The sequence below is a fragment of the Equus caballus genome, chromosome 3, assembly GCF_041296265.1.
Source record: "Equus caballus isolate H_3958 breed thoroughbred chromosome 3, TB-T2T, whole genome shotgun sequence".
In the NCBI taxonomy this organism is placed as follows: Eukaryota; Metazoa; Chordata; class Mammalia; order Perissodactyla; family Equidae; genus Equus; species Equus caballus.
In genome coordinates, this window is record NC_091686.1 from 1489001 (window position 1) to 1760816 (window position 271816).

At 42.7% G+C, this 271816-nt stretch overlaps 3 protein-coding genes and 1 long non-coding RNA gene across 21 annotated transcripts; 2 read left to right on the forward strand and 2 right to left on the reverse strand.

The window, feature by feature from the left end:
* Window positions 1-299: 299 nt before the first annotated feature.
* ABCC11 (ATP binding cassette subfamily C member 11) lies at window positions 300-73056 on the reverse strand. Of its 11 annotated transcripts, XM_070262921.1 has the most exons (30): window positions 72962-73056; window positions 63089-63231; window positions 61653-61789; window positions 59755-59913; window positions 55743-55890; window positions 54049-54282; window positions 50105-50278; window positions 48880-49027; window positions 48574-48722; window positions 47119-47226; window positions 44822-45082; window positions 42728-42799; window positions 40456-40580; window positions 38416-38488; window positions 36567-36770; window positions 35136-35270; window positions 34961-35057; window positions 33323-33412; window positions 31724-31827; window positions 28685-28882; window positions 27018-27244; window positions 26756-26893; window positions 25286-25472; window positions 13867-13956; window positions 12245-12434; window positions 10338-10497; window positions 3258-3336; window positions 2461-2574; window positions 893-1057; window positions 300-771 (listed from the first exon to the last, which is right to left on the reverse strand). In XM_070262921.1, the coding sequence occupies exons 2-30, from the start codon at window positions 63185-63187 to the stop codon at window positions 607-609; spliced, it is 4230 nt and encodes a 1409-aa protein (XP_070119022.1). In that variant the 5' UTR covers window positions 63188-63231; window positions 72962-73056; the 3' UTR covers window positions 300-606. The 11 variants fall into 11 exon arrangements, with proteins under 11 accessions (XP_070119022.1, XP_070119020.1, XP_070119021.1 ...); XM_070262919.1 differs by having other exon boundaries at window positions 34961-35270; XM_070262920.1 differs by lacking the exon at window positions 72962-73056 and adding an exon at window positions 69986-70093 and having other exon boundaries at window positions 34961-35270.
* On the forward strand, window positions 31602-37084 carry LOC111772738 (uncharacterized). Its single transcript, XR_002806741.2, has 2 exons — window positions 31602-31868; window positions 35224-37084. It is a non-coding gene; the product is annotated as an uncharacterized lncRNA (long non-coding RNA).
* LONP2 (lon peptidase 2, peroxisomal) lies at window positions 70164-205860 on the forward strand. 4 transcript variants are annotated; one of them, XM_070262929.1, is made up of 16 exons: window positions 70194-70623; window positions 76868-77102; window positions 86192-86323; window positions 87536-87658; window positions 90115-90278; window positions 91597-91691; window positions 97192-97450; window positions 106091-106232; window positions 138864-139014; window positions 140756-140882; window positions 143418-143551; window positions 170338-170480; window positions 179571-179778; window positions 180201-180391; window positions 201812-201919; window positions 203704-205860. In XM_070262929.1, exons 1-15 carry the CDS (start codon window positions 70391-70393, stop codon window positions 201917-201919), a joined length of 2445 nt encoding a protein of 814 aa, XP_070119030.1. In that variant the 5' UTR covers window positions 70194-70390; the 3' UTR covers window positions 203704-205860. The 4 variants fall into 4 exon arrangements, with proteins under 4 accessions (XP_023492687.1, XP_070119030.1, XP_070119031.1 ...); XM_070262930.1 differs by having other exon boundaries at window positions 204142-204295; XM_023636919.2 differs by lacking the exons at window positions 201812-201919; window positions 203704-205860 and adding an exon at window positions 183449-183848 and having other exon boundaries at window positions 70164-70623.
* On the reverse strand, window positions 186832-220884 carry SIAH1 (siah E3 ubiquitin protein ligase 1). Of its 5 annotated transcripts, none has more exons than XM_023636925.2 (2): window positions 220744-220884; window positions 186832-192250 (listed from the first exon to the last, which is right to left on the reverse strand). In XM_023636925.2, exon 2 carries the CDS (start codon window positions 192246-192248, stop codon window positions 191400-191402), a length of 849 nt encoding a protein of 282 aa, XP_023492693.1. In that variant the 5' UTR covers window positions 192249-192250; window positions 220744-220884; the 3' UTR covers window positions 186832-191399. The 5 variants fall into 5 exon arrangements, with proteins under 5 accessions (XP_023492693.1, XP_070119033.1, XP_070119032.1 ...); XM_070262932.1 differs by lacking the exon at window positions 220744-220884 and adding an exon at window positions 220421-220510; XM_070262931.1 differs by lacking the exon at window positions 220744-220884 and adding an exon at window positions 220210-220454.
* Window positions 220885-271816: the final 50932 nt, after the last annotated feature.

Sequence of the window (271816 nt, forward strand, 5' to 3'; positions counted from 1 at the left end):
GAGGGTGGGAAGAAGACCGGGGATGCTGAGCCGGTAGGAGGCCAGTCCAGAGCTGCTGGCAGCCAGGCTGCCACCGTGAGGAGAGAAGGCCAGGAGTGAAGACAGACAAAGGAGGGGTAGAGCTGAGAGAAGAGAGGCAGAGTCCACAAGGCAGACGTGCTGCTGATATTGGCACTCAACCCAGAACTTTTTCTGGATCTTTCTGTTGCATGAGCCTTTTTCTAGAAGCCAGGTTGAGGGAGTTTTTGTTCCCTGTGGCTGAATGAGTACCAGGTAACATAGAAACAGGGCAGAGAATGTGACTTTTTCTTACTTTTATTTCTTGACAGAATCAAACATCATTTGAACACTTTTAACACAGATCAGAAAACTACAATAAGCTTTTACATTATTGTGAAATTAGTCAGCATATCAGTTGAAAAGAGAACGCGATGATTTGACCACATGGTCTCAAACGTGCTGGGGTTCTCAGGTTTGGGGAGCCATGGAGTGGCCTATTCCAGGTTCTGCTCCCTCAGCCTTCTCCACCCCATCATCAGCACCCTCACCCACTTCAGCCCTGCTGTCAGGAGCCATCTCTGCCCAGAAGGTCACAGATTACAGGCCTTATTGTTGCACTCTGGGTGAACCTTGGGGAACTCGGCCACCAGCCTCCCCCGCTGAAGTCCCCATTTCTCCTTTGCTCGATGAAGAACTGGCTGTTCCCAGCAGGGCTGCAAACATGGACCCAGGCTGCTTCTGCAGGACCTCAGGCCTGTCAAACTCTGCAACCTGGGAGGAGGAGAAAGGACAGGAGGGGACAGGGACACAGCTGAGCTCAGTCTTAAAGATTTGAAGGCCTCCTGTGGCCTGAGCGCACGTCCTGCCACCAGCCCAGCGATGGAACTCTCACCTTCCCATCCCTCATGACCAGGATGCGGTCGCAGTTGAGGACAGTGGGGATGCGGTGTGCGATGACCAGCACTGTGCAGCCCTGGAAGGCTTCACGGATTGTGCGCTGGATCAGGGTGTCAGTCTGCATGTCAATTGAGGCTGTGGCTTCATCAATTAGGATAATCTGGTGGATACAAAACAGGGGTGAAGGCAGCCTCCTTGGGCCCCGACACCTGGGTCTACCATTAATTCATCAAGTCCCTTAGCTGGAAAATGAGATCCAGACTGAGTTCAAAACCCACCTGGAGCTCTAGTTGTCCCTGACATTATGCAGAGAATGTGAGGTCTCAACCGATGGCTCACTATTTTTTAGAGATCAAAGAACTGACTCCTTCAAAATAAAGATGTCCCAGTGGCAACTTCTTGTTTTATGAACTGCCTTCCCGTTTGCCTGAATTAATACAGAGCAGTCTTCCCCACAGCAGGGCTTGCACAGACCCCAGGTGGCACACGAGATGGTGCAGCCAGTGTATGGATACATGGGTTTTTTTACTTTAACATTTCTGTATCTCTTTCATTAATAATATGCATTAGAAAAATATAACTACACAGAAAGTATGATTTCACAAATGTTACTGTTTAAAATGAGGCTGTTTATAAAAACAGGGGATCGTGAATGAATCATGGGATAGGTGGTATACAGATATGACCAAAATCATAAAGTCATGACTCAAACTTGGGAAACAATATACAGAAAGCAACTTCAGCACCAAGTATCTGAGTAACTGAAAAATAGAGACCTGGGAGGTTAAGAAAGTGTTACATACATATTGCAAATCCTCTCTGTCAAAGAGGGGCAGGTTCCTCCCTCTGAAACCGTTTCCCTGCTCCAGGCCCCACTGAGCTCTCCTACTCTTGTCCCAGCTCTGACAGTCTGCACCTACATTTTTTGCATTAATCACTAATTAACAATGTTGTGTGTTATGTGTGTGCGTGTGTGTGTGCAAGTATGTATATACATGTGAGTGTCGAGGTATATGTACACATGCGTACGTGTGTGTATGTTGCCTCGCTTGTGAAAGAAGGTTTGCTCCTAACTAGTGCAGGTAGTTGAATATCTGAAATTACTGGTGAAATATTTGGAAAACTTAAGAAGCACTGTCATGTGAAACTTTTTAAAAATATGTAATTTTACTCTGGAACAGCTGTCATCTGATTCCCAATTTTATTAAAGACAAGGGAGTGTCCTGCATCCAAGTTTTAAAAAGAATTACACTAGGCAATTTTAAATTAAAAGTTTCTAAGCTTTTAGCTTTTTGTGGGAAAGTGTATTGTGATTTGGTTCTAGAGGCTGAGTGTTTCAGTGCAGGAACAGCATATCAGGGCTGGAGGGAGCCCAGGCTGAGAGCCCCTCACACCACAGGAACATGGAGAATGGCAACCAGTGACAGGAGGATACCTGCGGATATTTGTGGAAGGAACATATAAACAGTGCCACTGTCCTGTGCTGATGGAGGGAGAAGCAGCCGTGTGGCTTCCCATGCCCAGCGGCACCTGTGACTTCTCGTGGCCCCTCAGTGGTCTCACCTTGGAGTTGCGGAGGAGGGCTCGAGCAATGCAGAGTAGCTGCCTCTCCCCGACAGAGAAGTTTTCACCGTTTTCCACAACTTCTGCTTGCAGCCTTTGAGGGAACTTTGAGATCTGTAATGTCGAGGAAGATGAGATGTAGGCTATGTAGGATTGTGGGCATGTAGGGTGAGACCTGCCCTGACCTTGTACCACTCCTGTCGCATTTGGTAATACTCTTCCCCTCTCTCTACGCTCCGACCACTGGTCTTTCTCTTCTTCACTGCGCCCGTCTCACTTCCATCTCAGGGTCTTTGCATATGCTAGTTCCTGTGCCTGGAATGTTGTCTCAAAGATCTGTGCCTGGCTGTCTCCTTAATATTTGGTCTCAGCTCAAATGTCCCCATCCTTAAAGAGGCCTTGCCAGGCCACCCCCTGTGAAGGAGCTGCTCACCCACCGGGATGTCTGCTGATCTCATTGCTATCTTTACAGCCCTTATCACTCTCTGAAAGTGTCTCGTGAGTTGGGCAGTTTGCTGTCTTTCTCTCCCATTGAATGTAAGCACCAAGAGGACAAAGACCTTCCCTGCCTTGTCTGTCCTGTGTCCCTGAGCCTAGAATGAGCCTGGCTCACTGTTAGCGTCTGAGAGCCATCAGCTTTTATGTAGGAGTCCCACGTCATCTCACCTCATCATGGATTATTTAATCCACTCCCCACAGCAGCAGCATCTAGAACACCATATGAGAGGAGTCCAGATGCTGGCACCCCTGTTGAAGAGGCAGGCTAAGACCAAGAATCAGGCCTTGGAGCTACTTACTGTCTTGCTCAGGAATGTCCTCTCCAAGACATCCCAGATCTGCTTGTCTGTGTAGCAGTCAAAGGGATCCAGGTTGAACCTGCCGTAGGAGAGGAAGAGAAGTGTTCCAGATCCATACTCAACTGTTGAGCAGTCTGCCCTATACAGGTAAATGCCGAGAATGCTTAGAACCGGATTACTGGGTTTAGTGACACCCATGGAACCACCACGAGTGGTCGTTTCTTGCGTCTCTCCAGCACCCATTCCTTCTGCAGGCAGCAGCCTCCAAGTTTTGTTTGGGGGCCACCTCCTGCCCCACCTTGAAGCCCATGTGGTCCAGGTGGGGCTCTACCACCAACTCCCAGGGTGGAGCAAGTGACTCTGGGGTCAGCACATCAGCAGTGGCAACCCCTGGGCTCAGTGGCTTGATGGGGGTAGGAGGGTGACCGATCAGAGTGTATCTCAGGACCTTTAAGTCAATCACCAGAAAAGAGGCTTGCTCTTTCTCATTAACTGGACAGGAGAGGTAGCCACCATCTCCCCTCAGGTGTGGGACACACAGAGCCCCCTAGGGCCGTCAGTGGGGGCTGCGAATGAAGCCACGGCAGAGTTAGAGAGACCTGGGTCCTTGAATCAGCCTCGGCCTTCCCAGTACCATGAGCCAATAGAAGCCTTTTTAGCTTAAGCCATTTGGGGAGGGGGTGTGTGTTAGAATATACATAATATAATTTATCATTTCAACCATTTGTAAGTATACAATTCAGTGGCATTAAATACATGTACAGTGTTGTATAACAATCCACTAAAATTCATCACCCCCAACAAAAACTCTATGCATTGAACAATCCCCCTCTGCCTCCCCTGCCCCCTGAAGCTGCAGATAGCCTCTATTCTCCTTTCTGTCACTATGAATTTGCCTGTTCCAGATACCTCTTTTAAGTGAATTATACACTATTTGTCCTTTTCTGTCCGGCTTATTCACTTAGCATAAAGTCTGTGAGGCCCATCCATGTTATGGCACACAGTGGGATTTCATTCCTTTTTATGGTTGACTAATATTCCATTGTGTGTGTATATCACATTTTGTTTATCCATTGATCTGTTAATGGACACATGGGTTGTCTGTTGTGAGTAATGCTACAAACCCTGGTAAAAAATATCAGTTCAAGTCCCTGCTTTCAATGCTTTTGGGTATATACCTGGAAGTGGAATTGCTGGATCGTATAGTAATTCTATATCTAACTTTTTGAGGAACTGCCGAATTGTTTTCCATAGTGGCTGCACCATTTTACATTCCCACCAGCAGGGCACGAGGGTTCCGTTTCTCAACAACCTCGCCAACACTTATGTTTCTTTTTCTTTTCTTTTTTTTATTATAGCCATCCTAGTAGGTGTCAGTGGTATCTCTTTGTTGTGGGGTTGCTTCTTCTGTCTCTTGCAGTGAAAGAAGAAGACAACAACACGAGGCTGGGATCTATCTGGACTTCACTCCCATTCAGGTTGGCACTTGCATTTGGCATAGGCAACACTTCCTGTTATGCAACCACTCAGTCCGAGCTGAAACCTGCTCTTAGCCTCTGCTTTATCTTCCCCCACTTCTGGCAGCCACACCCATTTTGTGTGGGGGCCTAGACTGTATTTAAAAAGCAGAAGGTAGCATGCCTTATTTACATGATATTTGATAGTCTCCACAGCATTGTCATGAACGTGCTCATTGACACTCTCTCCCACATGAGATGGGTATACTCCTTTCATTGATGAGGAAATTTTGGCTTATCAGTGTTAAATGGCTTGTTCAAGGTCACACCACAAGTCAAACTAAGAGACAGGCTGGAATCGAAGACACTCGGTTAGATGGAAGCCTAAAAGGTAGAGAACCCAGATCTCCTGGACCAGTCCACAATCTTCTGCTGCAAGGGGGCACATCCCTGGTTATGGGGTTAGACTACATGGGGTTATGGCTTATCTTTACCATTTTCTTTAGTGTCTCCTTAAACAAGTCAAGTTTCCTCTCTAAGTTCAGCCTCTTCACCTCTAAAGGGGAGATAACAACAGTGGCTACTTCATAGGGTTGTTGTGACAGTTAAATGAGACAGAATATTAACACATGGGACTACAATATATAAACGCTCAATAAATGTTAATACATATTTTTACTACTCCTATACCAACACACAATAGATTTGGCCAAGTTCTACCTTAATACAGAACTCTATCACTAAGTGTTCTCTCATTCCCCTCAAACAACACAATCATTTTGAAATCCTCGGTTTCTGCACATATATGCACTCTCCATGGAAAGACTTTCTCCCCATTTTCTGCCAGGCAAGCTCCTGCTTATCCTCCAAGATCCTGTGAAGTCTCTCTGGATTCACCCAGGCAGAGTTATTTGTCCCACTTCAGGGCTCCCTTAGCACTTTGTTCATATCTCTGATTTAAATAGCTACCTCCTTATACTATAATTTGTCAGGTCCTACATCTCAAGAAACTCCCCCCGCCCTCACTAAACTGTGAATTCCTCTGGGGAACAGGAGCAGTAATCATTCATCAAAGTGTCCCAAGTACCTAGCACAGTGTCTGGATTGACAGTTACTCAGAAAAAACAAGTTAAATGGATGAAAGGATGGAGGAATGAAAGAATGAATAGAAGTTCAGTTTATTCTCTTCCTGTTAAGAATACCCTTTAACATTCCACCAAGAAGACATAACATTTATTAATATATGTGCATGTAATATAGGAGCACGAAGTGCATAAAACAACTATTAAGAGACATAAAGGGATACATTAACAGCAACACGATAATGCTAGTGGACTTTAATACCCCACTACGTCAATGGATAGATCATCCAGACAGAATGTGAACAAGAAAACAGTGGCCTTAAACACTAGACCAGATGGAGTTAATAGATATATAGAGACATTCTATCCAAGAGCAGCAGAATGCATATTCTTCTCAAGTGCCAGGAAACATTATTAAAGATAGACCAGATAATGGGAAACAAAGCAAACCTAAATATATTTAAGAAGACTGAAATTACATGAAGCTTCTTTTCTGACCACAACAGTATAAAACTAGAAATGAACTGCAAGAAAAACCTGGAAAAGTCACAAATATGTGGAGAAAAACAACATGCTGCTGAACATCTATTGGATCAATGAACAAGTCAAAGGAGAAATCAAAAAAACATTCTGAGACAAATGGAAACGAAAACACATCATACCCAAACCTATGGGATGCACCAAAAGTGGTACTAAGAGAGATATTTATAGTGGAACACACTTACCTCAAAAAACAAGAAAAATCTCAAACAAACAATCTAACGATACAACTAAAATGACTAGAAAAAGAAGGAATAACAAAGTCCAAAGTCAGTGGAAGGAAGAAAATAATAAGAATCAGACCAGAAATAAATGAAATAGAGACTAAGGAAAAGAGAAAGGATCAATGAACTAAGAGCTGGTTCTTTGAAAAGTTAAACAAAATCAGCAAACCTTTAGCTAGACTCTTGAAGAAAGGGAGAGAGAAAGATTAAACAAATAAAATCAGAAATCAAAGAGGAGAAATTACAATGGATATCACAGAAATACAAAGGATTATAAGAGAATACTATGAAAACCAAACACCAACAAATTGGAAAACCTAGCAGAAATGGATAAATTCTTCGAATCATACAACCTCCCAAAACTGAATCAAGAAGAAATACAGAATCTGAATAGACCCATCACAAGTAAAGACATTGAAACAGTAATCAAAAACCTCCAGAAAACAAAAATCCAGGACCAGGCAGCTTCTCTGGTGAAATCCATCAAATATTCAAATATTTAATACCTATCCTTCTCAAACTCTTCCCCAAAAACTGAAGAGGATGGGAGACTCATCTTACAAGGCCAACGTTACTCTGATACCAAAACGAGACAAGGACAAAATAAAAAACAAAAATTACAGGCCAATGTCACTGATGAACATAGATGCAAAAATCCTCAATAAAATATTAGCAAATCAAATACGACAATATGTCACATGAATCATACACCACCGTCAAGTGGGATTTATTCTGGGGATGCAGGGATGGTTCAACATCCACAAATCAATCAATTTGATACACCACATTAACAAAATGAGGAATAAAAATCAACGATCATCTCAATAGATGCAGAGAAAGCATTTGACAACATAAACATCAATTTATGATAAACACTCCCAAGAAAATGGAGATAGAAGGAAAGTACATCACCATGATAAAGGCTGTATGTGACAAACCCACAGCCAACATCATACTCAACATTAAAAACCTGAAAGCTGTTCCTCTAAGAATAGGAGCAAGAGAAGCAGGCCCACTCCTGCCACTCTTTTTCAACACAGTAGTGGAAGTCCCAGCCAGAGCAATTAGGCAAGAAAAAGAAACAAAAGTTATCCAAATTGGAAAGGAAGAAGTAAAACTGCCACTATCTGTGGATGACATGATTCTATATAGAGAAAACCCTAAAGAATCCACCAAAAAAACCTATTTGAAATAACTAACAAATCCAGTAAGGTTGCAAGGTACAAAATCAACATAAAAAAATCAGTCACATTTCTATACACTAACTTTGAACTAACAGAAAGAGAAATCAAGAATACAAACCCATTTACAATCAAAACAAACAGTATAGAATACCGAGAAGTAAATTTAACCAAGGAGGTGAAAGACCTGGACACTGAAAACTGTAAGACATTGTTGAAAGAATTGAAGAAGACGTAAAGAAACAGAAAGGTATTCCACATGGATTGGAAGAATTAACATAGTTAAAATAGCCATATTACCTATATCAATCTATAGATTCGATGCAATCCCAATCAGAATCCCACCAACATTTTCCATGGACATAGAACAAAGAATCCTAAAATTTGCATGGAACAACAAAAGACCCCGAATAACAAAAGCAATCCCGGGAAAAAAGAACAAAGCTGGAGATATCACACTCCCTGATTTCAAAATATACTACAAAGCTATAGTAACCAGAAAACATGGCACTGGCAGAAAAACAGACACACAGATCAACGGAACAGAATTGAGGGCCCAGAAATAAAACCACACATCTACGGACAGCTAATTTTCAGCAAAGGAGCCAGGACCATACAATGGAGAAAGGAAAGTCTCTCCAATAGACGGTGTTGGGAAAACTGGACAGCCACATGCAAAAGAATGAAAGTAGACCACTATCTTACACCATGCGCAGAAAGCAACTCAAAATGGATTAAAGACTTGAACGTAAGATATGAAACCCTGAAACTCCTAGAAGAAAACATAAACAGTTAACTTTTTGAGATCAGTCTTAGCCATATCTTTTTGAATATCATATCTCTTCAGACAAAGGAAACAAAAGAAAAAATAAACAAATGGAACTACATCAGACTAACAAGCTTCTACAAGGCAAAGGAAACCATCAGCAAAACGAAAAGACAACCCACCAACTGGGAGAACATATTTGCAAATCATATATCCAAATGGGGGTTAATTTCCAAAATATGTAAAGAACTCATATAACTCAGCCACAAAAAAATGAACAACCTGATCAAAAATGGGCAGGGGATATGAACAGACATTTTTTCAAAGAAGATATACAGATGGCCAACAGGCACATAAAAGATGTTCAGCACCACTAATTATCAGGGAAATGCAAATCAAAACAAGAATGAGATAGCACCTCACACCCGTCAGAATGGCTATTCTTAAAAAGACAAGAAATAACAAGTGTTGAAGAAGATGTGGAGAAAAAGGAATCCTCATAGAATGATGGTAGGAATATAAATTGGTGCAGCTGCTATGGAAAATGGCAAGGACATTTCTCAGAAAATTTAAAATAGAAATGCCATATGATCCAACTATTCCACTTCTGGGTATTTATCCAAAGAACATGAGAACACTGATTCAAAATCATATATGTACCCCTATGCTCATCGCAGCATTAGTCACAATAGCCAAGACTTGGAAGCAACCCAAGCGCCCATCGACAGATGAATGGATAAAGAAGACGTGGTATATGTATCAATGGAATACTATCAAGTCATTAAAAAAGGACACAATTGTGTCATTTGCGACAATATGGATGGACTTTGAGGGTATTATGCTAAGCGAAATAAGTCAGAGAAAGACAAATACCATATGATCTCACTTACATGTGGAAGATAAACAAAGACATAGGTAAGGAGAACAGATTGGTGGTTACTAGAGGGCAAGGGGGTGGCAGAGGGGCAAAAGGGTCAAAAGGGCACATGAGTATGGCGAGAGATGGCAGGTAGACTTCTTGTGGTGAACATGATACAGTCCATACAGAAGTTGAAATGTAATGATGTACACCTGACATTTATATAATGTTATAAACCAATATGACCTCCATAAAGAAAAAAACTTAAAAAAAAAGAATGCCCCTTACATATGTCTGAAACATGGGGAGACCAGCTTTGTTTTTAATGCATCATCTTCCTCAGTCTCCATGCCTTGGTGTTCCCACACAGCTAACATGCACTGTCAAGTAGGAGCACTAAGCTGGATGATGTTTGCCCTAAAGTTGATTTCTGAGGAAATAGAAAGTGCGGAGAAGAGGCTGAAAGACCCAGTGCTGTCTGCTTCACTGACCGGACGCCTGGCTTACTTCTCACTTCTCCACTGCCTGGAATACGTAGCCTGTGAAGAAGTGCTTCCTAACGTCTAGCCCAAAACCCCCCAGGACTTTACCCAGTGGGTGCAGAGAGGAGAATAAACCACATGAAGACATGAGAGAATATAGTGGCCACAGTGCAAATGCTTAATGGTGAACTGAAATCTGACCAACCCCATCAGGATTTTAAACAATAAAAACTATGACTTTCTTTTGTTTAGGACATGATATTTACAGAGCTCTTGTGTATATCAGGGCCTTATTCGGTTCTCAAGACACCTCAGCGAGGTGGGCCAGGTGGGCACGAGTGGCCCAGCATGCCAGGGAGTGATCAGAGGCCCAGAAATTGGGGCATTGGCCGCCAGCTACGCAGAGGTAGCCCCGCCTGGCATCCTGGTCCCAGGGTCCTCCCTGGAGCCCCTCCTCTGCACCAGGCTGGCCTCTGGCCCAGCACTCACCTGATGGTTCCTGAGAACAGGACGGGATCTTGAGGGATAATAGAGACCTTGGACCGCAAGTCCTCCAGGCCGATGCTGCAGATGTCCACACCATCAATGAGAATCCGGCCTGCCGCTGGCTCCACCAGGCGGAAGAGAGCCACCCCCAAGGACGACTTCCCTGTTGGGCAAGAAACACGCAGGGCCTCAGTGTCCTGAGTCTGCACTAGGGGCAACACAGGTCACACCTGGTGTTCACACCTGACCCGCTCTCCTCCGTGGCCCATTCTTTGTCGTGGTGAGACCTCAGAGGGCAGAGAAGGGCTGGAGTCTCTGCTCCCAGAGGTGCCCAGAGCCATGAGCAGCTTTCTTACAACCCAGATCAGAGGGCACGAATGGAGCCCCAGCATTAAAATCCAGGCCACAGAGGTGTTTTCTTTCACACACAGTGTTACTGTTATATTTTAAATTCTTTGCCAGCATTAAAAATATCCAAAGATCCTATGTACAGAAATTCAAGGGGCCAGCCTGGAGGCGTAGCAAAGTTTGCACCCTCCACTTCATCGGCCCAGGGTTCTCAGGTTCAGATCGTGGGCGTGAACCCAGCACTGCTTGTCGAGCCGCGCTCTGGCAGCATCTCACATAAAACAGAGGAAGACTGGCACAGGTGTTAGTTCAGCAACAGTCTTCCTCAGGCAAAAAGTGGGAGATTGGCAACAGATGTCAGCTCAGGGCCAATCTTCCTGGCAAAAAAATTTCAAATTGCATGCTTCTCTTGAAACTCAGTAAAACCAGCAACACTGGCCCCATGTCCTCCCATCAACAAGCAGTCAGAGCCGATGGAGCTGCTTCCTTGAGAGAGAACAGTGATCAGTTCAACACACTGCCCCCTCCACCAACCCCGCCCCCCCCGGCTCCTTTCATCACACGCCAGACCCATTTCACTCATCTCTGTTACTTGCCAGTTCCCAGAGGCATGTGAGTTTTCAACCTCTGCTCTAAAAGATAAGGTCAATGTCTTGTTCACCTTTATGTTCCCATTGCCTGGCAGAGAGCAGGTGCTCAGTAAATTACTGCTGAATGAATACAGTCAATTGGAGCAGTATCTACTGAGAGCTGGTCTATGTCAGACCCCAGCCCTCTCAGGCCAGTTGCAGGCGAAAAATGGAAAGGGAAGAACACACTCAAGAATACAGGTGGAAGCTCCTCACCCTGCAGCAGCACAAGTCCTACAGGGGCCTAAGGAGGTGGAGACCCATGAAGATCTAGTCATCCCGGAGGTCTACCTGGAGGCAGCTCCTCTGGGAGCACAAGGTGGGGCAAGAACCAAGTCTGAGTAGTGTTTCTGAACAGTGTCTTTGAACAATGCAAAAAGTGAGAGGGAGTGACGCTTGGGCCAGACTCTCAAAAGTGATAGGAGAGGAAGGGAAGGAAAGAAGTCTGAAAGCAGAGGGGGAAACGAAGGAGGCTCGTAAGAGAAGTCTAGGAAGGGAGGAGCAGAGGAAGGAAAAGGGGACCCAGATTTCCCTCCTTGGCCTGCTCTCCACCCTCGCAGAGCCCCTGCACTGCCCCTGCTTAAGAGCTCCTCCTGCCACCCTGTTGGCCTCAGAGCCCAGGCTACCAGAGCCCGGAGACCCACTAACCCTGTTACTCTGTGGAGTTCTTCCCTCTCTTCCTATTCCTTCCATGGCATTCACCACAACCTGTAATCCTCTTATTTCTTTGATGACTTATTTAACATCTGCCTCCTCCACTGGATCCGTGGCAGCAGGGACTCTGCGTTTCAGGCACCAGGTCTGGCAAAGGGCCACCACAAAGTGAGGGCCCACCAATATCTGAGGGGTCACTGAGCAAACGCCTGTGTGAAAATAGGTCCGACACCCAAAGGCCAAAGTTGAGGACATGGGGCGTTGCCCCAGGAGACTCACCAGAGCCAGTCCTGCCCACGATGCCCACCACTTCTTGGCCGTGAATCGTGAGGTTGATGCCATTGAGGACAATGGGTGTGTTGTCTCTGTATTTCATCTGATAATCCTGGAAAGTGATTTCTCCACGCTGTGGCCACCCGTGGGGACAGCTCCCGCCTTCTGTGTGTAAAGGAGCCTCAGGGGCACACATCTTGTTTGGCAGAAAGAAAAAGAAATCAATACTTATCATTAATCTCTGCCCAACCCCTGCTGAGCCACTGGTCTCCAGCGTTAGGTGTGTGACCCACGCCAGCCTGCCCTGCACCTTGGTCAAGTCACAGCTGTGTGATCAGAGGAACACCCCAAGAGGAACATCTCCGCCCCCACTCACCTGAAATGCACATCATTTTATCTCCAAAGAGTAAGAAACCATAGAGCAAGCTTCCTTGTATTAACATAGAGAACTTTTTCTGATTTACTGTGTGAGGCTCTAAAGAAATCGACTCCAGAAGAATGATGATTAAGAGCAGGAGAGCAGACTGGTCCCATGGGGCCTGTTTTACAGCTCAGAGCCCTTGTGCAGATTTATCTTCTCTCTATCCTCATCCTGTTAGCTGGGCAATTTTAGGTGCATTTCACAGGCAAGGAAAGAGAGGCTCAAACAGGTTCAACGACTTGCTGAAGATCACACAGCTGATGAGTGGACGACTGAGGACTCCAACCCAGGGCCCCCTGACTCCAAGCCCATGACTCTGCATCAAGCACAGGTGGGTGTGTGGGGCAGGAAGGATGACAGAGAAGAAGAAAGGCTACCCAGCTCTCCACTTCCGGTACAATGTCACAACACGCTTCATCACTGGTAAAGCTGCACAATTCACAAATTCCGCTCACGTCACAGGGGCAAGAGACCTGGCTTTAGAGGGCTCTGCCAGCCCCTGGCTGTGTAATCTTAAGCAAGTTGCTCAGCCTGGACAAGTCTCAGTTTCCTCTTCCAGAAAATGGGGTAGTAAGTCAATCAACATTATAAAATTCTTTGGTGATTCCATGAGCTAATATATATATACTAACATTGAGCACTTACTAGGGGCCAGGCACTGTGCTAAGTGCTACACATATTACATCATTTAATCTGGGCTAACAACCCAGTGAAGTAAGCACTGCAACCGTCCCATTCCTGAGACAGGGAACAGAGCGGCTGTCTAAGTTGCCAGTGGTTAGACAGCTGATTCAAGTGTCAAAGCTTGGACTTAAACCCAGGCAATCTGGCTTCAAAACCTGTGCTCTTAACTATGACATAAATAGAAGCAATAATAACAACAATCATTATTGTCATTGTTATTATCACTATTGTTACACTTGGACAAACCTCTCATTTCCAAAGAGGCCATATTATTCCCTCTCCATCCGGGAAGAGTGTGCAGGATCTGGTCAAAATGAGCCGATGGGTATGGAAAGGCTTCCAAGAGATGATGTACATGGGCATGGGGAAGGTGGGGAGGAAGGGTCCGGGACCCTGGTGGTCTCCTGGGAAAGTCTCAGGGCCTGCAGGTGCTGGAATTTGCAGGGGCCACAGAAGCTGAGCCCCACACTTGGACATGGAGCCTTCCAGAGGTCCCCACACCAAATCCAGACCCACACCCCACCTTCATGTACTGCAGCGACTTCTCCACAGCTGTGAAGCACGACTCTGTCTCTGTACCAACCCGGGTGATGGCCTGGAAGTTGACCGTCAGCTGGAACAAAGCAGAAGTGTCAGATCAAGAGGCTCCTGGGGGTGTGCTCAGGTTCTCAATGGTCCTGAAAACCACCAGTTGCCATTCTCCCTGAACGACTCCTCAAACCAAGACAATTTCCCTAGAAGAATGGAGCAGATGCCTCTGGTGCCCCCTGAGCCCACTTCTGAGGCTAGCTGCAGCTGTGGTGGGCAGTTGTGAGTGAGAACCCCACCTATACCATTCCACCTCAAGTGCTTTCTGCGCAAAACCTTCATCCACGCCACAGGAGCCCACTCAGCCCACGAAGGGTGCAGTCCAGAAACACGGGGGAGGTAATGCCCATGGGAGCAACCCTTGATTAATGGAGAAAGGAGCCAGTCAATAAAGGATCCTGTCCCTCGGCCTTTGGGGGACAATCTTAGGAGCGTCCTACATGCTTCTCAGGAGATCTCAGTAGAGTTGAGTGCTGGTGGCCTACAACAGTGACCTCAATGACACATTCTCAGGATGGTGTTCCTCTTTCTTGTCTCACTCTCCTGCTCCCTCAGTCCTTTTCCTAGGAGCATCTTTCAAATAATCTGCCTACACCCAAGTCCATGACTCATGCTCTGCCTTCAGGGAAACCCCGGCTAGGAGGAGTCTCAGGGACTCTGGGAATGGAAGCACCACAGATGAGGAAACTGAGGCCCAAAAAGAGGAAATGGCATACATAGAATCACCTGGAAGCTGGAGGCAGAGCTGGAACTGAGACCCCACTCTTTACCCTCTCTAGCTCCCGGCCCAAGATGTGGGCAAACAGGTGATGCCGACAGTGCTGGGCAACAACTCATTGTACATTCATTCAACAAATGCTGATGGAGGACTATATGCCAGGGGCTGAGCCAGGCTCCATGTCCCAAAGTGCAACAGACACAGGCCCTGCCCTCAAGGAGCTCCTAGTCAGATGGGGAGACAGACAGGTCAACAGAGAATGGCAGCACAGAGGGATGCACTGCACGATGGAGTCAACGTGGAGTGCCATCGGGGCTCACAGGGCTGTCACCCAGACGAGAGCCCCAGGCAAGGGTTCCTGGAGGAGTTGGCACTGCAGCTACATTTCTAAGGAGAAGTGGGACTTAGCAGGCTAAAAATCGGTGGGTAAGATTGTTCCACATGAAGATGACAAAGTCCTAAAAGTATAAAATAGCAGGGTACACTCAGGGCCCTGCACGCCAATGGGCTATAGCTGAAGTGAAGGGTACCAGAAGGGGAGAGAAAGCCCTATATGAGTCGGAGAAGGTGAACACCATCCTGACATGACACCAAGTTGGGAAAGGAGGCCAGGGAGACCCCAATCAGGGTACCAGACACAGCTGGCTGCCTGATCAGTAGCTGGCTCCTGTTTCACCCTTGCCAGCACACCCTCCATCACGCTCAGGGACCTGGCAGCCTGGTGTTCCAGGGAGGCTTTGTTAGTTCAAACTGATCACATTAGTTCCACTCCTCTTGCCAATGATTGGTTTAGGTGTGAGGCATGACACAATTCTGACCAATGAAGCATGAAGACGCGTCAAACAGGAGCATTCTGGGAAACTGCTCCTTGTTCTTAAAAAGAGACACATGAGAAAAGTTATCTTCCCTCTAGCCTTTGGTGGTCTTGGTTGAGGATGCATTGCTTGGTGCTGTAGCAGCCATTTTGTGACCTTGAGTAGACAATCCTGAGGACAAAGCCAGGCTGTAGACGCCAGAACAGAAAAATGAAATGATCATGGGTTCCTGCTAGGCCACTAAATGAGCCAACAGAGAACATACTTACCATAGACTTCCAGTTACATCAGATAATAAGTCCCCACACTGTCAAGGCTCTTTAGAAATGTTTTATGGCTTTCAGCCAGAAGCACCTCTAGTATTTACATCTCTTAGGGCTGCAACGTGACATGGTGTGATTCCTGCCTCCCAAAGCTTGAACATAATTTCCTCAAGAGTGCATGCAGAAGTCAGTGAGATACCAGGTTGACCAGAGGAGAGAGCACATACTGGGGTCAAGGGGCCAGAATTGAGGGACCTGAAAGTAAGTTTCACAGCTTAGGTTTGGTGCATAAGGAGACGGGGAGTCTCTGAAGGTTCTGAACAAGGCAGTGACATGAGGAAACTGAGTTAAAATTCACTCTGCAGTGATGTCGGCATCATGGCAGAGGGAGTCATTCCCTTTGTCTCTCTCCTCTAAGTTACAACCAATCGGACATCCATTGACCAACAAAGGACTCTCTGCACAGCACACCAGGACACCTAAGAGATCCACGCACCCATGCAGCTGAAGGTGGGTGGACCAGACCTCCAGGAGGCAGTGGAACTAGGGGCGCAGCCTCTTCCCCTCCCCCAGCAGCAGCGATCCAACACACAGATCCTCTCATCAGCAAGTACACCTGCTAAAAGAGGCAGGGGCAGACACAACACATGTGGCTTAGGTCTTGCCCCTCCTCAAGCACTGGCAGGTGATGCACATGCTCTGAGAATTCAGGACACAGGGTGGAGTTGGTGACCCAGCCTCCTCTCCCTCCCCCAGCAGTGGTCCAGTCTCTCCAACAGTGGGGACAGTATACAAAACTTGGATTTTCCCAGCTGGGGCAGGATACCTTGACCAGAGTTTTCAAAACACACTGGCTCACACCAGAGACCAGAGGCTGGATGAGCGAGCAGCAATGACAATCTCTCCCTGCTTAGCACCTGACGCCCCCTTGCCAGCAGAGGCAAGTGGAACCTGTGACAAGAGGCTCCAAGAATCACAGCAGAACTGGTGACACAGCCAACAGTGGTGGCACACCCAACACCATCTCTACCAGCATTGAGGGCTACACACAAGTCCCTGGGTCCACAGGCCCCTGACAGCAACAGTGACACTCATGAACCCAGCACCCCTGGCAGTCGTGCAGCCACCAACCCAAACAACCCAGGAGCAGCAAGGTGTGTACTGGGCAGCAGCAGCTTAGCTCCTGGAGAGCCTGCAGAGAGCCAGTGGGGGAGCATGAGACCCAGGCAACCTGGGAAGCAGCAAAAGTGTTCACAGCTTGGTGACCCTGGTAGCAACACCTCAGCTGCAGTGACATCATAAGAAGCAAGGCATCAGCAACCTCAAAGGCACAAGTGGCACAAGGAGGGCACTGATGACACCTCCAGCAGAGGCAGTGGAGGGTGGAAAGTGCAGGCTCTCAAACACAACCAGAAGCAGCTCAGAAGCAAAGTAACCAAAGCCGCGCCCAAATAAGAATGGTGGTTGCCATCACAAATGCACCAGCAGATGAGCAGCTCTTCAGGTACCACGAAGACACACAGCAGCACTGCAGGACAGAAAGAAAATGACAACTTCCCAGAAAATAAACTTGAAGTCACAGAAGATTACAAGCTAACAGACAGAGAATTCAAAATAGCTGCCATGAAGAAACTCAATGAGTTACAAGAAAACTCAGAAAGACAGTTCAGTGACCTCAGGAGTAAAATTAAGAACACAAGGAGTACTTCACCAAAGAGACTGAAACTCTTAAAAAAAACAACAACAACAGAAATTCTAGAGCAGAAGAACATAATTAATGAGATAAAAAATAAAATAGAAAGCATTAAAGATAGAGCAGACCATGTGGAAGAGAGAACTAGTGCGTTCAAAGATAGAAATCTAGAAATGATTCAGGCGGAAGAGGAGAGAGAACTAAGATTCTTTAAAAATGAAGAAATTCTATGAGAAATATCCAACTCAATTAGGAAAAGTAACATAAGGATAATAGGTATCCTAGTAGGAGAAGAGAGGGAGAAAGGAGCAGACAGCTTATTCAAAGAAATAATAGTGGAGAATTTCCCAAACCTAGGGAAGGAACTGGATGGATAAGTACACGAAACCAATAGAATTCATAATTATCTCAATGCAAAAAGACCTTCTCTAAGGCATATATTAAAATTGTCAAAAGTCAATGACAGGAACCAGTCCCGTGACAAGAGGTTAAGTTCACACGCTCTGCTTTGGCAGCCCAGGATTCGCCAGTTCAGATCCTGGGCATGGACGGATGCTCATCACACCATGCTGAGGTGGCGTCCCACAGAGAGGAACTAGGATCACTTACAACTAGGATACACAACTATGTACTGTGGCTTTGGGGAGAAGAAAAAGAGGAAGATTAGCAACAAATGTTAGCTCAGGGCCAATCGTCCTTACCAAAACAAAAAAAAGTAAATGACAAAGAAAGACTATTAAGGGCAGCCAGAGAGAAGAAAATAACTTACAAAGGAACCGCCACCAGGCTTTCAGCAAATTTCTCAGGAGAAACCCTATAGGCTGGGAGAAAGTGGAATGATGTATTCAAAATACTGAAGACAGAAACTATGAGTCCAAAATACTCTATGCAACAAAAATATCCTTCATATATGAAGGCAAAAGAAATGCTTTCCCAGACAAATAAAAGCTGAGGGAGTTCATCCCCATAGACAGGCCTTACGAGAAAGGTTGAAAGGAGTCCTCCTACCGGAAACAAAAAGGCAAAGGTTTACAAAGCTTAGCACAAGGAGATAAATAGACAGAAAGAATCAGAAAATTGCAGCTCTAAGTCAGAATAGGTTAGTAAACACTTAATTATAAAATACAGGATAAAGGGAAAGAAAGTATCAAAAATGGCTGTAACCACTTAATTTGGTCATATACTCACATCACAAAAAAGAATAATTAGTGACAACAAAAACATAGAAGAGGGGGCTTGCCCTGTGGCCAAGTGGTTAAGTTCACATGCTCTGCCTCAGAGGCCCAGGGTTTTGCTAGTTCAGATCCTGGGCACAGACACAGCACCACTCATCAGGCCACACTGAGGCAGCATCCCACATAGCACAACCAGAGGCACTCAAAACTAGAACATACAACTATGTACTGGGGTGCTTTGGGGAGAAGAATTAAAAAAAAAGAAGATTGGCAACAGTTGTTAGCTCAGGTGCCAATTAAAAAAAACAAACATAGAAGGGGAAGAGGAAAGGATGGAACCTGCATGGGCTAATGGAGATAAGAGGCTGTCAGCAAAAGGACTATCTCATCTGTGAGATATTTTATACAAACCTCATGATAACCACAAAAGAAAAAAATCAGAGCAGAGTCACAAATCATAAATAAAGAGAAAACTGGGAAAACCATCACAGAAAACCACCAAACTGAAATGGCAAACAAAAACACGAGGAAAGAGAAACAGTGGAAATATAGAACAAAGAGAACACAAAAGATAAAATGCCAGTATTAAATCCCCATACACCTATTGTTATACACTCTAAATGTAAATGGATTGAATTCACCAATGAAAAGACACAGAGTGGCTGAATGGATTAAAAAACAGGATCCAACAATATGCTGTCTCCAGAAGACAGATCTCAGCTCTAAAGACAAACACAGGCTCAGAGTGAAGGAATGGAAGATAATAAGCAAATGACAACCAAAAGAAAGTAGATGTAGCCATATTTATATCAGACAAAACAGACTTCAACACAAAAAAGATAAGAGGCAAAGAAGGACATTATATCATAATAAAATGGACATTCCACTACAAAGAAAACATACTTATTAATATATATGCACCTAACACAAGAGCACCAAAGCATGTAAAGCAACAATTAATAGACATAAAGGGAGAAACTGATGGCAACACAATAATACTAGGGGACGTTAACACCCCACCTACATCAATGGATATCATCCAGACAGAAAGTCAACAAGGAAACAGAGGTCTTAATTAAAACACTAGTCTAGACAGACTTAATAGATATATATAGAACATTTGGTCCAAAAGCAGCAGAATACACATTCTTCTCAAGTGCATATGGAAGACACTCAGAGATAGACCAGATGTTTGGAAACAAAGCAAACCTAAATATATTTAAGAAGACTGAAATCATATGAAGCTTCTTTTCTGACCACAACAGTATAAAACTAGAAATGAACTGCAAGAAAAACCTGGAAAAGTCACAAATATGTGGAGAAAAACAACATGCTGCTGAACAACAATTGGATCAATGAACAATCAAAGGAGAAATCAAAAAAACATTCTGAGACAAATGGAAACGAAAACACATCATACCCAAACCTATGGGATGCACCAAAAGTGGTACTAAGAGAGATATTTATAGTGGAACATGCTTACCTCAAAAAACCAGAAAAATCTCAAACAAACAATCTAACGATACAACTAAAATGACTAGAAAAAGAAGGAACAACAAAGTCCAAAGTCAGTGGAAGGAAGAAAATAATAAGAATCAGACCAGAAATAAATGATAGAGACTAAGGAAAAGAGAAAGGATCAATGAACTAAGAGCTGGTTCTTTGAAAAGTTAAACAAAATCAGCAAACCTTTAGCTAGACTCTCGAAGAAAGGGAGAGAGAAAGATCAAACAAATAAAATCAGAAATCAAAGAGGAGAAATTACAATGGATATCACAGAAATACCAAGGATTATAAGAGAATACTATGAAAACCAAACACCAACAAATTGGAAAACCTAGCAGAAATGGATAAATTCTTCGAATCATACAACCTCCCAAAACTGAATCAAGAAGAAATACAGAATCTGAATAGACCCATCACAAGTAAAGACATTGAAATAGTAATCAAAAACCTTCAGAAAACAAAAGTCCAGGACCAGGCAGCTTCTCTGGTGAACTCCATCAAACATTCAAATATTTAATACCTATCCTTCTCAAACTCTTCCCCAAAAACTGAAGAGTATGGGAGACTCATCTTACAAGGCCAACGTTACTCTGATACCAAAACGAGACAAGGACAAAATAAAAAACAAAAATTACAGGCCAATGTCACTGATGAACATAGATGCAAAAATCCTCAATAAAATATTAGCAAATCAAATACGACAATACGTCACATGAATCATACACCACCGTCAAGTGGGATTTATTCTGGGGATGCAGGGATGGTTCAACATCCACAAATCAATCAATTTGATACACCACATTAACAAAATGAGGAATAAAAATCAACGATCATCTCAATAGATGCAGAGAAAGCATTTGACAACATAAACATCAATTTATGATAAACACTCCCAAGAAAATGGAGATAGAAGGAAAGTACATCACCATGATACAGGCTGTATGTGACAAACCCACTGCCAACATCATACTCAACATTAAAAAACTGAAAGCTGTTCCTCTAAGAATAGGAGCAAGAGAAGCATGCCCACTCCTGCCACTCTTTTTCAACACAGTAGTGGAAGTCCTAGCCAGAGCAATTAGGCAAGAAAAAGAAACAAAAGTTATCCAAATTGGAAAGGAAGAAGTAAAACTGCCACTATCTGTGGATGACATGATTCTATATAGAGAAAACCCTAAAGAACCCACCAAAAAAACCTATTTGAAATAACTAACAAATCCAGTAAGGTTGCAAGGTACAAAATCAACATAAAAAAATCAGTCACATTTCTATACACTAACTTTGAACTAACAGAAAGAGAAATCAAGAATATAAACCCATTTACAATCAAAACAAACAGTATAGAACACCGAGAAGTAAATTTAACCAAGGAGGTGAAAGACCTGGACACTGAAAACTGTAAGACATTGTTGAAAGAATTGAAGAAGACGTAAAGAAACAGAAAGGTATTCCACATGGATTGGAAGAATTAACATAGTTAAAATAGCCATATTACCTATATCAATCTATAGATTCGATGCAATCCCAATCAGAATCCCACCAACATTTTCCATGGACATAGAACAAAGAATCCTAAAATTTACATGGAACAACAAAAGACCCCGAATAGCCAAAGCAATCCCGGGAAAAAAGAACAAAGCTGGAGATATCACACTCCCTGATTTCAAAATATACTACAAAGCTATAGTAACCAGAAAACATGGCACTGGCAGAAAAACAGACACACAGATCAACGGAACAGAATTGAGGGCCCAGAAATAAAACCACACATCTACAGACAGCTAATTTTCAGCAAAGGAGCCAGGACCATACAATGGAGAAAGGAAAGTCTCTCCAATAGACGGTGTTGGGAAAACTGGACAGCCACATGCAAAAGAATGAAAGTAGACCATTATCTTACACCATGCGCAGAAAGCAACTCAAAATGGATTAAAGACTTGAATGTAAGACATGAAACCCTGAAACTCCTAGAAGAAAACATAAGCAGTACACTTTTTGACATCGGTCTTAGCAGCATCCTTTTGAATATCATTTCTCCTCAGGCAAGGAAAACAAAAGAAAAAGTAAACAAATGGAACTACATCAAACTAACAAGCTTTTTCATGGCAAGGGAAACCATCAGCAAAACGAAAAGACAACCCACCAACTGGGAGAACATATTTGCAAATCATATATCCAAACGGGGGTTAATTTCCAAAATATATAAAGAACCCATACAACTCAAGAACAAAAAAACAAACAACCTGATCCAAAATTGGGCAGAGGTAATGAACAGACTTTTCTTCAAAGAAGATATACAGATGGCCAACAGACACATGAGAAGATATCAACATCAGTAATTGCTAGGGAAATGAAAATCAAAACTACAGTGAGATATCACCTCACACCAATGAGAATGGCTCTTACTAAAAAGACAAGAAATAACGTGTTGGAGAGGATGTGGAGAAAAGGGAACGCTTACACACTGCTGGTGTGAATGCCAACTGGGGCAGCCGCTGTGGAAAACAGTATGGAGATTTCTCAAAAAATTAAAAAGAAATACCATATGATCCAGCTACTCCACTTCTGGGTATTTATTCAAACAACATGAAAACACTAATTCAAAAACATACATGCGCCCTATGTTCATTGCAGCATTATTCACAATAGCCAAGACTTGGAAGCAACCTAGGTGCCCATCGACAGATGAATAGATAAAGAAGATGAGGTATATATATTTATTGGAATACTACTTGGCCATAAAAAAGACAAAATCGTGCCATTTGCGACAACATGGATGGACCTTGAAGGTAGTATGCTAAGTGACATAAGTCAAAGGGAGAAAGACAATTACCATATAACTTCACTCATATGTGGAAGATAAACAAATAAATACATAGATAAGTAGAACAGATTAGTGGTTACCAGGGGGGAAGGGGGTGGAGGGCAGGCAAAAGGGGTAAAGGGGCACATATGTATGGTGACAGATAAAAACTAGACTATTGGTGGCAAACAAGATGTAGTCCATATAGAAGCTGAAATATAATAGTGTACACCTGAAATTTACACAATGTTATAAACCAATGTGACCTTAATAAAATAATTTTTTAAATGAAAAGCAAAATTCACTCTGGTGAGAGTGCATAAGGTGGATTGGAAGGGGTTCAGGGCTTGGGGGGCAGATGGGGAGGCTGGGAGGTTATTACCCAAAACAGAGATGAGAAGAGGGCAGCAGATGTTGAGAATAAAGAACGGACCCAGGGCCATTTTGAAGCAAAGTCAGGCCTCGGGGCGGAGCTTCTCATGAGTTTCCTTGTGGGGAACAAGCTGGGGAGACCTTTGAACGGGTGCCTGTGGTCCACAGTGCACCCTGGGAGAGATGAGCCTCTGCCTGCACCAGCTCTGGACGACCTTGACCCACACTTTGCCTGCCCAGCCCATGTGCTGCAACAACCAGGCAGATTTCCAGCCTGAGTGACTTCAAGTCCCCTGAGACACCAGTTTGGCATCTCTCCCCAGAGTTCTGGAAGGCTCGGAACAACTCTGCCCTGGTGCACGTGAGCATGTGCTCATTCATGTGTGTGTGTGTCCATGGATGGTGCGCGTCAGAGAGAGGGACAAAGAGACAGAGTGAGTGTGGTCCCTGTGGACAAAGCTGTCTCGTCCTCGCTGTGGGAATGTGAGCAGTTACTTAACTCCAAAGCTTTGGTTTCCTATCTGTAAGCCAGAAACCACAAGAGCTCACAGTGATCCAGCCTTTATCTCAGGCCAAGCACTACTCCAGGGGTTTAATGTGTACTAACCCTCACGTTTACACACATTCCTCACAAGTCCGTGATTTTGGAACCTTCATTATCTCACTTTTACAGATGAGGAATCCCAGACACGAGAAGGGCCACAGACCTCCCCAAAGCCCCACGGCTGACAGCGGGCAGAGCCTGCTGTGAAGCTGCACGCCCACACCACACGTTCTCAAGCACTTTGTGGGACCTCGCGGAGCGCAGCAAGCATTCAAGGGAAGAAAGCCCCGCCAGTGCCCAGCACAGTGCCGGCCCAGCACGAGCTCCCAGTGAATCCCACTGTTCCCACACTGGTCAGCTGCTGCCAGCGTGAGCTCTGCCAGCTGTCTGCACGGCCTGTGCGCCAGTGGAAGTTTCTGCACACACTGGCATGGATCTATAAGCACAGGACTGTACGTATGTGCAAATGTGTGTGTGCTGCAGGGCTGAACAAGGAGCAAGCTGGAGCCCCTGCACACCCAGAGAACACCTCAGCACTGGGGCACATGAGATCTAAGGCAGGTTAGAGAGAGCCACACAGCCACAGCTGGACAGTTAACAAACACCCCTAGGGGGTGCCCTGGAACTGAGCAGCCGGGGTTCCCTGAGGCGGCTGCTGAGCCAGCCTCTGGCCTCACAGGCCTTCACAGATGGCCCCTGCACAGGACTCTCTGGACAGAGACGTTGACCAGCCACTCTCTCTCCATGCCCCCAGCATGCCAGGTGTAGAGGAACCCAGGCCATGAGGTACACAGACTGCTACATCACAGTCCCCTAGAGAACAGGTTTTTAAGATTAGGTTCCAAGCTCCTGCCTGACTAGGACCTGACACTGGACCCTATGGCTGTGCTCTGGCGTGTGGCCCTCCCACGGGCCCAGAGGGGCCCAGGCTGAGTAAGCCTGCGAGGCTGGGAACAAGTGCTCTGTTTCAAGTCTTAGGCACTTTCAAGTCTGAGAAGCCCTGCTCCAGGGGAGGGCCTGGAACACCACCTTTGAACACCCTCCCCAGACAACTCAGAAGTGCAACAAGAGAGTCAGGCTATGAACAGTGAAGTGAAGACACCAGCCAGGAAGCCGAGGGGCCAGTGTTCTTGCTCTGGCTCTGCTTCTAACACTGTCTGTTCAGACAACTCCCTCCCCTCTCTGGGCTTGTTTCCCCATCTGCACAATAAGATGGTGGGACTCTGTTGCCTGCAGGCTCCTCTTCAATCCCAAGATTCTATGATTCCACTAAACACCTTTAAAGACAGACCTCAGGTTCAGAGGTGACACGGAAACAGAGCAAAGCAGCAGATTCAGGAGGCCAAACACACTGTTCATAAGATCACAAACAGCCAAAAAGCCAGGGAGTAAAGACCCACGGATCCCCTGAGTCTGCCCACAGGCCACAGGCCGAGCCCCAGCTGTCCAAGAGTGCCTGCCTCACCTGCAGGACGAGGCTGAGAGCCATGGCTTTAGAGGAATAGGGGGCAGAGGAAATGCCAAAGGCCACAAACAAGGCCACAGCCAGGGTCATCAGGTTGGTAATGAGCTCCAGCCTCAATGCCGCCCATCGGATGGAAGACAGAAACATCAGCAGGTAGTTGTTGTGCGTATCAGTCAGCCTTTTAAACCTGAGAAAGAAAGAACACCTGAACACCACTTGTGCTTGTCTAGCCCAGGGTTTCCCAAGGGTGGACACTGTTGCTTCCCCCAACATCCAGCTCCCACCAACAGAAGCTGACTTCTCTTTGGGGGGTTCCTCCCTACCCCTTTCTCAGCCGTGGAGTTGACCCTACCCAGATCTAGGAGAAGACTCTGACCGATGCAGGCCCATCAGGGCATCTTCCCCTGGCCCTGTCGATGGATTCAGAGATGGGTAAGTTACCTAACTGGGCCAATGAGAGTGAAGAAATGCCAGGACTTGTGAGTGAGAGAAGGAAGTGATCCCTTCCTGGTCCCCATCCACCTCAGAGTGGAGCTGTATCTGTCCTGCATACTGCTGTATCCCCAGTGGGCTCCAGGCACCTAATAGGCTCTCAGTGTTGACTCAAGGAAGGCATGCTCCAGGATCCCTCAGTCCTGGTGTCCACACAGTCCTTGGGTGCTCTCCAACGCCACTGGAGAGCTGGTGCCCTGGTTCTTCCCATATTCCAGTTAACTGAACACACACCACCTTCCTTGCTCAAACCTTACCAGGCTCCGAGGCCAGCTCAGATGCCTCCTCCTCCCGAAAGCCTTCCCTGATACCCTGAGCTGCAAGGCATCTCTTTCCCCTCTGAACTCATATGGCATTTTATCTGCTACTCTCCGGTGCTGCCTGTCACCTCCAACCCTGTATCATTACAAAAAGGTGTCTGTGCCGCCTGTCTTCCACCCCACTGTGAGCTTCCTGTATACAGTTCAGTGCTGACCATGTTGGATTCATCTTTACAGGGAGATAAGTTTATATTACACAATTCAGCCTCAGCAACAATCATAGGATTTTTCTTATTTGTTTCAACAAACATTTACAAGGCAAATCTATGAATAGTGAAGGAAATTCTGTTATTCAGAAAGCTATTACTCCTTATTATTTTATCAAAATTAGATACCTGTTTGGAAGCAAAAGAAAAGCAATGCAAGAAGTGCTGACACAAGTAATACTTCTTACTATTCATTGTACTAATATATATATGCAATATCCACGGGTCTCTAAGGTTTACAAACATTTTCCACATCACTTACATTTTTTATTCTTATAAGCATCATCTTATAGATGAGGTTCTGGAGGCTCAGAACAATAAACAGGATAAAACAGTGCTCTCTCTGATTCTTCTGAAGATGACACTATTCCCAGATACTCTATTTCCTACTTTCCTGCTTTTCCTCTCCCCAACCATCCCTATCATCCTGACATGGCAGCAGAAGGACTCACTCGTTGATGAAGTCTTCAGTTTTTCCATAGACATGGATGGAGCTCAGGCCATGCAGAGAGGTGAGAATGTGGGATAATAAAGGGGAGCGGCTGTAGGTCTCCAGTCTCTTGAACACAGTGATGGCCCTCTTGAACATCCTGCATCGAGAATGAGAGTGAGTGACCTGGGCCATCCGCCTTAGGGACCACCCAATCCTAAGTTGGTCCTAGCCTCTCCCCTCAAGTCACAAACCCCATTCACAAGCAAAAAGAACCCACTCACATACAATAAACGAAGCCAAAGATGGCTATTATGGCTCCTAACAGCAGGACGTATGGAGACAGCACACTGACAATCAGCAGGGTGGAGATTATCAGCAAAATCAGAAGCAGGAAGTGTTCAGCAACAGAAGGAAAGAATTGGTCCAGCATATCCAAATCCCCAACAAAGCAGTTTAGGAGTCGGCCTCTTGGGGTCGTGTCAAAGAAACTCATGGGATAGCGGGAAACCTGCAGGAACAAAAGCGACCCAGATCATGAGAGTAGCTGCAGGCCTTGCTTGGGACTTGAAGATGTCAGTTACCCTTAGGCTCTGAAGAGGTGCAGGATGCAGATAAGCAGTGTCCAGGGGAGAGAAGGTGGAGCAGGTTGAAGGCATGGGCTCCAGAGGCAATCTGCCTGAGTTGCCGTGCTATGGACTCCTTCACTTCCTGCTGTGTTACCTTGGGCATGTTACTTAACCCCTCTGAGTCTCAATGTTCTTATTTGCAAAACGGGGATGATAATGATGCTTCATAGAGTTGTGGTAAGGATTGCACAACTCTGCAAATATGCTAAAAACCTCTCAGTTGGCCAATTTAAAAGGGTGAATTTTATGGTCAGGTGAATTATATCTCTAGCTATTATTTAAGAGAGGGAGAGAGAGGGAAGGGGGAAGGGGGGAAGAAACAAACAATACAATGAAAGTGCTTACAGCAGTGCCTGCCCCTGACAAGCATCCCATTAATATCACCTCTTATTATTTTCTAGAGATAAGACCATTTTCACTCAGAATCACAAAAAATTGGCAGCAGCAGTTCCACTGTGGTTGCATATGACTCGGCGACTTGGGTGACTGGAAACACGACTGCCCTTCCCAAAGGTGGTGTCCTGACTGGACCTCTGAAAGCAGTGGACGTGAGACCCTCTGGAGATCGAAGGACGTTTCACACTAGAAGGGCCCTAACAAAACCATCGAGGTTGGCATCCTCATTTTACAGATGAGGAAACTGAGGCCCAGGAAGGCAAAGCGGCTTAGCGATCTGCTCAAGGCCGCCCAAGTAGTTAATGGCAAAACCGGGACAGGACCAGGCCTCCCAAGGCTTCCCCAACCCCCAGCACAGCCACGCTCTTTACAGACGGCATTTTATTTTTTTTAAAGATTGGCACCTGAGCTATCAACTGTTACCAATCTTCTTGTTTTTTCCTCTCTGCTTTTTCTCCCCAAATCCCCCCAGTACATAGTTGTATATTTTAGTTGTGGGTCCTTCTAGTTGTGGCATGTGGGACGCCGCCTCAGCATGGCCTTAGGGCAGCAAAGCTATTCTGTATGATATTTAATGATGGATACATGTCAGTATACATTTGTCAAAACCCATAGAATATACAACACAAAGAGTGAACGGTTAACATAAACTATGGACTTTAACAGTTAATGTAAACTATGGCCTTTAGTTAATAGTAACACTATTGTATAAATATTGGCTCATCAGTTGTAACAAATGTCCCACACTAATGCAAGAGGTTCATAATAGGAGAAACTGCAGGAGTGGTAAGGGGAATATGAGAACTCTCTTCGTACTTTCCACTCAATTTTTCTTAAACCAAAATCTGCTCAAAAAATAAACACTAAAAAAAATGGGGCAAAGTCAGGGTTTCCCCTGTGGCCACACGCAGTGTCCGGGCCCGTACCTTGTGGAAAAGCTGGTTGTGCAGGGCTGTGGATGCCTTTCTTGTGACCTTGGTGAAAGCCTTCGAGCAACCAATCCCAACGCAGATTACAGCCAGGGTGCTGAGGCCGTACACCAGTTGGTAAAAGGGCAGCTGAGGGTTCTCCAGGATGTCACCTGGGTCTGCAGGGGTCCTGTTGCTCTCTTGGCTGCTATTGGCCTTCAAGAAAGAACAAGGGGTGTTATATGATGAGAAATATATGTGGTCTTTGTCCCCAGTTCTGGCACAGAGCTCCTAAAACCCTTGTAATTGCCTAAGTGATAGGGGTGCTAGGAGCATCTTTTGTTCTAATATTTGACTTGACTCTGGTTCCTGACACCGAGCTTCTAGACCCTTGGAGTCTCTGGAGCAATAGGAGTGTCCTTCTGTAGCTAATGAGATGACGGGTGGCCAGGGGCCCTACCATTCAGGATAGAGGCTGGTCTCCAAAAAGACCAAGCTATGAGGAGAAGCTAGGGACTTTTCAGCCCCACCTCCCATCCTCCGGGGAGGGGAGAAGGGCTGCGGATTGAGTTCATAATCAATCATGCCTACAAGAGGAAGCTGCCAAGCACAGGGTTCAGAGAGCTTCCAGGTTGCTGACTACATCCATGCACCAAGAAGCTGGTGCACCCCAACTCCACAGGGACAGATGCTCCTGCACCTGGACCCTTCTGGAACTCATTCTGTGAACCTCTTCATCTGGCTGCTTCTCTATTATATCCCTTATATTAACCAAAAAATGTGTTTCCCTGAGTTCTATGAGCCATCTAACAAATTATCAAACCCAAGGAGGGGGTCATGGGAATCCCTGATTTATAGTTGGTCCGTTAAAAGTACAGGAAGTCCAGACTTATGATGGGCATCTGAAATGGGGCTGTCTTGTGGGACCGAGCCCTTAACCTGTGGGGTCTGTGCTAACTCCAGGTACTTGGTGACAGAACTGAGTTGAATTGTAGTATACTGAGCGTATGTCCACAGAGATGGAGAATTGGTTAATGGGGGAAAACATGCACCTTGGATATCAGAAACATTGTGTGCGAATAGAGCAAACCAGTGAGTTTTCTTTTGAGGGAGTCAGACCACCTGAGTCCAGGGTGAAATTCAGCAGGGAGAAAAATCCTTCTCCCTGAAGCCACGTAAGACTCAGCTGCTGGGACAAGGTGAAACTATATGTTAAAGCCTTGCTGCTGGGCTCTTTTGCTCTCCCTTCCTCTCCCTCCCCGCTGCCCTGCGCTGGATTCGGCCCCATGGTCTGTCCTCTGAACCACGACAACAGCTGGCTAACTGGCCTGTCTCCCTGACTCTGGCTCTTTCCTCCACCCCATCACCCACTTCACCCTGATTGTTCTACTCAGCAGCCTCCTTTCTTCTGTCAGGGTAAAAAACAGTTTCATAACATCCTTCACTCTATGGTGTTAGGAATTGGGGCTTGATTATCATCCGGCATCGTCCCCGCCCCTTCTACATCCTTCACTGTGATGCTGGGGAGAGCTTGGGAGCTCAGTTTCCCAGACTCCTTGCCAGCATGGTCTCAGGTTAGATTCAGACAAGGAAACCCACTCATGGGAGGAGAAGCCCTCACATGCTGGTGACGACTGTGGCAGGTGCGTGGGATGTGGAGTTTGGCCAGTGGCTTCTAGGCATCCTTCTGAGAACCTGCCACTTCAGTGCTGCCTGCTGCTGAGATCACTGGAGCCCGTGTCCCCTCTCTCCTCCAGCCCCTCCAATGTTTGTGTGGCCTCGAATTCCTATGTTAAATCCTTGGAAGCTCTGAAGACTTCAAGTGGCTTCTGTGTTCCTGACCAAACCCTGCCTGACACGTGACTCAAAAGTTAGCCAAGTGAAGCATTGGAAAGACATGGCTTGGATTCAGAGGACCAAGCTCCAGTCCTGGCACCCTCATGTCCCAGGGCAGCTTCTTTATTCTTTCTCGGCACAGTTTCCTCATAATTAAAATGGGGATGGTGATGCTCAGAACATGGGAAGATGAATGAATTAACCAGGCACATAATGGCTGAGAGCTGCAGAGCTCTCGATGCAGAACAACGCCCTCCAAATGCCGGCACTAAGAGACTCGAGCAGACTCTAGCATGTATTCTCCTGGTGGCTTAAGGCCTGTCCCTGGGATGACCCCAGACCCCCTGCACCCCATTAAAATGCTACCTGAGGAAGCTCAAATGCTGCCAGGAAGATCTGCTCTTGCCTCTAGCCACCACCTGATGGCATGCCCCCCACCTGCCTCCCTCAGAGAGCCTACTGGAAAAGGCTCACAGTGGTGAATCTGTATCTCTTGCAACCCAGAAGCATCTCTCTCCAGGACCTGAGAGCCACTGTTTGAAATGTGATCATCAGGAAGGACAGGGCCTCTGCCTTCCAGCCTCCGTGGGAAGACAGACTCCTAACTTGGGTGACTGCCAGCTCGCAAACATGGGTGCCCCACCCCACCACTCACCAACCCTTGCAGTCTGCACTTCCTGACTCCCCTGAGCCCTGCCCTCCCTCCCCCATTCTCCCTTTAAAATGCTCAGATTGCCTTTGCCCAAATCAGAATGGGGCCCAGCTCTTTCCCCTGCTGTGGGTAGTGACTGACTCAAGTCTGTTTTCCCCGCTTTAACTGAAGGCAGTCATGTCCATCTTTGGTGTGGCCTCCCAGCCCCCAACAAGGAGTGCAGAGACCAATTTTAAATAAAGCAGAGCAAGAAGGCAAAACTGTTGCCAAAGGAAGAAGTCACTAAGGTGCACTGTAAAGCATTCTTGGGAGCTGTTTGGGGACAGAAACCTCTTGGTTTCATCCCAACAAGACTGCATAGGTGACTGCTCATTCTGTGAACACAGGAGGCCAGAGCCAGGAGGGAGCCCAGAATTCTGGCTCCCAGAGGTTCTCTCTAGAGCTCCATTTGTCCGCTCGGCAACAGCAGGTTCTGGGCTTGTCATTGGAGGTCCCTAGCCCTTGCTCTGGCCCTTATGGGGCCTCAGGGAGGAAGAGGCCCCGTACCCCACACCTGCCATGGCACTCACCCCTGAGCCCTGCTCCAACCAATGGTTCAGCCACCACATGTTGAATGTCGTGAGGAAGATGAACACCAACATGAGAAGGAAAACCATGACAGAGACCAAGTAACCTGAGAGGGAGAGGGAGGAGTCACACAGGTGACATAAGCAGGTACAAGGCAACTGCTGACAGAGTTGCTGGTCCACCCCAGCCCTTGGATCTCCCTGACCCCCATCCACCTGGGACACCTTGGAGGACTGGAAAAAGCTGGGGTCCAAGGTTAGAAAGCCTTGGGTTGGAATCCTGCCTCTATTACTTGCAAGCTATGTGACCCTGGGCAAGGTACCAAATGTCCATGACATTCCACTTCCTCATCTAGGACATGGTGACAGTCAGACCAGCCTTGTGGGGCCACTCTGAAGATGACACTATACTCTACAGGGATGCCATGGTGGAAGGGGAGCCCTCCTCTCCCTGCCTCCTCTCCCCCACCGGCAGGCAGAGAGAAGACACACCTGACCCAGGGCAGGCTCCAAAGTGAAGGAAGAGTAAGATGTTGGCATGGAGTCAAAAGCACTCACAAAAATCTCTTCAATGTACATAGTTGTACATTTTTAGTTGTGGGTCCTTCTAGTTGTGTAAGATGTTGGCATGGAGTCAAAAGCACTCACAAAAATCTCTTCAATGTACATAGTTGTACATTTTTAGTTGTGGGTCCTTCTAGTTGTGGCATGTGGGACGCCGCCTCAGCATGGCCTGGTGAGCAGTGCCATGTCCACGCCCAGGATCTGAACCTGTGAAACCCTGGCCGTGGAAGTGGAGCGCATGAACTTAACCACTCGGCCACAGGGCTGGCCCTTATTTTTTGTATTCTTGATGCTCTAATATTGGGGCCTTCATCCTGGAGAGACTGCCCTTCCCAGGGCCAGCTAATTCCTAGAGCCAGCAAACAACTCCCTGTGAGCACACCTTTGATATGCAAACCAAACCATCCACAGCCAACACTCCCAACCATCTCGTTTATCAAACTCTCACACACCAAGCCAACATTCTCCCTGCCCTAACCCACCCTAGGGCCAGGCACCAGACAACCAGACGATGCTTACAGCCCAGAGCCCCTGAAATTATCCAAATCCTTGAATCCTAAGTTTACTCAGTGTACCTACCCTGCCTCTCCCACTCCTTCCCATAAACACCCCAATAATGGCTCTTGGCCATGCTCTCCCTTCTTGTGCCTCCAGCTCTGACCGGCTGCTGCTTCCCCACGTGCCCTGCATGGTGTAGCACGTCTGCTGCCCCCAGGGATCTGTGAGGGTAAACTTCTCCCTTCGTGACAAGAATTTCCATGTCTGCATGTCTTACCATACTTAATTAAACAAATTGCAGGTACATTTTAACTCAACTACGCATGGAAACACAACTTCCAGCGTTGAGTAGGGTGGCAGAGTTACTATAATCAAGTCAGGTAGGACTGGGGCGTGGAAGTTAAACCCAGGAATGGCATGACTCCCTTGTGTCTCTCGACCTCACATGACCTCACACGTTCCAGTCTGTCCCGGCTCCAGGGACAGGGCTGGCCTGAGAGAGAGCCCCAGGCCTGGCATGAGGCAGCTGACAGACTGTACCTCCAGCTGCCTGGATGTAGTGGTGGTAGACACTCCATCTCAGGGACCCTTCTTCCATCTTCTCCTTCTTTGTGAGCTGATTTTCCAGCACTGGTTCAGGGTAAGAGAAGAAGGAAATGGTACACCTCCCAATCTCCTGCATCTCCTTCCGGGGTCCTTGCAAAGCCCTCTGCCCCGGCTTCTACCCTTTTCCATTTCCTCACCTTCCAGCTGCAGTGCCCCACCTAAGTCTGACTCTAATTAGCCGATTTCCCATGGAAGACTCTGCTGAAGACAAATCTTTGACCTGGAGTCCAGAGTCTGGAAAAGGGGTCCAACAGCCATTCAATAAATCCTGGATGGCTTGGGGTTCTCAAGATCTTGATGAGTTGAGAGAGTCAGCAGGAGAGAATGAAGAAAGCAATGACCTGGGACCAGAAACTTGTTCCAGAATTGTGATCACAATACTGTGTAACCTCAGGCAAATCACTTAACCTCTCTGTTTCCTCATCTGACAATCGGCAGGCCTATAGTAGATGGTTGCTAAGATGCTTTGCACAATATGCTTCTGAGACAACTCCTCAAAAACAACTGTGATGCCAGCTCAGGCCGACTCTTGGCCTGGGGCAGGGCAAGGAGACCAGTACCTGGAGATACTAGGAGATGCTGCCGATGACAATGACGACAACAGGAAGCAGCATGTCAACATGTTGTTTCTGCCTGACACTCTCCCTTATAATAACAACACCCCAATTTTTCCTGGGGAAGAGGTCTGTCTTCCTATATTTGAATCTTGAGGGAAATTACACTAGGATGGAAAACGTGTGGAGTAGGTTTTCTTCAAAGATTCTGTACCTGTTCCTGTTACTTAGCCCCCAGAGTTGCTGAGGCCTGCTTCTTCAACTTTTCCTTTCATTCTGTGATCGACACACTTTCCTCCAATTATTTTTCTGACCAAACCGGTTTCTGACTTTCACAGCTGAAGATGCTATTGGTGACAGGAGCCCACAAAGTGCCAGGCACTCTGGTGGGGCTTCCCCACACCTGAGCTCATCGGATGTCCACTATGACACTGCAGAGTAAGCACCATTGCCTTCACTTTTGCCAGTGAGGGTTCAGAGAAGTTAAATTGCTTGGCCAAGGTCACATAGCTTTGAAGCAGCAGCATTGGAATTCAAACCCAGAACTTGTCTTATTTCAAAAATAAAGACGTTTCTGTTCTGCTGCCCTGTCTCAAAAAGCAACAGGACCACGAGCGCCTCTATATCCAGGCTGGGGCCCAATTCATTTCTCATTTCTAATGACTTTGTTTTCAAAATTTGTTCTCAACAAACATGTAAAAATGAATATCAAAATGTCTTGCAAACCTTTAAATTTATGCCACTCCAGGCCAAAGATACTTACTCCCCCTCCTGCCTCTGCCTCTGCACACCCTCAGCTGTGCCCTCCGTGACATGCTTCCTGGATCCTTCAGGCCTCCTCACTAGCACAGTCCACACCCCATGCTCTTCCACTACTTGGATCTGTAACCCTTATGGTGATGTCTAGGATCCCAGACACTGAGGGCCATGGCCTGGTCTGGGTCCAGAAGGAAGGGCCAGGACCTCTGGCGGACACAGGCAGGCATGCAATGTTCTCGCCCTGACCCAGCACCATTACCAGCATCGTCCGGGAGAGGCTCTTCCTGAAAGGTGGTCCGGGCCTGACCTTCCACCTGAGGCTCTTGTGCCCTCCTTGCTGGGTCCTGTAGCACGTCCTGGGAGGAAGCACACACCCCAGATGCAGGGAGTGCTCCTCCCTGTGGGGAATGCGGGTGGGGTTGGGTAGAAATCACCTGTGTGGCTTCCCTGGGCATCTTCTGGATGAGTTGGGCATATCGCCCCTTTTTCTGTATTAACTCACTGTGAATTCCTTTTTCACAGATTTTCCCATCTTCTAGCAAAATGATCTCGTCACAAAACTCTAAATACTGAACAGTAAGAAGAAATAAAGTCTTCAGTAAGCATACGAAAAGATGTTCAACCTAACTCTTCAAAAGGAAAATGCAAATTTAAATCATGTTCAAATATTATTGATACCACCCGGTTAGAAAAGTTTAAACATTGGGCAACCCCAAGTGTCGGCGACGATGGAGGTGAAGAGAATTTTCACAAAATGGGGGCGGATGGAGGAGGGGGGTGTAGATTGGTACAACTACTTGGAAAACAATTTGACAGTATCTAGCAAAATTAAAGATTTTGAAGAATTATGAACCAACAATTCAACTCCTAAAATTTCACCCTGAAAAAGCTCTTGAACAAGTGCAAGAAGACACATGTAGAAGGATGCACACTGGAGAATTTTTTGTAAAAGTGAAAAATGGTAAAAAAAAAAAAACCCTAAATGTCCATCCTAGAGAAATAAATTCTGGTATCTTCAGATATGGGGGTACCATACCAGTCAGGGTTAGAGTTACACGTATCAACAAAGAAGTTCTCAGAAATACAATGTCGAGTGAACAAAGCAAATTACTGAAGGACACAGAGAGTAAAATATCAATTACATAAAAGTTTTAAAATATGCAAAAGGACACTTTGTCATGGCCAGAGATTCCCATGTGTGTTATCAAAGGATGAAGGCAGGCAGGGAATGCTGGACAAGAAAATGAGGAGAGCAAGAGGGAAGAACAGAATGCAACCTGAGACGGGATCCTGTGTGGTTATGGCTCTGGGCAGGAGATACGGGGGTTTTCATCAGATTATCTTCTCAACCATTTCTATGTCTTAAATATTTTGTACGAAAAAAATGGTAAGGCCAAAATAAGGAGGCAAAAAGAAACAGAAAAAGAGGGAGAAATAATAGCAACGTCTTGAGGCCAAAACCAAGCCTGCAAATATCCAGGAAAAAAAATGTGTGAGAGGTGGTGACAGGCACAGCCACCACACCAGGGAAGAAGGTAAGACACGGGCAATTCTTCCCTGAGGGATTTTCTTCTTTCTTTTTTTTCTTCAAAAGCAGGGGCCTGATCGTAAAATTTTGAAGATAAAAGGAAATGTTAAAATTTGGTTTCATTTTTGCCAGCCACAGAAATCTTTTACCAGCCTATCCTCTCCACGTGGAAAGCAAAGGAAATCCAAGTTCTCTACAACACTCCCCAATTTGGGGGTCAAGTCTGAGATGAAGGGGCAGCTGCTGTGTGGTTGTCACTGAATCACCCTGAAAGAGCACAGCCTCGAGGGTCTCCAGGATCCGTCAGGCATAGCCAGGGCCCTGGCAGGGGGGTCACCTGCATTTGGTGGGTCACCAGGACCACAGACTTTCCCCTGAGCATCTTCTGAATGCACTCTTCAAAGACGTGCTTCGCCACGTGGTTATCCAAGGCTGACATGGGGTCATCCAGCAGGTAGACATCGCGATCGGCGTAGACAGCACGGGCCAGGCTGATCCTCTGCTTCTGTCCCCCGGAGAGGTTGAGGCCCCGCTCCCCAATCTGCGGACAGGCAGCGAAAGGCAGCATGTCTCAAGGGTGAGCACAGCCAGGTGTGCCCTAACCAGCCAGCGGGCGCATGTGACAGATGGAGCCCCTTAGTGCACACTGCTGGACGCCTAAGGATTTGGCACCCCTGGCATTTGAAAAATAGTTTCCAAAATCTGCTTAGTAGGGGATGGACAAACCAATTTTCAGTTAATTAAAATTTTATAATTCATCATTAGACAGAATTTTTCTAATCTGCCAACTTCTTAGGTGACATATTAAACTTTCGACAACTTAGATAATAAAATAAATCATTCGTTCCCAAGAAACAGCACCTTCTTCCCTATTTTTTGGGCTTTCTATCTCCATTGACTGCAACTGTCAACTTGCAGGACCACCAGCCTGGGTCAGGGGTGTGGTCGAAGGCCACGGCCCCACACACAGCTACTCAGCAGAACACAGGCCAGGACTCTATGCTGCCATCATGGGAGGGGCCGCCTTGCACGGCACCTCTGTCTGGAGGAACACCCAGTCAGAGGCACTCATTACTGGGCAGCATGTTTGGGGCCCTTGCAGACTGCGCTCCAGGCCACTGCCGGCTGGCCCACCCCTCAGTCAGGCTCTGAGGATGAGGGAGCCGGGGTGTAAGTCCCGGCTCCCGCTCTGCCAAGAACTCTTGAGGTCTCTGTTGACAAGAAGCAGGGTTGAAAGAGCAGCTGGGTGACCTCTTATCACCGCTGTGCCTCCAGTTCACCAACGTGCCAATGTGTGCCTTGGATGAGCTGCTTGGCCCGGCCAGGGCCCGGTTCCCCGTTCAGTCACTCACTCAGCAAACACTTAGGAAACGCCTTCTGTGCTCTTCTAATGACAAGCGAACACTTGCTCTGTGCTGGGCACTACTCAAAGCCCTGTGTGTGTCTCCACTCGTCCGAACCTCAAACAACCTGATGAGGCCAGTGCTCTTCTTGACGCATTGTACAGACCAGACCTGTTTTTCCTACTGAAGAGGCAACTGTCAACAAGACAACCAGGCTCTCTGCCCTCGAGGGTTTATAGTCCCACTTTAGAAGAAGGACATTAAGTACGACCTCCCAGGGCTCTCTGATGCTCACCTAAGACAGTGCATTCAAGCTACTAGAACAGAACTTTGCACATAGTTAGCGCGCAGCAGACTGAGCTGTTACTAGATAGTAAAATCAAGACAAGAACACTGCATTTATCTTACAGGGATCTCATGGGATTAAAGGAGGCTGCTCATGTGAAAGACAGTGAATCACCAGGAAAGTGCAACAGTCAGAAATCCAGTCGCTGCTGTGGGGCTCTGGCTGATGCTTCCACCGGCAAAGGAAGTGCTGCCCAGAGAGGGACGGGGGGTGAGGGGTTGGGCTGGATGGGAGGTTTCTTGTCCTCACAGGGTATCTGCTCCTGCTCCCGGAGGAGGAGTTTGAGGTCAGCACCCCATCCTTGGGGGTAAGGTAGCCTCTTTGCCAGCTCCCACTGTGAGGTGAGCCCCAACTTCCCTCCTTCGGTGAGGGAGGCTCTGAGGCAGGAGCTGCAGGGCCAGCTCAGTACTTACCTAGGGAGGCAGCCCGAAGACTCCAGAAGACCGTTACAAAGGCCCCGTCACCAGAGAGCTTGGGGAGGCTCGCCTCCCACTCACCTCCGTCATGTCTCCAAAGGGCAGAATTTCCAGGTCCCGGTTCAGGGAGCAGCAGTGGAGCACTTGGAGGTACCTGTGATGGACAGAGAGCTGAAGGGACAGGTGGCCGGGCTGCGGGACCTCCTGCCTTGCCCAGTTTGGAAGGGAGAGGTCTTGCACCCCATGCTAAGAAATTTGGACTCAATCCTGCATCTAACGGTAAATCACAGGAGGCTTTCCTCATTGCCTTCCTCCTTCCATTTCTTTTAATCAGATACACACACTTAGTGAATATTTGAACAGAACAAAAAGAAGAGACAGTGAAAAGCAAGTCTCCTTCCCATCTTTGACCCTCAGTTGCTTTCCTTGGAAGCAGCCACCATTACAGTTTCTTATGTATTTGTCCAGAAATAATCTAGTCATATATGTCTGTGTGCTGCATAATTAGCCCTATATTGTTTCAATGGCACCATAGTATTCCATTATATGGCTGCACCAAAATTATTTAACCAGTGCCCCCTTTGATGGACATTTGGGTTGTTTCTAGTCTTTTTTTTTTTTTTTTTTTTTTTGCTTGAGGAAGACTGTCACTGAGCTAACTGTGTCACTCCTCCTCTATTTTATGTGAGATGCCTCCACAGCATGGCTTGATGAATGGTACTAGGTCCATGCCCAGGGCCTGAACCTGAGAAACCCGGGCCACTCACAAGCCACCCAAGCAGAGCACACAAACTTCATCACTATGCCACGGGGCCGGCCCCAAGGTTGTTTCTAGTCTTTTGCTACTGTGAACAATGCAGTGTGAACATTCTTGTCTATGGGTCTTTGTGTTCATGGGTGAAATTATCTATGCATTAAATACTTAGCAGTGGGCTTGCTGACTCAAAGAACTGGTGCCTTTTTATTTTTGGCAGATATTTCAAAACTGCCCTGTGAGTCATATCAGTCTGAAAGCAGAGCCATGACAAAATGAGAGCTGTGGGTTAGGACGGCTGCCTGGAGGTGGAACACAGGGTGGAACAGAGCAGGAGAAGACTGGAGGCAGGAAACCAAGGGCAGGGGCAGTGGGAACAGTTCAAGCAAAAGATCACAGACCAGAACTGGCAGGGAGATGGAGAAAAAGAACAAACTACGAGAGATATTGAAGAGAGTTGTCCAGGGTTGGCGACCAGTTAGATGTAGGTGACAGAGGAGGGGGTGTCAGGCTCGCTGGGGTGCGCAGTTCAGTGACGACCTTAAATGGAATCGGGCAATCTGGGAAGAGAGCAGATGGGCTGGGGATCGGGCACACAGGGTGCTCATGAATTGGGATTGGAGCTGATGATGAGCCCAGAGGACAACCAGCCGGAGACGGCCAGTGTATATGCCTACATATCTCTTCACTCAGTGTTGTTACCAGGGGCAGATTGCAAAATCTAGCAAATAGTCAAAGGACACCGGAGTGTACCATCGTTGGAAGGACAGCTGTAGCATTCACGGAAGTTTTCACGGGTCCCTCACTGAACAGACCTCACTGGGGATTTCCAAGTGCACGTCTCAAGCAGGTCAGCCCAGGACCCCGGGAGGGAGAGGCACGAAGGGCAAGGAGGGATACAGATGGAAGGTGGGTGGCCCACAAGGCCGTGAATCCAAACTCATTTCCTCTACGTGGCACAACCTCATCACCCCATTTGTTTCACCTTTTGACTGAGGGGTCAGGAATTAATACAAGCGAAGTTTTAAAGTAACGTTTTTGGAGGGGAGGGTTATTTGGAGCTATATAGCATAACAGTTATGCGTGAAGTGTCTGAAAGTCACTGGGTTCATATCCTGGCTTTATCGTATTCTCCCAGCTGTGTGACTTTTGGCAAATCATTTAACTTCTTGGGGCCTCAGCTGACTCGTCTGGAAAATGGGTATGACAGTAATTTTTCTCTCGCAGTGAGGAGGAACAATGGTGATGCATATAAGCGAGCACACGGCCAGTGTTAGCAGTTGCCAACTTACTATTAGCAGCTGGGGGGTCCCTCCCAAACCAGCCACACACACCCACGTCCTTCTGTGCCCCTCCCAGAAGCTTACCGGGCCTTGTCGTACTGGACTCCCATGAGGATGTTCTCCCTGATGCTGGCCCCGATCATCCAGGGCTGCTGGGGGACGTAGGCCAGGCTTCCATGCACCCCCACCAAGCCCTCCTGCAAGTGCATCTGCAGCAGAGTGAGGCCAACCTCAGGACCGGGCTGGGACAGGGACAGACCCCCCAGGGCTCAGCAGCCACAGCGCCCAAGGCCCCCACTGCCCTCTGGGACCCTGGGGGCTCTCCTGTATCAATGGGACTTTGAACTTGGTCCTGCCAGGCCCACCCGGGAGATGAGGAAGGACCTGAGAACACAGCAGCAGTGGGGGCTAAGCAGGCCAGTTGGTGCTGCGGCTGAAACCACGGTTTGCAACGAAGACACCATGTACTTTTTCTCTTCTTTCCCCAGCCCATGCCCTAGCAAGCAGTGCCTCCATGCTCTTCATGGTGAGATGGAAAGTTCCAGGCCACCTCTGACCATCCCAGGATATCACAGAATTATTAGTAATGTTGTAAGGTTTGATAACACCATTGTGGTTAGATGGAAAAATGTCCTTATTTTTTGGACATCACGATGAAGTATTTAGTGGAAAAGGGTCATAATCTCTGTCATAAAATAGTTCTACAAAATACGTTTCTGCATAGATGTGGCAAATATGCAAATGGTATCAAATGTTGATCGAGGTGGTGAGTGTACGGGCCTTTAATGTAGTGTTCTTCCTGCTTTTCTGTATAAGTTTAGAAACACACTTTAAAAAAAATAAAGGCCATAACCCCCATCCCTGTCATCTCAGCATAGGATCTTCTCATCCTGTGCTCCTTTCACTTTCTCATTCTGTGCTTTTTACTTCTGATCTGGAGTCAAGCTTTAATAAGAACAAAACTTTAAAATGACATCTTTTTGTTTTCCTTTATTGGAAACAAAGTGACAGTTCATTTGAAGAGGAAACTGACAAACGGCTGGTCACGTAGAAAGGTGGCCTTGAATGGCAGTCACCAGGAGACGGTGCTGCGAGGAAAAGCAACGCTCCTCCATTGGGTGGACCTGAGTTTCAGCCCTGGCTCCAGCCCTTATCTGCTGGACGGCCTTGGGCACATCACCTCAGTGAGCCTTAGTTCCTCATCTGTAAACTGGCCATAATGACTGCGCTTTCCTCAGAGGGTTGTTTTCAGGGTTGAAAGAAAAAATGGGATTCTCTTCGCACAGGGCCTGGCATGTAAGTACTATTCAAACTATTTTTACTATTTAAAAGAAGAAAAAGTAGTCTTTCTTCTCCCCAGTTGCAAAGAAGTTGGGGAAAGCCCACAACACGTGGAGCACAAAGAAACGAGCTGTCAGACTGATGTATGAGGGGAGAAGTCTACTGACACCATGATCACATCCCAAGGAGCAGATGAGTCTGGTATGTACATTTGGGAGAAGGAGCTGAGGGTGAGCTAAATAAAAGAAGGACCTGCTAGTTCTCCCAACAATGTGGGAATGAGGGATGACAGGCAAGAAAGGAGAATGAAGAGAAAGAAGCCCCCGGATGGCGTGAGGCTGGGGCTGAGTAGGGAAGAGCTGGTGAGAAGCCCCCGTGGGGAGGTGGCCATAATCGCACACCAGGTGTTGTGGCCTTGGTAGGGCACTGTTTGCTGAGAGGTGTGCAATGTGACCTTAAATGTTTTGGGGGAATGGGAGGGGGTTTTTTGGAAACCGGAGAAGGCATGGGCTGAGCCATACATCTGCATGGCTGTGGACTAAGCAGACCTCAAAAACATCCACAGCGATGGAATTAGAGGGTTCAGGTCTCAAGGGCAGGGGAACCCAACAGGCATGTGAATTCTACTGCTGGGGTACCAGTAAGACGGCCCATCCCATCCAGAGGGCCACCTCTGTCCACCCCCTTCTCCCTTCCTCCTCCTCCGTTCTCCCTTCACATGTCACTCCTGATGCTGTCTCACAAGGGACACATGTCTCACTCTGAGTTCGGCTTCATGAAATGATTTTATCATTTTTGAGACACCTGTATCACCACCCTGATAGCTGGTTGATTACATACAGGGTGGGGAAAGCAGAGAGAAGAGGTGAGGCTGGATCTGCAGGTGGCCTCTCAGGGTGAAGAGGAGAAACAGTTACGACCCGCCTCCCACTCAGTGCACGCTCACGCATTTTCCATTGACAAAAATCGTATTGGCTCTGACCCCCTTGAGGAAGATAGTGATGGCGTGACTTACTGGGGGAACTCGAGCTTCGACTGCCTGTGGGTGGACATGCATGGGACACAAGTCGCTTACCTCCCCCAAGATGGCTGACAACAGGCTGCTCTTGCCACTCCCACTGTTGCCACAGATTCCTAACATGGTCCCCTGCAAAGCCAAGGAGGACAGACAGGCGTTGGGACAGCACAACCCTCCCACTTGCTCAGGGCTGGTCTATTGTTTGAACACAAAATGACGAATGGAAAACAAAATAGCCACATCCACTCCAGGGCCCCTCAGATAAGCAAAGCTCAAGAGGACCTCTGAGGTCAGTCTATAGAGGTGGGAAGGGGCAACCTCAAAGGAAGGAAGTCGCATGGAAGTGGCAGAGAGGAATTCATGGATAGGTGGCTTTGTAGGGTAAGAAACCCAATTCCAGATCAGCATCTATTCCACTCTGTGATCCTGGGCAAGTCACTTAGGCTCTCTGTGCCTCAGTTTATCTGTAAAATGGGGATAATAAAGCCAGACTCACAGAATTCACTCATGCGCTCATTCACTTATTCATTCATTCAACAATCAAATAGTCATTTGTGTTTCTTTTATGTACAAAGTAATGAAGAAAAGAGCTCTCATGAGCTTACATTCTAGCCGGGGGAGACAAACCATGAAACAAATAAGCAAACAAACAATCAGATGGTGATAAGCGATATAAGTAAAATGAAATTGGCTGCTATGACAGAGAGTTGGGGGTTAAAGCAATTTTAGACAGGTTGGCCAGGGGAGTCTACTTAAAGCAGGTGTCATAGCTGCTGAGAGCTGAATGACAAGAAGGAGCCAGACACAGGAAGATCTGGAGGTTCCAGGCTGCGGGAACAGCAGGTGCCAAGGTCCTGAGACAGGAATAAGGTTGGCTGCCAAAGAGCTATGAGAAGGCTGGTACAGCTGGTGTAGAAGGAACGAATGGGAGGAAAGGTCAGAGAGGTGGGCAGGGTGCTCGGGAAACCTGGGCTGTACCCTAAGTGCAGTGGGAAGTCACTGAAGAGTTTAAGCACGAGAGTGACTTGAAGTGGTTTGTAGTTTAGAAAGATCTCTCTGTCCACTGCATGGTAGTGGATCGTAAGAGGACAAAAGTGGAAACAGAGAGGCTGGTAAGGAGGCTCTTAGAGGAGCTGGGAAAGCATGCTGGTGGCTGGGGCTAGGGCAGTGGAGAGGACTATGGCGAGAGGGGACTGGGTTTGGGAGAGATGTTAAAGCAGAGCTGACAGCCCTCGCTGATGGATTGGATTGGAGGGAGGGAAGGAAAGAATCAAGTCCTGGACCACTGGAAGGAGGATGGTGCCATCTGCTGAGGTGGGGAAGACTTGGGGAGTGGGTTGGAGAGGATGACTATCAAGAGTTCTTTTTCGGTCTTTTCTTTGAAATGATTGGTAGGCATTGAAGAGGAGATAAGTAAACAGACAGCTGAGTCAGGAGCCCAGAGGAGACTTCAGAGCTAGAGACAAAGCACAGCGGTGAAACTTAAAGCCACAGGACGCCAAGGGAGAAAGTGTAAATAGATGATGGATATTAACATCTATTACTATTGGATATCAGTGTCGATTACTATTAGATATTAGTATCTTTTATCTATCATTAGATATAGATGTTGATATCTATTACTATTCGATGTCAGTATCTATCGCTAGGTTTTCATAGATAATAGAGAAGAAAGGTGCAGAAGTGAGACTCGGACGGAGCAGGAGAGCTGGCTTCTGCAGACTCTAGTCAGAAAACAAGGGAGATAAGGTGACTTCACAGAATAACCAAATTGAAACAGGTAGGATAGTGCCCGGGACATACTAGCAACTTCACAAAATGAAAGTTTAATCTCCTTCTCCTTCTCCTCCCCACGTCCTTGGTCCCTCCAGAGATCAGCACACACAGAGCATACTGTGCTGGGTCTTGCTATTACAAAACAATTTTAGATGATCCATTGATTCGCACTAAAGTATGAAAGACTTTCTGTGATTCACACTAAAGTATGAAAGACTTTCTGTATTTGCCCTCCATGAAAAATTTGTATTTTAAAGGGAGATTTGTAGGGGGCAGTTTTTAGCCAAGGAAATGGCCGGGTACCCAGCCAACCTCCTAGCTTCAGGCCCCAAAAGTCTGGCGGCCATCCTGCCCACATAGCCTGGATGAGGCTACCTTTGACAGCACCAGGTTTATCTTGTACAACTCTGGGGCCGGGCTGTCCCCTTTGTCCTGTGGCCTGAGGGCACCTAGAGGTGGCTGAGCTCCTATCGTCCCCTTGGGAGTACGTCTGTTCCTCTCCAGCTCCAAGGCTCCACGGACAATCCTGGGGCAGGTCTGTTGCCAGGACAGGGTGGCCTCCTCCAAAACCAATGGTTTGCTGGGGTCTTTCAATGCCTGGACATATAAAACAGGGCTCTCCTGGAGGAAAAACTTCTGTTCAGACAAAAAGAAAGGGGGGAGCAGGAACTCAGTTCTTTAGTCCAGCAGGAACATGTGCCCGGTTTGCTGGCCTGCCCATTGGTCTGGTTTATGAACTTTTAATAAACAGTAAAAGTTTGAAGAACCATCGCCAATTAGGAGGCGGCCAGTTTCAGCTGGTGAAAATTCTAAATCAAGGTTTTCCAAACTTCAGATGGCTAGGCCACTCTTTCATATTTCCATCTTACCTGCACTATGAGTTCTATTCAGTTCTATTCTGCATTGGCTAACAGCCTAACCCACCTTAGCCTCATCTTAAGTGATAACAGCTGTTGACTCATAGTATTGACGTGTAGCTTTTCTACTTAGATTTCACTTATAACTATTAAAAGTGAAAAGGTCTGCCCATGTACCACACTGCGTTGTTTTGGGTCACGTATTTCAAAACGTGACCATGGACAGCTCACTTCTGTCTGTGTCTATCTTTATCTCCATGTGTGTAAAAGACAAGAGTTGAACTACGTGAGAATTCAAGCATTAAAAAAGGTGGGTGAGAAGTCTGAGCTCAAGGAATCAAACCGTATTCACAAGTCTCTACCCAAAGAGATGCTTGGAAAGAGATCTAGAAGGGGACTTCCTGACATCTCGGGTGATTGTTTTCTCTCTGGGTAGTGGATGCAGAGCAATTTTTATTCTCCGTACCTTTTCGCATTGTCTCAACTTTTTAAAATGAGCACATAGCATTACAAAAACAAAGCAAAAAGCCATTTTCAAAGAAAAAAGTGCTCTGTTTCTTTTTTTAAATTGGTTCTCAGGCATTTTGAGTTGGACCGGTTGTAACATTTGGGTCAAGGCACACAGTCGTCACTGGGAAGTGCATGGCCCCTCTTTTATTTAGTTAGGTAGGCACTTACTTGTTTAGTTATTTTTAAGAACATAATGCATATCCGTGAGCCTGCCTCTGAACCCAAGCGCTATAACTCTGACCCATCTGTGGGGTCCTTCCCATCTCACCCCACTGCTGGGTGTGGATGAAGTCCTCTACACCTCCCAGCTCTCCCCCAGAGTAACCACTGTCCCAAATTTTATTGCTTTCCTTCCAGCCATCCGAAGGGCCCCAGCGCTCCCCACACACTCTCTAGAACGTCACAGTCTTTATTGGCATCATCGCTCTTCGTCTGATCTGATGTTATCTTCTTTGACTGTTAATTTACTTGCTAATTGTCTTTGTCCAATCCCAGGGTAATAACTCCCTAACAGCAGGGCCCTGTCAGTCACACTCAGATGGTACTCTCAGAGCCTGGCAGGTGGTAGGTGTTCAGTAAACATTTTTTTGAATCAATGAATGACTGAGTGAATGAATAAAATAGGTTGGGGACTGAATGCATTTAAGTGAGATGACCATAAAAATGTCTTTTAAAATTGGTTTAAATTAGGGTTTTTAAACTCAGACGCTTGTAGGGGTAAGACCAGCTCTGCAAAGAAGTAGCCCATTGCTACAAAGATAAATTGTAAGAAAAGCACAGCCCGTGTTGGAGGTGCGATAGGGCATGGCAGAGGTTGCAGCAAACCACATCTAAACGCTGCATCTACACAGGGCAGCTATCACCTCTGCTCCAGCTGCCTGTGGCCAGGGGAGACCGTAGGTTCAGTTGCCACATCTTCTGATGATTCAAGAGAATCCAGAAATCTGAGCTTTTATATACAATGTCCAGGTTTCTAAATGCAAGCAATAGATATGATTTTTTTAAAAGCAAAACTATCAGAGTAACCCGACACAAACCTGGACCGAGCTTGCAGACTGCCTGTCTGAGACCTGGTTGGATACACTATCCTAAGATCTCCCTGGGGCCCCAGAGCCGGCCTGATTCACCGGTCCTCCCAGCCCCAACACCAGCCTGGGCACAGGAGGTCACTGAGTTAGCCAACCCCTCTCCACCTAGGGTGGACTCTTACTTGGCCAGGGCTCACGTTCAGGAGGAACACGATGGGGGCTGAGGCAAATGAGCACCCAAGCAGAGGGCCGAGCAGCCAGTCCTCTGACCACTTACCTTGAACCTCTCTCCTGCAGACTTGGAATTGGTGAGGCCTTTGATTGCGAAGGGCACAAACAACACTGACAGCCGCAAGGGAGACAAGGTGGCCACCGTGGTGAAGGCCTGATGAGGCAGGAAGGAGGCAGTGAGGGTCACAGCTCTGTCCTGCTGCCTCACTCCCTGAGGCCCCCATCCCTGAGCCTCAAGCCAGAGCGCCAGACCCTGCAGCTTCCGACAAGCAGGCCCTTCATTTGACAAGAGGCCAAGCTGGCATCGGGGAGACTGGAAAAAGTGGAGAGAAGGGATCCGTCTCAAAGTCCTGGTGTCTGAGTGCCTGGTTCCTGTTGCAGCTTAGCCACCGGGAATTTTGTAACTTTGGGCAGGTCCCCCACCGCAGACTCAGTTTCCCCACTGGCATAGTACCCAAAATCATAACGTTGGTACAGGAAGAAAGTTGGGAAGCACAGAAAACACACGTGAGAGAGCTCTGTCTACTATCAGTGGAGCCTGGTCCTCTCACTGCTGCTAAGACCATATTTACTCTTCTTTGCCTTAGATGCTCTTTTCTTTTCTAATCTTCAAAATCTCCCTATGCTTCAAGTCTAATCATGCCTCCCTCCCACCCGGAGTCCTTCCCTGACCATGGAAAACCACCTTCAGCCCTCAGGGTTCCAGAATGGGACCTGCCAATCCACGCCCCATCTCCACCCCTTTCTTCTTCCAGCTTAATCTAAAGATAGACTCTGCCAATGGAGCAGGAATATTCAGTCTAATCCTGCATCCTCGAGTGCAGTGTGACCCGCGTGTCCTGCTGAAGGTGTCTCTTCACAGCCCGCGCTGCCAGCCTCACACTCAGGGGCAGTTCTCTGGTGTGTGCGGGGCCAAGCACAGGTGACTGCCGTCTGGAGCACAAACGAGCCGTGGCTGCAGACTCTCACCCGCTCCCCCTTTTGCTCCAGGTGCCGCCTCCTGCCCTCCCAGGCTGGGTTCCAACCTCCCCAAGAGCAGCATCCTGACCTAGTCTCCTCCAGCGACTGGGATCCCTGACCCTGAGATCAGCTGCTGCTTCTCAGGGCCAGGGTCAGAGCGCAAAGGGAAAGACAGAGACGCTCACCCTTTATTTAAAGTGCATTTTCAGGGCCCTATTTCAGGATCAGAGAAATGCCTCAATTTAGGATTCTCAATCTCAGGAGTCTATCCGAATCTTGGGGTTTTAAGTACACAGCCCCCTCCCCGGCGCCTCTGGTGCCTCTACTGGCCCTCGTCTCCACAGCCGAAATCCAAGGGATGTCAGTGTCTCAGATGGGGTGAGATGGAAGAAAGCTTGAGCACCCTAAGAGTCGGGAGAACCACACCAATTTGTACTATGCACTTGCAAAACCTTCAGATCTTTGAGGGGCATGTGGTAGGAAAGGACACATGAGAAAGCTCCCCATCAATACGGGGAACCAGAGCACCCCAAACACTTACTGCCGGAGCTGTGAGTTTCAGCTGTAAGCACGTGTGGATGAGAAACATCAACGTCATGGCCACCGTGCAGGCCATGAAAAAGGTGGCCATGGTGAGGCTCTGGAGGAAACCACTCTCCTCCAATAGTTTTCTTTCCTTCCTTCTCAGGTCTGGGAGATAAAAAAGAAATGCGCTGAAATTAACCACAAGAACATTCTCCAAAGAGCAAGAGCAACCCCCAGAGCATGAAAGAAGTCCCCAGAAGGTGAGAAGCTTGGCCCACCATGACATCCCCAGGCTCTGAGCAGAAAGCAAGATTTTCTGCACCTTTAATGACTTTGGCAAATGGTTTCTCCCACGTGTACATTTTAATCAGCTTAATGTAGGTGAGGACTTCACTGGTTACACGAATGCGCTGGTTGCTGACATCAGCTGTGTCATTCTGTATCTTCACAATCCTTCTGATGAAGAACACCTGCAGTCAGGATGCAGCAAGAGCTCCTTTTGACAAGGGCAGAAGAGTGCAGCCTGGCCTGAGCAGGACAACTGGGAGTATTTCCAAAGGTAAACCCTAGATGGGACTGTGCACCTGGTTTTAATCCTGCACTGAGTCCCCCGTGACTCGAAGTTTCAGGGCCCCCTGAAGGTTTCCCAGTGGAGGCCTCTCCAGGCCCTCGGGGTAGGACCCCTGACTCCCACATCCAGGGGCTTTTCTCTCCTGGGTCCCGAGCCAGGCTGCGGCCATGACTCCTCCTCCTTCGGGAACCCTGAACCCTCTGACTATCACAATCGCCCTTGATCACAAAACCTGCGCTGAGGGAGGAAAGTACTCGGTAATTCAGAGCACGCTTAACCCAAGACTCCCTTCCTGTTTCGCCCAGTTTATTTCACCTGAATCTTTGGCAGCCACTTTGCTTCCCTTACCCATCATACTGTGCTCAGCCAAATGTTAAATAGTGTCTGCATTATTACGTCAGCCTGTTATGGGGAGAAGAGAAGCAACAAACACCCTATACAGAGCATACCTACTGAGGAAGATCTGTGAAGCAGATAATCCCTCACAGAAGCCCACGAGGTGAAGCTCGCACATCAGTCAGAGTCACCTCTTACTTATTAGGCCAACATTGTGGCCAGAGAACCCTTTGCTGTAGGAACTGAAGCTGAATCTTAACCATGGTGGAACGAACAGTCAACAAGAGTCACCATTCCCACGCAGAAGTACCCAGATTCCAGAGCCCTGGGAGTTGTGGGGAACATCCAGCATCAAACAGGTAGCAAAGAATGATGTTACCGGGGCCGGCCCGGTGGTGCAGCGGTTAAGTGCGCACATTCCGCTTTGGCGGCCCAGGGTTTGCTGGTCCGGATCCCGGGTGCGGACATGGCACCGCGTGGCAAGCCACGCTGTGGCAGGCGTCCCACATATAAAGTGGAGGAAGATGGGCTCGGATGTTAGCTCAGGGCCAGTCTTCCTCAGCAAAAAGAGGATTGGCAGCAGATGTTAGCTCAGGGCTGATCTTCCCCCCGCCCCCCCCCCAAAAAAGAATGATGTTACCTCCAATGGTAAAATCAGGAGAAAGCAAACAGTGGCAATGAGTGCAGTGGGTCCAAGAACGAGGCAGGAGGTGATGTTGCAGGCAATCAGGAACAAACCAGAGAACAAGGTCAGAGGGCCATAGTACATCCCTTCAAATAGATATTTTGTGTCGCGGGTGAAGAAGTTGATGGCCTGGAAGAGAGCAAGTCCTTGGGCATAGGTATCACCTCTCCAGGTTCCCAAGAGGAGCCACACATGCACGCAGCAGGTGGCCTCACCACGCCTTCTCCTTGCAGGAAGCCTTGAAAGGCAGGGTGATAGAGCAGAGGCAGACACACCAGATTCACAGCTCTCCTCCTACTAGCTGTGTGACCTTGGACAGCGTACTTTGCCACTCTGAGCCTCAGCTTCTCCACTTGAAGATCTGGAATCATTATACCTACTTTGTACGGTTGTGAGAATGGCAATGCGATATACAGTGTCTGCACACATAGACTGTGATCAATACAAGTTCTATTTTACTATATTATTGCTGCTCCTACTAATCTCCAGATTCTGGAGAGTTGCTTCTAGTCTTCTATTCTCTTGTATGTCATTTAATTCTATTCTCTTCTATCCATCCTACTGCTAATAGTAATAACTGAATTTTTTAGGCAGGAGCTGAGTCTTCTTTCCTTCTTCTTTTCCTTTCTCTCTTTTGCTGTTGACTGTTTGGCCCACTTCCCTGCTCCCAACACAAATGGCCCAGTTCAGTGTTACATGAAAGCTGACATTCCCAGTCAGGAAGTATTTTAGGAACTAATTCATTAGCGTCTTTTAGGATGACCAATCTGAATCCCTTAGGAAGTGATTTCCTTTTAAGCTGATCTCCTTCCAGTTCCCAGGATGCGCCCGAGCCGAGCCTTTAACAAATTCTAAAGTGTATCAGGGAGCTTAACTTGCTGCAGCCACTTTGGAAGGCTATTTAGCAGAATCTCTGAAAATTAATAACTGCACGAACCCCAGGACCTGGCAATTTCATTTCTCGATGGAGAAACATTCAGCTGCGCCGGAGGAGGCACATGCAAGGATGTCTGCTGCAGCCCTGTTCACCGCAGCAAAACCCGCAAACGTCCTCACTGCCCACTGGTGGGGAAGGGTGCAGCAGCCACGCATGAAATATTAGGTAGCATTAGTTCCTGGAGCAAACTGTCAAGTTCGTGTCCCAGACCTGTCATTTACTAACTGTGGAACCACAGACACATCGGTCAGTTTCTCTGTACCTTGGTTGCCTCCTCAGTAAAATGAAAATAACAAAACAACCTACTTCATAGTGTTGCTGTGACCACTGAATGAGAGAACGCGCATAAAACGCTTCATTTTGGCACAGTGAAAGTGCTAAACGGGGCTGGGGGGAAAGGTGAGAACTTCTAGTTATAAATATGCATGTAGACCATAGTTACCAATACCTTATTGTCTGTCTGAAAGTTGGTAAGAGAGCAGATCTTAAAAGTTCTCATCACAAGAAAATAAGTTGTAACTATGAGGTGATGAATGTTAACTTACTGTGGTGATCATTTTGCAATATGTACATATATCAAATCATTATGTGTATTCCTTGGACTAATCCAATCTTACATGTCAATTATATTTCAATACAAATGAGGGAAAAAAGAAAGTGCTGTAATGATGAGGAAGCATCACTGAGAAGGCAGGAGGACGATCTCTACGTCCTAACATGGAAGCTGAGACAGAACGAGGATGGAGACAAAGCTACAAAGCAACATAAACGATGCAGCACCATTAATGTAAGAAATCACCCAAAAAACCTATGCCACACAGTTTCTATTGGTAATTGCAGAACACTATGCAAACGTAGTATCATTTATGCAAAAACTTGCATGTGCGCTAAATACACTTTAAAAAGTCCATAAGGACACATGCCAAACTGATAATGGTGGTTCCCTCCGGGCATGAGGAAAGTCATAAGAAGAGGTCAAGGGAGTCATCTATACTATTTTATTTTGTTTCCAAGGAGAATGTATTCAGTTATTTTTGAAATTATCTTTAAAACAAAATCTATGGAAGCAACACCTAGAAACCCTCTTGTGAGCAACTACTTCCATCTCCACTTCCAAACGGGCCATCTTGTCTTCTGCTTCTATGAAGATATTTGGGTAAATTGGGCTTTGCATACAGCAGGTGCTCAGAACAGAGGCGTACAGAAATGGCACCGAGGCAGGCCTCAGTACAAAAGGTCTACTTCGGGAGGGAGGTGAGTCTACTGGTTCAGAGCCTGGACTCTGCAGCCAGGCTCTCTGCTTACCGGTCACGTGACCTTGTACAAGATTCCTTCTCTTTCCTTGACTCAGTTTCCACCTCTGTGACAACGGGAACAATAACATAAACTACTGCCTGAGAGGGTTGTCAGAGGACTGACTGAGCTAAGTAAGTAGAGCCCTTGGGGCGATGTCTGGCTTATGGGAAGTCTGCAATCACTACGATGACTTTCCCGGGATCAACACGAAGCTGGCTGCCATGGATACTTTCCCTTCAGCCAGGTGCATCCTCCATATTTGAGGCCTAACAGAAATTAATGAGACAACTGAACACTTATGAATCATGCCACCTTTCCACGTGCTGCATATGTACTAACTCGTTTAACCCCATGAGACAACAATCCCACAGCTTCAGGGGAGCTGAACAAGTTGTCTAAGGTCACAGGACTAATAAAATCATGAAGAATAACAGTAATGATGATAACAATAAATATCTTATGTGTGTTAGCACTCGAGTTTAGAAAAAACATCCACTTGGTGGCAATGGTTAATTCGGCAGGCACGTTTTGGACGTCTGTCCTGTGTAAGTCAGATGCTGGGCCTTTCGAAGGATAGAATGGTGAATCTAACATGGATCTTGTCTTTGAAGGGGGCTCATATGAGTCAGCAGCCAGATCTGTGCTTGGTGGGTAGTGGGAGTATAGGGTGGGGTTTAGAGGTACTATCAGTAAGGAGAGGACGTCTCAACTGGGCCTTGAAGGATGAATGGGATTTCCAAAGGGCAGGGGGTAGGGGTTACATGAGCAACGTTGCCAGGAAATGGACATGGCTGGAGTATTTGAGGACTGGAGGTTAGCCCAGCCTGGCGGGAAGGGAGGAAGCCAACCTTGGGCTGGAGGAGGGGATATGGGAGGCGATGAGGTGGAAAGTTGCTGCTGTCAGATCACAAGGGGCTTTGGCCTGAGGGCGAGGAGCCGAAGCAGCACTGCCTCTTCCAAAACAAAAATGTTCCAGCGCCAAAGTGATCCATGCTCCTCAAGGCAACTGGTAATCAACAGAAAAACAGGGCAATGGAAGTTAAATATATAAAATTCCAGTGCCTCCATGACTAGGGGTCCTGAGTTGGAATATCTTCTTCCAATCTCTGTCAGCGTTTGTTTGTGTTACGCTGTGGGGAGAGTGAGGGCAGGAACTGACACATCAATGCAATCACCAGGCAGCTCTCAGTACTCCTCTTCTGCAGAGAGGAAAATTCACAGCACAGGGCTTATCTGTGATTGCTTTCCCTGGAAGATTGCCCTGAGCCATCGAGTCCTCATACGCGCCTCCCCAGACTGACTGGGGGTGCACTTTCCAACGTGCTTCTACTCAAATTCGTGTCTGTTTGTTCACTGCCGTATCCCAGGGCCTAGAACAGGACCTGGCCCAGAGTACGCTCAGTAACTATTTGTTGAATGAATAGATAAAAGCTCTCCAGGTCCATCTATTCAAGTGGCATCTCCCTGGGTTATTGTTGACCTGCTTTTATAACCCCAGAGGAAATTCTTGATGGTCATCAACACTCACCCTAGGAATTACTGCCTTTCTCTTTCTTCCTTCCGTCCCTCTCCTAACTCCCTTTTCTCCCCCCCTTGGCCTCAGGACAGCGATGTCTGGAGGAGAAGTAGGGAAGCACGGGCTCCGCATGCAGTCCCAGCCACTTACCTCTCCCGTGGTGATGTGTGTTAGAGACTTAAATTGCATTAGTTTCTCAAAGGCAAAGGAGGAAACGGCTGTATGAAATCTGATGGCTGTGTGCTGGTTTATGACCCAACAGGAACACAGACTCAGAGACTTCAGACACTCGCTGAGAAACAGGGTAAAGCAGAGTCCCACTCCATAGACGATGTTCCCTGGCTGCTCTTCGGAATATTCTAGGATCTTTGGTATGATCAGCACCTAAAAGGAAACAGGAGTTTGGATCACTCAGACCTCCCAATCCTTCCATCAGGCAACAAATATCAGAGGTAGGCTGTGTGAGGTCCTTGGGTCAATGTTGGGGGCTTGTTGAACGGTCCAAACTGACTCAAGCACAATCCTGCTTTCAGGAAGGACCTAGTCCAGTCGGAGGAGACTCAGGAGTTCAGCTGACTCAGATCTGAATCCCAGCTCCATTACTTTGTAGCAGGTCCTGACGGGAACCAGAAGACACACGTTAATGGGGTATTTCAGAAGTTATTAAAGTGACTATTTACAAGGTGTGGGCAGAATTTAGGAAATCCAACCAGGGATGGTAGCATACCATGGAGCCAGTGACATCAGGGAACTGTTACCTCCCCAGACCTAAGGGGAGGGGGAGGAGGAGGTTGCTGGAACCCAGAAGGAGAGAGTCACACAGAAAGGGCTCCTCGCAGGAGCCTGGTCGCTGACCTCCAGTGCCAGGGAGGGAGGCAGTGAGAGGAATAAATATCCTGCCCTCACTTTCTCCTTCCCTCTGGTCTCCTGTTGGCATCTCCCACAGGTCAAACCCAACCAGAAGCCAGAGTGCAGGGGGACCGCATTAATGTGATCCATACAGGTCATGCACTAGGGGCACAGGGCAGAGTGGACAGCGGCAGAGAGTGGATCTGGAGGGACAAATGGAGACCATCCGGCACACTAACCGTCACCTAGAGAGCTTATCTCTGCGGTGTCATCAGTTGTTGTCTCTTCCTGACCTGCATCCATTCTTCCTTAGCTGGTAAGAGTGCCTCAGTTTTCTCCTGGGGAGACTGTCACCTGCCCCATTGCATGCAGACTAGCCTGGATTGTCAATCAAAGTGCCCTACCCTCTTCTGTCCAACTGGTGAGCATGTGACACCAGCTGGGATAATCAGATTCACTCTCTGCAACCAGAATCTTGGGCTGAGGAACTGGAAGGCAGGAAATAGAGCCGAGTCCTCCCATCCTTGGTCCATGGAGGAGATCATTAGTTCCTGCCCCAACATCCCCAGAGCTGCTCAGCCATTTCTCGAAGCAGCTGGCATGCACTGAGCCAGACCACACTCTAAGTGCTTTATATACTGATCTCATGTAATGTCACCCTATGAGGCAGGTGACGTTGTGCTGTCCATTATACACATGATGGTTTCTACGAGGTCCACTGCTCAGAGTGTCATGGGGTTCCTTGAAGAAACTAAGGCACAGGGAAGGTAAGCAAATTGCCCAAAGCCACTCAGCATTTAAGTGGCAGGGCCAAGGTTTGAACCCAAGCAGTGGCTGCAGAACTCACACTGCTATTACTAGCTCTAATTCCCAAAAAAGGTGTTCATTTTTTGAGCAGCAGCTGAGAGGCAAATACCCCCAATTCCTGGCACAGACTTGAACATGCTAATCCCGAAAGCCTGGAGTGCTCCAACCTCAGCACATCCGCCACTTACTGGCCCCAGCAGGCTCCAGAGACAGAGGCAGCAGCCCAGAAGCGTAGCGAAAAGAACTCTTGTTCTCTGGAAGCTCAGCATCACGTGAAGCACCGAGGCTTTCTCAGGCCCACGCCGGGAGACTTCTTCTTCCCAAAGGAGGCGAAGTCTTGAAAAGAGGAACATCGAGCCAAGCGAAATGTCTTTGCATGTGTCACTCAAACGTCCTAGGGCTCACTAGCCTAGAAGCTTCATTACAGAAAGTTTCAAACATAACAAACGAAGAGAGAACAGAATAGGGAGTCTCCCCAGATACCCATTCCTCAGCTTCAAGAATAATCAACATTTGACATTTCTGTTTCGTCTCTCCTCTCCTCCTCTTTTTCTCTGTTTTTGCTGGAGTATTTCAAGGAAATCCCAGACACATCATTTCATCCATAAATGCTTCAGAATGTGTCTCTTCCCACATAGGGCTTTTGGGAAAAAAAACCCATAGTAACCATAATAACAATATATATTAATAACTACTAATTGTTATTAATAAGAAGTAATAGTTACATATTGATAACATGGTGACAATGATTCCTTAACGGCATTTAATATCCAGCCTGTATTCAAATTTCTTTAATTATTTTTAAAATATATTTTTACAGTTAGTTTACCCTAAATCAAGATCCAAACAAGGTCCATACATCACGTTAAAGGACAAATCTGATAGGCCTCTGGCGTCCTTTTAATCTGTAACAGTTTCCCCTCCTCTGCATTTTCTGCCATTTACTTCTTGAAGAAACTGAGTTATTTATCCTGTAGAATTTACCACATTCTGGATTTGACTGACTGTGTCCCTGTGGTGTCATCTAACATAATCTTCTATCCTCTGTATTTCCTAGTAGACTGCTAGTTAGACCTAGAGGCTGAATGAAATTCAGAATTCGTGTCGGTTTGCAAGAATATTCAACAGGTGCTGTGGTGTCCTTCCTTGTGCATCACATCTCAAGACGCACAATGCCTGGTCCCACTTTTCGTAACGCTAAGGTGGATCAGCAGGTTAAGGCCTGTCAGCCTGACTCATTCATTGCCATATTCCCCATCATTGACAACCATTGCCTAGATCCACTCCCATTAGGGCTGGCAAAATGGTAATTTTTCTAATTCTATCACTCCTTCCGTATTTAGTAGCTTGAGTTTTTCTATAAAAAATAAGTTTCTCTCATCAACTGTTTTGTTATCCTGAAATACAGTTAGCTAAGGAAGTAGGCTAGGACTTTGAATAATGTCACTCTTCCTTTTTATACACAAATTACAATTTATAACACCCAGAACACTGGCCTTCATAAAGCACTCTCATTTGTTTCAAAGTCCCCAAAAGGTGCCCAGTGCTGGATCATGCAGCTGAGAGCATGTCCTTATTTTGACATTCCAAGCTAATGATGCCTAGGATGATTGTGTTACACCAGCAAGACAGGAACACCAAAAACACTTCTTTTGGAAAAAAATTTGATATATGATATTTCAGAAAAGTATCAAAGAAGTCATGAAAAAATTAAAATTTTTCTGGCTTTCTTATACTTTTTTATTAGAATTATATTTGAGGCAGGAGCAGGTGACAGCAACAATAGTCTCTGTGGTGCTTGGGGCTTCCAGAGTCTAATGCGGCCTTTGGATGCTGTCCACATATCCACAGCCCAGTCTCCCAGCAGCAGGCCCCATGTTGGCATCTGCTCTTTGACTTCCTGGCTCCTGCTGCCACACGTCTGGTCCCACTGTCTGGAAAGCAGTTACCACTGCCCTTGATGAGAACACTAAGGACAATGCCAAGGGACTCCAGGTGCTCCCTGAAGCTTCTACTCCTTACAGAGCAAGAGTATGGTGGACAGAATGGCCTCCCTTGTTGGGTCACCCTTTGTCCCCAGGGCCCAACAGCAGCACAGCCTACGCATGTTCTTAAACAGCTCTATCAGCTTCTGGGTCCCATCCTCTGCCCAGAATCTCACCAAGTCTCTAACGGCAAGCAGTTGTAGCCCTTTCTACCCTTTACTCCTCCAGACATGGACACTTGTGCCCAGTCTAAAACCAGAAGGGAACAATCAACAAGAGAATCTTTCTGTCGTATTTTCTGTCACCTGCAATCAAAACTCCAGGCTTCTTCTTCCTTCCTGGGTTACAAAACAGCTGGCCCATCCAGCGCCTATCAGTATGGCCCAGATAACTGGGGGTCTCGGCCCCAGCTCAGCAAAGCACAAATGTCCCCATGATACCTGTACGTGTCAGAGGCCAAACCGTGGGGCCACCTCTCCTCTTTCCAGTCCTACTGCCACACATGACACAATCCACAGAGACAACAAGCTCCAGACTTGGCTCTCCTTTGACTAAACAAATCCAAGTTTCCATACCTGCCCACAGCTGTCCTATCAATTTCTGGCCATGATTACCAGACTCAGATTGAAAAGACTTGGTTTCAAATTTTACCTCCTCCACTCATTAGCTACGTGACTCAGGAAACAACATTTCACTTCTCCTGTCCTTGGTTTCTTCATTTGTAAAATGAGGAAATAATATCTGCCCTGTTGATTTCATAACCCTATTGTGATGGTCATAGGAGATAATGGATGGGGAAATGCTCTGTAAGTGTAGAATAAGAAAAAATGTGAGGAATTATGAGGGAAATGATGATGAAGATAACGGTGGGCATGACGGTGATGCTGCTGCTGTGGTGACAGTGGGGGTGACAGTGATGGTTGGCAGTTTGTCAGCAAATCCTTACAGAAGCCAAAGCAGCCGTTCTGAAGGATTAGGGACAATGCATCCCAGAATTCTGCCTGTTAAATGGTGAACATACAGAAAGAAACCCCTTTAAAGGTGTGAATGCATGGATAATTATTTTTTCAAATAAACATCTGAAAATGGAGTGACTGCAGAGGTGTTGGTAGACAGACATGGTGAGTTATAGAATGGAAAAGGGAGCATGGGTGACCCGGGAGAGTGGAAGTAGGTCAGGAGAGCTTGTTCTCATAATGGTTAGGAAGAGCCAACCCAACTAACAGTTAACTGGTTGCCTATCATGCATTGGGCATTTTTCCAAGTGCTTTAAACTATATGTATCACCTTTGCGATTCTCGCAACAATCGTATGAAGGACCATGAGATAAATTTTATGATCCCCTATTTTATACATAAGGACACAAGGCCCTGAAAGGGTAAGTAACTTTTCTGACATCGTAGCTGGTAAGAGGTGAGCTCTGACCAACATTTGGCATTATCCAAGAGGTGTTCCCTGGAAACTTTATTTTACTGAACAAATCTGAGAAGCAATGGGTCAAAGGTTAAACAGTTTCTGTTTTCTCAGTGCCTTCAACACACTACTTTAGTGTGTAAATCTTTGCGACTGGCTCTCGTTCGCGCCACTTCACAGACTCCCCGACCACTGAGCGCTCTTCTCAGGGAGGCGCTCACGAGTCACCACTTCCTGGAAAACATTTGGGAAAGGCCACTCCATACCTGGTGCCTATGGATTAGCCAGAGGTAGGAACATTTCAAGTCACTTACCATTGTTTTCCCCATTTGATTCTCATATTGCCTTGTGGGGTAGGTGTCACAAGAAATGTAACCAAACAACTAGTTAGTGGTGGCTCAAAGATTAAGTGACTGGACCACTAACCCAAAATTTAATGATCAGTGACACAGATAAATACCTGATCCAGAAGAAAAAGCAAAAGGGACTAGAAGCAGTAATTTCTAACTTTCTTGGAGGAGGTCCTGGGCCCTAATGCAAATCTGATAAAAGAGGTGAATTCTTGCTCTAGAAAAAGATCTCCAGCCCATATGTATGAAATATGTAAACCATTTCAGGAGATTCATGAACCCCAGGTTAAGAAGCTTCAGACTAGAGTGAGGTGTCTTGCTACAAAGGAAGAAACGATATTCTCTAGTTGTTAGAGGACAGACCCCACCTGCTAGTGTTAAGCATCTCGGGTCACCATCCCCCTGAGACATGGTCTCTAACCAATCCCGTGGCTTGCTCAATGTGACTTTACCTTTTGGCATTTTTGGCTGAGGCATCATGTACTGACAGCTGGGGGATGGTGTTCTCATCTAAGCGTTTCTGTAAACCTCGGATCATGAGTGGGGTCAACCATGACAACAAGAGGTAGGAGAACAGGCCAGCATCATCCATGGGCTGCGGGGCAGGAAACCTAGGAGAGAAGTCCCAGGCAGCGTGGTCACCCCTGTGACACAGGCTCTCGAGACGAAAAATAAGTCAAGCACAAGATTTTGAAGGGATGAATTATAACAATGTAAGAGCCACAGTGCAGTCGTCAGGGTGTACAGAGAAGTATTTTTTTTCATGACTCTATTATTTGTGATAGTTAAAAACCAGAAACAACAAAAACACTCATCAATAGGAGAATGCTTTGCAAAGAAAGAAAAAAACCACAGTAAATCCATATTGTGGAAAACAAAGCAGAAGTGTCTAAAATTCGAGCTGATCTATTTGCAGAACGTGGAAAAAGCTCTAACAAGATTAAGCAAGGAAAAAATCATTTGCAGATTAAGAAATTCAGTGTATTTTTATTTACATGAAAAGGAAGAAATAAGGGAAGGCAGACAAAATGATATATATGCAATATATATCAAATTGTTATATCAAGTTATGTAACAATTTATATCAAATTGTTAACAGTGGTTGACTTTGAAGAAGGAATTAGAATTGGCAAAGGAACAGGAAAAGACATTCTCATTGGTTTAATTTTTCTATGTTTTGCTTATGTAACTTTCACCAAAAAATAAAAATGAAATAAAAAGTAAATAAGAATGATCAGGTCATATCTCTGGGAATGATTCACAAATGCAGAAATAATGATTGCATTCGTGTTGGAACTGTGCACTCCGGGCAGGGCTGGCCACGCCTCTGCCAGGTGTGTTGGAGAGAGAAGAGACTGAAGGGAGGGTGGGACACTGCGGCAGGTACGTGGGGCCATCTGCACTCACAGAGGAGGGGGCGAGAGTCTATGAGCTGGTGCCAGGATTCCAAAGGCCCAGCAGAGACATGCATTTCTGAGATGAGGTTGCCCAGGTGAACTAAGGTACCAAGGTACTCTGATCCTGGTGGAGATGAGATCAATTCAGTGGGAACCATCTAGCTAGTATTGCTAAGAGCTCAGACATAAAAACAGGACAACAACTACAGTTTGTTGATAGACCACAGGGCATTTAGCCATCAGGGCTTCCCACTTCTCCTAGAAGGAAGACCATCATCCTTAATGCGGCCCATGGGGGCGTGCATGATCCCCCAGCATCTGCCTCCCTCTGCGGTTCAACTCGTGCCAGACCCATCACTGCACGTGACTATCCAGTGACACTGGCCTCCTTCTTAGTTCCTGGACACATCACGCTGTGTTCCTTCCATCCCAAGGCCAGGCATTTGCACATGCTCTTCCCTCTGCCCAGATCATTCTTCCCATTCTCTTTCCTAGTAAAATCTTGTTCGTCCTCTGGGTCTGAGCTAAAGCACAAGCTGTCACTGTTCCACTGTCCCTCTGCACCCCCATGGTTCTCCACAGCACCATCCTCAAACAGCTTGCAGTCACATGTGTATTTATGAGTTTACTTGACTGTTGTCTTTCTCCCCCATGTGAGGTCCACGGTGGACAAGGATCTCGTCTGTCTTGCTCACTGCTATTCCCCCACGCTCTAGCATAGTGCCTGGCACATGTAAGGGCTCAGTGAATCCTTGTTGAATGAATGAATGAATGAACGAAGGGCTGGCTGTGCCTCCCTGGTGTGCCTCAGGCTGCTCTGCAGGTGTTGGGCTGTGGTGGGCGACATGAGTGTGTCGGCATGGTTATGTAACTTTAGGAGGGGTCTGGGTGTGAAGGTCTGAGGGTCACTGCCCTGGGGGGTAGAGCCCCTCGTCCTCCCCCTCAAGACTCACTTTGGTTTGGGACGGAAGGGAATCATGTTTCTCCAGGCAGCAGAGTACTTCCCCCAAGGGAGGCCCTCCGCCTTCTCCGGTGCTGCAGGATTCCCTGCCTGTTGGGTCCAGGGGCCACCTTCCAGAGTGTAAGGTTTCTTGGGAAAGAAAAAGCAAGAACACATCAGTTTCAGACCTCATAAATGCTGCCTGAGGGAGTGTTGGGCTGGCCACCCAAGGCAGACAGATCTTTCCACATCCAGCTTCCTAAAGCCAGAGTCAGACAGAGACAGGCAAACACTGTATGATCTCACTTGCATGTGGAATCTGAAAAAAGAGAGTTCATACATAAGAGAACAGAGACTGGTTGCCAGAGGAGAGGGGGTGGCGGCTTGGTGAAATGGGTGAAGTGGATCAAATGTACCAAACTTCCAATTATAAAATGTCATGGGATGTAATGTACAGAATGGTGACTATAGCTAATAATACTGTATTGTATATTTGAGAGTTGCTAAGAGAGTAGATCTTAAAATTTCTCACCACAAGAAAAAAAATTTGTAACTATGTGAGGTGATGGATGCTAACTAGACTTATTCTGGGGATCCTTTCATAATATATACAAATACTGAATTATTATTTTGTACACTTGAAACTAATATAATGTTATATGTCAATTACATCTCAATAAAAATAAGTAAATAAAAGAAAAGCTGCAGGGCAGGGAGTGAGCACTGAGCCAAGAGTCAGGACAACTGGGTCTCAGCCCTGGTCCTGCCCCTCATTTGCCGGGTGACAGTGGGCAGGTCACTCTACCTCCCTGGGTTTTTACCTATTAATAAACACTGTAGACAAGAATAAAGGGTGCTATAGTTAGTCACCCACAGAATGTGAGACCCAGTCACCCTCTGAGGTAAACCTACCACAAAGAAGTCAAGAAGCAAAAAAATTAAATCCCAAAACATTCCATGTTATGCTTTTGATAAGATGGGAAAAAACTAAAACAAAAAGATATATCACTTCTAGGACTTCACGTAGAATAAATACTATCTTAAAAGCATAGCAAGGGATCACTGGGAAAAGATTTGAGATGATGGTTACTTCAGGGGGTGAGGGTTAGAGAACGAGATGGAGGAAGACCAATGGCTGGATGTGATTGTTAAGGTCCGAGCTCGTGAATTGATGGGTTTACAGTTGCTGATTATATTATTAAAAGTAAATACATAGAAAAATAGTTAATAGACGAGACAGAGAGAGAGGGATAGAAAGATAGAGGCACGAACCATGAAGGTGTATCATGACAAAGGATTATGATCCATCTAATTGTAGAAACCTGAGGACCATTAAAAAAATCAAGGTGAAATAATTATAGGACAAAACCATTGATCTAATTTACGACCATTGTGAAGACCCTGTCAACTCAGTTTCCTAGTGTTGTGATGAAAAGGAGATCTACTTACGTAGCTAAGTCCTGAAGCCATGTCATCACCTACATCCAAGCCGAGATTTATGAGGCCACCGGAAGAGCTGGGGACCCAGTATATCCTCCTCCTGGTCATTTTCAGTTGTCCTGCCAATTCTTTGTTTCCAAGAATCAGAGAATCTGAAAAGGCAGCAGGTAGGAGCAGCTTAGATCCAGCCCTGAGCAGCCAGGAGAGGGGGATATCACCCTGCAGGAAGCGTGCCAGGGCCGTGCAGAGGGTTGGGCCATTGTCACAGGCCTGCTTTTCCCTCCGGCTGGAATGGGCTTGGCTCCCTCTTTTTAAACACCTGCTCCAGCCTCAGCCCAATATCACTGAGGGAGACCTTCTCTAACCACCCACTCCCAGCCCCAAAACCTTGGGTTAGGTCAATCTCCTTTGATATCTCCAAGGCCTGCTCATAAACCACGCTTCTTCCCTTACCCCAGTTTGTAATTGCGTGTTTCTGTGAATCATTATTTGTTTAGAGTTCAGTTCCTGCACTAAACAAAGATCCTCATGAGGACAGGGCCATGTCTGCTTTGCTTACTACTGAATCCTTGGGGCCTGGGACAGTGCTGGGAAGACAGCAGGTGCTCAGTAAATAAACGATGGATGGATGGATAAATGAGTGAAAGAAATGCGATTTTGCCATTCTCCGGCTCTTGGTTTTCACACATTCAGGGGAGGAGACCTGGGCACACTTTAGGAACCTTAAATAACCAAGGCATTTTAAAAAATGTTAATATACTTTTCATTTTCGCCTTTCTGAGTACGTGACTCACTCCCAGAACGTCCATGTGCCTTGGGAAGGTTGGGGTGGAGGGGAGGGATGGTCATTAGGAATATTTTGAAAAAGAAAGAAAGTATACGTCAGGGCCAGTGTCATGGGGTATGACCAACACCACACAGGGGCCCATACCCAGAAGGGCCCCAGGCTTCCTTGAATGCTCTGCTGTCAACATCTTGAAATTCTTAATAATTTTGAACAAGGAGCCCCACAAACGAGTCCTGCGGTTTAGATACAGCTTTTGACATTCAAATATAGGATTGTACTTCAAGTAAAAAGATTTGCAGGCTAGCCTATTGTCTTGGGAGAAGATTCTCTAAATTCCTTTATCCCACTCCCTCCATTCATCTTTCTTTTTGCAAATCACAACAAAATCTGGTAGACCCAGGTTCTGGAGTTCTCCTACACAGCGTACGAGATAGACCCCCAGCCATGGCACCAGGCCATGAGGTATACTTGCCATGCAATGGCAGAAATGGACCTTTCAGCAATGATGGAAAAGAAAAAAAGAGAGAGAAGGAGGTGTATTAGATAAAAGAGGATGTCGCATACTTCTTGTTTAAGACTCTGGGAAAAGGCCAGTTTTCTGGCTGCCACAATCCAGCCTAGGACACAGACACATTAAAGTAAAATCGGCATGAGTCAATAGAAGGAGACCTGGCAGTAGGAACACGGTGTACTGCTGTCCAGTTTATTCACTACACAAACGTTCCCAGGGTAGGGAATGGAACACGGGGGAGGGAGCTAGAGACAGCGAGTTCTAGATTGCAAGTCATGCACCCTGGCAAGGAGCCGTATCAGCCGTGCTGATAGATGTTTGTATCTGGAACTAACCTAGGGCTGCAATGGCTGAATGAATGCAGTTCTGACATGAACGCTGCTTGACATTTTACTTTATGTTAACAAGTAAGAGGAAAATGAAACATCAAAGATGAGTGATGGTTGAATCTTCACTCATTTGCCAATGACCCTGAGTAACTTTGCTGAACTTTTTTCAAGTACTGAAAGAAAGTTTCCTCCTTTCTTGGTCTTCTTCACAATGTCATGGCTACAGGGAGCACACGCTTGATTTAATCTGCAACAGTAACATTTCTTGCATTTATTTCTCAAGCCTAGATAATCAACAAAATAATAAAACAAGTAAGACATTATTGATAGTATTTCCACCAGTCAGATACAATAGATATAAATAACCTAAAAAAAAATCAATAGCAAAATGTAGTAAAATAATTAGGAGGTGATAAATTTTGAGTTTGACTTTTGTCTTTGATAAAATGTATTTAGTCATAAGTTTATATAATTTAGACTTAATAATGTTTGTCTTTAACAACTAGGCTCTCAAAATTCCAGAAAATTTGACAGTTGGTTCTCATGAATAAGTATGAACAGGCTCTACTCTTGCATCCCTCTGGAAAAAGTGGCCGCTTTTTCTAAATCCTCCTCCCATCAGGGACATCTTTTTCCAGTTCACTCCAAGTGCTCCTCGGGCTAGTGCTGCTGCCCCTGGGGGTAGCTTTCCCGGTTCCCCTGTGGTGCAGATGGGAACAAGAAGTAGCCAAAATTCTAGGGGAGGGCCTTGCCAGAGGGGGCCTTGGGACTACCTGGGCTGCAAATCAGTGAGAAGCAGGGGAGGGTCTTAGAGGAGAGTATGGTGCCAGCAGAGGCCCAGCAACCCTGGGAATACCACCAGGCAATGAGCAAGGCACAAAGCATCTCTTGAAGGCCTACACCAGATCCTCCAATGACAGCAGAGCCGGCAGTGACCAGGTAGATAAATGACATCACTTGGGAAGCAGAGGAGTAGAGGACACTGTTCCCAGGACCCTGACTCTTCCTCAGCCAGGCGACAACTCTGAGACTGAGCATTACTTAAAGGAACTATTTAAATGACTGGATTAAACAAGGTCTTAAAATCGTAAGCCTAAACATTTATTTTCTCCTCAGTTACCAGCAAGCAGGGGCTCATGGGGAAGACCAGATTCTTAGAGGTCAAATAAGGAAATGAGATTTTCCTCTCATCTTTCAGCTATAGTATCATGTGCCAATCTGGTTTTTCTATACAGACCTGCAAACAGATGCAATGAGGGTTTCAAAGGTGTGACTCTTTTCTATACGGAATTTGTCCAGGAAACCGGTGACAGGGAAAAGTAAACCAAATGAAAATTAAGGAAATGCAAATGTGTATAAGGGGGTATGTTTGCAGAACACGAATTGCTCATCTCAACATAGCTGGAGGTCACATTAGCTTGGGCCACTTTCCTGTTCTACGAGGCCCACCTCCACCTCCTTGACTGGCCCGGGAATTCCCTCCAGAACTTCCTTTGGCAGTCCTTGAAAAGTTCCCTGGCCTCCCAGCTCCCCCTCAGGAAGAAGCTGGAGCTGAAGTTTATTCACACAAATTAGTGGCAGGACCATCAGTGCAGTCAGGGGCAGACAGGACATGGCTGGGAATAAAACAGAGAAAACAGATGCTTCCTGCCCTGTGTTCTCCCCATCCAGGGGCAAAAGTCATGATTATAAACCTGGTTTAGACATGGGCTACCTGCATATGAAGAAACAGCCTGTGAACAGGAGGGGACCGCTGGAGCAAGGTAACCCGTGGCAAGGGCTTTCTGGAACAGCTGTTTATCTCCTCATTTTTCCTATCACTTACCCAGTAGGGTCTAGGGTTGAAGGCCAGAAGGTGCACCAGAGGGTAAGGAAGGTGCCCAGTACAAGGGGACAGAAGCCCCGAAAACGTTTAGAGGATTCGACTTTCCTCCCCATACCTCTCCCTTCCAGGCCATTCGTTCCCTGTGCTAGTTAACTTTGCTTGCTCTTGGGTTTATTTCCTTCTGCTCGTTCCAATAGCTTCTGGAGGCCAGCACCGGCCATCTTGTTGACTGCTGAATCCCTGCCTCCCAGTGCTTGGTCTTCTCTTCTCTTCCAGAAACTGGAGAGCTCCTCCCCACCTTGATCTTTGCACTAGTCCTGATATCTTGCCAAGAACCTCCTCCCAGCTCCCTGCAGAGCCGGTCCCTTCTTGTTCTTCGGTCCAAGTTCAAACTCCACCTCTGTGGAGGAACCTTCTCAGACCCCCTAGCTAATGTTGTACTCCTCTCCCCACCACCTTCTCCATATTTTCCTATTATATTTTCTTTACATATCACTTTCTGAAACTGCCACTTAGTTATTTGTTGGCTTATTTATTTTCTGCTACGTCACTGGAATGTAAGCTCTTTAAAACCAGGGACCTTGTCTGTCTTATTCACCGGTGTATCCATGAATCTAGAATAGTGCCCAGCACATAGTAGATACTTAATAAATTTTTGATGTATAAATGAGGGAAGTAGATGCAGAGCCTGTCAAAGAAGGAGCCAGGAGGGCCAAATGATCGCTGAAGATTCCACACTGAGACTCCTGACGCTTTTCCAAGTGGGCTGACATATCCCACCACAGAGATATACCAAGAGGATCGAAAGGACGTGTTCATCAAGCAAGCAACTTAACTGTGGGCCCATTCCCATACCACATCTTCCATAGGGCACTGTGAATTTATATTTTCAAAAAACAAATCCAGCCCTTCTTATGTGAGTAGAATACTTATGTTGTCTGTTGTTGTTAGGTGTCTGTGTGTGTATGTTAAAAGCATTAAACATAAGTGTTTAAAAAATATACTGGAAAGTTTATAAGACGGTTTTTGAAGTTCCTTGTTAAAATAGCCTCAGAAAATGGAGCTCATCCCTCCTTGGCCTTGGAGAGGTCCTGATGCAAAGGTAAGCTCCTCTGGAGCTGTGCCTTGCATATTTTATCTCTGGATCACCCCCAGAGTCTACCACAGGGTAGTGTACACAGTATACACCCAGAGAAGTGATCAGAGCTTGCTGATTGTATCCGGGATATTCAGCTATCAGCTGAACTCCTCTCTAGGCCCCAGAGGCTCTGGTCCCAACCTAGGAGATATCCTTGACAACTGTTTTTCCTTCACTCGATATGTCCAATCCAGCAGCCTATTCTGTTGAAGCTACATTCAAACATAGCTTGACTCCTCTGCTTCTAGTCTAAATTATCATCACCTCTTGCCTGGGCATCCTCACCACCTCCTAACTGGCTGCCCTGCTTCTGACCTTAAACCCTCACATTCCATTCTCTACCAGTTGCTGAAATGATCTTCTGAAAACATAAGCCAGAAAACTTATTCCACAACTTGAAATCACCAATGGCTTGCATCAGGCCCAGAATAAGACCCCAGCTCCTTACCAGGGCCTCGTACCCTCTCTAACCTGACCCTGCCTACTTCTCTTCCTCCTCAGTGCCACTGGGCCCAAGCTCAGCAAATTCCAGGAACAGGTTCCTCAAACATCCTAAATTCATTCAAGCCACAAAGTCTTTGCAATTGTTGCTTCTTCTGCCTGGAATACTGTCCCCTCCGCCCCACCCCTGATCTTTGCATTGCTGCCTCCTCATAGTGCAGGGCTCAGTTCAGTGGTCATCTCTTCAGCAAGGCCACCTCTGACCATCTAAAGAACTGATCACTATCCAAAATTATTTTCCTTCCTCATTGTTTGTTTTGTGCACTAGAATGTCAGCTCCATGAAAGCAGGAACCTTGTCTGTCTTGTTCACTGACGCATCCCCAGCACCTAAAGTAAGATTCAGTACCTAGTAGGTATTCAAAAAGTATTTGTCTAGTGAATAAATGAAAGAAGGTGCAGTCATGTCAGAGAAAGAGCTTTGGGTGAACGTTTCCAAGTCCCTGTCCCTCCACTGCAGCAGCTAGGACACCCGCCTTCTCCATTCCCTTATCTGCTGCACACACACAAACACGGCTCCATCTGTCCTGTATCAGACTCAGCCATCTCCGAGACTGTCCCCTGGCCCGGAGACGGTGAGGGTAGGATGCTGCCTTGTGTAATGCTCTCTACCCCTCCACAGCTAGCCCAAGACCTTGCACCTAGCAGTCCTTCAATGCATGCTTGTTGACTTGAATGGATTTTCAGTTCCCTCCTGGATTCTGAGAGCGTTGCTGGACTTCACATTTGGGAAAAATTTTCCCTCTGCCAGCTACAGCCAAACCCAAGTCAAATTCCAATGTGACAGGACCCCCAATGGCCAAATGCGAAACTTCAGGCAGCAAAATACATGATATTATTGGGTTACAATCCACAAAAAAAAAATGTCCATGAATCCATACTAACATAAAAAAATTGAATAAGTAAATAAATGAGAGAGATGGGACAGCTTCTTCTTACAGAATTCCAAATTAATTAATGTAGAATTAGCTCCCCACAAAATACTTATTACTTATATAGACGGAAGTAGTAATTTACAGTGGAGAAATCTGGCACCTACCACCTTCACCAAGTACTCAAGGTCAAAATGGCCATCACTAAGTCATTCAGCTATCACGTGTCACTAAGAAGGCCACACCATCTCTGCGGTCTTCCTGCCAAAAATGTATAGGTTAAGCTTGAGAAAACATCACATGAACCCAAACTGAGGGACATTCTACAAAATAATGGACCAGTATTCCTTGAAATACCAAGGTTAGAAAAAAACAAAACAATTATTGAGGGGCCAGCCCTGTGGCCCAGTGGTTAAGTTTGTGCGCTCCGCTTCGGGGGCCCAGGGTTTCACCGGTTCGGATACCGGGCGAGATCATGGCACCGCTCATCAGGCCATGCTGAGGTGGCGTCCCACATGCCACAACCAGAAGGACCCACAACTGAAAATGTACAACTGTGTACTGGGGGGCTTTGGGGAGAAAAAAAAGAAGATTGGCAACAGTTGTTAGCTCAGGTGCTAATCTTTAAACAAACAAAAACTATTACTGAGAAGACAGCACAACTATATGTAAAGTGGGATCCCGGACCAGAAAAAACGACATTAATGAGAAAACTGGCATCTAGGTGTGCTCTATAGACTAGACAACAGTGTTAATTTCCTGGTTGTTACAATTATAAGTGATTATGTAAGACGATGGGCAGCTGAGAAGGCTATTATACTTTTGCAACATTTTTGAAAATCTAACATCGATTCGAATGAAAAGTTAAAAGCATTTCAGGTGGATATAATTCAAATATGATCATCCTTGTGAACACAAAGTAGGGGACTGCTCTGTGAGTGAACCTCAGGAGAAAGCAGAGGAGCAGGCCTGGAGAAGGGAAGGTCCCAGCGGGCAGCAGAGCGCCTCTTTTCGCATATGTACGACAGCGTCTTCCCAGGCAGCTCCGGGAGGGGCGGCGCGAAGCGGCGGCGCGTGAGCCCGGGGTCGGCCCGTAGCGCGGGGCCGGAAGCGGCGGCGCGTGAGCCCGGGGTCGGCCCGTAGCGCGGGGCCGGAAGCGGCGGCGCGTGAGCCCGGAAGCGGCGGCCCGTAGCGCGGGGCCGGAAGCGGCGGCGCGTGAGGCCGGGGTCGGCCCGTAGCGCGGGGCCGGAAGCGGCGGCGCGTGAGCCCGGAAGCGGCGGCGCGCCGGCAGCTGGGATCTTGGTTGCGGCCGCCGCAGCGGTGTGGCCCCGGCTCCCGCGGCTGCCGCCATGTCGTCGGTGAGCCCCATCCAGATCCCCAGCCGCCTCCCGCTGCTGCTCACTCACGAGGGCGTGCTGCTGCCCGGCTCCACCATGCGCACCAGCGTGGACTCGGCCCGCAACCTGCAGCTGGTGCGGAGCCGCCTGCTCCAGGGCACGTCGCTGCAGAGCACCATCCTGGGCGTCATCCCCAACACGCCCGACCCGGCCAGCGACGCGCAGGACCTGCCGCCGCTGCACAGGTGGGCCGCGGCCCCTGCCGGCCGGGCCTGGCTGCCGCGCCTGCCTCTGCGGCCCCGGGGAGCGGGGCGCGGTTTCTCTGAAGTGCCCTCGCCGCCCCGGCCTCCGCACCCCAGGCCGGCGCCCTCCGCACCGGCCCTCCTGCTCGCGTCCCTTGCCCTCCTGCCTGCGCCGCCTTTCCTGCGCTCGCTGAGACCCGAGCTGCCCGCGCGTTCCTCTTCCCCGTTCCGTCGCGTCCCGCCATCGCTGCGTTAACTTCGGGCGCCTTTCTGCGCGCCCCTTGCGCGCCCTTCTCTTCCCCTCGGTCCTGCTGTTTCCTTCTAGAGGGCTTTCCTGCCCACATGTTCCCTTGTCTCCCTCCCTGTCGCTGCTCCTTCTGTCCTATTTAGCGTGTCTTAGGCCCCAAGCTCACACTAGGTTGCACAACACCGTGGCCCTAGTTGTGTGACTTTGGGTGACAGACTTCACCCTTGCCTGTTTTCTTTCTTCATCGTAATTTGGACGCTGACAGCATCCGTCGCTTAGGTGTGTTACAGGATTAAATGAACTAGTGTGTGTAATCGGCTTGGCGCCCGCTCTATCCGTAGTAGTGCTGTCCAGTACTGCAGCCGCGAGCCACATGTGCTAGAGAGCTCTTGAAATGTGGCTCGTCCAGGTCGAGAGACTGGAGTGACCACTTTTGTCCCGGTTTGTCGGAAACTGTCCTGGTTTGGGCAGAGTCCCATGTCCCAGGAAACCTCTCAGTCCCAGACAAACAGGGTGGTCACCCTAAATGTGCTATAGGAGTACAGTACCGATTGGATTTTGGCAGGTTAGTGTGAAGAATGTTTTGTTGATGAATACATTTTGTATAGAGCACATTTTGTACGAAGTATAGAATACATTTTGTATAGAGTAAATGCTGGAATGGAATATTTTGGCTCTTTGGGTTTAAATAAAATATTAGCGTTTCCTCTGTTTCTTTTCACTTTATGCTGCGGCTACTAGAATTAGGTATGTGGCTCACGTATTTCTGTTGGACGATGCTAGTATATAGTCGGCTCTCAACAAATGCTGTTATTATCTCCACACGCACCTCCCAAGCCCCTGCCTCCTGTCCTTAACTCCTGAGAGGTTTTCAGTTTAGAGCCCCTCATTCACCTACAGTTATCCTTTTATAAAGGTAGGGCTTCCTCACTCTGAATGGATTTCGGGAAGATTAGGAATGCCTAATTTTTATCTAAAATTTTGTGATTATGTACATTGTTTTAAGGAGACTCTCTAGCTTTCCTCAAGTTCTCAAATGAAATTGAGACCTCTCCCCTCCCTCCTAAAACAAAATAAAGTAAAAAGACCCCTAACAGTCCATTACTGGTCTGCATAGTAAAAGCCTTGCTTTTCTCAAGCTTGGAAAACATTGAGGCTCCCATCTGATTTGCTTTGCTGATGGCTTGGGTGGAATTGGATGCTTTCCAAGTTTGAGGACACTCTGGCGAATTGTGTTGGATTCTGATTTCCCTTCATATGACCCCTCTCCTTAAGCCTCTGTTTATTTTTCCCATAATTTTTTGCTTTCTGTGCCCAGGCACTTAGTTGCCTCTTGAGGCAAGAGTGCTCATGATAGATTTTTTTGTTTTGTTTCTATTGTGCATATGTATGGTGCTTCCCCAGGGGTACACTGTGAACTTCAAAAATAGATTTAGTTGTATTTTTGAGTAGTCATTTGATGTGTTTTGTTGGTGTTACTCTGGCCAGATTTTGGAGGATTTTTAATTTCTTTTATGTAAATCCCTCCAAAACAACAATAAATACATTCTGCTGCATGGAAATAATCACTAATATTCAGATGATGTGTAATCTGATCCTTGATGTTCATATTGCTGCCTTTCTTTTACTTGAATAGCACTGTTAACATTTAATCATGTAAGGTTGGAAATGTACACTGAAAATTCTTCATAGAATTCCAGCATTGTAAGGACCCTCCAGATCATCTACTTGTCCTAGAAATACTGTTTGCTGCTTGAAAAGTCTATATAGAAAGGTTGTATTGCATTCCTTCGTATTAGGTTCCAATGTCCTTTTTCTCTAATATGACGTTTAAACACTCTTTACCTTAAAAAGTAAAAAGGAAAGCTTTACTAATACAAATACTGAGTTATCCATAATGTTATTCTCTTTCAATTCAGATATCTGTCCTTACCCGGTTGGTTACCTGCTTTCCGGATGGTAGTAGTGCCCTAGAGGGAAGGCCAGGCCTCTGCTCCTGTCTCCTTTAGACCATCCGGGTGAAGATGGCTTCATCTTCAAGGAGCAGCAGAAATGCTTTGCCACACAAAGTAGCAGGGCCAGATGTTGACTTACCTGAACCACCTCGTTTCCCGTTTTGCACAGCACAGTCCTTTTCTGCATGTTAGTGTTCGGGTGTGTTGCCTGACACAGGAACCTTTTTATAGGAGGAGCTTTGGATTGTCCCTGCAGGACGGAACTTGGCTCCCATGCCACCTCAGGACACCCTGCCTAACTGCACTGTATTTCTGGTGGCTCCTGGGTGACCCATTGTTTTCTTAGTGAAATGGGGAACCATTTAGTGCTTCCTGAACACCGTCCTTTCATGCGTTTCAAGATGGTCATCCAGTCTTCCTCCAACCTGTGCTTTGGGGTACATGGCCTCAATTTCTCATAGTTCTGGTTTCTCAGTGCCTCTTCTTGGCTTTTTCTTCATCTCTGAGACCTCAAATTAGTTTCATTGGCATTTGTCTAACAAGAAATGAATGCTTTATATATAGCAGATACACAGTTTCGTAATTTGGATCAACCCCTTGTCCATGCATTACTCCTGTTTGTGCTGTTAGTCTTCCCAGGGCTTCAAAAATGTTACCTGATAGTACTAAGATTTTCAAATTTAATCTTATCACGTGCCCAATGGGTAACTCTACTTAGATTTTCCTAAATCTGCATTTACTCTTTTTAAGGAAGATCTGTCTATAACTGGCCTTTCTTAGATTCAGAAATGAAGTTTTAAGAAAGGAGTGAAAATCAATCCTGTAGCACCCATGCCTCACCTATTGTGGAACTTGGGGCTGTCCTAACAGTCCTTCCTTCTTTCTCAATCATTATTAATCATAAACTTTGCCAAAAATCATCAAATAGTCAAGAAGATAAGTAGAGTGACACCAAGAAGAAACTCAAAAGACGTTTTGGTGGTTCTTCCCCAGCAATGTCTAGCTTTTGTTTCCAGAGCTTCATTAAGTGTCATTAGGATGTAAACATTGGATATTAAATAATAGGTGTGCTTTCCAGGATCTCAGCTATTTAGAAGCTATAGTAATAAGTGTTTGTTTTTCTACTTCTTGTAGGTACAAATTCATATTTTCTGTTGTGGTGAGAAAAGAGTGAATTTTGTCATAAAACCTAGTTCAGGTCCCCTATGGCTATTTACTATCCTTGTAACCATGGCTAACTAACCTGTTTACCCTTCTTGAAGGGTTACTCATTTATGCTCATTCTGTTACTCATTTATAATAAGGAGACAGAGCTGCCTTGCTCACAGGGGTGAAGGGCAGCGTAGAATGAAATAATACTTAGGAAAGCCTTTTGTAAACTGCAAAGCAATAACCCTATATGTTAGTGGTGTTATTCCCCAAGTTGGTTGTTTTAAATGTAGATTTCACAATTGGAGCCTGGGAGGAGGAGTGGGGGACCCCACATTCTTTCAATATGGGCAGAATGAATTAGCGTCATTACAAAAAGGACTTGGAAGATGGAGGGTTACAAGAAAAGTGGAGAGCTTTAAAGTAAAAATATATAGCAAATGCTTGGCGTTTAGACTAGAGATTACATATTTACATAATATTCTCTCAGAAAACTGCTATTTGCAGTGGTGCTGCTGTAGATTTTCCCATTGTTCTCAAATACTTCTGGAACTCTTAGACCATCTAAGACAGTTTCCAAATTACACAAATGGTACACATTGTAGTCAGACTCTGGATTAAAATAATATTTTACAGCTCCAAAAGTAGATCTCAGTTAGGAGTTTCAAAAATTCTTTGAACTGTAAAATATCACAGTTACTACAGTGTAGATTTTCAGAGCTACTACCAAAAAGGAAAGAACACCACTCATTTGCATGAATAAATTTGGACCTGTTGCAAAATCAAAATGTTTGCTTTTGGTCATGCCTAGTAAGACACATATTAATAGAAGTAGAATGTTTAGAAAGGTGACTAACTTGATATTAAAGCCTGTTATGTATCAACGTTAGAGGGAGAGTATTAGATTGATTGAATATTTTGCTTACTTAAATACCTGTTTTTATATGTAAAACCTAGAGCCCAAAATACAATAGAAATTGTCTAAAATAACGTTAAACATGGTCCTTTTTCACAGAGCTTTTCACCCAAAATGTGTTTCACCCGGTACTCTTGTTTCTGGCCTTCTATTGTTTCACAAATTGTGGGGTTTTCTTTTAGAAAGGGTACATTCTAGTCAACTAGGAGTGGTTTAAAGTAAGAACTAATTGGCATATTTAAAACCTTTATTTTTCTAATTAGGATTGTCATAGTATTAATCTCTTCTCAGTTTGGAACATCTTCCTTTCAGTTAACAAAAGTATTTTATTTGCTTTGTAAAAAAACCTCATTTTTAGTCTCATCTTTGATCAGTTACGTAGCCCGAGTCATTAAATTTGTCTCCTAACCTGGTGGTTTGGATTTGTCTCATCTCTGTCTCTGGTTTCTCCTTGCTTTCTGGTTTGTAAACTCCTTCGGGCAGGGATCCGGTTTCTTGTCTGTTGGTGTTTCTTGTAGACACAGCTGTGAATTCTTTCTGCATTGTATAAGCTTAGGCAGTGGATTATAGTCTTAGTTGGTCTCTGATCAATTTAGGTATTGCTGACTCTTTCAGGCCATCAGAGTTGGTTTTCAGGAAACGGGAGGTAGAACCTACTACTCTTAATGACTGAAGAAAAGTACCCAAAACACAAATAACTCAAAAGAGTAGATAATTGCCAAGTGGCTTCAAGTTTTTAAAGTATCTGATGGTTTTTCTCCCCACCCAATTATCTTCCTAATTTTTTGGTTTCAGTTGTGGTTTAAATCCATTTTTACCCCCTGTACACGTGATAGAACTAGAAAGGTGGGGAGGAGAGATGGACATAGCTCGGAATAAACTGAGTGGTAGAGGGCAGCCGAAGGCTACACGTAGTCTGCAGAATGAGTAGTTTATAAGCAAGTAATCAAGAATCAACTGCATATAGAAGTAAACAAATTCGCTAAAACGTTCACCTGCTGTATTTGTATGTCACCCAGGACGTTGGAGATGGGCAAGTGCAGTACTGTACTATTACTGTTCCCAGGCTGTTGAGAGCCATAGGCATTTTAATTCTAGTTTCTGCTCTGAAATTACAGCCCTTCCTCTGGCTGAGGGGAGAACATGTTTACTTTGGGATCTGGAAGTGTCCTCTGAATGTCGATCTTTCTGTTTGGTATAACTTTGGCTTAGTTTGGATGAGACTTCCTTAGTGTGAATGAAATTTATATGTGACTTGGTCAGAACTGTATGTTCTGATAAGGAGCCAAGGCTCAAATAAAGCATGACTTGCCCAGCTCCTATCAGCTGAGGTGATTACGGCTTAGAAGAGAGCGAGCTTTAACTTCTGGAGGTGCAGGTCTTTCTCCTCAGTCCATGCCAATGTGTGGCCTCGAATATTTAGCCCCACACTTAGAACTTCAGTATTCAAGGGCATCTGTGCTAATTCCCGGAATGGACGGCAGTTTGTGATAAGGTGGATGTGTAGAAGTTTTATAGATTGTGTCGAGATCCCCTCTTGATGTTAGTAGCAGAACTGGTAGTGGAACAGAGATGTCTTAGGTTGGGTTACATCATGCTGTTTATATTTAAATGTTTAAAATGCCAATATTTGTTCTGCTGTAAGATTGCCTCATTCCTAGTTGGCAGAATTAATTTAAGCTTTCTAATTGTCGACTACTTTTACGTTTTTATGCTTAAATAATCCAAATGTTTAGGAATTTCTGCCTAATTCTTAAAGGTGGTGCTGATTAGAATGAGATGGCCTGCTTTGCCCCACAGCTGATGGTAGTGACTTGATAGACCATGTACTGGGGGCTAAATTAGAGAAATAATTCATTTACAGTTTAGATGTTCTTTGTTTTTAAATGAATTTCTCAGAAATGGCAACACGTTTTTGAGGCAGGTTTCTTTGCTAGCGTATTGAACGTTTGTAACACTCATGTTTTGTGTGTGTTTCAGGATTGGGACGGCTGCCCTGGCAGTTCAGGTTGTGGGCAGTAACTGGCCTAAGCCCCACTATACTCTGCTGATTACAGGCCTGTGCCGGTTCCAGATTGTACAGGTCTTAAAAGAGAAGCCGTATCCTGTCGCTGAAGTGGAGCAGTTGGACCGGCTTGAAGAATTTCCCAACACCTGTAAGACTAGGGAGGAGCTGGGAGAACTCTCAGAGCAGTTTTACAAATATGCAGTACAAGTGAGTCGCTTTTATTTCTTCCTTAAAACCCCATTTTCTTTGCTTCCTTTGCTGCCCTAAGATATGATGGATTTGTTGATTGGTGAAATTTTAGGGTAGTGTATGTTTAAATGACTTAGTAATATGTTCTAATATATTAATTTCAGTGTGCTTTTCCCTAAGATTGTACCTAAATCATTCTAAGACATTAGCCAACACTTTCTAAAATTTTTCCAAAGAGTGTTTCTACACCTTTCATTGTAACTTCTGGTGTCTCCAAACCATATAATTATTAAACTTAAGTAATGTTAAAAGTTAAAATACTGCACAGAAGCTATTTGTCACTAGAATATCTAGGCACCAAATTATGTAAGTTATGTTGGTTCAGAAGTCAAGGTCACACTGTGACTGGCAGTAAGCAAGGAAGGTCAAGCCCATGGTAGACTGATTTCAAGTTTGGTTGAAGCCTTGGTCAACTGGAGTGAGGGGAGGGAAGCACACGTTGGGCATGCGTTAAATATTTGACTGCTTAATTCTGGGTTTGACTTTTTTGTTAACTCTAGATTGAACAGAAAGCGCCTCTCCTTACTGACGGTTTCAAACCTTATTGAAATACGTTATAAAACATAGTCTTCTATTTTCTATTGCTGTAGTCTAGAACTAGATCTGTGAGGATCAGGCAGTGTCTAAAGGTCTTCTTTTTTTTTAATTTAATTTTTATTGAGTTAATGATAGATTACAATCTGGTGAAATTTCAGTTGTACATTATTGTCTGTCAGTCGTGTTGTAGGTGCACCCCTTGACCCTTTGTGCCCACCCCTCAGCCCACCTTTCCCCTGGTAGCCACTAATCTGTTCTCTGTCTACATTTTTAAATTCCTCATATAAGTGGAGTCATACAGAGATCATCCTTCTCTATCTGGCTTATTTCACTTAACATAATTCCCTCAAGGTCCACCCATGCTGTTGCAAATGGGACAATTTTGTTATTTTTTTATGGCTGGGTAGTATTCCATTGTATATATATACCACATCTTCTTTATCCAATCATCTGTTGATGGGCACTTAGGTTGCTTCCATGTCTTGGCTATTATAAATAATGCTGCAATGAACATAGGGGTGCATGGGACTTTTGGAATTGCTGACTTCAAGCTCTTTGGATAGATACCCAGTAGTGGGATGGCTGCATCGTATGGTATTTCTATTTTTAATTTTTTGAGGAATCTCCATACTGTTTTCCATAGTGGCTGCACCAGTTTGCATTCCCACCAGCAGTGTCTGAGGGTTCCTTTTTCTCCACAACCTCTCCAACATTTGTTACTATTTGTTTTAGTTATTTTTGTCATTCTAATGGGTGTAAGGTGATATCTTAGTGTAGTTTTGATTTGCATTTCCCTGATGCACAGTGATGATGAACATCTTTTCATGTGCCTGTTGGCCGTCTGTATATCTTCTTTGGAGAAATGTCTGTTCATGTCTGCTGCCCATTTTTTTATCAGGTTGTTTGATTTTTTTGTTGTTGAGTTGTGTGAGTTCTTTATATATTATGGCTATTAAGCCTTTGTCGGATGTATGACTTGCAAATATTTTTTCTCAGTGGGTTATTTTTTTGTTTCAATCCTGTTTTCCTTTGCCTTGAAGAAGCTCTTTAGTCTGATGAAGTCCCATTTGTTTATTCTTTCTATTGTCTCCCTTGTCTGAGAAGACATGGTGTCCAAAAAGGTCCTTTTAATACTGATGTCAAAGAGTGTACTGCCTACGTTTTCTTCCAGAAGCCTTATGGTTTCAGGTCTCAGCTTTAGGTCTTTGATCCATTTTGAGTTTATTTTGGTGAATGGTGAAAAAGAATGGTCAATTTTCATTCTTTTCCATGTGGCTTTCCAGTTTTCCCAGCACCATTTGTTAAAAGACTTTCTTTTCTCCATTGTATGCCCTTACCTCCTTGTCGAAGATTAGCTGTCCATAGATGTGTGGTTTTATTTCTGGGCTTTCCGTTCTGTTCCATTGATCTGTGCACCTGTTTTTATACCAGTACCATGCTGTTTTGATTACTGTAGCTTTGTAGTATGTTTTGAAGTCAGGGATCGTGATGCCTGCAGCTTTGTTCTTTTTTCTCAGGATTGCTGTAGCAGTTTGGGGTCTTTTGTTGCCCCATATGAATTTTAGGATTCCTTGTTCTATTTCTGTAAAGAATGTCATTGGGATTCTGATTGGGATGGCATTGAATCTGTAGATTGCTTTAGGTAGAATGGACATTTTTACTATGTTTATTCTTCCAATCCATCTACATGGAATGTCTTTCCATCTCTTTATGTCGTCATCTATTTCTTTCAGAAAAGCCTTGTAATTTTCGTTGTATAGGTCTTTCACTTCCTTAGGTAAATTCACCCCAAGGTATTTTATTCTTTTGGTTGCAATTGTGAATGGTATTGTGTTCTTGAGTTCTTTTTCTGTTAGTTCGTCATTAGAGTATAGAAATGCTACTGATTTATGCAAATTGATTTTGTACCCTGCAACTTTGCTGTAGTTGTTGATTACTTCTAAAAGTTTTCCAATGAATTCTTTGGGGTTTTCTATATATAAGATCATGTCATCTGCAAACAGCGAGAATTTCACTTCTTCCCCCCATTTGGATTCCTTTTATTCCTTTTTCTTGCCTGATTGCTCTGGCCAGGACCTCCAGTACTATGTTAAATAAGAGTGGTGATAGAGGGCATCCTTGTCTCGTTCCTGTTCTCAGGGGGATGACGCTCAGTTTTTGCCCATTGAGTGTGCTGTTGGCTGTGGGTTTGTCATATATGGCCTTTATTATGTTGAGGTAGTTTCCTTCTATCCCCATTTTGTTCAGAGTTTTTATCATAAATGGCTGTTGGATCTTGTCAAATTCTTTCTCTGCATCTATTGAGATGATCATGTGGTTTTTATTCCTCAGTTTGTTGATGTGGTGTATCACCTTGATTGATTTGCGGATGTTGAACCATCCCTGTGTCCCTGGTATGAATCCCACTTGGTCATGATGTATGATCCTTTTGATGAATTGCTGAATTTGGGTTGCCAAAATTTTGTTGAGAATTTTTGCATCTATGTTCATCAGCGATATTGGCCTGTAGTTCTCCTTTTTCGTGCTGTCCTTGTCAGGGTTTGGTATCAGCGTGATGTTGGCCTCATAGAATGTGTTAGGAAGTGTTCCATCCTCCCTAATTTTTTGGAATAGCTTGAAAAGGATAGGTATTAAATCCTCTCTGAAAGTTTGGTAGAATTCCCCAGGAAAGCCATCTGGTCCTGGGGTTTTATTCTTTGGGATGCTTTTGATTGCTATTTCAGTCTCTTTCCTTGTGATTGGTCTGTTCAAAGTGACTGCTTCTTTTTGACTAAGCTTTGGGAGATCATAGGAGTCCAAGAATTTATCCATTTCCTCTAGGTTATCCATTTTGTTGGCATAGAGTTTTTCATAGTATTCTCTTATAATCTGTTGTATTTCTGCGGAGTCTGTTGTTGTTTCTCTTTCATTTCTTGTTTTGTTTATTTGAGCTTTCTCTCTTTTTTTCTTTGTAAGTCTGGCTAGGGGTTCCTCAATTTTATTTATCTTCTCAAAGAACCAGTTCTTTGTTTAATTGATCCTTTCTACTGCCTTTTTTGTTTCAATAGCATTTATTTCTGTTCTGATTTTTATTATTTCTCTCCTTCTGCTGACTTTGGACTTTGTTCTTCTTTCTCTAATTCAGTTAGGTGTAGTTTAAGATTGCTTATTTGGGATTTTTCTTGTTTGTTAAGAGATGTCTGTATTGTGCTGAATTTTCCTCTTAATACAGCTTTTGCTGTATCCCATATGAGTTGGTATGGCATATTATCATTTTCATTTGTCTCCAGGTATTTTTTGATTTCTTTAATTTCTTCAATGATCCATTGCTTGTTCAATAGCATATTGTTTAGTCTCCGCATCTTTGTGCCTTTCTCAGCTTTTTTCTTGTAATTAATTTCTAGCTTTATAGCATTATGATTGGAGAAGATGCTTGTTATTATTTCAATTTTTTTTAATTTGTAGAGGCTTGCCTTGTTTCCCAACATATGGTCTATCCTTGAGAATGTTCCATGTGTGCTTGAGAAGAATGTGTATTCTGCTGTTTTGGCATGAGGTGTTCTATGTATGTCTATGAAGTCCATCTGGTTTAGCTTTTCATTTAATTCCACTGTTTCGTTGTTGATTTTCTGTCTGGATGATCTGTCCATTGATGTGAGTGGGGTGTTGAGGTCCCCTAGTATCATTGTGTTATTTTTGATATCTTCTTTTAGGTTTGTTAATAGTTGTGTTATGAACTTTGGTGCTCCTGTGTTGGGTGCATAGATATTTATAAGCGTTATTTCTTCCTGATGAAGTGTCCCTTTGATCATTATATATTGTCCCTCTATGTCTGTCTTTACCTGCTGTATCTTGAAGTTTGTTTTGTCTGATATGAGTATTGCGACACCTGCTTTCTTTTGTTTTCTCTTAGCTTGGAATATTGTCTTCCACCTCTTCACTCTGAGCCTGCATTTGTCCTGAGAACTGAGGTGTGTTTACTGGAGGCAACAAATTGGTGGATCTTGTTCTTTACTCCATTTTGCCATTCTGTGTCTTTTTATTGGAGAGTTCAATCCGTTTACATTGAGGGTGATTATTGATGCATGTGGACTTAATGCTGTCATTCTGTCGCTCGTTTTCCAGTTTTCCTGTGTGTTCTTTGTTTCTTGTCCTGTGTGTTTTAGACTACCCATCGACTTCTGCAATTTCTCATGCTGGGTTTCGTAGGTTTTTCCTTATTTATGTTTTGTGTCTCTGTTCTGTTTTTTAGTTTAGTGGTTACCCTGAAGTTTGTGTTCAGAAACTCGTGCATAACATAGTCCATTTTCTGGTTGTCTCTTACTACCTTAGCCTAAACTGATTCAGTCCCTTTCCTCCTCCCCTCCTAAATATTTATTTTCATCTCTTATTCCAACTTGTGTTGTGAGTTTGTGGTTAGAGTGATAAGATTGACTTTACTTTGGTGATTTCCTTCCCTTTATCCTAATGCTATAGTTGAATATTTGCTGTCCTATTCTGATTCTATCTGTCTCCCTACTCTCTGTTTTGTGACCCTTTTCTCCCTTTTTTTCTTTTTCAGGTATGAGAGCCTTCTTGAGGATTTCTTGTTGTGGAGGACTTTTGGTTACAAAGTCCCTTAGCTTTTGTTTGTCTGGAAAAGATTTAATTTCTCCCTCATATCTGAAGGATATTTTTGCTGGCTAGAGTACTCTTGGCTGAAGATTTTTATCCTCTACAGTGTTGAATATGTCATTCCAGTGTCTCCTACCTTGTAAGGTTTCTGTAGAGAAATCCGCTGGAAGTCTGATAGGGGTTCCTTTGTAGGTTATTTTCTTCTGTCTTGCTGCCCTGAGTATTCTTTCTTTGTCATTCATTTTTGCCAGTTTTACTCCTATATTCCTTGCAGTAGGTCTTTTTACATTGACACATCTAGGAGATCCGAAAGCTTCCTCCACACACACTTCTCGCTCAATCCCTAGATTTGGGAAGTTCTCTGCTATTATGTTGTTGCGCACACTTTCTGCTCCCTTTTCCTTTTCCACGCCCTCAGAAATTCTGATTATTCTTAAGTTGCATTTTTCTCATTGAGTCCACTATTTCTCAGAGGTTTTTTTCAGTTTTTTAATTCTTACTTCTCTTTCTTCCTCTGTCTGGAGCCATTCAGCCTGTCTATCTTCGATTATGCTGATTTGCTCCTCTATGGTATCTACACGGGCATTCAGGGAATCCATATTCTGTTTTATCTGATCCATTGTATTTTCTATCTCTAGTATTTCTGGTTAATTCTTCTTTATAGTTTCTATCTCTTTTGTGAAATAACTCCAGAACTCGTTGATTTGTTTCTCTGTTTCCCTTTACCTCATTGAGTTTTTTGATGTTAGCTCTTCTGAATTCATTGTCACTTAGTTTACCCATTTCCAAGTCTTCAGGACTTAATTGTGTGTTTTTATTGTCTTCCTTCTGATCTGGAGCTTTTATAAATTGCCGGATGGTAGAGGAGCGGTTTTTGCACATGATTCTATTATTCGGTTGCAGTTACAGCCTGTCGCCACTAGAAGGAGGTCGAGAGCCTTGTGTTCTGAGCCTTCCACCTTCAGCCACTATGGTAGCGCACCGTGCGGGTTGGGGGAGGAGGGGCACTTTCTCTCACATGCAGACCTGGAGTCTAATCAGCTCTCACTCTCTGGTCTCCCGGAGCCCTGGCTTGATGGGGTTCCCCCATGCAAAAGCTTTCCCCCGTTAGAGAGTTTCTGCTGCATGGGTGGTGGGAGTTCAGGACGATCCTGCGGTCACCTGGCCCCTCCCCCACTCCTTCCTTCACCGGTGGCAGCCATCCCAGTCTCTAGGGGAGGGAGTGAAGTTCTCTCTTACCCTGTTCCAGCTCCTCTGAGTGCCGCTCCAGCCTCTCCGCCCTCTTTTGTTTGGCTGCTGTGGGTCTCTGATGATTTCTGTGTTATTAGGATTTTTTTTTGGTTGGAAAGCAGTTGCTCATTTTGGTTGTAATTTGGAAGGGAGGGAGTCCCGGGTGAGCTAACTCTGCCATGTTGCTGATGTCACTCCTAAAGGTCTTGATTTTAAACACCATTGATCATTAAAAAGTGTGTAGAGTAAGTGTTCACAACGTCTGGTATTTGTCCCCCGTGACATTTGAAGTGACATACTTCTAGAGTGGTGAACAACAGTAGAAAAATAGAAAATTTGGAGCTATAGCTTCTGTGGGACTGAAAGGAGGAACTTAGTCTGAAGAAAGAAACTTCTGTTTCAGAAGTGGAATAGGTGATTATACTATTTAGGAATGCAGAAGGAGATATAGAATTTCTCTTCCTTTTCCTGGGTTATGCTCCCTGGGTCTTGTTCTTCTATTGGACACAGCTTCATAGCTTCTTTCACTCTGCTCTTTACTTCTCCCTACTTTGAATCAACAGAAAAATTTTAAACATGTAAAGATTTTGTCATGACATTAAAGGAATTTTTAGAGAGAAACATCACCATAATTTTACTTCCATTATGCATCTAATTTAATTTTTGCTGGTCTTCTGGACTTGGTCCATATTCAGTCTTAGGTTTTGTCTTCATGTCCATGTCTAATTTTCATAGTGCTTTTATAAATTTCCTTGAGTTGGGATATTATAATTTTATCCTTCCTCTTTTTAGACGTTAGGATTATGTCCAATTGATGCTTTGCTTTCATCCCCTTCTACATTTCCTTCTAGAGCCCTCATCAGTAGACTTCTTCAGTAGCTTCCTAGCTGATCTCCTTCTTGTTTCCTTTCTCTCTGAGCTATCCTGTTCACTAGTGTTTCTAAATAAGTTTTGGGCAGGCCCCTTGCCTAAGTAAAAGACTTTAATGGCTGTAGGATAAAGTTCAAATTTCTCAGTATATCATTCGAGCTCTTCACAACTCTGTTTGCTCCCATTTATACCCATAGTTCTAGCCATGCTGTACGGCAAAGAGCCTCACATCTTGTTATTTCCTGTTGCTATAATTTTGCCTTCTCTTCTCTCTGCTGGGAGGGTTATTCCTTCTCTGAATTTTCACATTCGATTTATGCTTTCTCAACTCTCATAGGCTCTTAGTGGTCCTTTGCCTGTGTCTCCAGGATCCCTTATACGTCCCTTTTAATATAATGCTTATCACCTAGTATTGAAATTTATCTTGTAGGGCTGTTTCCCCTACCAAACTTGAATTCATCCCTGCTTTAGCCATCTTGTTCTGAGCAGCATCTTGTGTCCTACAAATAGTTCATATTAATAAGTGCTTGGAGAATGAGTTTCAACTGTTTTATTTTCTTAGGTTGAATTCCTAGGAGAAAGACGCTTCAGATTTTATTGTCTATTTCTCCCTCCTGAAAAGCTTCATCATAATTATGCTTTAATCCCCTTGACTCTAGGCAGGTGATGGATAGGTTCTTAAATTATGGCGCTTTTGAGAGGTTTGATTATTACTGGCATATGAAATCTTATTAGAGTGACTAAATGAGGGATTCGCTCATCATTTGTGAATTAGTGTAGGTTGAGTTTTGCTGTGTTAAGTACTGGATAGCATGATAAAGATGTATTTCTTACTTATGGTTCATGCCTAAAACTAGTGGGTGTGGTGATCTGCCTGTTAGAGTGCCCTTAGGGACCCTGGAGGATTAGATTTGTCTCAGAACTTGCTTCCATATTGCTGAGGCAGGAAAAAGAAATGTAGCAAATCTCTTAATGGCTTTTAATGCTTTTCCCCAGAATGAACTGTCATATCTCCTCACGTTTCATGAATCAAGGCAAGGCAAGACTCATGGTCACATGTGTATTCAGAGGAGGTGAGAAAGAGTGGTTTTACCATGTGCCCAAAAGAAGAGGGGAGTCTTTGTCAACAGCCCTAATGTCTATTACAGTTCCTGAAAGCTTGCCTTGAGCTTAATCTATTTGTAGTCCAGGATATACCCTGGAAGTTGTTTTTATAAAAGTCATTCACAGTCGATACTCAGATTCTAGATAATCCAAATGTTCTACTGAAAAACAGTATTTCAACTATTTATTGATTAACATAATAGCATCAACTGTGCTAAATTTCCAGAATTTGCTAATTACACTGGTTATGTAAGAGAATTCCCTTGTTCTTAAGAACAAGAAGCATGATGTCTGCAACTTAACCTAAAATGTTCGACAATAATAGTATGTATGTGGGGAGGGGTGTGTGTGTGTAGAGACAGAAAAAGAAAGCAAATGTGGCGAAATGTTAACAGTTGGTGAATTTAGGGGAAAGATATATTTTACAGTTCTCTTTAGAATAACATTGAAAAATATATAAAATCACATTTTACAAAAGCCTTTTTTTATAAACATTAGTGTTATTCACGTTTGAGCCATTTTTGCTTTTCATTCTGAGTGATATTTTGAAAGTACTTCTGTTTTCCTGTGAGGCCCATAGAATGCCTGGCTATAATAATCAGTGATCTTTCAAAAACAAAGACTCTGAAGCCCAGACATTAAACTATAAGGCAGTAGGAGTTTTAATTCATGAATGATGCCAGATTTTATTAAAAGCACTTTTTTCCTCGTAGTTGGTGGAGATGTTGGATATGTCTGTCCCTGCAGTTGCTAAGTTGAGGCGTCTTTTAGATAGTCTTCCACGGGAAGCTCTGCCGGACATTCTGACGTCAATCATCCGAACCAGCAACAAAGAGAAGCTGCAGGTACAGTGTTCCCTTCCCGAATGCCGTGTCGCTTTGTCACTTTTTATTTGGACTCAGATACTAAATTCTGACCTTCAGGTAAGAGACAGTGGAGACTCGCAAATGTAGTTAAAATGCTTTTACACTTAAGTTGACTTTTAGTGGTGATCACTTTAAATATTCGTATACTCAAGCAGCTTTTTATTTACATATTCAGTATTAGTAGTTTGTCAATTTGTGGAAAAAGGTAAAGTAGAGAATGACAAAAATGGTAAATATTTAACATAATATAAATACACTTTGTCTCACTATGTTTCAAACATGTGGAGCCATGACCTTTCCCTGCTTCATTAGAATTCTTCATGACTTTTCTTACATAAGCCACAGCTACGATGCATTATCTATGATTTTCACTTTCTATTTCTTTAAAGTGAAATGAGTTTCTAAGACACTTGAAAAATAATTCAGGAGCAGAATCTTAGATTTGCATGTCTTTCCTCAAACTCTGAAAGTTTTCTTGAACAATTATTTTTATAGTATTTTTAAACAATCTGCTTTATTGAATCTTCCTAGAACATGCAAGTTAGTTTTCATTGAAACAAACTCCCTTATTTTGTCAGTTTGTTTAATACCTAAATCCAACAATTGTAATAGCAGGTGCAACGAATACAAGCAGGTTGGGTATAAACACTAGAATTCAGTTCAATTGTTAGGAGCAGAAGAGTGCAGGAGTACCAGAGAGTAACCTGGCTGTGGGCATTAGTATGTTTTACTGAGGGAATGGAGAGATTAGTTACTCAGACACATCAGTAGTGGAGGTTAGTTAAAAGTGCTCCTATTCTCTTATATGTGTAAAAGTTTAATATTTTGAACCTAGAATGTGTTTCAACCTAATATGTAGACACATTCTGGACTTTACAAGAATAATGCCCAGAAAGAGTTGACGTAAAACATGTGTTTTGTTCCTGTTCTTAGAACAATGCACGCAGCTGCATTTTGAAATGAAAACTCAAGTTACTTTATTCTTGTCTTTTTTAGGATTCTGGTATTCGTGTCAAACGACCTTGCTGATGTAATATAGTTAATTTGGTTGTGTTAGCCATTGTGTAGCTGTGAATACTGATAAGGGTTGTCTTTTATTTAACAATTTAAGTTGTGACTCTGGCTGCCTTGTTTTTGGAGCATGTGTTTCTGAGAGAGTGTGGCTCTGCTAATGGACTCTCATTTCCTTAGATTTTAGATGCTGTGAGTCTGGAGGAGCGCTTCAAGATGACCATACCACTGCTTGTCAGACAAATTGAAGGCCTGAAATTGCTTCAGAAAACCAGAAAACACAAGCAAGATGATGATAAGAGGGTAAATATTTCTTTTAACCCATTTCTTCAGGTTCCCAGTTGTGTTTATGTGATGTGAGATTCAATTTTTTGAAGAAAAAAAAATTGAGAGATTAAAGAAAGGAACAAAGAAGAAAAAATTTCATTGTTTGTTACCACTCATGTTACTGATAAAATTTTGAATTTCTGTATGTTTCCTTCTAGTCCTTTCCATGCCTGGATCTTTTATTATTATTATTTTTTAATCCATGGAAACATTTTTCATTGTTTTTGTTTTGATAATCATCGAAAGGGATAATTTGCTAAGCCATTTCTCTTTTTGCCAAACATTGTCTCTTGTTTTCAGTGTTTTAAAATTAGCAAACAACTGCTATAAGTGTCTTTGAGTATAACTTTTTTTTTTACTGTATGTAGTATTAAGAACATACTACAAAATTGTTTCCTAAAAGGACTGTGTCAGTATGTTTTACTGTGATTTGGCTGGTTTTTATTTTTAACTTGTATAAATTCCTATTTTCTTTTTAGTCAAACTGTCAGTCTTTTCCTGTCTTCTAAGCTTAGAGTCTTTTACCTTCAGTGATTTGATAAATACCCACTTTCTTTTTAGTTTTCCTTTAGTTGACTTTTTAAAAAGTATGTACTGTTTACCCCATATGTAATTTGTTTTGCCTTGTTAATGAGGTGAAGATAGCAGTTGAATTTCCATTGTTCAGTAACCCCTCCGTTCCCCGGTGATTTGTGATGCCTTCATTCTCATGCTTTCCATCCATGCAGGTGAGGGGCCTGTCTGAAGTCTACCTTGAGCTGTTGACGTTCCTCTTGTTCCGTATGGGCAGAGTGAACATCAGGAAGTTGTGTTTGATGTGGGCAAGAGTGAAACTGACAGTTCTGAGGGCTCTTGGAGATCCAGAGGCTATGGGAGATGAAGTGAAAGGTTGAGAATAATTGTAAAGAGTTGATGGTCCTCAGCACAGCAGTGATCCTTTAACAAAGGACATGTTCTAGAGAAAGAAGAGCAGAAATGAAGGCTTCTTCCCTGGTGGGACAAAAGAGGGAGCAGTAAAGCAGGCTGAGGAGAATGATGCGAGAGAGGAGTAGCCTGTCTGGGTTCCCTATTCCAGGACATAGTTCTCTTTCAAGGATGCCAGAAATCTGAATTATTTCTGGCTTGAGATGAGATCATTAATTCGGGTATTCATTTGGTGCCTACAGACAAACCCATGCATCCTGTGCATTGGGAGATGCAGAAAACTGCAGCTGCTTAAAAAGAAAATTGTTCACAGTTGCTCCAGAAAATTCTCAAACTATTATTTGGAAATGCAGGAATCAGAGGATAATATTTGGAGTTAGCCTAAAACTGTCACTTTGCCTGTTTCCCTAAGAGTTGAAAAGCGCTCTTGTAGCAGCTAGGGAAAATTGCATGAAACAGTACTTTTGTCTCAACAATGAAATCATTGATATGTCCTTTTAAATCTCACTTAAAAAAAAATTTCAGTTTCAGTTTTTCATACTTCAAAGTGTTTGATTAATTTTGTCTGCTAATGACTGATGTAAGAATAAAAGTTTATATTTAATAGTTGTTTTTATAAAATTACATTTTTATATACTGCTTTATGTTTTTACTTTTTATATTTGAATGTACTAAGTAGGTAACTATGTAGGTTAAAAAAATAAAATCTGAGGCCTTTAAATTAAGTACCAGTATATCATTTTGCTCCAGTAATGGCTGGAGTTGACTCATGATTGAGAATTTCAAAAGAGCACTTAGGTAGTTTTAAAATTTGATAGATCGTGGAGAAAGAGAACAGAAACAAGACCATTGACTTGGCACAGGAGACAGTTGTTGGATTTCAAAGAAAACTTCAAGATGGAGACAAAAGCCAAAGTACAAAGCACAAATTCCTGAAGTAATTGCTGAGGAAGGGGAAGTGGTAGTTAAAGCCACTTGTTGGAAGCACGGAAGATGTCAAGAAGGGAGGTAAATAGTGTGTAGTTGATTGGAAGGGGCCATGGGTAAGATAAAATATTTTGAAAGGAAGAAGACTTTTCTGCATGTTGAAGACAAAGGGAGTAGAGAAATTTTTAATGTAGGAGGAAAAATGGAATTTATTCACTTGCCAAATGATAAGTAGTAATATATATCAAGAAAATATTGGCTGCAGTAGCAACTTAAAGGAAGATAATTCCTAGATGTTTCGTTATTTCTAGTAGCCAGTTTCTTGAATTTTTTTTCTCAAATAGTAGTGTGAGCATATACCAGAGAGTCACGTGCGCCTTATGTTGGTCTGCTTTTTTAGTTCTTCTGCGTCCGTGTGTACATGTGTTTCTTAGCTATCATTCTGAACTTTAGTTTCTAAAGATTTAGACTCTGGCCATGAAAGTATTTATTCAACACCAATTATAACCTTACGTGTAGCTAGGCACTTCATTTTCAATTTAGTTTGACATACTGTTTTACTCTTCTGCTTTCTACTTCAGGTTATAGCAATACGCCCTGTTCGGAGGATTACACACATTCCAGGTACTTTAGAAGATGAGGATGAGGATGAAGATAATGATGACATTGTCATGCTAGAGAAAAAAATACGAACATCCAGTATGCCAGAGCAGGCCCATAAAGTCTGTGTCAAAGAGATAAAAAGGTAAATTGTAGAAGCTATTCATTCATTAGTGTTTTCATTTTGCTTATTAGTGTTAAATATTATTGGTCATGGACACTTGGATCTGCTACTTTGGATCACAAACTGAAACCTGAGCCGTTTGTTTTATATTCTTTGATCGCTCTCCTTTTCTTATATTTAATATAGTCCTGGACCACTCTATTCATCTTGTCTTTCCATTGTCAACTCTTATCTTTCTTGGCTTTCCAAATTTTCAGGTTATGGCTGTGATCTGTGGAATGCTTTTCCCTCTTCATTCTTCAAGCAGAATCTGATTCTTCAAACATTCCTAGTACTCCTGGTTTCATACCACTTTCACTCATCTTTTTCTCAAGTGCTCAGTAGAACTGATACAACTCTCCCACCTATAATGTGCTGTCCAGCGTGATCACTGTTGTAACTGCCTTTTCGTTGTCTTAAAGAATGGACCATACTTTGTTTAGGCAGAATGTTTGTTCAGTTCTGCTGTGTTCTTCACATCTACTGTTTGCTTCTTTAGATTGTAACTCTAGAGGTCGGGGCCTGTCATTTCTCTTTGTACAGGGTAAAGTACAGGGAACCCTTGATGACAGGATATGATATATGGGTTGATTACATTTTTTGGATAATCTCAGGGTTAAACAGAAAACCATTTTTTCCTTTATATACTTGTAACATTATAACTCTCTTGCATTTTCTTTTATTAGTGAACTTATAAAGAACCTAATTGAATTCTCAGTCACTAAAGATTTGACTTTCTGTGGTTCAGTTAGGAACATTAGTAGATATAGTTGAGGCATATTTTAATATTGACTCTGACATCAGTTAATAAATGTAGAACATCTGTTATATAGAGACCATTTTGTTAAGCAGTGTATATCTTGTGGAAGATGCGTTTTTTATTAAATATCTGATGTTAGCTTGCTTTTATGCGTTGACTTTGTCTCTAATACAAAAAATATATAATTATAATTACTGTGTTTTGCGTGGTCAGACAGTTAGATCTTGTTGCAGTAAGTGAATCAATGGGTGATTGTGACTTGAGACTCTCCCTGTGAGATGCTGTACTGACACTGCTCAGGCCATATTTCAAGGGTGAAGGCAGGTAGTGTCCCCACTCCTCCTCCCAGTTTGCAGGCATCTGTACTGACAAAACAAAACAGAACAAACATTAACTGGATTTTTAAAAATGTTTTTAGGTTTGTTTTACCACTGTGCATGATATATCTGACCAAGAAAGGGAGATATACTTGATTTTTTTGTTTTTATAGAATTCTTCTGGGTTTTTTTAACATGTTTGCTATGTATTCTTTTCCCACAGACTCAAAAAAATGCCTCAATCAATGCCAGAATATGCTCTGACTAGAAATTATTTAGAACTTATGGTGGAACTTCCTTGGAACAAAAGTACAACTGGTGAGCCAACAAAATAACACCTTTTTTGCAATCTGATTGCCATTGCCATTCAGAAAGCTCATGCAAATTCTACTGAAATACTCCCCTTTGATTATCTTACTGTTACATCTGTTCTTGATGTAAATTTTTTAGAGACTAAGCTTATATTTCGTAGGTCGTGGTATCAAACTAGAAAAGAAGGTGCTACATCAGAGTGGCTTTTGCTTGATTTTGGAGAAAGTGGAATTTCCTATAAGTGGTGAAATACGTGTTTCTCAATACCCATAGTCAATCAGACAATAAGCTTTTATGTTTATGTACTATTTGTTAGGAACATAAGAAAACTAACACTTTGGGGTAGTTGGCAATAAGCGCCAAATCAGTACTATAGCCAGTAAATCTCATGTTGTCTGAAAGAAATAATTACGTGTCACGAGAGGATAACAGCAGAACAATTTGACCATTTGGAAGTTTGTGTTTTTCCTATTAGAAAGTGTTTAGAGTTTAAATTATTTTTATCCCTCTATCCTTCAGTAGAATTTTTCTATCAACAGCATTTATACCAGTTTTCCTGTATATTTGCTATGCATTTTAGGTTGGGATAAGAAATATTCAACTGTCTTGCATAATTTTCAGAAGCATCTTATTTGCATTTGTTTCTGTTAGTACACACTCTTGTTAAGTTTACATACTAGGTTTATTGCGTTCAACAGAGGATTGTATGTCTAAACTATTATTGGCATTAGAGTGGCTATCTGTTTGACTTTGAAAATTGAACAGATATATTATCCTGGCTAATAAAACACCTACATTTAAAAAAATGCTAGAGATTTTGAAAAATGTTAGCCCTAAAACACACATGCTTGCCTATTAACCTGCAGAGGACCATCCTTTCTGGTATTGAGAATTAAAAAAATTTTTGTTTTGTCTCAAAGAGAGCCTAGAATTAAGCTCTGCTGGGGCAATGTTAAGGTTAAATAGCCCCTTTTCCATTAGTTGTTTTCTATGGGATCATTTAAAACATTTATTAATGTGTATGGCTAGGTACTAAGATGAAATTGACTTAATCATCTCCCTTTTGTTTTGACAACCTTTAGATTTTATTCCTATTACAATTCTTGGGTTCTTGTTTTGGGAAGCAAGTACATTCTAAGTTATGCTAATTTTTCCTTCATGAATGCTTTTAAATTTGCATTCATTCCATTCTCTAGATTTTGGTTTGTTTTTAAGTTTCTCTTTCTGTTTGAATGTTCATATTTTGTTTGCTCTTAAATTCTCAGAATCCATAAATTTTCATCAGTTTAAATAATATTACAGTGGTGAACTATAGAAGGAAATTGTTTAGAAGCAATACCGATAAATTTCTAAATGTATTTTCCACCTTTATTGTGGTATAATGGACATATGGTAAACTGTACATATGTAATGTGTACGTTTGATGAATTTTAACGTAGTGTATGTCTGGGGTACCATCACCATAATTGAGACAATGAACATATCCATCACCTCCACAAGTTTCCGCATGCTCTCTGTAATCCCTCCCGCTCTCCCTTTCCTCCTTGCTTCTCCATCCCCAAGCAACCATTGTAGATTAGTTCATATTTTCTAACATTTTGTATAAATGGAATGATATAGTATGTACTGTTTTTTCTGGTTCTTTCATTCTGTATAATTTTGAGGTCCATCCATATTGCTGCATGTATCAATAATTTGTTTCTCCATTTTCCTGTTGGTGGGCATTAGAGTTGTTTCCACATTTTTGGGTACTGTGTATAAGCTACTATGAACTCTGATGTAAATTTATTTCTTAATTTATTTCATGTTTACATGTCATGACAACATACTGCCTTCTAGTTGAAGGTATTGTACCAAATGAACTGAACCTGAATTTCTTGATTTAATTCTTGATACAAAATTTTCTGGAAACTCTATGGTGAGATGAATGCAAGGGAGCATGTATTCCCATTGAATTAGCCCTTTATTGTCACCTGATGCATTTGAGTTCAGATCTGGGTCTGGACCTAGCTGGGCTGTTGGGAAATCCACTTTGGTTCAGATAGTCTTCTTTTAGCTCAGAACTCTCCAATGACCCCTTGTTAAAAAGTAAAGTTGTTCTAATCTGTGAGATTTGGAGAAGGCCTTTCTCCCTGTGAGTTTAGACCTGGGAAAGAAAGTTAAATTTCAACTTTATATGTGTTCAGCTGCTCCGCTTTCATTTCATCTGCCAAGCTTCCATGTTGGTATATGTTTGGTAGGTATTTGCACCATTGATGGAGACGTGATAGTCTTCAAACCCTGTTATTTTCTCTTTTGACAATAGGGCTATTGCACATTATGAGGGACATCTAGATAATTTGGTAACACCAAGAGTCTTATTTTGAAATTTTGGTATTCTCTTGGTAATGTTTTTCTGTGCTCCAGGATTTACTTTAACTATGACTTAGGAGACATGTGGGATGCATATAATATAATGGCCTGAGAATATTAAAATTGCAGATTTGATTATTTGTTATTAGTAGGCCTAGTAAGTTACTCTCAGCTTCCCCCTCCCCCAACACTTGTCATATTTATAAAGTGAAATTAATTACGAACCAGGAATTTTTACCAGGCTTATACAGTGTAATTGTAGAGATTTGGGAGCAAAATATTTCTTTGAACACAGAGTGCTGACTCCCATTTTACTGAAATAACCAAGAAAATATAAAAATAGGGCAGAGCTGTTATTTTCACAACTAGGGAAGGAGGCCACTCACATCCCAGAAACAGTTTCTGCTGGATGTCTGTTAGCACTAGAGATGCATAGTGCTCATCTACCTATTGTGAAAATACTTCTCATTGTTGAGTATTTCAGTGGATAGCTGAAGATGGGTAAATTGTGGTGTGAGAGGAGTCATATTGAGCTTCCAAACCATTACTGTGTAGAATTAGGTCTAAATAATTGTTGTGAGTATGGTTATAAAACCATAAAAATGTCTTTCCTAATTCTTAAAGGAGAAGCTTACCTCAGTAGCAGAAAGGAAGACAGAGAGCAAAGAGTTGGAGGAAATGGTTGCTAATTTCCCATCTTGAATAGAAGGAGCCAGTAGATGCATTTCAGTCTTCCAATTATAAATAGAGAAATATATGTTTAAGTTTTAAATTTTTCGCATGTAACCACAACTATTTTTCAAAATAGGAAGCATGCATTCTAAATCATTAAAAAGAATAACCAGAGGGGCTGGCCCCATGGCCGTGTGGTTAAGTTCGCTCCGCTGCAGGTGGCCCAGTGTTTCTTTGGTTCGAATCCTGGGCGTGGACATGGCACTGCTCATCAAACCACGCTGAGGCAGCGTCCCACATGCCACAACTAGAAGGACCCACAACTAAGAATATACAGCTATGTACCGGGGGGCTTTGGGGAGAAAAAGAAAAAATAAAATCTTTAAAAAAAAAAAAAAGAATAAACAGAAAAAATAAATCCTGTATAGAAAAGATACCAAACAATAATTTATGTAGCATGGAAATTATCTTTGCTTAAAAGTTTGAAAGAACTTACTTTTTAAATTGTCTTTACTTGACATATTTCTTGGAAGAAATCCTTCAGTGTTTTCAGTTTTTTCTTTATGTAGAATTCTATTCTTAGTTTACTAAATGCTAATCAGGAATGGATGTCGCATTATAACAAGTTCCGTTTTAGGCACAAAATGACATTTTGATTGAAGGTTTTTCCCCTTGGACATGATGATGTAATAAATATGTCGATAACCTAATATTGAACTATCTTTGCACAACTGAAATAAGTCCCACTGGGCCTTAGTGGATTACTCTTTTAAAAGATTGGATTTACCGGTATTTTAATATGTAGAGCTATACAATATGGGATTGCTCTGAAGTGTTTTTTGTGTTTACTGTGGTAGATTTTAGCGTTAGGGTTGGCATTGTGAAACAGTTGGAAAACTTTCTATCTTTCCTGTGTTCTTATCCTCATTGTTTGGGTTCAGACGCCAGGAAATGGGGAAGAAATTGTATTTCTCTCTTTCCAGGTCACTCAGTCAGGACTGACTAAAATCCATAGCATTGAACTTAAATTACGTATATTACTGCCGAGCTGGGTTTTTGTAGACGAGCTTGGGAACCAGACTATCAGTTAAGGCCATCTTTTTGTTCCTTTAGGGAAAAGTGCATAGCAAGTTCCAAAGAAGTCATTGCAGGAGTGGACACGTGCATGTTTTTCTCTCTCCCGTCCTCTTTCCCTGTCAGCATGATCATGTGTCTGTGTATTGTCCCCTGATTGCCACCCAGCTGATGAATTTATTTTGGCTTCCATGACCTAGTCTTTATTCAGTGGGTATTTTACATACTAAAGCACATCAGTAAACCTGATGAAACCTTGATTCTAGAAAGAAAGCCTAATTCATACTTTTCTGGTGAGACTTTAATTGATAGAACTTAGGCAATTCTTTACTCATAAATTTTTTTTTTAATTTTCTTTTTTTTTTAAAGATTTGATTTTTCCTTTTTCTCCCAAAGCCCCCCAATACATAGTTGTCTATCTTTAGTTGTAGGTCCCTCTAGTTGTGGCATGTGGGATGCCGCCTCAGCATGGCCCAATGAGCGGCGCCATGGCTGTGCCCAGGATTCGAACCAGCAAAACCCTGGGCCACCGAAGTGGAGTGTGAGAACTTAATCACTCGGCCACGGGGCCAGCCCCTGCATCTTAATTTTTTTTGTTTGACCCAGCACTTCTGTTTATAGAAGGTCAGCTCAAGGAAATAATTAGCAGTACATGTGGAGATTTAGTTACAAGAATGCACAGTGAAGCATACTTTATAACTGTTAAGATTTGTAGATAATCTAAATGCTCAGCAATAGGGAATTAGTTAAATGAGTAAGGATAATTCAATAATGGAATATTGTGTAGCCACTAAAATGTTACTGAAAAGTACATCTGACACTGAAAGATGTCTGTAATATATTAAGTGAAAAACATTTTATAAAACTTAAAGTCCTCATATAATCCCATTTTGAAAAATAGGTATATAAGCACACACACACACACACAGAACCTGAAATAATACATACCAAAGTGAAGGCAGTGATGCTTTCTTGGGCATGAGATTATGGATGAGTATTTCCTTCTTTTTTGTTAGTGTCATCAGATTTTCTGGAATGAGCATATATACCTCTGTAATTAAAAAAACACTTTTAAAAAAAGAAAGGAACAAATACCAGTCCAAATAGAATATGTGAAAATTGTGTGTCCATAGAAATAATGTGTATCTAGAAAATCAATCGAAATGAAATGATATGAGTAATAACTCCTTGAGTTTTTAATTGTGTAGGCCTACTATTTCTGGAGATTCTGATTCTTAAGCAGAAAAACCAAGTCTGGGTCTCCCTGAAAACCTGTTTAGACGGATCCAAGTCTGTTCTTGTCACATCTTTTTTCTAAAAAATATTTTAGCTCTTGCAAATCTTGAAAGGCGTTCTTCCACTTAAAAATTCCATTGGCTCAGATGATTTCTGTTGGATTATTTGACAGACCGTCTGGACATTCGAGCAGCCCGGATTCTTCTGGATAATGACCATTATGCCATGGAAAAATTGAAGAAACGAGTGCTGGAATACTTGGCTGTCAGACAGCTGAAAAACACCCTGAAGGGCCCCATTCTTTGCTTTGTTGGCCCTCCTGGAGTCGGTAAGACAAGCGTGGGAAGATCGGTGGCTAAGACTCTGGGTCGAGAGTTCCACAGGATTGCACTTGGAGGAGTGTGCGATCAGTCTGACATCCGAGGACACAGGTAGACTACTTTTCTCACTTTCATCTTGGGTTCTCCTTTCTCAATGAACTAAAGCCCCCCAGAAGCCAAGACATAATCTTTCTCTCTTTCTTAAAGGGCTGTTTGTGGTGCCTTGAATGGAAAGGACATTTACAGTACTTATCAGCTAGCCCAGAGCCTCTGCCATAACGGCAAACCCAAAGTAACCTTGATCTATGTTTAACAGTGGATAGCAAGACTGTGCCTCTGCTTTCCTGGACTCTCATTTGAATGCCATTATAAATTAGTTGTGGTTGGATATTATAATGTCTTTACATTCATTTTTGCCTCATAGAGTTTCATAAATAATGACCGATAACTCTTAGAGTTTAAAAATAAGTGCAATAGGGCCAGCCTGGTGGCACAGTGGTTAAGTTCCCACGTTCTGCTTCGGTGGCCTGGGCTTCACTGGTTCGGATCCTGGGTGTGGACATGGCACCGCTTGGCAAGCCATGCTGTGGTAGGCATCTCACATATAAAGAAGAGGAAGATAGGCATAGATGTTAGCTCAGGGCCAGTCTTCCTCAGAAAAAGGAGGAGGATTGGTAGCTGTTAGGGCTAATCTTCCTTGGGAAAAAACAAATAAATAAATGGAATAGCGAGGGCAGGTAGGAGGAGGTAGGAAATCTTCAATAATAAATTTGTTTTGTTTGCAGTTTAATCTTCCTTTTAAGAAGGCTGTTTTGCATAATGGGTATGAGTAATAAGGAGAAAGCTTAGGCTAATTAAGGCTTATTCTTGCATCTTTCTATAAAAATACATTGAACTATAAGAATGGTGCCTCTGCTTAATCTGACATTATTAGAATCAGATTTTCATGTTGGGTTCGTTGTTTTCTTCTTTGTAGTCTCTGTTGCTCAGACTGGAAGAGGCCTTGGGAAAGCATGAACCTGTCTCTCGTGCTTTAGGTGTTTCATAGAAGTTGGAAGTTGTGAGACACTATAACACCTGTGGTGTATGTGTTAAAGAACATTTAAAAATGTAGAAATCATGAACTGCTTATAGAAGAAAGACGTCCACATAACTAATATACTGTCATGTGTCAGTTATATCTCAATTTTTAAAAACTTTTTAAAAAAGAAGCTCCTTAAATTCCAGTACAGCGTAATTAAACTGAAGATAAAACTTCTATTCCCATCATACCCTCAATCTTGAAGTTGTTAAAGCAAACCAAATTAAAAGTGGAGGCTTTGAGAAGCATGCCAGTAATTTAAATGCATATTTATAGTTGGTGAATATGGATTAAACTTGGATTGTGGAAAAAAATAATACGATGCTTCTGTATCATCTTATTTTCCCTTTGCCTTATTCAAACAAGGTCACTGACGTTAGGCAGGAATGGGAAACTGTTTCAGAAACTTTTCCGTGAAAAATGGTTCCTTTTATTCTATTTGCTTATTTACATTTTTTATGCATTAAAGAAAAGTCATTCCAAGATTTTAATAAACAATGAGGGCTACATATTCAGTTCAGGGAATTTATTTGAGTCATTCTTTCTGACAATTTCAATATTTTTACCTAGGTTTTCCTATTCTCACATGTGCCACTAGAGGCTGTAATTTGCTTTTGTAAAGAAATCGGCACCATTACTCTTGGACCAATCTTGGAGAAGCTGAATCTAGGGTCTAAATCTTCTAATTTTAGCTATAGAGCTGTTGGGAGGTGTTCCCCATTCGGATGACTTGATGTACGCGCTCAGGGCTGTTTTAGTTTGTTTCTGCCTTTTGTTACCTGCAGCATCGTATCATGTGAGTATATGATGGAACTTAGTGAGTTTGTGGACTTAATGTCATGGGCACATGACATGTAGATAATTTGTCCTTATTCTTTCCACCTCAGTACTGGTTATTCAGTAAAGCTTGGGAAGCACTTAGGTAGTGAGTGCTTACGCTTCTAAAAATAAGCTTTAAATGTTTGTTTAATTCTCCGTTCTCAGGAGGACAAGTTTAGATTTATAAGCTTCAATATGATTTTTTATAAAAGTTAATCTGATTTTTAAATTTTACCTAAAACATCCTTTTCTTGACATTATTATTTAATTTATGTGGCAGAATTGTGGAAAAATGTATTCTTATGATGCCTGTTTGTGGGCAGTATTTAACGTCACAGTTCTCACCGCTTGTGAACATGACTGAGTTTAAACAGATCTGTACAGATCTTTAAATCTGTACTGATACTGACAGATACTAAATTTGTTCACTCTTTTCAAGTGAGTATGTTTACATGTGTATGACTGTCGTTAAGAGAATTGAATCCAGGGGCTGGCCTGGCGGCGCAGCGGTTAGGTTCACATGTTTTGCTTCTCAGCGGCCCAGAGTTCGCCGGTTCAGATCCCAGGTGCAGACATGGCACTGCTTGGCAAAAGCCATGCTGTGGTACGCATCCCACGTATAAAGTAGAGGAAGATGGGCATGGATGTTAGCTCAGGGCCAATCTTCCTCAGCAAAAAGAGGAGAATTGGCAGTAGCTAGCTCGGGGCTAATATTCCTCAAAAAAGAAAAGAATTGAATCCAAAGAAAAGAAGAATTTTTTTTATGAGTTTTATAAAAGATTGTGTGTTTGCCTAAAATTTCTGTAAACATGAACTTTTGAGAAATCTATGGTATGTATAAAAGTTGATCATTGCCAAGTAAAGGTATGTGGATTTGTTTGTGAAACCTTCTATTAAGGCTGATTTTTGGTTCACCTTGCTGGTAAGTACTTCCTAGCCATCACTGTAGCAGATGTTTCCCTAACCACTACAGCAGGCTGCCCTTGTGCTCTTGGGGACCACCTACATCGTGAGTTACTAAAGCCTGGAAAAATTTTTATTTGAAAACCCGTTTGGAGGCAGGTGCGGGGGGGTTGTTAAGGAGATGAGAGGTTGGGAGCAGTGTGTGCGCTTATGTCAAGAGTTATGGATTGGAGATGAATGGAAGGGGAGAAAGAACAGTAGAGGATTATAGCACAACCAAGGGGTGGAGTTTGTGGGAACAAGTGATTCCCTGTGACAGTCGAGGCATTTTGGAAACACCCAAGTCTTGGCATTTAAGTACTGGTCATATGATCACAATTAGAGTTCATGCAAAGTTTTATTTTTCCTCTGCCCCTGAGCAGGCATTGCTGTTCTGCAGTCTTAAAATAGCCAGTGGAAGCCAGAGCTGCTTTATGTTATCTTCCTTGCTGATTCTCTTTTGTCCCTCACTTTTTCTATTCTCCCACACAGGCACGCAGCTCTAGCGTTTTGCTAGGAGTATTTGTTTACTTGAAGGAAGGTGCTAATGAGTTAGGAATTGATTTTAAAAACAACTAAAGATTTTTTTTTTAGAGTTAAATGATAATGAGATGTGAGATGGGAAAGGAAGAGAAAGACTTGGTTTACATTTAAATCTGAAGTAAGGAAAATAATAGTGATCTGACTAAACATTGGCCCATTGTTTTTGTTCATACCGTGTTGAGTGGCTTAAAGGAAGAATAGTCCTGTTTATGCTCCAGATTAACTCTGCAGGTTTTCAGTCTTCTCAACATTTCTCATTTGGGATTACCTCCATTGGGATTTTTCTGTCCACTTCTTTTCTTTTTCCTGAGGGAGATTCACCCTGAGCTAACATCTGTGCCTGTCTTCCTCTGTTTTGTATGTGGGTCGCCACCACAGCATGGCCAGCAACGAGTGGTATAGGTCTGCGCCTGGGAACCCAACCTGAGCCACTGAAGCAGAGTGCACCAAACTTAACCGTTAGGCCATGGGGCTGGCCCCTTTCTGTCTTCTTTTATAAGCCCCAGAGTCTCTGTTCCCATTTATTGGATCTTACAACTTAGATGTTTATATTTACTATTACATTAAATAATTTTGAATCAGTTCATAGAAGTTAAATATAAAATAACTTCTTTTTATGAGATCATTTGCATAAAAATCTGTTTTTCCTTAGTCATTCCTTGGTCAAATATACTTATTGGTATGGTATATCTCAAGTTATTAATATTAACTCTTTGGAAGTAGTTGACCAGCTGTTTGTTCAGATAATAAAATCATATCATTACAAGGAATCCTGGGCTCAATTTTCAAACAAGATGAGAAGAAAAATGAACTTTTGCTTTCCATGTTGATGAATTTTTGCATGGAACCTGCAATGTGATTTTTAAATACTGGAGCTGTTTCGTTATTAGTCTCTACAAGGGAAAAGAAAATGAAGTAGCAAGCTTTTAATGTTTTCTTAGCATAGAATGCCAGACATATTATGGTTTGCTTACTGTCCTTCTTATAACCTGTATTTGCATAGCTCTTCTTTACGTGTCTAAAACTTAGCTTCGTTTTAAGGCCCCAACCCAAGGCCTCCTCCATTAATCTAAGTGTAGTCAGTGATGATCTTACTCTCCTCTAAACTGACCAATTGTCATCTACTGTGCTCTTTTACTGATTGAATAATGGAGGCCTCTGGTGTTTCTAATGCATAACTCGTAGAGGTAAAACATAAAGAAGTTGAAGCTCTATAGAGCAGGGGTTCGATTGCATCTCATCCTCCTTTGTTTCACTCCACGGTGCTTAGCACATTGCTACACTGGTAGTGTGTTCTGAGTGCTTTGTGAATTCAAGTAATGCAGTTCTTTAGATGAGAGCATCCATCCAAATGAGTGTATAAAAAGATTTAAGAATGACTGTTAGAAGAATAACAATTAGATTTGTTTAGACATGCTATATTTAAGACTATCTTGGGGCTTGCCCAGTGGCGCAGTGGTTAAGTTCGCACGTTCCGTTACCGCAGCCCAGGGTTTGCTGGTTCGGATCCCGGGTGCGGACATGGCACTGCTTGGCACGCCATGCTGTGGTAAGCATTCCACATATAAAGTAGAGGAAGATGGGCACGGATGTTAGCTCAGGGCCAGTCTTCCTCAGAAAAAGAGGAGGATTGGCAGCAGATGTTAGCTCAGGGCTAATCTTCCTCAAAAAAAAAAAAGACTATCTTTAGTTCCTTAAAGACTGTTTTTTGTTTTGAAATGATTAGGATCTCCTTTAAGCCTTCTTACTTTTTCCAATTTTAGCGATATGTATACACTCTTGGTAGAAAATTTATAAAATAGGAGGAAAAATCCTCATGGGTGGTCATTTTTAACATTTTATTTCCTGCCAGACTTTTCACTGGGCAGTTTTTGCCTTTCTTTTTTTAAGCAATAGAATTCTAATTTTACCCTTTTCACTTAACATTACAACATAAACTTTTATATTATAAATTCTTTGTAAATATCACTTGAATAGTTTGCATTATAGCCCATAAGAGCTACTTAATTGAATAGGCATGAAAATTTGATGGCAAAATGCCTGTTTTTCTCCCTTGTCTACATACTGGAAAAGAGGTGAGCAAAGGTTCATCTTATTCCTGGTATTAAGGTGTCGTTGGCAGTGACAAGCTGTCTAGCATTTTGGATTACATTAGATTTGAAGATATCTAGGGATGAGGCCGAATAGTAAAATACTTGATTAGCATGGAGCTGTAAATAGACGATATTGCAATTCTCTGTAGTTGTTTCTTGGAGTATAAATTGGACTGTTTTTTTGGAAAATGAAAAATGATCTTGTACCTTAAAAGTTTGAACTATGTAGACACTTTTGTTTTTATGTATCTGCTACACTAGTTGAATAGTCCTGATAAACCTATCAACTGCCTACAGCAATTATAAGAAAAGCAGGAATTCATATATTTTTTTAATTAACTTGTATACTTCAATTTTAAGAAAAACTTCTAGGTAATCGTGTATTGAGGCTAAATAATAAGTAATTGATTTGAGCTCTTCTTTGCAGGCTTTCCTCTATTGTGCTCTGTAGCTTTGTAGATGTTGTATCGTGAGGCAGAATATAGGAAAGACTACTATTTTGCCCTCAAAGAAGTTATACTTTGTAAAAGAATACTAGTTATATTTATTTCCAACCTATGTAGTTTCTCAGGAAGAAATTTTGGTATGCTAATTTGTTAAAATAAAATGGTTATATTTGGTAATATTGAAAGAAAATGTTTTTATTTTGTTTTGCTACATTTTCCACCATCATATTCCAAAAATTTATTCAAAGTATGTTTTGTATCTTTAGTCAGTGAATTGCATGCTACCATATCTTCTGGCAAAAGAGACATTATAGATATGTTCTGTAGCTTATGGGCTCTGTGATAATAGTTGTCTTCTTGGCTTGACCTCTAGAATAGTGGGTCACATTTGGGGGATGTCACCTGTGATTGACGGACACTAAAGGCATTGAGTGTGGTTGGTGCTATGAAAAGACATTTATGAGAGTTGCTTCCATGAGACAGAGATTGAAATGGGACTTAAATTTTGGTGTACTGATTTCTGCTTTTGTACTTTTTCCGGGAAGCCAAAGGTGGACTTTTAAGTAGCTGTTACTAATAACAATTACAGTCGACGTCTTTTGAAAGCTTACTATGTGCCAGGCACTAAGCTGTGTGCTTTACCTATTATGTTTTCTCATAATCCTCATATAATGCATGCGATTGGCACTGTTATCATCCCCATTTTACAGATGAGGAAATAGGCTTAGGTCAGGTAATTTGTCCAAGCAGTAATCAAAGACTTGTATGACCTTGACAGTATAAACGTGGTGATAATAAGATACTTTGTGTGCTGGCATGGTTGATCTGCTGTCCTTAAGTAAATAGGAGAAACAAGCGTCTGTGTGAGGAGAACCTTACAGCTCTATATCCTGCATCTGTCTACTCTGTAACAATACTCACTCCCTGTCATCAAAGTGCTCCCTGGCTCTTTAGAGGAGGCTGTGTGCTTGGTACCCATGAATAAAAACAGGGCCATAAGTATGCATCAGCGGAATTGTAGGGCCAGTAAGTGCTATAGACATTGTATTGCTGGAAAGATCACTTTGTGAGAAGTGGTCAGGAAGAGTTTGGTAGAATTGCTGGGATTTCCACAGGCATGGAGAGTGTTAAGGGCAGGAAGGCACCATATTAACAAAGGTACAAAAGCATAAGAGGTCTAAAAGGATCTTGATTGTGGATGAAGCAAGAGGGTAATGGCAGCAAGTTAGGAAGGCCGGTGGGGCCAGATTGTGAAGAGCCTGGGATTCCAGACAAAGGAGTTTGGACCTTACTCTAGGTTCTGGGAAGCAGTGGAAAGTTTAGGAGGAATTGTGGCTGTATACGGTGACTAGTATCTAGATTTCCACTTCTTTAGAAAGGACACCTGCTTAGAATATTATTTTCTCTCCATGACTTTATCTAGAATTGTCAGTACCTGTTTTTGAAATCTACCTATCAAAAACAGTGAGGAAAGGAAAAGAAATTAATGCAACAAGAAGTGACTTTGAGAGACATTGAGGTTTTTAGAAAAAATTTTCCTTCCCTATTTATTCTCAGCATAGTGGCGAATCTGAAAGTTCTCTACAGAGAGAACTGATTAATTTTGAGTCTTGTCCTTCCTGTATCCTGTTCTGAAATCTTGAATGTGCTAACTCCTTATCGTAACAGGACAATGTTTATTGTCTGGGTCCACTGCCTTGGTCACCGTCCCCTCCCTGGATGAACGGCATTCCCAAGATATTTTTAAGACTTTCTTGTCTTTTCAAAGGTCTCTCTCCCCTCTCCTACTTTATGCCAGTCCTGTGGCAGAACTGAGGCCTGCTCTGTGAATCAGCTTTGTATAGATCATGAGATAACTGCTACTGTTCCCCTTATCATTGATCAACTTCTTCTAGGCAATCACCCTTTTATGCCTTTTCACAAACAGCGTTTACGTTGTACCTGGTTTAGGCAGCAAGGTTGTAATTAAAAATGGTAAATTGCTGCTTAAAATAAACTTTTGCTGGCTTTGTGAAAAAGACACTTTTTTCAGTTTGTCAAGCATTTTTTATTTCATGCCACACTCTACATCTGTCATAATTATGTCAGTGATTCTTGTTCAAATATGATAAAGCACTGTCTAACGTTTTAATGCACAACAAAATATCTGCCCAAACTTAGTTATTCCAATTAGTGTATATAGATTGAGCACAGTTTTATTCAAAAGGCCAGGATTAATAGAATTTTGATTTACTATTGACCCCAGATCCTCTTACTACGGTTAGTAGCAAAGTATTGCCTCTGAATATAAAGGAGTTTGTATTTTTTTTTTTTTCCTCTCTTTTGGTCAGTGTTTTGAATGTCTCTTTGAACCAGTTCTGATTTCCTTCATGAAGGAGATGATGATGTTGTAAGCAGCCCTGGGCAGCCATTTCAGTATGTAAAAAGGTGCTTGTATGAGCGGTGGAGGGTGAGGAGTGTGCTCTAAAAAACCGTGGAAAGCAGGAGAATTAAATTCACAGGGTCCTTTGGACATTTTGGAATCTTGAAGAGTAAGAATCATAACTATATGACTTAAGTGTAATGTTGTTCAGTTTCACTAAATGGCAAAAGTTAGATACAGCTCTTCCAGGATCATGGGTAACTTAAGTCAGAATTAAATAGAAAATAAGACTCGAATCAAATAACTCTGATGTATCGTAGGGTTTTTAAAATATATGGTAGCTCTTTGCTGTATTACTCTGATAACTAAATGACTTTTCTCCAATCCTGAGTTTTGATTTCTAAATGACATTGCTCTTGTCTTGCGATGTGTCATCGATGTTAATTTGCTGCTTGCTTCCTGTAGGCGCACCTATGTTGGCAGTATGCCTGGTCGTATAATCAATGGTTTGAAGACTGTCGGGGTTAACAATCCGGTGTTCCTATTAGATGAGGTTGACAAACTAGGAAAAAGTCTACAGGGTGATCCTGCAGCAGCTCTGCTTGAGGTAAGATTTAGAAATGCCCTGTCTGTACTCGTGCTTGGAGAGTATGAATGAGAGCAGATCATATTCAAGTGACGTATACATTGGTGTGGCTTTAGTCATGGGAAAAAGTTTGATACAGACTAACTAACAGCTGAAACAATTTGATATTTAAATTACAATGTCTTAGAGAATTCTTTTTCTGATAATTTCCCTCATTTCGTTTTTTTTCCTTTGTTTTTATCAAATGGTTTAACAAAATTTTATGCATGCTTATTGTTTAGAGACCAGTAATTCTAAGAGGTTACTACAGAAAACAGCAGGCAGGCCTCCTTCCCCTGGGGTCCCCCGTTTCCTCTTCTGCACTGTGACCTCTTTAGCTTTGAGTTGATTAGTCCATCCTCAAACAGCACAGTTGCACGGCCGCTCTTGATTTTACAGTTTGGGGCATGATATGTCGATCTCCTCTGTAGATGAGGATTTTGCTGGCTTTCTTCCCTCTGCCCCTACTGTGTCACTTTTATGTCCCCAATCTCCCAGTATAAATTTCGTCCTGATTTTGTTAAGTCATTGTTGTGTATTTACATTATTATAATTATATAACTGCTTTTCACAGCTGAGCCACGTGATAAACTATGGTTGCTTTTCTTTTCCTGTCTTCCTTTTTGTTTTTCTGTTCATGTTTTTAAAAATCTTTTTAGAATTAATAATTGTGTTATTTCTTTTGTTTGCTTTCACCAATTGTCTCATTCCCCTTTCAGGACTTTCAGACCCTTTAGGTGTTGTGTCAGTTTTACCTTCTTTAAGCCTTCAGTCTGAACAGGTTATTTTCCACATCTGGGACACAGCTGTCTAACTAGGATCTCCCTTTACCTCACACCTGCTGGATTTCCTGTTTGCTGTATTCCATGTCTTCCTCTTCTTGGTTTCTTCTCTCATCTTTGCAGTGTTAATCCTCCAATAGCTTCCTGAGAAAGCTTGCATGGGTGGTCAGTGTTTTTTGACTTTGCATATCTGAAAACGTCTTTGTGATTTCCTCATACTTGATTGTAATTTGGTATAGAATTCTAGTTGGAAATAATTTCCTGCAAAATTTTTTTTTTTTTTTAAAGATTGGCACCTGGGCTAACAACTGTTGCCAATCTTCTTTTTTTTTTTTTTTCCTGCTTTATCTCCACAAACCGCCCCTGTACACGGTATCTTAGTTGGAGGTCCTTCTAGTTGTGGGATGTGGGACGCCACCTCAACGTGGCCTAACGAGCGGTGCCACGTCTGCGCCCAGGATCCAAACCCTGGGCCACCGCAGTGGAGCGCGTGAACTTAACCACGTGGCCACGGAGCTGGCCCTGCAAAATTTTGAAGACATTTCTCCACTGTTTTCTCGTTAATTAGTGTTGCTATTGATGACACTGAAGCCATTCTGATCTTGTCTTTTGTGACTTTTACTCTCTGAAAACTTTTAGGATCTTTCCTTTTATCCCAGTGTTCTGAAATTTTACAATAATCTGCCTTGGCATCAGTCTCTTTTTTTCCATTTTTCCTGATGTTATGCAGATGCTTTCAGTTGAACAGTCCTGTCCTTTATTTCTATAACATTTTCTTGAATTCTTTTGTTGATTACTTTTTCTCTGTTTTTATGGAGTTCCTCTTAAGTGGAGGTTAGAGCTTTAATTTTCTTTTCTCTCCTGTTGCCCATCTTTTTTATTTTTCGCTCTGCTTTCTGTGAAGACTTCCTGAGCTGTATCTTTTAATTTCTCTATGAGGTTATCATTTCCAAGGACTTTTTTTAACTTCTCTGCATGTTCTTTTTATAGTTTCTTGCTCTCGTTATGTAATTATAATGTCCTCTTATCTCTCTGCAAATGGGACTAATTTTTGTTGTTTAATTTTCTTTCTCTTAACTCTAAGCTACTTTTGTCTGTTATATATTTTTTTCTGATGTCTGTCTTTTATAATAGAATCTTTCATTACATGTGTGGTAACATTTGTTTGTGTGTTCATATATGATAGTGAGGAGCAAAAAGCTGATTCAGAGCTATGAGCATATGAGGGGGGCTTATTGACTATGAGTTTTGCAATAGGGTCATCTGACTGGGCCGTTTGGTTGGAGAACTTTCCGTGTCGATAGCTTTAGGTCTTTCTTTTGAGGCTGGTCAGATTTCTCAGAGATTCCTCAAGTCTCTTGCCTTGAGAATGAAGGCTTGGCTGCCAGCATTCTGGGAATGAAGTAGGGAAGAAGGATGGTGGTGGGGAGTTTCACTGCATTCAGCATCCCAGCTGTATGCATTCACCTGAGCTGTGGTTTTTGGTACAGTACGTGCTTCTGCTCAGCTGTGCCCAGTCTCACTGTGCAGGGAACTGGTTTTATGTTAGAAAATAAACCTATAGTATTTTGCTGGGTTGTTGGGGAAGGGATCTGGGACCTGACTGCTTCATAAATTCACTTTAACCAGTCCTCCTTGCCCTCCTCTTTATCCTGGTTTAAGTAAATTACTATTAATATTCAAATTGTTTTGTAAAATGGTGGGAAAACTTGCTATGTGAAAGTTTATTTTTTTCTTGCTTATTTCCTTGCTTTGAGTTCCCTCAGTCTTCGTGTTTCTTTTCTGTTTTGTAATCTCAGGTCAGGATGGCCAGGGACATGTGTCTTATAAGCAGGTAGACTGCACGTTCTGATTTGCCTCAGCCAGTCCCAGTTTATGCCTAATGATTAATTGCACTCTCTTTTGGTCTCAGAAGTGGGTCCTGTTTGGACAATAAAAAGTACAGTTACCCTACTTCAAAGCCCTAGTGCTTGGAGATAAGAGTTTGATTTAGTTTGGTTTGGTTTGGTTTGTTTTTATTGTAAGACAATTGTCTTCTGGCTTGGTAACTAATTTACTCATCAGTACTGTGAACAATAAAATAGGGAACATCATTTAAGATTTTAGTGGTTTCTTAGAGGATAACTTTAGACTTTCCTGTTTAATTTACATTGGGGCATTTTCCAGAAAATCTGACAGATTCTCCCATCAGACACCTATAGTTCCCCTTTTGAAAAGAATTTAAGAGTAATTCCCTCACACTTAGGGCTCTCAGCAGCCTGTTTATGGGAGTCCTGAAAGAAGTCCACCAAAGACAGCTTTATAAGTAGTGGGAGATAGGTAAGCGCCTGTCTGCTTGTTTATTACACAATATATTTTAGGTCTTCACCTAGTGCTTTGCAGTGATTCAGTAATATTGGTAGAATTGAATTGATCTTTAATAGCAAGCAGCTTGGCATAATATTTTCTTGTCTGATGTGGATCTTGGTATTTACTTTTTTGGCAGTCAGTTTATTAATATTCCAAAATAAAAGTATGAAAGCCTCAAATGATACCTCAAAGTAAATGCCACCTGGGGCCACATACTTACCACTGTAGTTTTGCTACGAATAGTATCAGTTCCTTATAGACTGTGGTGCTGTAGAATGAAGCAAGATACAGATGCGGAGGAACTGAGTTAGATACAGATGCGGGGGAACTGAGTTAGCTATAGATGCGGAGGAACTGAGTTAGCTATAGATGCGGAGGAACTGAGTTAGATACAGATGCGGAGGAACTGAGTTAGATACAGATGCGGAGGAACTGAGTTAGCTATAGATGCGGAGGAACTGAGTTAGATACAGATGCAGAGGAACTGAGTTAGATACAGATGCGGAGGAACTGAGTTAGCTATAGATGCGGAGGAACTGAGTTAGATACAGATGCGGAGGAACTGAGTTAGATACAGATGCGGAGGAACTGAGTTAGCTATAGATGCGGAGGAACTGAGTTAGATACAGATGCGGAGGAACTGAGTTAGATACAGATGCGGAGGGACTGAGTTAGATACAGATGCGGAGGAACTGAGTTAGATACAGATGCGGAGGAACTGAGTTAGCTATAGATGCGGAGGAACTGAGTTAGATACAGATGCGGAGGAACTGAGTTAGATACAGATGCGGAGGGACTGAGTTAGATACAGATGCGGAGGAACTGAGTTAGATACAGATGCGGAGGAACTGAGTTAGCTATAGATGCGGAGGAACTGAGTTAGATATAGATGCGGAGGAACTGAGTTAGCTATAGATGCGGAGGAACTGAGTTAGATACAGATGCGGGGGAACTGAGTTAGATACAGATGCGGAGGAACTGAGTTAGATACAGATGCGGAGGAACTGAGTTAGCTATAGATGCGGAGGAACTGAGTTAGATACAGATGCGGAGGAACTGAGTTAGATACAGATGCGGAGGGACTGAGTTAGATACAGATGTGGAGGAACTGAGTTAGATACAGATGCGGAGGAACTGAGTTAGCTATAGATGCGGAGGAACTGAGTTAGATATAGATGCGGAGGAACTGAGTTAGCTATAGATGCGGAGGAACTGAGTTAGATACAGATGCGGGGGAACTGAGTTAGATACAGATGCGGGGGAACTGAGTTAGCTATAGATGCGGAGGAACTGAGTTAGATACAGATGCGGAGGAACTGAGTTAGCTATAGATGCGGAGGAACTGAGTTAGATATAGATGCGGAGGAACTGAGTTAGCTATAGATGCGGAGGAACTGAGTTAGATACAGATGCGGGGGAACTGAGTTAGATACAGATGCGGGGGAACTGAGTTAGATACAGATGCGGAGGAACTGAGTTAGCTATAGATGCGGAGGAACTGAGTTAGATACAGATGCGGAGGAACTGAGTTAGATACAGATGCGGAGGAACTGAGTTAGATACAGATGCGGGGGAACTGAGTTAGATACAGATGCGGAGGAACTGAGTTAGATACAGATGCGGAGGAACTGAGTTAGATACAGATGCGGAGGAAATGAGTTAGATACAGATGCGGGGAAACTGAGTCAGCTACAGATGCGGAGGAACTGAGTCAGCTATAGATGCGGGGGAACTGAGTTAGCTATAGATGCGGGGGAACTGAGTCAGCTATAGATGCGGAGGAACTGAGTTAGATATAGATGCGGAGGAACTGAGTTAGATACAGATGCGGGGGAACTGAGTTAGCTATAGATGCGGGGGAACTGAGTTAGATACAGATGCGGAGGAACTGAGTTAGCTATAGATGCGGAGGAACTGAGTTAGATACAGATGCGGGGGAACTGAGTTAGATACAGATGCGGGGGAACTGAGTTAGATACAGATGCGGGGGAACTGAGTTAGCTATAGATGCGGAGGAACTGAGTTAGATACAGATGCGGAGGAACTGAGTTAGATACAGATGCGGAGGAACTGAGTTAGATACAGATGCGGGGGAACTGAGTTAGATACAGATGCGGGGGAACTGAGTTAGATACAGATGCGGAGGAACTGAGTTAGATACAGATGCGGGGGAACTGAGTTAGATACAGATGCGGGGGAACTGAGTTAGATACAGATGCGGGGGAACTGAGTTAGATACAGATGCGGGGGAACTGAGTTAGATACAGATGCGGGGGAACTGAGTTAGATACAGATGCGGGGGAACTGAGTTAGATACAGATGTGGGGGAACTGAGTTAGATACAGATGCGGGGGAACTGAGTTAGATACAGATGCGGAGGAACTGAGTTAGATACAGATGCGGAGGAACTGAGTTAGATACAGATGCGGAGGAACTGAGTTAGATACAGATGCGGAGGAACTGAGTTAGCTATAGATGCGGAGGAACTGAGTTAGCTATAGATGCGGAGGAACTGAGTTAGATACAGATGCGGAGGAACTGAGTTAGATACAGATGCGGCGGAACTGAGTTAGATACAGATGCGGGGGAACTGAGTTAGATACAGATGCGGCGGAACTGAGTTAGATACAGATGCGGGGGAACTGAGTTAGCTATAGATGCGGGGGAACTGAGTTAGATACAGATGCGGCGGAACTGAGTTAGATACAGATGCGGGGGAACTGAGTTAGCTATAGATGCGGGGGAACTGAGTTAGCTACAGATGCGGGGGAACTGAGTTAGCTACAGATGCGGGGGAACTGAGTTAGATATAGATGCGGAGGAACTGAGTTAGCTATAGATGCGGAGGAACTGAGTTAGATACAGATGCGGAGGAACTGAGTTAGATACAGATGCGGGGCAACTGAGTTAGATACAGATGCGGGGGAACTGAGTTAGATACAGATGCGGGGGAACTGAGTTAGCTATAGATGCGGAGGAACTGAGTTAGATACAGATGCGGAGGAACTGAGTTAGATACAGATGCGGAGGAACTGAGTTAGATACAGATGCGGAGGAACTGAGTTAGATACAGATGCGGAGGGACTGAGGTAGATACAGATGCGGAGGAACTGTGTTAGCTATAGATGCGGAGGAACTGAGTTAGATACAGATGCGGAGGAACTGAGTTAGATATAGATGCGGAGGAACTGAGTTAGATACAGATGCGGAGGAACTGAGTTAGATACAGATGCGGAGGAACTGAGTTAGCTATAGATGCGGAGGAACTGAGTTAGCTATAGATGCGGAGGAACTGAGTTAGATACAGATGCGGGGGAACTGAGTTAGATACAGATGCGGGGGAACTGAGTTAGATACAGATGCGGAGGAACTGAGTTAGATACAGATGCGGAGGGACTGAGTTAGATACAGATGCGGGGGAACTGAGTTAGATACAGATGCGGAGGAACTGAGTTAGCTATAGATGCGGAGGAACTGAGTTAGATACAGATGCGGGGGAACTGAGTTAGATACAGATGCGGGGCACCTGAGTTAGATACAGATGCGGGGGAACTGAGTTAGCTATAGATGCGGAGGAACTGAGTTAGATACAGATGCGGAGGAACTGAGTTAGATACAGATGCGGAGGAACTGAGTTAGATACAGATGCGGAGGAACTGAGTTAGATACAGATGCGGAGGAACTGAGTTAGATACAGATGCGGAGGAACTGAGTTAGCTATAGATGCGGAGGAACTGAGTTAGATACAGATGCGGAGGAACTGAGTTAGATACAGATGCGGAGGAACTGAGTTAGCTATAGATGCGGAGGAACTGAGTTAGATACAGATGCGGAGGAACTGAGTTAGATACAGATGCGGAGGAACTGAGTTAGATACAGATGCGGAGGAACTGAGTTAGATACAGATGCGGAGGAACTGAGTTAGATACAGATGCGGAGGAACTGAGTTAGATACAGATGCGGAGGAACTGAGTTAGATACAGATGCGGGGGAACTGAGTTAGATACAGATGCGGAGGAACTGAGTTAGATACAGATGCGGGGGAACTGAGTTAGATACAGATGCGGAGGAACTGAGTTAGATACAGATGCAGGGGAACTGAGTTAGATACAGATGCGGGGGAACTGAGTTAGATATAGATGCGGGGGAACTGAGTTAGCTATAGATGCGGAGGAACTGAGTTAGATACAGATGCGGGGGAACTGAGTTAGATACAGATGCGGGGGAACTGAGTTAGATACAGATGCGGGGGAACTGAGTTAGATACAGATGCGGGGGAACTGAGTTAGCTATAGATGCGGAGGAACTGAGTTAGATACAGATGCGGAGGAACTGAGTTAGATACAGATGCGGAGGAACTGAGTTAGATACAGATGCGGGGGAACTGAGTTAGATACAGATGCGGGGGAACTGAGTTAGATATAGATGCGGAGGAACTGAGTTAGCTATAGATGCGGAGGAACTGAGTTAGATACAGATGCGGAGGAACTGAGTTAGATACAGATGCGGGGCAACTGAGTTAGATACAGATGCGGGGGAACTGAGTTAGATACAGATGCGGGGGAACTGAGTTAGCTATAGATGCGGAGGAACTGAGTTAGATACAGATGCGGAGGAACTGAGTTAGATACAGATGCGGAGGAACTGAGTTAGATACAGATGCGGAGGAACTGAGTTAGATACAGATGCGGGGGAACTGAGTTAGATACAGATGCGGGGGAACTGAGTTAGCTATAGATGCGGAGGAACTGAGTTAGATACAGATGCGGGGGAACTGAGTTAGATACAGATGCGGGGCACCTGAGTTAGATACAGATGCGGGGGAACTGAGTTAGCTATAGATGCGGAGGAACTGAGTTAGATACAGATGCGGAGGAACTGAGTTAGATACAGATGCGGAGGAACTGAGTTAGATACAGATGCGGAGGAACTGAGTTAGCTATAGATGCGGAGGAACTGAGTTAGCTATAGATGCGGAGGAACTGAGTCAGCTATAGATGCGGAGGAACTGAGTCAGCTATAGATGCGGGGGAACTGAGTTAGATATAGATGCGGAGGAACTGAGTTAGCTATAGATGCGGAGGAACTGAGTTAGCTATAGATGCGGAGGAACTGAGTTAGCTATAGATGCAGAGGGCACCTGACGTCCTCCTCCCTGCACCTGCCCAAGTCCTGGGGAAAACCTTACATCTCACAGGTTGTTGAAACAATTAAATGAGAATACATGTAACAGTGCTCTGTGAACTGTAAACTACTCTACAGATGTTATTTTAATATCCAGTGACATTTCTTGGGTGTCCATTTTGAAAGCTGCTTACTGTTTGCATCACTGGTATAGCCACCTGAATGACGGAAAGAACAAATTCAATTCCTTACCACCCTTTATTTAAAGTTAAATATTATTGAGAGTCTGGATTATACAAGAGTATGACTTTTTATCTTTCCTTATAAAGGAAGCGTACTTTTAAAAAAAATGTCATCTGGATATCATTTATAAAATACGCTTGTACAAGATTATCTTACTACTTATTTACATTAAGGGAATATATACCAGATATAAGGAAGATAATAGTAGATATAGAATGATTACTCTAAATAAGTTAAAGCATAAACTTGTTCTGCCTCTAAATTCTTCTTTCCTTCATATTTACTCGTGGAATTTAATTCACAAATGGAGATGGGCATTCAGAGTGAGCTGTAAGCTGATTGCCACTAATTAAACCAAAGCAGCTCACTCTTTTTAAAAATTATCATTTAAATATATTTTGTTGATTTTTTTTGCACAGCTTTAGTGACATATAATTGACATATAGTAAAGCGAGCATATTTACAGTGTACAATTTGGAGAATTTTGAGATGTGTATAGATCAGTAAGCCATAAGCATAATAAAGATAATGAACATAGAAGTTCCACTTCTTAAATGTCAAATTCACCAGAGGGGATCAGCATTAAATTTAACCTGGTGGAAGAAAGAATCAATGAATTTTAAGATAGATTGATAGAGATTATGCAGTCTGAAGAACAGATAAAAAAGTGTAAATAAATGAACAGAGCATCAGAGAAATGTGGGATGTCATTAAGCACACCAATATGTGCATAATAGGACAGGAAAGGCAGATGGGAGCAGAAAACAGTTCTGAAGAAATAATGGATGAAAACTTTCCATATTTGATGAAAAACGTAAATCTACACATCCAAGACGTTCAGTGAATTCCATAATCCTTAGATACTAGTGTAGTAAAAATGCTGAAAGACAGAAAACTTTGAAAGCAGCAAGAAAAAAACAATTGGTGTTCCATTCACATTTTGGTGGATATTTGGATTTTTCAAGTTTTTGGCTGTTACAAATAAAGCTGCTATGAGTACTTATGTACAAGTCTTAGTGTGGAGATGCACTCATATTTCTCTTTGATAAATACTGAGGAGTGGAATGGCCTGTTCAGATGGTAGGTGTATATTTAACTTTTTAAGAAACTGCCAAATTGTTTTCCAGAATGGTTGTACTGTTTTACATTTCTCCTAGTAGTGTATAGGAGTTCATCTGCTCCACGTCTTTACCAATATTTGATATGTGGTAAGTTTTTGTAGTTTTAGCTATTTGAGTGAGTTAATTGTATCATCTCATTGTGGTTTTAATTTGCATTTCCTTAATTATTAATGATGTGTTGAGCGTCTTTGCACGTGGTTATTTGCCATTCTGTATCTCTTTTGGTGAAATGTCTGTTAAAGTTAAACTCTTTCGCCTTTTAATGGAATTGCCTTTTTATTATTGACTTGTAAGAATTCCTTGTATATTCTAAACAGATTTTCTTTGTCAGATACATATTTTTCAAATTTTTTCTCCAAATATTTTAGTAACAGCTTCTGTTAAGAGCAGAAGTTTTTTTGCTTGTTTGGTTTTTTTATGAAGTGCAATTCTTCTTTTTTAATGGTTTCTTTTGTGTTATAATTAAGAAATTTTTACTAAACCAAGGTTGCACAGTTTTTCTCCTATGTTTTCTTCTACAAGTTTTCTATTTTTAGTTCTAACGTTTGGGTCTATCATCCATACTGAGTGAATTTTTGGATATAATGTGTGGTGAGGATCAAGCTTCCTTTTCTTTTCACATCTGGGTATTGTTCTAGTACTATTTGGTGAAAAAAGTATTTTTTTCCCATTGCATTGCCTTAGACACCTTTGTCAAATGTTAGTTGATAGATTGTGTTGGATGTGTTTTATATTTCTGAGTTCACTGTACTGTTCAAATGATCTATGTTTATGCCAGTACCACACCAAATTGCTTACTGTTGCTGTATAATAGGTCTTGAAATTATGTAGTGTTAGTTTCCAACTTTGCTTTTCTGTTCTATAATTTTTTTGACTATTCTAGGTTCTTTGCATTTCCATAAAAATTTTAGAATCTTTTTGTCAATTGCTGCAAAACAGTCTGTTGGGATTCTTGCTGGGATTTTAGTTGGCATTTTATTTGAGTCTTTAGATGTTTTGGGGAAAATTGTCATATTAAAAATATTATGTCTTCTCATCCAAGAACATGATGTATATCTCCATTTTATTATGTCTTCCTTACTTTCTCAGCAATGTTTTACCACTTTCAGCATACAGGTCTTGCACTTTGTCAGATTTATCCAAAATTATTTCTTATATCTTGATGCTATTTTTTATTTCAATTTCTAATTTTTGCTAGTATAAAGAAAAAGTACAATTTATATTTTGTATATTGACCTTGTATCATACAGCTTTGCTAAACTCATATTAATTCTAGCTGCTTTCTCTCTCTACCTTTTTATTTTTTGTTTGGTCCCTGTCTTTTATGTTACAGCCTTTCTCCAATCTTTGATGATTCTTGATTGTCCTTTATTAGACAGATGATTTACAAATATTTTCACCAGTTTTGTGGACTTTCTTTTCACTTTTTTAAAATCTGTCTAATCTTGCTCAATTCCACACTGTCTTAATTAGTATAGTTTTTAAAAAAGTTTTTGTTTACTTTCTTCTATTTAAAAATTTTTTATTGAGTTCATAATAGTTTACATCGACGTGAGATTTCAGTTGTACCTTATCTCTTGACTGTCACCACATAAGTGCTCCCCTTCACCCACTGTGCCCACCCCCTACCCCCCTTGCCCTGGTAACCACTGAACTGTGTTCTTTGTCCCAGTACCGGTTTATGTTCCACATATGAGTGAAATCATCTGGTATTTGTGTTTCTCAGACTGGCTTATTTTGCTTAGCATAATTCCCTCTAGATCTTTCCATGTTATAGCAAATGGGATAAATTTGTCTTTTTTCTGGCTGAGTAGTATTCCATTGTGTATATATATATATATATATATATATATATATATATACCACATCTTCTTTATCCAGTCATTGGTCAACGAGCTCTTGGATTGTTTCCAAGTCTTTGCTATTGTGAATAGTGCTGCAATGAACATAGGGGGGCATATCTTACTTTGGATTGTTGATTTCAGATTGTTTGGGTAGATACCCAGTAGTGGGATAGCTGGGTCATATGGTAGTTCTACTTTTAGTTTTTTGAGGAATCTCCTTACTGTTTTCCATAGTGTATGCACCAGTTTGCATTCCCAGCAGCAGTGTATGAGGGTTCCCTTTTCTCCACATCCCCTCTAACATTTGTTATTTTTAGTCTTAGTGATTATAGTCATTTTAACAGGCATAAGGTGGTATCTTAGTGTAGTTTTGATTTACGTTTACCCGATGGTTAGTGATGTTGAACATCTTTTCATGTGTTTATTGGCCATCTGTGTGTCTTCTTTGGAAAAATGTCTCTTCATCTCCTCTGCCCATTTTTTGATCGGGCTGTTTGTTTTTTTATTGTTCAGTTGTGTGAGTTCCTTATATATTATGGAGATTAACCCCTTGTCAGATATCTGATTTGCAAATATTTTCTCCCAGTTGGTGGGTTGTCTCTTTGTTTTGATTCTAGTTTCTTTAGCCTTGCAGAAGCTCTTTATGTGATGAATTCCCACTTGTTTATTTTTTCTTTTGTTTCCTTTGTCTGAGAGGACGTGATATGTGAAAAGATCCTTTTTAGTTTGATGTTGATGTCAGAGAGTGTACTACCTATGTTATCTTCCAGGAGTGTTATAGTTTCAGGATGTATCTTCAAGTCTTTGATCCATTTTGAATTTATTTTTGTGTATGGCATGAGATAGTGGTCTACCTTCATTCTTTTGCATGTGGCTGTCCAGTTTTCCCAAGACCATTTATTGAAGTGACTGTCTTTTCTTCATTGTATGTGCTTGGCACCTTTGTTGAAGATTGACTGTCCATAGGTGTGTGGTTTTATTTCTGGGCTTTCAGTTCTGTTCCATTGATCTGTGTGCCTGTTTTTGTACCAGTACCATGCTGTTTTGGTCACCATGGCTTTGTAGTACATTTTGAAGTCAGAGATTGTGATGCCTCCAGCTTTGTTCTTTTTTCTCAGGATTGCCTTAGCAATTTCGGGTCTTTGATTGCCCCATACGAATTTTAGGATTCTTTGCTCTGTTTCTGTGAAGAATGTCACTGGGATTCTGATAGGGATTGCGTTGAATCTGTAGATTGCTTTGGGTAGTATGGACATTTTAACTATGTTTATTCTTCCAATCCATGAGCAAGGAATCTCTCCATCTCTTTATGCCATTATCAGTTTCTCTCAGTAATGTCTTATAGTTTTCATTGTATAAGTACTTCACCTCCTTGGTTAAATTTATTGCTAGGTACTTTATTCTGTTAGTTGCGGGTGCAAATGGAATTGTATTCTTGAGTTCTCTTTCTGTAAGTTCATTAATGGAGTATAGAAAAGCAGCAGATTTTTGTAAGTTGATTTTGTACCCTGAAACTTTACTGTAGTTGTTAATTATTTCTGTTAGATTTCTGATGGAGTTTTTGGGGTTTTCTATATATAAGATCATGTTGTTTGCAAACAGCGAGAGTTTCACCTCTTCCCTTGCTATTTGGATTCCTTTTATTCCTTTTTCTTGCCTAATTGCTCTGGCCAGGACCTCCAGTACAATGTTGAATAAGAGTGGTGATAGTGGACATCCTTGTCTCGTTCCTGTTCTCAGTGGGATGCTGCTCAGTTTTGGCCCATTGAGTATGATGCTGGCTGTGGGTTTGTCATATATGGCCTTTATTATGTTGAGGTAATTTCCTTCTATCCCCCTTTTGTTAAGAGATTTTATCATAAATGGCTGTTGGATCTTGTCAAATGCTTTCTCTGCATCTATCGAAATGATCATGTGGTTTTTATTCCTCAATTTGTTGATACGGTGCATCACCTTGATTGGTTTGTGGATGTTCAACCATCCCTGTCTCCCTGGTATGAATCCCACTTGATTGTGATGTATGAGCCTTTTGATGTATTGCTGAAATTGGGTTGCCAAAATTTTGTTGAGGATTTTTGCATCTATGTTCATCAGTGATATTGGCCTGTAATTCTCCTTTGTCGTGCTGTCCTTCTCAGACTTTGATATCAGCATGAGGTTGGCCTTATAGAATGTGTCAGGAAGTGTTCCATTTTCCCCAATTTTTTGAAATAGCTTGAGAAAGATAGGTATTAAATCCTCTCTGAAAGTTTGGTAAAATTCCCCAGGAAAGCTGTCTGGTCCTGGGATTCTATTCTTTGGGATGCTTTTGATTGCTGCTTCAATCTCTTTCCTTGTGATTGGTCTGTTCAGATTGTCTGTTTCTTCTTGACTCAGCTTTGGGAGGTTGTAAGAATCTAAGAATTTATCCATTTCCTATAGGTTATCCATTCTGTTGACATACAGTTTTTCATAGTATTCTCTTATAATCCATTGTATTTCTGTGGATTCTGTTGTTATTTCTCCTCTTTCATTTCTGATTTTGTTTATCTGAGCTTTCTCTCTTTTTTTCTTTGTAAGTCTGGCTAGGGGTTTGTCAATTTTATTTATCTTCTCAAAGAACCAGCTCTTTGTTTCATTGATCCTTTCTACCGCCTTTTTTGTTTCAATGGCATTTATTTCTGCTCTGATTTTTATTATTTCTCTCCTTCTGCTGACTTTGGGCTTTGTCTGTTCTTTTTCTAATTCAGTTAAGTGTAATTTGAGATTGCTTATTTGGGATTTTTCTTGTTTGCTGAGGCGTGCCTGTATTGTAATGAATTTCTGTCTTAATACGGCATTTGCTACATCCCATATGAGTTGGTATGGCATGTTATCATTTTCATTTGTCTCCAGATATTTTTTGATTTCTCCTTTAATTTCTTCAATGATCCATTGCTTGTTCAATAGCATGTTGTTTAGTCTCCACATCTTTGTCCATTTCTCAGCTTTTTTCTTGTAATTAATTTCTAGCTTTATAGCATTATGATCAGAAAAGATGCTTGTTATTATTTCAATTTTTTACAATTTGTAGAGGCTTGCCTTGTTTCCTAACATATGGTCTATTCTTGAGAATGTTCCATGCGCACTTGAGAAAAATGTGTATTCTGCTGTTTTTGGATGGAGTGTTCTATATATGTCTATTGAGTCCATCTGGTTTAGCTTTTCATTTAATTCCACTGTTTCCTTGCTGATTTTCTCTCTGGATGATCTATGCATTGACGTGAGTGGGGTGTTGAGGTCCCCTAGTATCATTGTGTTATTTCTAATATCTTCTTTTAGATTTGCTAATAGTTGCTTTATGAACTTTGGTGCTCCTGTGTTGGGTGCATAGATATTTATAAGCGTTATTTCTTCTTGGTGGAGTGTCCCTTTGATCATTATATACTGTGGCTCTTTGTCTCTCTCTCTGTGTCTTATCTTAAAGTCTACTTTGTCTCATATAAGTATTGCAACACCTACTTTCCTTTGTTTGCTGTTAGCTTGGAGTATGGTCTTCCACCCCTTCACTCCAAGCCTGTGTTTGTCATTGGATCTGAGGTGCGTTTCCTGGAGGCAGCAAATGGTTGGATCTTGTTCTTTAATCCATCTTGCCGCTCTCTGTCTTTTTATTGGAGAAGTCAATCCATTTACATTGAGGATGATTATTGATGTATAAGGGCTTAATGCTGTAATTATATCATTCATTTTCCAATTTTCCTGCATTTCGTTTGTTTCCTAGTTTAGTGGCTACCCTGAAGTTTTTATTCAGAATCTCTTGTATAAGATAGTCCATTTTCTGATGGCCTCTTATTTCCTTACTGTAAACCGAGTCACTCCCTCTCCTCCTCCTCTTCTAAGTTATTTTTCTCATATCTTATTCCAACTTGTGTTGTGAGTTTGTGGTTAAAGTGACAAGATTGTCTTTGATTTTGGTGTTTTCCTTCCTTTTAGCCTAATGCTGTAGTTGAATATTTGCTGTCCTATTCTGATTCTGTCTATCTGTTGGTCTTCTTACTCTGTGTTTTGTGACCCCTTTTTCCCTTTTTTTCTTTTTTCAGGTATGAGGGCCTTCTTGAGAATTTCTTCTGGGGGAGTCTCGTGGCTGTGAAGTCCCTTAGCTTTTGTTTGTCTGGGAAAGATTTAATTTCTCCCTCATATCTGAAGGATATTTTTGCTGTATAGAGTATTCTTAGCTGAAGATTCTTGTCTTTTAAAGTTTTGAATATGTCATTCCATTCTCTCCTAGCTTCTAAGGTTTCTGCAGAGAAATCTGCTGAAAGCCTGATAGGAGTTCCTTTGTAGGTTATTTTCTTTTGCCTTGCTGCCCTTAGTATTCTTTCTTTGTCATTCATTTTTGCCAATTTTGCTACTATATGCCTTGCAGTTGGTCTTTTTCCATTGACAAATCTCAGAGATCTGGAAGCTTCCCCCACACATATTTCCCTTGATTTGGGTAGTTCTTTGCTTTTATTTGTTTGAGCACGCTTTCTGCTCCATTCTCTTTCTCTTCACCTTCTTTAATACCTATAATTCTTATGTTGCATTTCCTCCTTGAGTGGGATATTTCTCCGAAGCTTTCTTCATTTCTTTTTAGTCTTAGTTCTCTCTCCTCCTCTGTCTGGAGCATTTCAACATGTCTATCTTCGATTATGCTGATTCACTCCTCTATGATGTCCACTCGAGCATTCAGGGAATCCATATTTTGTTTTATCTCTTCCATTGTGTCTTTCATCTGTAACATTTCTGATTGCTTCTTCTTTGTAGTTTTAGTCTGTTTTGTGAAGTAGCTCCTGAACTCATTGAATTGTTTCTCTACATTCTGTTTTACCTCGTTGAGTTTTTTGATGATAGCTATTTTGAATGCATTGTCATTTAGCTTACATTTTTCTTTGTCCTCAGGACTGAGTTCTGGGTACTTGTCGTTTTCTCTCTGCTCTGGAGATTTGATGTAGTGTCTGATATTGGAAGGTGGGCTCTTCCTCATTCTGATATTATTCGGTTGCAGTTACAGTCTAGCACCACTGGGTGGGGGTCGAGAGCTGTGTATGCTTAGCCCTCTGCCTTCAGCTGAGATGGCGTCGCACCTGTCGGGGGGTGGGGCACTGTCTCCTGTGTGCAGTCCCAGGTTTCCTGATCAGCTCTCGCGCTCTGCTCTCCTGGGGTCTTGGCTTGATGAGGTCACCCTGCGGGAAAGCTTTCACCCAGTTAGAGGGCTTCCCTCTAGGCTGCAGGGACTCTAGGTCATCCTTGGTGATCCAGCAAATGAGCGACCCCTCCCCAGCTCCTTGCCTCTTGGAGCCTCCCGTGGCAGTTACCACAGTCTTTAGCGGAGGGAGCGAAGCTCTGTCTCACCCTGTTCCAGCTCCTCCGAGGGGGGCTGCAGCCTCTCCGCCCTCCCTCATGTGGCTGTGTGTCTCTCGGAGGTTTTTGTGTTGTTAGGATGTCTTCTGTTGGAATATGGCTTCCCCTTTTAGTTGTGTGTTGGACGGGAGAGAGTCCTGGGCAAGTTCCCTCTGCCATGATGCTGACATCTCTCCTCTTTTCACTTTTTTGATGGTCTTTTTGAAGTACAAAAATTTTTAATTTTTATAAAGTCTAATTTATCTGCTTGTTTTTTGGTTTTTTTTTAATCATTTGTGGTTTTGGTGTCATATCTAAAAAGCCATTGCCTAATCCACGGTCATGAGGATTTACTTGTGAAAGTTTTACAGTTTTAATTCTTATTTTTAGATCTGTAATCCATTTTGAGTTAATATTTGTATATGGTGTGAGGTGTAGGGATCCAGCTTCATTCCTTTGCCTGTGAATATCTAGTTGTCCTAAGCACCATTTTTCAAAGACTTTCCTTTTTCCATGGCATGGTGGTGTCACCCATGTCAAAAATCAATTGACTGTAAATGTAAGGGTTTATTTTTGGACTCCCAACTCTATTCCGTTGATCTATCTTTCTTTCCTTATGCCAGTACCATATAACCTTGATTACTGTAATTTTGTAGAAATGTTTGAAATCAGGAAGTGTGAATCCTCCACATTTTTTTTTTCAAGATTTTTTAGCCATTCTGAGTCCTTGGTGTTTCCATATGAGTTTTAGGATGATCTTGTAACTTTCTACAAAAAAGGCAGTTGGGGGGCCAGCCTGATGGCATAGAAGTTAAGTTTGCATGTTCTGCTTTCGCGGGCCGGGGGTCACCAGTTCAGATCCTGGGCACTGTCCTATGCTCCACTTATCAAGCCATGCTGTGGCAGCCGTCCAACATATAAAGTAGAGGAAGATGGGCACAGATGTTAGCTCAGGGCCAGTCTTCCTCAGCAAAAAGAGGATTAGTGGCAGATGTTAGCTCAGGGCTAATCTTCCTCCAAAAAAAAACAATGGGAAGTTGGGCTTTTGACAGGGATTCCATTGAATCTGTAGAACACTTTGGAGAGTGTTGCCATATTTATAATATTATCAATTTTTCCACTCCATGGATATGGGACTCTTTCTGTTTATTTAGGTCTTGTTTAATTTCTTTCAACTATGTTTTATGGGTTTTGAATATATAAGTCTTGTAATTTGTTTTGTTAAACTTAAAAGTTTTATTTTTTTTTTCTTGAGGAAGATTAGCCCTCAGCTAACATCCCCTGCCAATCCTCCCCTTTTTGCTGAGGTAGACTGGCCCTGAGCTAACATCCATGTGCATCCTCCTCTACTTTATATATGGGACGCCTGCGACAGCATGGCTTGCCAAGTGGTGCCATGTCCACACCCAGGATCCGAACCGGCGAACCCTGGGCCGTGGAAGCAGAACATGCCCACTTAACAGGTGCACCACCGGGCTGGCCCCTGTTTTATTCTTTTTGGTCCTATTGGAAATGGAATTGTTTTCTTCATTTCTTTTTTGAATCCTTCATTGCTTCCATAAAGAAATACAGTTCATTTTTGTATATTACTTATTTATCCTGCAACTTTTCAGAACTTGTTTATTGGTTCTAATAGTCCTTTCAGTGGATGCCTTAGGATTTTGCCTGCACAAGATCATGTCATATGCAAATACAGGTAGTTTTACTTTGTTGTTTCCATTCTGGATGCCTTTTTTTTTTTTTTTTTTTTTGTAATTGCTCTGGCTAGAATCTCCAGTACAATCTTGAAAAGAAATGGTGAGCCTTATTTGGAGTTTTAATTACTTCTTGATACAAAGTACTTTCAGTAGTTTGTATCTTTCTAGGAAGTTTTCTCCTTCATTTAGGTTATCAAATTATTGGCATACAGTTCTTCATAGTATACTCATCGTTTTTTATGTTTGTAAGGTTAGTAGTAATGTAGCCTGTGTCATTCCTGATTTTAGTAATTTGAGTGTTCTCCCTGCTTCCCTTAGTCAGTATGGCTCAATGTTTGTCAATTTTCTTGAACTATGAAAAGAATCAACCTTTGGTTGATTTTTCTCTTGTGTTTTTGGCTTTACTGTTTAATTCATTTACTCTAAATTTTAATAGATGCTTCCCTGTGCTTGCTTTTTCTACTTTCTTAAGGTGGAAGATTGCGTTGTTGATTTGAAATTTTCTTTAACATATTCACTTTCAGCTTGAATATTCTTATAAGCACTGCTTTAGCTACATCTTATAAGTTTTAGTAAGTTATATTTTTGTCTTTAGTCATCTCAAAATAGTTTCCAACTTCCCTTGGGATTTCTTTTTGGCTCTTTCGTTATTTAGGGTTTCATTTCAAATTTTTGTGAATTTCCAAATTTTCTTTTTGCTATTTCTTTCTAATTTCATCACATTGTGCTTGGAAATTGTATGATTTCAGTCTTTTGAAATGTAAATGTTTGTTAATAGCCTTGCTTATGGTTTATCCTGGAGAATGCTCCGTGTGCACTTAAGAAGAATCTGTGTACTGCTGCTGGAAGCACTGTTCTCCAGATGTTTGTCATGTCTGATTGGGTTAGAGCAGTGTGGAAGTCTTCTATGTCCTTGTTGATCTTTTCTTCGTTTTACTTGTTATTGAATATGTAGGTATAGGTATATGTTTATAGACAATATATAGATTATATCCATATGTACTTATAGGCATATACTATATATAGGTATCTAGCTATATACATGTGAAGAGATTTATTTTAAGGAATAGGATCATGCAATTATGGAGGCTGGGAAGTCCAAAATCTGCAGTGTGGGCTGACAGGCTTGTGTCCCAGGAGAGTTTATGGTGCAGAGGAAGTCCGAAGGCACTTTGCTGGAGAATTTCCTCTTGGTCAAGGAGGCAAGTCTTTTTCTTCTATTTAGACCTTTAACTGATTAGAAGAGGCCCACCCACATTATGGAAGGCAATCTGCTTAGCCAAGGTTCACCAATTTAAATGTTAATCTCAGCCAAAAACACTCTCCAAGTTGATACATAAAATTAACCATCACAGATAGTATATAAAAACTCACTGTCAGGGCCGGCCTGGTGGTGTAGTGGTTGAGTTTGTGTGCTCTTCTCCAGCACCCTGGGGTTTGTGGGTTCGGATCCCAAGCATGGGCTTAGCACCACTCATTAAACCATGCTGTGGCAGCATCGCACATGAAATAGAGAAAGATTGGCAACAGATGTTAGTTAGCTCAGGGCCAATCTTCCTCACACACACACACACACACACAAAACCCTTAGTGTCAATAAGTTCCCTTTCTCTCTGCCTTCATTTGTGTAGTATTTTTCACGCAAAATACATCTGTATGCTCTGTAAACCTAACAACACAGTAATATACAGTTGATTCTGATTATTTGCAATGGTTATGTTCTGTAATTTGCAGCACTGAATTATTGCTCCTAATAGAAACACTGGGTTAGCTTTCTACAAACCAATTCATCAGCTGATTGATACGTAACCTTGTTTTGTTTGTGTTTCTGTTTAAAGTTGCCTTATTTAATACATGTTGTTGCTTCATTAACATTGAGCTCATGACCGTCAGTGCTAACTCATGCCTGAAGGAAGCTTGTCTCACCCACATTGTCTTCGTAAGGCATGTCACAGACTTGCACTTAGGAACACCAGACATCACTTCAGCATGCCTTGGGGGCCATTTAAAAGCAAAATCACTAACAAAAAGCGCAGAAATGCAGAGAGCATGACACTCAATAGGCTGAAAGAAACATGCTTGTTCCAAGTACGAGAACTGAGAGGAGGCAGAGTGTTGCTTTGACCTCAGCTGGGGACGTGTGCCCTGGGCGCTGTGCTCGCCCATGCCTGCACATGGCACAGGAGTGCTGCAGGTGTTAATTTTGGAGTTGTAAATAAATTCCAGCAAGTAGGTTAATTTGCAAACACGGATCCACAAATAATGAGGATCCCTGTAATACTGCTTTATGAAGTCTTTTGAATCGTATATGAGAAGGTAGTAAGGAAAAAAGATACCAATACTGTCTTTGATATTTAACAAGGAAATTACTTATTTTTTTTGTGGATACAAGTTTAGTGTCCTTTCACTTCATCCTTTAGTGTTTCTTTTCTTTCGTTTTATTTTTTTGGTTAATCTTTGGGGCCTGCGTACACTCAACAGTTCGGTTTTTGGAGGCTGTCAGAAGAGCCCAAGGTGTGGCTGTTGCTTTGGGTTGCATGGTTTTCTTTTTAATTAGTTTTTTTATTGAGGTAATGATTGTTTATAACATTATATAAATTTAATGTATACATCATTATATTTCAACTTCTGTGTGGACTACATTGTCTTTACCACCAGAAGTCTAGTTGCCATCTCTCACTGTACACGTGCCATTTTACCTTTTTCACCCTCCCTTCTTCCCCCTTCCTCTCTGGTAACCACCAATCTATTCTCTGAATCTTTGTGTTTGTTGTTGTTTTTTACCCTTCCAAATATGAGTGAAATCATATGGTATTTGGCTTTCTCTAACTTATTTTGCTTAGCATAATGTCCTTAAGGTGCATCTGTGTTGTCACACATGGCAAGATTTCATCTCTTTTTATGGCTGAGTAACACTCCATTGTGTATATATACACATCATATCTTCTTTATCCATTCATCTGTTGATGGACACTTAGATTGTTTCCAAGATTGGCTATTGTAAATAATGCTGCGGTGAACATAGTGTTACATATATCTTTTCATGTTAGTATTTTGTGTTCTTTGGATAATTACTGAGAAGTGGAATTGCTGGATCATATTGTATTTCTATTTTTAGTTTTTTGAGGAGTCTCCACACTGTTTTCCATAGTGGCTGCACCAGTTTACAGAATCACCAGCAGTGTATGAGGGTTCTCTTTTCTCTACATCCTCTCCAACACTTATTGTTTCTTGTCTTTTTAATAGTAGCCATTCTGATGGGTGTGAGGTGATATCATTGAGGTTTTGATTTTCCTTTCCCTAAAAATTAGTGATGTTGAACTTCTTTTCATATGCCTGTTGGCCATCTGTATATCTTCTTTGGAAAAATATTCAGATCTTCTGCCAAGTTTTTATCAGGTTGTTTGTTTATTTGTATATATGAGTTCTTTATGTATCTTGGATATTAACTCTGTATTGGATATATGATTGCAAATATATTCTCCCAATTGGTAGGTTGTCTTTTCATTTTGTTAATGGTTTCCTTTGCTGAGCAGAAACTTTTTAATTTGATGTAGTTCCATGTTTAGTTTTTCTTTTGTTTCCCTTGCTTAAGGAGACATGATATCCAAAAAGATACTGCTAAGACTGATATCAGAGAGCATAGTGCGTATATTTTCTTCTAGGAGTTTTATGGTTTCAGGACTTGCGTTCAAGTCTTTAATCCATTTTGAGTTAATTTTTTGCGTATGGTGTAAGGTAATGGTCTACTTTCATTCTTTTGCGTGTGGCTGTCTAATTTTCCCAACACCCTTTATTGAAGAGATTTTCCTTTTTCCATTGTATCCTCCTGGCTCTTTTGTTGAAAATTAGTTGTCCGTAGACGTGTGGGTTTATTTCTGGGCTCTCAATTCTGTTCCATTGATCTCTGTGTCTGTTTTTATACCAGTACCCTGCTGTTTTGATTGCTATAGTTTTTTGAAATCAGGGATTGCCATACCTTCAGCTTTGTTCTTTTTCCTCAGGATTGCTTTGGCTGTTCAGGGTCTTTTGTTAGCCCATATAAATTTTAAGATTCTTTGTTCTATTTCCATGAAAAATCTCATCGGAACTTTCATAGGGATTGCATTAAATCTGTAGATTGCTTTAGGTAGTATGAACGTTTTATCTGTGTTAATTCTTCCTATCCGTGAACATGGAATTTCATGTTTTCTTTTGTTTTCTTTGATATCTTTCAACATTGTTTTCTAGTTTTCATTGTACAAGTCTTTTACCTTTTAGGTTAAATTTATTTCTAGGTATTTTATTTTTTTTGTTGCGATCGTAAATGGAATTGTATTATTGATTTCTCTTTCTGCTATTTTATTATTGGAGTATAGATACGGAACTGATTTTTGTGTGTTGATTTTGTATCCTTTACTGTATTTGTTCATTCTTTCTAATAGTTTTTTAGGGGATTATTTAGGATTTTTTCTATGTAAAATCATGTCATCTGCAAATATTTTCAGTTTTACTACTTCTTTTCCAGTTTGAATCCCTTTTGTTTCTTTTTCTTGCCTAGTTGGTCTGCCTAGGACTTCTAATACTATGTTGAACCAGAGTGGCAAAAGTGGGCATCCTTGTCTTGTTCCTGTCCTTAGAGGGATAGCTTTCAGCTTTTCATGATTGAGTATGAGGTTAGCTGTGGGTTTGTCATATATGGCCTTTATTATGTTGAGGTACTTTCCTTCTATGCCCATTTTATTGAGAGTTTTTATCATAAATGGATGCTGTTTTGTCAAATGCTTTCTCTCCATCTTTTGAGATGATTATGTGATTTTAATTCTTCATTTTGTTAACGTTCTTTATCACATTGATTGATTTTCTAATGGTGAACCATCCTTCCATCCCTAGCATAAATTTCACTTGATTATGGGGTATGATCCTTCTAATGTATTGTTGTATTCAATTTGCTAATAATTTGTTGAGGACTTTTTCATCTGTCTTCATCAGTGATATTGACCTGTAATTTTCCTTTTTTGTGTGGCCCTTGTCTGGTTTTGGTATCAGGGCCTCAGAGAATGTTGGCCTTGTAGGGTGAGTTAGGAAGCATCCCATCCTCTTCAGTGTTTTGGAAGAATTTTAGAAGGATGAGTGTTAAATCTTCTTTGAATGTTTGGTAGAATTCACCAGAGAAGCCATCTAGTCCTGGACTCTTGTGTTTTGTGAGGTTTTTGATTACTGTTTCAATCTCTTTACTAGTGATTGGTTTATTCAAATTCTCTCTTCTTGATTCAGTTTTGGAAGATTGTATATATCTAAGAATTTATCGATTTCTCTTAGATTATCCAATTTGTTGGCATATAGCTTTTCATAGTATTCTCTTTTAATCCTTTGTATTTCTTTGATACTCATTTTAATTTCTCCTCTTTCATTTTGATTTATTTGAACCTTGTCTCTTTTTTCTTAGTCTAGCTAAAGGTTTGTTAATTTTGTCTTTTCAAAGAACCAGCTCTTAGTTTCACTGGTATTTTCTGTTGTCTTTTTAGTCTCTTTTTCTTTTATTTGCACTCTGATTTTTATTATTTCCTTCCTTCTTCTGATTTTGGGCTTCCTTTGTTCTTCTTTTTCTACTTCCATTAGATTGTTTGTTTTGTTTTGTTTTATGAAGTAGGCCTGTATTTCTATAAACTTCCCTCTTAGTACCTATTTTGTTGTGTCATAAGGGTTTTTGTATATGGCATTTTCATTTTCACTTGTCTTCAGTTATTTTTTGATTTCTCCTTTCATTTCTTCATTGACCCAGTAGTTGGTCAGTAGCATTTTGTAGCATATTTGTGACTTTTACAGCTTTCTTCTTGTAGTTGATTTCTAGTTTCTTACCATTGTGGTTGGAAAAGATGCCTGATATTATTCCAGTCTTTTTAAATTTATTGACATTTGTTTTGTGGCCTGATATGTGATCTGTCTGAGAATTTTCCATGTGCATTTTAAAAGAATGTGCATTCTGCATTTTTGGTTGAATTGATTAAGTCCATCTGGTCTAATTTGTCATTTAAGGTCACTGTTTCCTTATTGATCTTCTGTCTGGATCATCTATCCATTGATGTGATTGGTGTGTTAAAGTCCACTACTGTTAGTGTGTTACTGTAGACTTCTCCTTTTGTGTATGTTAATATTTGCTTTGTGTATTTAGGTGCCCTTATGTTGTAGAGAAGAACAAAGGAAGCCCAAAATCATAGACACTTAGAAGTGTTATGTCTTCTTGTTGGTTTGTTCCCTTTATCATTGTGTAATGACCTTCTTGGTCTCTTATTACAGTTTTTGTTTAAAGTGTTTGTCTTCTGTAACTATTGCTACCCTAGCTTGCTTTTGATTTCCATTTGCATTGAATATCTTTCTCCATCCCTTCTCTTTTAGTTTGTGAGTATTCCTTAGGTCTCAAGTGTGTCTCTTGTATGCAGCGTATATATGGGTCTTGTTTTCTTATCTGTTCAGCAACCGTATGTCTTTTGATTGGCACATTTAGTGCATTGATGTTTTAAAGAGGCTATGAGGAATATGTACTTATTGCCATTTTGTTACTTGTTTTCTGGGTGTTTTAAGTAGTTTTTCTCTTGCTCTCTTCCCTTGTGATTGGATGGCTTTCTGTACTGTTATTTGGGTTCTTTTCTCTTTATTTTTGTGTGTTTGTTTATATATTTCTGGTTTGTGGTTACCATGAGGTTCATACATACGAACCTGTGTAAATAGCAATCTGTGTTAAATTGATGCTCTCTTAAGTTGGACCTCTTAGTAAAAGCCCTAGATTTTCACTCTTCTCCCCACGACGTCTTATGTTGTTTTTGTTTTTGTTTTTGAGGAAGATTAGCCGTGAGCTCACATATGCTGCCAATCCTCCTGTTTTTGCTGGGGAAGACTGGCCCTGAGCTAACATCCATGCCCATCTTCCTCTACTTTATCTGTGGGACACCTACCACAGCGTGGCTTGCTGAGTGGTGCCGTGTCCACACCCGCGATCCAAACCAGCGAATGTCGGGCTGCCAAAGTGGAATGTGCGAACTTAACTGCTGCGCCACCGGGCCAGCCCCACGTTTTATGTTTTTGACATCATATTTTACCTCTCTTAATTTTGTGTATACGTTAACCTTTTATCATAGGTATAATTTCAATACTTTTGTCTTTTGACCTTGATATTAGCAATAGCTAGTTGATCCACTACCTTTACTGTATATTTGCCTTCTCCGCTGATTTTTTCTTTGATAATTGTCTTATTCCTATTTGTGACTTTTTCTTTTCCACTGAAATAAGCCCCTTTAACATTTCTTGTAAGTCTTGTTTAGTGGTGATGAACTTCTCTAGTTTTTGCTTGTCTGGAAAACCCTTTCTCTTTCCTGCCTTCCTGAATGATAACCTTGCCAGGTAGAGTATTCTTGGCTATAGATTCTTTTTCCTTTTAGTACCTTGAATATCTCCTGCCACTCCCTTCTAGCATGTAAAGTTTCTGCTGAGAAGTCAGTTGATAGCCTTATGGGGTTTTCTTTGTGTATAACTTGTTGCTTATCTCTTGCTGCAGCTTTCAGGATTCTCTATCTTTAATTTTTGACATTTTAATTATAATGTGTCTTGGTGTGGGCCTCTTTGTGTTCACCTTGTTTCTTTCTCTGTGCTTCCTATACCTGAGTGTCTGTTTTCTTCCTCAGTTTAGGGAAGTTTTTAGCTATTATTTCTTCAAATAAGTTCTCTGCACCCTTGTCTTTCTCTTTTCCTTTTAGGACACCTATAATGCAAAAGTTAGTATGCTTGATTTTGTCCCATAAGTCCCTCAGACTGTCCTCATTCCTTTAGTTCTTTTTTCTGTTGATCTTGGGTGATATCCTCTATTCTGTCATCCAGATCATTGATCTGGTCTTCTGCGTCATCTACTCTGCTCTCAATTCCTTCTGGTTAGTTTTTCATTTCTGTTATTGTATTCTTTGCCTCTGATTGGTTCCTTTTTGTATTTCCTAATTCTTTCTGTGGTTCTCACTGTGTTCATCTTTTCTTCCCAGTTGAGTGAGCATCCTTCTGACGATTAGTTTGTACTCTTTTATCAGGTAGATTGTTTATCTCTGTTTTGTTCAGTTCTTTTTCTGGGGATTTGTCTTGTTCTTTTATTGGGAACGTATTCCTTTGCCTGCTTATTCATTTTACCTATTTCTCTGTGCTTATTTTTGTGTATTGGCTAAATCAGGTATATCTCCTTGTCTTGAAAATTTAGCTTTATGTAGGAGATATCTTATTGGGTCGAGCAGCATGCTTCCTTCTTGTCACCTGTGACAAATCTTCCAGGGTTCTCCCCAGTGTGGACTCCATGTGCCCTTCTGTTGTGGTGGGGCTGCTGTTGAAATTCAACATATAAAGTATCATAATTATATTTAAATAATACAATTAGATCCCTCCCCAAGGATTTGTTGTTTTTGTTGTTGCTATCTGTTTGTTCATTGATCTTCCTGCTCTCATTCCTTAAAGTTGATGTATTTTGTCATGCATGGCTACTGAAGTTGCTCAGTTTGTTTAGTGCTCAGCTAATGACTAGACAGAGATTTTCTTAAGCGCTTGACCCAATAGGTCTCCCACTTTTTGCCAGGGGCTCTTCGTGTGTGTGTTGAGGCATGCCTTTGATGCTCAGGTAGATAGTTGACAACTCTGCCTCAGCATTCTCTTCTTGCTTTTGCACAGCCTCAGTGTCTACCAGAGGTGAGTTTTCAGGGCTTTCTCAGATCTTTGCTGGTCATGCTTATAGAGCTATACATTCGCGTGACCTTCTAGATTCTCAGGAACACTGCAGAGCTTTTTAAAGACCCCCATGAATATCTCATTCCTGTTTTTTCTTTTAAGTTTTTTGATGAGCCTCTTGTTAGTCCCAGCTGTTATTGTTGCCTCTGGCAGCTACAGTGTTAAACAGTTCTACTGATTGTTTTTGACAAATGCTCTGGGTATAGGGCTGTTCACACAGAGTGTTCTCTGAGTCAGGTCAAATAAAAATAGATCCTGAGAATGGAGCTTTTCCAAAAAACTGCCAGACAGGTCAAATAGTGATCGTTCTCTGAGGATGGGACTTTTGGGGAGCTCTAATCCTGTTCTGCCTCCTACAATGGGTGTGAGGTTGGTTGGTTCTCAAGGCTACCGTGAACTTGGGAGAAGGGGCAAGAGTAAAGCAAGTTAAAACACCACAAAGCTTGCTATATTTCCTGAGATTCAGCTATTATTTTTGAATAAACACTCCTCATATTGTTACCACTTAATGTCTAGAATTCTGAAAAAGTTGATTTTGATAGTTTTTGCTAGTGTTCTCATTGCTTTTTGTAGGAGCAGATTTTCAGAATTCCTTACTCTGCCGTTTTAGAAAGTATTTCCTTCTACATTTAGTTTTAATTGTGTACTTAATAATTTCATTCTTACTTCTGATTCTCTTGATTTGTCTGCTGTTCCGATGGAGTCTATCTTCAGGCTACGGTTTTCAAGGGTTTGTTTGCAGGTTGCAGTCTGCGGCTTTTTATGTTTGCTGAGGTCTGTTTATTGTCTGCATCAGTAATCTCCATCTAGTTTGTTCATGTATCCCATCAGGAAAAACTTTTGAAAGCACATCCCTATGGATATAAATATATACATAATAAGGCTGTATTAGTCTGCGAAGCTGCCATAACAAAATGCCCCAGACTGGGTGGCTTTAAAAAAACAGAAATTTATTTTCTCTAAGTTCTGGAGGCTGGAAGTCCAAGATCAAGGTTGGCACTCTGATTGCTCCTGCAGTCTCCCTCCTTGGCTTGCAGCCTTTTGTGCCCTCACATGGCTTTTTCTCTGTGCTCACACCTTCCCCTTCTCTCTCCCCCTCCTTTTATGTTTTTGTTTTTTCTTAAATGCTGCAGTGGGTATTGCTATTGGTTTGCTAGAGGAGACTCACGTTCTTGTTTTGGTGAGGAAGATGGGTCCTGAGCTACCATCTGTTGCCAGTCTGCCTCTTTTCTTTTCTTTTCTCCTCAGAGCCCCAGTATATAGTCATGAATCCTAGTTGTAGGTCATTTCAGTTCTTCTACATGGATGCTGCCACAGCACGACCTGACAAGCGGTGTGAGTTCTGCACCCAGGATCTGAACCGGCAAACTGCGGGCCGCCAAAGTAGAGCACATGAACTTAATCACTTGGCCATGGGGCTGGCCTCTCTCTCCCTCTTCTTAGAAGGACACCAGTCATATTGGTTTAGGGCTTCACCCTTATGACCTTATTTAAACTTAATTTCCTCCTTTAAGGCCCTATTTCCCAATAGGCACATTAAAGGGACACATTTCAATCCATAAGAAAGAACATATATGTAATATAAACATATATGTGCCACAGTACTAATATTATGTACTTATATATTTAATCCACTCAGAACAAATTTTAAAAGCTAAGATAGTTATATTTTTAGTGAAAACAATGTATTCCAGTTAGATAATTGTTTTTATTTCATAATGTGGCTTTCAAAGCTTTTCAGAAATAAAAGTATCAGCTATCAGTTTCTTGTTGTTCATATTGTTGCCTTTATTATCTTTAATGATATTAAGTGAAAAACACTTAATCACACATGCATGGGTTACAGTGTGCTGTAATTACAAGTGAAAGCAGATAAGTGAGGACCCCACCGTCAGCCGTTTCTCATTATGGAATCTCTGCTCTCTGAGATGTGTTCCAACAAGGGCATTTCTTCCATTTTGTATATGAAATATTTGTAAAAACTAATTTCTTTCTGGTGTTCATAGATAAAGGTGAATATATATACTAGTATTTTCTGCATGCACTTCGGTGGGCCATCTTAAACATTCCACTTTTGTAACCACTGTTCTAAACACAAAATCCAAGTGTAGTCACAGTTGGGTAGTGGGTTCACAGATGTTCATTTTGTTATGCTTCATGTTTTATGTATGTTATACATATTCTTTATATTAAAGATTTATAACTAGTTTAAACTAGTCATAATATTGCTTGAAAATTCCGTAGGCTAATATTATTCTAATAACGTTCATTCGTTTATTGCGCAAGAGGAGTCTAAGCCTTTTCAGTCTATCGTATTGGCTCTTCTAGGATATTTCCTTGGTTATTTCTTTAATGTAACCTATTTTACATTTGGGGGGACCTCTCCTTTAGTTATACTGATTGGCTATGTATTAGCTATTTTTATTTTGTCCATATCTCTCCCCTACATAGTTTTAGTGCCTTTTTTTCTCATTTGTCATTATCACTGATTTAAATTTCTGTAGTATTAATCATGTATTAATCAACATTCAGAGTTGATTTTGGTTTTTTTATTTTACTTTATTTATTTATTTTTACTTGTTGTTGTGGAAAATTTCAACCGTAACAAAAGTAGAGAAAAGTATACAGTCATGTGCTGCCTGACAGCCTTTCTGATCAACGACAGAACGGATATTCGATGGTGGTCACGTAAGATTAGTACCATCTGGCTTAGGTGTACAGTAGGCTGTACCATCTAGGTTTGCATAAGGGCACTCTGTAACGTTCAGACAACCATACAATTGCCTAATGGCACGTTTTTTCAGAACATAGCCCCTTCATTCATTGATGCGTGACCGTGTAATGCACTGCACAAACTCGTTGCCAAGTGTTAACAGTTATCATCTCATGGACAATTTTGTTTTATCTATTCCTACCCATTCTCCCCAACCCAACTCCTTTTTATTTTGAACCAAATTCCAGACGTATCTTTTCATAAATATTTTAGTATCTATAAAAGATAGAGACTTTTAAAAATATATAACCATAATATTATACCTAAAAATGATAGTTACCTAGTCGTCTGTAATGAGTGGAGTATATTCCTGGATTGCCTACAAACATCTCTAGTTCTTGTCCTGCCAGAAATTATAATTGAAGAACAATTCTCAGTATGTACCCCTCCCCATAGTTTATCCCGCCCTGACTTCACGTTCCTCAGAGTAATGTGTCCCATCACGGCTGTTCCCATTCCCGGTCGTGCTCTGTAGTAGGAGTGACAGCCCCAGGATTGATGCAGAAAGAGCTTTTAACGAGGAAAAGAGGAAAAACAGTGCTAGTCATTCTTGAAACAGCTTCTGTATGTGGATAATTGGGCCGTGGAAGCCCTGGCTCTAAAGTTTGGGGGGGAAAGTAGAAGTTTGATGGCTAAAAAATTCTTACTGTAATTTTGTCCCTCCATGGACTCACCAGTTTACCTTAAGATTTCATCTGAGTCGTGTTTACTAGAAGTTATTCTTGTCTGGCAGGCAATTGACCGTATTTCTGATGCTATGCAAACTCTATGTATCTTTTGTGTTTTTCAAAATAAAAGATGGAGGCAGGCAAATTGGGCATCACTGGTCTTCTCTCTTCATAACCTAGATGTCCTGTGATGCATTTTAAGAGACCTCATTCATAGTTCAGAAACACTGCTTTATTAATTTCCCTTCTTTTTTTAAACCCTAGTGTCTTAAAATTGTAAGGGAAAAACATTATTTTACTTGGACAGGTCTGACAGCCATTTCTAAAACGTATCCAACATGTATGTATTAAATTTAGTTATAGCCACTAAAGGATAGATTTTTATTTAAAGTAGATAATGGGTTTACTTAAGATCGCCTTATTTTCCGTAGATGGATCAACAGTTTTCAGATAATTCATAGACAGTAAGATTAGTCTTAACCAGTTCTTTACTGAACCTAATTGGAATTGTCTTTGATAACTTGAAAGTTCCTTATTTTTATAACATGAAGCATTAAGTCTTGTGAAAATATGAATAGTAGAATTTCTGGGCATTGTATTCTAGATAAACACTGAGTTTCTGATAATAATGCATGTTGAACAAAGTTCAGGGTTCTCTGGCAAGGGCTTTGAATTAAGGCTAACTTGTGAACATATTTAAATTAAGTCAAACTTTGGAAAGGGAGTCAGAAGCAAGGAAACGCTGATTATGTAATAAAATTGTCTTTGGTAAGTATTTTAGTCATTTTACTTCTCTTTGGAAGTATGTCAACCCTATTTATAACAGTAGTAATCTAATGTAAGTGAAAGTGGTAATATGGTAAAGGGTTAGAACATGTGGAAGGCTCTTGGTGACTTGTTTAAAGTCCTGTGTAGGCCTCTCCTCAATGAAGCCTGCAACTCAGAGCATTTGAACAGTAACCTAAAGAAGATATAGTCTCCTTAATATACAGTTGTACAGCACTTTAGGAGCCTAATCAGTAAATTATCTAATTTATCCAATTAAAATCCTCTAAGTGATACTGATATTTTGTTCATTATAAACAGAAAGGTTTTGCTTTAAGACTTTTTTTTTTTTTTCTGAGGAAGATTAGCCCTGAGCTAACTACTGCCAGTCCTCCCCTTTTTGCCGAGGAAGACTGGCCCTGAGCTAACATCCATGCCCATCTTCCTCTACTTTATACGTGGGACACCTACCACAGCATGGCTTTTGCCAAGCGGTGCCATGTCCGCACCTGGGATCCGAACCAGCGAACCCTCGGCCACCAAGAAACGGAACGTGCGCGCTTAACTGCTGTGCCACCGGGCCAACCCCTAGGGCATTTTTTAAAAGTGACTATTTCTTTGTGCTGTATCAGAATATGGTAGCATAGTAATTTTTACTAGTTTACTCTTGTTTGGAATTCCGCTTTCATTAAAGTCTTTCTGGCCTTTCTGATAATGTTTGAAGAGGAATATACTAATTACTATTTTACCTCTTACTAAGAATTTCAGAATACTCTGCACATTTATTTTAGATTCCTATAGCAATTAAGAGAAGGTGTGTCACCAAGAGGGAAACTGGTTCTGCAGGATTGGTAACTTCTTTATGGACACACAAGGAGTCATTAATAAATAGATTTAAGAACAGAGCTTGAAAGGGTAATTTTTGCTTCTCTATGCTTTCATAGATTTTCAAAAATTTTGACATTGAATATGTTTCTGTTTTTCAAAAAAAGTATTCAGATTGTGGGGAATGTAAAAGCGTTGCTCAGGTTTTAGTGTTATCCCCATGTTTCCCAAACTAACTATATCAAGCAGAAATATCAACCTTGCTAGAATGTCTTGTGTGTTTTAGTTTATACAGCTTTCTATTGGAACTACTTAATTTGTTTAAATGTTTATCGTTCTCCCACAGGTGTTGGATCCCGAACAAAACCATAACTTCACAGATCATTATCTAAATGTGGCCTTTGACCTTTCCCAAGTTCTTTTTATAGCTACTGCCAACACCACTGCCACTATTCCACCTGCCTTGTTGGACAGAATGGAGATTATTCAGGTGCCAGGTACTTGATTCATAAATAAAGTCATTATTTCATTTTTCTTGCCTTTCTCAGCATAACCCTGAATATTGGTCGAGCTGTGGAGTTTTGAGTAAAAAGTGGATTCGTCAGTGTATGATCTTCACAAGTTCTGACTGGTGTATGAACCAGCTTTTATGTAGATTCAAAGTCTGGAACAACAAAATTTTGTTTTTGTGTGTGTTTATTTTAACCGTGACAGATAGAAGTACGTTTATGTTCTGATTTTTGTGGAAATCCAAACATTCTTCTTTGAAGCAATTTGTAAAATTACAGATAAACATTACTTATTTATTTAAAGTGAGTCTCTAAAAAGCGAAAATAGATCTTTCCGTGGTCAGTTTAGCTTCCTGTCTATCAGATTTTGAAGTTTTTAACATCTCTTGGAAAGTCTGATCATTTATTCTTATTAAGAGGCTGTTCCTAAAGAGTGGCTGAACTTGCTTTTTCTGACAGCTGGCCTCACTTTTACGTAGACGTGCAGAGCACAAAATTCCTCTTCTTTTTTGTTTGATCTGTCAGGTAGTTATATATATTTTTTCCACCATGCCTTCTCTTTCACTGGAGTGTGCAAAATAAAGTTCTTTAGTTACTAATAGTGAATAAATCCCAGTGTTTTCACCTTATTTTAATTGCTCAGAATTATTTTTCGCTAGAAGAGATCAAATAACAGTGGGTATTTGTTAAAATGAAAATAGAGTAGAACCTAAATATATTTAGATATTGGTAATATTTAGAAATAGATAATATATATTTCATATTTCTCTGAAGTATATTTTTATTACCAAGTGAGTGATAGTTGGATTTCTTAGTTATATGTGAGCCCTACAGGTTCCTGTATTTAGTTTTAAAATATGGTGGAGTAAAAAGATTGCTTTGTGGGTATTTATAAGGCTAAAATAAATAAGTAATGAGACCCAATTGCTTGGAGATTTCAAATTAAGGGAGAAAATCCATAAAGTACACCAATGTGAAGTGAAGTAAGCAGGACAGCTGCTCCAGAGGCGGACATGTGATGCCACCTTCTTCCTTCCTGGGGAGTGTGCGCATGCTTTCTTCTAAGACTCTGCTTCTTAAGTGGAAAGGAGGCAATTATTTCAGAGAGAATTTTGTCTCTCTCTCTCTCTAAATATATACGTGTGTGTGTGTGTGTGTGTAGAATATATAATATATATAAATTATATGTATAATTGCGACATGTAGAAGGAAAAAGCTTTTATAGGGACATCCTGGTGTTTGTTTTGCTGCTGGAATTACCATCAGAGCTCTGGAAATAGCTCCTTTGCAGCTCTTCCTTTTGAACTCACTGCTTATTTAATTGAAGTGTTTGTTGTCCTTCTTGTAAGTTTTTTCAGTTATGTATCAAATTATGCTAGAGAAAAGGGATGTATTGTTTTCCTATTAAATAAAAAATCACATTTGAGTCAAGGAGATAATTATTTCTAAGGTCTGACTGAGATATTTTTTCTCTTTGAGAGATATATCATTTAATCAAAAGACTTTCAAACACTGTTTAGTAAATGCTAGTGTTGTTTGTGAAAAAATTGGAATTTTAGCAATTATTGACTGGAGATGAAATTTCTTTATTCTGATTATAATCTTAGTTGAAGTAATACTTAAGTTCATTCTAAATCCAAGATCCATTGAGTCTGCAGACTACCGTTGCATAAGCCTGGTACAGTGGATGCCATGTGCTGATTACACAAGAAGAACCCTTCTTTTCCAGGGTACACACAAGAGGAGAAGATAGAGATCGCCCATAGGCACTTGATCCCAAAGCAGCTGGAGCAACACGGGCTGACTCCTCAACAGATTCAGATCCCTCAGCTAACCACTCTTGACATCATCACCAGGTTGGTCAGCCATCCTGAGGCTTCATTAACGTTTAAGTCTGAAAAGGAGATTAATTTACTGGCAACCCCTAGCATCCATTTCTGTCTCTCCAACAGATTCCCAGCAAGTATTTACTTAACTGTTGACTGACACAGGGCTCTGGATTAGGCAGAAATTCACAGGGAAAGCATTTAGAGTATCTTCATCTCTAAGGACTTTAGTTGAGCCAGAATTTCAGCTTTTACATAATAGCAATATAAGGGATTAATTTGATAAATTAAGAACCAAAAACATGGAAAATATTGAGACACCTTTAATGCCCCAGGGTCTTAAAAGTTGAATTCTCTTACGAAGTAGATGCTACTTTGAGACATCTGTTTTAAGTAACTCAGATTTTCTTTTCTTCTCTTTGAGAGATTTAAAAAATCCTTCGAGTTTTCATCTTCGAAAGGAACACTGGAACGATAGAGAAGGCACTTTCCCAAGTTACCTCCCAAGTGCTTAAGCCTGTGACAGGAGTATATAAATTATCCAAGCAGAGTGTTGCTTAGTCTAATCTATGGATTGCGTGTTTGGATGGAGAATATGCCTGTTGAGGATTCGTGTCTACAGTAGCCTCGCAGAGTTTGCCTGGCTCAGCATTGCAGATCCGTTGCTTCATCTGGCAGATTGGGCCAGACTGCCGAGCGCTCCTCATGCAGCCCGTGCCCAGGAACGGCTGTTTGCGAGAGAAGTGAAGGGTCTGTCCGTTTGGAACTTTGACATGCAGTTTGCCCGGGCAGACTGCTGTTTGATCGAAGCCACCTTCTTGTGGAAGTCTTTTATTTAAATTTATCTACAAAACAGTAAGACTAAATTTTACCTGGGAGTTCCTTTTCTTAACTTGTGATTTACTGTGTGGATAATGCCAGGAAAAATAAATTCAGTGATTTATATGTCAAAGCCTTCCAACAATATCCTTATTCTAGATAACACCCCTGATGCTTTTGGGTAACTTTCAACAAGTCACTTAATCTTTCTAATAGCTTCCCTATGTGTAAAATATGAGTGATAAAGAAAAATATCCATAGCTTTGAATCTAAATAATAATGACTCTGAAGGGTTGTCATTATTTGTATTTCCCAGTTGTTGCCTGGAGAACTATTGTTTTTATATACTTATTAGCTCAGAACATCAGATATTAAAAGCTGTGGATATCAGGAAATTTCTCTAAGCAGTTTTAATATTTTTAAAAACAGCACATGATTTGCTCCTCCAGGCAAGTTTTAGATATTTAGTGAGTTACCAAACTTAGGACATAGTTTTTCCTCTTTTGATGTGTTTTCATCTTTTCATGCGTCACTGTCGTAGATCCATAATGTTCGGGGGGCGGGGAATCTTAGAAGTCATCCATTCCTACGTACCTCCCAGTGTAACTAGCCTACTTGAATTCTTCCAGTCCTAGAGTGCTTACTGCTGACTACTTCTTGGTGAGTAAATAAAATTGTTATAAAGATAATCTTTGGGGCTGGCCCCATGGCCAAGTGGTTAAGTTCACACACTGAACTTTGGTGGCCCAGGGTTCGCCAGTTTGGATCCTGGGCTCTGACCTACACAGCAAACCCAGGCTACTGAAGCAGAGTGTGCCAAACTTAACCACTAGGCCAGAGGGGCTGTCCCCACATAGAAGTTTTTTAAGACAGCTCTGCCTAACCACATTTAGAGTATTTTTCACAAAAGCACAATGCTTGCATCCCTTAGCATTCTTACTTTCTTTAGAAGTCTATAATGGAAAGATGCTGAATGGAGGTGATTAGCATATTTCCTAGTAAAAAGTAGATTTCTGCCTCAGATTCTTCTTTGATTTAGTTGGAAAAATTTTTTTTCTGATTTTTTCCAGCAATATTTCAAGTATAATAAATTATCTAGAATTTTCTTAAATTGACCAATTTTGTTTAAGAAAGCTTTACACATGTCATCAAGGAGTAAATGATGTTTGATGTGCTGCCACATTTATATTGGCAATATAAATGAGGAACCAAGAATTCATTTCTAAGTATAGTGTAATAGTTCAAGATAATCTGTATAAAGGGAGAAGTTGTAGCTGAAAATACATCTGAGTATTTAAGAAATAACACTACTTCAATGAAAAAACTTGAAAAGTAATGAACTTTTAATGTACACTGTTTCTTTAGTATAAATGTGAATCACATTACTTATGTCTATTTTTACAGGTGGTGTTTTGCCAAAAGTAATGTATTTTTCTTTTTCTTTCTTTCTTTGTGGGTTTTTTTGGTTTTTTTTTGTTTTTGCTGGGGAAGTTTAGCCCTGGGCTAATATCTGTTGCCAATCTTCCTCTTTTTTTTTTCTGCTTGAGGAAGATTGTCCCTGAGCTAACATCTGCGCCAGTCTTCCTCCACTTTACATGTGGGTCAGTGCCACAGCATGGCTGACAAGTGGTGTAGGTCCATGCCTGGGATCTGAACCCACGAACCCAGGCTGCCAAAGCAGAACATGCTGAACTTAACCACTACACCATGCAGCCAGCCCCAGTAAAGTGTTTTTCTTTACGACAGGTATACCAGAGAGGCAGGGGTTCGCTCTCTGGATAGGAAGTTTGGGGCCATTTGCCGAGCTGTTGCTGTGAAGGTGGCAGAAGGACAACATAAAGAAGCCAAGTTGGAGCGTTCTGATGTGACTGAGGGAGAAGGTCTGTGACCTTGATCTGGTGCTCCCAGGCTTCGTGGTGAGGAGTGAATGGCAAAAAAAGTTGGATATGGAGGGATGGTGTTGGGTGGTCCTTGGAAGAGTGGCACATACTCCACTAGTAAATGCACCCAATGAGTAAGTAGTAACTTAAGGTTTTATGTATTTTATCAGGAAGATTCTCTTTTACAAACACTACAGAGTTTTAGCTGGAATAATACTCAGTATTAATGCTTTCAGGATATAGTAAACTTTTTCAGATTTCTAATGATGATACATTTTATGTATGGGTTCTAGTTTTCTTTTTACCTTCTGATCCAGATTGTTAAGCTTTCAGTATTTATAGCATAGAAGGTTATTATAACAGTAAAAAAAACCAAGCTGTCCAATTACTGCAAGGGCAAATCTTTGTACTTTTGAGTAGCTTCATATGTAATAATTTGGTTTTCTCACACATTTTCTTTGATAAGTACACAATTCAAATGTAATTTAAATTATTCTTAAAAGAAGAATTGTGGAGGTGGTGACTGGGAAAGAAAGGGGAGGATTTTATTACTAGAATTAATCAAATGTGGATATTTCCTTTGGTGTACCCGGTTAAAATGTTTGAAGTTGTTGCCTCACGCCTGTGTGGGGTCTCAGTTCATCACCCCATGCTGCTACGTGGGTCACCAAAACTTGCCTTAACAAACATGACTTGAGGAGTAGGGAATTGAAGCTTGGATATGGATGACCCTCCTGCCCCCGTAGACAGTAAGGTTTCCATTCTCTCTGGCCTCTAAGAGTTTATTACTTCTTGTCCATCCACTTTATCTTCCACAATGTCATGAGCATCTCTTATCAGCTGTTTTCTTCTAGGTTATTCTTTTTGTTTTTGTAGGTTTATGCTTTTTGTATTTCTTTTATTTTTTTTTGAGGAAGATTAGCGCTGAGCTAGCATCTGCTGCCAATCTTCCTCTTTTTGCTGAGGAAGACTGGCCTGAGCTAACATCCATGCCCATCTTCCTCTACTTTATATGTGGGACGCCTGCCACTGCATGGCTTGATAAGCAGTGCCTAGGTCCACAACCAGGATCCGAACCAGCAAACCCAGGGCTGCCGAAGCGGAATGGACAAACTTAACTGCTGTGCCACCGGGCTGGCCCCTATTTTTTTTATTTCTTGCTTGTCATTTTAATAGGATTTGGAGAGGAAATTTAAACACATGTTCAGACCACCATTCTCAGGAATCTGAATGTTTAAAAAGTGTCTAGGTGAGTGATAGCCAATCAAGAATGGAATCACTCTAAAGGGGCACATATGTATGGTGACGGATAGAAACTAGACTATTGGTGGTGTAGATGATGCAGTCTGTACAGATGCTGAAATGTACTAATGTACACTGAACATTTACACAATGTTATATGCCAATATGACCTCAATAAAATAATAACAACAAACAAACACATAGGTAATAGATTGGTGGTTTCCAGAGGGTAAGGTGAGAGTGGAGAGGGCAAAGGGGGTAAAAGGGCACGTGTGTATGGTGATGGATGGCAGTTAGTCTTTGGGTTGTGCACACATGTACCTACACAGAAATCCACATGTAATGATGCACACCTGAAATTAATATTATAAACGAATGTTACCTCAATTAAAAAAACTAAGAAAAAAAAGGAATGGAATCATTGGTGTATGGAGAACTGAGCTGTCTTTGCCTTTTTTCCCTTTCTAAATGTAAGGGCTAGCTCCTCTTGAATTTCTCCGTTTCTTTTCTTAGAACCCTCTTTGTACTGTGCCCTCAAGCAACTGAGCCTGTGTCTTTTTGTTCTTGTTTGTGATATATTAGAAAGGCAGAGCTGGCCTGGTGGTGCAGCAGTTAGGTGCGCACGTTCCGCTTCGGCGGCCCCGGGTTCTCTGGTTTGGATCCCGGGTGTGGACACGGCACCGCTTGGCACACCATGCTGTGGTAGGCGTCCCACATATAAAGTAGAGGAAGATGGGCATGGATGTGAGCTCAGGGCCAGTCTTCCTCAGCAAAAAGAGGAGGATTGGCAGATGTTAGCTCGAGGCTGATCTTCGTCAAAAAAAAAAGGCAGAGAGTGAGATGTTTATCTAGTTAACACATTTTGAAAATTGTGTTTAGGATTAGATGGTGTGTTTTGGAATTTATAATAGTCCCTTGAGGGATTTGATGTGACAGGAAACTTTCAGAGTTGTGCAGTGCTTAATGTTTATACATTCATCCATTAGCATTTTTCTAATAATGTCTGTGATCCTGTTAGCTATTTAAAGGTAACCCAGAAATATTCAAGAACTTGTTCAAACAGCTTGTGAACTATGAGAACATGCGGTTCTTCATGATAACATTTATTTGGTTGTTTTTAAACCATAATTCATAGAACAAATCGTAAATGATAACATAGTTAAGGAGATTTGGGTAGTTAAGATACTACCTAGGAGATACAGATGAATAAATAATTAGGGTAAATACTTGTGTCTTGATGATTTTGGTTGTAGTTCTGATCAGAAGCTCATGGCCTCCAGGCCGGTTCTAATATTATAAGATAGCCTTGAGTTACTATAAATGACTCTTCTCGAGATTTTAGTACGATAAATGCTGAATTGGTGTGTATGACCTCAGCCAAGCCAAAAGAAAACTGTACCAAAAAGTCTATAATAGGTTTTCATGCCGCACAGTTCAAATGGAGCTAACTTAGTAATGAAAGTTTCTCATTAACAAATGAATTACTTAAAATTAGAGTATAAAATAGAACAGTCATTTTAGGATTTTTTTTTCTTTTTAGGAATTTTAAGTAATGCGTGAGGGAGTTATTTTTAATGTTAAAAATATTACTGGACTTAAACTTGCTGCCAGGAAGAAAAGTCATTTCAGGCCACAAGCTTCAAAACAGGCAGAAACTTCCAGCGTGTCGAACAAACTTTCTGGAGTAGGCCCAGAAACGCTGGTCTGTGAACACTTCTCTTTGTATTTGTGGGGTCTTAACTGGCAATTCAACAGAACAAATAATACCGGAGTTTAAAAGGCAGGTGAGATTTATAGTGATCCATGTTAGAGGAAGAATGTTTATGGTTTCGGTCACTCACCTGTAAAAGTGTGGGAATTATTTCATGAAAGCAGTGCTGCCTGTGTTTTCTGTATGTTGTTGGTGTATTCTGATTTGCCCTTTTTCTTGCTGGGATATTAGTTGGGTTGAGAGATATAAGTGTGTGGCTAAAGTTTTATTCTGTTTTTTGCCTGCCTTTGGCCAAGGACGCAAATGTTCATATATTCCAGTTTGCATGCATGCTTGGATGTTTCTCTCTAAGGAGTTAGGGAAATGGCCATTTGTTCAAGTAACGTATATGCCCATTTAATATATAGGAAGATTTTTTTCTCAAACGTTATTTTCAGCAAAGAAGGATTTGTATTGTAATCAATTTTTATGATGTCTCTTAGCCTATTATTTTTCAAAAATACAGTATTTATTAGAGAAGCCACATTAAACTTAACGAATCTCAAGATATTACTTTCCTACTATTCTAGCAGAAGTCACTTGAAAAATTGGTTAGAAAAAAAGAGAGACAAAATTAACACAGATTTAACAGTTATTCATGAGCTGTGTTAGATGTCATTATAAATAACCTTTTCAAATATCACTTAAAGCAATACTGGTAAGTGGTTATGTTATGGAGATCTCAGAAAAACACTTATAGGAAAAATGAATTAAACTAGCCAACTTATGGTAAATGAGTGGGTACTTTGGGCTTGGGGTGAAATTTCTACTGGCAGCATCACGGAATTTGAAGACTGGCTGTATCTCAGATAGTCTTAGTATCTGGCAGCGTACGTCTTCCAGTTTTGTTCTTCAAGATCGCCTTAGCTATTGTAGGTCCTTCAGATACCCGTATAAATTTCAGAGTCAGCTTGTCAGTTTCTACCAATAAGTAAGTAAATAAAACCTTCTGATATTTTGATTGTGATTGCATTGAATTTGTGGATCAGTTTGGGTTGAATCTGTTAATCAGTTTGGGGAGAATTGACGGTTGGCTCTCATCAGGTCTTCCAATTCATGACTGGCTTCATTTTTTTGTCTTAAATGTTTTTAAGTGTTTCAGTAGTTTTCAGTGGTGAGCTTTTATATATATATTTTTAGATAAATTTCTGATTATTTTATCTTTGTGTGTATATTATTGTAGATGGTATTTTTAATTTTTTATATTCTAATTTTTGTTGTTGTAGTTTATGGGAATACTCTTTTGACCTGTATCCAGCAAACTTGCGAAATTGACTTACTAGTTCTAACTATAGAGCCTTGTGGAGTTTCTGCAGATACCATCAGTCATCACAAATGCAAATAATGTCAGTTTTTACTGCTTCCTTTCCTATCATTATACCTTTTATTTCATTTTTTTCCCTAATGTGCTTGCTGCGACCTCCAGGAAAACGTTGAATAGAAATAGTGGTAATAGACAAAGGAGATAGGGAAAAAGCCTATGAAGAAATTGTCAGCCTTTGTAGCCTTTGTTTTGTACTTTTGGGCAACCACTCATCACCTAATTGGCTATTATAAAATTGCAGTTGAGTGAGATTCTCATAGCTGTCTAGTTTGACTTTGATTTGATTCGTAAATCCCTTAGCAGCATTCCCCAATAAACACTGTGCTTTACCTATCTGATTCTGTTAGCAGACGCATCTTTATAAACTCGGCTGTTTCCCAGTCCATTGGAAAACAGAAAAAGGGCTAAGTAGTTGGGTGGTATGAGTCATAAGCAACAGGGTTTGGTGTCCATGAAAACATGCCTACCCTCTCGTAGATTCCCTGGGGCCCCTGCTGACCACAGAACATTGGGCTGGCTGGACCACAAGTCTAACTCGATGACAGCTCCTGTAGTTCAGGCTGGATCTCAGTTTCAGTTGCATTTTGACATGTATTGTTTCTCTGATTGGTTTGCCTTCTGTAGGGGTAAAGTCAACCATTTAATATAGTGGAAGAAGGCAGATGTAATAGCCTTAATTTTTTTTGGTATGGCCTTTCCAGACAACTTCACAGTTAAAAATGCATCAAAATAAAGTATGTGAAGTTTACAGCACTGCCTCTCCTCATTCCTTAATTTTCATTCTCCCGGTTCACCACACTCTTGACTGTCGACAGGAGTGCGCTGGGTGGAGGAAGAGTACCCTGCTGCTTCAGCAAATCTGCTTAGTGACAAGGTGTCAAATGCTGTAGGAGGGAGCCGTGTGCTGTTGGGTTTTTGTGTCTGCTCCTCACTTTACGTCCCACTCACTTTCTAGGTTAGCTGTTCTCTTAGTTTTTCTCGCATCCACTTCACTGGGAGGAATCCTCTTCTGTCGGGCTGCTTTCAGGGCTCTTTGTTGTGGCTTCCTTCCATTGACTGAAGCCCTAAGCACGCTTTCTGATGGTTATTTTAAGTGTGGCTCCTTTGTAACCAAAACAGGAAGCTGTTCCTGCAAGAGAATTAAGTGCTTTTTATCCTTTCAGCTTTTTTTTTAACTCATCTTCTCCAAATCTCAATCATATCCCTTCTCTGTCTACTGTCATGAATGCATTTCTTATATTAATGGAAAATACTACGTATAATGCTTTTAGGAAGTAACCTCTAAGCTTTGTGTAACCTTTTGCTAAATTCTGTCGTCTTTGACTTCTTGGAGCAGTTTTCTGCTTGTGGGATCTGTCTCTTTATCTTTTGGATTTTACGTTAGTTGTCTAGGGCTGTGTAACAAACTACCCCAAAACTTAGTAGGTGAAACCATTTCTCGTCTCACAGCATCTCTGGCTCCGGAATCCAGGAGCAGCTTGGCTGGGTAGTTCTGACTCCAGACCTCTCAACGAGGTGAGAGTCCAGCCGTTGGCCGGCTGAAGGTTCGACAGAGGGAGTGTCTGCTTCCAGGCTGCCGTCGTGCTTGTGGGCAGACCTCAGTGCCTTGCGCCCCGTGGGCCAGTCTTCGGTTTCTCGCCACGTGGGCCACTGCCTAGGCTTACGACACGGCTCTGGCTTTTTCCAGAGAGAGTGGTATGTGAAAGGGAGAAACAGAGCACCCAAGACAGAAGCTGCAAGTTTTTAGAATCGTCACTTCTGCCACGTTCGGCTGGTCACGCAGACCAACCCTGGTACAGTGAGAGATGGCGCTACACAGGGGTAGGGACACCAGGAGGTGGGCATCCCTGGGGACCGTCTGAAAGACTGGCTCTCGCAGATTTTTATTTTCTGTTTTGCTTACTTTAAAGAAGGTTTTTATACATTTCGTTTCTGTTAATACAGCCCGTAATTCCAAGAGTTGAAATAGTTTGTTTAGAGTTCTAAAGAAAACCTGTGCATTGGGTTGTTAATAGCGAGTGGAAATTTCTGTGCTGCAGAAACAGTTAAGAAGAGCTGTATTACTGTGTTCGATGGGCCTTCAGGGGAGAAGAGCTTAATGAGACCCACAAGCGGATGAACGGTTCTTTAGCAACAAGTGAAACAGCCTTCGTTCGTCAGCTTTTAATGTGGATTTTGTTGATGTTCTTGGTGGTTTTGGTTTTGGACGTAAAAACTTTAACTGTTTTTAGTGAAGGCAGGATAATTGAATAGTTTCCTATTACCTCGTTCCAGTTACATATAGAAGTCCTCAAACATTTTAACCTAAATCCGATATCTTCCTTTCTGGGTAAAGTTAGAACAAAAAGGACACTGTAATGTGCGTGTCCGCCTCTGAACCCAAGAACCACAGAGCAGATGCTTTAGCTGTTTGTTTTAGATTGTTGTAACACTCAGATGTCAGATTTTTAGTTTCTGAAGAAGTGTCTGCAACTGATGGTAAGAGGTCTTTAAACAGTGTGACAAGTCACAGTTTTAATATTATGGGGACTGGATTTAAATTGGCCTACGTTGTTCTAATCTTTAAGCAGCATAACTTTGAAAATGTCTGCTTATTATAGAATTTACTAATTTAAAAGGCTGTAGCAGTTCAACATCATCACAATCTAAGACACTTTATTGTCAGAAAGATTTTTTGAAGCCAACATTGAAATGTGTGCTGTTGAATATCCATCCATCAAACTGGAGCTTATTTCTTATTAAAGACCCAGCTTGCACAGATAGGGCATAGAAGTTTGAATTCAGTTTTTCGTTTTCGCTATTTAAAATCTTGGTTCATGTGTTCATGATAATTTTTCCTTTGATTGTATTGGTGGCTCAAGACAAATAAAATTTTCTGATAGTCAAAGGAACTAAGGTTTGAGGAATATGGACTTTAGAGAGAAAATTTTAGTCCTAAGGCACCTGGCTTGCTTGTTCTAAAGCTTTGAGGGTTTGTAGGGTACTCTAATAGCTAATTGGGTTTTGCAAACCAAGATTATAAAATAAATCTAGCGATTAAGACTTTGGTATGCTAAATCCTTTGCATTTGTAGGGATCCTAGGCAGCATGTGTGTCCAAACATCTAAAATCAAGTGCCGTTTTAATGTTGAGATGAAAGTAACATGTTATTGTATACTGCCAATATCATGAAGATTTACTAAGTTTTCTTTTACGACATTTACACTAGTTTACTGATTGTTCCCTCATGAATATTGGCCTGGTTTAAGAGAGATTTGTTTGCCTACGTAGACTGGAAGGAAGCTGTGATGAAGGAAAACTCCTTATGTACAATAAGAGCCAAGTGTGTGTTATTTTAAATTCTATTTTGGGACAAGAAAATCAAATATGGTCAAAAATTAAAAAGTTATTGTTCCATTTAATGTATCATATAGGAAGATGCAGTGGCCTTTGGGTGTCATTGTCATATATTATCAAAACCAGCCTTTTGGGCCGGCTCCATGACCGAGTGGTTAAGTTCGCACACTCCGCTGTGGCGGCCCAGGGTTCAGATCCTGGGCGCGGACATGACACTGCTCGTCAGGCCACGCTGAGGCGGCGTCCCACATCCCACAACTAGAAGGACCTGCAACTAAGACATACAACTATGTACTGGGGGATTTGGGGAGGTAAAGCAGAAAAAAAAAAAAGATTGGTGACGGTTGTTAGCTCAGGTGCCAATCTTTAAAAAAAAAAAACAGACTTTTAAGTTACAAGACATTAAAGCAATACCAATGTTATTTTTAACATTACACATGGCCTCTGCATTTTAACTGCTCATCCAAATAATTCTCCAAGACTACTTTCTGAATCTCTAATACAAGAAAGGAGATTTATTAATGCAAAAACCCCACAGGGAGACAAGGGTGCAAGCCCCCTTGTCTGGTACAAAGTAAGGATCCCATGTCTTGGACCCTTGTGTGATATTGACTCATCCAATCAGTGAGTCAGCCAACATTTGCTGAATCTTACTGTATGCCAGGCTTTAGATTGGATCCTGGGAAGCAGATGAAAGAGAACTCCTAACAAATGTGTATTCCATTGATGGAAGTAGATATATAAACCAAAATCTGTAGGTGTGGGATAACTGCTAGTTTTTAAAGTGCTGTGGAGGCACGGAATTGGTCACTGAAAGCTTTGTTTTACTTATTATAGATATTGTAGCTTAGATGGAAAAAAATGTTTTCCAGATACTCTGTTTTGATGTGTTTTATTCTCATGAATAAATAACTACGACTAAAATTGAGAAATGGTTCACAATCATAATTTCCATCTGCATCTCAATAGTTATTTTGTAGAAATGTTTAGTGGATAAACTTGAAAGAAAATGTATTTGGTAGTGTTAAGGTTGTATTATCCTCAAAATAAGAAAATATTGACAGAAGAGACATAAAAGATTGTATTGCTAGCATGAAGGTTTTTCAGGGCATTCAGTGCACAGATTTCTCCATTACAGCTAGTTCCTTTAAAAAAGCAGATGGAAAATATGCAGACACAAATGCTTTGGCAGCCCTGGTTGGTCACTTGAATCTCAGTTGCATTTAGCACAATTCCTCTGGATGGGAACAGGGTTTTCTGGAGAAGATTGACCAGAAACTGACAGCACAAATTACACAGTTGGAAATACCAGGCTTCTCTGATTTGTGTTTACGGTGACTTTGTTTTCCCTCTCCTGTCTTCCCAGGAGAAGGCTCTCAGATGCGTCATATCCATGGTCAGTTTAGCTTCGAGGCACATACTTCTGCTATCTTGTAGGAAATAACAAAGCCACTTATAATCTCCTTTTTTAAAGTAGATTTTTTAAAAACTTTTGTTTTTATAACTGTAGCCATACAGGTCTTTCTCTTCATGCCTAAATGGGGTCTGGATCCGTGTATACATACTCACGTATGCTAAAGAGTTGAGGTGTAAACAGGTTTCCCCTTCATTGGTTCATGCATGACCACTCTGCCAACTAGCTATTAATACACCTAGTTACACACCTCCTACACCGTGGACACAAATGCTGTTCAGCAAACCAATCTGCACATTTCGTTTTGCTCTTCATTCAAAATTCAGGGTCCCAGAGTGGTTGGATTCAACTCTCAAGAAAAATTTTTAATCGTTCAGTGATAATTTCTTACATAATTAAATTTCACTGATTAAAAATGTTTATGTTTGGGGCCAGCCCCGTGGTGTAGTGGTTAAGTCTGGCACACTCCGCTTCAGCAGCCCAGGTGTGTACATTCAGATCCCAGATGCCGATGTACACCTCTCATCAAGCCATGCTTTGTATGTACCCACAGAAAAAATAGAGGAAGATTGGCACAAATGTTAGCTCAGAGTGAATCTTCCTCACCAAAAAAAAGTTTATTTGACAAAATCAGCCTTAAAAACTTAGTAATTTTTTGGCAAATCAAAGTAATGAATAACTCTCTTGGTGATTTTTTATTTGTCCACAGATGTTAAGATTTAAGAATGAAATAGTTCAAATTCAGTTATTTCAGCAGACCATAATTGAATACGTATATCATATAAGGCATAATGATGAATTGATATGGCGAGATTAGAGTTTGTCTAGTCTGACTTTCATTTTACAGATAAGGAATCTAGGGCCCAGTTTCTTACCCGAGATTGTGTTCCATAAATGTTAGTTGAGTTATGGTCTGGGTGGTGGTTACTCCTTCAGCCTAAAAGTCATTTCAGAATAGTGGCAGCTATGATTTGAAAGGTAATTTGGCACTATATTGTGTTAGATTTTGAATGCAACTCTTAGAAGTTAGGAATTTGCTTAATTTGTGATGAAAACCTAGTAAAGATGTTTAAGTCTGGAAGTGATGTAATTCGAGCAGTGATTTAGACAGATTCATTTTCAAGCAGTGAATAAAATAGTAGGAAGACTAGGTAGAGAAACCAAATTTGTAGGCTATTGTGATAATTCAGGCAGGAAGGGTAATTGTCATTTATAAAGTTCCTGCTATATGCTAAACTCTATTCTAAGCGTTTTACATGTGTTTACTCATTTAATCCTTTAATGACCCCATAAGATAGGTATGTTTTTAGGCCCATTTTACAGATGAGAAAACTGAGGCACAGAAGATTAAGTAATGTTCCCAGTGTTCACAGCTAGTAAATGTCAGAGTTAAGATTCTAACCTAGGCAGACCGGCTCCAAGTCTAAAGTCAGTGACTACACTATGCTTTCATTATTCCTATATATCCTATATCCATTACTGCTATAACAGCTATTTGAAGTGTAGGTATTATTTCTCTCATTTCAGGTGAGGAAGTGGAAGTTTAAAGACATTAGGGAAATGAACAATCCAAAAAGGAATTTAAGAAAGCAGTTCTGTTTACAATGGCATCTAAAAGGGTTAAATCTTTAAGAATAAATCTCACCAAGGAGGTGAAAGACTTGTATGCTGAAAACTACAAAACATTGCTGGGAAGTTTAAAAAGACCTAAGTAAATAGAAAGATATCCCATGTTCATGGATAGGGAGACTTAACATTGTTAAAGATTACAAATTTAGTGCAATCTATAGATTCAATGCAGTCTCTTCTTAAACTTCAGTAGCTTTTTTCAGAGAAATGGAAAAGCCAATCTTCAAAATCATGTGGAATTGCACTGGGCCCCAAATAACCAAAACAGTCTTCATAAAGAAGAACAAAATGGAGGACTCACACTTCCCAACTTTGAACTTTCTACAAAGCAACAGTAATTAAAACAGTATGGTACTGGCATAAGGACAGACATAGAGACCCATGGAATAGAACAGAAAGCACAGAAATAAAGGCTCACTTATATGGTTAGTTGGTTTTTAGCAGAGATGCCAAGATCATTCAGTGGGGAAAGGAATATCTTTTTAATAAATGGTGCTGGGAAAACTGGATATCCACATGCAAAAGAATGAAGTTGGACCCTTACCTTATACTTTATACAAAAATTAACTAAAAATTGATCAATTTTAAGAGGTAAAATTATAAAACTCAGAATAAAACATTGGAGGAAATCTTCATGACATTAGATTTGGCAATGATTTTTATGGATATGACACCAGAAGCACGGGCAACAAAAGAAAAAATAGATAAATTGAACTTAGCAAAATTAAAAACTTCTGTGCATCAAAAGACACTATCGGGAAAGTTAGAAAAAAACAAAAACCCTGCAGAATGGGAGAAAATATTTGCAAATCCTATGTCTGATAAGGGATTGATATCCAGAATGTAAAAAGAACACCTACAGCTCACCCAGCAAAAACTAATCCAATTCAAGAATGAACAAAGGGCTTGAATAGACATTTCTCCAAAGAAGATAGACAAATGGCCAATAAGCACTCAGAAAGATGCCTAACATCACTACTCATTAGATAAATGTAAGTGAAACCACAATGAGATATTACTTCACACCTAGTACAATGGTGTGATCAAAGAAATGGAAAATAAAAAGCATTGGTGAGGATGTAGAGAAATTGGAACCCTCGTGCATTGCTGATGGGAGTGTAAAATGGTGCAGCCACTATGGAGAACAGTTTGTCAGTTCTTCCCAAAGTTAAACATTAAACATGGAACTACATAGAACCCAGCAATTCCACCCCTAGGTATATATCCGAAAGAGTTGAAAGCAGGGACTCAAACAGATACCAGCGTTCACAGCAGCATTATTCACAGTAGCCAAAAGATTGAAACAACCCAAGTGTTGATCAACAGATGAATGGATAGACAAAATGTGGTATATACATACAATGGAATATAATTCAGCCATACAAAGAAATTAAATTTTGGTATATATGCCACAGCTTGGCTGGCCCTAGAAAGCATTATTCTAAGTGAAATAAGTCAGACACAGAAGGACAAATATTGTATAATTCCACTTAATATGAAGCACCTAGAGTAGGCAAAGTCATAGGGACAGAAAGGAGAATAGAGGTTACTGGGGGTCGGGTGGGTAATGGGGAGTTAGTTTTTAAGGGGTCCTGAGTTTATACTGAGATTTTGAAGAAGTTTTGAGTATAGATAGTGGTGATGGTTACAACATTGTGAGTGTATTTAATCCCACTGAATTGTACATTTGCAAATGGTTAAAATGATCAATGTTATGTTATATATATTTTACCATAATAAAAGCAGTTAAAAAAAAAGTTACGGAAACTTCCCAAAGTCACAAAGTTTGTAAGTGGAAAGAACTGGACCACAAATCCAAGCTGTCTGACTCCAAGATCTCTTAGAGGTAAGGGGATCAATTGTACCTCTGTTGGATGTTTCTGGGGCTCTACCCAAAAGCCAGGGATAGTGAAAATGGGAAGGTTGATGTTTTTGTATCTAAAGCAATTTGATATATCTGTCTGGAGTCCTAAGATTTTTTAATCTAAACATACCAGCTACTCTTAGTGGTTAAGAGTCGGCTACTGGGAAAGTCTTTCACTCTTTGAAACAAGTGATTTTATACAGTATTAAAGGATGATAATTTTTTAATGGCAAAATCATCACTGTCATACAAAAATAAAATGAGTGTGTGTCAAAGATTTTAATTAACTAATTACTTACTGAGAGAACCAGTACAGTGTTACAACTGGTTCAAGGGAGAGTCCAGAAAGTAGATACAGGCAGTCAGGATTGCTGAAATTAATTTGCAAAACCAGCTTCTTGGGAAAGGGAGAGGATCAGTTGTACCACTACTGGACACAACTTATTTTCATTTCTATGGACAAGAATCATTTGTATTACAGTAGGGGATACGTTCCAAGACCGCCAGTGGATGCGGAAAACTGTGGATAGTATGTACTATGTTTTTTTCTGATATGTACATACCTGTGATAAAGCATCATTAAAAATTAAGCACAATAAGAGATTAGCAATAATAATAAAATAGAAGAATTTAAGCAATCTCCTGTAACAGAAGGCACCCTTTGCTGGCTTCTCTTCCTCTGCCGGTCCGTCAGTGCCCGTATCCCTCAGGGCTCTCTTCAGGGCTTGGCTCCTACTCTTCACTTTCCCTGAACTCTCTCAGCCCTCCCAGGGTTGAGAATGTGGTCTCCCTCAGATAGTGTATCGTCCTTACTCACCCTTCTTAGGATGTGAGATGATACAGTGCCTTTGTGATCAGATGAAGTGAGGTGAATGACACAGTCACTGTGACGTAGCGTTAGGCCGCTGTTGACCTTCTGACGACACATCAGAAGGAGGATCATTGAGCCGTTGTTGATCGTTGGGGATCCAGCAAAGGGGTGAGTCACAAACAGGATGGTGCAGGATTTCATCACACTACTCAGAACGGCACACAGGTTTAAACTTATGAATTGTTTACTTCTGGAATTTTCCATTTCACATTTTCGGATCACAGTTGATGGCAGGTAACTGAAGCCACAGAAAGTGAAACTGCGAATAAGGAGGGACTACTGTACTATCATTTTCTACAACTCACAGAATTGAAAAATAGCTGAAAGGCGGTAACTAACACAGACAACCTGGAAGGATTTACTGGACAGAACGCCTGGTAATCTATTTTTTGCTCATTTCCAAGTCTTTCACAGTTTTTTCTGACAACAGTCATAGAAGGGAATCTGTGTATGTAGTAACGATTATGTTGATTCTTTTTAGACAGGAAGAGAATAATCTAATCTCTAGATTTAGCACCGTGCTGCCTTGTCTTGTCAAGGAGCTCCTGAGTGACAGGACGCTTTCCTAGACTGGAGTTTAGGTTGCGACAAAAGGTGTCCTTGACGGGAGTCAGGAGTGCTGATACCGTCTGTGATGTGCTGCGGACTTCAGGAAATTGGTTTAGCCTCCTGGGTGTCAGTTTCTTTTAGTATAGGACAGAGGCTTGAGCAGATCTTTGACTTTGGCCCAGTTTTTAAAATTGTATATATCATGGTTCCATCCTATGCTTCTGGAGTTCCTGACGCTTCCTGAATTATGTTAAGCCTTAGAATGAGATCTAGACATTCTCGGGAAACTATTTCCCAAGAATGTCCTACAAGTATGACAGAAAGAGGTAGTATCTGAGGGGAATTAAGCCCGTTTCTGGCCCTGTTGGATTGCTGGCCACAGCTGACAATATTCTTGTACACCCCATCCTTCATGGCTACTCCGCAGGCATAAAAACACCACTGTGTGAAAATGAACACTCCTTTCATAATCTCTAAGGAGGAGTTCCTCTTGTCGCTATACCACAAAATGTGGCTTTGGGACTCATGAGACTGGGCTTGAGAATGGAGCGTATGCTTCAAGTTAAGCAGAATATAGAGAATAAGAAGTGATAACTGAAATTTTCTGTCTTGAGTAAAGATGGTTATCGATAACCGAGGGCTGCCTAGGTTAGGTAAATTTCATTTCCGCCCCGTTCCGGGGAATTGCGGCCTTTTTGTGTTCCTGGCCTCTGCTGCTTTTCATTGGTTGGATCACCCACCAAGAGACGCCATTTGCTGCAAGATTTATTCAGAAGGCAAGAAACTTTGTTTTTTGTTTTAACAGAAAGCTCCTGAAGTTTCCTAAGGTATTAACCCTCTTCTTCCTCCTTACCTCTCGTCTTAATATCTTCCTTTCCCCCTCCTTCCCACAGTGATTCTTTAGCTTTGGGGCATGTTTTTATTTAAATCATGTTCCTCTGGCAGGGGAAAAGTGGGTGGAAAAGAACACTTGATCATGTGCTGGTGACAGCTGCTTTGGAAAAGCCTAATCATTCCTGGTGAGGAGTTTGTGGCCGTGGGCCATCCTTTCATAATAGCTGTGGTGGCATCAACTCTGGAGTCTGGCTTAGCTCACTGGGGGAGTGCACCCACAGTGCCCTCTAGCTTTGCCCGCAGCCATCGCCACAGGCCACGTTTGTCATGCTGCAGGGTGGCCACTGTAGAGTGTGAGTGCATGGCAGGTGCCGTCCTGGTGCTGGTTGCTTGTCTGCTGCCTTCATGCTGTTAAACTCCTGGGTGATGCCCTCCCTGCACATCCTGGCTACGACCTGAATTCGGGTCAGAACAGGCTAATAATAGTGGTGAAAGAAGAGCTTGGAAATATCTCTGAGCAGAGTAAATCAACTAAAAAACTTAACTCCCTCCCACTTTCAGAACAATTTTATTTAAGTGAAGAAAAAGTTGAAGTGGAGTGGGGTTGAGCTAGCTTATTCCACTCGTTTTATTTTTCCACATCCCCTCTTTTCAGCCTCTGTTTAACAGCACTTAACTTTTTGTTTTGTTTTTGGGTTTTTTTGTTTTTGTTTTTTTTTTTGAGGAAGATTAGCCCTGAGCTAACTGCTGACAATCCGCCTCTTTTTTCTGAGGAAGACTGGCCCTGAGCTAACATTCGTGCCCATCTTCCTCTACTTTATATGTGGGATGCCTACCACAGCATAGCTTGCCAAGCGGTGCCATGTCCGCATCCGGGATCCAAGCCTGCGAACCCTGGGCCAGGGAAGCAGAACGTGCGTGCGCACTTAACCACTGCGCCACTGGGCCAGCCCCAGTAGCACTTTACTTTTAAGAATATGCTTCAAAATTATTTGTAAAGAGAATTATAGTATATGAAATATAGTAGTACTATATATTAATAGCCTAGGGCAGAGTCTTGGAATCTGTTTTTCCACTTTCTTATATATATTTAATTTACATGATTCCAAACAGTCATGTGATTGTGATCAAAGGCCTGTCTGTGGGCCCTGGGTGGAATTAGGTTGTGGGGAGCATTTTGTTTTCTTCCAAGGAAATGGACTCTGGAGTAAGACATGAGTCTTAGAAGTCTATATTCAATATTACTCTAAATATACAATTCACTTCCTCTCATTTATACATATTAAGGCTTTAAGCATTATTAAATTTTCCCAGCAACTCTCTGAGGGTGCTTATAATTATTATGGTTTTACTGATTAGAAAACCAGATACAAAAAGGTAAAGTAACTTTTTTCAAGCTAACTAGGAATCCAGAGCCAGGATTGGAAACTATTATCTATTAACTATTTCATCATGTAATCTTAATCTCAACTGAAGGAATAATTTCTAACATTTTGGACTATATCATTTCATTCATTCTCATATATTTATGTTATGTTACATTAGTAAAAAATCATGCCATGTGAAATTTTATACCCTCCTCTTTCCTCACTTTGACGTTGTTTCAAAAAAAGTTTCTCATATTACTTAAAAACACTTGAGAAACAATTTTAGTGACTGCAGTGTTTTATTAGATGCATGTACCGCAGTTTACTCAACCATGTTCCCGATGTTGAGTATTCAGATTGGATCGAACTTTCGCTGTTACAGATAGTGCTGCAGTCAGTAGCTTTGTTTCTAAATTGTGGTCTGCACAACAACTGTCCACACTTTTGCTTATGTCCTTAAGGATAGGTTTCTGCAGAACAGAATCAATGCGTCTGAGATTATGAATATTTGAGAGGCTTTCAATGTATTGACGAAGGCTTTCCTGAAAGATTGAACCAATTTCTATTTCCATAAGCAACAGTGCTTGGGAAGATCTCTTCACTTTAACACTGATCTTTGTCATTTCTTAAACTACTTAACTCGTTACTTTATTTTGGTAACCAGAAAATGGTATCTTGCTTTTATAACCTTAACTTCTTTCCTCCTTGGTGAAATAATCATTTTTTCATGTAACTATTAATCATTTGTTAAGAACCACTGTTTTAGCTCAAGAGAAGAGCGTGGAAGAAGACAACTGCACAATTCCAGTAGGATGGGTTTGTGGACAGGGTCTGTGTCATGTTGAGAGGTTGAGCGTTTTTTTTTTTTTTTATTAATGTTATGATAGATTACAACCTTGTGAGATTTCAGTTGTACATTTTTGTTAGTCATGTTGTGGGTACACCACTTCCCCCTCCGTACCCTCCCCCCACCCCCTCTTTTCCCTGGTAACCACCAATCAGATCTCCTTCTCAATATACTAATTTCCACCTATGAGTGGAGTCATATAGAGTTCGTCTTTCTCTGACTGACTTATTTCGCTTAACATAATACCCTCGAGGTCCATCCACATTGTTGTGAATGGGCCAATTTCGTCTTTTTTTATGGCTGAGTAGTATTCCATTGTGTATATATACCACATCTTCTTTATCCAATCATTAGTTTCTGGGCATGTAGGCTGGTTCCACGTCTTGGCTATTGTAAATAATGCTGCAATGAACATAGGGGTGCAACGGACTCTTGAGATATCTGATATCAGGTTCTTAGGATAGATACCCAGTAATGGGATGGCTGGGTCATAGGGTATTTCTATTTTTAACTTTTTGAGAAATCTCCATACTGTTTTCCATAGTGGCTGTACCAGTTTGCATTCCCACCAACAGTGTATGAGGGTTCCTCTTTCTCCACAACCTCTCCAACATTTGTCGTTCTTGGTTTTGGATGTTTTTGCCAATCTAACGGGGGTAAGGTGATATCTTAGTGTAGTTTTGATTTGCATTTCCCTGATGATTAGCGATGATGAACATCTTTTCATGTGTCTATTGGCCATATTCATATCTTCTTTTGAGAAATGTCTGTTCATGTCCTCTGCCCATTTTTTGATCGGGTTGTTTGTTTTTTTGTTGTTAAGTAGTGTGAGTTCTTTGTATATTATGGAGATTAACCCTTTGTCGGATAAGTGGCTTGTAAATATTTTTTCCCAATTAGTGAGCTGTTTTTTTGTTTCAATCCTGTTTTCCCTTGCCTTGAAGAAGCTCTTTAGTCTGATGAAGTCCCATTTGTTTATTCTTTCTATTGTTTCCCTCAACTGAGGAGTTACAGTGTCCGAAAAGATTCTTTTGAAACTGATGTCAAAGAGTGTACTGCCTATATTCTCTTCCAAAAGACTTATTGTCTCAGGCCTAATCTTTAGGTCTTTGATCCATTTTGAGTTTATTTTGGTGTGTGGTGAAAAAGAATGGTCAATTTTCAATCTTTTGCATGTGGCTGTCCAGTTTTCCCAGCACCATTTGTTGAAGAGACTTTCTTTTCTCCATTGTAGGCCCTCTGCTCCTTTGTCGAAGATTAGCTGTCCATAGATGTGTGGTTTTATCTCTGGGCTTTCAATTCTGTTCCATTGATCTGTGGACCTGTTTTTGTACCAGTACCATGCTGTTTTGATCACTGTAGCTTTGTAGTATGTTTTGAAATCGGGGATTGTGATTCCGCCGGCTTTGTTTTTCTTGCTCAGGATTGCTTTAGCAATTCGCGGTCTTTTGTTGCCCCATATGAATTTTAGGATTGTTTGTTCAATTTCTGTGAAGAATGTTCTTGGGATTCTGATTGGGATAGCATTGAATCTGTATATTGCTTTAGGTAGTATGGACATTTTAACTATGTTTATTCTTCCAATCCATGTGCAAGGGATGTCTTTCCATCTCTTTATGTCATCGCCTATTTCTTTCAAGAGAGTCTTGTAGTTTTCATTGTATAGATCCTTCACTTCCTTGGTTAAGTTTATCCCAAGGTATTTTATTCTTTTCGTTGCGATTGTGAACGGGATAGAGTGCTTGAGTTCTTTTTCTGTTAGTTTATTGTTAGTGTATAGAAATGCTACTGATTTATGCACGTTAATTTTATACCCTGCTACTTTGCTGTAGTTGTTGATTATTTCTAATAGTTTTTCTGTGGATTCTTTGGGGTTTTCTATGTATAAGATCATGTCGTCTGCAAACAACGAGAGTTTTACTTCTTCGTTACCTATTTGGATTCCTTTTATTTCTTTTTCCTGCCGAATTGCTCTGGCCAGCACCTCCAGAACTATGTTGAATAGGAGTGGTGAAAGTGGGCACCCTTGTCTTGTTCCTGTCCTCAGAGGGATGGCTTTCAGCTTTTGTCCATTGAGTATGATGTTGGCTGTGGGTCTATCATATATGGCCTTTATTATGTTGAGGTACTTTCCATCTATACCCATTTTACTGAGGGTTTTTATCATAAATGGGTGTTGGATCTTGTCGAATGCTTTCTCTGCATCTATTGAGATGATCATGTGGTTTTTGGTTTTCATTTTGTTAATATAGTGTATCACGTTGATTGACTTGCGGATGTTGAACCATCCCTGTGTCCCTGGTATAAATCCCACTTGATCATGGTGTATAATCTTTTTGATGTATTGCTGTAATCGGTTTGCCAAAATTTTGTTGAGGATTTTTGCATCTATGTTCATCAGTGATATCGGCCTGTAGTTCTCCTTCTTTGTGTTGTCCTTGTCATGTTTGGGGATCAGAGTGATGTTGGCTTCATAGAACGTGTTAGGGAGTTCTCCATCTTTCTCAATTTTCTGGAACAGTTTGAGGAGAATAGGTATTAAGTCTTCTTTGAATGTTTGGTAGAATTCTCCAGAGAAGCCGTCTGGTCCTGGACTCTTGTTTTTGGGGAGGTTTTTGATTACCGTTTCTATTTCCTTACTTGTGATTGGTCTATTCAGATTCTCCATTTCTTCCTGATTCAGTTTGGGGAGATTGTAGGAGTCTAGGAATTTGTCCATTTCTTCCAGGTTGTTCAATTTGTTGGCATATAGTTTTTCATAGTATTCTCTTATGATCTCTTGTATTTCATTGGTATCTGTTGTGATTTCTCCTCTGTCATTCCTGATTTTATTAATTTGCGATTTCTCTCTTCTTTTCTTGGTGAGTCTGGCTAGGGGTTTGTCAATTTTGTTAATTCTTTCGAAGAACCAACTCTTTGTTTCATTGATCCTTTCTATTGTCTTTTTTGTTTCAATATCGTTTATTTCTGCTCTTGTTTTTATTATTTCCCTCCTTCCACTGACTCTGGGCCTTGTTTGTTCTTCTTTTTCTAGTTCTGTTAGGTGTCGTTTGAGGTTGCTTACGTGAGCTTTTTCTTGTTTAGTGAGGTGAGCCTGTATTGCGATGAATTTCCCTCTTAGGACTGCTTTTGCTGCATCCCAAATGATTTGGTATGTCGTGTTCTCATTTTCATTTGTCTCCAGATAATATTTGATTTCTTCTTTAATTTCTTCAATGATCCATTGTTTGTTGAGAAGCGTGTTGTTTAGTCTCCACATTTTTGCACCTTTCTCTGCTTTTTTCTTGTAGTTGATTTCTAGTTTAATAGCGTTATGATCAGAAAAGATGCTTGATATTATTTCAACTCTCTTGTATTTATTGATGTTTGCTTTGGTTCCCAAAATATGGTCAATCCTTGAGAATGTTCCATGTGCACTTGAGAAGAATGTGTAACCTGCTGTTTTTGGATGAAGTGTTCTATATATATCTATTAAGTCCATCTGGTCTAATTTTTCATTTAATTCTATTATTTCCTTGTTGATTTTCTGTCTGGATGTTCTGTCCATTGGTGTTAATGATGTGTTGAGGTCCCCTACTATTATTGTATTGTTGTTGATGTCTTCTTTTAGTTCTATTAAGAGTTGCTTTACAAATTTTGGTGCTCCTGTGTTGGGTGCGTATATATTTATAAGTGTTATGTCTTCTTGGTGGAGAGTCCCTTTTATCATTATATACTGTCCCTCTTTGTCTTTCTTTATCTGTTTTGCTTTGAAATCTACCTTGTCTGATATTAGTATAGCGACACCTGCTTTCTTTTGTTCATTATTAGCTTGGAGTATTGTTCTCCATCCCTTCACTCTGAGTCTGTGTTTGTCTTTGGGGCTGAGGTGTGTTTCCTGGAGGCAGCATATTGTTGGATCTTGTTCTTTGATCCATCCTGCCACTCTGTGTCTTTTGATTGGGGAGTTCAATCCGTTTACATTTAGAGTGATTATTGAGACGTGGGGGCCTACCACTACCATTTTGTGTCTTGTTTTCCGGTTTTCTTCAGTTTCCTTTGTTTCTCGTCCCATGGTTTAATCTGTTCTGATGTAGAGCTGCTACTCTCTGTTGTTGTCCTTCTACTTATCTCCTCTGCTCTTGGTTTTGTAGCCCCTTTCCTTTTTTGGATTTTTCAGGAATGAGGGTTTTCCTGAGGATTTCCTGAAGAGGAGGTTTTGTGGCAATGAACTCCCTTAATTTTTGTTTATCTGGGAAAGTTTTTATTTCTCCATCGTATTTGAAGGATATTTTCGCTGGGTAGAGAATTCTCGGCTGTAGGTTTTTGTCCTTCAGATTTTTGAATATATCATTCCACTCTCTTCTAGCCTGTAAAGTTTCTGCTGAGAAATCTGCTGATAGCCTGATGGGGGTTCCTTTGTAGGTTAGTTTCTTTTGCCTGGCTGTCCTTAATATTTTCTCCTTGTCGTTGACTTTTGCTAGCTTCACTACTATATGCCGTGGAGTTGGTCTTCTTGCATTGATAAAGTTTGGAGATCTATTGGCTTCTGTCACCTGAAGATCCATCTCCCTCACCAGATTTGGGAAGTTCTCAGCCATTATTTCTTTGAATAGGTTTTCTGCCCCTTTCTCCTTCTCTTCTCCCTCTGGTATACCTATAATCCTTACGTTGCATCTCCTAATTGTGTCTGATAATTCTCGGAGAGTTTCTTCATTTCTTTTAAGTCTTGCTTCTCTCTCCTCCTCTGCCTGCAACAATTCTATATTGCCATCTTCCAAATTGCTAATTCTTTCCTCCATATTATCGGCCCTACTGTTCAGAGCATCTAGATTTTTCTTAATCTCCTCTATTGTGTTCTTCATTTCCAGTATTTCTGTTTGGTTCTTCTTTATCGTATCAAACTCTTTTGTGACATAGCTCCTGAACTCGTTGAGTTGTCGGTCAGAATTCTCTCTTAACTCAGTGAGTATTTTAATGATGGCTGTTTTGAAGTCATCATCATTTAGGTTATATATCTCATTTTCTTTGGGATTGTTTTCTGTGTATTTGTTACTTTCTTTCTGTTCTGGAGATTTAATGTATTTTTTCATATTGCTTGATGATGTTGATTTGTGCCTCCGCATGGAGATAGAGTTTAGTTGCTCCTTTCACTTGTTTCAGCTGCTGCAGTGGGGGGAGCAGCTGTTTATACTTCACCAACCAGGAACCCTGTCCGTAGTTGCTAACTGGGCCTGGGCCCCTCTTCGTAGCCACAGTGGCCCTTTGGATTCCCTCCTCTGCCGTGGGGGCCGTCACGGGGGGCTTCAGGCTGCAGGTGCCTACTGTTGTTGCCCACCTAGATGCGCTCTCTCCTTGGGGTCTGCAACGGTGTTATGGGCTTTTCCAGCGGCCAGGGGTGGGATCACTTTTATTTGTCGCTCCGTTGCTGTCGGCACCCACCAAATCTCACTTGTCCTCTATGGGTCGCAGGAGAGCTATTGGCATCTTCTACAGTCTGTGGTTAGTACACCTAGCTATGCTGCTTTTGCCCTGGGGTCTTCCAGCCTTGTGGCTGGCGGCTGGGTGCCTTCTACTGGTGCTGTGCAGAGGCTTTCCCTAAGGCTTCTGTGAGCCTGTAGGGTTTCCCCCTAGGCTACTAAGCTGGGTCTCTGGAACTCTCTCCAGCCCCAGTCCTCTCCGAGATCTCCGGCAATCCCTAGCCTCACCGGGTGGGCAACGGCAGCTGGGGGTCGCCCCGCCCTCTGGGCTTCTCTCCGGGCCTCTGCCGGGAGCTCTGAATGCTCAGCGTGGCCCCTCTGCTACCGGCAGACAGAGAGTTTTGTCTGCTGCCTGGCGGAGCTCCGGCGCTTCCCCTCCGGGTCGCCGGACCCGCCTTTGAAAGTTCCCCCGCCCCGGTCCTCTCCGAGATCTCCGGCAATCCCTAGTCCCACGGGGCGGGCAACGGCAGCTGGGGGACGCCCCGCCCTCTGGGCTTCTGTCCGAGCCTCTGCCGGGAGCCCTGAATGCTGGGCATGGCCCCTCTGCTACCGGCAGACAGAGAGTTTTGTCTGCTGCCTGGCGGAGCTCCGGCGCTTCCCCTCCGGGTCGCCGGACCCGCCTTTGAAAGTTCCCCCGCCCCGGTCCTCTCCGAGATCTCCGGCAATCCCTAGTCCCACGGGGCGGGCAACGGCAGCTGGGGGACGCCCCGCCCTCTGGGCTTCTGTCCGAGCCTCTGCCGGGAGCCCTGAGTGCTCAGCGTGGCCCCTCTGCTACCGGCAGACAGAGAGTTTTGTCTCCTGCCTGGGGGAGCTCCGGCACTTCCCCTCCAGGTCGCCGATCCGGCCTTTGAAAGTTCCCCCGCCCCGGTCCTCTCCGAGATCTCCGGCAATCCCTAGTCCCACGGGGCGGGCAACGGCAGCTGGGGGTCGCCCCGCCCTCTGGGCTTCTGTCCGGGCCTCTGCCGGGAGCCCTGAGTGCTCAGCGTGGCCCCTCTGCTACCGGCAGACAGAGAGTTTTGTCTGCTGCCTGGGGGAGCTCCGGCGCTTCCCCACCGGGTCGCCGGACCCGCCTTTGAAAGTTCCCCTGCCCCGGTCCTCTCCGAGATCTCCGGCAATCCCTAGTCCCACGGGGCGGGCAACGGCAGCTGGGAGACCTCCGTGCCCTCCGTGTCTCTCTCTGGGACCCTCCGGGCGCCCCGAGCACCAGGCCGGGTCTCCCCGCCAATGGCGGGGAGAGACTCTCCCCGCGGGCTCAGGTGTGCAACTCCAAAGTTTCCCTCTGCGTTTAGGAGTAATTGCGGGGGGTTTAAGTAGGGTTCTGGTCACCTGTTTCCACCGTCGCTCCTCTGTTGTGTTCTCGCTCCTGCCCTAGATGTGTGTGGATCCTCTGGGGGCGTCCGTTGGAAGAAAGCCGCTTGCGGGTACTAGGCTGCCCGTCGGGGTCGGAGAGTTTTCACCTATTTCCACATCCTCCCGGAGGAAAGTCCGTCCGCCTTCCGATGTATAGTCGCGTGGGTGTCTCAGACGTCCTGAGATGCTGTCTGGATATCCTTTGTCAAGCGATAAGTGTCCAAATAATTGTAGACTCGAAGGGCGAGAGACAAAGAGGACTACTCACGGCGCCATCTTGGAATTCCTCCCCTCGGTTGAGCGTTTTTTATTGTTTTTGTTTGCCTTGCCTTCAAAAGTCTATCTTGCTTGAATGTTACAATCTGGGGCAAGGCCAGCAGTGAATGCTAGGGGTTCTGCCGCTGTCGCTCTTGGTGCTGGTGATCGCTTCTGATGAGAGGCACATGGCACTAGAGCTGAGGACTTGAAAGCTTGTGCATAGCACTCAGAAGGTTCAGCTATAACGTGGGCCTCATTCCTTGAATGGCATCTTTATGAGGTGATGTTTTACTTGTTTGTTTGTTTTAATGAGAAATCAAAGTCTGCATTCTGTGAAACTCTAGTATTTTCTTACTCTCACTTTGCATTACACAAGGTCCAGTAGATGAAAATCCAGTGCTAGCCTGTCTTTCCTGATTAGCTGGCACCATTTTCTTGACTTGAGCTTTAGTTCTCGAGGTTTGTGTTCTAATGATGGAACATTTAGAAGCACAGAATGGTTCTAATTTTATTGAATTTTTCGTATCACAGCTGCTGTGCCTAAAGCCTAGAGTAAATTGTCTTTTATATGATACGGTCTAGTTGCATTAGAAATAGTCTCCCCACCCCTGCTCCCTCAGTGCTCAAAGCACTGAACTCCTCCACTTGGAAAGGGATTGGATGTTCTGAAGCATTGGTTATGTAATCGTGGATTGGCTTTCACCCATCCAGCTTACTTCTTCCTCTGATAGAGAATTCCAGGCTGGCAGCAGTATTTAGATCTCAGAAAAGCCTGTCACAAAAAGTACAACAGGCTAAAGCACCTCACAGCCTCTTCTGTGCACGAGCTGAGGTTTCAGAGACCTTTCTGTGTGTTAATTTGAATTAAGCAGTGACACCTGTTTTCCGTTCTGCTCTGAAATCTGCATGTAGCTGAACTGATCTCTTGAGTGCTTCTCACCCTTGGTCGTTGATATTGCTTAGCTATGCTACAGTCAGAGCAGCAGGGAGAAAATCCCCCATTTCCACAAGCTACTGGGTAACCCAATAATTGCTAGATTTTGTGAAACAGATAAGTACTATAAGAAGTTGGAAAGATGAGGGAAGACTTTCTAGAATCAGGTTGAGCCAAACTTTGAAAGATCAAGTGACATTACAGAGGTATGGCTATGAGAATATATGTACCTCAAGACTTACACTTACGATGTAGTATGTGCATTGCACTTTGCAATCTACAAAGGATTTTCTCTTTAATTCTCACAAGAATCCTGCAGAGATAGGTAGTGAGAGGTCTAATGCTTTGCACAGGGTCAAACAGCCAGCAAGTGGCAGAAAATCTGAGCTGCTGTCTGTTTTCTCTCCTATATTGCTTGTGATTCAGGCTTGAAGAGGAGCCCCATAGGGCCCAGCAGGAGAGTGGACTAAGAGAACCCTTCACCCTGAAGTTCACAGCAAAGCTGCAATACACAGGGGTCATTTAGGGACACCCCAGGATGTCTCCATTATCTTTAAAGTTTAAAATTAGGGTCTAATATTATTTAACATATTCAGGAATAACTTTTGGAAGGAAAGGAGTTAGAGAAAAAATTCTTTTAACTTCGTGAGATATCAGAATGGAAGAATCATAGCAAAACCAAAATAAATATATAGAGATAGACAGTTGTAGGTGACATAATTATTATATGTTGTGTATTAATATATACAGTAATCATTTCCAGAAGGAAAGGTATATCTAAAAAAGGTAATAAAGATATTGTGAAACACTTTATGAGATAGTACAGGAACTAGAAGAATTATGGCAAAACTAAAAGAAAAGCAAAGCTAGGAATGAGGATGAATGGAGCCAAATATTTCCTACATTTTTTTAAACCACTGCTTATTTTAGATTTCTGACTACAGACTTATGTAATATTTTTTTTTTACAAACTGGAATTAGGCCAATAGAAAAGGTGGTCTGATAGATCAGTTGGCACCTGCTCCCTGTCTGTGTCTAGGCTCAAACCAAAACAAGTCAATACTTGGACAAGACATCAGCAACAAGGGCTTGTAGGCAGGTAAAGGAAATAGTCCATTATTGCAGGGATTTCAAACCAGGCTTCATATTCTTTTACCCTGGCATTGCCAGTTCTATTAGTTTATTGGAAAATGATATCCTTGGAGTTGAGTTTATATGTTTACAAAAGAGGCATTGCTTATATGGGTTCTATCATTTCCAAGTTCACACTGCCTCTCAGGAAATGGGACGCCGGATGGAACTCCTCTGAAGAGGAAATTGAAAAGTTTGAATTCTGTTGATCTAACAGAGTCTTGTACAAGGTGATCTATTGCATGTGACCCTTCAGTGTCTGGCCTCTAAAGGCCATTAGTTGACTAATGCTGGGCATTGTTCTTGGCTTGAGAATATAATGGTTAGCAAGAAGACCGGCCAGGCTGCCGCCCTCCTGGAGCTTAGACTTTAGTGGGGGGAGATGGATGATGAACAAGTGAAAGTCAGTGAGCAAGGCAGTGCATGCTGTCAGTGTACCCTCGGGCTCCGGAAAGACGGGTTCATCTGCCTGAGTTCCGCAGATGCCCGACACGAATTTTGTGCTTTAATAAATGCACAAAGGCGACTAACTGTTGAAGTCCACTGTACTGCTGTTTAATTTTACTGCTAATGAATTTTCAAGCCTGCAAATCTCTGAGAATTTCTAAATAAGTTTTTCTCTCTTAGGTTGCAAAGAACACATCCTGGAAGATGTGAAACCTGGATCTATCAGTGACACCACTGATTTGGCCCTACCACCTGAAATGCCGATTTTGATTGATTTCCATGCTTTGAAAGACATCCTTGGGCCCCCGATGTATGAAATGGAGGTGATCATCCTAATTTCTTTGTTGATAGCTACCAGTTTATTGTGGTTGTTGCTTAATAGATTGGGAGAAAAGTAGAATTGGGTGTTTTGGGGGGCTGAATTTTGCCTTAAGATTGGGAGGTTTTTGTTTATGGTATTGAATTTTAGTGCTTACGGTGGTAGTATGGCTTTTGCAGAGATCCAGAGGTCCTGGCCATATCCTCTTTTAGAAGCCCAGGCTGATCTTGTTCTCTGCCATCCGCGTCTCTGACTCTCCTCCTTAGAAATTCTATATTCCTATTTTTTGTGCTTTAATTAAGGATTTCTTTGTAGTATCAAAGGCTTTGGGGGAGGATGTGGGGAAACAGCCTAGTACAGAATGTCTGAAAACATGAGCCTCACGCTAGCTTCGGACTGCTCTGATGCAGACCCAGATGGCCTCTTTCAGGAATCTGTTGTTTCATTGTTAATAGTGTTTTGGGGGATTAAACCCACAAACAGGTCTAGCCCTATTTCCGTCTTTCTGCCTTAACCATCCCTCGCACCAGAACACACAGCCAAAGAAACCTGGGACCCAGGACTGAGTTGAGGCAACTGGTTGGAAATAGGTGTTTGAATCTCCAACTGCTGAGCATTGTGATATATTTTCTAGGATGCTTATATGAGCTTTTATAGGTCAGTTACTGGAAAAAAATTGTATTACACTACTAAACTTAGCAGCTTTCTTCAGAAGCTTTTACCAAGTTTAAGGGAAAAAGATTTTCAGAAGATAAATCTGACAAATTATGCAGAAGATAATCTGTACATCTAACATTTGAAATCAGTACCAGCAGATACGGTGTTCCTCAACTCTTAAAACTGAGGAGAGGGGAAATAGTCCCCACTCCCGTTTCGTTTATCTGTTGAAACTCTGAGCTGGTCGTCAGAGCTCAGGAGCCTCTGCAGAGCTCTCAGGTCCAGGGTGGAGGCTCTTTGCTCTTGACAGTGCATGTGTCTTGAACAAGAGATTCAGAGGCATTCGTTTGGTTACTCGAATTCTTAAAAATCATGGATTTAAATTTTGAAGTGTTGAAAGAAGTGGAACAAAACTTTTCTTGGTTGGGAAAGGTGAGGAGAGCCTTCCTTTCTGTTCTGAGGGAGTCCCGTGATTTGGTGAGTGATGCTGTAAACAGGTTCTGACTCCTGCATGGCTGATGGGCTTTTTTCTCTGGGCTTTCCAGAGCAGTACGTTCCGGCAGTTCTTTGGGAATTTAAACTAGAGCAGCAATACAAACAAAAGATGGATGCGTGTTTGTTCGCACGCCCTCCTCTCCCAGCATTGCTGCTGCTGCGGCGAGGTGTGCAGGCGTTGCTGGCGTTCTTGGAGCTTTGGCAGAGAGAGCCAGAAGAACAGAAGTGAGAAATTTCATAGAAACGGCCTAACAGCCCTGTTTGATGTCACTGGAGAAACTCTTTTATTTTCCTTGTAGTATCTGAGCTATCACCTGTGAACACTTTGACCATCATCAGTCTGAAAGGTATAAACAGCATCTTAGAATAGAAGATCTGGTGTCTGGGAGTTTGAAACATTTTGCTCATCTTTTCCACACTTGAGAGAATTCACCTGTAGCCTGGGATTTCTGTCTCTGGGCTTCAGCCCCAAATTACTTAACCACCCTATGCCTCAACTTTTGCCTCTGTGAAATTAAGATTTATGGAACATTTCTTTATTGTCATGAGGGCCGTCCCAATGCTAGGAGTCTTCCATTTTACACACAGCAAAAAAGCTTAAAGAGACTAAATGAATCATGCAAATTCATATAAGCTGCAATTAGTAAAGCCTGTATTCAGACTCAGATCAGCCAACTGCAAGTCCGGTGTTCTTTCCGCTCTGCCACAGTATCCTGTCAGACCAAGCTAACTCCTGACCTTTCCTGCTGAAGGAGAATGGCTCGAAGTACAGCAGGTTTTTTAAAACAAAAGGCATCTGCTGTACATCACATTTTCATTTCTGTTCTTACCAACTCTAGTGCTCTGTTTTTGGAATGGGAGAAGGTGGGCTGGGCTTCTGGCCCCTCCCCGTGTGTATCTATTACGTATCAGCCACTATGAAGACCTCTAACAAATGATACATCATTTGCTCCTCACTCGGGTCTTTCCAGTAACAGAAGAGGAAACAGGCTTAGAGTGTTTCAGTAACTTGCGAGAAGATGCACTGTGCCAGAATTGAGATTTGCTCCCAGGCCTGATGGGCTCCAGGGCTTGTGCTGTTTATTACATTAGAGAAATGGAGCACAGGCACACCTGAGCAGCTCCTCTGTTCTCTGCCAAGAGTCACAGTGGCCAGGCTTGTCTCTCTTCTTTGTACTCTCCCAGGTAAAGAATCTAGAGGGAGAGATGATACTAGGAATATTGAAATAGATGTTGACGTGTTCCCAAGACGTTGCAAGGTACCTTTTTGACTTAAACGCCTGTATTCTCCGTGAAGGTAAAAGTGTAAGGTCTGTCATTTCTTCTAGAAAGAGTTTCCTAGTATGTGCTGCTGGTAATACAATAGTAAACCAGAAAGGTGTGATCTTTGCCTCTATGGAGCTTACTTTATTAAAGGAAATAAACAAGTTAAGAAATAATTATAAATTGAGAGTGATGCTGTAAAGAAGACAAACAGGCTGGTACTGAGCTAGGGAGGAACTTCTCCCGCTATCCCTGAGATATATTCTAGAGGCAGACCTGCTAGCCTCGCTGGTGGGCCACACACGGCGACAAAGGAGACAGTAATCTAAGGGATTTCCAGGCTCTGGCCAGAGCAACAGGGTATCTGTGTGGCCATTTACTGAGAAGGGAAAGACTCGGGGTGGGGGGAGTAGTGCAAAGAAAAGGGAAAGCTCTGATTTGAACTGTCTGTGAGGCATCAGAGTGGAGACACTTGGGCACGCAGATCCATTGCTCAGAGGAGAGATCCAAAATGGAGATATAAGTTGCAGAGTTGTCAGAAAAGAGAGAATATTTAAAGTCCCAGAAATGTTGAGATTACCAAAGGAAAAAGTATATGTAGAAAAGAGCAGGTGGCTTAGGAGCAGGCCCTGAAGAATGCAACAGTTAGGGTCATGGACAGGAGGAAGAGCCCTCAAAGAGACTGAGAAGGAACAAGCAGTCAAGTAAGAGGAAACAAGGATAATATGCTGCCATGAAAACGGGAGGAAACTTTCTCGAAGGACGGAACATCCAGATGTGTTTGCTGTTTGTCCATTCGATTTGACAGTGTGGAGGTTGTCGGGGACCTTGAAAGAGTGGGTTCGCAAGGAGTGGTGTGGATGGTAGATTTGGGAGTGTGCTGAGGATAGAATGGGAGGGGAGGAAACAGAGTTTGTGTGTAGGCAACTCTTCTCAGAAGTTTGGCTGTGAATGAATGATTGCAGAGATTTAAATGAGGTGGCTAGAAGGGAGTATGGATGTCAGAGAGACAGTGTTTTCAAATAGAATCATGTTTGCTGATCTGAAGAATCCAGTGGAAAGAGTGGGACTAATGTTACTGGAGGAGGTGGGACAACAGCAACAAAGTCTGGGGAAGTGAGATGGGCTGGGATCCATAGTGTGAGTAGAGGAAATGTAATGAGGATACCCCTTTTCAAGGTATAATGAAGAACGGGGAAGAATATTGACTTATGTACAAGGAAAAGATTATAATGATGGAACAAAGATATGTTAGTTGCACAAAGAGAGAAGTGAAGCTAGGACAGAGCTGGTATGTAATGTGCAGGTGGTAGAGTTAATGGTCTTGAGTACAAGTGAGGATAAGAAAGTGATGGTCAGGGAGGGAGATGTTTAAAATTCAGATTTCAGAGGATATCTGCTTCCTCTTTGATGTGATGAGGACCTGTCAGTGAGTGAGTGAGTTAAGGTGAGGAAGCTGTTCTTGGAGTTAAGGAAGTGTTTAGAGAACAGAGGAGCCGGGTTGCAGATGAGCACCCGGTGTTTGCTGGACACCCAGCAGGATAGCAGGGGTCAGGTGGTCAGGAAGGAAAAGGGTGTTCTGAATGTAGAAGATAGTGAGGAGAGAATGAAGATGGAAAGCGGCTGCCACAAGCAGGGGCTTAGTAGAAGAGAGGAGGAGTAAGGTGTGAAAGCAGCAAGGAGGCCTCTTACTCACTAAGTGATAAACCTTAGTGATAAGCCTGCTTGAGTGTGATGTCTTCATCTGACACATGGGGCAATTATATGTATGTTTTTAGACAGTTTTTAGAATTTGGTGAGTTAATTTCTATAAAGCACCCACCATAGTGCCTGGTACATGCTAAAAAACTGAACAAACGTGAGTTCCTGCACCATACTCCTTTAAAAACAAACAGACCTATCCCCAGTCAGCCAAAAAAATCCCTGTTGTGTTTATAATCCTAATTTTACACCTTCATTTAATAATCCTTTACTGCCTCTTACTGTTCTTTACTTTCGTTGAAGATGAGTCTGCAAAAAAATATTAGTACCAAAAATGTTACTGACGTAGCAAACTAGCAGTGAGGAAGAAAGGTGAGAAGACACACTTTAATAAGTTGTACCCCTTTAGAATTCTCTAAACAGGTTAAAAAGTGAGTTCTAGGAACTTAGTCTAGATTTCAAATTTAGGAATAATATCATAAGTCACCTTTTCAAATAGAATAAAGTTTCCTAAAGAAACATGATCACTTAAACCCACTTTTAAAAAAATCTCTTCCTTCACTGCAAGAGGAAGAGCAGCAAAGACGGGAGGAGGTGCAAGTGTTGAGCGCAGAGACTTCATTCCCACGGCACATGCAGGCACAGCACAGACTCACTCAGAACACCAGCTGGGGGCCAGATCAGACGTGGAGGGATTGAGAAGGGTGCAGGATTCGAGTCACAGCTCTCTGATCTGATCGCTTATGAGACTGCCGTTAACAGTGGTAAACTCAGTTGCAGTTAACTTTTATTGATTACATGAACATCTTTGGGAGGGGAAATGAGAATCTTACAATTTTCACTTTCATCCTAGTGAAGCCAGGAGAAACCTCCACATTGTTAGATGCATATCCTATCTGGCAAAAAAAAAGCCAACAGAAAAGAGTTCCTGTTTATCTCTGAGGGTAACAGTCTTAAACTCATGATTGTAAATTTAGTGACACAGTCAGTCAGAACAAGTGAGCTCTGTTCTTTCCAGGATAGCTTTCATCCTCAGCCTCAGAAAACCAGTCATCCAAGCCACAAATATTTCTGTGTAGCCAGTAAATCCCAAGAGTGCGCATCTGCACATTCCTGCCTCCATTCGCATCTTGCATTAAAGCCTCAGTGCTGGCTTCTGACAGCGGTGTATGAAAAGTCCTTTTCCAAAGGCCACTGCCCTTAAAAACATAAAAAGCGAAGAAGAGGAAAAACATGGCAGAATTTAAGAAGTGTCCTGAATAGAACCATCCAAAGGTGAATCCCGGAGATTCTGTCAGTACGCTTGTCCTTCACACAGACAGAATCAGGTGCCAGAAATGGGCAGGGTGTAGACACTGACACAGTGCCCAAGAAAATCGTGGCAGTAAACTACCTCTCCATTCCACGCCATTTAAACATGCTGTGCCACACGCCGCTGTGTAAGACAGCACCAGTGCTGCACACTCAGTCTGGCCCAGTGGCCCCCCATGAGTTCCTTGTGCCAGGAAAAGTCCCCGGCAGAAGGCTCTGAAAGCAGCTGGCTCTCAACAGTGGAGGGTCAGCCAGCCTGGGGCTGGCTAGCACCGCTGTGAGAGATGGCTCCGGGAGACCCCGGCGCCTCTCCAAGGGAAGGGCAATCTGACCTTCCCTTTTCTGAACGCTACTGAAATAAATTTACAGCTAGAACAATCAAATATTCATGAATTCAGGCTTGGGATCTTAGTACAAAGACTGTAAAGAAGTTGACAGATGGATAGCTGCTGTGGTGACAACCCTGGCGGGAGCATAACAAGTCCTAGATGAGCTATAAAAGAAACCAATTGTGGTGTAAACATCACTGCAGAAGGAACCTGCACCCATCCCACAGCCATCTGACAGCTCAGGTTGCATTTGGCAGGGAACCGTGCTTGTCTCTGGAAACAAAGTAGCCACAATATAATTCGTATCTCCAGGCCTTGGCATTGGCTGGCCTCTCTGTTATGATGGTTTCCTGGCCTTTCTCTGCCCCACACACTCCTACCCACATTTTAAGACTACTTGGCGTGTCTGACACCTGTCCCAGCTCCCCAGACAGGGGGCCTGGCCTCTTTAGGGCTCTGTGTAGATGGAAGCGCTCGGTAGACACTGGTTGCGCTCCCCGTGCTGGAGTATAACGGCCCCTTTGTCTGATGTCCTTAAGTACTCCGTCAGTTCTCAGAGGCGTTCGCTTCTAGACCTCTCTGATCTGTAATGGAGCCTGGCTCAGGATGCTTGGTAAAGCGCTGTGAATAACTGTAAAACTCCTGACTCTGACGGCGCTGCAGGAGGAAATCCAAGTGGAAGCGTTGCCCTGGGCCTAGAAGGATCACAGAGTTGTACAGATTTACTGTTTCAATCAAATAGCACTATTTGTAGTTAATCAAGAGGGAAGAACAGTGTGAAATTGGCAGTGATTACTCAAATGCTGCTTAAATACTGCTATCATTGAAGTATTAACAATGCAACCATACTTTGTAAGACATATTCTATTATTAATTAGGGTTTTCATTAAATTTTTAAATACTTCTTCAGTTTGCATATTTACATGATTGATGGAATTACTACAGAAGAAACTGACCATTTCTTTGAACAAGATTGAGTTAACAGATGAGGAAGCTGAAGTGCAAGGATGTACCAGTGGGAAAGTGAACAACAAAACGAACTTGAGGTGCTCATGTGCCACTGACATCTAGTGGGAAACATTCTAAGCCCTGTCTTGGCTGATGTAACTGATGATTCCACAAACCAGTAAGGAATTACAAACTGATAGGAAAGTACTGCTAGATAAATATAGTTTTAAAATTCTTGTGTTGAATCACTTACAAGGAATGCTAGAAGATACAGACTGTTTTGTATAAAGGGGTTAAGATGGAAAACTGCATTCAAGAGCAAGAAAGGAGCACGTATGTTACCCTTTAAACTCACGTGTACTTGCACTCTCCTCATTTCTGAGGGAAAAATACACAGAAGCTGGGTGCTTGAGTGTTACAATTTCAGAACACATGTCCTCGAAGACTCTGACTTCAGGTCTGAGGATTAAAGATTCTTTACTTCTTAGATGACTGCTGTGAGCCTCGGGCACAGGGACTCTAGGTGCGATGGGGACTCACGCCCTTAAGGCCCCCCACCTATGTATGTTGCTGTTGCGTTACACAGATTTGTCCTTAGCCCCATCTTCTGGTTGATGTTAGAATTCTTAAACTGTCAGGTTAGAATAAAGTGGGTGTGAGCCTGGATGTTTTGGGTTTGGCTGTGCATCTGCTGCCCTCTCCTTTCATTGAACAGTGTTACTTCTACCCAGTGTACCAGGACTCTCCAGCATATGGAGAGTGTTGGAAGACTGGTTTGGTTTCTTGAAGCAACATGGTAATCAACAAGAATCTTACTCCTGATCCTTTGGGGACATTTTTGGTATTATTCTGACATGAGTTTTGAGGATTTAGCTGTAACAAAGGAATTGTTTTTGTTATAGTAAACAAAATTGTGCCAAATGGCTTTTTCTATTAAATTAACACATGATTCATTATATTGAAGATAATTCTTTAGGATGAGTTCACTCAGCCCTAGGAAAGAGCCATGTAGTAAAACAGGAACCCTTGGCAAATTTCTAGCCAAAGTAGGTGTTCATTACGGTGTAGAGAATTGGGTTTATATTAGAAAAAACAAGTGTTGTGAACACTTTTATAAATAATTGTTTCTGTTTTTTCCATAAATACTACTGATCTTTTGCCTGTTGATCTTTTGTGTCTTTCTCCTCAAGTAAATATAGATCAGGGCACATACAAAAGCCAGGGGAAGTGAACTCCGCTGCCCGGCATCAGTCAGCTGACGCTGCAGCGCGGCCTTCAAGTCTCTCACTTATCGTATGAAGTTCATTAGAAGTAAATTTTTTAATTATAAAACCAACTTTAAAAATAGGCTTTTATTTTACTGCTAAAAATAAATGTCCAATAGCTTCAGTGAATGTCACACATGATTGTGGAGTAAGTTTTAAAGTCAGGATTGTCACCATCTAAGCCTCTTGAGAAAGGAATCAGCGTCAGCGACCAGCCCTGCAACCGGAGACTCAGAAACCCGCTGCTCCTCAAGGAGAAGTTCCTCTCGGGGGAGAGCGTGCATTTGGTTAGTGCTGGCTTGACATACTGTGCTCAGTTCCTCTGACACACACAAATTCTATAGGATAAGAAATTTGGAAGCTCAAAGGGTGCAAAAAGTTACTAGGACTGTTTTTCAACTGTTACTTTTTATGTGTTTCCATAACATGGACGTGATGTGTTAACCTCTTTGGCGCATCACCTCGGCTCGTAATGTCAGGTGACTGATGCGTTCAGTTCAAAATGGCAGCGAGGCAGCATGCTGGGCCTCTGAGCACACGGGACAGGATCTAGGCCGTCACGAAGCAACATTGTATATGTCTATGCAGCAGTAACAGAGAAAGTAAGAAGTGGCAGAGAAGTAAAAGCAAAAGGTTTGAATCTACACTTTCACACGTGGCCTCTGCAGCTAACACATCTTAAATGTGTGTTAGAAAGAGGGTCTTTACTCTAAAACAAATTCATGATTACTTAAAATGAAGTCAGGTTTTGGAGTGTGTATAAATGTGCAGCCTAATAAAAATATTTAAGTAGATAAAACAATTGGGTTTGTTCCTTGAAAATTAGGGCATGTGTAACCTGATATGGCTGTTAAGAATCAAAGTTATTCACACGTATTTTAAGGTAAAATTGCTTCTGATAGATGCCACAGAGGAAGTTCAGCTTTCCTTCTGGCAGAAAGCCACATAGTATAGTAAGTGGTGGGTGTGACTCCAAATCATGTGGGTAAGAAGTCCTGTGACGTGTGGCTGGCACCGAGGCCCTCCGTGGAAGGAGCAGCCTCCTGCAGCGCATGGTGATTAGGTTAGCCAGCCTGAAAATACTTTGGCTCTTGCTGACGTAACCGATCATTCCTTCTTTCTCAGGTGTCTGAGCGTCTCAGTCAGCCAGGAGTGGCAATAGGTTTGGCTTGGACTCCCTTAGGTGGGGAAATCATGTTCGTGGAGGCAAGTCGAATGGATGGTGAAGGTCAGTTAACTCTGACTGGCCAGCTTGGGGACGTCATGAAGGAGTCTGCCCATCTCGCCATCAGCTGGCTCCGCAGCAATGCCAAGAAGTACCATCTAACTAATGGTGAGTGACCCAGCCATGGCTGGGATGCAGCTGTGAGCAAAGACGCGCCTTTGGATCACGATCCAGGAGGCATCTCACAGTCCTGTGACAAAGATTAAGAGGAGCTTTAAATTATTAGTTATACCTTCAGTAAAGTACAAACTTCTGATTTGGAACCCCTGTGAAAATTCTAGTTCCCATTTTTGGACTGTCTGGCTAATGCCTTAACAAGAAACTAATTCCAAGGGTCTGTCTTGTTTTTAATCATACTTGGAATAGACTGAAACTGTGCTTTCAGACCCTCACTCTAATTGTAGTACCCATTAACATTTTGAAGGATTCATTTACCCAAAACATTGATTTTTTATCCCTTTGATTTTCTTTTTTAGGAGAAAAAGCAGGCTTGTTTTTTCTACATTAAAATCACTTTTTCCTTTTCAAAGCTTCTGGAAGTTTTGATCTTCTTGACAACACAGACATCCATCTGCACTTTCCAGCTGGAGCTGTCACAAAAGATGGACCATCTGCTGGAGTTACCATAGTAACCTGTCTCGCCTCCCTTTTCAGTGGGCGGCTGGTCCGTTCAGATGTAGCCATGACTGGAGAAATTACACTGAGAGGTCTTGTTCTTCCAGTAAGTGTGATGAAACCTATTTATATGATTTTTAAATTTTAATTAATATTTTTAATTTAAATTAATAGTGCTTTGCCTTCTTCCTATGAATACCTTATTTTAAACACATATAAATTATTATTTTGTGTGGGTGAGGAAGATTGGCTCTGAGCTAACATCCATTGTCACTCTTCCTCTTTTTGCTGGAGGAAGATTGTCACTGAGCTAACATCTGTGCCAGTCTTCCTCTATTTTGTATGTGGGATGCTGCCACAGCATGGCTTCATAAGCAGTGCTTAGGTCCACGTCCAGGATCCAGACCCTCAAATCCCAGGCTGCCGAAGCAAAGCTTAACCACTACATCCCCGGGCCAGCCCTCCATATTAAATTTTTATACCTGTAACTAATTCATATTTTTAAATTTTGATAAAAGAAAAACTGACGATTTTTCCCATGTTTTCCTTTCTACTTAGGAAGACATGCTGGGGGAAAAAAATCAGTCTGATCATGAGAAATATCAGCTGTTCAGGTGAAGATTTGAGGCTTTGTTGTAGTTAGCAAACTGTGTTAGTAGCTCTTTTTAAACTTTAAGCCCAATTCTTACCTTTTTAAGTTCCTGTGGGACCTTGTATCCTCCTATCAGATAGATTTATGGACAAATAAGTAGTGTCAAATGGAAACTGTAACAAAGACTAACCACGTCTAATTGCTAAATTTTGAAAAAGTCTGTCCATATGGGGCTTTGGGGCTCCAGTCCATATCCTAAACTACTGATAAAACACTGAGAAAATGTATGGAACTTGAGGGATCATTTAGGGCTTTAAGTGATTAGTTACCAGTGCCAGTCCATGACAAAATTTTGGCAGGTTCATAACAAAATGAGGGGGAAAAAAGGAATGTTCTTTATTCTGAGAAGGCCTTTGTTTTATGAGGTAATGGTGAAAGTAGATTGTAGAAGCACCAATTGAGATCACTGAAAATGCTCTCAGTTCCCCAGTTTTTTTAATTTCATTAAACCAGAAAGTCATATTCCAAACCCTATTTATTATATTTGTAGATCTCCACTTAAAAGGAATGGCTGATCTCTTTTCTTCCCCTTACACGGAGGCACTGCATTTCAAGTGGCAGTAGCAATTAACACAAGGTGCTGCTGAAGGGAAACGAGCAAGGGCTTTACTGACCATAAACTCTTCAGTCTCCTGGTTAAAGATAGGAGACTAAGCAAGGAATAATGAGAACACATTCTAACGCTCGAAAATGAGTGGGGAGTCATCAGCTGATAGGTCAGCCAACTTCTGGAAGATGGAAGTGTCCTGCTGATCACAGAGAGTTAGAGGTACAGAGAGCCTTCCCAGCGTGAGTCCGGGAAAAGCACCGGCTCCAAGCCAGAAGGCAGAGACCAGGAGAGCAGGAAGGAGATGGGAACCAAAAGCTAGAGGGGATTCATTGAATCTCCACAGAACACATGGCTCCTCCACTTTGGGTGCCTGCTTGCAGGGCAGATGAGCACCCACGGAAAGGCTGCCCACCCCCGGGGAAGCCACGGCAGCTCTGAGGAAGCCTTCAGTTTGAAACGCTTCCACGAGACGTGAAGAAAAGCGGCGGCATTTAAGAGAAAGGCTAAGGCTAGAGAAAACGTAATTCATGAACAGAGGATAAGACAGAGCTCTTGGATTTAGAACTGAGAAAACAGAGTAGAACAAATTGTCAAAGAAATAATGGAATATTTCCTAGAATTTAAGGTTATCTTCAGAATGAAAAGAAGATTTCATCCTCTTAACTTTTCAGATCACCAAGGAAAAAATCTTTCTCATCAGTGACACCAAATGTGCAGTACCTTCAAAAGTCTAAGGGAAAAATGATTTTATATCTAGTCTTATAACAGCCTTACTATCAAGTGTGAAAGCAAAGTAAACAGATTCCTTGAATGTATGAAAATGCCTGTCTTACACCTTCTGAAGAAGGTACTTTGAAAGTGCACTTGAGCAGCATCAAGAAGAACCCTTGAGTGGACGGCAGTGGGGCAGGATGTAGCCGTGCAGGAGGGCCTCGCCAGCTGCCAGTCTGACGCAGCACATGGTCAGACGGCTGTCTCCAAGCCTTGCAGGTTCTAGATGGCATGATTGAGAACTGTATTTATTGCTGTATAACTCACCCCCAAAACAATACTGATTCTTATAGTTTCTGTGGGTCAGGAATTCAGGAGGCTTAGCTGGGCTCTTCTGGCTCAGGGTCTCTTGTCGCCCAGCCAAGACACGGGCCAGGTCAGTCATCGCCCGGTTACCTGGGCCTGGGGGATCCTCTTCCCACGTGGCTGGCAGATTGCTTCTGGTCGGCAGGAGGCCCCATTCCTCACCTGAGCACTTCTCCTTAGGCTGCTTGGGTCACCCAAGCATGGCGGCTGGCTACCTCCAGGGCAAGAGATCCAAGAAAGACAGATCCAGGCAGAAGCTCTCCTTTTTTATCACTTAATCTCGGAAGTGATATAACATCACTTCCACCACACTTTCTTATGAGTCACTAAGCCCAGCCCCATTCAAGGGGAAGGGAATTAGACTCTGCCTTTTGAAGGGAGACCATTGCAGGCGTATTTTAAAACCACCACGAGAGCTTAGATTATTTTGGGGTGTGTTTTCTTCATCAAGTGGCACAGAAGTCATGGCTTTAACCCTGTACAGAAGAAATAATCGTGACACACAACTATGCTCTGTCAGAATGGTATTTGTCAAAATAACGTAATGCTTTATCAGAATCAAACTATACATAAGATGGCTGTGATTACAGAGTGGGATAAAAGTGTTAACCTTGACAGTGTAAAAAGGAATCAATCATGGACAGAAGTGCTCACACCCATCAAAAATTGAGTTTTCCCCCATTAAAAGGATTTAATGTAACATTAATTGAAATGTAAAGAATTTACTATTTATTAGCCTTTTTAGTGGCTCTCCTAGCTCATGCTGTAGCAAAATGGAAGATGATTTGAATGTGTTAAAATAGCAGTGAAAGAAAGGTGGTCAGGGTTTCTTGCAGAGCCTGAGGAGGACTATCACCCTTAGTGACGTCCCTCTCTCCTGACAGGTGGGCGGAATCAAAGACAAGGTGCTGGCAGCGCACAGAGCAGGACTGAAGCGGGTCATCCTTCCTCAGAGGAACGAAAAAGACCTGGAAGAAATCCCAGGCAACGTGCGACAGGATTTAAGTTTTGTCACAGCAAGCTGCCTGGATGAAGTTCTTAATGCAGCTTTTGATGGTGGCTTTACTGTCAAGGCCAGACCTGGTCTCTTAAATAGCAAACTGTAGGTCCAAATCTCAACTTTGCTGAATTTTAAATTAGGAAGTGCCAAAAGGTACTGACAGGGTTGATTTTATTCATACTGGGAAGGGTAAGCAAATTGTCCCTAATTTGGGAATATAATCACAACAGTAACAAACCTGAGTCATTACAGAAATGTTAATTCAATAAACTGATAGAAATTGAGTTCTTGTCCAAGTGGGATCATCACTGTCCCTGGAAAGGTATATAGCAGTGGCTCTCATTGTGGTCCCCAGAAGCAGCTGTGTTACCTGAGAACTTGCTAGAAACATAAATCTCAAGACCTGACAGCAGACTTTCTGAATCAAACTTTGTGGATGGGGCCCAGAAATCTGCTTTAATAAGCCCTTCAGGTGATTCTGATGCGTAGTCAAGGTCAAGAACCATTGGTATAGACCTTATCTTAGCAGCTGCACCTGCAGACTTTACTGGATCCTGAAAACAATCATTAGACGGGGAACTGGGCAAAGATGAAATAGTTAACGATTAGTCTTTGTGGAAAATAAAGTATTCGAGTGAACTCGATGATGAGGTCTCCACATCCCAATACTTATGCTGAGGGAAGGTAGCACTCAGAACAGCATTTATATTGGGCAGAATGGCATGTGTTAGCACACATCACAGAAACAGACTGGCTGTGAATGCCTGTCATCTTAGAAAAAAAGTCCAGCCCCCAGAGGGAGGCAGCCATCCATCCTGGGATGATCCCACACTTGATATACTGACTCCTGCCACCTTCCCTTCTATTCTTTGTTGCCTGTGCCAGTTCCCAGATCTGGTAAACTTTTCCGTGCCTGTCTTCTCCTGTGACTCAATCCACGGTCTGGATAACTAGGATGTAAGGCTTTTCTTTCCTTACCTGTAAAATGCAAATAACAGTACCTAAGTCAGTGTTACTGTGAAGAAGTTAGATTGCAGTGTAAAATAACATTGAGCAATTTCTAATTATCATTCCAGCCAGTAATGGACTTCAGAATCTTCTATTACAAAATGTAACAACAAATATATAAAAATACTTTGGAAATTCTTGGATGAGAATTGGGTCTGTGAGTTAGCCACATACTGTGCTCAGACCTGCTAGTAAAATCTGAAAGTGTTTGGGAAGACAAGTCCAGATCCGGGGCTTATGGCTGGTGGGAGCGTGCACACACCAGGAATTACGAGAACATTTCACTGACCATCTTACCACTATTGTAATTTTGTCATTTTTGTTCAGTCATCTTACATGGAAAGAAAAGAAAGAAACTATGATGTTATTTCGTTTAAAGCAACCAGAGGGAGCTAATCCACATCCAAACTGCTCTGCCTTGTGCCATCTAGCAGTGGCAACAGGCATGCTTTAAAAAGTGGGAAGTTATCTGTATTCTTCAGGAGTCCTGAACATGCACTTTGTACTTGTCTGTCAGCAGCAGCAGGGCATCTCCTGTGCCCTCTGGCTTTATTAAGCATGCCTTTCCTTTCCAGAGGAGCTGAGAAAACCCTGATGTGTATGACATTTAACAGTATGACCTTTCTCTAGCATGGTTTTTGGTTTTTTAATTCTAAGCTTTTATTCACTTGTTTTTTACTGGCATGGCAAAATAAATTTTATCATTACTTACATGCACAGTGCTGTGCGACCATCACCACCATCTATATCCAAAACTTCCTCATCTTAAACAAACTCTGTGCCCATTCAACAGTAAGTCCCCGTTCCTCTATTCCCCCACACCCCGGTAACCACCATTTTACTTTGTTTCTATGAATTTGCTTATTCTGAGTACCTTGTGTAAGTAGACTCATGTAATATTTGTCCTTTTGTGTCTGGCCTATTTCACTTAGCACGTTGTCAGGGTTCATCCATGTTGTAGCATGTATCAGTTTCATTTCTTTCTGACTAATATTCCACTGTGTGCACAGGTCACATGTTATCCGTTCATCTGTTGATGGACATTTGGGTTGTTCCCACCTCTTGGCTCTTGTGAATCGTCCTGCCATGAACATGGCTGTACAGCTCTCTCTCTGCAAGTCCCAAGCTCTAGTTCTTCTGGGTGTAGACCCAGAGTGGAACTGCCAGATCACATACATGATTCTACGCTTAACTTTTTGAGGAAGCACCAAACTCTTTTCCACCGTGGCTGCACCATTAGACATTCCCAGCAATATACAAAGGTTTCAATTTCTCCACATCCTTGCCAGCACTTTTCCTTTTTTCATAGCCATCCTAATGGGTGCGAAGTAGCACCGCCTGGTTTTGATTTACATTTCCCTACTAGTGATGTGGACTTTTTGTAGCACTGTTTTTAGTGTTACCCAGAGATCCCTTCTATCGCAATCAGCTGGGTTTTTTAATTGAAAATGCTGATGAACTCAGAAATTCCAATTCGGTACACCTGCAAGTCAGTCTTCGGATCTGTGTATTTAACCAGTACTCCATGTGCTTTTTATGTGCAGGCTTTTTAACGCTCTTCCAGTATTAAAACTAAAAACTTTCAGTGCCTTGGTAATCAAGAAATCTATACTGTCTGCTGGAGGCACACATTTGCCACGTGTCCCTTCTGTTTGAACCTTACTGCAAACCATGACAGAGGCAGAGTTCTTTAGTGTTTTTGACTACCTATTTGCAAATAGAGTGAAAAACACCATGTAAGTGGTTGATCCTAAAATATTTAACATCAGTCTATAAATTTATGACCATAGTTAAGGTCTCCTGATCATGAGAGTGGTATTTAAAGGATACTAAACGTACCTGAATTTTTTTTTAAATAAGAGGCAGCAATAAGTGTATGTCCTAAGTGAAACACAAAGATTTCCTTCTTTCCTTTTCTTCCCTTGACATCAGTCAAGATTTGCATTCTGTCCTAGCACAGATTCTCTTCCTAAGAGTGGGGATGCAAATGGGTGCCACCTCTGATTGGTAGAGGCTGCCTGCCATCCAGAAGATGCTGCTTCTCCTCTTCTGGAGGTGGCGACTAGTGATGTCCACCACCAGGAACTCCTGTAATAGGTGACGGGTCCACATTTAAGCCTTACCAAAGTCAGCCATGACGTGAGGTAATCAACTGCTGAGGGGAGAGTGGGCTGACTTCGTGTTTTCCTATTTTAGGAACCACTGAAATGATAAACCTTCCACAATGTTAAGTTTGTCACTTCTCTTTCCAGATCTAAAGTTTATTTCAGCTGGGATTATTAGATGTAAACATCAAGTTTGTTGTTTTTTTTTTTTGATTAATTAACATGTTCAAGCTCACATTATTTTGGCAAAAATGAATTGTGTTTGAGCACCCAGCCTCATGAAAATTTTATCCAGCAGCTTAAAAAAAAATCCAGACTATAGAAGTATAGTCATTATCCAGTTTCATGGTTTATGAGCCGGTGCTATGCTCTTTTGTTTCACTAACATTTAGTGGATGCTACAGTGAAAATCGCACTAACTAAAAAATTAAAAGAAAAACGCTACAACAGAAAGGAAATGGTAAAAGGATCTGAATAGACACATAGGTAATCCTGTGAGTGACCACTGAAATGTTCTAAAACAGCTTTATCAAAAGTTTTTGTTTTTTTTAATTCTAGGAAAAGCTGTATTTGCTATGAAAATTCACTTATTTAGAACATATTACGTATGGTTTGTACTTACCAGTGATGTAAAGAATGTGTTTAACAGTTTTGGACCTAAGAGAAAATCTTTCCTATTAAAAAGTTTTAAGTAAGTTCAGCTCTAACTTACTGTCAGTACATTTCTAGGCAATAGGAACTGAAACCCTTTAGCCTAACCCTAATCTTAACAGGACAGCGCAAGCTTGTCAAATGTGACTTTATAAAACCACGTATTCCTCCATACCATTGTTTATGCTTTTCAGAATTCAGAAAGGCCTAATTATATCTGTAATAATAAGATTTATTTATCAGAGAAAATTCTTAAAGCTGTGTAAGATTAGGGAAAATGTCTGATTCAGCAAGGCACTGGGAATATGGTGCCAGGCATAAAGAGGAGCACATTATAGCACACTTAGCCATCTTCATTCCTGTATGAGGTATACACCATTACAACTTTTTACAGAGGAGGAACCAGGCAGAGCAAAATTAAATAAATAAAAGTTGGTAGGTAGAGGGTCAGGATTCAAACTCGGGCAGTTAGAACCTGCAGCCCACACTGTTCACCAAATATTAGTAGGTGCTTGATAGTATTAAACTAATTTTTGGGATGATGCTGTTTTTAGATAAATGTAAATGATCAAACCAGCTTCAGATGATAAGAGTAAACCAGCAAATAATCCTTTATGTTTGGAACATGCAGAGTGGGTAGGTGGGGAGGGCAATGACCAAGATTCTACCAGTACATTCACTCTATACGTTTCCATAATCCTCTGTCTCTATCTGTACCTTTCTTGTAAAACCTACATAAATGACTATGGTACTAGTTGGTAGGTCATACACTAAATTCACCCTATTATGTTCTGTTCTTACTCAAATTCTAATACAGCAGACTGACCCCCAGATATGTTTAGTTTGATGCAGTGTTTTTTTAATTTGGGTTACTTACCAATTCTTCCTCTCAGGAAACTGAATGAAATAAAATTCCACCCTTAGTAGAATCATTGCAGATGTCCCTGGATATAAAGAGCTCTTGAGCTCTGGTGGCGGAGGGGGGCCACTAAGATTTATGGTAACCCAAAATAATCGAGAGCCACTGACATTAATTTTAAAGTTTACAGACATCTGAGCCTTAAAAAAAAGGTCACACATGTAATAAAAATCACTCAGAGCAAAAGAAAAAATTGTTCTCCAAAGATCATTAACACATTAAACTGGCCCATGATTCAATTTAACAGGATAAATTCAAGTTTAAGAATACAAAAGCAAAAGAACAAAGTTCAAGAGTGTCACCGACCCTCCACCCCATACAGTCCCAAGAGAAAACACCAAGACACCCAAAGAAGGAGCAGGCGCATGATTTGGAGAAAGTAGATTATTGATTATAATAGAGATGATTTAAGAACCAGACACCTCATAAATCCAATCAAACAGACCCAGAAACATGGCTGTAGGTCTCATTATCCCTGTATACCAAGAATAATGGAGATGACTTCAAAAAAATATAGTTACATATCACAAGGTCAACCTTACTAGCTGTCCAACACACAGAATTTACTCAATTTGCATCAATTAGCAAAACATGAGGTTACAATGAAATGGGAAATCCTCACTGCTACCATCCACTGAAGCCTCTCCAGAAAACCATAATGCCAGTATCAAGACCTTAGAAAATAAAAAAGAATCTCAAGAATAGAATCAGAAAACACACAGAAATAGCCAAAAAGATTTACCTGGACAAATTGGACAAAGCAGATACCCAATATCAGGAGACTGGCTAGAATTATAGTCATGCCTCACAAAAGTTATCCAAAATGGTGCTTTTCTAAGACTGCTTATGTGGTGAAATGCTTAGATGATCATGCTGTGTGTGGAAGTGTGAGGCAGTTACATAATTACATGATCAAAATTACATGATTTCAAAATGTGTGTAAGCACATGTAAATATAAAGGACTAGAAAAGAAAAATGTTTGCAGTCATCTCTGATGGGCTAACATTATCATCTCTTGTGTGCCATTTTCTAACTTCCACAGTTTATCTACTGAGCACATAATACTTTTATAATCAAAAAAACACTTTTAAAAAAAGTATTTTTAAAACGCAAAATAATATACCTCCACAAAAATATTCAAACTATTAAATGAGGGAGGAAAACTGCTTTTCTAAACGCACGTTAAGAGGAACAGACCTGGATATACATTTGTGGTTGACCTATTCTCTTTCGCCACAAAGACTGCCACACAAGCACTTGTTTCAACCAATTCAAAAAATAACGCTTATGTAGAGAAAAGACTACACAGTCTTCTTTCCTGAAAATGGTTAATAGGAGTAAATTCTGTTATCCAGAATTGGTGATGATCGGATAAGGGGAAAGTTCAAATTAATTTTAACTGACTTTCTACGTTTTTAGGGTACCCATAAAATAAAATGATGTTGGGCCATTCAGAAGGCAATTTCAGAATCTTGCCAGGTTCCTCAGAATAACTAGCAAGCAGTTAACCACACGGTGCTAAAGGCATAATAGCAGCAGCCAACATCTGTTAGGTGCCTGTTATGTGCAAACACCGTTCTAGGGTAACTTACTTGTACCCCATTTAACCCTTTGAGGCAGCTACCATAATTAACCCTATTTCACATGCTAGGAAACTAGGACCCAGGGTCTCACAGCTCATAAGTGGGTTGGAGCTAGGAGTGCCGTGGAGGTCCCTTGGAAGTCTGGCTACAGAGCCCAAGCTCATAACCACTAGGGTATAAAATATTAACTCATTTTTATTTTTTTAAGAGGGAAAAAAGTGATCAGTATTTTAACTAATGAGTCTCCCAACAGAGTTGTGAGAATCAAAATGATAAGGGAGGAAAAAACAAGACTCTAATCCAAACAGAGGCCATATAACCCATTCTTTTGCTGTAGAATAAAACTCATCTAGCACACTTCAAATACAGCACACAATGCTTTTGGCTAGAAGGTACAGAACTGAGTAGGCGAGCAACTTTGGATTTTAATCAAACTTAGAGCTAAAGCAGACACATAAGAGTTTTTAATTTGCCAGATCTTCTTTTAATGAGAATTATAAAAGACCAAAAACATTTTTTTGCAAACTGCCTTTTTTTAAACAAATGATTTGCTTTTAATTACAAATACTGTGTAAGATGATGCCTTCTTTTGCAAAACCAATAAATACAAGAGCAAATTTTAAACATGTGATTTGTCCACTATATTTGGGGAGGGGGGGAAAGGCTGATTTTTTTTTTTCCCCAGTATTTAAAAAAAATCAGTACTCCCTAACCTTTCAAAGAATGAGTTTGAAGGGATGACTCAACAGGAGGGAAAAAGAGAGCTCATCATATAGCTGCTTTAAATAGCTTTTGATAATTCTTCTGATGTTACCTTTCCTTTCTTGGAACTCATATCTTCACAAAATAGCTGAATTTAAAATATTTCTAATGAACTGATTAATGGGGGAAAGAAAATATGTATTGAACACATATGTATAAACTTTACCATAAACAATTATACATATCAAAAAGACACTAACTTTAAAAAGGTACCAAAAAAAAGGTGAGGAAGAACCTGAATTACAGAAAAGAAAGTCAAATTTATTTAATGAAAAACTAGAATTAATAAAAATTAGCAAATACACACAAAAAAATATACACACACAGCAGCACTATGTATTGACTCACGTAAGGGGAAAGCAGTGGTCCAAGACCACTCAACATGGCTTGTCAGTTAAAGGAAAAAAAAACCAAACACGCACACACACAAACGCGCACACATACAAAGGCTCACGCACGCAAAAACAAAACAAAAACCCCAATATTTTTCAACAGTACACTCAACCTACAACAAACACAAATTCAGAATTATTTTACAATGCTTCCTTTCTTAATACAAAAGATTCCCATCTTGGGTGTATATATATATATATTTCAGTGGTTTACTGTTGACTTATTTTTAAATATATTAGTGTTATTACATGCAACTGTTTCCTGTACTTAACAGCCTTTCCTTTTATTTACCTTCACGTGTCTAGCCTCCACCTACCGAAAGTTTCAGGTTAGCAGGCAGATGGGTGCCTTATTCTCTGTGAAATTAAATGCAATAGTTTTAAACACTGGCCAGAAAATGTTTGATTGCCATTTCAACACATGGAAATAGTTACATTGATGCCTAAATTGCCATTTTCTGCAAAAAGTTGTGCAATGCTGGTGTCAAAGACTAGGCAGTCACTATTCATAATGGCTGTTGCAATTCCCTCATGAATAGATCGAGGAGTCGCTTCCCAAGTCAATCGCCGCCTATGACCATTTAACTCAAGTCGATAAGCAAAATTTTCAGCTTGTTTGCGTGTTCCTATCAGCTGTACAATTGCAAAGAACTGCTGGTGACCATCGTATTTTTCCTGTTTCTCCAAGACTAACATAAAGTGAAAGCCAAAACAAGACTGCATCATCACCCAGTCAACAGCACCAGGAAGATTAATGTCTGTAGCAAGGAACACTATATCCTCGCCCTGCAGGGTCGTAATGGATTTATGCTGATGCATCAGATGGGGCATCACAGCATCCAAAGAGCCTTGCCATTTACAGGAAGCACCAGGGCACGGGCAGGAATAAGGCCTAAACTCACAGAGCTCTTCGTGGTCTGCTTTTTCTGTGTGTGGCAGAGTTATTTCACATCCAGAAGAGGCATATTTACAAGGGAAAAGTACTGAATTGGCCACTTTCTCCATAGCCAAGTTGCGAATGGATCCCAATGGGCCCCGGCAAGTCGGACAACATGTGAGCTTTGGGCGACAGTTGCTACAAACAAGATGGCCACTCTGACATTGAAGAATGGGTGGTAACACATAGTCAAAGCAGACCGGACACTCAAAAAGACTCGCCAAGTCATTGTTGGACGCAGTTGTGCCAGTCAGGGCAGGCACCCTCTGGGACGGTGTACACTTTGAGGTTCCAGTAGGTAATGCTGTTGCAGTCTGACGGCTCATTTCTGTAATAAAAAACATAAATAAAAATAAAAGGAGGCAGGAGAAAAATAATTACAACTATAACTTATTCTATAAATAATGTTTACATGCTAGAAATACTTAAGCACTGTGCAAAATTTAAGAATAAAGGAAAACAGGGTTAAAAAAACATAAATGACATGAAATATACCTTTTAATTATTAGGAGTTGTACACTGGATAAAATCTCTTTTCAAAATATTCCAGAACACATTTACAATCCACTTTCTTTAAAAAATGTTAGAAATTGTCCCTGGATGGACTACATGGAATAAATGCTGAAAGAGAAATTGGACTATAAACAACTAAGAAACTCTGTACAAGTAGCTGAAGTTCAATCAAATCTATTTTGATTGGACTTTCTCCGCTATCTCTGTGTTCAATTCCCCTAACTGAGTCTATTCCTTTCTCATTCTGTGTCAGCTGCTGAAAGCTACAGGGAATTATAAGTGATCCAAAGGATCACCAGGGTGTTGACTTTGATGAATTCCTCCTAATAGTGAACAGTTGTCTGCTCTAGAGGCATATTTGGGCAATGGAGAGTGTCACAAGGGGAAGGGCCTGCTGCCATCCCCTCATCCATCTTCATCCTCTAGAACGTTAACATCAGCTAGGTATTCATCTTGTTTCCTACTGATCAGTGCCTCCCTCAAAAGAGGGATAGAGGAGAAATGCAGGGCCATCCTCAAATAAAAGGTTTTAGTCTGGTATTTACAGAAAGTAAATCATTCTATTCTACTTCCATAATAAAAATCAGAAATAATTTGCAAAGGAGAAGGAGAGTCAGGAAAAGAAGGTAAGTAAAGATAAAAGCACCAGAGAGAGACACACAACATTGGGGCTTGGGGATTAGAGTCAACTGGTAAAGAATTCCTTATACCCTCGAGTTCACCAGTGTTGCTGGAGCATTTATCAGCACAGTAATAAACAGTGTTTAAGAGAGAGAGAGGTCATCTGGAAGAAATGATCCACAATGTGACTGACTAACTTGTCAGACTGAATGAAAGATGAAAGAAGCACTTTTTCCCAAGAATCTGCCTTTGCTGGGATGTGGCAGGCCACTATTTGTCTTGGGCACGACAAAAGAGCAGTCGACGTGCTAAGAATGCACTCCCAGTGACTTTATAAGCGACAGTTCTACAAAATTAAAACTGAATGCCTCAAATTTAATGTTTGCTCAATTATAATTATTTTGTTGCAAAGAATTTAACTTTCAAAAAAACAATGCTGGGTACCAATGTGACCATGTAAATGCAATTTGGGTTCTAGATTACTCAAGGATAGACAACCTTAGATGGGGGTTGAGGATGCAAAGAGAAAAAAAAGGTTAATTCCACTGTCTCTAAAGTTCAAAGGGAAACAAAAGTACAGCAGAATTCCATCACAATGTGGCTCATCACGTGCACCACATGAATCGGTTTCCACCATCTGGAGCCCTGTATATACCAGGTGTCCTAGCCCAACAAAGGGACTATAAAGGTACTCTCTTGTAATCCAGTTCCCGCTGAGGAGATGCTATGTGCATATGAAGATCCATCATTTTAGGTCACTTGTGAAAGAGTGGGCTCAGCATTGCCCAAATGCCCTATATGTATGCTGTATGCCTAGTTCATGATCCATGTTATGCTGCTCACTTGAGTGAGCAACGTAATAATTGCAAGGCAGCTCCCTGAGTCTAAGACACCAATGCCTTTCAAGTCACTAAACCAAAACAGCTAATCACATGCAGGGGCAGTAAACTCAGTGTGTGATCAAATCAACATAAGATAACTTACTAAGCAAGAAAACAATTCAATTTCTTGACCTAGCAAAGCAGTTATACGTTTACCATCAATAGTTCGGGCTCACCTTACAATATATCTTTATTATTTTTCCAAACATTGTAGAAAAAGCACAATTTAAATTCCCATTCAAAGTGTGAAAACAAGTAAATGTGCTGGTATTTCTGGTCAATGGAGGGATTACAAGATAGCAGCTGCTAAAACCTCCCAATGCTCCAAAGTTGGGAACCTAGCTCCATCTTCAAAGAGAAAAAGAATCCCAACCACACAGCAGTCCTGCAAAGTCACAACATAATGTGAAGTGTGATTTAACCTAAGAAAAGTACAGATCAAAAGAAACATCACTGTGAGCTCAATTATGCTGCAGCCATTCCACGATCCAGTCAGATTCCACTGGCTTACAACTTTCTCGTTTCAGTTTAAGCAACGCGGTCTCTTAATGTTAATACCTTTTCTCTTCCTTGTCCCAGCTGCTGGTAAACATGTGAGAAAGATGCTCCTCCAGGAGCACAGAAAAGGCAAGGCAGACTTCCCAGTCACGAGAAGTCGGGCAGCTCACAGCCTTGCCCCCAGAAGCAAAGACAATGTAACAGAGGCCCCTCCTGGACACATTCTGTTCCTAAGCATGCCCGGGGTAGGCTGTCAAGAAGCGAAGGTCAGCACCCTGCTCTGGACACTCCATTCACTTCTCAGAAGCACCAGCTACCGAGGAGGAGACAGAAAGCCTCTCCCGCCCTGAGGGGTTGACCACACCTCCCGGGGAGCTCAAATGTGCCTGAGACTCCAAAAATGGGAGCCATCACTGAGCTGTCCTCTGCTGGGCCCTAAACCTCCATCTGTCTTGGAAGTCTGTCTTCCCCAGATTCATCAGCTAGGCTCCGGCCAGTTCGGGTGAAGGACGTGGCTGCAGTGTGTGGTCGCGGAGCCGGTCAGCTGGGAAGGCCACCTGAAGCCAGGGCTGGGGCCCAGCCCCAACTAGGAAGGCCCACTGCAACCCAGAGCGCCTCCCAGCCTCAGGCCCCGCTGCCCGCCCTTGCGCGGGCAGCAGAGAGGGTGGGGGGCATCAAGCTCCACCCCACGGGGCCCAGGGCAACTCCAGGGCACCGCAGCACCCACCTCCCACCCGGCGGGGCAAAACTACTACCCCCAGCGACACTGTGCCTCAGCATTTCCACCAGCATACATTTAGGTCGAAACACGCTGTTTATGTAGTCCAAAATAGTCAGATATTGGCAATTTTGTATGGTTTCAACCCAAGAGCTACAAAGAGTATGGGGGAAATATGCCGCCACACAAGCCCTCTCCTGATCAACTGTGCAAACTCTTAAGTTTTTATAGAGTAAAAGCATTCTCCCCACTACATTCAATAACTATTTACTAGGGGTCAACTACATTTCCTCAATTCTAACTCACGTCTACATTTCTACCCCTATCGGCACCATATTTTAAATTTTCCCTCTCCCTTTGACAAGACTTTGCAGTGAGAGTAGTAAACACACATAACCATATTAACTCCTACTTTAACCTCCAAATTGAGATTATATTCTCTTCCCACTCTGGGAAGGCCAATTTAAACGGCCTCATTAAACAGAGCAGCTTGTTTTGCATTTGAACAAGCATTACCCTTGCCCCAATAAAGTCCTGGGTCTCAGATGCGCAGTGTGTCAGCTAGTGCATTCAGAGGTTTAACCTGTAATGACATCCTGCTTAGGGCAGCCTTTAAACACAGCACAAGCTGGTGTGGGGAGTAAACCCAGTGCAGAAAATTGCAGATGACCCACTTTCAGTATCAAATCTTAACTCTAATCACTTCCCCATCCTATTAATAGTTTCTTCAATCACCTCAACCTCATCTTAGTATCAGGCTACACAAAATATCATTAGGAACAGAAATATAATTGAAATTAGTCTGTCCATTGACAAATATAAACTACTATCACCTACGTTTTTATTTTCTAACACACAGTCATCCTAGATAGGTCTCCGGTTTCTAGCACAGGAGACTTCAAATATTTTAGGCAGAGAAACTCTTTCCAAACAGAATTAAGACAGAATCCAAATGCATAAAACAAGTAAAGGGGATAACTGATTCCTCAAGCAAAAAAGAAAATTTCATTTTTCTCCAAACTTCCAAAGGACCTGCAGACAGCCTTGTAGCACCGTCTGAAAACTATTAACCTATGGACAAACCTTTAAAGACAGTAAAAGTGGAAGTGTTCTGGGGTCATCTACACTTGGATTAAAACCCAGTCTTCACCACCTGCTCAGCTTTAAAACTGGGACAATATTTCCAGCCTCCCATGGCTTTTGTCTGGATTAAAGGAGACAGATAATTTATGTATACCATGGGTGGTACATATGCCAAAATATGTAAGTATTCACCTGAGACCTCTGAAAGTTTCTTGCTCTGCCTGAGGTCATCATCTAGTTAGAGAGCTAGAGCTTGTGGGTTCCAGATATACACTTCAAAAGATGCCTTTAGCTTGTAAAGATGACCAAACATGCCCGCCAAAGATCAACTGCCATTTAACTAATTTTTAGCATAATAAACCTTAACAGAATTTCTAGACTAGACAGAATAGTTAAAAATCTCACAAAAACTACATTACACTAAGATAAGCCCACATATCCCAAAGTTAGCAAAAATTCAAATTTTAGCACGAGTGCACTATTATCTACACTTTCTAAAGCCTACATCTCAAGCCCAGTTTGGTATAAGGTTTAAAGAGATTTTAATCTAAATCAAAACACTTTTAGAATCAGCCTTTAATGTTGTCTTAGTAATTTCAGAGCATTTAACCACTGCTTTGCCACATATGTTAATAACATACTTACAGCAGTAGTATTCTCAATTTCATGTGAGAACATTTGTTTCCTTTTATAAATGACTGATGAAGAATTTCTCTGATTAATCATAAGCTCATGCCCGGCTACTCTAATTAATAAACAATGTTGTGCTTACCATTTTCTTGTAGTTTACAAATGCTACTACAGCAGGCAAATAATGACCCCTCAAAGACATCCACATCCTAACGCCACTGAACCTGTGAAAATGTTAGTTACGGCAGCAACAGGAAGTTAACACAGTTAAGTACAAAAGTTTAAACTGGAGAAAGTGAAAAGGATGGCAATGTACTGTAAAGCAAGTTACAGAAAGAACATACCCGGGAGGTATTTGGGGCGGGGGGGGGGGGGGGGGGGGGGTGATGCATGAGAAATCAGAAAGACTGCCTCCTGCAAAATGACCAATGAGTGAGTTATCTGAGTAGTAGGATACTGGTGATTTTTAGCTATATTTCCTTCAAAGGGAACAATAAAGAATGTGCTTTGTAGAGATTAGTCTGATTGAGAATTGTGAAAACAATTAGTCAAAATAAGAAGATTCCCATTCTTAATTTAGTAAAAAAAGATAGGATGCAAATACCACTACCCCTCTTACTTGTCCAAAAATTATTCCTAGAAATGACATAATATTTATTGTAAAATAAAAGTAGAGGTTCAGATTAGGAATTTGCTCTCTATTACGAAGAATCGATGGGTTAAGTAAAACTTCTCCATTCAACATTTCAAGGCTTTCCTCCTTTCCTCAACTCCTTTTTGCAAAAAAAGGAACCTTCTAAATTTGACATTGTGATGGGTATTATGCAGAAAATGTTTGTTAAATTAGTGTTAAAAGTCGCTTCTATTTTAAGATTTACTTCTCACAAACTGACAAAAATTTAAGGCAAGTCTCCTTAAAAATTCAACAGCTTAAAATGCCAGAAGTTAAAAATCAAACTTCATTATAAAACAATGCTAAGAAGAAAAATTAAACAACCTATTTTTTAGTTTCCAGAACTGCAGCGAAGTAATGAGAAAATTTTTCAAATTGTATATATTTTCCAAAAAGCTTTATTTTCCTGAAGATAATTCTGAAAGTTTTGTAGCTATAGAAGAAGAGTTATGTGTCTGCTAAGACTGATAATCTTAAGTGAAGAAAGCCCAGGACACAGGACCTGAAAGAAAGCTGCCGTAAAAACAGAAGTCTGAACAAAGGTGACGACACAGTAAAGGGAGAGGAAAATGCAAACCCTAACTCAAATGTGAAAAGCAAAGTACCACTGTATTTTAAGGCTTCCATCCCTGGTTACAAACAGCATATACTTATAATCAGAACCTATTAGGCACTAGGCTAGATATTGAGATATGATGATAGAGGAAACACAAAGTAGGAGTGAGATGCTTGTGAGATGTCTAATCAAAAAAGCAGTGGATACACAAAAGAGTTAAGACCAGAGATGAGGAGCTGTTAACACACAGATGCTATGTGAAGTCACAGAGAAGAGGAGCTTGCCTAAAATAAAAGAAATCCCAACATTAAGATTTAAGAGCTCATTAAAGCAAAAGGTAGTGGGCCACAGACTGCAACAGCTCTCAAACTTTATTGTGCTTCCTTATCATCTCGGGATCTTGTTAAAATGCAGATTCTGATGTAGAATGAGAATGACTCTAAAGCTAGGCCTGAGATTCTGCATTTTTTAACCAGCTCCCAGGTGTGGCCAATGCTGTTGGCTGAGGCCCACAGGAGTTGCAAAAGCCTAAAGAACTGAGAAGGAAAGCAATGGTGAGAGAAAACCAGGAGAGGGCAGTATCTCAGAAGTCAAGAGAAGATAGGGATTTAAGAAGATATATAAAAACTCATGTGCATGTAAAAGAATGAAAATTGACCATTCTTTTTCACCATTCACCAAAATAAACTCAAAATGGATCAAAGACCTAAAGCTGAGACCTGAAACCATAGGGTTTCTAGAAGAAAATGCAGGCAGTACACTCTTTGACATCAGTATTAAAAGGATCTTTTCGGACACCATGTCTTCTCAGACAAGGGAAACAACAGAAAGAATAAACAAACGGGACTTCATCAGACTAAAGAGCTTCTTCAAGGCAAAGGAAAACAGGATTGAAACGAAAAAACAACCCACTAACTGAGAAAAAATATTTGCAAGTCATACATCCGACAAAGGCTTAATATCCATAATATATAAAGAACTCACACAACTCAACAACAAAAAAATCAAACAACCCGATCAAAAAATGGGCAGGAGACATGAACAGACATTTCTCCAAAGAAGATATACGGATGGCCAACAGGCACATGAAAAGATGTTCATCATCACTGATCATCAGGGAAATGCAAATCAAAACTACACTAAGATATCACCTTACACCCATTAGAATGACAAAAATAACTAAAACAAATAGTAACAAATGTTGGAGAGGTTGTGGAGAAAAAGGAACCCTCAGACACTGCTGGTGGGAATGCAAACTGGTGCAGCTACTATGGAAAACAGCATAGAGATTCCTCAAAAAATTAAAAATAGAACTACCATACGATCCAGCTATCCCACTACTGGGTATTTATCCAAAGAGCTTGAAGTCAGCAATTCCAAAAGTCCCATGCACCCCAATGTTCATTGCAGCATTATTTACAATAGTCAAGACGTGGAAGCAACCTAAGTGCCCATCAACAGATGATCGGATAAAGAAGATGTGGTGTATATGTGTGTGTGTGTGTGTGTGTATACACACACACACACACACACACACACAATGGAATACTACTCAGCCGTAAAAAAGAACAAAATCGTCCCATTTGCAACAACATGGATGGACCTTGAGGGAATTATGTTAAGTGAAATAAGCCAGATAGAGAAGGACAATCTCTGTATGACTCCACTCATATGAAGAATTTAAACATGGACAAAGAGAACAGATTAGTGGCTACCAGGGGAAAGGTGGGGTGGGGGGTGGGCAGAAAGGGTGAAGGGGTGTACCTACAACACGACTGACAGACAATAATGTACAAGTGAAATTTCACAAGATTGTAACCTATTGTTAACTCAAAAAAAACCTCATATGCAACAATATTAGAATACATTATGCTTTATTATATTCTTATAAGAAACTTGTATTATTTCTATAATCTGGGGAACAAAATTAAAAAAGGCAACCAGCAGACATGCTTAAACATGCAAGAACTCAAGGAATATAGTACCCATGAACCCTTAAGAAAATTACTTGATTAAAAAAAAATCAGGTGATGAGTCAATAATTAATTTAGAAATAGTGATCCTGTTGTAAAAGGATTAAAGTTAGTCAAAAATGACGCCATTTAAATACAGAACTAAGACTGAAACTATAAGGCATTACAATTACAAATTAGAATCTAAGTATTATAAACCTCGGCAGGGTGTAAATAATTACATTAAAAAAATATGGTAAGGAAATAGCAAAAATAATAACACAAGTCAACCATGTGGCATCTGCTGAGAGATCAAGTAAAGATTAGGCCTAAAAGGTGTTCATGGATTGGCAATATAGAAGTTCCTGGTGACCTGTGCAAAAGCAACCTTGGAGATGCGGCTGGTGTGGAAGTCAGACTAAAGAAAGCAGAACAGGATGCTCTGTTAACTTGAGAAGTAGGACTGTGGAGAGAAGAGGCAAGTTAGATGGTAGCTGGAAGGCCTCTGCGAGTTTTTTACTTGGTTCCTTTTTTCATTTATATTTTAAACGGGAAAGACCTGAATACAGTGAAAGCTGACAGAGTCCAGAAAAGAGGGTAATCCCAAGAAATGGAGCAATGTGATAAAATAAAAGTCCTTGGTAAGATGAGGGGGGATTCAAAACTCAAGACAGAGTGACTAGACTTTGTCAGAAGAGATACTTCTCCGTGGTAAGAACAGAGAGGACATAAGCTGCCTCACTCAGGGTGTAAGAGGTGCAGAAGGGTTCTGAGAGTTTCCATGTTCTCTGCAAAGCAGGCAGTTATCCGTTTTTGGGTTTTTTTTGGCGGGGGGCAGGGTTTGAGGGGATAAGGAGGAAATGATGTCAGAGATTTAAAGGGACCCCTCTCCTAAGCATCAGGCCACGGCAGAGTGTTTTTTATGAACTGGCTAGGTCTTGTTGGTAGGACAATGAAGACAGTCAAATATATGTGGGTAAATCATAATCTTGGCTCCCAAAAAATCCCTACTGCTTTTCTTAAACCAAAGGAGAAATAATTTGCCATTAATCTAATATGTTCTCCAAACTTTAGGATTAGTAACCTAAAACTAACTAGAATGGCTAACCTTAACAGTGAATACGAAGCACTGGTGAAGACGTGGAGCACTGAAACTCTCATACTTTGCTGATGGGAAAGAAAAATAGTACAAGTACGTCTTCATAACTGCAGAAAGTTCTATTGGACAGCACGGTTCTCTATCCTAATTCTATTTTACTACCTGTTATCCTTATATTTTTATTTCACATTGAATCTACAACTTTTTATTAACATCAAAAATGAAAGTATTAACATCTCCCCAAACAAGGCAAGCGTATTAACACGCTGACAGTAAAACGTTCCCTTTCCCACCTGCCAGGATAAAGATTGTACTAAACTTCAAAACTCTGTCAAAACAATCCTTCAAACCCAATTGCAACCATTCTGGTTTCACTTCTCACAACTATATCACAAGGCAAATACCCATCTCTTTCTCCCCTTGAATCCTTAATTATGATTCATTTTTTGGTATGGGCAGAGTACCTCAAGAAAGTTTTTAGAAACAGCATATAAGTGATTAAGTCCCAATCGTAGCAGTCTGAAGCTTTGGCACAGACTGCACAAGCTCAGAATTCTAGTCAGACCCCTTTCCCCTAAGAACTACGCAAATTCTGCTCACTGTTTTCTGACATGTAATGGTGCAGATGAAAAACCTAATGCCATTTTATTCTTACTCCTTTACAGGTAACCTTTCCCCCCGATAGATGGCTTGTTGGACTCTTTTCTTTATCTCTGGAAGAAATCTTCACCAGAACATCTAGGTGTATGCCATTAGCACTTGCCAAACACTAGGTGAGTCTTTTTAATACGAAGGCTCAAGTCTTTTACCTTTGTGGATTTCTCTTGTAAATGTTCTTTGATTTTTTGCATCTGCACAGTTCTTTTCTTCACAGAATTCTAATACTGACTCTCCTGGATCTATCTTCTGGTCACTTATATTTTATTCTCATAATTCCAATCTTTGTTTTGCACTGCATTCCAAGAGAACTCACCAAGTTCTAATTCATGAATTTGGTTTCGCTAAAATTACCTTATGTCTTGATATGCTAAAGCACTTTTTAGTCAGGTAGATACCCTCAATGTCCAACAAGGGAAGAGAGGTTTTGATGGCAGGAGTAGCTGCTTCCCTTTCCTTTCTCTGAAGTTGGAATGACCACATAAATTTGGATTGCATTGCCCTTGTACTTCCTTAACCCTTCTATTTAAGTTCTCCTGCGTAATTGTCATGTCTCTCATTGGAGCTTGACTGTTGTTGGTTTTGCTCTTGCTGCTATAGTCTCAATGAGTTCCAGGGTCAGTAAGCTAAACACCGAGACAAAGCAGACTTTCCTCCACTCTCATTAAAACAGCTGCCCCAAACATTTATTAAGCACCTAGAATGTACCAGGTAATGTCCTCAGTGGTTTACACATACTGTAATTTAACCACCTGCATGCGCTTCCAAGATAGGCATTTATTCCCCATCTTATAGATAAGAAAATAGATTTCACAATAAATGTTTCAGATCACAGAACTAGTAAAAAACAAAACGAAGAGATCTTAACCAACCCTCTCATGATTTCAGAAGAGAAAAATGATACAGAGAAGTAACTTGCTAAATGTCATATAACTTAGATCAGTGTGCTAATCTGGGCTGTATGCTACTATTTCCCAGATCCTTTTAAAGCAGATATGCTTTGAATACTTTCTATTCAACTTGAAAAATTAATCCTTTCTGAATTTGAGTCTATCAAGATTCAAAATAACAATGAAAATTTAATTAAACTATACTTTGTCTTCCCTCCTAATACAAGAGAGATCCCTAATGTAGCCAGGGGAGATCAAAAAAGAAGGGAGATGATACCTCGTTAAGTACTGACCGAGTAAAAGTGAACTAAAGTCAGCTCCTTACAGAGGCCTTTGCTGATCACTTTTTAAAGGCCAGACCACCCTTTCTTACTGTTCATGTAATCTCTTACCATTTGAGGTTCTCTTGCTGACTATCTACTTACTATTTTTTCTGCTTCTCCCTCCTCAGTACAAGATCAGCTTTTCAGTAACAGCAGTTCTTAAACTTTTTTGGTATCAGGAACCCTTTACACCAAAGGTTGGCAAACTACAGCTGCAAGCCAGTTGCCTCTTTTTGTAAATAGTTTTATTGGAACATAGTTATGCTCGTTCATTTACATATTGCCTATGACTGCTTTCAAGGGCAGAGTTGAATAGCTGACCCTATGATTCCTAAGTCATTTAAACCTATCTGGCTGTTTAAGAAAAAGTTTGCCTTCACTCTTTATACTTTAAAAAAATGAGTGAGGACCCCAAAAGAGCTTTTTTTATGTAGTTTATATGTCTTGATATCTGCTCTATTAGAAATTCAAGCCAAGAAATTTTTTTAAATATTTATTCTAAAATTACCATTACTTTTACATAACATGTAAAAATCCATGACATGTTAAATGTTTACGAAAAATAACTATTTTCCATAATAAAGAGAAGAGTGTCTATGTTGTATATTTTTACAAATCTCTTTAATGTCTGATGCAATAAAATACAGTTGGGTATTAATTATCTGCTTCTGCATTTAATCTGTTAAGAAACCACATATCATGTAGCCTCTGGAAAACTCCACTGTACTCTCACGTCTCCTTATTGTGAAATAAAGTTTTGACCTTCAAAGGGTCTTGAGAACTCCCAGGATCCCTGAACCACTAACTTTTGGTTCAGAACCTCGGCAATACAAGATAAACTTCATGAGAGCAGACTGCCGTTTTGCTCATTCTTGTATCTCCAGCACCTGGGACAGTAACCGGCCTAGACCAGGTACTCAAAATATTTCTGAAAAGAATGAATAAATCAAGTAAAATGGTATAAGAATTCCAAGTAGAAGGAACAGCATGTATACAACCAGAATTCACTCATCTCTGATGCCCCTGCAAGTAGAATGTATCTGCCTCATGATATAACCTCAAAGGGAATTCACAACTGAGATTTAAAATTCACTTTAAAATAAACACTATGGTGATCTTTGACAGGGGAGCAAAGGCAAAAACAATGGAGAAAAGACAGTCTTTTCTACAAACGGTTCTGGAACAACTGGATATCCACGTGCAAAAAATGAATCTAGACACAGATCTTACACCCTTCAGAAAAATTAACTCAAAATCAATCACAGACCTAAATGTAAAATGTTAAAACCATAAAAATACTAGAACATAGGAGAAAATCCAAATAACTTGGGTTTGGCAATGACTTTCCAAAACACCACCAAAGACATGAACCAGGAAAGAAACAACTGATAAGTTGGACTTGATTAAACTTAAAAACTTCTGCTCTGCAAAAGACATTGTGTCAAGGGAATGAGAAGACAAACCACAGGATGGGAGAAAATATCTGCAAAAGACATATCTGACAAAGTACTGTTATCCAAAATATACAAAGGACTCTTAAAACTCAGTGAGAAAACAAACATGCTGATCAAAAAATGCGCCAAAGACCTGATCAGACACCTCACCAAAGACATACTGTACAGATGGCAAATGAGCATGTGAAAAGATGCTCCATATGTCATCAGGAAAATGCAAATTAAAACAAGATGCCACCCCACACCTATTAGATGGCCAAAATCCAGAACACTACCACCACCAAATGCTGGTGGGCATGTGGAGCAACAGAACGCTCATTCGTTGCTGGTGGGAATGCAAAATGGTACAGCCACTTTGGAAGGCAGTTTGGCGGTTTCTCACAAAACTAACATACTCTTAACATCCGATCCAGCAATCATGCTCCTCATTACTTACCCAAAGGAGATGAAAACTTACGTCCACACAAAAACCTGCAAACAGATGTTTACAGCAGCTTTATTCATAATTGCTTGGAAGCCAAAACATGGAAGCAACCAAGATGTCCTTTGGTAGGTGAGTGGATAAATAAACTGGTACATCCAGACAACGGGTTATTATTCAGGAGCTAAAAAGAACTGAGCTATCAAGCCATGAAGAGACATGGAGGGACCTTAAATGAGTATCACTAGTTGAAAGAAGCCAATCTGAAAAGGCTACATACTGTATGATTCCAATTTTACGACATTCTGGAAAAGACAAAACTATGGAGAGAGTACAAAGATCAGTGCTTGCCAGAGGTTAGGGAGGAGGTGGGGATGAACAGGAGGATCACCGAGGATTTTTAGGGCAATGAAACTATTACGTGGGATATTATAATGGTGGATGTGTATCATCATACATTTGTCAAAACTCATAAAATACAACACTAAGAGTGAACCATTAATGTAACTCATAGACTTTGAGTGATAATGATCTGTCAATGTAGGTGCATCAATTGCAAAATATCTAACACTCTGCTGGTGGGACACATTAATAATGGGGAAAGCTACAAATGGGGCAAGGTGAATATGGGAAATTTCTCTGTCTTCTGTTCAATTTTGAACCTAAAACCGCTCTAAAAAAATAAAGTTGGGGCCGGCCTGGTGGCGCAGCAGTTATGTGCACATGTTCCACTTCTGCGACCCGGGGTTCGCTGGTTCAGATCCCAGGTGCGGACATGGCACCGCTTGGCAAGTCATGCTGTGGCAGGCGTCCCACATATAAAATAGAGGAAGAGGGGCGTGGATGTGAGCTCAGGGCCAGTTTTCCTCAGCAAAAAGAGGTGGTTTGGCAGCAGATGGAAGCTCAAGGCTAATCTTCCTCAAAAAAATAAAATAAAAATAAGAATAAAGTCTATTTTAAAAATAACAACACTATGTGGTGAAGTAAATCATTTTATCACCATAAACGTAATCTACAACATAATCCATATCAATTCTCTAAGTTCTTAAAATATTTACATTTATGACATCAGAGTTCCATAAATCCATCAATTCCTAGAAAGTAATTTCATCTTTTAGCATTGCACTACTAATAACATACCTCGAGAATGTACCTATGTATAGTGAAAAGAACACTGAATTTGGTTGGAATCAGAAGCTCAAACCTGAATTCCTACTTTGGCTCCTACTAATTATTTTTATCTTTGGCAAAACTACAATAGCCTGGGTCTCAAGATCCCTATCTGTGAAACAATAAAACCACTAATAACAGATTTTTGGACATTAACTGGGATCAAATATATCAGAATGTTCGGCATATTACTAACACCCACTTAGTGATGTATACAGAGACATACTAGGAACGCTGTAATGAATCACTACATAAAAAAGATCCTGAATATACAGGATTTTACTGAAAATTGTTGTTTCAACCTCCTATGTTCATTTTCACAACCTCAATGTGGGATTGAGTCTGAAATCTGATAAAGATTACAGAGTTTGCTGTGAAAGAAGCTCATAAACTGGACACCTACCAATCTGTAAGGCACTGTGTCAGCAGCTTCATAAACACTACGTAAGCCTCATAAAGTAGGTTGTATCTCCATTTTGAAGATGAGAAAATTGAAGATCAGAATAATTAAGAAATAATAAGAGTGGAGCCAGACTGTCTGCTGTGTCCCTAAACCTCATTTTATTTCAAATAACCCTAAAAAACACTATGTATAATCTCTTTCTCACTATGGTACAGAATATTTAACTTAACATTCAACACATCTTTTCAATGTTTATAAAAACTGACCCCAAAATTCAAAATTTCCCTAAATTCGTTAAATTAAACCTTTAGTCCTAGCAAGCAATTACTTTTAGAAATTGGAATTTTTGGTAACACATTTGAAATTATTGAAACTACGTCAGTTATGATTACAACACAATCACTACTGCAACATAACCAAGTCTCACAGTGTCTAGATAAAAGCATCCAAATACTATTCACTTAGTTATTTGTATCCAAGTTTGAATACAACTGTTACTACACTGATTATGTTTTATATTCTCTCGGGATATAAAATTGTCACATAATCCAGTAGACGTTTGCTCTTTTGCTCCATCTTGGCATTAAGCTATGCTTTTTAAATCTTACTTATAAAACATATTGTACCCAGTTCTACACTGTAACATAGAACACATTCAACTGCCCATTCCATTTGACAACTATGGTAAGTGAATACATACATACACACACACACTCAGAACAAAAATTTCAAAGGAGATCAAAATTAGAGTAACCTACGAAGAGTTGGTGATACTAAGCTAAACAGAAAACATCACATTGCTTGGGAGACAGAAGAAATTAAAGAAACGAGGTAAAAAGTCACACCAGAGAGTCTCAATACATTACATGATTGATGGCTCTTTACTAGTAAAATAGAAAAATAATGGAATTTATGGGAAAGAAATCTCTTCCTATCACATCTGAAACTCTAAGCAAATCGTTTTAGTTATTTCAAATAGACTATAACACGTGAATTAACCCATACTTTAATTTTCCTCAAACTAAGACTCTATTCTGGGGGGGGTCCATATTTCTCTACAAAAATGTAATGTTTTATTTTCCTGTGTTTAATAATAAACAGTATAGCACATTAGAATCATCTGAATCCATCTGTTAGCCACGTAATTGAAAGCTCTTACTCGCATTTTATGGTCACACTGGCTCCAAGTTGGGACTACATTGCTCTAATTATGCCAAGTTAAAGAAGAAAGCAGAGGGGAACCTAATATAAAATGATGCATTTGTGTGAAGCAAAGCCCAAATGACATCATGGTTTTCACTGAAGTACTTAAATGCTGGTAAGAAAATGCATCACATGGTGACCACTCCATACAGGGCAATTTTGGTACATTCAACTCCAAAAGAACCTACAGCGTAACCGTTAATTCCATAACCCATGTTACTTCAAGACTTCAATTTAACAGACAGTATCCAATACTTTAGTAAATCAGCGTAACTTGAATTTCATTGGTTTTGTAGTTTTGTTTGTATTTAATTTGCAAGTTTTGAACTGTCTCCAACATCTGACAGAGGTGATTGATCACTGGGGCTCCTGCCTGATAAACTTTGTTCACTGACTCCACATACTCTTGGTTTTCCTATCTCACCGGTTACTCCCCAGCTTCCTTTATTGATTCTTGCTCTTCTCCTCAAACTCTTGAAACTGGAAACTGTCCAACAGTCCACTTTTCTTCCCTTTGGTGATCCCATTCAGTCTTCTCGTTTTTAAACTCCACCAATATTGCCACGGACTTCAAAATTATCTCCAGCCCAGATTAAAAAACAAACCAAAAACACCCTCCAGATTTGTCTTAAACCCCAGATTTGTACATCCAACTGCCTCCTGGATACACCTACAGGGGGTGGCCATCTTCTCCCAGACTACTCTATCCATAGCCTTCCCCTCACTTGATGGCAACGCCATCCTTCCAGTTACTCAGTTCAAAAGCCTTGAAGTCATCCTTGATTCTTCTTTCCACATCACGTATCTCAAACCACCAGGAAATCTTACGGTACCTCCTTAAAAAATATATCCAGAATCCAACCACTCCTCACCACCTCTAACACTACCATAGTCCAAGCCACCATTCTCTATCACCTGGATTACTGTAATATCCTTCTAACCAATCTCCCTGCTTCCAACCTTGTCTCCAACCTCCACACCCCAATATGTTCTGAGAACAGCAATCAGAAAAATCCAGTTAAAATTTATATCAGATCATGTCACTCCTCTGCTCAACACCCTCCCCAATGGCAACCTACATCTGGGTAATCAATAAAATCCTAAAACAGCCTATAAGGCCCTACACAATATGGTGATGTGTTCCTACTACTCTTTGATTTCATGTCCCACTTCTTTCCCCCTCACTCACTGCACTAGCCTTCTTGTTCCACAAAGCTGGGTTGCTCCTTTGGGCCTCCGCCTTAAAATACTTTTCTCTCGGATATCTACATGACTAACTCTTTTCACCTCTTTCCAATCTTTGCTTTTATGTTACCTTCTCAGGGAGGCCTACCCTGTCCCCTCCATTTAAAACAGTGACCAGTAGTCTGCCCACTGTATGCACTCCTAATCCTTGCCCATTCCACCCCTCTTCCTCTTCCCTTCCTTCCTCTCCCTCATTTTCACTCTTATCTTCTATCAGGCTATACAGTTTACTTATGAATTATGGTTTTTATTATAGCCACCCCTGTTCCCCCACCACCACGCCCCGCCAGAGAAGGTAAGAATTTTTGTCTGGTTCACTGATGTATCCTAAACACTTAAAACAGTGCCTAGCACATAGTACAGACTCAATAAATATTTTTTGCATGAATAAATAAATCGGGAAGCAAAACAGCTTTGGACTTTTGAGCAGTAACATCCAAAGCAAGATGCAAAAGAGCAATGCTTTTTAACATCCTCAAAGAAAAGGATTACCATTTTAGAATCTATGCCAAGCAAAAATGTTGAGGGCAGAATAATGATACAAGGTTTCAATACATTACTTCCCCTGGATATATTCTTGGGAGGCTCCTAGAGGACACGCTCTTTAAATACAAGGGAATGAACCAAGAGAGAGGACATGACCTACAGTAAACAGAATCCTTAACCCAGGAGAAAGCTGAAGGAAATGTTGAGAATAATGACAACTTTACACTAGAGGAAGAAGGCAATGTGAGGGACATGCAAGCTACTTGAAGATTAGACAAGAGGTAATGAATGTGAGGGAGCATTAGTGTAAACACAGAGAATATAAAGCAAAAATGAAAAAAGAGAAGTATTAACTACAGGGAAAGTTATACAAATACAAATTAAATAGTGCAGGGAAAAAAGTAACCAGTTTAGTACATGGCTCAAATTGTGAATAACTTTCACAGTCATAATAATGCAAACTCAAAATTATGATGTTACTAAATTAGGAGAGTGTAGGAATAGGAAGGGTATGTACATGTGACCAGGGCAGGAAGAGTTAAATCCACAATCAATAGGTAAGGCCTGAAAGCGCAATCGGGAAGTAACAATAGAAGCATGTTATTTAGAGACAAAGAAGGTAAATACAAAAATAATCAGGTCACAGAGGTAAAAGTGGTTGCCTTTGGCAAAGGACATCTGGAGAGGAGTAGGGGCAAGGACTCTTATGTATTAAACAAAACAAAAAGAAAACACAGTGGAGTATTTTATTTTAAATTATATGTGCATGTAAAACTCTTTAGAAAAAAAGGAAAAAGAAGTTCAAAAAGTTAGTAACTTAGTGTAAGAGCCATCCCTCTGACAACAGGAACAAGACAAGGATGCCCACTCTCACCACTCTTATTCAACATAATACTACTGCAGGTTTTGGCCACAGCAATTAGGCAGGAGAAAGGAATAAAAGGAATCCAAATAGGGAGGGAAGAAGTGAAACTCTTGCTGTTTGCAGATGACATGCTCTTATATATAGAAAACCCTAAAGAATCCATCGGAAAACTATTACAAATAATTAACAAATACAGTAAAGTTGCAGGGTACAAAATCAACTTACAAAAATCAGTTGCATTTCTATAATAATGAACTTACAGAAAGAGAACTCAAGAATACAATTCCACTTACAATCACAACTAAAAGAATAAAATATCTTGGAATAAATTTAACCAAAGAGGTGAAGGATTTATACAATGAAAACTATAAGACACTATTGAAAGAAACAGATGATGACATAAAGAGATGGAAAGAGACTCCATGCACATGGATTGCAAGAATAAACATAGCTAAAATATACCCAAAGCAATCTACAGATTCAATGCAAGCCCAATCAGAATCCCAGACAACATTCCTCATGGAAATCGAACAAAGAAAACTAAAACTCACATGGGGCAACCAAAGACCCCGAATTGCTAAGGCAATCCTGAGAAAAAAGAACAAAGCTGGAGGCATCACAATCTCTGACTTCAAAATGCACTACAAAGCCATGGGTGACCAAAACGGCATGGTACTGGTACAAAAACAGGCACACAGATCAATGGAACAGAACTGAAAAGCCCAGAAATAAAACCGCACATCTATGGACAGCCAATCTTCAACAAAAGAGCCAAGAACATACAATGGAGAAAAGACTGTCTGTTCAATAAATGGTGTTGGGAAAACTGGACAGCCACACGCAAAAGAATGAAAGTAGACCATTATCTCACACCATGCACAAAAATAAACTCAAAATGGATCAAAGACTTGAAGATAAGTCCTGAAACCATAAAACTCCTGGAAGATAATACAGGTGGTACACTCTTTGACATCGAACTTAAAAGGATCTTTTTGAATACCATGTCTTCTCAGACAAGGGAAACAAAAGACAAAAAAAACAAGTGGGACTTAATCAGACTGAAGAGCTTTTGCAAGGCAAAAGAAACTAGGATCAAAACAAAAAGATGACCCACAAACTGGGAGAAAATCTTTGCAAATCATATATCTGACAAGGCGTTAATCTCCATAATACATAAGGAACTCACACAACTGAAAACAAAAAAACAAACAGCCCAATCAAAAAATGGGCAGAGGATATGAACATTTTTCTGAAGAAGATATACAAATGTCCAATAAACAAATGAAAAGATGTTCAACATCACTAATCAGGGAAATGCAAATCAAAACTATACTAAGATACCACCTTACACCTGTTAAAATGGCTATAATCACTAAGACTAAAAATAACAAACGTCAGAGAGGGTGTGGAGAAAAGGGAACCCTCATACACTGCTGGTGGGAATGCAAACTGGTGCAGCCACTATGGGAAACAGTATGGAGATTTCTCAAAAAACTAAAAATAGAAATACCATATGACCCAGCTATCCCACTACAGGGTATCTACCCAAACAACTTGAAATCAACAATCCAAAGTAGCACATGCACCCCTATGTTCATTGCAGCACTATCACAATAGCCAAGACATGGAAACAGTCCAAATGCCCATCCACCAAAATCAGATAAAGAAGATGTGGTATATATATACAACGGAATACTACTCAGCCATAAAAAAAGACAAAACCATCCCATTTGCAACAACATGGATGGACCTGGAGGGTATTATGCTAAGTGAAATAAGCCAGACTGAGAAAGATAAACACCATATGATTTCACTCGTGGAATATAAACAAACATATAGACAAAGAAAACAGTTCAGTGGTTACCAGGGTAAGGGGGGTGGTAGGTGGGCACAGGGGATGAAGGGGAGCACTTACGTGGTAACAGACAAGGAATAATGTACACCTGAAATTTCACAATGATGTAAACTATTATGAACTCAATAAAAAAAATTACCAAAAAAAACAAAACTTGGTATGAGAAACATCACAAATTGTACACATTACTTAAGAAATGACAGATACAAATTTGCTTTCAAAGATTTGATTCCAAGTATTGGCAAAGATGTAGGGAAACACTGCTGGGAATGTCCACTCTGAAGCCTTCTAATAAGATTTGGCAGTTTGTTTCAAAATTTAAAGTGGTAAACTCTTTGACCCAGCAGTTTTTCTTCCAAGAGTCTATCCTCCAATTTACACATTGGCAAAGGTGTATGTATAGGGACACCTACAGCAACCCTATCTGTAATTGCAAACAAACTGAAAACAGCCTTATCTTAAGAGAGTGATTAAATTATGGTCCATACAACAGAATACTATGCCGCCTTTTTTTCCCCAATAAGATGGCCTCATATCTACTAACATGTAAGAATCAAACTGTTTAAATGGGTGGAGGAAAAAACAAGCCACAGAATATATTACAAGCACATTTATGTTAAAAGAAAAAAATAGTTAAGTAAACACGCACACTGATACAGCTGTCTATCTTTATGTATGTATGTACCATATATGGGACAGAAAAGAAACCAGAAGGGCATCCGAACTGCAGAATGTGGTTCAAAGGCTTAAGGTGAGGGATTAGAAAAGGAGAGAGGGAGGTCAAGTTTAGAACCAGAAACCACAGAGAACAGAGATGGGAAGACTGAACTACAGGCACACAAAATATCAAGAACTGCCAGGATATAGAGTCTTTAAGCACAAACTTCATCATTTGGAATTACACAGTTCAAACATGTATAGTTACTAACAAGTAGTAATCATTTAATGGGAAAATAAATCCTTATCTATAAGGATTTAAGTCAGATCCAAGAAATTAACTTTAAAATATCTATGGCTGATTCGAAAAAATGTGGAACACATACACAGGCTAGAAACGACACCAAAACGTCTACAATGGTTACTTTCCAAATCAGATTATTAACGATCATGGGGGAGGTGGGGGTTGCATTTCTGTATGTGTTTCTCAAAAGTCCCACAAAACACATATATATTTATTTCTCTTTTGGTTATTAAAAAAAGGATTAAATTTTAAAATTTTACTGCATATTTTATGTCCCCACACTTTCCTGCTAATTAATTGCTGGTAACTTCATACACTGAGAAATCAAGAATTGATTTTGTTTACTGCCTTCTTTTTTTCTTAGATTTCTTTTTTTCTTAAAATGCCTCAAATAGATGGATACTTAAAGGGGGAAAAAATCTTTAAAAAAGCCTACTCAAATTAAAAAACCCCACATATTTCATACATATTTCCTATGTGTACTTTCATATACGTATACACACATTAGTTAATACTTACAAAAAAAAATGCCTGAACTTTAGCCCAATTCAAAGGAGCAAAAGGTAAAACAAAGGTGGGGGTGGGGGCAAGAAGTTTCTAACAATTAGATTACTTCATTTAGTTAAACTAATTATTGAAGTAATCTTTCCAAGGTAGAGTCTTTGCAAAGAAGCCAGTGTACATTTAATTATACTGTATCAACCATCACTAACTAAGCTTGTCGACATGACAATAAATAACTGTAACAAGTACAGTATAATCCTTCCTGTAAAATTCAAGACTGGCATTAAAGTCTTCTAATTTTTTAAGAAAATATTTCTCACTGGCAACATCTGCTTCATAAATATATACATTAGTTCTCCAAAGGTTTTTCCTCCAACCTTCTCTTTTTAGTTCCTTCCATGTACCGCCAAGTCCCTTGCTGTGCAAAACAAAGCAAACAAAAACCACAAATAAGTTCAACATGACTAGGCAACCTCCTCAAACCTAATAAAAGGCCTTTGCCAACATCATTCTGGTCACTGTGGTTCAAGCCTAGAGAATAAATTGACCCCAAATGGACTATTTTATCTATATCGTTCAGCCTGGAGTTCCTGAAGAGTTATATTTAAGAAAAGAAAAATCAAAGTAAAAGCAATGGAACACGGGAGAGCTGGTAACAATAGTGCGTTCTCTTTGTGAAAATTCATCAAGCTGTAGACTTATAAACTGAGCACTTTTCTGCATGCATTTATGACACACATCAACAAAAAAGTTCACATTTAGGAAAAAAATTAACATTCTTGCTCTAGGTATTCTCCTAGAATCTCCTGTGAACAGTAAGCATCAGGTGGCATCACTGGCTAACACATCGCAGAATCTCTCCTGGCTTCCCCTCTGCTCAGTTTCTCAATGTATCTCTCTCTACTACATCTTTAACCTGCCATAGTATAGTACTCACTTACTATAAACACTCTCTACTGATGGCTTCACCCATGCTTACTTCAGAAAATACAAGAGAAGCCATCAAATGCTGACTTACCACCTCCTCCTCTCCCAGTAGAATGGAAGAAGTGACCCTGCACTTGGACACTGTCCTCTCACGTCTCAGACTTCACACTCTTTCTATTATCCCTTCTCTCTGGCACCAGTCTCTCCCTCTTTTTCTACCAGATCATTCCCTCTAACACCCAAACATGCTCTAGTATATCTTCCCATCTGGCTTCCGTGACAAACATACCCCTGATTTTCCTCCTCTCTCACTGGATCATTTTGAATGTCTCATAGATCCCTCAAATCCAACATATCAGAACTTTGAATTTTATTGCCATTCTTCTGTCCCAGCCCCCCTCTAGTGTTTCCCATCTTGGTAAACAGTACCCTGATCCATAGAGTTGCTCAAGCCAGAAACACCTAATTCCTTCCTTCCCTCACCTCTCATATCTAATCCATCAGCAAGTCCTGTTAATTCTGTCTCCAAAGTACATCTCAAATCCATCCACTTCTCCTCATCTTCACTGCCACCACCTTAATCCAGGTCATAGTCAACTACTGCTTGATCAAAGAACCAGCCTTCTAACCAATCAATTCTCCAAACAACAGCTGTAGGCATCTTAAAAGTGGATTATGTTACTCCTTTAATTAAAACCTTTTGATGGCTTCTCAGTACCCTTAAAATAAAATTCACATTCCTTACTTCGACTCTGCAGGATCTGATCTCTACCCATCTCTCCCCCTCATCCATGTGCTCCACAACACTCTTTTCTCTCAGCTCCTAGAACAGTCCATGTTCAGTCCTGCCCCAGCGCCTTTATCTCTGCTGCTCCTTCAATCTGAGATGTTCTCCCTTCCCTCCTTCAAAGGGCCAGCTCCTTATCCTTTTATCATTGCTTAAACGTCACCACTTAGGACAGCAGGTCTCCCTCCCACCCCCATTATTCTTTCCTTCAGCACTTCTGACTCCTTTATACTACATATCACAATTTGTAATTCTGTTTACTTCCCTCACTAGAATGTAAGTGGTAAAATTTATAGAAATTAAGCGACTCAACAACTAATTTTTTTAAAATTATTTAAGCACCTTCTATGTGTTAGGCAATGTGCTTTTTAGATGCGCAAGTAAGCAGTGTCCCTGCTCTCATGGAGCTTAAAGTCACAAACACAAACTAGTAAGTGATAGAGCCATGAGACACATCCAGGTCTGACTCTTAAGAGCCTGTCCTCTTAACCACTCAACTACACTGCCATTCCAGCATCAGGACATGGGAGGTGGGGCGGCAATATGCCTAATAGCTGTTCATGTGCTAATGGAAACTAAGGCTTGAAGAGGTTAAGCAATCTGCCCAAAGTAGCACAGACAGATATTTGAGAGATTAAATACAATCAAGAGCAAAGGCACAGAGATGTTAAAGTACAGAGAGTGTTCAAGAAACAAAAAGAATCCAGTTTGACCAGGTAGGGCAAAGAGGAAATGCTGGAGGATAAGACTGGAAAAGCATATTAAGGGCAGTGTGAAGGTATTAGTCAACTATTCAACAAATATTTACTGAGCACCAACTACATGCCAGAAACAGGGCTAAACTCTAGACAAACAAGGGTGATCAAGACAAAGTCCTCATGGAGATTGCAGTCTATTTGGAGAGGCAAAGTAGTACAGAAAAATTACAGTTCGGGGGCTAAAAATTACTGAAAAATTACAGTTACGTGTTACATGGGGCTAAGCAGAGAGTGCCATGGGAACAGAGAGATGACACCCAACTCAAAGTGGGGAGTACAAGAAGAGTGTCTCAGCTAAGTGATGTCTAGGCTGAGATCATAGAGCTTAGTAGGCAGAGAAAAAATATGGTGCATGTAGGCACGTGCAAGTATGTAGTTGAAAATGGCAGGGAAGTAACAAGAGGAGCCAGCACAGGAAGTCTGTGTACTTACACTCCATACCAAGGAACTTGGAACTTTACACTGAAGGCCTTGTAAGTCACCTATATTAGAAAGCTCCCTTAAATTACAGCAGGAAGAACCAAAGGGAGGAGGCAGAGACCAAAAGCAGACAGACCACTGAGAAGGCAGAAGAGAAGGACTGAATGTAATGTGAAAATGAGTGACTGAGAGAGAAGCAATGCCAGAGTTGTGATAACCAGACAGTAGAAACATCAGGGGTTGATAACTAACTGAACATAAACGGTAAGAGCCTTGGATGGCTGGGAAGAATAAAAGTTTTAGTCTGAGACAAGTAGATTTAAAGTACCGTGGTACATAAAAACGAAAAAAGAACTGCAGGGAAAGACACTGTCAAGAGAATCAGAAGACAAACCACAGACTGGGAGAAAATATCGGCAAAACACATATCTGATAAAGGACTGTTAGAAAACAAACAACCCGACTAAAAAATGGGCCAAAGACCTTAACAGACTCTTACCAGAGACATACTGTACAGATGGCAAATGAGCATGTGAAAAGATGCTCCACATCATTATGTCATCAAGAAAATGCAAGTTAAAACAACAAGATGCCACCCCACACCTATTAGATGGCCAAAATCCAGAACACTACCACCACCAAATGCTGGTGGGCATGTGGAGCAACAGAACGCTCATTCGTTGCTGGTGGGAATGCAAAATGGTACAGCCACTTTGGAAGGCAGTTTGGCGGTTTCTCACAAAACTAACATACTCTTAACATCCGATCCAGCAATCATGCTCCTCATTACTTACCCAAAGGAGATGAAAACTTACGTCCACACAAAAACCTGCAAACAGATGTTTACAGCAGCTTTATTCATAATTGCTTGGAAGCCAAAACATGGAAGCAACCAAGATGTCCTTTGGTAGGTGAGTGGATAAATAAACTGGTACATCCAGACAACGGGTTATTATTCAGGAGCTAAAAAGAACTGAGCTATCAAGCCATGAAGAGACATGGAGGGACCTTAAATGCGTATCACTAGTTGAAAGAAGCCAATCTGAAAAGGCTACATACTGTATGATTCCAATTTTACGACATTCTGGAAAAGACAAAACTATGGAGAGAGTACAAAGATCAGTGCTTGCCAGAGGTTAGGGAGGAGGTGGGGATGAACAGGAGGATCACCGAGGATTTTTAGGGCAATGAAACTATTACGTGGGATATTATAATGGTGGATGTGTATCATCATACATTTGTCAAAACTCATAATACACAACACCAACAGGGAACCATAAAGTAAACCATGGACTTTGGGTGGTAATGATGTCAGTGTTGATATATCAACTGTAACAAATATATCACTGTGGTGGAGAATGTTGATCATGGGGGAGGCTATGTATGAGTCGGGGCAGGGAAATCTCTGTACCGTCTGTTCAGTTTTGCTGTGAAACTAAAACTGCTCTAAAAAATAAAGTCATTTTAAAAAACAATGACCTGCAGGCAAGAGGATACATGGGTCTGGAGTTCAGCAAGCTGGGAGATCTGAGTTTCACCAGCATATAGAGTAGTAGGTCAGGAAACAAATATGTATTTAGTGTCAGGCACTAAGGATATAGGAATAAAAAAGCACAATTCCTGCCATTATGCAGCAAATGCTCCACTAACTAGAGCCATGGAAAAACAAATAATTTAAAGTCCATTAGAAAAATTCCTACTTAAAAGAAACCATTAAGAATACTCACGATAAAGAAGAAAAATTTACCCTCAGTTGTTTTTTGAGGGGGAAAGAAGGGAGAGTAGGGAGTCTCAGGTTTTCATATATTTGTTTGTAGGGAGTTGTATACCAAAAATATCCAGAATTTAAACATTTTACAGGTGTGTATGGAAATTCCATAATTATAACCACAAGTCTGTAACAGATCTCTTCAAGGAAAGAAAGAAAAACCTCCAATCTTTACAAATTGAGTAAATCAACTGTTTTAAAACACAACTGAACTGGTCACTTTGTAAAGTTACTTTGTTACCCTCATTATAAGACTTGTTTTCGGCGCGGTCCAGTAGCCAGGTGGTTAAGTTCGCGCACCCAGGGTTTCTCCGGTTCGGATCCTGGGCGCGGACATGGCACCGCTCACCAAGCCATGCTGAGGGGGCATCCCACACAGCACAACTAGAAGGACCCACAACTAAAAATATCCAACTATGTACTGGGGTGATTTGGGGAGAAGAATGAAAAAAAAAAAAAGATTGGCAACAGTTGTTAGCTCAGGTGCCAATCTTTAAAAAAAACACGTTTTCAAAACACCCTAAACACTGAAAATGAAGTCTTCCTTCTTCTTCTTCTTATGTCATTATTGCCAAAGCTAGATATTTCCTTTGTAGCTCCAATTAATTTTAGCCTACTTATAATCTTCTTTTTAATTAGAGATATTGAAGAATTTTGCTCTACATCAATTTTATAAGAATTTCCCAAAGCTTAGAGGGAACAGATATTAAGCTAAACTGAACTAAATTTGTTTCTGAATTTGTAGTTTTTGGAACACTTAACCTGAAAAGTTCCATATCTATTAATTATACTGTACTTCAGTTTAAAATATTATTAAATGTTACTAAACTATGTTAGAAAGGTGCCAAAAGGGGTCATTTACACCAATTCTATATTATATCTAAAGAAAATATTTTGGCAAAGCAAACTTTACGGTTGTAACTAACCGTTCCATATCACAAAATTCTCTATCTTTAATTTCATTAAATTACACGACTTGTATAATCCACTTTAAGTCCCAAAATCTACTTGTCACAAAGTTTCCTAACAGCTAACCAAAACCCCCTCTTCCACAATTCGCGCCAGTATCTCCGTGACAAAATTACCAGACCATTCTATTTATCGTCATGCTGCACTTTGCTCTCCAGTAATGTCTAGAAGAGAGGGTGACACCACAGACACCTAACACTCAAAGGGACTCGCTGTTCCCCTTCTCCAAGTTCGTTAACTCACGTCCTTGGAAACGAACTGATCCATAAATGTAAGTGCTAAAAGGAAACTTCATTTTAGCTAATCTGATTTTTTAAATTCCAGACCACATAAGACCTACCCAAATCCTTTACCAGAGAAATTTCCAAATGCCATCATCTCAGAAAGCCTGTCAGTTTATCACTTAAACGTCTTATTTGCCTTTCTAACAACAAAATGCAGTGAAAGAAACACTTAAGCACTAACAATTTACAATGTGATTTCACATCTTTCTGGCCTATGTACTTTCAACACAGCCATCGTGCCGAGACACCCCCTAAGTTTTAACTGTAAAGTGACAAGCGCGGCCTTCCAGCACACATTTCCGAGCGCTCGCCCCGGGCGAAGCCCTCCACCTCTCGCCTCTCCTCAGCTCCCCCAACAGTTCTTTGGGGCAGGCACTAGCCTTGCACCCATTTTGCAGATAGGAAAACGAAGAACAGCGAGGTTAAGCATCTTGCCCAAGGGCAGAAGCCGGCGGGCGGCCAGCCTTCAGCGTCCGCGCTCGCAGCATTCGCTGCGGCGGGGAGTTAAGTCCACCCTTGACGGGCGCTCCTCAGGACACGGTGACGCTTCAGCTGCTAACAGCGGGCGGCGGCCCCCGTCCTACATCCGCGCTCAGGCCTCCGCGACTGACCAGCCAGCTACACAGTCTCATTTCCGAACATACGAGCTGGACTTCTCCGGAAGCCAGACGCGCAGGTTCCGAATCCTTCCACCACCGGGAAGGGAAACCTACGCAGCGCTGCGGCCCAGGTCACCGCATTCCTAAGCTGCGCGGTGGCGGCCGAGAGGCCCGACCTCGCGACACGCGAGCCGAGGGGCCGAGGCCCGGGTGCCGCCCGGCGGCGTTCGCGCGCCCGCGACGTAAACAAGGGCAGGCTGCCCCCGCCGCCGACGCGGGCCGGCGGGCCGGAGGGCGGGGACGGCCCGGCCCGCACCCAGCTGACCTCCGCCATGTTGGCCGCACACCGCGGGACCCTCCACAACAAAGGCCGGCGCCGGGGCCGGGGCGCCTCCCCCGGCCGGGCCCGCCTCCGGGCGCGCGGGGGCCGGGCCGCGGCGAGGAGGCCCTTCCCCGCCCCGCCGGCGCGAGGCCGACCCCCGCGGGCCGGGCCGGGCCGGGGCCGGGGGCGGCGGGCCGGGCCGAGACAAAGGCGCCGGGGCCGGGGGCTCCCGCGCCCGCCCTGCCCGCCGCCGCCGCCCGGGCCGGCCCAGCGTCCTCCGCCCGGGAGCCCCCGCGGCCGGCTCCTCCCTCGGCGGGCCCACTTACCTGTGGGCGGAGAGCGCGCCGCGGACCCCGGCCCGGCTCACACGCGCTGCGGCGCCGCCGCCAACCCCCGCCGCCGCGGGCCGCGCCCCGCCTCTTCCCCGGGCAGACACCGACGGGACACCCGGCCGCCGCCGCCGCTCGAGAGCGCGCCCCGCAACGGCCGCTCCGGCTCCCCCCTGGCCGCCGCCGCCGCCGCCGCCGCTTCGCGCGTCCTCGCGCCCGCCGCGCGCTCCCGCTAAATACCACACACTGCGGCGGCCGCCATGAGGAGGCGCGGCCCCGCGCGCCGGCGCCCGGGGGTGGGCGGAGCTTCCCGAGGGCGCGCAGGCGCAGAGGCGAGCGCGGCCGGCGGCGGCCCGCGCAGGCGTCGCGGTGCGGGTCGCTGAGGGCGGCGGTCGGCGTGCCGACTGCTCGCTGCCGTGGCTGCGACCGAACGCCTCGCGCTGCGCACACCCCGGCGCGACGCGCTCCTTGCGGCAGCCGTCCGCTCGCGGGCACCAGCGGGCGCCGGCCCCTGCGTCAGGAGTCGCCGCGTCCCCCGTGGAAAGCCCCTCCGGCTTTGTGTGCTGGCTAGCACAGCGCCTCCACCGGCTCTTCCCGGCTCCGCGTCCCCGCGGAGAAAGACACCCGCTCGCTGGCCGCCCGCCTGCAGGGGAAGGTCTGGCCGCCGCTCGGCGGGAGCAGGCCGGGCGCCCGGGCTCCTTGGAGCTGAGAAGCGGGCGGCGCCCCTCCCGGGCGTCGTCCTCGTCTGGAAGCTGAGTGGGACTGCGTTTCCTTTTCTTTAAATAAAAAATGAAAGGAAAGCGTCACAATTCTTTGATGGGTGCAGTGTGTCTGTCTGAACGAACGCCAGTGTCTGAGACATTCACAAACTGATTGGATTTCCATGTAAGACCCTCCCGGAAAATAGTGTTCTATGTGAAAAAACACGGATACTTTCTACACCAAGTTTTGGAAACCGTCCGGGGAACGGGAGGTGGGGGGCTTCCCGCTCGCGCTGCGCCCCGCACCGACGGTCCCCGCGCGCCTCGGCTGCGGGCTGCGGGCTGCGGGCGCGGCCCTGGCTCGGCGGGCGCTCCTTCCGGGCCCGTTAGCACGTCCAGCGTTCCCCGGGGCTGGGAGGAAAAGCCGCGCGTCCTCAGCCGCCAGCTCCGCTGCTGGGGTGCGGGTCCCCGAAGCCCGAGTGTCGGTGAGAGCCCTGGGTGAGCCGTGTCTGCGTACGCAGCTGTGGATGGTGCGGGCAGCTGCCGCTTCAACGATAGGCGTTCCAGAGGGAGTCTAACGTCTCCTAACTGTCGCACGCTGCGCTTCCTCCGGCGTGGAGCTTCCCTCGTGCGGGAGATACGCATTCGCTCCTTCTTCCTTCATTCGTTCGTTTAACCAATGCCGGGCACCGTGCTCGGTTCCGGGAATAGAGAGCCAGTAGTCCCGCACTCATGGGGTTTATACAGTGTAGTGGGAGACACAGACATTGATCAGCCTCACAAATATATGTATCACTGGGGAAAATGTTAGAAAAGGAAAAAAAAATGTGCCTGATGCTAAAAAAGTGTAAAGCAGGCTAGGTGTACGATAGGACCGGTGACTGAGGAAAGAACCAGAGGATTAGAAGGAACTGACCAGGCTGGGGGCAGTGGAAAGTGGAGGACTTGATTAAGGAGAAAAGCATGTCAGAGGAAAGCCTTGTGTGGTAAGAAGGCTGCCCAGTTCCAGGAAGGGAAAAAATCTCCACCGTGGGGCTTTCCCCTTGGGGAAAAGGGGAAAGGGATGGGAGGGCACAAGGCTCGGGGATGTGGCGTAGACATGATGCTGAAGACTCGGTGGGGTTCAGAGAGTGCTGGGCTTTGTGGGCCAAGTCACCACAGTACGTAATGGACAGTACTTCTCAGGCTGGTGGACCGGGGAAGGACTCGCTGAGGACTAAAGTTGGAGCTGGGCATAGGGGCTGTCCGAGGACGATGGAAAGGCTGCAAGGTTACGTTTGTGAAGGGACCACCACAAAAAGGAGCGGTTGTGTCCAAGCCTGAATGTGACAGGGAGGTTGGGCTTGGCTGAGGGGATTGGCCAAAGTGAGCAAAGGCCGACCAGGGGAACGCGTCCATCTAGGCGAGAAATGAAGGCCTGAACCAAAGAGGTGGCAAAGGACGTGTTGTGGAGGGTCTTGGAGAGACTTGGAGAGACAGTTGGATCTGGAGTGGATTCAACTGGATTCAGTGAGGGTAGGGAGGAGAGCAAGAGGTGAGGCTGGTGATAATGACAAAGATATAGTAGAAATAGTATTAGCTGCCATTTTTAAAGCAGCTACTCTGTCCCAGGCTCATGCAATACCTCGTTAGTCACCACAAAAACTCCATGAAGTGATACCGTTATTATCCCCACTTGAATATATAAGGCAACTGAGGCAGAGAGAGGTCAAATAACTTGCCTAAGGTCACATAGTTGCTAAGTGGCAGAGCTAGGGTTCAAACCCAGGCCCATCTTTGTTGCTCTGCTCTAAGATCTATTCAGAGATTCCTAGCTTGGCAAATGGTGATGGAGGGGGAGCAGCTGAGGAGGAAAGATAAATTCTTGTTTTGGAGGCATTGGGTGTGAAGTGCCTGGGGCAACTGCAGGAAGTGGAAAGCAGCTGGAAAGAGGGGCCCAGGACTCCAGAAGGAGGTTGCAGGGCACTCTCCCCACTTCCCCAGGTGGTGGGGGCAGAAGTCGGGGTGTGTTCCATGCAGTCACAGAGAAAACGGGCCTCGTAGGTGAAATAATGAGGAAAACCAAGAAGAGTTCTTTTTTTTTTTTTTGGTGAGGAAGATTGTCCCTGAGCTAACATCTGTGTCAATCTTCCTCTATTTTGTATGTGGGATGCCACCACAGCATGGCCTGATGAGGGGTGTGGGTCCACGCCCAGGATCAAAACCTGCGAACCCTGGGCCATCAAACTGGAGAGTGCAAACTTAACCACCACGCCACCCAGCTCACCCCAAGAAGGGTTCTTTGTGGATAAGCCATTTTGATATTTGTCAATTTCAGTTCAATTAAGGCAAAACTAAACATTACAAGATGAAGTACAGAACATATTTTTAAGATATAAGATCTCAACAAACTAAATAAAAAAGCAGACATGCAAACACATGGTACATACAAACCTGCAGGTAAACGTGACATATAGCGGTGGCTCATCCCACCAGGGTCAGTTCTAAACTCCGCCCATGAAAGAAAAAAAAGTGTCACCAAAATTATCGTTGAAAAGCCTTTGAAGTGCCCATAAATTACAGCATATGTTGTTTTGTTTATGCAATCCCATGTCGGTTTGTATGTGTAAATGCCCAGCATCTCTTGGCCCCTCTGCAAACAGTGTAATGGACATTGAAGAGAACTTGCCAATGTGGCAATCAAAGTTCCAAACACCTTGCTTTGCCAAAATCAAGTTTTGGCCCCCTCACATTCCCCTTCCTTCTATCCAAAAGCATTTTGTCCATCTGAAAACGACTGTCTCATTTGACCCACTGCTGACAGTTGGGGAGTTACCTTATCAATTGGTGGCGTCTTTTAAGCCGCAGGGGTGCCCGGGACAGAGTGTTCCCTGGAGACGCTGCTCACCGGGCTCCAAGTGTTTTGCGTCAGCCACTCAGAAACAACTTCTGCCTCTGGAATTCTTGCACTTGCTTTTCTTGGCTTGGTTTGTGCCTGCTCTCCTCCAGAGGAGTCAGAATTACTTCTCCTTCCTTCTCAGCTTCCTTTTTATACAAAACTAATCTCATTAGATTAATTTCATCTCCACCAATCTTAATTAGATTTAGGAGGGGCTCAATCTGATTTGGTTCATTCCTACTGAAGGTAGCAATGGCTGGTAGGTGTGGGTGGGACACGAGCAACCCTATTATAAATTTTAAACATTTGAAAGAAAATAGCCCTACTGTGAAGTAACGAGACATCCTCTTCTGAACAAGGAGGCAACTCTGCTTCCATGACAGTTGATCTATAGGAAAGCATTTTGTCAACTGTGAAGCCAACCCAAATAGTGCTCTACATGATGGCGTCTCAGGATAGGTGCCAAATATTTTCAGGCCACTGGGGAAAATATTTCAGGGTAGGGAGGCTTCCTGATCCCTTCAAATCACATCAAATGGTAATTCCATCTACTCCAATGGAACATAAAGTCCTAGTCCTGTAGCTGGACCCAGGGTAAACGCTCCAGAGATAGTGAGGGACTTTACTTCTCTCATTCCTACTTATGAATAAAGCAGGCACTGATGATAGAATCTATATTTGGGGATCTTACATGAATTCATAGTCAGTTGATATTTAATATAAGTCAGATACCAAAACTCATTGGTATCTTCTCAAAAACAACTATTCTTTCCATGATGACTGGTGAGATTTTACCAGGAGATGAAGTAGGGGCAAGTGGAATAAGTAGCAAGTGTTTTGACATCCTAAACTGGTCCATGATTTTTAGCAATTGAACCATGTTCAAAATTAGATATCGTTATTTCTTTCACATGGGAATTCCCTAAAAATACACGCATACACATGCATTCCTCTTCTCTCCCACATTCTCTTATATGACTATTTTTAAACTGTTCCATAAATTAAGAGCACTCAGACACACCTATCTAGCCAGATCTTTGGGCACATGAGTGTACTTAATTTAAGAAACATGAATTCATATTATCTATGTATATATATATAGTATATATATATAATATATGTATCTCAGGTATGTAACATTCTAAACACCATAGCATCCCACCAATACAACCATACAATGCTGTAGTAACTTTCCAAATGTTCCCAAAGCTCAAAGCTTTAGCTTCACTTAGCATGGGCCCCCTTCCTCCCAGCCACCAGAGCCCTTTTCCCAAAGCACGAATCCTGCCTTTGTTAAGTCCTTGTCCTGCTGCTGCTCTAATTAGTAGCTTTATGTACGGGTCTCTGCAATCCCTGAATTTTTGGAAGGCCCATTTCTCAAATTTCTCTTCAATTAAGCCTCTGCTAGACTGTGTTAGTGCCGTTCCAGGCACACTGCATGTCCTCTATATAGTCAAAGTAAATTGTCCTTTGCATGGATTATGCACAATCCCAGATAGTGCTCTCAAAGTTGGCAAAACCAGTTAAGACAGTACAGATGATTTCCAAGTGTCTAATTGTTTTACAACAGACCAGTTCACAAGACCAAGCCCATCACTCCTGGGTCACTGATGGGCTGTGTTTGTTTCCAGGCAATCTTAGATATCCTTTGTCCAGGAAACTACTGCTATCTCCTCTTATGTTAGACCGTTAACACCCATTTATCATTTAGCTTAGGTAGATAGCTCTGAAGACATATTAGCATTCCCTTCCAAGCTTAGCTCTGCTGCTGACCAAACCAAGAGCCTTACTTGGGCTGAAACTGGGAGGCACGCCTCCCTCTGAAATAGATTCCTATCAGCTTTGCAAAAGAAAGCAGGTCCCAAACATGTCAAACATGTCTGAAGCAGAGCAGAAACAATGTTTTCTTTATCAGACACACCTGTTGCTGGTCATTCCCTGTCTGGGGTTGGTGAACGTATTAAACACCATCCAAGACAAATTCTGCCAAACATCGTGGAGAAGGAATTGGAGATCAGCATGAGCATCCAAAAATGCAACTGGGATTAACTGCAGAAAGTTCCTCAAAGCCGAATGGTCAGAAAATGCATTAACACAACTGTTTTCCCTTGAACTTAATCTATTTCTTCAGGAAAAAGGTTATATGTTAGGCACTGAATTTTGCAAGAAGCTATAAAATCATTTAGGTTTTTATGCACCTAACAGTCTCTGGGGGTAGGTAATATTAACAATTACTTTCCAAATGTCAGTCTAAGTCAACTGAAACACAGTTAGTATCTGCCTATTGCTTTTGATACAATCTCTGGCCCCCAACACACACATACTCATTTCCATGGATCCAGATCTTTTCTTTATAGTCATCAAAATTTACCCTTTTAATGCGGCCGGCCTGTGGCCGAGTGATTAAGTTCAGGCACTCCACTTCAGCAGCCCAGGGTTTCGCTTGTTCAGATCCTAGGTGCGGACATGTCACCCCTCATCAAGCCATGCTGAGGCGGCGACCCACATAGCACAACCATAGGGACCTATAGGTAGAATATACAACTATGTACTGGGGAGAAGAATTTAAAAAGAAAAGAATATTGGCAACAGTTGTTAGCTCAGGTATCAACCTTTAAAAAAAAAAGAGTTTAGCCTTTTAAAAGATTAGACATTGAGATACTGTTATGCACGAAGGAGTACTCTAAGCCCTTTGAAGGCAGGGGCATGACACAGTCACCACTGTGTCCCAGCCCAACACAGTGCCTGGCACATAGAGAGCCCCCAAAATTTTTGCCGAGCAAATGAGGAAATACTAGACAAAGCCCATGTCCTTAAAACTCTGGCTGTGTATGGAATCTGTTTATGGTTTTTCTTTTACATGTTTTCATTCATTGTTGGCAGATATTTGTTCCTTCTCTCTTGGAAGAACTAGCAGTTATTGAACTCCTGACATGTGCTTGAGTTCACAAGTTATTTAATTTAAAACTAACAATATGCTCGAAGGGAGCATTTTACGGATTAGGAAACTCAAAGAGGACAAGTAACTTTTCCAAGGGCCCATACTAATAAGTGATGGAATGAAAGTTAGCATCTGGATCTGCCTGACTCCACAGCCTTTGCTCTTTGCTGTGGGCCTGTGTGGACACTGATCTGTAAAGGTTTACCCATGAATTCTTCTCCAGAGCCCTCAAGTCTTTTAGGAGAATTTCAAAATTCAGGATTTTCATTTTAATAATTTTAGAAGAATTAATTAAAATATGTTATATTACCTGGACAACTACCTACACGTATCTATGTTAATTAAAAAATTACGGTGTATGTATAACATGTAGGGTATAGTGGTGACTGCCAGGAGCACTAAAGTTGCAAAGGGCTTCTAGGAGGGGGGATCCAGATGAAGATGGGGTGGAAGAGAGGGGACTGATTTTCATTTGAATTATTTTTAATTACATATAATTGTGTTGCTTTTAGACAATCTTTAAGTCTTTAAAGACAAAGTCTGTGAGTTCCAGGCTTGGGTACTAAATTAGTGACCCCAGGCAAGTAGTTTAACCTTTTTGCCTCAGATTCCTCATTCATAACAGCAGACCTCTCTTCTAGGGTGATTGTGAAGTTTAAATGAGTTAATCCATGTTAAACATTTAGAACAGGGCCTGGCTTGTTCTAAATGAAAAAGATAGAGAGGGGTTTAGAGACGGAAACTGTGATAGACAGTATAATGGCCCCCAAAACATCCACACCCTAATCTTCAGAACCTGTGAATGTGCTACCTCATATGGCCAAAGGGACTCCAGATGCGACTGAGTTAAGGATCTTGAGGTGAGAGTATCCTGGGTTCTCCCAGTGAGTCCAGTGTAATCACAGGGTCTTTATAAGGGAAAGAGGGAGCAGGAGAGTCAGGGAGGAGATGCGAGGACAAAGCAGAAGTGGGGGTGATGCCAGGGAAGAGCCGTGATCCAGGGGATGTGGCGGCCTCCAGAAAGTTGAAAGGCAAGCAAACGGACTCTGCACTGGAACCGACGGAAGGAACCAGCCCTGCCGACACCCTGCCATTAGCCTAGTGAGACTGGCTTCAGACTTCTGAGCTCCAAAACTGTAAGAGAATACATTTGTGTGGCTTTAAGACATTAAGTTTGCAGTAATTTGTCACAGCAGCCATAGGAAACTACTATGACACCAAAGGAAGCGTATGTCTCCCATCAATGTAGATTGAAAGAGAAGTGAGAGTCCACTGAGGATGGAAACAAAGCAAAAACGTCCCTGGGCAAATCTGCCAACAAAGTGAAAGCAGAAAGATGTCGGCCTCGTTCAGTTGCATCAGGAGGAAGAGGCCACAGAGCTCCTTGAAGTCCACGTTTACGCGCCTGCTCTTTCACAGCCTCTCAGCTCCTCAATCCTACGGAACGAAAGCAAATGCCCATCTGTTCACATTTTAGTGGAACTGCCCCTGCATATTGGAACAATTGAGTCTTCGTAACTGTCTCTTTGGTAGTCAATAAGAAAGGGCTTCTCACAGTTCATGTCTTAATCAGCAGAAACATTGATTAACCCAGCTGCCTTTCCAGCATGTGTATATGTCTATTCATAGCCACATTTCTTTTCTTTCTCGTTCTTTCTTCCTTTTAATAAAAATGTAGCTCTCAAAGATATCCTAAAAAAAGTGTTCCGGCTTACAACATTACAGCTTTAATGAGCCAAGAATTCTATTTTTTCCCTATTACACAGAACAATAATTCTTAACAGCTTAAATTTTCAAAGCACTTCACAAGCATTTAATTAATCCTCTCCACTGCCAGAGAGAAGGAAACTGATATTCATAGCATCTCATCCTGACATCCTTTAATTTGGCAGGACTTCCGCTGGCTTTGAAAAAGTGTCTGTACTAGTAAAGTTATTTGGGCCACCGTTGCTTAATCGGTCCTCCTTACCTAGTGAAACCTGGTAATTGGAGCGGTTTGAATTGCTGTCTCATCAGGGCTAGAAGGGGCAGAGGGGGCTGCTTTGAGCCTGGAAGAGAAATGGCAGCGATTCCCTCAGAGAAATGACAAAGCTCGTCTGTACTGGACCTGCGAGATGGGGCTCGTGATTAAGGCCTAATGCCAATTGCATCAGAGCCTGATTCACTCGGTGGAACTGGGGCACAATGAGTGTCCTGAGGTCTTCTCAGACCTCGGCTCTCCTGAGGCCCGGAGAGAATCAGCAGTTGGATTTCACTGCGCTCTCTGCTCAGCCTCTCAGACGCATGGGAAGTCGAGAAAGCCTACTTTTCTCTCTATTCAGATCCACTTCCTGCCAAAGGTTTCACTAAGAGACCAGCCATGCAACCTCGCAGACCAAACCGGACTCTCTGCCAGTCGTGACCCACAAGGGTGGGCTTTTCCTCCTCAGCCTCCCACCAGACCCACTCTATTCACTCTAACTTTGACCAGCTAATCTCTTCACTCTGTCATGTCAGTTACACAGTGGCCAGGATAATGTCAAATCCCATTTTCAATTCAAGGAAACAAAATTCAAGACATGCTTTCTGAGTGCCTGCTGTGTGCCAGGCACTGCAGGATCCTAGCTAGATAAGGTTCCAAACTTCAGGAACCTCGGTTTTAAGGAAGATAAATAGCCAAATAACTATAATACAACTACAATAATGGAGGAGCCAAGAAGCTCTTATTGAGAGAAGAGGGCTTGTAGAGAAGAGACAGAGGAGGGAAAGACCGTTTGTAGGGGGCAGGGAGGAATTGTTGGAGGGCTTTTAACAGAGGTGGTACTTGACGTGGCCCTTAAAAGATACGATTTTTTTTCTTTGCTGAGAGAGATTCACCCTGAGCTAACATACGCTGCCATTCTTGCTATTTTTGTACATGAGCTGCCACCACAGCATGGCCACTGACAGACAAGGGATGTAGGTCTGCGCCCGGGAACCAAACTTGGGCCACCCGAGCGGAGCGCACCAAACTTAACTACTTGGCCACTGGGGGCTGGCCCTAAAGGATACGGTTTTAAAGAGCATAATAGGAAGGGGGAATATCTTGATATAATAGGAAATACATATTTAGTCTTTGTCCCTGACAGGAGTTCCTGTATTCCAGACCCTTCCCTTTCTGTTCTTTACCCTACGTACCTCTCCATCTAGCTGCTCTTTTGTGTCTTTCATAATATCCTGTATAATAACCTGGTAATGGCAAGTAAAACACTTTCCTAAGTTGTGTGAGCCACGCTAGCAAATTATGAACCCTGAAAGGAATGGGTTGTGGGAACCCCTAGCTTTGCAGCCAAGTCGGACAGAAGCCTGGGCACCTTGGGCACCCAATGCTTACAAGCGGCATCTGAGGTGAGGGCATTCTTGTGAGGCTGGGCCTTACGCCTATGGAGCCTGCTGCTGGCTCCAGGTAGTTAGTGCCAGAACTGAATTGAATTGTAGGGCACCCAGTTTGCATCTGGAGAGTTGAACTGGTTGTTGGTGTGGAAAAATCCCATACATTTGGTGTCAGAAGTATTGTGAGTAAAAATAACTCATGGGGGTATTCTAGACCAAGGGCCTGGGGAACATGCAGAATATACGTGGGGAAACAGAAGCCCAGTTTGGCTGGGCCCTGGAGGAGATACAGCTGGACAGCCAGGTTGAATCAGATTCTAGAGCTTTATGGGCAATAAATATCTATTGATGTGTTGCCCCAACTTAGATCATTCTTGCACTGCTGTCAGAATATTCTCCAGATCCACGCATCATCTGTACTCTTCTTTACTTCATATTATTATTTAATCAATTCACTGTTTTATGCTTAAATTTAATGAACACTCTGTATCAGAGGTCAGCAAATGGACCTACAGACCAAATCTAGCTTACCATCCGTTTTTGTATGGCCCACCGGCCAAGACTAGTTTTTACATTTTAAAATGGATGGGAAAAATCAAAAGAATAATAATATTTCATGACATGAAAATTATATGAAATCCAAATTTTAGTGTCCATTAATAAAGTCTTATGGGATACAGCCTTACTCATTCATTTACACATGGTCTATGGCTACAGTTATGCTATAATGGAAGAGTTGAATAGCTGCGACATGCTTCGCCCGCCTAGCCTGAAATATTTACGATCTTGCCCTTTACAGCAAAGTGTGCCAACCTCTGACATAAAGTAAATGTATTAACATATGCATTTGGAAATCATGCCTTCATAAAAGAAGAACAAGGGGGACAAATAATTTAAAAATAAAAGTAACACCAGGGGTACACATTCAAGTAACACCTTGGGAAAGCACTGATTTGTTGAGCACCTGCTTTGTGGTGGGCACTTTTCGCCAAGCACCTTTATATGGAATGATAATGATAGCAGCTACAATGTAGCTCATGCTTTCACGTGAGCAAGGATAAGTTGTTTATATACATTATCTCATTTCATCCTCAAAACACTTGATTAGAAATGCTGCTATTCTCCTTTTGGAGATGAGAAAACACAGGCTCAGAGAGGTGAAGCAACTTGCCCAGGGTCACGTCAGTAGTAAGTGACACATCCAGGATTTCATCTCAGGTCTTGGGAGTTCAAGCCTATTGCAGGTTAAACATTAAAGCACCATAATCTCTCTTACTGTGAGACCTGGGATGCCAGGCTGAAAAGTTCACCCATAAGTCTGTAACCAGGAGGGGTCATTGAAAGTTTTTGCACAGGGAGAGTAACATGCTCAGAGCCCTGCTGTGCTAGCATCAGTCTAGGCACGCTGAGCAGGAAGGACTGGACCAGGTAACCTGGGGACAGAGAGATCAATCTATAGGCTCTCATAGTAGATTAGTGAGACTGTGGTGATGGAAAAATCCCAAGGGATTAGTGGCAAAAGAGAGGTGTGAGGTGGAGGAGAGGGAAGGGCCAGAGTTCCCAAGGTTCTGAATCTCAGTGGTTGGGGGGTGACGAGCAGGCGGGGACAGAGGAACTAAATGTGGACATGGTAGGCTGAGTGGCCTCAGAGGTATCCAGATGGAGAGGTGCAGCGGACAGGATGAAATGTGGGAATGGAATTTGAGAGAATAGTCTGCTTTGGGGTATCCTCTACCTAGAAGGGATGGTTAAAATCATGGACGCCAATGAGCTTTTCAAGGGGAAGAGTGTACAGAGAAACAAAGGGCACTGGGGGATGTCTATGTTCAGAGAGAGGATGGAGGAAAAGGAGTGACATAAAGAGAGCAGATGGGAGGAGGGGGTACTAGTGGGGAGCCAGACCAAGACGGGTAACAACTATGAGTAAGAGGACTTTTAAGAAGGCTGAAGATCTGTGTGCTTTGGTGGCCAGAGAAAATAGGAGAAACAAGGTAGAGAGAAAATGGTGAAAGACTCGAAGACCCAAGAGAAGGAAGTGTGCCGGTAAAAAGAGCGGGAAGAGAGATTAGCCCTTGCAAGGAAGTGACACCTGTCTTGGTCAGTGTGATGGTTTAAAAATATATCCACAAATATACCTTCTTTTAAAAAGTGGAGCTTAGGGGCCGGCCCCGTGGCCAAGTGGTGAAGTTCACGCTCTCCACTTTGGCAGCCCAGGGTTTTGCTGATTTGGATCCCGGGCACGGACATGGCACTGCTCATCAGGCCATGCTAAGGCAGCGTCCCACATAGCACAGCCAGAAGGACGTACAACTAGAATATACAACTATGTACTGGGAGACTTTGGGGAGAAGAAGAAGAAGAAGAAGAAGAAGAAGAAGAAAAAAATTGGCAACAGATGTCAGCTCAGGTGCAAGTCTTAAAAAAAAAAAAAGTGGAGCTTAATCCCCTAAACCTTCAGTGTGGGTTGGACTTGGTGACTCATTTCTAGCAAATAAAATAATACAAAATGGGGCCAGCCCTGGTGGCCTAGGGGTTAAGTTTGGTGTGCTCTGCTTAAGCAGCCTGGGTCCAGTTCATGGGCGTGGACCTACACCACTCATCTGTTAGTGGCCATGCTGTGGTGGTGGCTCATATAAAAGGAAAAAAAGAGGAAGACTGGCAATAGATGTTAGCTCAGGGCAGATCTTCCTCAGCAAAAAAGAAAAAATAAGACAAAAGTGATGGTGCGTCCTGTCCAAGACAGGTCAGAGTAAGAAGGCATTTTGTCTTCCTTCTTGTTCTCTCTCTTTTGGATCATTCACTCTAAAGGATGCGTCCACTTTGTCATGAGAGCACTGTGGAGAAGTCCGTGTAGTAAGCAGCCCAGTCCTGTTACCAACAGCCAGCAAGGAATTGAGGCTTCCAGCCAACGGTCGTGTGAGCGAGTTTTCTCGGAAGTGGATCCTCCAGCCCCAGTCAAGCCTTTAGATGATGGCAGCTCTAGCCAACAGCTTGACTGCAGCCTCATAAGAGACATGGGATCAGAAGCACCCAGCTGAGTCACTCCCAGATTCCTGATACACAGAAAGTGTGTAATAATCTGTGTCTGTTGTTTTAAGCTGCTGAGTTTGTAGTAATTTTATATATATTAATAGATAACCAGTAAAGTCAGCAATAGGAGCCTCCTGACCAGGGACCACTAGGGTTTCCCCCTTCCCTAGCATATCCTAGAAATTTAAAACCTAAAGGGATCTCAGGGACTCCTATTCCAATTCTTGGGAGTGCGGAAGTGTTGGTGGCAAAGCTTACACAAAGACCCATCTTTCCAAATTCTCCATGCAAAGTGAAACGCCTCTGCCCAGCTGCAAGGCCCTTCCTCCTCGACGCACCTGCCCACCCGCTCATCCAGGCGCCGGCGAGCAAGACAGACCTGTTCTCTGGAGTTAATATTTTAACGGAGAAAGGCAGTGATGATACAAGCATGATGCAAAATAAGTAATTTCGGACAGCATTAGGTGTTCTGGAGAAAATAAAACAAGATGACAGGGAGATGGGGCTGGCCCCGTGGCCGAGCGGTTAAGTTCGCGCACTCCGCTGCAGGCGGCCCAGTGTTTCGTTGGTTCGAATCCTGGGCGCGGACATGACACTGCTCATCAAACCACGCTGAGGCAGCGTCCCACATGGCACAACTAGAAGGACCCACAACAAAGAATATACAACTATGTACCGGGGGGCTTTGGGGAGAAAAAGGAAAAAATAAAATCTTTAAAAAAAAAAAAAAAAAAAAAAAAAAAAAAAAAAGATGACAGGGAGATGGACTGGATGGAGGAATGTGATTGTAGGGAGTGAGCAACGGGCCTGCCTCTGTCATTGCAGGGGCCAGACTAAGAGCACCAAGGGGGCCCTGGACATATGTCTGTGGAGTTAAAAAATGTAAGTCAGACGAACAGACTATTGATGAAAATATGTTTTGTTCTCCTATGTGTACAGATAAACCTTCACAAAGACCTGGAGTGCCAGGTTTGAATTTAAAATCTGCAGAGTTCCCAGAGTCCCACACGGGATCATGGCAGCACAGAGAGGGCCAGCTCGACCCTTAGCCCTTCTCCTGACTTTCTTCTCTCTGCCACCTCCCCCACCCCTGGCGCCCACCCTGGTCTATCACACCTCAAGGGGCCTCACGTGTACCTATGTGGACTGTGTAGCCCAGTGTCCAGTTCTGGCCTCACCGCCCCCCCCCTCAAACCTATGCCTGAGTGGCTGTTGTCTTGAGTCTTCATCCACTCTCTGGAGCGCACGATGAGGGAGGGGTGCACATGGCCTCAGAAGCAGCCCCCGGGGCCACTGAACAGGGATTCCAAGGTCCTGGTAGCTGAAATGTGGTCCAGAAGAGGGGCTCCGGGTGGGCACCTCTCCCTGGCTTCTCAGACTCCTCACACCAGAGGAAGGTCAGAGCGGGTCTGTTGCAGGTCGTTGATCAGTTTCCTGTCGCTACTGAAATTACCACAAACTGAGTGGCTTAAAACAAACTCCCTGCCTCACAATCTGTATGTCAGAAATCTGGGGGCTCTCGAAGGACTGAGGTCAGGGTGTGAACAGGCTGCGCTCCTTTCTGCAGGCTCCAGGGGAGAATCCGTTTCCTCGCTCATTCAGGTTGTTGGCAGAATTCAGTTCCTGGCAGTTGTAGGACTGAGATCCCCATTTTCTCTCTGGCTGTCAGGTGAGGGCTGTTCCTACCTTCTGGAGGCCACCCACATCCTTTGTTTTGTGGCACCCTTCCTCCATCTCTAACGCCAGCAGTGGTGGGTTGATTCCCTCTCATACTTCCAATCTTTCCTCCTTTTCATCCATCTCATTTCTCCAGCCCATACTGCTTCTCTGCCCACTTCTACTTTTAAGGACTCATATGCTTAAATTGGGCCCACCCAGAAAATGCAGGATGACCTTCTCATTTCATGATCAGCTAATTAGCCACTTTATTTCATCTGCAACCTTAATCCTCCTTTGCCATGTAATGTAACATACTCACAGGTCCTGGGGATTAAGATGTGGACATCTTCGGGAGGCCATTCTTCCGCCTACCAAAGGTGGCAATCCTAACAAATAGCTTCTCTAAGAAAGTGATTGAGAGCTGAGATCTGAACATTGCAAAGGAGCAGCCAGCCACGAGAAAATCGAGGGCCCTGCTGTCCAATATGGGGGCCACATGTGGCTATTTAAATTAAAATTAAGTAAAATAAAAAACTTATTCCTCAGTCACACTAGCCGCATTTCAAATATGCAATACTCACATTTTGCTAGTGGCTGCTATACTGGACAACGAGGGTCAACAGAACATTTCCATCCTCCCAGAAAGTTCTATTGAATAGAGCTGATCTAGAGGAAATGAGTTCCAGGCAGAGGGAAGGGTCCATGCAAACATCCTGGGAAGGACACAATCCCATTGGGCTACAGAAGGATGTAACACACATTGGGAACAGAAGCCTGACATCTCTCTATGTCTGGCCCTTCACAGAATCATAAAGTTGTCATAGATAATTACCATCCGAAAATGGCTTTGAAGACCCTGGGCCACTGCACCCCCCCCCGAACGCAGATTCAACTTGAAGACAGCCTGGATGCCTCCACGTTCTCCCGACTCTCGGTTGATTATTCTTTCCCTTACACCTTGCTGCCTTCCCTACCAGGAAGGCCACCTCTTTGCCCATCTGTTTCTCACTTCTTTCAAGAGCCAATTGGAAGAGTGCCCTTTGGAAAATCTTCCCAGCTTTGTTGTGAATGACCTTTAGAATTTCCCCTTTAGATAGGTGCTAGGGACACAATTTGGCCAGCGTCTCCTCATTTTTGTTCTCTGTTAAATGTGTATATGTCTTGTCCCCATAACTAAATTGCACAGGGGCTGTGGCTTCTCTGTGTTTGGTTTCCCTACAGCAGATAGCAAAGGTGATTGAAAAATTTTCAGTGAAGGGAAGAAGGAAGGTAGGTATGACGGAGACTAGAAGGATATAGAACTTAACTCCAGAATCCTAACGGTAATTTCAGAGTGATTGGTGATGTGCAAAATGTCTCTGTTTAATCTGTGATGTTGCTGAGATTAAAGCAGGTTGTTAGGAGGTCATCTAGGTGACCAGCGCTGTGCCAGGACATCTAGCTCTCTAGCTCCTGCCCATATACCTTTAAAGAACACTTCCTTCAGCTCTGTTTTGTCTTGGGCAACTCCCTTAGAATATGTGTCCACTCTTGTTCCTCTTGAGTTCGCACTTTCTAGACCCCTTGAAGGAAAGTTATAGTATGAAAATAGACTAGAAATGGAAAACCAGACATCATTGTGTTAGGGATATCTTTATGAGATTCTAGAATTTAAAAGGCTCCAATTTGTAGATAATTCCTCGATCCTTTCTTTCTTGCTGGCTGAATGTGCCCAAATGATTTTCTAAATGCAAAGAGAAAAAAATACTGGGTTCTTCTACCCGATTTAAATACTTCCTTCTTTAATTAATAATGCAAACTTCTCCTGCCCACCCTCACCTGGTAGAGTACGATTTAGTGGAAAAGCACAGGATATTTAGTGAAAATGGAAGTTGCTAAGTTTTTGGCCCAGGAAAGTGAGATATTCATATAGTGAAGAACTGAATCCTTGCCAGCAAAACTGGAAACTTGGTACTGGGAGGGATGGGGTGCTCGTCAGATTTCTAGACCTTCTTTGCCAGCTTGGTAAGTATCGCGAGACTTGAAGGCCATGAGCGAGCATCCAGGGCTGAGGCGTAAAGCAAAAGCCCAGGCAGATAGGCATCTTGTTCAGCACGTCATTCAGTAGTTTCCAAAGAGCTTTTTTGTGTGATTCTTTAAACTATGTTAACTATAGTGTTGTTGTTTTTTCCTTGGAAAGAGTATAAGATCTGACTGGTCGTATTTTTTTTCTGAATATTAAGGAACAAGGCAGGACATTATGCATCTGGCACCCTTCAGGACCCTGTTATGGCAACAGGGATGGGCAAGCATAGATTTCCCAACACTGAGGGCCTCAAAGTCAATTTAAGGATTCGCGTCTGTGAAACTCAGGTAGTGAAAGGAAAAAGCAAATAAATACTGTCCCCTTCTGCTCCCTAGCTGGCCCGCACAAAAGAGCCATTAAACTAACTGACACAGGTCCTGCTGGGGAGCTGACCAAAGTCTCAGCAGGATTAGGTTTCTCCAACTCACCCCAGCCAGGGATGTCAGATATCCTCCCACCATCTCAGCCCTGTCACAGGGGCCCCATGGAGACGGGGCAAAGCAATGGCCAGGGAGCTGGAAAGAGCCCTGAGCCCCGTCCCATGGAGAGCTCAGGCCGCTCAGTGCCTTCTTTCTGTTTCCGCTGTGGGGTGAAGGTATCGGCCTGGTAACTCTTTTCCAGCTTCAATTCTGTGCGCAGAGGCAGATCTTTACCAAAGAAAAGCCTCTGCTAAGACTGTTCGTGTTTACTGGACGCCTACCACGTGTCAGCCACTTTATGATAACTCACTTGATCCTCACGACTCTAGCAGGTCTTCCCATTTTATCAATTGTTTCTCCCATTTTATAAATGAGGAAATCAGGTTCAGGAAATGCAACTTGCCCAACTGCGGTCATTACAGGTAAGCAGTCGTGTAGCCGGCCTTCACGCTGAGGTCTGCCGGCTCCCAGGTCCATTTCTTTACTCCAGTCTGCCTCCCTATCACCGTCCATTTGTTTACTACTTTCTATTACCGGTGACCCACCCTGGCAACCCCGCTGGAATGACAGAGGAAGCCATCCTGCCCTCCGGTGAGGCCTTCAGAGTCTGCGCTTTGTGGTTACATTTCACAGTCTTTATTCTCCAACAGCCCTGTTCTCTGGGCCACTCCACCTCTCTACATGACTGCAAACATGAGTTGAACCCTGTTGCAGGCCAGGCCCTGTGATGAGCTCTTCACGTGCTCCCATGACCCTCAAGACAACCCTATGAAATAGGCACCATTGTTATCCCCACTTTACAGAGGACAGAACAGAGCTGGAGAGGTTAAGTAACTCATCAGGGGCTACACAGCTAGGTTGAGACAGGAACCCAGCCTTATCTATTAGGTTACAGTGCTGCCCTTTGAGGAGACAAAGGGTCCTTCCCCTGGCACGGTGCCTGCTCCATAACCCAGACAAGATCGGCTCTTGAAAAGCCCATAATCGAGGAGCTGAGAATTTGACGTCAGTTCAACCTATTCTGTTCCACAGAAGTTTTCCAAGTGCCCATTCTGCAAGTGTAGAGGGCGCTTTCAGCAGAGGCCACAGCTTTTTGCTTCTCCAAGAGGACTCATTGGAAACTAGGTTTTTAACTGACTTGAGCTGAACGTTCTCATTACTCACATGGATGATCCAAAGCCCTGGACACTAGGACAGGAGGTCACTGTGAGCAGCTGTAGTTCTGTTTTTGTCATGGAACCCAGAACCTTGCTTCCAACCTCCCAATGGCTTCTCACCACCCTAGAGTAAAATCCAGAGTCCTGCCCTTGTCTGCCTGTCTTACCCCTGATCTCACATGGCTGAATAAGTCTGACCTCAGCTTGTTTGTCGACTCTTCAAAGAGCCCTTTTAGTTTGTTTATTAATTTATTTTCTGACACCCCACCCTCCCCTACCAAGGAGCACAGAGTAAATATTTAATTTATTTTATTTTTCTACCATTTGTGGATTCTGATCCTTGCTGATTAGCCCAAAGCATCAGCACAAGTCAAACCTTGCCCTTGGGAGACAATTTTCCATGGTCTCCTAAATAGAACAGAGGCATGACTGCCTTTATTCTGGACTCTTTTCAAGGATATTTGTGAAGTGAACAGCCTTTGAGGATAGAGAGAGTGCCTCCTTCCAGAGAAAAGAGCAGGTTTGCTGACAGCCTTGGAAGATAGAGATAATGCTCACTCTGCAGCAAATGGGCTTACTGCCCATTATCAAAGATGTGGACTCCCAAATACATGCAGGGGGCCTCTCCTGTAACACAACTCGCTAGGAGGGCGTGGGTCACCCAGCTTTCTTCACATCATCCTGCGGGAATTGGGGCCTGGGGAACTGACACAAGAGAATGCGGACACTCTGCTGGTGCTACTCCTGTGAGTAATAGAGTCCTTTGCCTCTGACCCAGGAGTCTCATGTCTTCTGCTGACATCCATGAAACTGTGACAGGATAACCAGTTAGCTTGCAAGTAGGGTAAATCTCAAGCCTTTCACAGTTCTTGACACCCACAACCAAGCTGGCTTCAGGTGACACAGGTTCGCTTCACTTCAATCATGCTTCCAGCTTCCAGTGACAGCACAGAATTACAGCAGGCCTGAAGTCTATGCCATTTCTAGGGTATAAAATTGCCAGGGCGTTTATTTAGAAGCTGTCATATAAGGGAATTCCATCAGCATTGCAATGTTTATAAGCCCTGTGTACAAAGATATCGCCAATTTTGCATCATCCTCAGAGAAAAAGAAGAAAAAGTTGAGGCTTGTTTGTGTTGGCCGACGTCACTGCCCCTGCACTGCACTGGACAGCACCAGGAGCTTCCCCCATCACCCTGACGGAGCGACCTGGGTGGGGGGACTTCTGTTCCCACATGACATGCTCGTATATGGTTATAATTTTCCACAATTAGCTGTATGACTTTATAATTTAAAAGATTTTAAATACTAAAAATAAAATACAATTCATTATAATGGCAAAAATAAGTTCCAATATCAAAAAAAAGAAAGAAAAATTTCAGAGCCTGTTAAACATTTTGGATATTCGTCCCTTCTCCTCCCCTGTTTTATAAGGAGATTAGTTTCTTTGTTTTATGTGTGGGTGGGGGAGTGAGGGGAGATGAATAATTGAATTGAAATAGTTCTTTAAAAATTAATTCACTCATTTAAATAAAATGTTGTTTTCCTACCTGTACTACGCTCAACGCGGAATAGAAACATGTACAAGCCCTCATCCCCTGCCCTTAAGGAATTTACCGTCTCAGGAAGGAGGTGCCTCGTGTACAAATAACTTGAAGAAAAGCAGAGGCGAGGCATGCCAGGGAAGGGGCAGGAATTCAATGTGGGGGGGCACATCTCAAGGGACAAGGCAGCATTTAACACTGACCAAAGAGCTGGGAGAAGGTGGGAGTAGAGAACAACAGCGCCCTCGGGGCCCATGCATGTTGGAGGGGCACAGAGGCATGGGTGCTGGGCAGTGAGTCCCTGCGGGCAGGAGGGGAGCTACCTCTGGACATGTAGATTGCAGTCGGATTGGGTTTGAATACCCAAGAAATTTGGACTATATGAATTACTGGTGTGCATTTGTGAGTGTGTGGGTCAACTTGCTAAATAGAGAAGGAAGGTCATACAAGGGGGACAAACAGAAGAATGGGGAAACATTGGAGGGCAGAAAGTCATGACGAAGGAAAAAGCAAATATAGAAAGGGAACAGGGCAGATTGGAGGCCAGAGTCTCTATGAAATGACTCCACCTCAGAAAACCTGCTCCCCTTTCCCTCGTTATGGAGAGACAGTTGTAAGATGTGAGTGTTTACGGAAGCAAGGATTAACAGAGTCCTTTACGCGTCTTCCTGTTTCAGAGCATCAATCTGATGAAGAGATAGATTCAGTCTTTTCATTTTAGTGAATTCTTAAGTTCTGCTTCTTGTGTGTTCGCTTCGCTCTGCTTTCTGAACGTTTCGGAGGGACACGCATCTCTAAGATTCGTGGAATTTTAAAATGGTACAGCTGGAGAAACTTTTATGGTTATCAATCTAATCTCCACAAATGCTTACTTAATTGATAACTTTTAAAAATTGAATTTGAGATCCTTTAAGTTTGGGCAACAAGTTTCATAATCCTAGAAGGCAAAAATAAGAGCTTTTCTTCTTTTTTCTTTTTTTACAAAAATAAATAGACAAACCTGTTTATTAGGTGGAACTTGTGAGAACCTTATCAGGAGAGACATTCCATATGGCTTGAAATACTCTAAATTGACCTCACATGCCATTCTTCCCAATGTGAACTCAAACCTGGATTTTAATGCAAAGACAGAGGGCTTATCAGTCAGTATCATGAGTCAACTGGGCTGTTCCACGTACTAATTACCTAACGTGCAACAACAAATCAGAAGTAGGCCAGAGGCCACGGTGCACATTGAGTAATGCTGGAAAGAGGCTGCAGAGTAGCTGAGTGCGTTCTTCTCCTCAGCCCCATCCCATCTCAGTGATCCTGTGTCATGGAGGCTGAAGAGTCAGTGAGGTGGTTTCTTTGGGGTCCTTCAGAGCTCAAGGATGGGCAAACATCCAGGCAAACATCCAGTGGGTTCTGCCCTTGGAGATCACAGGGTGGGCCAGAAGTCTCCTCTCTCTAGTCCTGCCCCTTCTTGGCACTGGCACAAGAATTTTGTGACATCCCTCTATACCTCCTAAATGCTAATTACAGACCTGTGTCTACAGACATGGCTGCCTCTGCAAGGCGCATGGCAGCCTCTGCTGACAGAAATACCTTTGCTTAGAAGGTAGGTAGTCGGGGCAAGGACACAATTGCACAACCCTCAACTCACCCAGTTTTTCCACTAGAAACAAATTGTTACCTAATGACCAAAGCAATCTGGCCTAGCTCAGAAAATTAGCTACCCCAAACAGTACACTAAACCATCTATGACCCCATCTTGTCCACCAGTCTTCAAATGTGGGTTCATTAGAAGGGGGTGATGCAGGTGTTTGTTGAAAACAATTTATGCAAAGTTGAGTTAGGAAATAAACAGCTCAAAAATATATTTGTGGCCAAGGAAGTTACCTGGTCAGAGAAGATGAGTGGTAGATGTGATGCTTTGAGGGTTAGTTAACTAGCGTTATTATTTGCAGCCCTGCACACTTCCAATCATGAGGGCTCTAGACCAAAGGAGAGGCTGACTTGGGAAATGCCTCTCACAATGCTCAACATGGGCTCTCACCATAGTGGTTGTGTGGCCATGATGTCAGATAGTGGATGTCAGGCTGGAACTGCCTTCCTAAGCTGTGCTTCAAGGCTTTACCAAGGCTCCCCATACCACATGGCACTGTTTCCTGGATCCTTCTAAGAGTTGTCAAATGATATCCTCCAATTTGGTGAGTTCTGAACTTCATTTGTTGATTTAAGTTTTTTAAGAAATCAGGTTTGGGTGGACCAGATCAATTGCTCAGCGAGTAGAGGAGCTTTGACGAGGACCTGAAATTTTGGTTTTTCTACTACTAAGTGTAGATAGGGTCAAGTGGACATAATTTTGGGAGAAAGTAGGGGAGGGGAAAGGATCTGATTCCTGCAAAGAAATCCAGATCCCAGGGGAACAAGCATGTGCAAAGACATGAAATTGCATGAAAAACCATGAGATTGCCAATAATGTCCATGTGGAGAGTGGAATGCATGTGGGAGCCAGTAGGTGGTGAGTCTGGGGATGATGCCGGGGACAATCCTGCAGGTCGGATGGAGAAGTTTCTATTTCATCTTGTGTGTGTTGGAGGGTCATCAGAGTTTAAGCAAGTGAGTAAGTAGATTTGTGTTTGAGCAAGAACATTCTGACAGCTAAGTGCAGGGTGGATGGGAGAGGGGCAAGAGTGACCTCAGGGGGCCATAGAGGGGCTGTCTCAGTGACCCAGGAGAGGGTGGGCTGGGCTTTGGTTGTAGCCCGAGTGTAGAGAGCAGAGGGTGCGCTGGAGGCTGATTCTGGAGGAGAAACCCATAGGACTGGCTATTGGGAGGAGAGAGAAAAGGAAGGATAAATACGCTTAAGTGTCTTGCTTGAATACCAGTGGATTTATTTATTTATTGAGATGGTAAAGATTAGGAAGGTAGGAGGTGGAGTGCTCAGATGGAATGGGAAAAATCAAAAGTTTGGAACACTTATAAGAAGTTCACGAGAGGCTTACCATATGCCTGGGGCGAGCCTTGAGAGCAATGCAAGAACACAAGTGCTCATGGTAGACCAGACGCTGTACTCCTCCCCAACTTAAAACCCTCTGTGGCTCTCCCTTGCCTAAAGCACGCTTTTAAACCTAGCTGTGCTTCTGAATCATGTGTGAGCCCTCCGGATGCAGGCGGCCTCCTCCTTATCTTAAGGGCTGAGGCCTCTCCCCCAGGACACAGAGTCGGCCGTCAGCTGGCTGGTGGCACCTGAGAGTTTATGAGGCACGCTTGTAACTTTACATTTTCCTGTTTGCAAAAGTAATGTATACACATTGTAAAAATTCAAATAATACCAAAGTTAAAAAAAAAAGAGAGAGAGAAATCTTCTAGAAAGTGAGAGTCCCTCCTAATCCCCACATGCGCATATTTGCTCTCACCAGCGTGGTTACCGTGTTACAGAGGGAGACAAGGGAAGAATTCATGGTTGACTTTGACTGAAAGAGTTTATGGAAACTACAGGTTTTAATAGAATTGTAAGCATGGCCACAACAATTATTTTAGGACATTTGTTATAGATATCATTGAACAGTTTTAATACTGGCTGGACTACACGTGAAAGCCATGCATCTTTCCCGAAGAGCGCCCGGCGTTGCCAGCAGACAGCAGGGCACTGGGAACACCCACCCTGCCCTCCGTGTCCCTCGGGGCACGGGGCTGACATGGGCTTCGTTCCAAGAAGTGGTAGGAACCGCAGGGGCAGGAGGGGGAAGGCTACAGGCCTGTGCTCTCCAATTAGCCAATCCCCAAAGGGCCTCCAGCCAGGGCCACCTCCTCAGAGGCCCTGAGGACGGAAGCCCTGAACGAGTTAGGAAGTCTGCAAACTTTCTGACTGCTTACTTTCATTTTTAAAAATCAACATTTCAATTATTTTTAAGTAGGCAATACATGCCCATAGTAAAATAAAATTCTAACATTTCAAATGGTCTACAGGAAAAAGGAATTCTCCCTGTGCTCCCTGTCCTGCAGTCTCCCAGGGCAACCACTGTTACCTGATGTCCTGTTTCTTCCAGGAACCCAGCTGAGTGGAGGTCCCTGGCCCCCTCCTTTTTACACTACTGGTACCCTATCGCTCCCCTGTCCCCAGCTCCTCACTCGTCTCTTGCATTCGAGTCAACAGCCCGTGCTCCGTCTACTGCACAGTGGCATGGCCATAAATGAGCACCTGGGTTGCTTTGTGGCTCCGACCACAGCAGTGTTGACTGAGAGCCTGGATAGAAACGTCCTTGGAACTGTTGGGTTGTTGGTGAGGGCCAGTGGTTTAGGTCAGTGCTAAAAAAAGTACAAATTCGATACAACTAATTCTTGGTGACTTATGGAATGGAGGAAAGAGAAGGTATGTGAGCAATATACACCTACAGTATCCTGACTCCTGCTCTCTCCCTCTGTCTCTCTCTTTCTCCTCCCTCCTGTCCCACCCCCCTACATAGATCTTACAAGCTTGCAAACCTGACTTGAGTTTCCTCTTCAGGCTGATCCATAGTAAAGGTTTTGCCAAGAAGTTCACAGCCAAATTCATTGATTCTACAAATATGTATTAAGAGCGTAGTTTGGGTCAGGCCAAGTATCAGAGTGGGGACACCATTCACACGAGCCTGACAAGTATACTCCTGGCTTCACAGAGCCTCCAGTCTAGCGGGGGAGGTGGGCTTGCCTACAGCTGTGTCAGCAAAGATAAGTACCATGGAGGAGAAAGACAGGATGCCATGGGAGTGATAACTGAGCAGCAAACAGACCAGGGAACGAGGCAAGGCTTCTCAGGGGAGGTGATTTTCCAGCTGAGATCTGAAGAATGAGTAGAGTGTCTGAGGAAGAAGGAACTGCAAGTGCAGAGATTAGAAGGCAGATAGAGCATGGCCCATTGAAAAAGCTAAAAGAAATGACATTTGTAAGAGATGAAGAGCAGATTGATTAAGGCTTCCGCTTTCTCAAGTTAAACTGCCTGAGTTCAAATGCCAACTCTACCACTTACTGGCTGTGAGACCCTAGGCAAGTTATTTAACCCCTCTGTGCTCAGTTCCCTCACCTATAAAATAGGACTGATAACGGCACCCACTTCATGGGATATAAATGGGACAGTATGGGTGAAATTGCTTAGAACAGTATGTGGTAAACACTGAGTGTCTTTGCTATTATTAGTAAGTTTTATTTGGCTGACCCAGAGACTCGAGTGAGGGAGGTGAGAGGAGACTGAAGGAAGTTGTAGATGGTTGGGGGAGACACCAAACAGTTCTTGAAAGGCCTTCTAATTCGTGTTAAGCGGTTAGGACTTTTCTCCTGCAGGGGAATAAATAAGTTTCAGGGCACTGAAGAGAAACCCAGAGCAATGTGAGGCCGGCGAGAGGCTGCTGAGAGCACGCCCTAGTGAGGGCTGCCCGGTGCCCACCGGAGGCCTGGACTGAATGCATGCCCTACAGGGCAAGTACAGACAAGTGGCGTCCCCTCTCTGAGTCCATGCCCGCAACTGGAATAATTTCTTTCAGGGACTAAATGGGCCGAGGGAGGCCAGGTGCCTCGTTTTCATGATACCCAGTGCCAGTATGGGTTCAGTATTGGCTGGCACCTTTTCTTTGCATTCCGCAAATATTTCTTGAGGTCAACAGCACAGAGTTCTTATTCGCCGCCTTCTGCAAACTGAGCCCAGTCTTCCTTGTCACCAAGATCTCTGTGATTCGCCAGATGAACCTTTCGGCATTAATCTACCCTAGTCAGAACCACGTCCCTGAGGCTTGACTCTGAACTCTGTGCAGCCTGGGCTGTGCCAGCCAGGTAAGGGGTACTATAGCATCTCCAACAGCCTGCACCAACCACAGTGGTTTTAATGTGATTCAATGAAATAGGCCAATTAGCACTTCTCTGAGAGAGAACAAATCACACAAGTTATGCTGGAGTGTGGAATGTTTCTCAAGTCAGAAACAAGGGATCTAGAAATTTGCCAGTAGTGCTACTGTCATTTTTATGCGTTACATTAATCCTGAAATATTTAGTGCTTTATTACTTCATCTTCAGTATGCAGGAAATATCTCATTCAACCAGTGACACAGACATTTACTGGGTCCTTCTCCTGGTCAGACCCTGTGCTACCCTCTGAGGCTGCAAAGATGAAAAAGCCTCAGAGCCAGTCTCAGATTTTGGAGCACAAGGTCTGTGGGGGAAGAAGACAGTGTTACAGTCTGTGATGGGTATTAGAGCAGAGGTATGAAGAGAGTTCCGGGGGAGTCTGGAGGCAGTGCTGTGGGAGCACATCCGCAGAGGGTGTACACTCACAACTCCAGGGCGCCATTCACATAGACCAGAGTTTGGAGAACTTTTTGTGTGAAGGACCAGATAGTAAATATTTTATGCTTTGTGGGCCATACCACTCTGTCGCAATTACTCAACTCTGTTGTTGTAGCCCAAATGCAGCAAGAGACATATGTACACCAATGAGCCTGCCTAAATTCCAATTAAACTTTATTTGTAGGCACTGAAATTGTGCTAGGAAATATCCTACTTTTTAATTATTTTCAACCATCGAAAAATGTAAAAATTGTTCTTATTTTGTGCACTTATTTTGTGCAAAAACAGGTGACGGGCTGGATTTGGCCTGTGGGTTGTGCTTTGCTGATATAGATTATGATGAGAATGGCAGCCCCTGGCATTGTGCCGTGTGAGGGCCCTGTCTGGCTTCACTCAGAAGTTTCTATTTGAAGGCCAGTAAGTGCTGACTAGGTGGGCACTGCAGGGGAGGGATGACAAACAGAGAGAACAGCATGGGCAAAGGGCTAGCACAGCTGCACAGGAAGGCACAGAGAGAGATGGGACATAGAGAGGTAGGCTGGAGATAGACCGTGAAGGGTCTTGTATGCCACACCCAGCAGTTCAGGGTCTGTCCTGTGGGCAATTGGGAGTCATTCAAGGTTTTAGGCAGAAAGTGACATGGTCTGAGATTGCATTTTAGGGAGTGGAATGGAAGATGGAAAGAACAGGTAGGAGGCATGAAAGTTAGAAAAGAGAGAGAGGAGAGAGAAAAGAGAGAATTCAAAGGTAAACTGGACTCATGAAAAGATGTTCAACATCATTAGCCAACAGGGAATCGTACATCCAAACCACAGTGAGATCCCGCTTCACACCCAGTGGGATGGCTATCATAAAAAAAGACAACAAGTACTGGCAAGGATGTGGAGAAATGGAAACCCTCATGAGCTGCTGGTGGGAATGTGAAATGGTACAGCCACTTTGGAAAACAGTCTGGCAGTTCCTGAAAAGGAAGCTTCCACATGGTCCAGCAGTTCTACTCCTGAGTATATACTAAGAAAATTTAAAATGTAGGTCCACACAGAAACTGCACACTAATGTTCAGAGAAGCATTATCCAGAACAGCCCCAAAGTGTAAACAACCCGAATGTCATCAATGGATTCATGGACGAAGAAAATGCGGTGTGTCCGTACAATGGAATGTTACTCATCAACAGAAAGGAATGAAATACTTATGCATAACGTGATGAACCTTGAAAATATCATTAAGGAAAGAAGCCAATTACAGAAGACCACATATTATGTGATTCCATTCATGTGAAATGTCCAGAATCGGCAAATCCATACACACAGAAAGATTAGTGACTGCCTAACCCTGAGGGGATGGGAGGGGAGAATGAAGGGAGGTAGCTAAAGGGCATGGGGGGTTTTGGGGGATAAATAAAATGTTTTAAATTGGTTGTGGTGAAGGTTGCACAACTGTGAATATACTAAAAATTACTGAATTGTACATTTTAAATGGGTGAAATGTATAATAATGAATTATATCTCAATAAAGCTGTTAAAAAGATTATATTATCATAACTTAAGAAGGGTAATTTTCTCTCTAAATTATCTGTCAAATACAATTTAAACCACTCATCATTGATTTTGAAACACACATGGGTTTTTGTGTTTTGTTTAATTCAACGCATATGTTTTCATCTTAGTAATGATATTCTAATAACCACATTTTAAGGACTAAAACACTGTAACCCATAGGGGATTACACATGTAGCAGAAGAGAGTCAGAAATACCCTTGGATCTCTGACTTTTCCTTAGCCCTCATGGCCAGTCAGCCAGGAGATCTCTTCAGTTTATTTTTTTGGGGGGTAACAGTTTTATTGAGATATAATTCACATACCCATTTAAAGGGTGCAATTCAATGGTTTTTAGCATATTCACGGAATTGTGCAATGATCATAACAATCTATTTTTAAAAGATTTTCATCTCTCCAAAAAGAAACCCTGTACCCAATAGCAATCACCCTTCATCCTCCCATCTGCCCAGCTCTAGGCAACCACTAATCTACTTTCCGTTTGAATAGATTTGCCTATTCTGGACATTTCACGTAATGGAACCATACAATATGCAGTCTTTTGCGTCTGGCTTCTTTGTCTCAGAATCATGATTTCAAGGTTCATGAAGCCCAGCAGCGTCAGTGCTTCCCTCCTTTTCCTTGACAAAAACGACACACTGTCTGGCTATACTACATTTTATTTATCCATTTGTTAGTTGTTGGGTATTTGATTGTTTGCACTTTTTGGTTATTATGAATAAAGCTGCTATGAGTGTTTTTTGGTCAATGAAATAGCTGTACATTGTCCTTTCTCTTGGGTACAGACCAAGGATTGGAATTGCTGGGTCAAACCTAGTCGATAAGATCATAGTAACGATAATAGTTCAGACGCTCAGCAGAAATAGATCTTGTTGTCTACTGATGCCAGTTGTCACAGGGGAACTTCCTTCCCTCGAGGGAACTCAAACACCCAAATAACCACATCCTCAGATGGGGATGCGCATGTGACAAAAGACTGCTTCACTAATATTACAGGGCGCAGCCGCCACTTCCAACCGGAGGCAAACACTCAGCAGTGTTAATCAAAAATTAAAGGGGAACTTTGCCACTCAGTCACCCCCACATACCTTTTAATTCTATTTCACGATAATTATAGTATGTTATTTCCCCTCCCAAACAAGAGGAGAGAACATCCAGAGAGCCATGTCCTTTCTGCTTTCTCCTCGCAGGCTTGTTTGGGTTTTTTTCCCCACAAAGGAGGTGAGGAGTGCTAATGATACAGTCATTTCAGCAGAACTGCCTCCCATGTTTGGGAGTTCAGCACAGTTCTGTGCCAATAGTACTGAGAATTCTTATCCGATATCCTCATGACCCCCCCTTTTTTTTATCATGGTAAAAAATATATAATGTAAAATATGTCATTTTAACCGTTTTTAAGTGCACAATTCAGTGGCATTAATTACATTCACAATGTTGTGCAAACAACACCACTACCTCTTTCCAAAAATTTTTACATTACTCCAAAAAACACTCTTTACCCCTTAAGAAAAACCCCCATTCTCCTCACACTCAGATACTGGAAATCTCTGTCTCTATGAATTTGAGTATTCTAGATATTTCATACGAGTGGAGTCATATGGTATTTGTCCTTTTGTGTCTGGCTTATTTCATTTACAGCAATGTTTTCAAGGTTTGTCCATGTTGTAGCTTGAATCAGAATTTTGGACACATTCCTTTTTATGGCCAAATAATATTCCACTGTGTGGCTATACCATATTTTGTGTATCCATCCATCTGTTGATGGACACTTGGGTTGTCTCCACCTTTTGTTTATTGAGAATGATGCTATAGTAAACATGAGTTTTTATAAACATTATTTATTTATACCAGCATAAAGTATCTGTTTGAGTCTTTAAAATTTTTTTTGAGTACATATCTAGGAGTGGGATTACTGGGTCATATGGTAATTCTATGTTTAACTTTTTGAGGAAACACCAAATTGTTTTCCACAGCGGCTGCACCATCTCACATTCCCACCAGCAATGCACAAGGCTGCAGTTTCTCCACATCCTCACCAACACTTATTTTCAGGTTTTTGAAAATAATTATAGCCAATCTAGTAAGTGTGAAGTGGTATCTCATTGTGGTTTTGATTTGCAGTTCACTAACGACTAAGGATGTTGAGCATCTTTTCATGTGCCTACTGGCCATTTGTATATCTTCTTTGGAGAAATGTCTATTTAGGTCCTTCGCTCATCTTTCAGTTGGGTGGTTTGTCCCTTTGTTGTTGAGTTTGAGAAGTTTTCTACATATTCTGAATATTAAACCCTTATCAGACGTATGATTTGAAAATATTTTCTCCTATTCTGTAGGTTGTCTTTTCACTTTCTTGGCAGTATCCTTTGATGCACAATAGTTTTTTATTTTAATGATGTTCAGTTTATCTATTTTCCTTCTGCTGCTTGTGGTTTTGGTGTTATATCTAAGAATCCATTGCTACCTCGTGACTCTTATGCAAGAGAGGCAGGACATATAAACGTTCCACAAAAGAATTAACACAGCAGAAGTGTTATGTCAATGGACCATCTTTCTATAAAAAAATATTTGGGAAACCACAAATTTACCCTGAATATTGGCTAAAAACACTATTTATTTTTTCCTTGACACTTCTGTTTTTTAATGACATATGTTTACATTGCTCTGAGAACCTCTGAGTTCATTTTCATCAGTTGTTTGGGTCTCCATCAGAGTGAACACTTTGCTACGCATCCTCCTCGCCCATAAACCACTGCCCCTTCTACAACAGCTGGCCCCACAGCGTGCTCTCCTATGTAAGGCCCCCCAGAAGCCATGTTTGTACCTTGGGATCCCATGCCCCTGGGCAAGGCCCAAACTGAACAGTCAGTTTCTCTCTTGAGAATCTGAATTTGAGACTGAGAAATGTTGGGTTCCTTACCATAAGGGATTGTGAGGCAGCTATATCCTGCCATTTCTGCTTCATCCCTGCCTTTGGGTCTGTGTGAAATTCTTGTATCTTTATAATAAATATTTCTTCTTTGCAAGTTCATTTGAGTATACTTTGTACCAGTATGATATTTTGAAACGATATGAATATTTCCATCTTGGTGGGCTGGTTTCTCTCCCTGCAGAGACCCTGGGTGCAATTAGAGTTAAGCTATGAAAGTGGAGTTGGGAAGGAGCATATGCCCTGGTGGGAGTTCTAGTCAGACGGGGGGAAACATGAAAATCCTGTTCTTTCCTCCTCAAAGGATTGTGAGAAGAAGGGATCTTGAGGTAGGGTGAGAAGGTTGGGTCCTTCATATTCCCTGCCTTTCGGGGCTATCCCTCGAGCGAGGAAGTAGGGGCTTGAGGCTCATCCAGCTGGGGATGGCAGAGCCTCAGAACACTGGGGCTCATGATCTGCTTCCCTTCTTCCTCTTGGACAGAGTCTAAGTGGATACCAGCCCTGAGGAAAACCATATCCTCTAGTTTGGCACCACTCTTAATCTGACATGGGAGAGATGGCACGGATGTGCTACCAGAGGTAACTACCACAACTAGTCCACGGCAGAACATCATGGCTCTCCAAGGCACGGCATTCAGGAGCCCAAGTCCCACGGAGGAGACGCAGAGAGCCTGTGGACTGTCAGAGGCCTGTGTCTGATGAAGAGGCCATCACGGCCAGGACCATGGACGTTAGCAGTGGAGACCAGATAGACAGTTGCACTTCAGGGTCACGAGTCCCAAAGGGCAGGGCTAAGGGGGTACTCATCTCCAGAGACCAGTGAGCACTCACAAGCCACTGCCTGGATCAGAATGACCCTTCTGTCGTCTCCAGGACTCAGTGACCCACCATATTGGGGAGGTGAAGGAGGTGTGCCTCAAAGGAGCTGTGAGGTTCTTGCTCTGAACTCCCATTGACTGGACTAGACTAGACACAGCTCTTCTTCCTCACTTTCACCTCTGCGAGACACAGCTCATCAGACACTGAAAAACTAGAGCAGCCATTTGTCCTCGCTTATCTGAGTGCTCTATGGGGTTCACTTCAGATCATGTTATACCAAAAACTCCAGAACCCCAAATCTACAGATGTTACCAGAAGCCAGAAGAATAATCCAAAGAACCGATTACTGCCTTGCTTCCCTCTCCCTTTTCCCATTCCTCCCTCCTTTTTCCCCTCCTCTCTCCCTTCATTCATCAATATGTAGCAAAAGCCCTACTCTGGGTCAGGCTCTTTGCAGGTCTGGGCATCCCAAGATGACCAAGGCACACTTCCTCCTGCATGGAGCTCACAGTCCTGAGGGATGACAGGGACTAAGAAGTTTCCAAACCAGGGAAAGAACGCCAACATCAAAGTGTCCATGGGGCCCATGGGAGCAGAGAGGAGAACCTCTCTGTTCTGTTCGGGCAAGTGAATGGGCAGGTAGGGGGGCAAGTGTATGGGGTTCAGAGTAGGCATGTGTGCGTCTCTGGCACAGATGTTGATGTCTGTGGGAGATATATTTAGTTATCTACCCCCAAACTATTCTCCTCCTCCTCCTTTCCTCACAGAACCCCAGTTTGTCTGGGGCTGCCTGTGTGTCCATCCTAAGCACTGATGCATGACTGCTTGTGTTTCTAGACACCCAATTTCCCAGTCCCCCTTTCCTCGTAGCTGTGGCTTCTGACCCAGATGTGGTCAAAGAGAAACACTGATAGAGAGCTTCTGCAAAGCTCTGCTTCCCTAATAAATTGGACACATCTGGCTGGTGCCAGCCCTCCCCCCTCTTCCTGCCCTGATGTGTGTGTGATGCCTGGAGCTGTGGACCCGTCTTGCAAGCATGGTGATGAAAAGTTGAAATGCTAAGATAGCAGAGAGCAAAGATGGAAAACTGTGGCTTCTCAAAGACCGTCTAAGCTCTGGCAGCAGTGCTAGACTATCTAGCTCCAGATTTCTTAGGTGGAAAAATGAAAGAAACCTCTGCTAATGGAATGGTTTTAAAAGCATTATTAAAAAATTCCTAACTGACACAATGTCTCAGAGGAAAGATCTGCTCATTCAACATTTGGGATGCAACTGCGTTAGAGCTGGTTTTCTTCCTGTTCACCCTGAAGCAAATCTGCCAGTGTGCAGCAGGAAGGACACCCAACTGTTATGGACTGAATTGTGTCTGCCCAAAACTCATAGGGTGAAGCCGTAACCTCTAATGTGACTGTGTTTGAAGACAGGGCCTTTAAGGAGGTGATTAAGGTTAAATGAGTTCATAGGGGGCACCTACTAGGACTAGTGTCCTTAGAAGAAGAGGGAGAGACGCTAGGAGTGCACACACACAGAGGAAGGACTGTGGGAGGACCCAGAGAGAAGGCGGCCGTCTGCAAGCCGAGGAGAGGGATCTTTGGAGAAAGCAACCTTGCCGACGCCTTCATCTCGGACTTCCAGCCTCCAGAACTGTGCGAAAGTAAATGTCTGCTGTTTAAACTTCCCAGTCTGTGGTATTTTGTTACGGCAGCCCCAGGAAACTAGCATACCCACCCACTTCACAAAGAGGTCCTCTCTGGAGAAGATAGAGGGAAACAGTCTACCCCTCGCAACAGGAAAGAAATCCACCCTCACTGTCCTGTCGTCTTAAATATGAATAGAAAGTCATGGATCACTAGGCGTCTGAGGCAGGCAGCAGCAGCAGCAAAGGGAACAGCCACAAGTTAAAAACCAAAACGGAAAAGAAAATTGAAGGAACAGTAAGAAAACAATTTTAAAAGCCACTAATGAATATACTCAGAGAAATTCAAGACAACATTACACCAATCAAGCAAGAAGAGCATGCTGGGAAGAGGGAGCAATTGGAGAATAAGAAAAGAGATTTAAGGACTAAAAAATTACTGCCAAAAGAAAATAAATTATTAAAGGATGGAAAGCAAAGCCAATAAAATATATTATTAAAGGATAGAAAGTAAAGTTTGGTAAAGAGTCAAGCTATGAAAGGAAAGATAGGAATTCAAGAGAAAGGAGAAGACAGAAAAAAATGGAGAGAAAGAAATAATGAAGAAGAAGAGAATCTCTCAGAGATGAATAAGGACCCAAAGTTTTAGTTTTGAAAGGCCCACTATGAACGAAAAAAGACATCCTAGCAAAATGTCAAAATATCAAGGAAACAAAAAGTTCCATAAGTTTCCAAAGAGACAAAATAAGTCAGCCAAAAAGGAGCAGGGGTCAGCCAGGTTTCAGAATCCTAGCACCGGCTCTGCCCACGACAGAGAAGCACTTGCACAGGTCGGAGAAAAAAATATTTCGAACCTGAAATTCTACACCCAGCCAAACGTCTTTCAGGTAAGAGAACAAAATAAAAAACTTTTTCCAAACAGATAAGTTCCCAGAAAATTTAACTCCCATACACCCTATCATAGGAAGCTACTTGAGGATGTTAAAATCAATAAATAGGAAAAAATGGGATCCTGGAAAACAGTAGATGAAACTTGGGAGAGCAGTGAAAAGAAGACACAATATTGCCAAGAAGGAAATAGCTCAGCTGAGAGCATAAAGATAGAGGAGACTTGGACAAAGGCATCTGGAAAAATGGAGGATGTTGGTTGAAATGTGGGGTTTTTTTGTTTTCTTGTTTTTGCTGAGGAAGATTTGCCCTGAGCTCACATCCACTACCATCCTTCGTCTTTCACAGTACGGCCACTGACAGACGAGGGGTGTAGGTCCACGCCGGGGAGCCAAACCCTGAGCCAAGTAAGCAAAGCTTGCTGAACTGAACTACTGGCCACCTTGGCTGGCCCTGAAATGTTTTTTAAAAAAATGTAAGAATGTGATAAAGACATATAATGCAAGGGTTACAAAAACTGTTAGAGACTCAAGGAAAAAAGAATGATGGTACAAGAAAATTATGGTCCAAACTGGAAGTAAACAAAAATGCATTGAAGGTGACTATGTTCAATCCCATGGCAAAGCCCAATAACTTTTTCTTTCAGGACTGTATTATCGAATTTTATGCTCGTTCTCTTAACTCCTCCATATTCCCACTCCTCATAGTTCCTACAAGTGCTGGTGGATATAAACCGGTTTTTAACACATGTATTAAAATTAGTTTTGTTTTGGGCACCTAGTACCGCGGGGGCATTTCTAGGGGCTGAGACGTTGTTTTTTGATCTGGATGCTGGTTAGATGATGTACTTGGTTTATGAAAAGTCATCAAGCTGTACTCTTACGAGATGGGTAATTTTCTTCATGTCGTGCAAGAAGAAAAGGTTTTTCGTTTTTTTCTTTTGAGTGTAGAAAAAAGATGAAGTATGAAAGCGAGGGGGAAAGAGAACGGAGAAAATGGTAAAGAGTTCTGAATCTTTATCTTACCAAGTGAGGAGTTAAACAAATACGTCAGGTTGATGGAAAAGACGTTTAAGTTCTGAATATTTAAATTTACAGAGGTAACAAATGGAGTAAAACTAATACCCGAACTATTGACCATCGAGAGGACTAGTGGAAGCCAGGGAGAGAGGCGGTGAGAACCGCGTGTTTCACTGCTGAGTCAATGGACGTCCCCTAAGATGGAATCAGCCGCTGGAGAACCCAGATCACTGGTGGGTAACGAGGTTGCTTCTGAGGCGGGGAGGAATGGGCTGGAAGACTGTTGTCATCTTTTATTTTAATAATATAAAACTTAAAAACAATACAGAAATAAGTGCTAAATTGCGTAATACAATCCAGGAGGGCTGCAGTGGAACTGAGAAGGGAATTCTGAGGTTTCACGGCCTGATAACGCTGCGCTTGCTGACAAACAGTCATCGAGGCCCACTGTAGGTCTAGAGGGCCCTTTGGCTTTGAGAAGCTCCTAGGACACAGGCTATAAAAGGCATTTTCCCTGCCCTTCTTTATTTCCTGGATTGGGGATGCTATTTTTAAGTCCTGGCTTTTCAATACCTTGGGGGAAGTACCAACAACTTTTAAGGCTGCTAGGAGAGTCTCAAAGATGCCCCAAATAAAATTAACTTTAATATATTTTGTTTTAAAAAGCAGTTTATAGCCATCAGCATTTGCAGGAACTCTGGGTGTGGGGAATATGCAGGAGTACCAGAGCTTGCATAAAAGTTGATAAACAACAGGATGCTGTAATCCCCAAATTACTGGGGTTTGCCGTGGAATTGAACATGGTCACCTGAAATTCAGATCTGCTACGTATTTTGAACAAAACACACCCCTGGGGGATGATATCAATGCGTCGATGATCGTGAGTTTCACTCCGTGGACATCCACCCTGTGCTGGGCACTGGAGCCTCTGTCCGAACCCCCAGGACCCTTTAGGATAGGACTCTGATTTCAGGAATTAAAACGGCAATTAATACAGACCTTCTTCCCAGGAAATGTGCTTTCACAGTATTTTGCACCCAATTTAGGAGGCTCCTGGGTCCCCCTGAGGCACGTCCATGGAAGCATCCATGAACTTCTGCTCTAAGTCTTAGAGTCTGAGAACCGAGGACCAGCACATTTCCATCACGTCCATGGGCCCAGGGCAAGGGAGTTTCTTGGGAAGCCGGTAGCAAGGAGACTCCTCTTATAGGAAGCGCTGGTTACTCGATGTTTCCAGTAGAAGGAGAACTAGTTGCGCACCTTTGTCGATAGATAAAGGAACTAGAGGGCCAGAGAGGGAAAGCATCTTACCTCCTCCCCTGTTTGAGGCCACAACAACCCTTGTCACAATAGCTGCTGTCAGTGAGGCGCTGGGGAGTGGGGGCTGCTGTGCAGATGCAGCCTCAATAATCCTTCCAATAAGACTCTTTCTCAATAATCCTGCATGGCCTGGGTGGGATCATCCCTAGTCTCAAGAGTCAGAGAGGGTGAGTGACTTGTCAAAGTCACACAGCAGGAAGTAGCTCCACCGGGAGTGGAACCCATTCTGGATAACTTCAAAGCAGGTACCCAACGGTTGAGGGGACTATAAAGATGGCAAAGATATTGTCTTTACTCTCATAAAGCTGTCAATCTTATTCGGGGGGGCAGGGCACATTGAAAACAGTTAAGACATGTATCGAATGAACCAGGCATTTACTGCGTGCCTGGCCTGGAGGAGAGTGCCCTGGGAGAGGGCTCTGAGTCCTGGATCCATGCTGCCCAAACTTTCATTCTCTTTGGCTAAGATAATGGTTTAATGCTGCATGCTCTCAGGCTGCTGCTTGCCTGGGTCCTCATCTCCTTAACCCTGCGTCCACTGAGGCCCTCTGGGATGCCACCCGGAGGAAACCCTGTTTTCCACCCTGGGCTCCCAAGTAGGGAAGCAGTCTATGGTAAACCACTTCTGCCTGTCACCCATGGGGAGGTGAGGCCTGCACAGGAGGGCCGGAGACTGTTTAGGGAACCACAGAGGGCGGGGATCCACTTTGTGCTCCAGTCGGCCTGCGTCAATCAGACCGGGGCTCGTCGGGAAGCCCTGGGCATGCCCCTGGGACAGTGCCTCTCTCCTGCCCCGAGGCCTGCTGACCGCTCGGGCCCCATGGCTCTCTCCTGGCCCCCCTCACCCTACCCCCACCCCACTTTTGTGCTTACCTGAATGCCACGTGCATTGCCTCTCTCCTTGCTGTTGCGCACACAGCTCCTTCTGCCTGGAAGGCCCTTGCTGTCCTGTCCCCCTGGCAGCACGCACCCATCCTTGTGTCACATGGCTGCTCAAGCTTCAGTTCTTCTGTGAGGCCCTCCTTGACCCCCTCAAGCCTAACTTTGAGCCCTGCTGTTTCCAGGGCTGACAATTGCCAGGTGTTCTCAACACCTCTGTCCCTTTCATTTCTCTTGTTTTTCTCCTTCACTGGATGTCAGGGACCTGAACTTATTCATTGCCGTATCTTTGTCCTTGACATAAGACACAGTGTCCAGTAGATACTCAAAAAGATGCCTCAAAATGCATGCATGCTCCTTCCACACACTCCCTCTGCGTAGCTGGGCCCTATTTCACTACTCAGACTCTAGGAGTCAGTGGATCTCTAGTCAGTTCCTCACTTTAGAGATGAGGAAACCAAGACCCAGAGGGGGAAAGTGACTCGCCCAAGGTCACACAGTTGATGACAGAGTCCAGACTAGAACTCAGGTCTCCTATTTCCCAATCTAGTGGCCTGTCCACTTCACCGTGCTTCCCAGAGAAGCATTTCCCTTGGGGAAATGGCAATTTTCTGTCTAGCCACAAGGACCTCGTGGGTGAACTATGTGGTCCTAAGGGAACATGGGGGCCTCCAAGGAAGGCGTCTTGCTAATGGTGGAGGACGAAGGAAGTATGGAGTAAGAATCTACAATTCCTGGTTTCCACATGTGAAAAACGGGGAGGCTGAACCCCGCCCCTAGCCATGCTCTGAGGGTCAGAGGAGTGACATGGTGGAGCAGTCATAACCTAGCCAGCACGACCTTCCCAGCTCCTCTCGCCTGCGCCAGCCCAACCGCTCACACTCCCGCCACATCGGGCTCCGTGCCCGTCCTGGCCACTTCCTTCCCGTTTCTCCCCTGCACCTTTGTGTCTAGGCTGTTTCCTCAGCCTGCACTACCCTTTCCTCTCAATCCAACAGCTGCAAGCCCAGCCCATCTTCCGGGTCCACCTCAGAGACGTTTCCTCCGAGAAGCCCTCCCTGCTCCCAGCTGTGTCTCCGTCATCTCTGTCTGGGTACATGTCCCTCTTCTCCCGACCCTGTGGGCTGCGCGAGAGCAGAGATCCAATCTTGCCGACAGCTGTGTCCCCACAGCGCTCAGTAAGTACCAGTGCACAGTACTTCCTCACGTCTGTGGGAAACAAGAAGGAAGGCTTCCTGGCACACACGCCAGACGCAGAGCCACTCCAGGCAGTGCCCTCAGCTCGAAGGTCTGGATGGAAGGGGCACCGCTCCTGCTTCCAAACGCACCGATCCTCAGTTTTGAACTCACCCCCCATCGGTTCCGTCCTTTCACCGCTCCTCATTTGGCTACTTTGGGCTAACTTTCAGGTCAGCCCTTTCACCATCCCCAAGCTGGGACCGGCCCCCTTACCCCGTCCAGCAGTTGACCCTTGCCTCCCAGAAGGTGATTTTGCCTCCTTGATTGAGAAGTCTGAACAGTGGTCTTGCAACACGAGGCACAGGCAGCTGTGTGACCTTGGTGTGTTACTTCACCTCTCTGAGCCTTGGTCTTCTTCACCAGTAAAACAGCACCTGACTCCTGGGGCTGCATTGAAGAGCAGATGTGCTAAGCCTAGCCCGATGCCTGACACACAGTGAGTATTCAACGAAAGCTCACAGTGACAGAAAGAGGAAATAGACCCAGCCTTAGTCTCATGTTTCTCTCTGTTGCCAAAACCTGCTCCTGGACCCTTTCTCCCCATTTTGCTGTTTGGTAAGTCCCACTTGGAGCAATAGTGCAGCTGCCCCAGCCAGGGGAGCCTCTGCCGTCAGTCATCTGACCAGCCATGCCCTTCAGAAGACCGGACCCAGGAAGCTGGCCCTGCGGGATTCGGAATCCATGGTTGTCAGGAGGTCTTTGCCAAGACTGTGGGGAAGATCCGTAGACAGCGACAACTTACACAGTGCTACTTTGTCACAAACGGGAAGCCTCTGGGGGCGTGGAGAGGGTCCTGCTTCGTATGTTCCTGACTTGAGGGAGCCCCTTCCAGCAGGGGAGACCCGTGAGGTCCTGGGACACCCGCAGCAAGGGGTGCTCCTAGGCACTCGTGGCTGCTTCAGGGCCAGGCTGCTCTGCTCCCTGGCTCCTTCATTCCCTCCCCGGAGCTCCTTTCTGGCTCTCTCTCTAATCATGGACCGTTTCGAAAGAGAAAATGACAACAGAGTCTGGGCAAAGCATTGGAGTCTGGCCTTGGCCTTACCCTCGTTGGGCAGATGGACTCCCTTGCTGACGCTTCCCGTGGAGTACAATTCCCGCCCGCAAGCAGAGTCGGAGTGTGCAAGGCTTCTGCTGCCCGGCACCATCCAGAGATAACAGAGGGAGTTAGGTCCATTACGCCATCTTTTTAAGGGGTGGTAAATTAAGTCCCATTGTGTGATCTCTCTCCCTCAGTTTCTTTACATCCTGGTTGTTAATGAGAAGCCCCACTGGAGGATGAGAGAGAATTTTTTTGAAGAGCCAGCAGAAAGGAGTTAGTCTTCCTCCCAAGCCAGCTGGAAAGGGCTGGCACTACCCCTGAGAGGAAGATGCAGGAGAGAAGAGCGGGGCCATGGCTGGGACGGTCACACACACTGGGTTCCGGAGGTATGTGGACACTTGGTTACTCCTCCTCCTTCCTCTGCATTCTGCCTAAGTTTTCCAGTTGGTGAAGCTGGGGCCTTAGCCTTGGGCAACTTTCAAGTGACCTTAGCAACTGGTTGATTTATGCAGAACTTCTCACTGGTGATCCTGTGAACTCTTGGTTAGCTCACTGTGGCCTTGCTGTCAGGGTCTAGAAACCACTTGAGATCTTTCAACAGAGGGAATTTAATACAAGGAATTGGTTACACAGAAAATGGAAGAGACGAGAAGCCTAACAGGCTTAGTGAAGGGCCCAGGGTAGCAACAGCAGGAAGCCTCTCCCTCCAAGGCTGAGGAGCGAGAGCTGGAGCCAGCGCTGACTGGCAGGGGCAGGACCAGGGCAACAGCTGCCCGTGGGAGCTAGCCACGTGGAGATAAAGGCTATCCTGCGGGAGCTGGAGGAGCTGGAGCCACGCAAGGGCTGTCCTCTGGGAGGTGGGACCGGAGAGGAGACACGGCCGTGGCTAAAGGTGCCCCCTAAGGCAGAGCAAGAGGGAGAAATGCCCCTGCTTCTCCCTTCTCCTGTGCTCCCATCTTCCACCAGTTTCTCCCATTAGGCAAAGCTATCTAGAAGCCACTTGCAAGGGAGCCTGGGAAATGTGGCTTCCTGAATACAGGGAACAATGGAAAGGCAGGGAATAGATCCGGGAGTGACCAAGCAGCAGCGTCGCCCACAAGCCAAGGCTGCTAGATGAAATAGCTAGGAGGTAGGGAAGCATGGAGAGAGAAGGGGGCTGGGAAGGCAGCCTGGAGCTGGATCCCCTTTAATGCTTTGCAATCGTGTGTCCCAAAGTGTGTGACACACCACTGAGATACTGGAGCTGAGGAAGGCAAACAGACAGGCTAGGCGTCGGGGCACAGGCTGTGAGTGAGTGAGAATGCTAGTCTCTCTCACCAGCTCTCTTTCCAGTCTGCTGGCACTAAGAAGAAGGTCTCTATTTGGTGAGAACAGGTCTCTCGTCTCTCTAACACTCGCTCATCTCTCTTTTCAACTTTGAGAGACAGCGACCTCAAGTCTAAGCCTTGGCTGGTGTAGTAGATGCTGTCGGCCTCCCAAGATCCCCTTTACTCAGGTGAGACACTCACCTCCCAGCTGCTGTGGGTGCTGGCTGCTAACAGTTTCCACCCTTCTCTGGGGAACTGCCTCACCTGGAAATAGTGGGAGACTATACCCTCACTACAGGGGCGGGCTGCAGGCAATGACTGACTGATGCAGGAGACAAAAGCCTCGAGTCCATGGTCGTGGTGGTTCAAGTCTATGGCACCATCCTGTTCTGAGCTCCTGCGGGACCAGGCTGAGGCCAGACTTCAGCTGAACCCACGCGCTTCTTAGCCTCCTTGTTTCCCGCCTCCTCCACTCAGAGCCCTCCCTTGGTAAATCACTGCACAAAAGTCCTCGTTTTTGACTTTACTTATAGGCAATCTTAGATCCTCTAAGATAATGGGCAGCAAGATCCAGCTGGAATTTTATTATCCTTTCTAATATTTTTACATGGCCGTTTATGGTACACTATGAAGGCTTTCCATTTATGGTAGTGATAGAAAGTTTTACTTTAAAATAATTTTAATTTAAAAATTTAACTTAATTTAATGAAAAAAGTTGAATAAAATATAGTACAGGTTGTACCCAAAAGTTCAGAACAGCTGCATTCACAGTACTGCAAAGCTAGACACTGCCCTTCGACCAGTGAGGCACCAGCAAGTTAAGGCAAATCCACGCTCAGCAGTAAAACAGAATGAGCTATTAATACATGTAATGACTTGGATGAATCTTGAAAGCATCATGTTAAGAAACTATCACAGAAAGCTGATCTGTGTGATTTTCCTCACATGAAACTTATAGAGAAGGCAGAGTGCCGGGGGCCGGAGCGCCTCAGTGGTCTCCAGGGGTCTGCAGGGGGCAGAGGCAGTGACTCAAAGGGGTAGGAGGGAACTTTTTAGGGGATGCAAATGTTCTATATATCATGATCGTAGTGGTGGTTACATACTGTACAAGCTATCAAGACTTAGCAAGCTATACACTTAAAATGAGTGAATTTTAATGTAAATTATACCTTAATAAAGCTGATTTAAAAAAAATAGTACCAGTTGCATGTGGACATAGGAGAAACTGTGATAACGGTAGAAGAGCTAAAGTGGGATGAGGATGGCAATATTTTAGAGGGAGTATTCCAAGTCTTGACCAAGTCACTCTCCAGGAAGAGGACAAGCTTGGGAGGTTCTGTTGGGTTGGGGTAGAGTGGAGGAAGTGGGTAGAAGCCACTCTGTCGCTCCCTCAGAAGCTGAGTGATACCCAGACCCACGGCCTCAGGCTGGCTGGTGTGAGGGATGCAGACAGCTGCGGAGAGTGGTGGGCAGGAGCAGTCGAGCCCTCTCTCCTTCCCCTACGAACAGGCAGAGTAGAAAGCAAGGACCCCTGCCTCTGCATATCCACACCTCTCCTGACCTTTGAGTTGCTTTTTTTTGTTTTGTTTTTTAAAGCAAGTATCCTTAGCAAGAGAGGCAGGAGGAAGAGAGGGGTCCCTGAGGAGGGCAGTGAAGAAAGGTCTGCCCCACTCAGCCTTTGAGATGAGGTAGAGAGCAAGGAGAGGAGTTAGTGCTTGGCGATGGAGGTGAGCTCTGAGTGACCGCCTTGGAGAATCAGATGGATGATGGGAAGGCCCCCAAGGGTTACTCAGCCATCAGTCTCTGATCTCAGCCTTGGTCTTTCAACCTGCGTGTTTCTTCAGGATGGGTCCTTTTCTGTCTCCATTTCTGTCTCCGACTCTCTTTGATGGATGATCAAGCTGAGCAGAGGTGGGATAGCTTTGTTTAACAAAGAAGCTTGCTTTGAGAATCCCATAAATGTTGACTTTGTACAAAGTTGGCTTGTCCAAACATCGTCCATCACTGTGAACCATATTTCATCAGGTTAAATGGCTTCTTTTTGCAAAGAAGTACTTGACTGATATTTACCTTGCATCTTGTAAAATCATAAGGAAATCGGATAATGATATTGAAAATAGAAAATGTGAACCCCCAGAGAGAATAGGGCTGAGACAGCTGTACTTTCCCAAGAAGCCCGGCTGCCCACCAGAGCTCTCCTTTGCCTGGTCCCCATCCTCGCACTCTGTGGCAGCCCCTGCCCCAGCAGGGGGCAACTGGCAGACTCCAGAGTCTACTTGGATGTTCACATGGAGAATTTTCTAGATTTACACTCAGCCCACATTTCCCCCAGTGGTTTTTAAATTTTTTTAACTAGCTAAGAAATTCCAGAAAAGGGAGTAAACAGTTGTGTGGTTATAGAAAACGTTATGAGTAAATATTAATGAAAGATGATGGGAAAAATTATTTTGGTCATTTTCTAAGTGGTATACATATTGTTAGTAATTTCATTCATTTAATTTACTTATGAGCATTTACAGAGCACATAGGATCACTGTCCTCTACACTATGATAGACACCAGAATTCTGCTTATTCAGGTGTGCATCCCTCTCTTCATTCAGCAAGTGTTGAGCGTTTCCTATGAGCTAAGCACTGAGGTAGGCATTGGACAGGGAAGAATGGGAAATAGCTCAAGTCTCCTACGATTTTGCCTTATCGCAGGCAGTGATGACGGCTTCATCTGTTTGATCGTTCCTTCCTGTGTTAATTCACCCCACATTTATTCCTTTTTTTTATGGTCTTTTTTTTTCTGAGGTATAATTGACATATAAGATTATGTTAGTTTCAGGTATACAACATGATGATTTATTTGCATGTATTGTGAAATTACCACCAAGGTAAGTCTACTTGACGGTTATTGCCAAACATTGTTACAAAATGTTTTTCTTGCAATGAGAACTTTTAAGATCACTCTCTTAGTAACTTTCAAATATGCAATACAGTATTATTAACTATAGTCACCACGCTGTACATTACATCCCAATAACATTATTTATTTTATAGCTGGAAGTTTGTACATTTTGTCTCCCTTCACCCCTTTCACCCGCCCCTCACCCTCACCTCGGGCAGCCACCCAATCTCTGTTCTGTGTATCTGTGTGCTTGTTTTTGTTCTTAGGTTCCACGTATAAGTGAGATCTTACGATATTTGTCTTTTCCTTGTCTGAGTTATTTCACTTAATATAATGCCCTCAAGGTCCATCCACATTGTCTCAAATGGCAAGATTTCCTTCTTTTTTATGCCTAAATTATACTCCATTGTATATACATCACATTTTCTTTATCCTTTCATCTATTGATGGCCACCGAGCTTGTTTCCATACCTTGGCTATTGTAAATAATGCTGCAGTGAACGTGGGGGTATGTATATCTTTTCAAGGTAGTGTTTTTCCTTTCTTTGGATAAACACCCAGAAGTAGAATAGCTGAATCATATGGTAGATCTATTTTTAATTTTTTGAGGAATCTCCACACTGGTCTGCACAGTGGCTGCACCAATTTACATTCCCATCAACATTGCACAAGGGTTCCCTTTCTCCACATCCTCTTCAACACTGGTTATTTCCTGTCTTTTTTTTTTTTTTTTTTTTGAGGAAGATTAGCCCTGAGCTAACATCTGCTGCCAATCCTCCTCTTTTTGCTGAGGAAGACTGGCCCTGAGCTAACATCCATGCCCATCTTCCTCTACTTCATATGTGAGATGCCTACCACAGCATGGCCTGACAAGTGGTGCCATGTCCACACCCGGGATCTGAACCGGCGAACCCCAGGCTGCCAAAGCCGAATGTGCAAACTTAACCACTCCGCCACCGGGCCGGCCCGTATTTCCTGTGTTTTTGACGACAGCCATTCTAACAGGTGTGAGGTGATATCTCACTGTGGCTGTGATTTGCATTTCCCTGGTGATTAGTGATGTTGAGCAGTTTTTCATGGACCTGTTGGGCATCTGGACATCTTCTTTGGAGAGATGTCTGTTCAGATCTTCCGCCCATTTTTAAATTCGATAGTTTGTTTTTCTGCTATTGAGTTGTATGAGTTCTTTAAATATTTTAGATAGTAACCCCTTATGAGATATACGATTTGCAAATATTTTCTTTCATTCGGTAGTTCGTCTTTTCGTTTGTTGATGATTTCCTTCGCTGTGCCACAGTTCTTCCTCGGTGTCCACTGCTGGGCACCAAGACGCAGGTATGAGGTATTTCCCTGTCGTCGAGGGACTTGCAGCCTGGACACCGCCTGGAACTCCTTCCCAACTCTGTCACCATGAAGTCTCTCAACCATCCATCCACCAGAGGGAACGGGGGGCGCAAATGGCAGCGTGGAATAGCGGCCAAGAATTCGGAGCAATTGGCCAGTGAGGTGCTCAGTGACAGGACTGGGCTCTGGCCCTGGGGACCTTGGAAGAGGTCGACTGTCCGTGATGGCTACTCCCCAGGGGCACCGTGTACTTCCCCTTGGCTCACCTTCATCACATTTGCAGTTAGCTGTTTAATGGCAGCCACGTGACCGTGTGTCTTCTTCAGTATGGTGTCTGACACAGAGTAGGTGATCAATAGATATTTGCAGCCCGACCTCCGCTTCCAGCTTCACAGAGTGATGGAGGCGTCCTGGAGGAGGCCGCCTTTGGGGAGGGTTTTAGAGGCAGCTGAGGGGCCTTGCTGTGCTGGTATGAGGAAGCACTAGTATTTAGAAAAGCGCCAGGTTTGTAATAAACGCTCAAAGGAAACATTAGTGATGATGGCAGTAATGGTGATAATGCTGCTACTGCTGCTGATGTTGATGGTGATGGTGATTAGTCATAAGTGGCTAAGAGGCTGGGCTGTCTGAGAAGGCAGAGGCTGGAGCCAGTGGGTTCCAGATGATGTGTCCAGCTCTGGAATCCTAAGGGATGCTTCTGAAATCCATGGACAAAGATGTGTGTCTGCTTCTCCCTTGTCCAAGAACCCCATCTGGAAGTCCACACCACAGCATCATCCAGGAGCCTGCCAAGCTGGGACTTCACCTGGAACCTTGTGGTGGGAGCTTCCAGTCTCCAGGTTGCTGAGGGAGGCTGGAGGGCAATGGCAACCACAGATGGAGCAGACCTGTGGGGCCGGCACCCACCAGGGCCCTCCTGGTTCTCTCTCTGTTGGAGCACATAGTTCTCACGTTACTTCCTTGTGCATGTGTTGGGAGAGGGGATGGAGCTTTTTTTATCCTTCAAGTGACATAAAGGCTCCTTGTTTTGCAGGATGAAGGCGACTGCTGCTATTTATAGTTGAAATGATATCATTTTGCTTTGTTCCTAAGGCCTGAAATCTTCAGCATTTCCCTTTCGCACTTCCTTCCTGTGCGTAGTCTTCCTTTAGTTTAAATCTTGGATCCCTGATGCCAGTTTCCCCATAAGTTCCCAAGGGCCACAGGGAAGTAACAGTTTGGTCACATAATAATTCAAGCCAACACCTGTTGAGGGCTGACTGTGTGACAGACACGGTCTGAGCACTTTCCCTGTACTGGCTAATGCTGACAACAGTTCTTTGAGATAGGTACTGCAGGCATCCCCACGTTAGAGATGAGGAAACTGAGGCTCCGTATCTGGAAATCAGCTCTTGAAAGTTACCAGGTAGGAAGTGGCAGAAACAGAACATGGTCCCTCAGCCACAAACACTTCAGCCTCCAGGAGAGGCAGCTCCTGCTTCTGGAACGTGGATTGGAAGAAAAGCAAAGACAGAAAAAGCTCTTACTTTGCAGGTGACAGGTAATTAGAGGATAACATGTTTGTTGCTTACGTTTTTAGTGTGAAAAAATGGACCTGAAACATTGCTTTATGTTTGGCAATTGCTACAAGCAAGAAATCTTTTCTCTGTTTGTAATGATCCATCGTCCCAGAGCACAGAGACAAGACAGTAGATGAGGAAATGAAACCTCTGAGCACTGGCAGGAGAGAGCCAGAGGGCCCGGGGACCAGCCTGCAAGTGCCCCATTTCCCAGTTGCCCCAACAGCTGGGCTGTGCCCACGCCCAGGACTCTCGCCCGGGCCCACGGCAGTGCTGCTTGGGTACAGCAAGGCCCCTTGCAGACAGCCTGATGACCTGCCAGAGATGGCGCTGGGCATGGGCTGCAGCAAAGAGTTGGAGGGGTTTTTGTTTACTCGTTTGCTTTGTTTTGTTTTAATAATTAGGGAGGGAACCAAATGAAGAAGGAAGTATCTGGCACAGAACAGTACGAAGAGGATCCCAGAGCCTCAAGAGAGAAGAATCCAGACCCACCCGTGGCTCCTGTTGCCCCATTCAGGCAGCTAAGCCCAGACTTGCTGCACGCCTCAGGGAAAGGATGTGATGAAAGTGGAGGGGAAAACGTTCTTTCCCTGGCTTTCGAGTTTCAAAAGCCTCTGCCCTTAGACAAATAGAGAGGATAAATCTAATGTTTCAAGATGGAGGGGGTACATGATGAGTAAGACCAACGGCCCTACCCCAGGGCGGGTGGGGTTCCATGGGTTGGGGGAGGGAAGAGAGGCCGAGGGAAGCCCTGTGGCAGACGTTGATGTTCCAAGAGGGGCCTTGACCCTTGTCTAAGCCTCAGGTGGAGGCAAAACTCCCAGCCAGACAGTGGAGCCCCCGACCAGAGCACTCAGCGCCACTCTGTGGGAAGTGTTCCGGGGAGGCAGCAAGACACAAAGAAAGGACTGGGACCACAGTTGGCTTCCGAGGGTGGGGAGCAGAGAAACGATGCTGGCATCCCACCACTGAGAAGGGCGTCTTCAGCCCTGAGGAGGAGGTGTCCCCACAGCAAGCTTGAGGACAGATGAGACCGTGGGCCCTTGCTAACAAGCCCTTGGTAAGTCCCCCAGAAATCAGAGGTGGCTTTGAGGAAAGGGATGGGCACAAGTGGCCTGAGATGACATTTCTGCCACCTAGCAAAACAGAGGCTCAGAACAAAATTAAATAGAGTTATAAAAAAAAATGTAAGTCCCATTTTACTCCAATAGGGAACCCCCTAAAACCCCCCGAGTTTGCAGACAAAGAGCCTGGCCGGCTACACTGTGTGTAGAGGGCATATTGTTCTCCTCACAGAGTGTGGGCACCATCTTTCTCAGCAAAACTTGCTGTTTTTATATCTGCGGGAAGGTCTCTGTGGAATGGTCTACACAACAGGTCTCTAGTCACTTTGGGAAGCCCAGCGGCTCAGAATCCCCCTGTGGTCTGGGGGGGCCTGCTTACAGCTGCACAAGGCGCTTCCCAGGGGAGACTCCCCGTTCCTCTGGAACGGTGCCTGCCCCATCCACAGGTTGCCTCCTGACTCAACCTCCTGCCTATGTTCCACTTGGAATTTCAGATTCTAGACATTAAACATTTGATGCTGAGGACATCAATTGGGAGGCTGGAGTCCACAGGTCCTAGCTTGCCCCCTGTTGTTACCTGACCTCCACCGATTGCTCCAGCTTCATGGCCTGACATGGCCCCTCTTGGACTAGACACTCGGCAACATCTCAAACGAGTGGCTCCCCGGATGTCCTCCCCTTGTGTCTCCGCCCCTGTTCCTCACCACCTACCCCAGCCCCATCCATCTATCCCTGACAAGCAGCCCCTGATATTTCAAGACTTAACTCAAACATCACCTCCTTTGTGAAGTTTCCCCAGATAGAGCTAACCCCGCCCTTTTTTGTGACCTCACTGTGCCAGGTACGGATGGCTACCGTGGGAGGCTCCTGCACCATTTCAGTGAACTTGTCGGTTTTCATGTTGCTTCCTTCCATTCCAACACTTTGGGGTTTTAGGATGAGAGAGAAGAGAGGAGGGGAAGGAGAGATTGATAAATGGAGAGGCCATCAAAGAGGACAGCTAATTTGCCATGCGAAAGGGTGTTCATGAAAATACTCCAGCTCCTCTACCATCGCCATTATTTCATAAGAGTAAGGTAATATTAATACAAAAAGTGATAGGAAGATCATGACCTGAGAATTAAGGACGGTGCTTCAAAGAAAGGCACCTTGACAACTTCTACATTTGTATACACACATTGGCCTTCTATTTCTCATTTGTCCTTAGGCCACATGGCGGGGACAACTTTTGAGACCTGTCCTAGAGTGTGAGCTCTAGTAGGGTGCCTGGCAGCCTGTGAGAACACAGCTCTAGCTGCTGCGGTTTCCCTGGAACCAGAACCCTACGGATACCGTTGAGATGCTGGCTGAGCCGTTCTTCCACCGCCTGCCTCGGTTCCACGTCGCTGAGTCCCACCTCCTGGGAGCCGTGGATGCTGAGAATATCATCAGGAGACCCTCAGCATTGTGCTGAGTTTAGATTCACCAGGGACCTTCTCAGCTGGTAAATCCCACTTGGATTGGGAGCCTCAGACTGAGAGCGCCCCAGGGCAGGGCCCGTTGGGTCTGACTCGGCTCCCCCAGCCCCGACGCTGGTCTGTTTTGGAGGAGGGCTCTGAACTCCACTTGACAACCAGGAGGGCAGGGAAGGAGTCGCCTGGAGTCTGTGATGAGGTTCTCAGCTGAGGCTCTCAACCCACGGTCCCAACACTTCCCTCCGCCCCCCAGCCTCTTCCTACAATTTGACACGTTGTCAACATCCCTTTTTTATAAGGAATATTTTGTAAACACCCCTTTACTCTTCTGAAATGAAATGTATACATAACAGAACTGACCTGTGTTACCTATATAAAAGAAAAGTTACTTACAACAAAGTAAGTTAAAATAATAGGCTTTTAAATATATAAATACACTGTCCAACCACACTAGCAGAATCAATGAAATAGATGCTGGCACTTATGTGTGGAATCGTCATAAATGTATGTGTGGTTTTGTGATGTGATGTTTTGCTGAGTCAAATACCATAAGCTGTGCTGCCTTTGGGGTTCAATTTTCTGAAATCTCATAAAGTATTGCACAAAACAGTACATCTTTCCTTGATTTACATAGAGTTGCAATCCCAGTAAACACAGTATAGGTTAAAACCGCAAAAATACTTGGTGCTTAAATGTAAACATATAAAGCGCATGTAAAACAGATTGTTAAACCGATACTTAGTAACAGCTGTTTCATCTACAAGGCTGTGTGGAGAGGCAGCTGAAAGTCTGGCCAGAGGACAGACCATTCAACAGTCATCTTGACAAACCAAAACATGTCCCTCCCCGCCAACACAAGTTTGCCCACCTCCCACTGGGAGCCACTCATGTATGGTTTGCAGATGAAACCTGGGCAGACAGACACAAAGCCATCCCCGAGCTTGTAGCAGCCCAGCCTGGCTCCCGGCATGCGGCCTCCGGATCCCAGCGGAGTGTTCCTACCAGAGGGTTCCAGACTCTGCTCCCTGGAGCCCAGGCTTCCCTGGAGGTCCCTTCAGGGCCACTGCAGAGGATCAGAAGCTCCACACCCCTTTAACCAGAGCGGCTCCTCCTTTTTTTGCTTAAAAACTTTGTTTAAGAATTGCTAACAAATTTTGGGCATTTACTGTGTGCAGGGCTCTGCTTACAAAGAGATTCCACGGAGTGCTCACAGCCACCCTGCCAGCAACTATTAGGATCCCATTTTACAGATAAAGAGCTGGAGGCTGGAGGCTGTCTAAGTCCACACAGCCCCAAGCCCCTCTGATTTCTGTGTCTGAGCCCCTTCCACTTTTGCAGTGGCCTTCTGTGTGAGATTTCTTTGAAAAAAGGGCTTTACTATGAAGCAGCAGCCCCAGGAGGCCGCGTCAGCAGGGCCTCAGCCACTCCGTGCGGGCAGTTTGGACGAGCTGGGTCTGCCAGCGGGAAGCAGCCCCTTCTACAGAGCTGTGCCAGGACCCACTTCGTTTGCTTATAAAAAGCACTCACGCCGTCAATCTTTGCAGAAAAGATAGAAAATACCGATAAGAATAAGATAAAAACCAGCCATAATGCCCTCCTGAGGAGGTCGTTATTAATAGATTATGAATAACCTCCCAAACTAAATATGAGACAATACATTATACATTAATAAAATGTATAATTTAAAATATTGTTTTATAATTTTTGTATATAATTTGATAACACATACACTTATATATTTATGACAGAATGGGATAAGAACTCACCCTAGACATAATTTGGTAAACCTTGTTTGGCCAAGTGGAGGATGGGCATGTCTCTTCCACAGGGCGCCGTAGCCCAGTTCTCTATTTATGACGTTGACTGGCACTGAACTCCAGCTTACAACTCCCCGAGCCCTCTCCAGACGTTTTCTCTCTTAATTCTAACAATCCTTCTGGGAGGTCAGTTGATGTTGTCTAATTACCCTCATTTTATTGAGAAGGAAACTCAAGTTCAAAGAGGTTATGTGATTTGCCAGCTGGGGAGCCACCAAGATCACACAGAGCTTAGTGTCCAGACCCCGTGTCCTCCCTGTCACCCTT

Bases quoted from the DNA above. Each gene is read 5' to 3' on its own strand.
- ABCC11 (XM_070262919.1), bottom strand. From the start codon at position 63,187: ATGACCAGGAGGAGGATATACTGGGTCCCCAGCTCTTCCGGTGGCCTC. The intron at 35,271-36,566 runs GTGACCCCCCTG...CTTACTGTTCAG, and splicing joins TGGTGACCCACCAAATGCAG to TATTTAGAGTTTTGTGACGA. The intron at 1,058-2,460 runs GTGAGACCACTG...TGTATCCACCAG, and splicing joins CCCTCCTCCGCAACTCCAAG to ATTATCCTAATTGATGAAGC.
- LONP2 (XM_023636919.2), top strand. From the start codon at position 70,391: ATGTCGTCGGTGAGCCCCATCCAGATCCCCAGCCGCCTCCCGCTGCTG. The intron at 91,692-97,191 runs GTGAGCCAACAA...ATTATTTGACAG, and splicing joins TTGGAACAAAAGTACAACTG to ACCGTCTGGACATTCGAGCA. The intron at 179,779-180,200 runs GTGAGTGACCCA...TCCTTTTCAAAG, and splicing joins GAAGTACCATCTAACTAATG to CTTCTGGAAGTTTTGATCTT.
- SIAH1 (XM_070262931.1), bottom strand. From the start codon at position 220,429: ATGGCGGAGGTCAGCTGGGTGCGGGCCGGGCCGTCCCCGCCCTCCGGC. The intron at 192,251-220,209 runs GTAGGTTTCCCT...TTTTTATTACAG, and splicing joins GACCTGGGCCGCAGCGCTGC to AAATGAGCCGTCAGACTGCA.